Source organism: Phalacrocorax carbo, chromosome 5 (genome assembly GCF_963921805.1).
Source record: "Phalacrocorax carbo chromosome 5, bPhaCar2.1, whole genome shotgun sequence".
Lineage (NCBI taxonomy): Eukaryota > Metazoa > Chordata > Aves > Suliformes > Phalacrocoracidae > Phalacrocorax > Phalacrocorax carbo.
Window position 1 is genome coordinate 42,786,510 of NC_087517.1, and position 283,893 is coordinate 43,070,402.

At 44.9% G+C, this 283,893-nt stretch overlaps 7 protein-coding genes and 1 pseudogene across 28 annotated transcripts; 4 read left to right on the forward strand and 4 right to left on the reverse strand.

The window, feature by feature from the left end:
- The first annotated feature begins 12,637 nt into the window (after positions 1 to 12,637).
- Positions 12,638 to 50,910, forward strand: SH3BP4 (SH3 domain binding protein 4). Of its 6 annotated transcripts, XM_064452183.1 has the most exons (7): positions 12,639 to 12,826; positions 25,613 to 25,707; positions 31,674 to 31,752; positions 35,653 to 35,875; positions 38,240 to 40,602; positions 47,833 to 48,021; positions 48,265 to 50,910. In XM_064452183.1, the coding sequence occupies exons 4-7, from the start codon at positions 35,758 to 35,760 to the stop codon at positions 48,487 to 48,489; spliced, it is 2,895 nt and encodes a 964-aa protein (XP_064308253.1). In that variant the 5' UTR covers positions 12,639 to 12,826; positions 25,613 to 25,707; positions 31,674 to 31,752; positions 35,653 to 35,757; the 3' UTR covers positions 48,490 to 50,910. The 6 variants fall into 6 exon arrangements, with proteins under 6 accessions (XP_064308254.1, XP_064308253.1, XP_064308255.1 ...); XM_064452184.1 differs by lacking the exon at positions 31,674 to 31,752 and having other exon boundaries at positions 12,638 to 12,826; XM_064452185.1 differs by lacking the exons at positions 25,613 to 25,707; positions 31,674 to 31,752 and adding an exon at positions 14,070 to 14,159.
- An 8,680-nt stretch (positions 50,911 to 59,590) lies between these two features.
- On the reverse strand, positions 59,591 to 92,790 carry LOC104053578 (UDP-glucuronosyltransferase 1A1). Of its 4 annotated transcripts, none has more exons than XM_064452192.1 (5): positions 91,898 to 92,790; positions 63,402 to 63,533; positions 63,048 to 63,135; positions 62,015 to 62,234; positions 59,591 to 60,637 (listed from the first exon to the last, which is right to left on the reverse strand). In XM_064452192.1, exons 1-5 carry the CDS (start codon positions 92,738 to 92,740, stop codon positions 60,340 to 60,342), a joined length of 1,581 nt encoding a protein of 526 aa, XP_064308262.1. In that variant the 5' UTR covers positions 92,741 to 92,790; the 3' UTR covers positions 59,591 to 60,339. The 4 variants fall into 4 exon arrangements, with proteins under 4 accessions (XP_064308262.1, XP_064308263.1, XP_064308261.1 ...); XM_064452193.1 differs by lacking the exon at positions 91,898 to 92,790 and adding an exon at positions 80,968 to 81,846; XM_064452191.1 differs by lacking the exon at positions 91,898 to 92,790 and adding an exon at positions 75,946 to 76,876.
- LOC135313424 (UDP-glucuronosyltransferase 1A1-like) lies at positions 74,212 to 75,068 on the reverse strand (annotated as a pseudogene).
- Positions 76,967 to 79,889, reverse strand: LOC104050615 (UDP-glucuronosyltransferase 1A1-like). Its single transcript, XM_064452194.1, is given in 2 exon segments — positions 76,967 to 78,021; positions 78,024 to 79,889. Coding segments are annotated over 2 exon segments (1,089 nt in total). The 5' UTR covers positions 78,481 to 79,889; the 3' UTR covers positions 76,967 to 77,389.
- On the forward strand, positions 92,709 to 149,611 carry USP40 (ubiquitin specific peptidase 40). Of its 7 annotated transcripts, XR_010373075.1 has the most exons (35): positions 92,709 to 92,833; positions 100,041 to 100,257; positions 100,661 to 100,728; positions 101,725 to 101,838; positions 102,435 to 102,599; positions 103,860 to 104,006; positions 109,157 to 109,300; positions 110,298 to 110,426; positions 110,913 to 111,014; positions 111,356 to 111,463; positions 113,155 to 113,476; positions 114,014 to 114,095; positions 115,199 to 115,370; positions 116,216 to 116,300; positions 117,471 to 117,541; positions 118,698 to 119,017; positions 119,941 to 120,067; positions 120,834 to 120,891; positions 121,569 to 121,622; positions 123,272 to 123,360; positions 124,018 to 124,104; positions 124,918 to 124,954; positions 126,612 to 126,676; positions 127,242 to 127,316; positions 130,518 to 130,644; positions 131,783 to 131,877; positions 133,132 to 133,250; positions 133,647 to 133,712; positions 133,943 to 134,153; positions 134,293 to 134,388; positions 135,038 to 135,132; positions 135,548 to 135,875; positions 137,033 to 137,113; positions 148,495 to 148,750; positions 149,476 to 149,611. XR_010373075.1 is itself a non-coding variant. In XM_064452176.1 (32 exons), exons 1-32 carry the CDS (start codon positions 92,816 to 92,818, stop codon positions 135,654 to 135,656), a joined length of 3,774 nt encoding a protein of 1,257 aa, XP_064308246.1. In that variant the 5' UTR covers positions 92,709 to 92,815; the 3' UTR covers positions 135,657 to 138,210. The 7 variants fall into 7 exon arrangements, 4 of the variants coding, with proteins under 4 accessions (XP_064308246.1, XP_064308250.1, XP_064308249.1 ...); XR_010373074.1 differs by lacking the exons at positions 148,495 to 148,750; positions 149,476 to 149,611 and having other exon boundaries at positions 137,033 to 138,210; XM_064452176.1 differs by lacking the exons at positions 148,495 to 148,750; positions 149,476 to 149,611 and having other exon boundaries at positions 135,548 to 138,210.
- On the reverse strand, positions 141,715 to 146,071 carry LOC104049464 (anterior gradient protein 3-like). The gene is made up of 6 exons (XM_064453251.1): positions 145,817 to 146,071; positions 144,765 to 144,828; positions 144,345 to 144,397; positions 143,079 to 143,155; positions 142,504 to 142,567; positions 141,715 to 141,806 (listed from the first exon to the last, which is right to left on the reverse strand). Exons 1-6 carry the CDS (start codon positions 145,953 to 145,955, stop codon positions 141,715 to 141,717), a joined length of 489 nt encoding a protein of 162 aa, XP_064309321.1. The 5' UTR covers positions 145,956 to 146,071.
- A 4,023-nt stretch (positions 149,612 to 153,634) lies between the features above and the next one.
- Positions 153,635 to 199,769, forward strand: TRAF3IP1 (TRAF3 interacting protein 1). Of its 4 annotated transcripts, XM_064452187.1 has the most exons (15): positions 153,640 to 153,994; positions 154,831 to 154,899; positions 158,730 to 158,891; positions 161,778 to 161,918; positions 162,082 to 162,552; positions 163,740 to 163,817; positions 170,705 to 170,780; positions 176,646 to 176,744; positions 182,992 to 183,082; positions 183,826 to 183,909; positions 184,548 to 184,668; positions 184,808 to 184,844; positions 185,606 to 185,682; positions 196,453 to 196,676; positions 199,358 to 199,769. In XM_064452187.1, the coding sequence occupies exons 1-15, from the start codon at positions 153,872 to 153,874 to the stop codon at positions 199,521 to 199,523; spliced, it is 2,019 nt and encodes a 672-aa protein (XP_064308257.1). In that variant the 5' UTR covers positions 153,640 to 153,871; the 3' UTR covers positions 199,524 to 199,769. The 4 variants fall into 4 exon arrangements, with proteins under 4 accessions (XP_064308260.1, XP_064308259.1, XP_064308257.1 ...); XM_064452190.1 differs by lacking the exons at positions 196,453 to 196,676; positions 199,358 to 199,769 and adding an exon at positions 187,204 to 196,442 and having other exon boundaries at positions 153,635 to 153,994; XM_064452189.1 differs by lacking the exon at positions 199,358 to 199,769 and having other exon boundaries at positions 153,636 to 153,994; positions 185,606 to 185,690; positions 196,453 to 196,646.
- A 33,460-nt stretch (positions 199,770 to 233,229) lies between these two features.
- ASB1 (ankyrin repeat and SOCS box containing 1) lies at positions 233,230 to 251,855 on the forward strand. 5 transcript variants are annotated; one of them, XR_010373078.1, is made up of 8 exons: positions 233,230 to 233,391; positions 233,555 to 233,696; positions 235,632 to 235,934; positions 240,317 to 240,702; positions 242,625 to 242,794; positions 249,740 to 249,963; positions 250,084 to 250,249; positions 251,339 to 251,855. XR_010373078.1 is itself a non-coding variant. In XM_064452197.1 (6 exons), the coding sequence occupies exons 1-5, from the start codon at positions 233,331 to 233,333 to the stop codon at positions 242,756 to 242,758; spliced, it is 1,026 nt and encodes a 341-aa protein (XP_064308267.1). In that variant the 5' UTR covers positions 233,230 to 233,330; the 3' UTR covers positions 242,759 to 242,794; positions 249,740 to 251,855. The 5 variants fall into 5 exon arrangements, 3 of the variants coding, with proteins under 3 accessions (XP_064308267.1, XP_064308265.1, XP_064308268.1); XR_010373077.1 differs by having other exon boundaries at positions 250,084 to 251,855; XM_064452197.1 differs by having other exon boundaries at positions 249,740 to 251,855.
- Positions 251,856 to 283,893: the final 32,038 nt, after the last annotated feature.

The following is a 283,893-nucleotide window of genomic DNA, read 5'->3' on the forward strand; positions in this document are numbered from 1 at the left end:
TCCTGATGTGTATGAGAGCTGCCGTGACCAGATACGAGCGGGGAACGTGCTCTCAGGGAGGTGAAAGCCTTTTGAACTGAGGACAGCATGGCAAAAAAGCACATCTGTGTTTCCCCAGCCCTCCCACCTCCTGGAAATCCTTCGGGGTGGGGAAACATCCCTCGACCCAAAAGCTTGGCTGTAAGAAAGGAGTCAAGGAGGAACACTTGGATGCTTGGAGCTCTGTGTCAGCATAACCTTGGCTATTCTCAAAGCCCGGGAAGAAAAAAACTCCTACAAAAGCAGTAGTGCTGGTTCTGTTGGTTCAGCTCAGTTTGTATGGGGGCATTTAGGGTATGGCTGCCTCAGGTCTGCTTATGATTTTTAAGGCTGTGTTTCAGTGCCAGACAAAACCCTGGAAGAATACGCCAGCATCGTACAGCCCGATGCAGCTACAGCCAGCCTCTCTGTCCTGTCTCTCCCTGTATTGCCCTCTAAGCTCCAGAGGGTGTTGTGGGCTAAACCATCCCTTTCTACCTGGGAGAATGCTTTAGGATCCAGGTTACACTCTTTCCAGGCTTTTCATTACTGGTTTGCATTTGCCCATCCAGCCAGAGCCAAATCCAGCCCTGCTGACCCCAGAGAGCTTCAACCAGGGGTGAGTTTGGCCTGAGATGTTTCTATCGCAAAGCTGTCAAAACCAATTTCCTCTGATTGGACTGACTTGAAATCCCAGCGGAGGCAATTAATCTACTGCTGGATGTTGGATATAATGGCAAATAAATATCAGAGGCAGGAAAGCCTGGCTGGAGATGAGAAGCCTTATCCTGTGATGAGAGGTTATTAACCTTTCTTATCTGTTTGGATTTCATAAGCCAGACATGGCAGCGGTGGCTCATGCCAAACAGCCTGTCCCTGAGTCCCCAGTGGGTGCTGGGGTGCCACAGGGGTGGCAGACAGACCGAAGGCTGGGGGTGATGCAGGGGAACAGCCAGCCCTGCCCAGCCACCCAGGTTTGCAGTGTAGGCTGCGGATGGGGCAGCCCCACTGCAGGTCGACCACGTGATGCTGCATGGCAGGACTCGTGTCTTTTCCAGGATCAGAGACGTGATCTTTGCATCCCTGGGGCTGACTGCTGGCAGAGTGATGTGTTCGCATGCCCTGGATGCGGGGTGGGTTAAAGGACAAGGCAGGGATGCAATGTGCCAGCTTTTAAAGCCATGGTGGATTTAACAGCAGATACTTTATCTGCTGCCAACATGCAAGCAAACCCCTGTGGGAACGTGCCAGCCCTAGCTAAGGTCCCTCCCACAGAGCTGTTGCCCATATGCCCATGCTGACTGCTGTTTTGGGGTGCAGCGGCGGGATACACTGGTGTGGGAGCTGGCAGCAGAGCAGCTTTGTTCCCTTCAACCCCTGCTCATGTTGTCCTTACTGGTGATACCGCTGCTTGTCAGAGTCCCAGGACCTCTCTGAGGGGTCTGTGACCACTGCTCTGACCATATGGCTCATCTCCATGCCATGCAAGACCCCACCACCTTCAACCCATCCCATTTTTCTGGAAACAGGTGATTTTTTTTTTTCCTGTTTGCCTACAGTAGCTGCTACACATCTGCTGAGTGAATTAACCATGGGAATGAAATCATTCCACCAAGCTCCCATGGGAAATCAATGGCAGAACCAGGACTGGCCACGCTGTCCCCTGACTCCCATCCCTGCACCGCTTCGCTGAAGGACGGCATTGCAGCAGCGAGGAGGAAATGCTGGGGCTTAAGTGATTTAGCTCAGGGAGCGAGTGAAATCTACTTATATGGACTAATTGGTAGCGAATTATTCCTTAATTAGAAATTATAGAATTACTCTGTAGCTTACCAGACGGAACAGGACCAACACATTGAAGAGTGAGGACTATATTTTGCGGCCACTGTTGATTTTCCTTCAGAGATGCTCTTGCCAATTAACTTTTCATGACATAAATTTGTTTGCTTTAAAATATCCAGTTAGAAGCATTTTCAGATACATTATTTAAGGCCTGAAAATAAATATTGGATGCTTAAGCTATGCTTTATGAAAGCTCAGAGCGGCTTGCCTTCTCACTCAATTATTGATCGTGCTTTCCACTGCATTGGAGACGCTCCTGCATGCACAGGGGAAAATCCCAGCTTGTTTGTTTCCTTCTTCTATTTCTCAAAGTCTCTGAAAGGTCTCATCCAGCAATGGATTTGGGATGTTTATCACAGCAGAGAATTTATTTCCAATGCTAAGGCCCCATCAGGGAGCTGCCAACCACAGGAATTTCTCACCGCAGGCACTAAGGATGGTTTGATTTATATTTATTAGAAGGGAAAATGCCAGTAATGGCACAACACATTTCCACCACCACCGGGAAAGGTGAGCATTGCACACTTGCTAGTTGGATGAGCATAGAAGAGTTACCAAAGCCTGGCTTCTTCAGCAGCCGAGACTGACTGCATGATCTGATGGATGCTTTTCTCACCTTAGGGACTTTAATGTCTCTCTTGTTGTGGGCTTTCTGATGTTTCATAAGGTATGAGCATCTCATGCAATTTTTCCTCACTAAGACATTTACAGGTTCTTTCTGCTCAATGCAGGTGTTATTTGACACAAAATTCTGCCTGGATATTTTTATCCTTGGAATTGCCATGTTTGTGTCAGATTGGATTGTGATTAGCCCCAGAGGCTCCTCGGGGAGGAAAGCAGCCCACCAGCCAGTGTGGTGACTTGGACCTCCTTCTGCAAGCACCAGGAGAGAGGAGCAGTGAAAGCTCATACCAGTTGAGTATCCATGTGTTATGAGAGCCAGGGGGAGGAATTGCATAAACTTCACCTTTGGAAGATTGCATATAGGTTCACAGGGATATTTGAGGGATGTGGTCGTGGAGCCGGCAGGCTTTCAGCCCCTGCAAGATGCCAGCGCCCAGGAAGTGCTCGCCCTTGGCTTTGTGTCAGGAGATTTGCCAAAAATTTGCCAGTGGAAAACCAGTTAGCCTGGCTGTCTAGCTTTGCAGCTGGAGTCTCAACAGAAATGGTATGTCCATGGGGAAGTTTTCTGCTCCCCGTGAAACATTGAGACCCACAGAAAGCTGCTCTTGTGAATGCTTTTTGTGCAATGGGAGCCCCAGCACCACTCAAGATGGGTCCAAGCATTGTCAGAGGCAAAAATAACACAGGACCTGTTTCAGAAGTGTTGCACAAGGGAATTAATTTTGCATCCCTGCTTCTTCCCGCATGGCAAATTGGAGGCACAGAGCTTGAAAACTCTGCACAGTCATGGCCCTAATTAATACTGCAAACCAGCTGGCAATGGGATGCCATCAGACAGGCTCCAGCTATGGGCCTGAACGTCAGCAGGTCTGCAAAGTCCTCGTCATGCTAAGGCTGGCTGTCAAAGCCAGCGGGAATTTCACCATTCACTTCAAAGAAACCAACATTTTGCCCCAAAGCCCTACTTCTCCTGTCTGTGCCCCAGCACAGACCACAGCATAAATGGACACAGAAAGAAACCTGTGATGGTAGGACAAGTGCGTGATCTTGTCAGTCAATGTCAACTGACAGATTGGAGGGAGGTGGCTGCTGCTTTCCCTTCTGCCTGTGCGTGCCGCACGATGTCCTTTCCTCCCAATGCACACCAAAACATACCCAGCCCAACTGATGCTGCCTCTGTTCACTTTAACAACCTCCAGTCCCATTTTTTCCACTTTTTAAATGGGAATAATGTCATTCATGCAGGTGGCGATTCCTCTGATGGATGCTAAGGGGGAAGCTCAGCTTTTGGGCTGGTGTTGCCTGATTGCCACCATTATTGCAGTGAGGGGTACAGTTTCTTACCATCCATGCAAATAATCCCATGGCACTGGGAACTAAATGAGAGTCCAGTGCTTGCCAGCTGGAAAAGAAGAGAACTGGGCATTTATTTGCCATAAAAAAAGGAGTGCAAATAATGGGCTCATAAAAGAGGGAGTGAAAAAAAAATGTAGACCCAAATGCTTTCTGTTCTCCTTTACATGCTTATAAGAAACCAATTCAGGCTTGGCGCATGCATTTATTAAACAAAAAAAATTCTTCTGACTTTGTTTCTTTCCAGAGCAGTCGAGCAAGCCGCTTGATACGCTGTGACCTTGAAGCATAATGAAGCATTGAGAAGCAAATCCGGCAGTACAGAAAGGAAGTGTGTTTTACCATGCAAGAAGAGGTATTGAGGTCTAAGCAAGAAACAGCCAAATGGTTATCTCTGACAGCTTAAATCTCATCCAGGCAGTGCTTTTTACAAGACCCCCTTTGTTAAGACAGCCACAAACGGTGCAATGTGTGGAGGGCTCTGCAGAAAGGTACTTGGCATCATGGCATGCATCTGACATTTAACATCATTTTTTAATGATATAACTGACTTGTGTTGCTCTTTGCCCCTGTCAGTGTGTAATAACCCCTAGGACAGGTCCCTGCATGCCTGGTAGCTGTGATCATTGCAAAATGCCCTCTGTACCAGCCACCGCAGCAGTGTCCTTGGGGGCTGCTCCAGGGAAGGGGGCAGAGGATGCCTTGTGCAAGTAGGAGAGGGTTTGCAAGTAGTTATGGATTTAAAACTCACCCAGGGTGCTGGCGGCTAACATAGGAGCTCCGAGGTGGCCCATTTCACACCAGCATCATTCCATTGCCACCCCTTTCTTGGCAAACAAATGTGCCCAGTTTTGTCTCAGAGGCAGTTTTGGGTAGTTGGGGTGAGAGACCTGTAAAGGCAGTGAAGAAACCAGGGTTGGGAAGATGGGGGAAAGGGCTGTCCAGGAGCTCCTGGGGAGAGAGTGCTTCAGTGAGGGTGTCAGCAGGGACATTTCTTCAAAGTAGCCATAAGCCTATATAACCTATAGAGTTAAGCAAAACAGAGAGGATTGCAAATCCGCAGGTGTCTGATATTGCAGAGTCCTGGGTGCCCTCTGGGCCCCGGCTGTGCTCAGCATCTCCAGGATGGGTCCCCACAGAGCCACACCTGGGTCACATGCAGGGCTTTCACACGTCACAGGAAGAGAAAAATCAAGACCCTGCTCCTGCCTGATGGTTAAATATCCCTCAGCACTCTGAAGAAGAAATGAAGGATGAGAAGACCCATGTCCCATGTGAAACTTTCCTAATTTTAGTGAACTTTAGCAAGTGAAAGCTTGGCAGTCCTTTGGCCCCAACATGAGCACGTGGGTATAGGGGTGACTGCAGAGGCACCCCTTTGGAGACAGCTTTGCTGAGGAAGCTTAAGACAATGAACACAGCAGGTAGTAGAGGGCATGATTTCCAGAGCAGAAATGCAGATCTTCAGGTGATGCAGACTTCAAGCTCTCTCTGACCTGGGTTATAACACTCTTCAGACAGATGCAAGTTTCCTCATAGAGGGATTTTTCAGCTCCAAGTCTTTGAGATGAGAGGAGAAGCTTCCAATCTCCCTTGAAAATCAGCTGGAGAAATGCAGCCCTATCTGGCCCAATGCTCTGGAGGAAAGCCAAGGGGACAGTGCAAGTCATGCAGGGACCAGCAAACACCATGGGGAAGGAATTTTGCATCCCTGACTTGAATGGCACTCTGGGAGAGAGCCTCTCTTGATAGGGCAGCTGCCTTCACATTAATTACACTGGCAAGTTTTAGCATTGTGCCCTGGCTGTGCTAAATGGGCAAAATGGGGATGATCTGACATACCGGCTGTGGAAATGCAGTCATGCAAGCTTCAGGCTGAGCAACACTGCCAAGGAGAAAATGCTAATTGCCACGGTCTGGATGGTTTTTGGTAAATAAAACACAGGGACTGCAGGTTGGAAAAGGGGGGTGGGAAGAAGCGATGTCCCTCCTACATATGGGCTAGTAAGGGAAAAAATAGTGTCCATTGACCATATAAGCGGGGGAAAGCACTGTGCTGATTGTGCCACCTGGTCCTTGGCACCTGGTTTTTGCTTTGGGAAGATGATGTTGCCATAAATCATCATCGCACGTCCCCTGCTTACTGCTGTGACGCTGCTGATGGGGCATGTGCTCTGGCAGGTTTTGCTCCAGCCCTTGTTACCGCATGATTGACGGCTCTCAGCTCTTCTGGGTTTCTGGGCTAATTCCTCACTCCCATTTCCCTCTGTCCCTGAAGGCCTAGGAGTTAGTATTTTCCCCTTATCTTTGAGTTCCAAGAACTTTTGCAAGGGGGAAAGCAGATAGCCAAAGGCATGAACACTTTTATCCTCTTCTTTTATCCTGTGACACTTGCATCCAGTGTCTCTGGGATGAATTTGCAGAAAACACTGCTTCCCTTGGGTTTGCCCTGCATTTGTGTCAGGTGCATTCAGCCCGTGTGTTCAAATCTGATTTAGCCCCTGGTATGCACTAGAAAAGAGACTGATGGCTGCAGCGAAGCATCTTCCAAATGTCTGTCCTTGTCCCTAAGCCACTGCTGGTGTACGGCGGGGAGACCCAGGATCTGCTGCTGCTTGCATCAGGGTGGAGATGACCGCAAGCAGATCATCTGACAGATCATCATGTAAAGTGGGTCTAATGACATGAAACAGCTGCTCCAAACACAAGCCAGTGCAATCATCAATTCAATTAACCACACTGATTAATAAAGGAGCTCGGGAAACGTCATAAATGAGCCTGCCCATCACTGAACACGGGAAATTACTGTGCCTTATGGTATTTAAACAGGGAAACTGTCCCCTGTTTTATTATGGTGCCACCTGAAAGGTGGAAGGGGTCTGACCATAATCTGATGGAAGGAAATAAATGATGGGTGCATCACTCCACAGCCTCATTAAATGGCTCTTGCTCCCCTAGTCTTTGCCCCAGAGAAGATTTTTAGATGTGTAGGGGGAAATCTGGGACTCCGCAGCCAAAACTGGTGGAGAAAGGGCTGCTTTGAGCCTCTGAGGGACATGGGAAGGCAGCCTAGGAGGACATTGCGCTGAAGACCAAAGTCGTCCTTGGCTGCAAAACAGGGCTTTCTGCTCCTCTAATTCCCTGCTGCAAGATCTGGGCCTGATCCAGACCCACAGAAATCTGCTGGAGTCTCTTCACTGACTGCAGGAATCCTTGCAGATTCCGTAATCCAGCTAAATTTGTCAGTTTGCTGGGGGCAGAGGGTGTAGGTAGGAGCCCGTTTCTCATCTCTCAGCCTCATTTCAAGGTTTACGGTGATGCATGGATAATCGTGCCCTTTTGCACGCCTCTTCTGCTAGGCAGGGATATTTGTCCATCTACAAAGCCATCACAAACAGCAGCAATTTCTCCCTTCCTAGTAGGTTGGTGCTTTCTTCCCTAACGATGATAAAACAGACTCATCTTGGTGGTTAGTTTTAGATAGAGCCGTCATTGAGCCTTGGCATTTTTTGCAGCTTCCGTCATTCTGTTGCCAGGAGAATCTCCATCACAAACAAAAGCTGGTTTATTTTGTGCAATCGGACTCGGGGAGGAAAAGAAACTCTCTATGGGAAGCCACAGCGTTAACTCGTGGGTCACGGGTCTCACTGTTGTAATCAGTCAGCCAGGGAGGATGATATGGACAGGGGGATTGCTTGGCTTATAGTGGAAGGGTGACAAGGAAAAATGAAGAATGTTATTTACTAGAAGTGGTTGGTTAAAGTAAAGGATTTTGGTTACAGTAAAGGATTTTGCCATACACAGTTGGGATAGTTTTCCAGGAGAAGGGAGGCTGAGGATGCATGCCTGATGCAAAGCTCCCCAAAGTGAACTCCACCACCCATCCCTACCCATGGGGCAGAGCAAGCAGCGAGTAGGAGTTGCATCATTTGATGCACGATGGCAAGGATGAAGGATGCAACAGGGCCAGGAGTGCAAGGCTGCTGCAAAACTGAGGACAGTGGTGGCGCGATGGAAAGATGCTGTAGATTTTACCTCAAGGACGAGTGAAGGTGCAAGGCCAGTCCCCAGGCCTCTCTTATCTCTCACCTCTTCCTCTTCGCTTTCCTTTGTTCATTCATTCACTCAGTTGATGTCAGTCAGCCAAACAAATTAAAAGCACTCCGGAAGCCCTGTCATTTGCTTTGTGCACTGCCTCATCAGGCTTAAAAAACCTAATCACTGTTATTAGTAGGAAGTGATTGTTACCTGGCTGGGTGTTTACCATCACCTTACAAACACCATGGATGAGGGCTGAGCAGTTTGCACAGCGGTCACGGGTGGCTTACAGCCTCCCATCCTGCAACTTTCCTTCCCCGTTGGCACCAACACGGCCCCAGATTTAGGAAGGGAGGTGGGACTCACCTGCTGCAGTGCAACAGTTGCAGTGACTGGGGATGCTGTGCCTGGAGTCTCAAGGAAAAGCAAAAGTACAGGCCAGGTTTGCAAATATAGCATAGGAAATTGCTGCTTTTGCCTTCAGCCATTGCAATGGATGGAGATCTTGTGTAATGTTCGCAGCGTGTGGCTGAGGAAGGAATGGAAAAAAATCTGCCAGTCTCCAGCTACAAAGACAAATAGGGTAAATGCAGGTTCGAAGTGGAGACGGGTGTCAGAGGAATAAATCTGCCCTGCTTTCATTACTGCCCAGTGTACTCTAATGCAGAAAATGAAGCAGAAAATATCCATTTGGGGATCCTGGCAGAAGGAAGACAATGCTTTGTTTGCCCATTCTAAAGGCACCGAAACTTACTTATTAGAAACTTTTGTGCATAACTTGTTGTGAAAGGAGAAAGTTATACATACAAAATAAATATTGTCTGAATCATTTGTTTACATTATCTTAGTCAGAAAACCAGAACACCCTAACCAAGCAGAGTTCAAACACCTGTAAGTGCCACCTGTGTCAGTGATGGTCTGGTCCAGAGCCCGCCTTGCTCCCTGCCAAAGGATGCAAATAAACAAAGATCTGCTCTTCCTGGGAAGGTGGCGATAGCTCTGCCACCAGCTTCCATAGGAGAAGAAATGTCATGGTATGGCACAAACCAGTAGGGACATCAAAAGCTGCCAGCTATCCCTACCCCTATCCCTCATCATTAACCATCACGGCTGTAATTAATTCACAGCAAGGAGAAGATTGGCCTGGGAAGAGCTCACCCCAGGGAGTTTGCCGGGCTCACTGTACTAATGAAGTGTTATTAAACGTACCTTGGCAGCTAAGCACTGTCTTCCGCAGCTCTGGAAAGCAATCTATAGCATGATACAGCCAAAGGGATTTGTTGGACTCCTACCAAAATTGGAGGATCATGGAAAAAGCGCTCCCCCCAGTGCGTAGCAACAGGCTGCAACAAATGCAGGCTGCAGGAGGAGCTTGGAGACTCCCACCAAGGGCCAGGATTTTATTAGATTACATTTGGGAAGTAGATTTTATTAGGTTTAGATATGGGAACACTCCCATCTGCAAGGTTTCAGGAGCTCAGTGTTAGCAGTTGAGCCACTGCTTCACCTGTGAGAGCATCCTTCTGCGCCTTCAGCCCCAGCGAGGGGTTTGGTGGTGCTGGGTTTGGTGCTTATTTGCAGCAGACCCGGGACTGTTTGGAGGGCAGCCCATTTCAGTATTTTCCTCCAAGACAAGCAGAAGTCCAGTGTCCCTCTGCAATTTCAAACGTGGCGTCAGAGCAAAGATGAGCCCTTCACTTTCTGAAAGAACCAGATACACTCATATATCTGAGTCACGGGTATGTCATCCCAGACCAGCCCGTCTCCTAAGCACTATTTAGGCAGACAATTACCATTCAGTTTTGTGTAAGTGCTTCAGAAACCCCATAGGCAAATGGACAGAGAAAGTCTTGAAATGAACTTTAACATGGAATTCCTGCAAGATTAATTCCCAGCACCGTATAAAAGCCTGAGCTTGTTAGGGCATCCTGCCCGGGTCTAATTGTTCACCGGTATCGCTTCCTGACAGGGGAAACGGCAGAGGCACACATCCAAAGGTGGGATGGCTGTGCCACTGGTTCTGGCATGCCTGCCTCTCTCCCGGCTCTCTGCGGTCGCAGCAGGAGCAGAGGGGACACAGCAGCAGAAGGCAGCTGCAGGCAGGAGAGGGGTAGGAGCAGGGCAGGGAGGCAGAAGCCTGGGGGCAGCCTGCACCAGCTGCTGGAAGGATGCTGGGGGAGCATCTTCTCCCATCCCCACGGATTTTGGTTCCCACCACGTACAGCACCCACCCTGTGACCAAATACCCCACAGCCCCTTTTTGCTCTGAGCTTCTGGGCATTGCAAAACACTTGTTGCAAAACTGAGAGGGGGATGAGAGGCAGGATGGGATGCTGATCCCCCCACCCCAGGCTTGGCTGGACCTTCCCCACCAGCAACGTGTCTAACGTGCATCCTCAGTGCAGGGAAAGCAGCTCCCAGGATAGGCAGCGGTTGTCACGTATGAATTGCTGATTTTCAATCAAGCCAACAGTTTGGAGTTGATCAAGTTTAGTTTTACAGCCTGGAGATGTGGGTTTACCACAGAGGGATCACAAGGCTGCTGAGCTGAAACTCTAGATGCACGTATGCCTCCTCCACCCCAGCAGCCGGCTCATCGGAAAAGCAACTTTTGCCCCAAAAGCCACTCAAGGCATCAGCCTGGGATGGTCCAGAGATCTCCACCATCACTTTTCAGGGTTTCAGCTATTTAGGAAATTATTATTAGTAAGAATGAACCCGGGTTTGGGAGGCAGAGAAAAAAAAGGCAGATTCAAACTTTGTTGAGTTTGGGAGAGGACAGTGTGATTTATCCTGATTTATCCTGACGTAGACTCATTCATTTAAGGGCAAAGCAGGGCTGATAAATTTTGTGAAACATCAGCTGGTTGGCATCAGAGGCTGTTTCATAGCAAGATTTGCTACTTTAGTATTTCTAATATAAAAACATCGAATGAGACAAGTAATTTTGGACTTTACAGTATGAGAGCTATGAAATCAGACGAAAGATGCAAGAGATGATTAAACCAGGTGCAGGAGGGACAAGAGCACCTTGGTCTGGTGTCCCAGGCTCAGTGCCAAGGTGCAGATGAGAGCAGCACCCCAGTACCCACATGGCACCCGCCACCAGCACGAGAGCAGCACCTAGCCCAGCTACAGCCCGGTGTTGCCAGCAATCCAACATTCACAGGTACCATCTGAACCATTTTCACCAGCAAAGTGAGATGAAAATGCCCTGTTGCAATTAGAGAACTGGGCTATCCGGCTGCAGGGAGCTTTCCTTTGATAAACCCCAAACCTCCCAAAACAATGCAACAGAATCAAGCTCCAAAGGGTGCTTTGAAGTGGTTACACTGCTCGTTTCGTTTGCTTGCTAAACAAAGCTGGTGAAAGCGCTGGATGAGGCTGGGGAGCCCTGGCTGACACCCAGGACGGGGTTTGGCCATGTGAGGACTTGCAGCTGCCCTGGATGCCACCCCACTTTCATCTCGCCCTAGTGAAAACCCTGTCTCCTTCTGCAGCACTGGAAGTTTGGGCGCAGGAGGAGCCAACACCAGGAAGAGGAAATTTAATCATCAGTTCCTGATTATACCCAGGAAAAAACAAGGCAGGGGTTAGGAAGAACAGCGGCTCGCATAGCCGGGGCCCTTCTGCACACAGGACCTGCTTACCCCGGTATTTCTCACTCAGCTGCTTTTCCCAGGGGTGTTTCAACACGAAATGGCCGCCATGAGGGTACTCGTGGCCACCATCTCAAGCTGCACATTGCATCCATCCCCAGCCTTCCGAGTTTCTTGCTCCTGGTACCCCACTTACTAACCCAACATCCCTGCCGGGCAGTGCAACCCCAGCCAGTGCCGGGGTGGGACGCTCAATTAGTCGGTGGGGTTTTAATGAGGGCAAAGTGGTTTTTTTTGCTTTGCTGCTTCGAGGTCGAAGTCATTGCAAGCTTTGAAGCTGCTTTCTCAAATTGTGGTTAACTCAAGAAACTGCATTGCAAAACTTGTTGCTTTATCGGTAATAAAGGTTTGATTTTGTTTTAGCATTTTCCTCCACGTTTCTTCCCTCTTGCAAGAACTCCCATCCTTCCCATCCCAGGGGGATTTTTTGCTCCAGGTCTCACACAGCACAGGGATGTGGCACAGCACAGTGAGCTTCACACCAAACACTCAACACGGGCTGCACCACGTGGCTTCGCCTCCTTTACACAAATGCATGAAAATGCAAAAAAAGACAAACCCCAGGCCATAAAAGGTGAATTGCTCAGTCTACATGCAAAATGGCTCAAGCATAACTACCCCTCGCGGGGTTTGGATTTGCACTCACTGCACCAGTGGCACCCCCTTGCACGACGCTTGGCCCCCATCGCCTGCTCTGGGTGGAAGTGATTTGTACAGGGGGTGTCCCGTGCACCAAGGTTCCCCCACAAAGCCCCCCTCCCCCCCCGCCTGTTTTGCACGAGGACAGCCTCTGGCACAGTGCTCTTACAAGCCTTGTGCGTGCTTGTTTTGCATGACTGCCCCGTGCATGCCCGTTTCACACGAGGACTGCCCCTTGCACGAGGACACTCCCATACCCCCTGCACACGCCCGTTTTGCACGAGGACTGCCCCTTGTGCTAGGACGCTCCCACGCGTGCTGCGCACAAGGACCGCCCCTTGTACAAGTGCTCCTACACCCATTGTGCACGCCCGTTTTGCACGAGGACCGCCCCTCGCACGAGGACGCTCCTACCCCCCCCCACCCCCCCCCAAGGCCCGGGCAGCGGCACGCGCCCAGCCTTCCGCGCGCACGCCCGCCCCTTTCCACGCGGGCCCCCGCTCCCCCCCTCCGGCCGGTCCCGGCTCCCGCGGGCGGCCCCGCCCCCTGACGTCAGCGCTGGAGCGGGGCGGGCGGTGCGCGCGGCCGGTGGCCGGCGGGGAGGCACGAGTCGGGAGCGGAGCGGGTTTGGCTCCCGGTGCCGGTGGTCCCAGGTAAGCGCCGCGCTGTCGGGGGCGGGGGCCGCTCCCCCACCCTCTGAGCCCCCCCGGGGCTGCTGGAGTCGCCGGGAGAAGTTTGCGGCGGCGGGGGTCGTGTCCGTGTGTCTGTCCGTCCCGACATCCCTCGGCTGGGCGGCGGCGGTCGGTCGGTCGGTGCGGGCAGCCGGGCTCCGCGCCTCCGGCCGCTCCGGCCGGGCGGCTTTAGGGCGTGGGGTGCTCCGGGGCCGGCTGCGCCGCGCGGGTGTGCAGCAACGCCGCGCGGGTGTGCCGCGGGAGCGTGCAAGTCCGTGCGTGGGCTGCGTGCGTGTGCGGTGCCGTGCGAGTGTGTGTGCCGTGCAAGTAAGCGTGCAACGCTGTGCAAGCGCGTGCGGTGCTCTCCAAGTGTGCGTGCGTGCGCGTGCAGCGCGGTGCGACTGTGCGTGTGCAGTATGTGTGCGCGTGCCATGCTGATTGTGGGCACGCTGTATGCGTGTGCATCGCCCCGCAGGCGTGCGTGGCCGCGTGCGTGTGCGCACGCTGCAGGCGAGCGTGGTGTGCCAGCCCCGCGCGAGCGGGAGCCAGGGAAGCCCGCTCGGCGCAGGGCGGGAGCCACCCCAGCGGCGTGAGCCCGGCTCCCGCTGCCCCGCGCAGGTACCTGCTGCAAGAAACTTTTTCTCGCGTCCCGGGCACCACGTGCGTTAGGGGGGCTTGCCCACCTGCCCGTGCATAAGCCACCCTGCAAGCGCTGCGTGTTTGCAAGCCTGCCGCCAGCAGCCTGCCTGTTGCCCCCCCCAGGTCCCGCCGACAGTGCCAGGAGGGGCCGATGGGGGCTAGGTCCCAGGGTTGGCACCCCTTTTCCCAGTGGGGAGCCCTTGACAGCTGGGTGGACGCCGGGGGCTCTGCGTGCGGCAGTGCGAGCGGGTGTACTCCGGGGACAATGTGCAAGCATTTCCTGATGTGTCTGGCCCGTAAACTTGTGATGATGTCTTACGGCTGAGGCTGGAGGAGGCCGGGCTGGCTTTTCTTTCCTTTCTTATCTCATCGGCCCTGGGTGGGACGTTCCCTGGGAGTTTGGGCCTTTTTCTAACAGCACTGCGCCGCCTGTGCTTGGCATTTATTTTCCAGGAAGGTTTGCCCAGTCGGGGCTTGTCGATGTCATGGGGTCGCTGACCTTTTTGCTTCTTGCTGGCTGCCTGGGTGGGGTTGTTTTGCAAGCAAGGGATGCTTCTCAAGGCTTGGTTTACTGCCCTTGCTGCAGCACACATTCGGCAGGAGAGGTGGACTTATACAGAAGATGTGTTACAGAGAGGCGTGAATTGGTGTTGATGCGTTGCAGCCTTGAACTCAGGTACTGGGGCACCCCCTCGGGTTTTTTGGGGATCCCTGGCTATAAAGCTGTTCAGGAGTAAACACCTCAGCCACAAGGGCAGCTCAGCGTTAGTGATACTTGGAGCAGCTTTGGTAAAATGGGGACGATGGTGGTTGTGATACAATTTTGTGTATCCGTTAACCCCCACCTCAGCCCTAGGTAAGCCACACCGCATTGAAGCCGGTTACAGACCCAGAGGTGTAAAGGAGTGTGGGATGCAAGAGCATGCAGATGCCTAGCGCAGCATCCGTGCTCTGACCGGGGGAAGCATGTGTAACGCCTGTCACTGTCCCCCCAGCCTGCCCTTCCTGGCTAACACGGCCCGAGATTTGCAATAATTAAGTTACGGTGGTTAAGGAGCAGAGCGTCAGCTTGGGTAGAGGTTGGAGGGGGATCTGCGTTGTGCTGACATCTGTGTGTAGGTAGTGAAATGTCCCACTCCACTCTGGAAGAAGGACTCATCCTTTATTTGCTAGTGCCTAACTGCAGCAATGGGATGCTTAGATTTGCTTAAAAACAAAAAATCCCTGATACTGAGGATAATGTCCTCCTGGGATGTCTTGTACCGCTGAATGTTTGCATCTCGTCCTGGCTCTTGCTCCCATGCGGCAGCATCAGCACCAGACCCTACACGGATGCCCTTGTGCAACATCTCCGGTAGCACGTTTTCGCCCCTTTCTCCGTTTTCGCCCCTTTCTCCGTTTTCGCCCCTTTCTCCGTTTTCTCTTGTCCTTTCCAGGGGTTGGACGCTGCCCAGGGTCACTGTGAGCTTTAAACCCCCGGCTGCATGCAGCAAGAGGATGTGGTGGTTGCCCGTGATGCTCGCTGGTGCCCCGTGCCATGGACCTGCAGCCTCCGCTGAGTGCATGTCCTCCTGGGTGGGGATTTTTGGCTGGCAAAGATGCCAGCTTTCCACATATATTTCCAGAATAACTCCGGTTGGGCCATGGAAGAGAGTGCGCTTCTCAAAAATAGCAGCGTCGTTACTTTTAATCAAATAAAGCCTAAGCAGCATGGTGCTGCGTGGAGTGATTGCAGCCGTTGCTTGCCTCTGTGCTTGACATCCTGATTATGTTTTCATTTTAATGAGAGGAAAACTATTTGTGAAGCAAAATATTTATTTTAGCCTGGTGGGGTTGTTCAGAGAGCTTGTATCTATGTTAAGGAGGTGGTTTAGACACTGCATTTTTTTTTAAATTAAAAAAACCATTTAAATACAGCAAGAAGCTTTTCATTGTAGAAGCCTGTCTGTGCAAAGGGAGCTAGCAGCTGTAGAGGTCAGGCCACGAAGGGGAATTTGCATCCTTCTTATTATTCTTATTTTCAAGAGGTCTGGAAGTTGCATCGCCTTCTGGTTTGGTGGGTGGATTTCTGACGGCAGCCGAAACAGAAACGAATGCAAATAACCTCGCCTCGGAGTCTCTGAACCTTAGGTTTGGCACTTGCCTTTTCTCTCCTTTCCAAAATTCATTCTGAAAACACCTGAGCTTTGCAGACTGCCCCAGAGCCTCCCTGGGAGATGGTAAGGAGGTGGGATGGGTTTCCAGCAGGTCGGAGGTTTGCTGTCCCTGCAAAGGGTATGCTTTGGGTTGGCAGGGCTGGCTGTAACGCTGCTTGGCTGAGGGTGGTCCTCGCTGGGGGTTCGGGCACACAGCAGCATCACGGACGGGTGTCCGCGGTGGTGGAGGGCTTCCCCCAGCAGAGAGCTGGTGGGCATCTCTTGCACATTGGCTGTGTGGATGGCAACTCTCGGAGGAGTTTTGTAGCCAAATGTTGACTTCCCTAGTAACCAGCGACGAGCCAGGTTTGAAAGAAGGGGATCAACCTGCAGGAAAATGTATTTGTGCTTATTAAGTGGAATATATACATTGCAATATATACAGCAAAGCGTTTCACACTTGCAGGGCTTTCAGTCTGGTTTGCGCTTAAAAGCTGCTCAGGTGGGAACTCCTGGAGGTGATGGAAGAGGGGCAAATGTGAGGTTTATAGGTGACTTTGGTAGCATCGTGCATGTGTTGCTGTGGATGCCAAATGGATATCTTGCTCCTTGCATTGCAGTTACACCCCAGGCCCAGTGTCAGGCCGGTGGGTTCATTGCAGGGGATTTTATGTATACTTGCAAGGGACAGCCTGGGGTGGTGGGAGATGATGGATGCAGGAAGGTGAGAGCAATGGGCAGCTGCAAAGCTGGGTGCTGCCTGGGGTGCCCTGCCCTCTGGGCAATGCCTTGCTGCAGAACAGGAGGCACCTCTGCGGTCAGTGCCAGCTGATGGACACATCCAGGCTGCTCCCTAAAATTTGCAGAATGACCTTTTAGCATAAAAGGCACAAAACGAGTGCCCCATTGTTTCACACAGGACCTGATTGAGCTCCAGCATTAAAGTGTGCTCCTTGTCCTTGTGTGAGCGGAGGATGCTTCGCTTTTGCTGCTGGAGCTGCATCCACTCGCTTCTTGCGAGCAGGGCGCCAACAATCACTGCATTAACCCTGCCGAGGGGCCGGCGTTTGGACACAGGGCTGGCATTGTTAGAGGATGTCAAAACCACCGTGCCAGCCTTGGCTGGGGCAGGGAGCACGTGGACCTCTCAGCTCTGGCACTGGGAGAAACGTGCTGCCTGCCGCGGCTGTGACTTGGAAGCAAACCCTGGAGGGGCAGCCGAAACCCTGGGGTGTGCTGGGGAGCAGTGGGAGGATTGCTCCTCCAAGAGATGAAGAGTCTGTTTTCTCTCCCTAAAGGGCCTGAAGGGGTGGTACAGGGAGGGCAGGACAGCCTTGCTTCTTAATTACGAAGCTGCAGGGTTTATTAAATTTTAAAGTGCAAATTGCAGCCTGAGCTCCCTTTGTGGCCATAAATAATGTTTATTTTTTAAAAATAAAAACAGGAGAAAGCACTTTCAGGACTTGTAACTTCGGCTGATGGGAACAGCTCCTCCAGTGGGCACATGCATGTCCTGACAAGCCCCTTTCCTTCCAGCGCAGAGCCTTGGCTTTCTAAACGAGGTGGAGAGAGTTGCTCCCAGCAGGTCAGATGCTCGCATCTGGTTTTCATTTAATGCTCAAGTGATGTTCCAGTCACACTGCAACCATCCACAGAGCCATGCTGAGGGATAATTTTTGAGGATACCTGTAGCATCTATTCCCTCGTGTCCCTTATTGCAGCCTGGGGTCCTTAATGTCTCCCAGTGGTCCTTGGACTCAGGTGATTTCAGTGTATTTCTGCTCCCTTGGGCTTGTAGAGAAAAACATGGGAGTATGGAGAGGGATGTGTACCAGCGGCTCACAGCGTCAGGAAAATGAAGGAACACATGAAATGCCTTTGCTGCTTGGGGTGGTTTGCGAGTCCAGGAGGCAGCCACGCTCCCCTGTGCGTGTTAACAGCGTTTCCAGGGTAAAGTCGGTTTTTGATGGGTCAAAGAGCTGACCGTAAAACTTCTAACTCTCTTTCATCCTGTCCTTGGTTTCACATTTTTTTAACTCTGCTAGGACGGTTGACATTTTGGGTGGGTTGCATGTTTTTTGAAAGAATCACTGGTGTCCCACAAGCAGCATCTGCTGTCTTTAATCCAATTTTTTTTTGGTGTAAAACTAGCACTGTTTGTGGGCTGGCCAGTCTGCTGCTCCTCCGTTACGAGCCCCTTAGGCAGTACTCCCCCTACCCCGTGAGATATTTCTATTTTTAACCTGCCGATTTCATTTGGATTTGTGCAAGGGTTTATTTTCAGTGCTGAGAGGTAGTCATTCCCAGCTGGCACATCAATGGGCTGCTGGGGCGCGTAACACTCTCATTACCAATAGAAGAATTGCGAGTCCTAGGGCTAAATGTTCCTGCATGCTCCTACGCGAGTAGCTGCTCCTGCTCTGCCTGGACTAGGTGTTGCTTCAGACCCATCAGCAGGAAGGTGGTGCACATTGCATCCTATCTCCTCTTTGCTGGCAACGGCTCAGCTGACGCACGCCGTCTGCACGTGCAGTTGATGGGTATGTGAGCAACTTCATAGCCTCAAACCGGTATATATTAAAATACACGGGTGGAACATGGCTGAGTCACTTTTTTTTTAATCTCTCCTGTGTTTCCTCATCCTCGATGTGCTTTTGCGCAAATTGGAGGCACGGTAATGCACACCTGGTTTGCAAAGCTGCAATAATAATAACAATAATTCTCTGCCCCTTCCTCCTGTCCCCAGGAGGGTTGTCCTAGGGAGCACCCCATCATTTCAGGAAGGGTGATCACTGCCATGAAGCAAAACCAGATATTTTCTAGCTGACTCCAGAAAACACCTTTTCAACACAGCAAAGAAACGTTGCTGTGGTATGTAATCCTTAGGCTGTATTGCTCATCCCATGCTGCAAACAAGGCCCGTGCAAAGCTATTACTCCCCTCTCCTGGGCTTGCTCTCTGGGGGTGAATCCAGCAGCCGCCCTTCTGCCTTCGTGCCTGACCACGCCGCCTGTATAAAGTGCTTTCGGTTGTCTTTTAGGGGGGAGGCGTTTGCATGGTGTGTGGTCTTGTTTGAACAACGCTGGCTGTTTCCTTAGGAACAGCAAAGGCTTTTTTAGAATTGAACAATGATGCGTGCCCAGCTCGGTCAGTGGAAGAGCAAGGCAGATGTTTTTATGGTTGCTGCTGCCATTAGCTTGCCAGTGAGTTCACCGAGGGCTTTGCAGAGTTTGTTGCCAGTTGTGAGGGTCCTCTGTGATCGTGGCCCACAGCACGTCCTGCTCAGGGCTGCCAGTGAAGCGTTGGGGCTTGTGGGGGGAGCACGAGCCGTGTAACACTGAGTTAGGAGGGTTGTATTTGGAGTAAGTCCACAGATGGGTTCGGTTTGATCTTTTGGCTGCGGATTGGCGTTGGTGCAGATGTGGCTTGAGCAGGTGCCAGGGCTGGCTGGAGCACCTGTTGGTTTGCTGGGTGTGGTGGGAGAAGGTGCTTGAGTTGTCCTTCTAGAAGACACGTGCTCAAGGTAAAGGGCAGAGGAAGGGAGCAAAAAGAGCAGGAATTTGAATAACCAATGCAGTGGTCTCACAGGGAATTGAGACCAAAGTCTCCCAGGTCTCGCATGCCTCTGGGAGTAAAAATAATCTGTTTGAGCTTAGGTCGCATCTTTGTGGGAGATGTTAAAGCTTTAGCTCCCGCGTTATTCCCTGCTGCCGTGCTGTCATCTTCGTTCACATCCGTTCCCAGAGCAGCCGGCGGGGACGCTGGGTCCCTTGGCGCAAGGGCTACTGCAGCTATAATTAAACAAAGAGAAACTTTTTATTTTTTTGTAACTGATCCAGCTTCCGGAAAATGGCAGCTAGCTGAAGGGAGGGAAACAAAACAAGCCTTCGCCCAGCCAGAAAAAGCGTCCTCACCTCTGTGGCATTTCCTTGCTTTCTTTCCCCCCTCGCCAGCCCCTCACATCCTGGCCGTTGCATTGAAAACCTGCCATCAGATTAGCTGTGCCGGGGTGGGGTTGCTCTCCGCAGCCGGCAGCATGCATGCAAACCGAGCCTTGGAAATTGCTCTTCTCTTTCTCCCAGGCACTCTGCCTCCTGCCCCAAACCCTTCCATGCTTTTTTTTTTTTTACTCCCTTGTCCACAAAAGCCATCATTAGCATTTTTTTCTGTGCATGTGGCTGTGCCTTTGGTGCAGATTGAGCTATTAAAGTCAGTAAGAAAGCGTAGGGGATAGTTCCTAATGCATGTGGCCTGGGAGCAAATGATCCTTTGCAATTCATTACGTTTGGAGTTCGGGAGGGGGAAGAGGAGATGGGGGGTGCATCCCACAGTGTGTCTTCCTGAGCTCTGGCTCCTCCTTACCTATGGATGCTGTTGGCTGCAGATTTATTGGCGCAACCTCCGGACAAGTGATACCTCTGTAGGCATTCATCACCCATTTGCTTGGACAGAGGAGGACAAGTAGGTTTCTGGGGCAAGGGGATGAAAGTGCAGGGTCCCCAGCAATGGGCTGTGTTATTTTTTGGGTGGCTTGGTTTGTTTTCTTTAATACCAGCTTCCTGGGATGCATGTCCTTTCCATCACTTCGTGGCAACTGTCCTTCTTGTCAGGGAGTGAAACAGCAGTGGCCACAAAGCAAGCCTTTCTTTTGGTCTTTGCAAGCATTTTCCTTGGTTATCTCTGGGCAAGGGCCACAAAGTATTTACTATCCCTGGGAGATGGCCGTTGCCTCGTCAGCAAAATGGATAGCTAGTGCTGCTGGCTCTGGCCTTGACCAGCTTATAGTCCTAAGGGTTACGGCAGCGTTGCTGGATTACCGGAGCTTGTTGTGTCTGTGTTGCGCCACACTGGGGGAAAGATGCTCTGGGACTGGGACATCAGGGTGGTGAGTCTCATCCTGTGCATCCATCAGCTACAGCCTTGCCTGGGTCTTCTCCCCGTGGAGTCTGTCCTGCTCGGCCTGGAGGTGAAAAATAGATGGAAGTTTGGGGGTTTTCTGGGTTTTGGGATTTGTTTGGGGTTTTTTTTGTGAACTGCTTGGCGTCAGCAGATGCTGCTGAGAAACAGCTCAGTGCCCCATCAGTAAGTGCTTCCAAGTAATTTTTCCCATCTCCTGCTGTTCCCGAGGTGTGGCCCATGCTCCCTAGAGAGAGCTGGAGCCGCTCTGGAGTGGCACGCCTGAAAGTTAATCGCCACTGAAAAACGCTTTAATTAACTCAATTAGCCAGACGGTCCATCTGGACTCCTGCAGTGCCTGGTGAGATCCCATGAAACAAGGTCACAGCTCCACCCTGGCGACGGGGACACACTGACCCATTCAAGTCACCTGGGGACGAGCTGTGGTCTCCAGCACATCCCTGCTCTTAGACCTGCAGGGAATGTGAGATGTTTTTCCAGGTGGCATGTAAAAATTGTGTGTTGACATTGAGCACAGATCTCAAATGCGTTTAGGTGGGCAGGGCTTGCTTTTTTTTTTTGTTCCTCTGCCTGCTTTTAGCACCTTGCCCTGCAGCGGGACAGCCCTGCGGCTCCTTGGAGGTGCGACTGGCTGGAGCAGCTGGTGCCTCTCCAGCTCCTGCTCTGCCTATTAATAGGAGTTATTAAAATGTTCACCAAATCCAGGATGCAGGGCATGACCGGGCATAGAAACAGTGAGCAAAAAAAGCTTTAGCCCGGCAGGCTGTTTGAGCAGAGGAATGCAGGGCCCTGCAGCAGGGATTTGGGGAGGGTGAGTGTTTAACCCCTTCTCTGCAATTGCCCTGCAGAGTGACATTTCCGTCCTGGCTTTACCTCTGTGCATCGATCTCTGTTTTAAATCCTCGCCTTAGAAGCATCCCGGTTGAAAGCTGCTTGCCATCCTGCTGCTGGTTTTGCTGCTACCTGGCCATGATGGGGAAACCCCAGCGCAGGCAGGTGGAGATGCATCCTTTAGGTAACAGGGAGGGGCGTGTTTCCTGAAGGGTTTGGGTACCAGCGGATAATGCTTGGGGGGAAAACAAGGGAGAGCATAAGCGTTGCCTGCGTTCATGCAGCAGTACAAGCAGAGTGTTGAACTGTGCAGCTGTGGTGCCCGTTCTTCCAAAAATGGGCTCTTAAAACACCTCAAAAGTGCATTTTGGGGTGGGGGAGGTGGCAGGGATTAAATCACTGTGTCCAGATTGCCCTGCAATCAGGCAGGATAAAAGGAATAAAAACGTTTGCAGTTTGGCCTAATTTTCAGGGGATTGTGGCTGCAAAGTGGTGATGCCGATGCTGCATGAGGTGGTCCCCTTGCTCAGAGCAGGAAGGGGAGGTGGTTTGCTTTGGGAAAGGGCAGGTGGTTCCTGGCTTGAGGCTCCTTTAAGGCAATTTAGCTGGTGAAAGCAGGGCAGAGAGTAATTCCCTGCAGGGTGGCTGGCAGGTGGAGTGATGCTGCATTCTCTGCTGGGATGTTTGTATTCAGAGCATCTTTTAGGCCAAGCATCCATTGGATGGCACTGGGGAGGTCCCTGCTCATCCCTGGGTCCCAAGCAGTGCAGAGGCAGAGGAATTCCAGGCATCAGCCTGAACTCTTTCTCCTTCTGTGGATGGAATCTGTGGGAATCATTTGGACCCAGAGGTCTGAGCCTAGCTGTTATAATTCCTACATAGTGCTGCAAACACATTTTCCTCCAATTTGCCTTTAAGTAGAAAATGCTCATCCCTTTTCTGGCACAAAAAATGTGAGTAATGTTAGAGAAATTTCGGATGAGGCCCAGCAAACAATCGGATATCCAGCTAAGCACATCTCTAATTTTTGAACTAAAAGCTCCCAGATGAATAATGTGGCAGAAGAAACAGCAGATTTGAAGGATTATATTTTATGTTGGTGCTGTGCTTTGTCTCTCTTAAACTTCAGTCTGCAAAACTTGGAAATGGCTTTTTTTCATCACCTCAGTGTATTTGTTTCATGTTGAAGTACAAACGTGTTAGTTGTCCTGTTGAAAACAAAGTTCACAGTAGTAAGCACTAAATTTGAAAAAAAAAATATAATGCCAGCTGTCTTGTGAACGCACATGATGTGTTTTGGTTGATAGTCTTTACATGGATTCTGCAAGCTGTAAATTTTGTTTACTGGGATTGCGTGTGGAAAAAAAAAAAAGCTGAATTCAGTGTAAAAACAGAGTTGGGAGGCTAAAATGCCAGTGGATGTTGCCCTTAGTAATAACGAGTGGCGTTATTTTGCTGTCTCCTGGACAGTGCCAAAAAAGTTTCCATTTCTTTCCTGTTGATCAAGTATTTAAGTAAATATAAATCTGTCCTAGTGTCAGCTATGCCTCGGATTTCACTTCTTTTATGTGCCACTTCAAGCAGGTTTTAATTAAAAAAGAAAACAAACAAAACAAAAACCCTCAGTCTGCACTAGTTTGATATTTAGGCTCCCTTCTCATCAACAGCACGTCTAATTCTGGCCCGGCTCTTTGACAGCAAAGTCCTGCAGGCTGCATGTGGGCATCAGCTGGTTGTGCTGGAACCCGCAGCTCCTGGAAGGCTCTTACTGCCTCCTCTGCTTCTCCTTGCAGAGCTGCCCCATTGTTGGCCTCAAGATCCGCTGCATTTCTGGATGCAAGTGGCACTGAGATGTGGAAGAGCTTGATCCTACAGGGCAGGAAATCTGGGGTGTTGCTGTGAAAGATACTGAGAAAAGGAGGTGTTGCCTAGGCAAGTCGGTCAAGGTGCTGCCCTGCCATGTTGGTTGTACCTGGAATTGTCTTCTCTAGCCAAGAGCCTGCTGCTTGTAGATCCTAACCCATGCTTTAGATATGGAGCCAAAATTAAAATACACACATCGCCGTGGTTATCAAAGCAGCCTTGAAGAAGAGACAGTGGTGGGATTGAAGTTGCTTTCCACAGGAATCAATAAACTGAGCGTGTTCTTTGCTGCACATGGCCAACATTCAGCTGACCCAAGGCATCTGTCCCTGAATACATGGGGCTTTTTAACCTGATTTTAGTCCTTACTTGCTAAAATGAGGCATTGTTTTAGAGACAACGGACAAGCTTTGGGCTTTTTTGTATCCCCTTGCCTGTCTGTCAGCAATGGCTTTGTCTTTTTTCCTCTAGTACAGGCACTTCTGTGTTGGCCTAAGACAACCCCCTACCATGGCTGATGATGCTTCACCCCTAATTCAAGCTGCAATAATCCAAAATTTGGTGGTGTGGTCTATTACCGTAGAAATCTCAGCACGAATGAATAGAGTACCCGGCTCTTAGGCTTGAACAGAGAGGCTCTGAGGTTCTTTGGGGCTTCATGTCTTGGGTTTGAGAAGTAAGGGCACGTACATCTCCTTACAGCCTTGCCTGGGGCTGACTTCTTGGAAACAGCATAGAGGGAATAACTTGCCCTTTGGAAATATTCCATCTGCAGTGGCTTAGAGTTGCCCATTTTTTAGGAGGTGGTCTTCTGAAAATGCATCACTGTGGTTTGATGCACACACAGGAGGGTGTTTCATGCTTGGAGGAGGTGCAACGCAGAAAGTTGTAGAAACTGACTCCGCTCAACCACAAAAGCTCTGCTTTAAGCAGGCAATGTATCTTCCATTACTTCAACGTGACTTTCAGGTGTCATTTTATTTCACCTGTTGACTAACACTGCAAAAACCATGTCTGAGATTCAGCCCTGCGTTGCCCAGCAGTGAGAGTGATTTCGAGCAGAGGCAAGATTTTGCCAAATTTATGCAAGTGACCATTTCTGTGCCCAAATGTCTTGCTAAAGAGAGGCACCTTCCCCCAAAATGGGTCACCCCAAAGAAGGTTTTGTCCTGGCACAGAGAAGCAGCATGCCTTTGACATTGCACGTGGTGGAGGCTGCAGTCTTGTACCACATTAATTTTGGGAGCATCCAGACAAGGGCCTCATGCATTTTTAACTGACGTAAAACTAAACAGTTCAAAGTGTGTAACTTTGCAGATAAGCCCTTCCAATAAATGCTCGGGTCTTACAATGATGAAATCTGTTTCTTATCAGCCATCTGACCCATAATGATGGGATCAAGCAGCTTTTAACCTGGTGAGATGAAACAACAAACTGAACTACAGACAGACAGGGTGGGTGGTGTTATTTGGGGTTTTTCCCTTCATGGCACTGTTGATGTTTTGGAAAGTGCTTGGAGCCACTGCTTGGATTATATCTGGCATCCCTCGCTCCCAGGTTGTGTTCCTCATAGTTAATTTGTAGGTTGCACAAAGCCTCTGTGCAGTTTGATGGGCTTTAATTTCAGGGGTAACTAATTAAACAAGCAGGCACTGTGTTTGCTCTTGTGTTGCATAAACACTGGCCTGTTTTGGTTTATCTCAAACACCCTCCTGGCTGGCAGAGGTGGGTACCTGCACCTGGAAAGCTATTTCTGTTCAATTCCAACCTGTGGACAGACTCTAATCTAAATTAAGGCAAGGACGTTGCTGCTGAAAACTGCCTGAAATTAGCCACATGGTCTTTTGTGCTGATCTAATGAATCTGATGTTAAAAGCATGCTCCGAATTGAAGTAGGAACACTTTCGGGGATGGGTATCCAAATCGCTGGATTTGCAGGTGAGATCAAACTGGAAGACCAGGGCTTTTTGCAGCAAGTTCTAATCTACACTCTGGGTGGGAGCAGATGTCTGTCCTCATGTCTGCTTATTGCTGCATGCTTCTCAAATGGCATCGTCACCTGGGAGTTTGCTCACCGGGTGTCATACTGCTCCCAGCATCTTGCCTTCTTTCCAACATGGGTTTGTGAACCAGGGATTGGGTCAAATGTGGAGCACCCTATGGAGCATGCCATGGAGCGAGCAACCCACAGTCCAGTTTAACACCACGTGTTGTTTTCCTATGAGAAGACCATCAGCTCCAGGAAATGGTTAAGCTGCTGAAACCCAGGTATTGTGGGGAACCTGGTTTGGAAATGTTTATCAAGGACAACTGCTTTAAAAAAATGCTGTTTTGAGGAAATTCATTACAATATGCTGATTGCATTTGTTTCTGCCTAACTCAGCCTCGTGATGGTTTTTGGCTCCTGTCAGCATTTTCAGCGTAGATGAAGGTGTCGTGTAATCCACCAACAGATCAGTGCCTGGACTAATCGGCAAGGTGTGTAAGAACATTAAATCAAGGGTAAGCTTTTGCACGAGCTCATCGCTCAAATGAGTTCTTATCTCAGTTCGATAATCTGAGGAGGTTTTATTAATTAGTGAGAGAATCTGGCTGCTAGACGGTGGCTGCTTGGTGTCTGTGGGAGTGATCAGGCAGTGAGCTTGGAACAACCCCCCTTTTTTTTTTCCTAAAAGGACCTCCTGACTGCATTCAGGAGCAAGTCCAGCTGATCTGGGGGCTGCAGCTGCATCCTGACTACCTGTTTATGGTGTCACCTAAGTGGGTGACCCACAGGTGGCTTCTGCGTGCCCATCCTGCCTGTGGCATCTGCATCTTGAATGCAACCCTTCCTTTTTAAATGATGAGCAGGTCAGGTAAGTCCAGAGAACCAAGCAGGACTGATGTTTCAGCCTCTGACATTCTTTGTGTGAGGAAGTGGTCAGTGCGGGGAAGATAAGTCTTGGTGGAGTACTTGGGCAGGGAGAGCTGCATGGAGTTGGCTACGTGTTGGTCCACAGGCAAGTTGGAACTAGCTCACCTCTGGTGGACTAGCTCATCTCTGGAGCTTTTTATTGTCCTCTCTGTGTGTCGCTGCATCAGTTATGGTGCCAGCCTTCCCACCCAGCAGTGTGGGTGACTTTTCTGTGCCCGCCCTTGTCTGGTCACGCTGGTGGGACTGGTTTTCCAACATTGCAGCTGGGAACAAGGAGAGCACGTGGCTCTGTGCATTGCACCAGCAATTCAGCTGAGAACAGCCACTTCTTTCCATCAGACAAAGTGAAATTAGTGAAGGGTGATGGAGACAGGGCTCTGAAGTGTTGATGCAGTTAAAGCTCTGTCATCATCTCCACTTAGGGGAAGCACAGCTTTTCAGGGACTCAGTCGCTTTAGCTTTTGACAGCTCTTGAAGTCTAAATTAGCATCCAAATTATCGAAGTAAGGAGACACTGCCGGGACTGTAGCCCTGATAGTAGCATGATAGTGAGTTTCTCCAAGATTTTCTCAATGAAAACCTTTTACCGTACCTGAAAGTTTTGTTGCCCTGGTTAATTTTGTGCCTTGAGTTGGGATGGAGGGGTTTGGATTGCCCCCCTCTAGTGCACCAGGTGTTAATGAGATGGTTCTTGCAGCACCCGTGGAGGCAGGAAATAAGTTCCCCTCCTTTTGTTTTCCGTGGCTGCCCTTAGCCTGCTCTTTATGGATATTGCCCTGAAATCTTGTGGGGCACCATGAGGAGGCATCTCTTCCACCACAGCGTCACACAGGGAGCAGTGTGTATGGTTTCTCCTGGTGATGGTCCTAGGTGGGGCCACAGCACAGTGTTCATACTGTTGCTCCATCAACTGAGAGTGTGCCACCAGTGGGCAGAGCAAGTGCTGGCAACAGCGGAAGAGCTTTGCCCAGGATCTGTGCTCCGGACCAGCTCATGCAGACATTTGTGCCAGCGTGCAGATGTGCCCTTAGATTAACCCACTGCTCAGTCTGCAGTGCATAAAAAAGCGAAGGAGAGATTTTCTTCCTCTTCCAAGCCAGAGGATGATGAGTGTGAGCCACAAGCAGGACATCTGCTGTCAGACAAGGCTGTTTCTTCTTCAGAGGTGTCTCCCTGCCCAGTGGCTGGATTGTGGCTCTGGAAATCTGGGTTTAGTTTCTCTTCTGCCACTAATTGCCTGCATGAGCTTTTGCTGTTGCTTGATCCGGCTCAAATCTGAGTTCCCTCAGTTTGAAAGGTGCTTGGTCCTTGCTTTTGGCCTTAAGTATCCCTTAGGAGCAATATTGCTTTGGCTGTTGGCAGAGCTCTTGGGCTCCTGAAGGACTTTGGAGGGGCTGCAAGGGCTTGGAGGAAAAAGGTGCTCTCCTGGGCTCCTGTTCTCTCCAAGGGTTTTAAACTTGAGTTTGCAGCTTTTACATTTGACCCCTGGGAGCTCAGTGCTGGATGTGATTCTGGGTTTTTGTGGTTTCATTCGTCCCCATCAGGACTTGGCTGGAACAAACTCCTTGCCCTGACAGAGGAGAGTCCATCCACAGGTCCCTGTTAAAAAAAAAAAAAATAAATCCAAAACCACCTTTGGGACTGCCCCACCTGAATTAGGAAGTGGTTTTTCTCTTGGAATAGCATTGAGCAGACAGTAGGGAGAGGGTGGATTGGGGCTGAACTCTGCCTCTTCTGATATAAGGACTAGTGGACATCAGACAGAGCTGGTGAGAGCCTATTTCTGATGGAGGTGGAACTGTGCCACACTGGCACAGTTTCCAGTAATTTTGGGGGGTGGGCTCTGAAGTTGCTGTGGATGCTCGAGGGTGGTACCTGTATCTCCAGCACCTTCCTCTGCCTTGGCAGTCAGCGTATCGGTACTGCTCTCTGATGCCAAGGCATCCAGCTTTCCTTACCATGAGTGGCTCTCAAGCCGTACCTGGCCCAGTCTTGCTGGCTTCTGCAGTTGCTTTCTTCTGACTCAGTGGCTGATTGCATGGGACACGAGTGATCAAAATCAGTGGGTGAGTGCTGGGCTGGAGCGGGTGCTTGGCAGCAGCAGGAAGTCCTGTAGGGAAAGCTCCCTTTCCCCCTGCCACCAAAGACACCTAATCTATTTTTGAGTCACTTGAAAGTCAGTGCTGGAGATGGACTTGTGCTCCAAAGTCATTGCTATAAAAGGAAACTTTCCTGTCCTTCCTGCTTCACTCAGCTCGTGAATAGTGATGTCCCCATCAGGGAGGCTGTAACGGACACCAGGTGCCAGCAGACACCTGCAACCCATGCTCAGCCACAATTACTTTTTTTTTTCCCACCTCTCCTTCATCAAACCTGCTGTGTTTGGCTTGCCCTCACCTGGCAGCAGGCTCCGCTGGCAGGAGCAGAGCCAAGCTTAGGCTTGTGGGCAGGATTTTTCCATAAGGCTTGGTGAGGGCTGGAGGGAACGGTGTAGCATGGGGCTGTGCTCTCTGACTGGCTCTGCTGCCATTGCGATGCCTGATCAGGAATGCTGGGTGTGAGCATCCCTGCTGTTTGCCATGCATGGTGAGGATCAGGTCCAAAGCAAACCTCTGGGAGATGAAGGTGCTGTGGGAGGGATGGGTGGTCCCAGTATGTCCACAAGTCCTTTCTCGCTCACTAGGAAAGGGACTAAAACGACACATCTTCTGTTCTGGCACATTGGGAGCCCCAAGGCTTGTTCTGGGATTTATGTGAGTTCACCCTAATGTGCTTTTTCTAGTACAAAGAGCTTGTGTTTTGTATTGTCTTAAAGGGTGGTTTACCTTTGGTTGGGTGTGGGGTTTTGGGGGTATTTTGGGGTTGTGGGTTTTTTTGTTGTTGTTGTTTGCTTGGTTTTGTTTTTGTACGATGAAAGCATTGGCTTTGCAAACACAAGTGGTGAAGTAGGAGGAAGAGTTAGAGAAAGGTGACAAGGTCAGTAATCACTAGGGTACGTGGCATTGCTGGCATCAAACGTGCAAAATGTTTGGACCAGGCTTCTGGAGGAGGAAAGTAACGGCCAGCTCTTCCCCATCCATCTTTACCAGCAAGGCTCAAACTGCCTTATGGAAGAGGTCAGGATCAAAGGGAGTGAGATGCATTGTCTCCAGGACAAAGAATAAGGAGGAGGAATCACCTCATTCTCCCTTGTAACCAAACCCCATCGTTCTCTGCTGGCACTCAGCTACCACCAGAGATTTGGAGATCCTCGGAGGCATCTCACGGCCAGAAGATACCTCACTGTGCTTTGGGGTCTCTCCATGGCATTTGACTGGTTTGGTTTGGTTCTCCAGTGGTTTGACTGGGCAGACTGGTGGATGGGACAGATGGCAGGCAGGAGGTCACTTTGTGGGTGTAACCAATGGTGTTGCACAAGTCAGTGTGGTCTTTCCCAGTGCTGCATGTGCCCTGAGAGGACCTAGGGCCATGCTGCCCTCCTGATTGCCTGCAGCAAGTGATGGATACACTATGTGGCCACTCATGGAAGGTGGGGAGTCAGCCACAAACCCATCCTTTTGGACAGACCTCAGAGATGAACTGCAAGAGTGTCCATTTGTCCACTTGCCACCACAGGTGGTACAACTACAGGTGGCAAGAGGACATCAGCAGTTCCAAAAGCTGTCCCAGTCTTGTAGGAGACTGCAGAGGGCCTGGCTGGGTCCCTGCTGACATTACCAATTTAGAGGATGTTTTTCACCTCCCAGTACGTACTGGAGGATCTGTTAATACAAGAATGGAAAAAGCAGGCGAATCTCTAGGTAGATAATTTTCTGCTGCGTGGAGGTGCGTTGAGCAACCTAAGCCCAATGGCCAAGGTTGTGTTGTGGCATAGTCATGAGGAAGCTTTTGAAGGTAAAGAATCTGTAGGGCAAAACCAAGTTCCTACGTTGGACCGTTTGCTATAATTTGGCAATTTTAGCCAAAAAGAGGCCAAAACTGGCCTCTTTTGGAGGCTATTGCACATTGCAGTTGCAGAATCTGGTTTGTGTTGGTGCTCCCAGGCACATCTGCTGGCTCTCCCTGAGCAGGCAGTCGTCAGCTCCTTCAGATGGAGTGTGCCCTGGGTTTCCAGGAGGAGTCTCTTCTGTGACTACTTGCACGGTCTTGAGTTACTTAAGGTTTTATGACTGTGATAAAACCAACCTTTTCAGTAAATTCATTGTGTAGGATGAATGTGCTCTGTGGGTAGTGCTGTGGCTCTGGGAAATTAATTTCTAGCTACAAAGAGTTAAATTCATGTGTATTTAAGCAAAGCTGACTGTTTTTAAAAGAAACCTCCAAAAACATGTCTGTGTTTGTCGGGGAGCATGGGGAGCTTGACTTTGGAGAAAGAAAAGGCAAATTAAAAGCCACTAGCAACAAGTGCATGGAGTTGGTCTTGGCTTTGGTGTGGGAAGATGATGATGAGTGACTGATGAGCAGCTCTTTCTTCTCTTATCACCTTTTGGTTTGAGTCCAAAGGTGGGTGGAAGATTTTCCCTGAACTTACACCATGGGCTTAGGGCTTGACGGGCTTTTTATGTGTTACCTGGGAGGACAGGTCTGCCGTTATGGTAGTTATTGCAAGATTGATCTGTCTTGTGTCACGGTGGCTCCTGTTCCTGATGCTTCCTATGGATGTGTGTGTGCCATGGTGGGATGGACTCTGTAGCTCCCTGTCTTGGCCAAGCTCTAGGCAGGCAGGGATGTGCATCAGTCCTCCCCACCTGCCTTTGCTGGCAGTAGGTACCATGTATTGCCCTTCATTTGGCTGTGCATGGAAGGACCTGGCTCCACCTCCAGCCCTAATGGTGCTTGGTACCACCCGGCCCCACCAGCCTTCCTGCATCTTATCAGCCTAAATTCTTGGCAGTCAAGGGTTTTCCATCATTGAGGCTTTTGGAGGGGTTCTCTCCCACATACCCGGGATGCAGTCAGTGCTTGTTGGAGAAGACCTCCCCTTGGCCAGCGGCAGATCCTGCTTCCTGTCCTCGGGGTTTGCACTTTTAGGTGCTCCCATTTTATTGCATTTCTTTGCTCACAGACGCAGGGCTTGTGCTGCCAGTATTTTTCCTGGGATTGCTTTTCTCCACTAACCCCATTCAGCATGGCCAGATGCCCATGCTTTGTCTTTGATTTATAGCTCAGTGACTGGGCAGAGGTGGGTTGCTACCGTAATCCCATCAGGATCAGCTTGGTGTGATGGATAGAGCTGGGAGCATTGGGGAGGACAAGGCTTTGCTCCCGGCCTTCCTGTACCAGTGTGGAGCCTGCAGGGCTCCCCTGGGTCTGTGGGGCCAGGAGAGGAAAGCCTGCAGTTGGGTTTCTGGGCTAAGCCCTCTCAGAGAATTTGCAGAAGCTATTTTTAACCTTTTCTGTGCCACTACATGCCAGGAAATACTGCTGTTAGGGATCAGCTGAATGCTGTGTATTCAAACACTGCAGGAAAAAGACTTTTGGGGGTTTTAAATAGGTTTCACTAGGCTGTTGATTTTATTTTTTTTAATAGGTGCTACACTGTCATCAGCCCTAGACCTCCCCAGATCTGCTGCTGCACCGTGCCTGGTGGAGAGGAGATCCAGGAGTAGGTAGGGCACTTACTCAAGACACTGGAGATCCTGCTTGCTGCTCCCCAGCTTGTTCACGACAGCGCTTCTGTGCCTTGAAAAGCAGCCAGCCTCTCTGTCAAGTACAGCTGGGTCTGTTTGCATGTCCCATCTGTCCCTCTCCCAAAAACTTATTGATACCTCCAGCTAATGCAAAGTTAAATCCATGCTCTGCAAGTCCCTGTTGAAGACAGCTTTGCTGTTCCCCTGGCGGGTGGCTCACAGGATGGACATCCAGTAATGTCCCCCAGGGAGCAGAAACCCAGCAAATGGGGCGAGGAGGTGACACACAGCTGCTGTGTCACCCCATGTGATGCCAGCAGAGGAGCAAGGGGTATCTGGAGAGAAACCCTGCAGCCTACCACCATGCTGGTCCACGACCAGCACCTCCCCTGGTGCTTCCATGCCCCAGAAACCTGGTGGGGTTTTGTGGGGTGCCTGCCAGCAGCTGTGGGACCATGCTTGTCAGATCTTCCCTAAAGCTTTGCCCAATCCTTAGAAAAGCCCATTTAGGATTTTGGAAAGAGTAGTGACACAGCTGCTACCACAGGGTGTAACCAGTGTGGTGCTCTGACCCAGGCAGTTGCTGCCTATATGCTGCCTGTTGGATTAATTGGGGTGGGGTAAGCACACAGCAGATCCTCCCGGCTTGCACGGTTGGATTTTACCCTGCAGCATTGCCTTTCCCTCATGGAGGAAAAAAAAATTGGTGTGAAAGCGGGTGCAGGTGCCTTTGAGCTGGTTGCACAACAAGATGCTGTTGCCTTCCTCATTCGTGCGGGGCGAGCTCTTGTTTCTTCCCCCCCCCTTTCCTCCCTCTTCATTTTGGATGCTGTTTACGGCTTTGGATAAACAGATGGGGCAGGGTTTTTCCTTGTCTATATTTAATCCTAGCCCATATTTATAGTGCTTCCAGAGGAGTTAGCAGACCATTGTCTCAGCCATGGCTATAGAAGTGATTTCTAAACAAATCTTGCCCTGTCCACCCTTGTTTCCCACCCCCCCCACCCCCCCTGCCCCATACCCAAGCCTGTTCCCAACTGTCCCCTTTTATTCTCATGTAGCCTGAGTTGGAAGGCTTGCTAGCATCTGTCCTGCCTCTGCATTCAGAAACATCTCAGGTCTGCCCCTGAACAGTCACCTCCAAAACACAATTCCCACTCCAAGTCCAGCTGTGGGGGGGGGCATACTTTCCCCCATCCTTTTGTGTGTGTGTCTGTGTGAGAGAGAGAGCGAGAGCGCGATGCTACATCCAGAATGGACTGAGATGCAGCCAAGATGCTGCTTTCAGGAGAGGAAATACATCAAAACGAGCAATTATGAAAAGGTACGTTCTTGCTGCCTTTTCAGACCACAGGGTGTGTGTAGAGGGGATCTTTCCAGCTATTTCTCCACACAACCACATCTGTCCAGACCTTTACCATAAAGCTTCCCATATATAGTTACATAAATACAGGAAGGGAGAGTGTCCCTGCAAATGCCAGACACTGAGAGGTGTGTGGATACATCGGTGAGAGTTGTCAGTGCACTGCTGTAATGATTGATACAAAAAATTATTTGGCACTGGACTGCCAGGCAGGTATTTAAAAATATATTCATGGTTTGCACTTTGATTCACAGTGAAATCACCTACCTGGTCCTGTTTTCTTTCTTGCTTTGTGCAATGCTCACCAAGCAGGGGTGACCTTTGGGCTGTCAAAGTGTTTTTTGGTTTTTAACAGGATTGTGTGTAAGTGTTGCTAAAATTGGTGAAAACTTTGTCACTTGAGCTATTTCTGTGATGACGCTGCGTACCTCGTGCTGTATTTTGTGCCTGTGTAGCATGGAGGGCTTGAACCCTGCAGCTACGGAGATAAAAAAGCCCTGCAAGAGCCTACCTAGTGTCTGCAGGGTCTATTTAAGGGGAAGCAGTAAGTGTTTAAGGTCTTGCATGCCAGCTGGAAAATGTGCAGTCCCAAACAGTGCCTCGTATTAATGAGAAACAACATCCTGCCTGCCGTGGAGGTGCATTGCAAAGGGGCGAGCTGGATGGATGGTGAACCATGCTAGCTAGCGAGAGTATCTTTCCTCTGTTCCCCTCTTCCCACTGACTGCTTATTGCTTTTTCTTGCTGCTAATGGCAGCTCCAAGTCCCCTGTCTTACCTGGTCCAGCTCTGATAAGCGCAGTCTTGACTGAAAGCCTGGTTTCTCTGTATTTAATGCCTGCCAAGCCATCTCCCCTTGGGGTGCTACCAGCAGGACCTGAAACAATGCTCTTCTCAAAAGGAAAAGTGTTTGTACACAAGTTCTCCCTTCCCTTTTCTGGCTGAAGCCTGGTGCATCCCGTCTAGCTAAGTGCATTCCCAGCATACCGGCCTAGGGGATGGCTTGGGAAGCATTTCAGGCAGGCTGGAGTATCTCCTGCTCTGGCTCTCCCCTGCAAATTTCCTCTTACTGCATTCCAGAAAAGGGCACCAAATCCTACAGGGCTTTCTGCTTCTCCTCGCTGTGCTGGCAGAGACAGACACGCTGGTTTAATAACAGCCAGCTGCAGCCAAAGTAATTGGCGCTTGTCTTCGTGTTTCCTTCGGCTCCATATTCCTGCCTAAGGAATTTGGGTTTGGGGGTTATTTTCTGCTTGATCTGATTTTCAAGCAGAGGGAGAACAGAAAAATTGCATGGGTAGAAAGGAAGAAAAGGGAGAAGGGAAAAACAGTGGTAGGAGTGGATGAAAAGCCCTGTGGGTTGCTGAATGCAAGCAGGGGATTTGGATATAACTTTTAATTGCACAGGGCTTTATTTTTAAGAACCATTAGCACTTTGCAGCTGGGCTGGAGTTTTGTGGCAGGTTTTTAGGGAGCAGGGTGTAGGGATGTCTGTAGGGATGCTGGATGGCAGGATTTACTGGGATGATGCCAGGTACCTCGGACTGCTTACCTGCTCCCTGGTGCAAACCTAGAGGAGCAAAGGATGGTTCCGGCTCTGCGCTCCAGAGTTCTGCCTTCAGCTAGCAGAGAGGCACCAGGCTTGCCTGCTTGCCCACATGCTCCTGGCCTTTCTGGCTACCCTCCAAGCTCCAGAGGACATGGGTGACACCAGAGAAGGTCTTACCAGCACTTGCATCACCCATGATGTTGGTGTTCAAAGTGCTGGTGTGTTCTGCAGGCAGCTGGAAATCCTCTCAGCTCTGGTGTGCTGATGCAGGTTCTCTTCCACAGGGTTTCTGGAAGTGTTTTTACAAGCATTTCTGGAAAAAAAGGAGAAAAAACCCTTTATTTTTCCTCAAGTGAAGCAGGGCAGTTGGTGCAAGAAGGGACATTTCTCTGCCTGGTCCCTGTCTGGTCAGCAGGGAGGAAGCGGGAAGAGCCAGTCCCTATCCCGGGAGATCCTGGCGCTGTGGTGGGAGACAGTGATGACCTGGCTGAACGTGCAGAAAGCCCAGTCTTGTGGGCCCTCCATACTCACTAAATACTGCCCTGGGCTCCCACAGCATCTGAGCACTTGATGGTTTTATAAATATGTATTACAGCAGCGTGCAAATGCCCTGAAAGGTCTTATGAAATGGGGAGAAGGACCAATTTACAAGCCTGAGAGCAATGTATTTCCAAATCACTATTCAAGGCAAGAGGGTTGTTTTGTACAGGATGGTGGCCAGCAGTAGTGTCCTGCAAGACCAGGCTGTCCTCGCTACCCAAAGCCCTTGGTGATTTGTAGGCAGTGCTGTGCTCATTAGGAGCACCCATTTTATTTTACCTGATGCTTTAAGGAGAACTCAAGGATGTTCTCCTGTATCGGCACCGCAGGGTTGGTGTGCGCCTGGGGAGAGTGTTACAGGTGTGTGGGGTGGCATGGTGGGACCTGGAGCTTTTGCTAATGTGCGGCGGTTCCTTTCTCTCCCCCAGGCTGGTTCCCCAAGGTGACGCCAGGGTCCCCGTAGCTGGCTTCGGTCGCAGAGTGGCCATGGCTGCCTAGCACTCCCTGGGACCGCGGGGGTCGGTGGGCCGGAGATGGCGGCACAGAGGATCCGGGCGGCCAACTCAGGTGGCCTGCCGCGATGCAAGTCGGAGGGGACGCTCATCGACCTCGGCGAGGGCTTCGCCGAGACCAGCCTCTGCGACGTCAAAGGTGCGGAGTGATGGGTGGGAACGATGCCCTCTCCTCAATTCGGGTGCTTTCTCTCACCCCGGGGGTCTGGGAGGGGTTTTGGTTAAAAAATAGCAGACAGCAACTGCTGGGGAAGAGCAGCAAGCGCTGATGAGCACATGCGCAGGTGCAAGGATGGGCATGGGCCTGACACCAAGAGAGAGGTGACAGTGACAAGGTCGTTGCAAGGGTTTGTTTTCCACTTCCTCAGCGCATGGAGCTTGCAGGTTGCTTGAATAATCCTTTTTCTTCCTTTTATCACTTTCTTTTCAGCTGTATTTGCCTTACCCAGCATAAAAGCCACATTCAGGTGAGAGGGGAATTACTGTTCCCCTGGCAGAAACGGATCCCAAGAAATAACTCCATGTGGAAGTTAGCATGTGCCGATGGTCATGGACAAAAGCGATCGCTTTTGCAGGTGTAGCAAGAGGAGTCCCAAACATCAAACACTCTTGCTGCAAATTAGATTGTTTTTAATGCAAAAATAGGAATTACTTGTATTCTCCAAGGGGTCTGCTGCTTTGAGCAGATCTGTGTTAACTCTGGCGCTGCGTTGGCTGCCTGCCCAGCTGTGGGGGGACATGGCCACTCACCCGTCTGATCCGAAGGGATGGGGAGACTGAAAATGCCCTGTCCTGCAGACAGCTTGGGCTGCAGTGCTGGGTTAACAGTGGCCTCCCACCAGGGTGGTAAAATAGTTTCAATATGGAATTTATATGTAGTTTTACGCTGAATAAATGTCCTCACAACTTTCCCTACCTTCTGGTGGAGGAAGCAGATGAACGATGAGTTGTTCAGGATGTGTGCAAACTCTTCCTGATATTTTGATCCCTAGAGTATATTTAAAGACTTTTCTTTGCTTGTCTGTGCCTTCGCTTGCCATGTACTTTCTGTGTTCAAGAAGTGCTGCCAGCCTGAAGTCAGTGACCACAGGATTGCGCAGTCTGATCTGTCATCCCTTTGTTTCTGGGATTTTTAGGGGCTTCCTGTGTTTCTTAAATCCCCCTTTTCGCTCCAGAGAGTATTTAAGCCTACTGAAGCAGATGCAGTCCCAGTTCTCTTACAGCTCTGTATTGGTGAAAATCCAGCTCTCCTTGTTTTCTTAGCAAGATAACACAGATTTGAATGTTAGTGTAACATCATCTGTAGCTTATTTCTGGTGTCTTTTACAGAAATAGGTCCTGAAAGTGAGAACAAAAGCAATAAAAATGGTGACAGCGTGAGTATCTGCAGGCGTGACCCAGCTGTTTCGCTTGTAATTGGGATCCCCAGGCAAATTGACTTTCGGCTGGCGCTGCTGAAAGGGAGATTGGAGATGCTGCTAGGACCATGTCAGCACTGCATGAGGGTGATGCTGTGCTTCTTTCTGAGGGTTCAAACTACACGACCTTCTTTAGAAATTGAGTTAATTTTTCTTGAGGAGCTTTGAAACACAGGTGCTAGGTAAGAGAGGTGAGATGCTGATTTTGTGGCTGGTGTGACGTGAAAAAGTAGGAATATGACATGCCCTCAGTGGGTACCCTTAGCTGTTTCTTGCACTGAAATGTGAGCTGTTTTACCGGTGCAGGAGAGTGGTTACAAGAGAACAAGAGTACTTTTAGCCTGTGAATGTTATGTGTTAAACTGCAGCAGCACGGGTGACTATTTGCATGGAGCGTGCAATGGCAGTACTAAAGAGCTGCTGGTGAAAGACCTTGAGATACTGCTGAGCAAATTGGTAGGATAGTGGCTCTTCCCATGTAGCAATTGTTGAGAACCCCACCTTATTAATTTCTGTTATTTCAAATGTGAGCATTTCAGGGGATGCCTGTGATTCTGACACGTGCCCATAGGAGCTTAGGTCCCAACATGCCAGGTGAAAAGGAAAGCTGTTAAGAAGTGACTCCCACTCCCTCAAGACTCCTTCCAATACATCTTGTGCATCGTTCATCAGGGAGTTTCTCAAGGCTGTGGGATGCTGGCATCTTGTACAGGAGAAACCGCGTGGGGCTCAGCGTCAAGGGGGAGGCTTGTTGCTAAGACACTTGACTGAACTGGGAGGATAACAAGCTGCTGCTTCTCCTGTCTTGGCTTCTGCTGCTCTTCCCAGCTGTGTTGATGCCTGTCCCTTTAGATTGTGAACCCTTTGGGGAAGGGGAAGATGAATGTACCAGATGTAGTGGAGGGAGAAGTTTTGTGTAAAAATTTTAGTGGGGAAAACAAGTACCTGTAGGTTTGAGAGGCTTTAAACCTACATTATTTCACTGCTTAAAGTAGTGCAGATGGCTTACCTACAATTAATGACTGCAAGTAATTTGTGACTCTTGTGGATTGCTTACAGTGCTGTTTTTCATCTTGGTTTTGCAGTGCCTTCTCCTAGTGCCTTGCTGGTTGACAATCCCACGTGCTTTGGAAATGCAAAGGAAGTAATAGCAATCAAAGATTACTGTCCAACTAATTTCACCACTTTGAAGTTCTCCAAGGGGGACCACCTTTATGTCTTAGACACATCAGGAGGTGAGTGGTGGTATGCTCACAACACCACGGAAATGGGTTATATCCCGTCCTCCTACGTCCAGCCTGTAAACTACCGCAACTCTTCCTTAACGGACAGTGGGATGATAGACAATCTACTAGAGAGCCCTGATGAGGGGGTCAGAGAGTTAGACCTGCTTGGAGAATGGACTGACGTGAAAAGAAACTCTGTGAAAACCTACAGTAACAACCCGTTCTTGAACGGAGCCCAGACGAACCCGTTTCTGAATGGGAATTTGCAAACAGTGCCCAGCTCAGACAAAGAGTCCAACTCCAGTGTCGCCCTTGACTTGCTGCTCTTTGACACAGGGGCTCCTACTTCAACTGTTTGCAGTTTGGCCGCTAATAGCAGCCTGGGTAACATTTTTGATGAGTTTCCATCCACAAACAGGCTGGATCTGGAACAGCCTGTGAGAAGGGACAATCCCTTCTTCAGAAGTAAACGCTCTTACAGTTTGTCTGAACTGTCTGTTCTTCAAGCCAAGTCGGACGCTCCGGCATCATCGGGTTTCTTCAGTGGTTTGAAGTCTCCCACCCCTGAGCAGTTCCAGAGCCGGGAAGATTTTAGGACAGCATGGCTGAACCACAGGAAGCTGGCTCGGTCTTGCCATGACTTGGATTTGCTTGGCCAAAATCCTGGCTGGGGTCAGACGCAACCAGTGGAAACCAACGTTGTCTGCAAGCTGGATAGCTCTGGTGGAGCCGTTCAGCTTCCAGACACCAACATCAGCATCCACGTGCCAGAGGGTCACGTGTGCCCTGGGGAAACGCAGCAGATCTCCATGAAAGCGATGCTGGATCCGCCGCTGGAGCTGAACAGTGACAAGTGCAGCACAATCAGCCCGGTCCTGCAGATCAAACTCAGTAACATGGAGGTGAAAACCTTCATCATTCTGGAGATGAAGGTGTCAGCAGAGGTTAAGAACGACATTATGAGCAAGAGTTTGGTAGGACTGCAGTGCCTGCGGAGCGACATGAAAGAGGGGCCGTACGCACCGGTGCAGCTGAGCTATTCATATGGGGACACGATCCAGGTGCAGCTGGAGAACCTGGAGCCTTGCATGTACATTGCAGCCGTAGCCCAGGGGCAGAACATCCTCTACCCTTACACCGTTTGGGATTACATCAGCAAGAAGATCACAGTTGGTGTCTACGGCCCAAAACACATTCACCCTTCCTTTAAAACTGTCGTGGCCATGTTCGGGCATGAATGTGCACCCAAGACTCTCCTGGTGAACGAGGTCACGAGGCAATCCCATAGCCCGGCTCCTGTTGCCCTCCAGCTCTGGGGTAAGCATCAGTTTGCTCTGTCCCGGCCTCAGGACCTCAAGCTCTGCATGTTTTCCAACATGACCAACTACGAGGTGAAAGCTAGTGAGCAAGCCAAAATTGTGCGGGGCTTCCAGATGAAGCTGGGCAAGGTCAGCCGCCTTATCTTTCCCATTGCATCCCACGACCCCAATGAGCTCTCAGACTTCACACTAAGGATACAGGTCAAGGATGACAAGGACGCCATTTTGACCCAGTTCTGCGTCCAGACGCCGCAGCCGCCTCCAAAAAGTGCCATCAAACCGACGGGACAGAGGCGATTCCTCAAGAAGAATGAGGTTGGAAAGATCATCCTTTCCCCTCTGGCTGCCACTGCCAAATACCCAGTTTTTCAGGATCGGCCAGTGTTGAGCTTGAAGTACGGCAAACTGCTGAAGACAGTGGTGCGGCAAAGCAAGAACCACTATTTGCTGGAGTATAAGAAAGGAGATGTCATAGCACTCCTCAGTGAGGAGAAGATCAGGTTGAAAGGGCAGCTGTGGACCAAGGAGTGGTATATTGGCTACTACCAGGGAAAAATAGGCCTTGTGCACACCAAAAATGTGCTGGTGGTTGGGAAGGTTAAGCCCAGCTACTTCTCTGGGCCAGATCTTACCACCAGCCTGTTGCTCGAGCAGATCCTGAGGCCCTGCAAGTTCCTGACCTATATCTACGCTTCTGTGAGGACTCTGCTCATGGAGAACCTCAGCAGCTGGCGGTCCTTCGCCGATGCGCTGGGGTATTTGAACTTGCCGCTCACATTTTTCTGCCGAGCGGAGCTGGACAGCGAGCCAGAGCGAGTGGCCTCCGTCTTGGAGAAGCTGAAGGAAGACTGCAACAACACTGAGAACAAGGAGAGGAAATCTTTCCAGAAGGAGCTGATGACAGTAAGTCTGAGGTCTGACGAGGGTGTCTTAATTCTGTGCCATGCAGAGTGATTAGAATGAACAGGAGGTAGAAGTTTCCTAATTCAGCCTGTAGAAAATTAAGTCCATCTTTTAATGACTTCTGCAGGCTGCTCCTCAGAGCCAGATGAAAGTTCAGCCCTGTGGTTGTTCTCATTGGCAGGTTCCTGGTTTAACAGGATCGTGGCCATAAATGAGGGACGTAGTGGGTGAAATGCCATAGGTACATGTTGTGTAAGGGCAGCAAACAGGCTTGCTTTGGAAGGTAGCTAATCTGAAGCCTGTCAAGATCAAAGTGATTTTGGTCCAGTGTTTTCATAGCACTCAGCTGGTCTCTTCTGGGTATTTACATTTCAGCCTTCAGTGTTGCATGGTTCAAGGAATTACTCAAGAGTTGCTGGTCTCCTCAACCTCTGTGTCAAAGCGTGCATTGTTGAAGGCAATACTGATGGAAAACAGGAAGAAGGGCAAGAAACATAAAAGCTCTTCCTATGTTGGGTGGCATGGGTTAGCCACCTCTCAGGTCACATACTTCTGAATTGCTAAGTGTATCAAAGTGTGCTGGAGAGAGGTTTTACGGCTGCTGTGAAGAATGATGCTACTACACCTTTGCCTTCATGAAACAACCTCAGATTCCTATATAATAATCTTAGGTTATGTCTGCCCCGTCTATCTTTGAGAGAGATGGCAGCTAAACCAAGGGCATCTCTGACTTGGGATGCTTTACTTCCAACTGTTGATCGCATTTGCAAATTGACATGCATGGCTTGCTTCTGTCCCAAAAGGTGTTTGGGGAAGTGCAGCCTTCACGTATTTCTAGGGTGCTGACAGGAAGTCTCTTACAAGAAATCATCTTCATGATAATTTCTAGCATTTCATAGGAAGTCAGCCAAAGAAAATACAGGACAAAATGTCTGGAAGAGATTTGCAGCTCTCACCTCTTAACAGTCTCTCCAGCAGAAGCAAGATAACTGAGTTACAGCCAATCATGTGGTTTAGAATGCGAGCTGAATTAAGGAATAGCAAAAGCTTTGCTTGGCAGTGATGGGTGCAGGCAGCAGGGCAGGAACATGCAGCTCACAAAATGAAATTATGAGTAGGCAGCCTGAGTAAAGAGCCGAATGAAGTATTTAATTTCCCAAACCCCCTTTAATAAGAAGGGGGAAATTTGAGGATCAAGTGTGAGGTATAAGGCATTATGAAGAGTACAGAGCTCTTTGTTATTCACAGAAATATTTTCCAGTGAGTTCCCAGTGCCTGAGCACCACTTTGTGGCCCGTGGGGCAATGTTTTGTCTTTGACTTTCAGGTGCCAGGTCATGCCACCAACACTGCCTCTGTTAAAGGGTTCTTCTGGCTGTCACATGCAGTTGTGTCATCTTTCTGGAGCCATCCAGGAAGGGAAAATACCCACCGTGGTAGCCAAGGCCGGTGTCTGGCTGTGTAGTTCCCCCCCAAGGGAGGGTTTGCTCCTTTAATCATTTGCATTGGTGAGCAGTGGGATGCAATCTGTGCTCCTCTTGCTGGGTGCTTCCAAGGGCTTTCTGCTATTTGCCTTACAACTTTGCAAAGCTATAAGTGTTTCTTTTATCTATTCCCTTTGTCTCCGGGGGTCCCAGGCAGTCTGTAGGTCGCAGAAAAATCCACGCCAGACCTTAGTGGGGAGACAAAGGGAAAGATAAGGCTCTCTTGGATACTCACATTGCAGCTAACTGAAGGGGAAGGCTGTAAGCTGCAGGAAAACATCCTGCTCCCCAAGGGATGTCTGCAGTGGAGCGTCCCAGAGCAGGTTTTAGTTTTGTTATTTGAATGGAGGCTAATCCTGAGCATTGGCTCTGTTTCCTGTTCTTTTGGAGTCTGAGCCTGTTGATAAAGGATGAGCTCCATTCCTGGTGGAAGATGACGCTTCTTCTAAACCCCTTGCTGCTGTCAAATCCTCCTTAGCTTATGGAGAAATTAGACTGAGTTTTGGTTTTGGTGGTTGGGGGTTTTTTTAAATTTTTTTTAAAGAAATAGATGTTTCAGGGGGTGACAAAGGAGTAGTAATGTATCTTATTGTGTTTAAATCTGATTTTATTTGTAACAAATGAACTCGCTTTCTGGTGTCTGCTGGCAAGAAAAACTGGTTGGCTTAAGTGCTGATCTGGCTGTTTCATCTTAAAGTTGGTTGTCTCCTCTCAAAGGGACTGTGAAGGGAGAAGTAGTAAGCAGGCTTATCTCACTTCAGCGTTGAGTACACAAGATTGCAGTGGCAGAACCATGTACCAGCAGCCAAGCATGGAAAAGCCCAGTCGCTATAACTAGTTAATAAGTAATCTGCACTTAATTATTACTTTTCTAATCTAGCACTAGGAGCAGTCTGTGAAGGTAACTGGGTAAATGTTGCTCAGAAGGTAGTCATCGCATCAGAAAGAGAAACCTACTTCTCCCCTTCCTCCTCCCTGGCCATTGAAAGTAGGCAGCACACAGATGTTCTTGCTAAAAAAACCTGGGCACAGTTGTAAGACCACCTTGTTGCAGGCTGGTCATCTAGTGACAGTACTATTTGGTCCTTGGGAGCTGGGGTTAGACCTGTGATGAGGCACAGCATTTCTCTTTCTCTGGATTTTCAATATGGTGTTTTTATAGAGCATTTATTGTCCTTTTCAAGAGACACTGCCGTTGGGAAAAACATGGGTCTTCTGGGAATGCCACTGGGCATGTCAGCAGATCGCTGTGGAAACTTATGAGCTTTTTCTTCCATGCTACTTCTAAAGATCATGCAGAAGTTGATGATTGGTTTTTTTCTTCCCCCATTTTTTTCTATCATTTTTTCTGACTGCAAGTATCTCCATGCTGCCTTTTTTCTACCAAAATATACTGCTTGTCCCTAGTGTGTGCAGACCCCAAAGAGCTGCTGGTGGGCTCAAGCAGTCCTTTGTGTCCTGCAGAGCAGGGTGTCTGCTTACTTGGACCTTGTGCTGGTATGCCTGGAGCGTGCCAGCCCAAGGTTGCTCATGTTGGGTCCCTCTTGCTCATCCATCCCAAAGCAACCTGCTTGCTAATGGTAGTCCTTGTGCTGAATTTGGGTCCAGGAGGAAAACCAGACTCCTACTCTTCTTCTGTCTTTGTGGGAAAAAATCCCCACCATGTGTATAGATCTTGGACGTTGCTCCCCTAAGGAATCACACTGCACCATGCTGAAGTTGGTGGGATGTTTTCTGTAGGGCACTGCTTGTCCTTGCATAGCCAAATTGCTTGCAGCACAGAAGGAGGAGGAGTCACTTGCAGGCTTTCAGCAAGGTGTTCTTAATGCACAGCAATTGTACGACTTGCCCTGCACCCCTATCAATAAATAGAAAGCTGCAGAAATGCCACCGATGTCTTTCAGCTATTGTGTTGTCAGGCTCCTTGCTCTGCAGGCAGTATGAGACAACCTGCATTTATTTTCTGGGGCTGTCAGGAAATCCTTACTGCCTTCCCATCCCCAGTGCAGGAGTTGCGGGCTCTGTGTTCTTGTTCCCATGCAATTTTGGTCCTGCAAAAAAAAAAAAAAAGCTGCCTGTGATTGCACTTGGCTGATGGCACTTGGCATCCCTTCTTCTGAAATGACACCTTTCTCCCCATGTTTGAGGAGGTCCTGGGGCTGTGAAGACTGGAGCTAGGTGAGAGCTGCAGCATGGGGCTGCCCCAGGCACATCCCCTGCCTGTCCTGCCTGCCATGCTCAGGTCACATCCCTGCATACGTCCCCGCAGCAGTTAATGGGACACTAAATATTATTGCTTAGGGTAACTGCATCTCATCTTCCCCTGCCAAACACCCTACAGGCATTTTGGGGGTGGCTAATGTGTGATAACACTTGGACCCCTGGGGTGCTTTCCAATTTAAATCCTATTTTAAAAAAAAGAAAAAATTAATTAACAGCTTCCTTGTGGGTCTTGTGCCACGCTTCGCGGTCACATGTGAACTTGGCAATGCTTTCTGTTCCTGGAGGAAAGGAGAAAGGCTTTTACTCCTTTAGTCTGACTGAAGATGAGGAAGAAAGAAGAACCCACAGCTCAGATGGCTCCTCCGGAGCACGTGGGAGTCAAGGCTGGACCATGGGGGGGGCTGCGTATTTGTGCATGGGAGAGCGAGCAGCGCCGGAGGCTCACAGAGTCTGGAGTGGACCACGAAGGTTGCAGTGATGGGCACGGGCAGGGGTGGCTGCACATCTGCAGGTGGTCTTTGGGATTGCCTGTTGCTTCTAGCTTGGCTTGCTTTCTTCCAGGTACTGGTTTCCATCATTAGAGGATGGGAAATGGGATTCTGCATTTCAGAGTCAGGATGCAAATTCAGAAATTCAGCCTCCCCTGGGTGCCTTTTAAGTGGAGGTGCTCTGCGCTGCTTTGAACTGGGATTTAAATATCAAACCATCTCCTTTGCTGAGTGCTTGTCTGGTGGAGCAGGCTTGGAGCTGCTTGAGGTTAAAAAATACTTTGGAGGATGCTGGGAAGGCACAGCCCAGGTCGCGCCTCAGCAGGGAGCACGGCTGGGTACTGAGGGGTGGAGATGTTGTGGTGCACCCAGCTCTCTGGGAAGGTTTGTCCAGGGTGAGGGAGGAGGATGGAAAGAAATTGTAGCATAATCCTAAAAGCACCTGCTGGAGGATTAAATCTGTTGTGAGCCATGCTCATCCCAGCCGGGCAGTCGGGGCTTCCAGGAGAGCTGCATGTGTTTCATGTATTTCTGTAACAGAGGGACTGAGTTGTGCCCAGGCCAAAAAAAGTGTCACTGTTACCACTAATATTTTCTCTTTGACTCTGACCTTAGTGGCTGTGTGTCCTTCTTGCACCCATCCCCACTTGGCTTTGCTGCTGTCCCCATCTCCCATCATCTCTGCCCACTCGCCTGTGTTTTCCCCAGCCCAGAATGTGCATGTTGAGCCTCTCCAGCTCAAATCATCAGGGGCAAAGTGTAGGAAGTAGGTGTTTCTGTGGCCATCAGTAGGTTTCAGAGTTAACATGCTGTGCTGCAGGGAGCAGTCAGTCTCTTCCAAAGCTGTTGCTTCAAGCAATTGTACAGTTCTCAGTCACATGGCCTCCGAGCTACGTTACTTGATGCTGTTTTCTTGTTCATATCAAGTAGCAGAAGGAACAGGAGACTCACCTCCTGCAGCTCTGTCCTTAAACCCTGTGGTTTGCTCCTGGTCGCTGTCTCTGCTGCCTCAGACCTGCTTGGCCTCCAGCAGGAGATGAGAGCAGCTCGTTTAGCCTGCTTTGTGAAATACTGGGTTGTTTGGGGGTTTTCATGCCGGCAGTTGAGCTGCCTGGAAACGGAGGTTTGAGGATGCTAAATCTGCCCTTCCTTAGGACCATCCAAATCCTCTGCCTGCAGAGGAGAGAGTGGTGAATCTGTGGGCTGGGTAGTAAGGTAGCGTTGCTGGAGAGCTGGGCACAAAGCGCTCTGCGGAGATGGTTGTGGCACAGGTGTGAGATCTAAATGCTTCTAAATGCCCTTTTTTTAACAAAAAAAATGCTCTTTTAAATGTATTTTCTTTGCTTGCTTAACAATAGGGTTTATTACTTATCTTGCTCGCACAGGAAACCAGTGTAAGCGCTTCAGAGGAACAAACACACACCGGTCTGCAGCTGTAATTAGATTCGAGCCCAGCTTTGAGATGGAAACAGATAAGGAAAAAATTGACATGCATTTGCTTTGCAGATTGCTGGAGCGGTGTCAGATGTTCCCATCTTCCCCCACTTGTGCCTGTGAAACCGCCTGTGCAAGGTCTTAATCCTTCTTTTGCTCCAGAGCCAAACCAGTTGGGGTTTGCCTAGACCCACCCTTGGCAGGAGAGGATGTCAGGACCCACGGTGGCAGAAAGTGAGAGGATTCTGGCTGTGTGTGGACCACCACACCCATGGTTTCTGTAATAACCAGCCTTGTGCTGTTGTGAAGTTGTCAGGGATGTTCCCAAGGGGGACGTGTGTGCCAGTGTGGTTCCTTGGCTGTTTGCTGGTGTTCAGCATCCCTCGGGGGGCTCTCCTCTTCATCCCTGAGCTGTGGTTTGCCTTTATTGAAGTGGGACCTCCTGTTGAAACACTGGCCCCTTTGTGTTCACACATCCTGGAGCCACCATCCAGAGTCTGCTGGTGCCATGACTCTGGATCTGGCTGTAGGGAAACGAGGGTACTCAGCAAACTATCACCCAAGGCATAGCTGGGCCCTGTTTGTTTGGTTTCCATGTTTTAAAAACAGGATGCCTGTTTTGTAATATACCTTTCTGTAGCCAGTTTTCTTTCTGAGGTGGGATTTGTCCAGGGACTGGAGTTGCTGCTGAGGCTATGGCAGCCCACAGGCTCTGGCAGAGGATGGGGGAAGCCCTGGTGAGTGGGGTGTTGATTCTGTTGGTCAGATCCTGTCCTCTGGTATTTGCTACTTAAATGCTTCCTTTCCTGGGCTGCACTGTGTGTTTTCCCCTGTTGCAACTCGCTTTCCACTTTGAGTAGATTTTAGTGTGATTTGGTACCTAAAGATAGGACCTAACACAGCTCTATCATTTTCTTCCTGGCTATCACTGGCTAGAAAACTGTTACTGCTGCAGTTCCTCTTCCCCACTTCAAAATCATTTGCAGAAAATCTCAGCTTTTTGGACAATAAACAATGCAGAAGGAGGTGGTTTCTGATCTGGCATGGGAAGGCAGAGGGGGCAGTGAAAGGAGCAAGAACATCCCTAGACCAGCAGTGGTTTTGTAGTGCTGCCAAGTGGCCATTTGCCTGGGTCTCACCCCAGCCCATCTCCTGAAGCTGATGTCGAGGTTCTCATCCAAAAATGTTCTGGCTGGCCGGTACCCACCCATCCGTGCTGAAGGACGGTGCTTCTCCAGGCTCGGGGAGGCAAGCTGCATGGACTGTGCTGGATTAGTTATCTTGATTAAAGACATCTGTTCTTCTCAGCCCCTGGGATGCTTTAAACTGCTTATGGTGGCGCCTGAACATCTTGAGGGGTTGCCTGGAAAATAAAGCTGCATTGGCCAGCCCAGGCTGCAAGCCTTGTTGAACAGGGTAGGGTGCTTTGTTCAATTAATGGGATTACTCTTCTGTTGAGCTTGGTGGCCTAATGTCACCAAAAAGGGGTTGGGAGGATTTTTGGGGTGGCTTCTTGAGGGACTTCCCTGTACAGTTTCCTGGTCACCTGCCATCTACTATCCGCCTTGACTCTCTGGTTTGGTTTTCACCACTGTCCCTCAGGCTCTGCTGAAAATGGACTGCCAGGGGCTGGTCGTCCGGCTCATCCAGGACTTTGTGCTACTGACCACAGCCGTGGAGGTGGCCCAGCGCTGGAGGGAGCTTGCTGAGAAGCTCGCCAAGGTCTCCAAGCAGCAGATGGATGCTTACGAGGCCCCGCACCGGGACAAGACAGGGGCAGTGGACAGCGAGGTGAGAGCAGATGGATCTTGGTCTCCATGGGTCCCCTAGGGTTGCAGATACCTCCGGGGCATGTTGTTATGGAGCACTTTTTGGGGGGATAAAAGGGGTTTGGGTGTGCTGGGGAAATTTGGGGGTGTTTTTCCCTGGGAATGAGTTTCTTCTGGGATGGGGATGTGTTGGGGATGACATCACTTGCTCACTGGCCATCCAGCTCAGCTCTGTTCCCCTCTCTCTTCTGCCCCATCACTGCAGGCCATGTGGAAGCCAGCATATGACTTCCTTCTCACCTGGAGCAGCCAGATGGGTGACAGCTACCGTGACGTGATCCAGGAGCTGCACACTGGGCTGGACAAGATGAAGAACCCCATCACCAAGCGCTGGAAACATCTCACTGGCACCCTAATCCTCGTCAACTCTTTGGACATGCTGCGGGCAGCTGCCTTCAGCCCACAAGACCATGAGGATTTTGCCATCTAGGTCATGTGGCGATGTTTTTGTCCACCTCTCATTTGCTGTTTTCTTTCTGTGCTTTCTTTCCCCTTTTTTTTTTAAGCAGTTGACTTTAAAAAGAAACAGAGATTGCTCTCCCCGGGTTTTAAGAGGCCAAAGTTTGCAAGTTCTCCATTGGGACTGGAAATCAGCAGGAGACATCCCTCCTTGATGGGAGGGCATCCAGAGGGGGATGGCTTTTCATATGACATTGATACCAGTTAAACTATTTCTTACTAAAAATCTTTAAAGGGGGCAAGGGGGTGGGGAGGGTTCACAAAAGAGATCACATTTTTTAGGCATTTACAAATAAAAGTCTAATTTTTTTAACGATCAGTAAAGGTTGGAACCACTTTGGGGGGAAACTGTGGGGTTTTTTTACATTGTAGAAACTGCTTTTAAACTATCATTTTTGAGATGAACGTGAGTCATGTAGATATGTATTTTAAGAGTAAGCACAGTAAATGCCCACCCTCACCACCACAGTCATGCTTTGGCACACTACCAGATGTGACTGTAAAGCACCATATGGACTTGGGATGTCCTTGGCCCAACAAGCATCTTACACCAAAAAAGGAGCTTTTCCTTTTTATTATTATTCACAGGCCCTGAGAGGTGTTTTGTTGAATTTTTTTGTTTTGTTTTATTTTCATGTCTCTGCAAACATGCATTTTCTTGTTTGTGGTCAGGGAGATGCTCGTTGCCTGTTTTCAGATACATAGGTACCATTTTTAACCAGGAAAATTGGTTGCTGCCCCTTGCGCTTCATCGCACTTGGGTGCTGCGGGAGATCTCTGGAAGAAGCTGGAGGTTTGGGATTCAGCAGAGACCCTCTTGGGAGATAGACCAGGAGAGTGGTGAGAGTGTGGCTCACCCTCTCATGGCAGCAAACTGCTTGGGCTGCTCCTCTCCAGATGCTCCTGCTCTGGGGAAGAGGCCAGAAAAGGAGAAGGAGTTGCCATCCATATATCCCTTTACACACACCACACACACACACACACACACACACACAAAAAAAAGGAAAAGAGAAGATGTTTCTCCTAGTTTGAAATCTGAGCTCACTGGCGATGCTCCAGATGCACTATGCGACTTAATTGCTCATTGCCGTTGATTTCAGACGGCTTTGAGTGGGGCTTTTCAAGGCTCCCAAAGCCCAGTTTAACTTGTAAATAGTCTTTGCTATAAACCTGATGCCATTGAGCTAAGTATTTGCAGCACCAAGTGCCCATATTTTTCCCTGTTTGTTTTATAGCTGAGTCTTTTGAACGACCTCCCCTCTTCCTCCTGCTCCCCAGCTTTCAGATATTTCATATGGGAGGGAGATATTTTTGCACAGAAATATTATTTTAAGTGCAAAGTCTCTTTATAGTGAAATGCTGCTACCACTGAAAGGTTAGTTGTTAAAGGATTATTTTCTTCCAGGTTAATAAAAAAGAAAAAAGAAAAAGAATGGGAAAGGCATCTGGCAGATCGTGCCGGCACGGTGGCCTCGGGAGGGACCGGTCTCCTTTCCTTTTCCCAAAATCATGTCCTCAGAAACAATCACTTTTCCTGGACCCCACAAGAAGTAAATAGCACCTTAAATTTCTCCTCAGGGGCATTAAGGAATTTCCTATGCAACTTAGCACAGAGAGAGGGTCCAGCAGCAGCTGAGCCCACTATGCCCCTTTCTCTTTCCCTAAGGGATCCGAAGAGCACAGTTTTCCGTGCACGAGCGAAAATCTCCATTGCAATAAGGAAAGCTTCCTCCCAGAGCATGCATGCTGGCAGAGGGATGGATTTCTCCTGGGGTTTTACCCAAATCTTGGCTTTCACTATTCTCTGAAGTGGCACGTGCTGTAGGAGGAGTTGGTCCTGTGCAGGGTCTGGGACTCTGCAGGACAGCCACACCGGGGACCCCCGAGGGTGTCAGCTGCTGGTGAGGGTAGAAATTTGAACCTCCTGTGTTTCAGGGATGTCCCTGAATAATTTCAGCATTTATTTTTTTTTTACACCTCCCCCATTGGTTTTTCTAACTACCTCAGGTACTCTATATACACAGCTTAACATTTCAGCAGCAGCCTAAAACACGCTGTGCTCAGCTTGTTGATGGTGTGTGCCTTCCCTGAGACCTGCAGGAGCACAGCCAGCACGTTTCGGGCCCTGTGGGGTAACCACTGCATTAATTTGTCCTGTCCTTGGTCTGAAATCCAGTCCCTCCTCACGTGCCAGGACTGGGCATATGTCCTTCGGATGCCTTCTACCTGCTAAATGTCAGGTCCATCTCCAAAAGCTCTGTCTGGGCTTTGCATTACCACCCTTCGTGCAGAAACTGGTTGTTGTACTTACTGTTTAATATTTCTTTTCTTTTTTTTTTTTTTTAATTTTTTTTGAAAAAAAATCTGATTAAAGCTGTTACTATTCCAGTGATCCTGAGTAGATGTCATCTACTGTTGTCTCTTCATCTCAAAGCAGCTTGGATGTGTAGGATTAATTTAGTGGGATTTCCACCATGTGAATGACGTGTTTCTGGGAGGACGTTTCCACACCGAGAGCCAGCAGTCCACTGGGGCTTAGCTCAGTCTGATCCGCCTTCCCTGTGCCTTTCCATCCTGCCTTCTCCAGGGGAAAGTTGCTGGAAATGAACTGGCTTCTCAAGGTACTGCTTATGCTCAAGCACTAGATAAGAAACTTTGTGAAGTAGGAAAAGATTCAGTTGCAGGATTTGTTTTGGTGCAGAGGTGTTTTTCTGGCTGTTTTCTGAATGGAGGAAAAAACCCTTCTATTTAGCCAAGACGGTTGTGGTGCTCCCTATGCGAACAGTTCAGATTTCAAGCCATGAATGTGAAATATTCAGGTATTTGGCTGTGGCTTCAGTTTGCCGAGGGTGAACAGGAGACACAGTGGTTTGATTTCATCTTTGGTGAACGTGTCTTGTGGTCCAGCACAGGGAGGCACCTCTGGGCTGCTGAGCCAGGACTGCTGCATCTCATGGGTGGCGAGGAGGATGTGTCACACACGAGGATGTGCTTGGACCTTGCTTGGCACCCATTGCTCCATCCATGCCTGGGTTGGTGTTACTGTGTCCTCTCCTGAATGCCTCAGGCCCTCCTCCCAAGGAGGATAAGCTTGCAGGAGGATGCATGGTGGTGGCTAATGAGTGCATGGAGCTGGTTACCTACCAGACCCTGCTGATACCACGCCATCTGGGTCATTAAAGGAGGCTGGAAGTTTCCTTCTTGGCATAATGTGACGTGATTTCCAAAGCAAAAGGAGAAGATGAAGAGAGTGGAGCTAAGGAAGGTACCAAACATGCATTTGCATTGCCAAAGGGAATGAGCAAACAAGTTCTTCCCAGACTCTTCCAGGGATGACGCACCAGGACCCAGCTGTTGGCTCTCCTCCTTTTTTCCCCTGATCTCAGCAGTCCTTTGTTTCCCAAGCAGATATTTTCCCATCCAACCCATTTAATTTTTCAGCCCTACTGAAACACTAGTCTGTGTCAGTTTGCCAGTGTCTGAAACTTCAGAGTCACTGGATTCCACGCTCAGGAGGGTGTTGGCCTCCATAGCAGGGTGATGGATGCACTGCCGGCACGCTCCTCAAGCCCAGGCTCACTCAGCCCTTGCTGCGTTGTCCCCATTCGGTGTGGTGCTTAGCGTCATGGCCGTCACGGGATTTGGGCTGTGGTTCAGGCACCGCCCGGACTCTTGGGCCTTCAATCAATGCGTGATCCCAGTTGAGGCTCCCTGGAGAGAGCAGGACTATAGCATGAGCACTGCTGCAGCCCCAAGGCTCGGTTGTGGCTACTGGAGAGCGGCTGTGTCATGGCTGACATTTGGGCTTTAAAATGGGGCATTTGGGACAAAGTTGTAATCGGGGGATGATGCATTTAAGCCACTATTTTACTTGCTGCTGCTGCTTCTCAGCCGTCTGATGTTTCCTACAGCTGCTTTCCTAGAACAGCTCATTGTTCACTTTGCACAGATAAGCATGCTTTGAGATGTGTGTAAACTGAGAATAAAAACAGGGAAATAATGATCCTGCATTAGATTACACATATGGATGTGCTGGTCCAATAATGATGCATTGGCCTGCTTTCATGAAACCTGCAGATTTCTGTGTATCCCATTGCCTGCCTTTCCCCTCGTTTCCAGTTGCTAGTAAGTCTCTGCTGGTAAGAAGGTTTCTTAACTCAGCTGCCCATTCTTGTTTCCTTTCCTCTGTGAAACTGGTCAGGGCCAGTAACCCATGGCTGGGGCAGCGGTTGATGCTGGGAGCTTCACAATGTAGCGTGGCACAAAACCCCATCCTCCAGCACAGGTACGCCTGGTGAGAAAGCGAAAAGGGTGCACGTGTGAGATGATGTCCTACTGATGGTCTGCTGCGGCATTTTCTGAATTATTTGCCTAAAGGGTTGGTTTCTGCTTGGGGTTATCAGTCCTCTCCTGACTGCTCTGGCACTGCAGGTTCGCTGCCAGGATGGGTACAGATGATGCCCCACCACAAATGCCTCAGCATGTGCTGCGTTGGTCCTCTGTGGTCTGGGCACAAAGGGCAGCAGCCATCTGATTTGGGCAGTTCCCCATTAACTGCTTCACTGCTGACTGACTCCCTCTAACATTCCATCTTCAAGGAAATGATTGGGCTTTTATTCCTTGGCCCAAACAAGGGAATGACCTGCTTTAGCATGGGTCACCTTGGAAATGGATCATTTTCTCCTCTGCTTCAGCCATCAGAACTGAATTATCGTCTTGTATCAGCTCAGCTCAACACTAACACAGGAGACAGAGAAGTCACCTCTGAGTTATCAATGTCCATACAGAAAAGCTGCTGTGTGATTTTTGCTTCATCCTTGTCAGCTCTTGGAGTCCAGATGCCCAGTGCAGTTTGACGTGAAAACTAGAGTCTCTGATTACAGAATCACAGAACCGCAGAATGGTAGGGGTTGGAAGGGCCCTCTGGAGATCACCTAGTACAACCCCCCTGCTTGAGCAGGCACACCTAAAGCAGGGGGCACAGGAACACATCCAGGCAGGGTTTGAATGTCTCCAGGGAAGGAGACTCCACAACCCCACTGGGCAGCCTGTGCCACTGCTCTGTCATTAAAGACCCTGGAGGTCTCTGGGCATTTGTTTTCATCCCTAGAAATCCCTGCTGAAAATCAATTGCTTTGATTCCTTCCCAGCTCTCAATTAAATGTTTGTTGTGGATTATCTGCTGTCAGGACACCCCTATCTTGCTATATGAGGAGCTGGTCATCAGTGCTTATGAGTAGAGGAGTTGATTAAAGGGCTGCTCCTACATCTTCCTCTTGTTGGCAAGTTTCTTTTGCCGCCAAAAGGCCATCGTTCCCAGTGTTGTCTCCTGCATCTGCCGTCCTCTGAAGGGCTGTATCCCCCATGTCAGGTGGAGGCCTGATGGTTTGCTTTGTGGAAAGCCATGGTAGAAAACGCCTTCAGCGAGGCTCATGATGCACTGCTGGGACTTCTGCCCTGGGTGCTGGTCTTTGCCAGCATCCCAGGCACATCTGGCTCAGCAGTCCTGTTCCAGGTTTGGGTTTCCTTGTCTGCTGGACTCATATAACCTTCCCATCTTAATAACCCAAACCAACTTAATCAGGCTTGATTGCTCATAAAACGTGGGCTGACTGTACAGAGATAGCCATTGTCCCTGGAAATGTAACTCCCATCGTGCATCTGTGGACTGACCCACTCACACTTCCTATCAAAAGCCCTTTTTTTGGATGATGGGCTTTACAGGAAGGATCTCCTGGGACTCACCTCTTCACAACTGAGAGGGCTTAGCCCATCGGTGAAATTCAGGGGCTTCCAAGCAACAAATGACACGTTTGGGCTCCATTATTATAATAGAGAGAGGGAAAAGCAGAATATAAAGGCACGTGTTTCCCAAAGGCTGTATGCAGCAAAACCTGGCCAAAAGAAGAGCATGCTTTGCTCCTCAGTTCTGCAAGGGGTGACTGATTGATTTGGGGTGGGAGGACCCTCATGTCCTACGTGAAGAGGAAGGCGCTTCTGGCTGGGGAGATGAATGTGCTATTTTTGTTACTGTTTAACAGACTCACTCAACGTCAGGAGTGCTGCTCGTTGTGGTTTCCACTTCCTTTCCCTGCCCATCACTGCATCCATCCCACAGCCTCACTTGTGGTATGCTGAAATCATCTCGAACCCACCCCTCCAAGCAGTTTGGACCAACCATTTGTGGCCGAAACTCAAAGGACGGCCCCCACCGTCTCTTCAGCAGCCTCCAGAAGATAATGAGCCTTGGGTTAGTGCCCTCTTTTGATTACCCCCCGACCAAACGTTAATTAAAGCTTCCAGCAGACGCTTTGCGAAGTCCGGCACAAAGTGAGTCACTGGGATACAGTCAGTCTCCTCCTGGGAGAGAGCGATGAGCTGGAGAGGGACGCTTGGTAACAGATGCAGCTTGCTTGGATCTGCCCCAGCGAAGGGGGGACCATATCCCCCCCACCAAGATAATCTAGGCTGGTAGCATTTCAGGGAAGAAATCTGCTCTATTTGTTCAGACTGGTTTTTGAAGAGAGGTCACGCGGTTACATAAGCCAGCCAATATCTGGCTGGGGGTGATTTGGGATTTGCTGATGCCTGAACAGTCTGTGCTGATTACTTGCTTTTATCATCCTAAGCAATCAGATCTGGCATATGAAACCTTTCACCCATCCTTAATAGAAAGGGAATTGATGCTGGGAGCACTTGCTAGTACCTGTCAAAGCAGCATTGCATGACAGCAGCTTTTTTTGTGATGGTTACTGTGAGCCATGACACCTGCCGTAGGCAGGGCAGGAGTTTGCTCTGAGAAAGATGAGATTGGAGGCAGCGTCACCTCTCCTGGAAATAACAGCATCCTGAGCTGGCTCAGATGGTGAGGAAATGTTTGTGGATGGAGCCTTCATCTTCTCTTCCTTTTGTAAGCCTGGTTCAGTCCCAGCAGCCTGTGGCACCAGTGGCAGCAGGGTTATGGACCAAGCTATGGACCAAGCCCAGCTGCTACATGGGCTTAACTTGGCTCACTGAGCTTAAATGCTAAAGTCGTAGCAGTTCGCTCCCTCTCTGGGTTCAGGAGGGCACATTCCTCCTCAGGGAGGGGAGAGGCTGTTCTGCATTTTTTGTCTAGTTCACTTTGGCCTCATTATGCTCACCTAGAAATAACTCCTAAAAACACCTCTGCAGGTGATAATTAAATGGAGAGCTGAGTAGCCACTCCAGCTAAAAGTACCTGGCTTGCTAGTGGCAGCTACCTGCCATCCTCAAGGCAGTGCTGGGGACCAGAGCCAGCCATTGCATGGCATGTCACGGGATGGGACATCTCCAGTGCTGTGCCCCAGGCTGTGGGGTAGAGCTTGCCCACTGGGATGCTGCAGGGAGCAGAGTCTGCTTTGGGATAGCTCTAGAGAACACTGTGGGGCTGGGACGTGTCATGGGGGAACCTCAAACACTTCCTTCAGGGACTGTGGGGGACTGAGTGGTTGCATCGTACCACCCATGTCAGTGTTACCCCTGTGCTGCTCCCCAGGCTTTCAGGGAGGAGGGCAGGGCTCTGGACCATCACAGTCACCACATCTGCAGTCCCAAAGCGTTGTTTCTGGGCGCATGTGGGTTTGGGATTGTCGTGGTTTAGCGGCAGCTCAGCCCCACACAGTCGCTCGCTCACTCCCCACCGGTAGATGGGGGAGAGAATCAGGAGGGTAACGCTCGTGGGTTGGGATAAGAACAGTTTAATAATTAAAATTAAAAGAAAACAACAGTAGAAATGCAATGTAAAGGAGAACAACGAGAGGCGCAAAGCCCCGGGGGGGGGGGGGGGGGGGGGGAAGGGAGGGGAGAGGGGGAACGAACCGCCGGAACAAACTGCCCGCGCCGCAGCCGCGCGCCGCCCGCCGACCCGACGCCGCGCCGCCTCCGCGCTGGCGCTGCAGCTGCCCCCACCTCAATATATTGGTCATGGTGTCACATGGTATGGAATGAACCTGCCATTGGCCAGTCGGGGTCAGCCGCCCCCACCATGGCCCTGCCCCTCCCAGCCCCCCCCCCCGCCACGCGGCAGAGCGCGGGAAGCTGGAAAGGTAGCCGACCCCCACAGTGAGGAGAATTAACCCCTTCTCCGCCAAAACCAGCCCAGGATATTTTTTTTTTTTTTTTTTTTTTGGAATGAAGCTCTTGGCAGGTCAGCATTCCTCGTCCACGCTCCTCAGGGAAGTGGGTATGCACACCATATTTGCTAATCTCAACCTTTCAGTGCTTTCCCACAGTGGGAAGCAAGGCTGAAAAAGGGTTTGAGAGCTCCTGTGAACACCCCCAAACTGGGGTCATTGGCCGGCTTCTGGCAGCAGTAAGTATTTGCTTTTTACAAAGCCACCCAAAAGATAGATCTTTAAAAAACAAGTTCGGTAATTGCAGGTCTGAGCATGAGCATCCGAGTGGGAGTGTGTGGGGTGAGGCAGCACCAGGGATCCATCTGCGGGTGTCTGGCAGGGAGTGCTTGTTTGCAGGTCGCTGCTGTTTCTTGCTCTGCCCTTGGATAATGATTGTGTTTAACTTCTCAGACTGTCTTGCAAGGGGGTGAGTCCCCCTCTTGTGGGCCAGGGGTCTTCTTGGACCCACATGCCGGGGAGGTGGAGGAGCCCAAGAGCTGCTGGGAGCTGCTGTAGCAGTGGAAAAACATCGCTGTTGCCCTTGGGGACCAGAGGGCTGGGGAGAGGCTGCAGAAACCCTGTGGCTGCAGAAAAATGTTAGCAATTCCTGTCATTTCCCGCGGTCTGGCTGGTGAGAAGCAGTGAGAGATGCCAACTGCACCCTCCCACCAGAGCTATGGCTGCTGTGCCCCCCAGGACACCCCCATCCCAAAGCCAAAGAGGCTCTCCCCCATGTTTTGCAGCCAGGGGGTCTGAGGGTCAGCAGAAGAGCCAGGACCAGTGCTGGCTTGCACTGCTTTTTTTCCCCCAGCATTCATGTTGCAGGCCTGGATGGTAAAATCCAGGCAAAAATAAAATACACACTGAAAAAGTCCCCAGAAGGGAACGGAAAGCAACAGCTCTCCTCTCCTTTCACAGCTCCCAAGGGGTGCGATGTGAGCACTCCATGATGCTGAGAGGCTGCTGGAGGCAGGAAGTGTTTGTGCCTCCTTTCTCCAAGGGCAGTGAAGGGATTTCAACTCCTCTCTTTCGGCAGGCGTTTAAAAACAGAGATTTGGAGGGTTTGCTGGAAAAGCTCAGGCTGCAGTGCCTGGAGGCCTGGGGTGATATGGAGCCTGTGCAGCTCAGGGAAAGGAGAGATGGCTGGCCCTGCCTCAGTTTCCCCTTTTGGGAAGTGACCCAATCTCAGCTCTGTTGCTTAGAAATGCATCGTGGCAATTTCTCCTTCTCCCAGGGAGAAGGAGGGGCCCCAGCAGGGGCTTGGGTGCTCTTCCCTGTTTGAGGGGCAGCACGGCTCTATATGGTACCTGATTAAGGGATGATAAGACAGGACAGCAGCCCTAGAGTAACTAACTCTTCCCTTGAGAAGGTTTGGGAAGGCTGTGTTGCAGTAATACTGCAGCCCCTCCGGCTCCCTCCTCTGCACTGAAGCTGCTTGTCCCATGCAGTTTGGCCCCTGAAAATGATCCTTCTGCAGCAGGGTCGGTATTCCTGGAGCACAGACAGATAAATAAGTTGCTATCGACTTCCACCAACCCACATGGGCTGGCTGGGCAGGGAAGGATGGCCTTTTCCTTGCTCCCTCCTGTGAGTGATATTGTAGTGTCCTCTGCTGGGCACAGCTGAAACTGGACACAACACGGCAGTTGTCCAGTCCTGGCTCCATGTGTCCCCTAAGGCCCCTCTCGTCTCATTTTTCCAGTAAGTCAAGGGAAAATATAGAGCAGGACAAAGTAGTCGATGCTAAGGAGAGCAAAGGGTAAAGGAGAGGAGGATACATGATTTCCACCGCTGTTTTGCTTCAGCTTTGTTAGAGATAGTTCTGAAATGGAAGCCATGGAATGGCTATTTTGCATCTTCCTCCCTTTCTCTTTGCTCCTTTCCTCTACCTACACAAGAGGTTTTGAGTTGGAAAAAAACCAAAACAAAACAAAAAACCAAACCCAAACAGCTGCAACTGGGATTTTTTTTTTTGTTTAAATTCTGTTATTCTGATCTGAAATTAAGGGGGTTTTCTCTTGTCTGCACAGAAAAAGTCACTGGATCAATCCAGAGCCTGTTTGCAGCAGAGTATTCAGACATCATCTCCATAAAGACATTTTTAAGTGCTTTCTGCATCGGACAGCTAGCTGCTGGAAGCCAGCCCCATGCTCAGCGATGACTGAAACCATTGCGCTGGTAGTGTGATGGGCACTGCGAGGTCTCGCTGGGTCTCATTTCCAGAGGCACTATGTACACTTGCACAGATGCACTGCTGTCACCTGGCTCCAGCTGGGACCATGGGGACAGCCAGAGCTATCACTTCAGGAATGTGTGGAGCTGCAAAAGCTGCATTTTAAAAGCAGGTCAGCTCTCATGCACCGTGGGGACTCCCTCTGCATGTCCCAAGGAAGAGATTTCTGTCTGTTTACCGAGGGAAGGAGGTGGGGAGGGAAAGGCAGAGGATGAAAAGCAACAGTTGGCATTGGTCCTGGACAGGTTGCAGGTGGCATGGATGCCCACAAGAATCAGGCACCGCAGTGGGGATGGGCTGAGGAGCAGTGGGACTGTCTTCTTGAACTTAACAGCTTTCACTAAAGTACATGCTTTTCAAACGGCAATAGAAAATAAAAGCACCAGGTACTTAGCAGGATGCCTGTGCTGCCAAGATGTACCGGGATGCCCCAGCCTGTTTTGAGCCCCAACTATTAACTTATGTTTAAGGTCTTTTCTGACTTTTTCTAAAAGTAGTAGTGGGGACTGAGGCAGCCTCAGGATGTAACCTCTCAACAAGTACCAAGTCACCAAGCAGTGAGACAATAATGCTGAGAACTGGCTTTTGTACATTGAGGTGGCTTTCACACTGCGGAGCATTGAATCTTTCCCTTCCCAGCTCTCTCTCCATGGTTGAACAAGCGTCCAACCCTGTATGTTTCAAGTCAGAAAACACAAGAGACATTATTGTTAGTATTGGGGGTTTATTTATAGGGCTGGTGTTTGGGGTTTTACCTGAACATCACTTACAAAGAGTAAATCAGCTGGGTTTTATAAACAATGCTTACAAAGGTCTCAGCATCTAATAGGTAAGCTCCAGGTACAGCACTCTGACTGATGGGGAACTTGGGTGAAACACCAAGTGGCTTTACAATCCCTTCCCTGCCAAAACCACAGTTGAGTTCAGGGTATTGTAAACACATGCAAAACCCGTTTAAGGTGTGCATCTAGCTTGGCTTATGTGACATGTATTGTCAGTGTATAACATTTGCCTCCTCTGTAACAACAGCTATACAACGATTTCAAGGTGCTTGATAAACCTGACAGTCTCATACTAGAGCAAATTGTTCTCCTAAAGACCTTGAAGCAAAATTTTATTAAATCCTTATATATCTCCATAGCATATAGAGGTAAAAAAAAAAAAAGTCACCGTGAGTCCTCTGCACACGAAGACATGGAAACCAGGAGCCTTGGACATCACACTAATACCTCCCCAAGTGACTGAAGCACTCCTATACAAATTATTTTGAACAACTGATTCTTAATTAAAGGCAAAAATTATATCAGTGAAACAACTCTCCCATTATGCCAGTTTAAAGGAACGCTATTATTTCTTGCATGAAAGTCAGCAATTATTTTAGTGAAATTTGAGGTGTTCTCTGATCCTCCTGGTCTGGAGCAGAGGCCTTATCTCCTAGCACTGGTTTCATCTGCTAATGGGACTTTGATTTGGTTGGCTTTCTTGTTCTTCCCTTTTTACAGCAGCACCTGCGGCAGCAGAACAGGCAGCACTTCAGAGAAATGAAGAGGGAAAGGAGCACCACAGTGAGGAGGAAGGCGATGACGTCCAGGGAGTGGTACTGGATCCAGTTCAAGTCATGAGCAGCAGGTCGCAGGTGTGGGGCCCCTTTGTGTCTCATTACAAACTCCACCCAGTGCACGGCCAGGTCCAGGGGATGGATGGGTCTGTCGAGGTGAAGGTCCGAGAGACGCTTGATGTTCTCTTTGTACCTGCCAAGAAAAGACGTTTGGTGTTTTCAGTGACTTGTGCTGCTGAAACTGAGTTCCCAGAAAACAAGGATGCAGTTTCAGTTGTCTGAGGCCCACTGGGGGCTTCTCTGCTGGTGTTTCCCCAACACCACCACCCCATGAGAAGGATAACGGCAAAGTTATGGGCCCAGAAAAGTGCTGTTTTCAGTTACAAAAAAAAGAGGGAAAGGTTTAGGAAAGAAGAAAAAAGAAAAAGCTTAGTTTGAGCTGTCAGCAAAATCTCTGGGGTGAAGGGATCTAGCTGAAATGTGAGACTGGGTGTAGAAGAACTGTCCAGCTGAAGATCAAGAGGCATTAATTATTATTGTTATTTTTATTACTACTGCTACTACTACTACCACTGTTGTTACTATTATTGCTATAAGAACAGTGGTTAGGAAGCAACAGCAATAAGGTGCCGTTTTTCAGAAACATGACGGGGAAGAGGCTGCCAAGGACTGAGAGGCCCTAGTGACAACAGAGAATGGGATCAAGGAAGAGGAGGGTGTGAGGGTGTGTCTTAAAGGTCCCCTTTGCTGTGATGCCTTAAAACATCTTGGGCATGTTGACTGCACTACTGTGATGTCCAGCATGGTTCCCTGTACTGCCTCAGTGTATCTGGGCGTGTTCCTCCTGCTCTGTGCTGGAATTGTCCAGCATTGCTGAGCCAGGCAGTAGCTGACTGTGCTCATACAGCTCCTTATGAGCACTGGGCAGGAGAAAATGACTGAGAAAACTGGTCTGTAAAATAAATGAGTGATAATAGCTATGTTTAGTAAACCTTGGCAGCTGGGAGGCAATGTTTCCCAATGCAGTACAGCCTCTGGACTATACCGAGGCACTGCCACTCATCTGCTTCCTCCTGCTTCTGTGCAGACACATCTCTGGGCAACCCTCATGCAAAGGAAATCAGCCAGGCAGCTGAGTCTTTTCAGGCTCCTCACTGACTCACATCACCACTGATTTGGGGAAGAAAAGCAGTTTGCCGCATCTCCCTTCACCAACTGTCTTTTCTACATTGTGTTAAAGCTCTCAACATCACTGCCTGGTAAATTTGGCTTTAAGCAGATGGCACATCTTTTGTCAGCTTGATTTCTTCCATTGCACTTATACCCCATCTTTTCTGATACCTGCATCCTCTCATAACAGCCAGTTCTTGTACCTAATGCCAGGCAGTGAGAAGGATGGCACTGTTATGGGGACAGGACGAGGTTAACCCAGGGCAAGCATCAACTTCTCAATGATGTAACTTTGATATAAGAAGGCATATAAGAACAGATTAGTATTCTGTTAAGCAGGAAGCTAGAGTGCTGGTGTTTACAACAGTAGAGGGAGAAAGGCTGTGCTTCTATTACTGACTTTTTATCATTAATAACTGCTTTCAGGGCAGCGAATATGTCCTTTGAAGTCATTTCGAGTACATTCAGTGTCAGTCCTGCTCCCCGTGACTCTATTCGCTTGGCGTTGTCCATCTGGTCTCCAAATAAAGGCATTAGTACCATTGGCACCGCATTGCATATGCCCTCATAAACACCATGCGAGCCTCCGTGGGTAATAAAGGCACGAGTCTTAGGGTGAGCTGTGGAGGAAAGAAAGATTTGCTTAGCTCTTTGATTTATTAAGCCACAGTAATACATCCCTGGTGAAAAACTTGCGCAAAAATGGCACTGGTAGGTGTAAATCAAGAACTTCGGATTGTCATGTGCATCATTACTTACGGACAGACTTAGGGCTGCAGACAACAGGACATTATAGGGGATTGAATGAACCTTGGGTTGTAGAGCTCTGTCTTGGTTGGGTGTTCTCTGGAAAGCCTTGGATAATCCTCCAAAAATTCTAAGTTTTTAAGATGAAATCACAACCAAGTGAGGTTAAAAAGGATGTTACCATTGCTTGCTTTTTACCATGTCTTCCATTTGCTGGTTTTGCAGATCTCGCGCAGCCAAGCTGTGGTGTCTAACAAAAAAATGCTCCTGGCAATAGCACATACAATTTTACCACTTGAAAAGCCTGATGACCTGTCTGGAAATGCTCACTTGAGGACCTTAAATTTTCTTTTCATTCCAGTAGACAAAAACATGACAAAAACCCATGGCTGGGTGTGGAGACTAGCTAGTCAGAGATAAAGACCCCCCCCATATTTGACAGTAAGGGTAGCCAAGTGTTGGAACACCTTTCCAAACAATGTTGTTTCATAATACAGCAATTCTGAAGTTGCAATCAAATAAGTTTCTAAAAGACAAGCTCTGGTTCAAACAGCAAAGGCTGTAAGGCAGTCCTGTGACCCACAATGATACAGGGAGTCAGCACAGGTGATGCTAACTGGGCCTTACAACAGCATTATCAGATTAAAAGAAACATGCTGGTACAACTCTAGGTATCTCAGACCTACCCAGAAGATCATTCTGTGGCAGCCACTTGACAAGCTTTACATTCTTCGGCAGGTTGCGGGGCACCTCTCCTGTGTATCGCCACAAAACCTTTCAAAAGAAGTAAACACAATGTCAGTTATCATCAAATGGCCCCTTGCTGCTCCTCAGTGGGTTTGAAAAGCACAGCTAAAAGCATCTATGGTGCACAAAGCCTGTTTCATTGTGCAGAGTCACTGGGGTGATAGTTTCTTCTGGCTTCAGGAAGCAGGAGAAAGAAAGGGGGACCAAGCACGCTGTAAGCTGAAGGCAATCATATACTGCATTTGGCAATAGTCTTGAATTGCTGTGCTGGAAGAGGAAGGGGGAAGCTATACCGTTTGAGGGACTGATCCCAAGGCATCTGCGATTTCCTCAGCTTTCTTCATAGGAATCTCAGAGACCATGGAGCCCAGCGAGAAGACAACAATGCCGTGTTCTCCAGAGGCATTCACAATAGCTTCAAATTCCTGCCAACACAAAGCACATCCTTAGTCAAAGTCACTTCCACATCAGATGCTGTAATTTCTGTAATGATCCCACAAAAACTATCTGGAAAGGCAATAAAATGAACAGCCAACACAACAAAATTATGGTCAGGAAAATTAGTTATCTACATGAAAATGAGTCCCAGGGGGAAAAAATGGGCACAGGTGGATGAACAAAGTTACAGAGGCATGTGAGTGTTTGCAGAATTGAAGCCCAAACTGAGATTCAGAATGGACATGAGAAAAAATTTACATTAAACCAGTCACATAGCAAAGCCTGCCTGCTCAAAGACGTCAGTTTCTGTGCAGTAAAAAAAGATGCTGTACCAATTAAAGAATAACTCATCAGCATACTTTTCCTGGCAACCAATCCCCAGGTGAATATTGTAGTTTATTTTAACATTTTTTACAAGTCAGATGCTCTGACTTTAGAGTTGATGCTCTTCTTTTCAAACCATGCAGCTGCAGGAGAGAATTATGGTTTTGAAAAATGTTCTGACAGCAGATCGCTTTAATTTCTAATACCTGCATTTATTGGGTCTGCTTTGAGTATGATAATATTGAACCGCTGCCATTTTTTTCCTGTTTTGTTTGTTTGATTTAAATAAAAGAAGGACTAAGAGATCTGCCACTGGAATCCAAGAACAAAAGGATTCCAACGAAGCATAAAAACAGCTGAAGGCTGGAGCAAAAATTCTGTGCCATAGAAAAATATTTGGTAAAGCCAGGGAAGGAAAGACAAAACTGGGGGGAATTGCTGCAGGCATTGGAGTTAAATGAGTGGAATAAAATGAACTAAATGTTCCCGTAAGTCTGGCAATTGAGATGTTATCTCTAGGGTCTGAGGGGATAACCAAGACTGACCCTCCTGGTTTACACTCTGTGATGTATTTTTGTGGCTGACCAGTGTGCCGTGGCCCTTCGCTTGGACTGCAGCCCAGACAGAAGGCACCATTGGAGGTTTGCTGATAGCTGCAGCCTGAACAGCAGGCCTGATGCTCTCCCAGGGGCAAACAAGGTGAAATGTAACTCTCCTTTCAGGGCTTGGTTCTGTCTTACGAGATTTCTCTCCATTAAGGCACTGTAGATGTCTGGTTGGGAACTCGGGGCTCAGTTCTGTATAAACTCACAGACATCAGGGAACTGCAAAATCCTCCCCAAACTACAAATGTGCTTTTGGTACAAAGTTCTTTAGTAGTTCCTGATGCAGAGAAACAGATACAGCTATTTCAGGGCATATTTAGCCCTATTTATTTTCTGTGGGACTAGTCACATCAGTTTTACTCTGTTCTTTAAATGTTTTTGTGTGCCAAGGTCTGACTTTCTGCTCAGAAATACCACTATAATTATGAAACTTTTTGCAGCCCTGCTTTGGCAATAGCGGGATTATTTTACTAAAACCTTTTTAACCACCAGCTGCTTGTAATGGTGGGTGTTACACATGACCTTTATGAAATACCTGCAGTGGACACTCACTGGAAAATATGAGAAAGCACTAAGAATTAGGAGGATTTCTTAGTGGAAAGTGGCAGATATCCCGTATGTAGGAAGTTTGGTGTAGTTCAAGCAAAATACAGTTGTAGTCCAGATCTGGGACAGGGTATTCTACACAAAAGAAGCAGATCTTTTGCTGCTTTGCTGGGTGGTGGGGATTTCATTCAGGTCTGCCACTGTCTGAAACTCCTGCAGAAATGGTTCTCTGCTCCAGGGCAGATGACTAGGATGATTTGGCCTGTTGCATTACCCTAGCTAGCACCAAGTCTTGTAAACAGGTATACAAAACAAAATTACTGAAAATAGGCAGTAAGAAAATACTGGTGGGAAAAACTGGAAAAACCCAGCTTTGTATGCACCCTTGTCTGGGAATCTGGACATCTACCACAAAGTAACACACTCCTCAATGCACAAGGGATGCAGAGGTGCAAAGTGCTTTCCTAGCCACTTCCACCAAGCTCTTTTGCCTGTTAGTATTTGTTACTGCCAGGAGCTCCAGCTGATGGTGTGAGGAAACAGAGCAGCCATAGATAAACTAGGAAAAAAAAAGGTAACTGACCTGTGATAATGTTTTTTCCTGAGTGCAGCTTATGCCTCCGATCAAGACCATATTAGGCATGAGGGGCCTGGGGTACTCAAACACAAAGTCATATTTCATGAGCCAAATAGATGCATGGCTGAACAGCTCAAGCACTGTTGCCTTTTGTTGGAGGAATTCTTTGATCAAACCATCATACGATGAATAAAGAAAGCTGCAAGCCAGGGAACTGCTCAGGCCAGCTATGAGATTGCCCACACGCTGGAGGAATGCCATGTGGTCTGTGTAGCGAGTGAAGGACCTAGGAATGTAAGAAGGAGGATTTGGACAGAGGGTAGCATGGAAGTCTAGGCTGCACGGCAATCCCCGTACAAGATACACAGAAGGTAGGGAGAGATGTTCGGCCACTATCTGTCCACATGGAAAAAAAGGATCCATAAAGACAGCATCAAATTTGCTTTCTTCAAGGTATTCAATCAGCTCTTTGTTAGACAGAAGACGTTTGCAGGAATCAAAGAACATGGTTGTAATATTTGCCATTTTTGAGAATTTTTCCAAGAAGGGTTGAGGTGTGAAACTCCTGTAGCCCATCTTTTTAAATTCTGCCTCCACATACTCCTTGGTGTAAGACACAGAGTATGTTTTCATGGTAAAATGCACCGATGAATCTATCCGCAAATTTATCTCTGGTGCAACAACCACAATTTCATGTCCCCTCTGTCTGAGCCGCTCCACAATCGGGCGCATGCTGAGCCAGTGGCTGCCATCGATAGGTACAACCAAAAGCTTTCCACCTTCAGAAAAGGTCCACAGGAGCAGGAATAGCACAACCCAGGAGGCAAGAGAATTAAAGCCTGTATTTGAAGAAGCCATTTCCCTTGTGTCATCAGCAAAGTTTTAAATGGCCACAAAACTATTGCAGGGGACGAGGAGTGGATTTTGGAGTACTTTGCACTTTATTCTTAACTAAGTGTTTAATTTTTAACAGACTATGTTTGTGGGCAGAAATTAGGGTAATTTTTAACTGAGGGTAAAGGTTGGATTTATCATCTGTGCACATGGTGAAAGCTTTAAGCAACTGGGCGCTGCAAGGTAAAGTTGAATGCCTGAATTAACATTAGAGGATTCAAACGCTCAGGGGAGAAGTGGCAAGCAATTGGCCATGTGTTGCACTGAAAGGCTGAACAGTGTTACGAATAGAAGGTAACACCTGACAAAGCAATTACTATCTTATTAACATCCAGTTAATGATCAACTCCCTGCCTTGAGTCTTCTCAGCTGATTGGACACAAAATTTGGAACAAAAGCCTGACCTTTGGATTACCTTATGCTCTCACAGTTTAAAGAAGAAGCAATGATTGACAGAGACTTGATATACAGTACATTGATAAGGTTTATCCATTGGTCTCTTCTCCCAAGTAATTAGTGATAGTAAATGGCCTCAAGCTGCATCAGGGGAGGTTTAGATTGGATAGTTGGAAAAAATTCTTTACTGCAAGAGTGGTCAGGCATTGGAACAGGCTGCCCAGAGAGGTGATGGAGTTGGCATCCCTGGAGGTGTTCATAAAACGTGTAGACGTGGCACTTCAGGGGATGCTTTAGGAGGCATGGGGGTGTTGGGTTGACGGTTGGACTTGGTGATCCTAGAGGTCTTTGCCAACCTTAATGATTCTATGATTCTATGTTGTACTAGTTATCAAAATGAAAGCCCTGAGTCTACAGTAGTTAATGAGATGCAAGCTTAGCAACAGCTTCTGCAGTTGCCACATCACTGCAGTCTGAAAAAAAAAAAAGAACTAACATCTGCACTATTTCCACAGCCAACTAGGAAGACTTAAACAAGCTAGGGAGGGAGGGTAGGTAGTTACAATCCTGAAGGCTTCTTTTTTCTAATCATCATCTTATATGCTATCTTACATTGCTGCTTACACAGATTCAGAGGCAAAAGAGCTCCCTCTACCATCTTTGATTGTGTACCCCTGGTTTTGTGGTATTCATCTGCATTATCAATCTCTATGGCACACTGTAAGCGCCTGGGTATATATACACAGAGTTAGTTCCACATTCCAATTTTTCATCCAATCAAGTCTCCTGCAATTCATCACTATTCCACAACTGTTAGGGATATTAAATTGTATGACCTAGAATTGGTTTCTCATTTATCTAGATATAGCACATGTGTCATGATTGTCTAATATTTTGCTGTTATGCTTACAACAATCTAAGCTACACCTAGGCAGCTACATAGCTTAGAAAACTTCACCTGAACTCTCCTGGAGAGAAACCCTTCACCTGCTTGCAGAGCAAGTCTTCTGGTCATCTATCAGAGATTGAGATTCCTACTTCCAAATCATGCCATCCTGGTACTCAATCACATAGTGCCTCAAGTACAAGTACTACTATAGGAAGAACTTAAAAAATTGAATCTTAAATAATCACTAATATATGCTATCATACCTTCAATGTAAACAATGACAAACCTTTCGTAATGGCTTCTGCTCAAAGTTGATGCCTCCAATAAAAACCATATTTGACATTATTGGGCACAAATACTGAAACCCAAAGTCGTATCTCATCAGCCAAATGGATACTTTCTTAAAACAGTTCCAGTACTGTTACTCCTCTTTGAAGAAACTCAGAAGCTAAGTTCCCATATTTTAAATAAAACAGATAGCAAAACAAATGCTCTGAAAACTCAACCATGAGGTTCTTCACACGCTCCGTAAATGTCATGTGAACTGAACTGGACGTGAAAGTCCTCGGCATGTAAGAAAAAGGACTGGGATGCTGGGTGGCTTTGTAGTCGAAGGTACATGGAAGACCGTGCATGAAGTACACTGAAGGGACAGAGAGACATTGAGCAACAATTAGTCCACAGGGCAACACAGGATCCATCATAATGGCATCTAACTTGTTGTAATGGAGGTACTTCATTAGTTCTTCATTATATAAGAGAGGCCAACAAGTAGAAGAGAACATGTTGGTCAGTTCTGATACATTACTGAGTAAAGTTGTAAATTCTTCTGGAAAGGGAGGGTTATCAAAACTTTTTTTCACCAATGGAATGGTAGTATCTATCCATGAACTCTTGTGTGTAAGGCACAGAGTATGTTTCAATGGTGAGAGATTGTGAGGTTTTCACGAGCAAAGTGGCGTCAGGAATCACTGCAATGATTTCATGCCCCTTCTCCCAGAGTTTCTCTGGAACGACACACATGGTCAGCCAATGACTTCCATCCAGAGGCATGACCAAAAGCTTCCCACCTTCTGCCAAGCTCCAGAAAGAAAGAAAAAGAACAAGCCCAGTGCCTATCTGGTACCTCCACTTAACTGTCATGGGGCTGTCAGCAGGCAAAGAAAGGCTCTGCCCCTTCTTACTTCTTCCAAGCAGCATACGAAGGCAAGAAATAGTTGTACCTCATTTATAATGAGGTGATCTTGATGGTCTTTAATCTTTACCTCTACAAAATGTTCACTAAGACAGGTTGTTGGAGTTCAAAGATCACGTTTTAAATGGTGATAAAAGCATTGATAAGAGTGCTATCAAGGGATCTAAAGCAAGAAGCATTTCCATACATTTAAGTTATCTTAAATGATTCAGAACAAATAGCAGGGTCTTTGATTAGCAGAGGTAGCATTGGTTTGTAGGGGAATTTTTCTGGGTCTGGGTTCTTTTAAGTGAGTCACTGTGCACTTGACTGTCCTGTGCCAGGTTCAAGCCAGGAATCAACATTTATGGCCGCTGAGCTTCTCCAGAGAGCTTATAATACAGGAAGCATGTTGCACTGTTGACATGAAAGACCTAAACCTCCAGCTTTCTCTCTTACACCTTTGCTCAGAAAGGTGCCTGGAGTTCACACACACAATGTTCTACACAGTAAGCAGAAGCCAGCATGCCAAGCAGTGGTGTCACCAAAGTTTGGGTAACATATTAACCAAATGCCTTTTTATATAAACAATGATGAAGCAGAATACACAGTTCTGGCTCAAGAGGGGCCATAAGAGTTTATTGGTGAGTGGCTTGAGGCCAAATGTCTTTTGGAAAGCAATGGTCCAGCAGAATATGCGGTTCGTGGTCACGAGGGGCCATAAGAGTTCATAGGTGAGAGGCTACAGGCCACATGTTTTTGAAAGTTCTTAATAATAGCTACTTTTCAAAAGAAGTTAATAAGGCTTGGCTGTCGTATGAGCCAATGGGAAGTCTACACTTGTGTTCTCTGCTTACCAGGAGAAGGGAGGAACAGAGTTTCTGAGCTGCTTCTGCATGCACTATGATAAGATTTTTAAAGGAAAAAAAAAAAACAAAACCCAACCCCCAAAACTATGCTGGAAATCCTGTTCTCTAGAACACTTGACCGCAGCCAACAGCTACTCAATGGGGACTAGCGATGATGACGGATGTGGAAGAGAGTCCCACTCCAAGGACTTGTTTAGGCATCCAAATCAGGTTGGTTTGAATGAGATTTAAGTGCCTAATATGCTTGAGAACCTGGGTTGAAGCTGCAGCAAATGATGCAATGGAAACCCAATGGATAGACAGGTGAATGGAATAGGTGCCTATAAACAAAGCAACATCCTTAGATAGGGAGAACATGCAAGGGTACCTGAAAACTTTCAAGATAGACTTAGAAAAGCAAATATCTGCAGTTTGTGCTTAGAAGAAGTGCCTGATAAAGCAGATCTTATCTGCCATTAACACATATTTCATAGAAAGGGAAAAGGTGGATGCCAAAAGTTTGCAAGTTTACAAAAGCAAAATAAGATCCAGGAATGGTAGCTGAACAAGAGTAATTGCTGGCTGGAGAAGAAAGACTGTTTTAGATCCCCAGCCAAGCACACCTGATCGGAGAGAGAGGTCTGAACAGTTTCTTCATGCTGTGCAGCAGCCTGGAAGAGTTGTCATGGAACCTGTAGGAGTGATAGGAAATCTGGTTCGTGAAGTGGCTACCTTTGCCATAGGTACCTGGGTGAGATAAGCACATTCCAATGCTAATACTAAGTGTGACCTAAAAAGTTTATTTTGATAGGAGGTTCTCCATGTGGCATGTTAAAAAAAGTGATTTTCATAACCCAGCAAGAAGGACTGTAAGATCTAAGCGAACTGTATTAAAAAGGAAGGAGTTTCAGACATCAATACAGTCCCATTCTGCAGCCTGTTTAAGCAAAACTTTCTCTCTAGCTGACAGTGAGGCAATATTAAAAGATCAAAAACTAAAGGAGGTGGACAGAAGGTATTCTCGTGTGCAAGAGAGTTAGCTGCTGTACCTATGCCTGCGTTTTCATGTTTCAGTGATAAAGAGGAAAAGATCTCACAAAACAAAGCAATGCAGCATTACGTACGCCCTAAGGTGGCAGTATACACTCAGGTAGTTAACCCGTAGTTGCAGACATACTGTTACTCTATGCTAACATATAACAGGCCTCAAATGTCATATTTGATATATAGTCACTTCCATGTAGTCTTTATATTCTGCTAACATTTCAGCCAAATATGTATTATCTGTGTAACACTAATATATTATGCAATAAAACAACATTAAAGAGGTTAAAAAACAAACAAACAAACAAAAAACACAGCCCCCCACCCTCCACTTAAGGCTAATGGCAGGTTCATAAGAGTTTAAAAGTTGTGTCACTGGATTTGGAGCAACACACAAACACTGTTTCACCTGTATATGAGTCCACAGGCTGAAGTCCACTAACGGAACAGCAAGTTCAGCCCATTCCGAAGGCAAGAGTGAAAAAAGAGATCTATCAGGAGAAAGTAAAGCTGAAGTACAGAGCTGAGTGCCAAGGCTGAATGCTGGGAAAGCTACAGAAAATATCTCCAGTTAGGGAAACCCATGATTACCTCTTTTGTAATTCTACAAATCTTAGCAGTCAAAATGTACCTTTTATTAATCACCCAAATCCTTTTTAAATTCATAGTTTTTATCTAAAAAAAGAAATCTGCTGGTGTTGAGAGGCAATTTTTGTTTTGTACATGGTATGAAAAAGTACTGCCTTTTGTTTGCTTTAAGCTTGCTGCTGCCTCATTTCAGTGTTAGTCACAGGTCAAGTATTTGGAGAAACTGCATATCAGTTCCCCTTTCACCTTTGCTACACTTCCCAGGATTTATAGACCTCTGTCACGGCTTCTCTGTCATAGTTCTTTTCACAGGTTTAGCGATATGGTTTATTCCATCTCTGCTTTTCTAGACTGAGAGCCAAGTTGAATCCCCTTAAAAATGCTTCATTTTTACTGCTTTTTCTGAAAAATAAGCCCTAGTTCACTGCAAAGTCAATATCTGAAAAACTTACTTCACAGGAATAGTTATTTCTAAAAATAGAAGCTATGATGTTACTCTGCAAACTACAAAATATACTTGAATACCCTACAGGGTTTGTGTGGCAAGGTTTTGGTAGTGACGGGGGGGTAGCTACAGGGGTGGCTTCTGTGAGAAGCTCTAGAAGTACCCCTATGTCTGACAGAGCCAATGCCAGCCGGCTCCAAGACAGACCCACTGCTGGCCAAGGCTGAGCCCACCAGCGACAGTGGTAGCGCCTCTCCGATAACATATTTAAGACGGGGGAACAAAAAACCCTGGCGCAATTGCAGCCAAAGGGAGGAGTGAGAATATGTGAGAGGAACAGCCCTGCAGACACCAAGGTCAGTGAAGAAGGACAGGAGGAGGTGCTCCAGGCGCCAGAGCACAAATTCCCCTGCAGCCTGTGGTGAAGACCATGGTGAGGCAGGCTGTCTCCGGCAGCCCATGGAGGTTAGCGGTGGAGCAGAGATCCACCTGCAGCCTGTGGAGGACCCCACACTGGAGCAGTTGGATGTGCCTGAAGGAAGCTGTGACCCTGTGGGAAGCCCACACTGGGGCAGGTTTGCAGGCAGGACCTGTCATCCCATGGAGAGAGGAGCCCACGCTGGAGCAGGTTGGCTGGCAGGACTTGTGGTCCCGTCAGGTGGGTCCACGCTGGAGCAGCCTGTTCCTGAAGGACTGTGGCCTGTGGGAGGGACTCACATTGGAGAAGTTTGTGGAGGGTTGTCTCCCATGGGAGGGACCCCGTGCTGGCACAGGAGAAGAGTGTGAGGAGTCCTCCCCCTGAGAAGGAAGGAGTGGCAGAAGCAATGTGTGATGATCTGACCACAATGCCCATAATATCCCATCCCCCTCTGCCCTTGGCAAGGAGGAGGTAGAGAAACTGGGAGTAAAGTTAAGCCCGGGAAGAAGGGAGCAGTGGGGGGAAGGTGTTTTAAGATTTGGTTTTATTTCTCATTACCTTACTCTGATTTGATTGTTAATAAATAAAGCTAATTTCCCTGAGTTTCTTTTGCCCGTGACGGTAATTGGTGAATGATCTCTCCCTGTCCTTATCTTGACCCATGAACCTTTAGTTACATTTCCTCTCCCCTGTCCAGCTGAGGAGGGGGAGTGATAGAGTGGCTTTGTTGGGCACCTGGCAACCAGCCAGGGTCAACCCACCACAAAGACACATTAAAAAGTCTGCAATAAAAAAAATATCCAACAGTCATTTTACAGGAATAAAGTAACCGAACTTATACTTTATTTTTACGATGCCAGTTCATATTTTAAATAAGGAGCATCACTGGCCTGGGATATGCAGAAAGAACACCACAAGCTGGAGAAATGGGCCAACAGGAGCATCACAAAGGTCAGCAAATGCAACAGCAGAGTTCTGCTGCTTGGACGGATAACCCCATGCCACAGGGCAGGCTGCACTCCAGCTGGACAGACAGCAGCTCTGCAGAAAATAACCCAGGGTCCTTGTGGACAAAAAGTTGGATATGAGTCAGCAGTGTGCCCTTGCAGCCACAGAGGCAATAGCGTGCTGGGCTATATGAGCAAGGGTGCAGCCAGCAGACTGAGAGAGGTCATCCTTCTCCTCTCTTCAGCACTTGGGAGACATCTGAAGACATGTACCCAGTTTGGGGCTTGCCAGTACAAGACAGACGTTGATGCGCTGGAACAAGTCCAGCAAAAGCCAAGAAGCTGTTTAGGAGCTGGGGATTGTGATGTGCAAAAGAGGCTGAGAAAAATGTGCTTGCTCAGGATTCAGAAGAGAAGACTAACAGGAGATCTCATTGCTGTCTTTACCTTATGGAAGGGCATAAAGGAGACAAAACTGTACTCTTCTGTGCAAGTGAAAAGAGGTAACAGATACAAACTGCAACATGGAAAATTAGAATTGCATAAAATAATAAAATGGATGTAGTAAAGTGTTTTCACTACAAGGGTCACAGGAGATATTCAAAACTTGACTAGACATAGAATGGAACAACCTGTACTAACTGCACCTGTTTTGTCTAGGAGGTTGGGTGAGAGGCCTGCAAATTACCTTCTAACTTGAGTATTTTACGAGTCTGTGACAATCCAAAACATAGAGGATCCTTCTTTAAGGAAAAAAAGAAGGAATGTAGAGGAAATCAGCAATGACAAGGTGGACCACAGGATGAGCAAAGGTTTCCTCAAACAGAAGTCTGCCTTGCGTCACATCAACAGTCCTGAGCAGAGAGGCCCTGAGCAAACTGCTCTAATGTCAAAGCTGGCTTTGAGCAGAGGCACACGACCAATGGGAAGTTTCCCAGAGCTAAATTCATTTACAACACTTTCTCCATATGGAGACAAAGACATATTAGGCAAAGTCTAATTGCAGAAGCCAAATGGAGGCTTTGCGTAAGAGATCTAGCGCAGTCACGTCCCACCAAAGGAACTCCGAAGCCAGTTCTCCATACGGTCGAAAGACAAAATCACAGAGAAAATAATTTGGGATGTCAAAGATCAAATTCTACACCCACTGGAAAAAGTTCATGTGGTCTGTATTGTCTGTGAATGTCCTGGGGGCATAAGAAGCGGGATTCGGACACTGAGTGGCTTCAAAATTCTATGCCACATTGTATGTGCTGCAAGAGAAACACAGAAGGGACTGAAAGATGCTCAGCCAGTATCTGCCCACAGGGTAGTGCAGGGTCTGTAAGGATGACATCAAATTTATTCTCCTCAAGATATCTGACAAGCTCTTTGTTGTACAGTAAGTGTGTACAGGTAGACAGGAACATGGCAGTGGCTTTTTTTAACCGTTGATAAATTCTAACAACTCTTTCCAGAAAAGATCCTTCTTCAAATACATCCCGTGAAAATACCTGCAGGTTTTCATCCAGCTCTTCCAGTGTGAAAGGGACAGGGTATGTTTTCATAACAAAATTCTTTGTTGGCTTTATGTGTAAAGTGACTTCAGGTGCAACAACAACTATTTCATGTCCCTTCTGCCTGAGACCGTCCAATATTTCCCGCATGCTGAACCAAGGACTCCCATCCACATGCACCACCAGCAGCTTCCCACCAGCAGCCAAACTGAGCATGGACAGGAGCAGAACCAGCGTCACGGTGACTTGCGGGTGACCACTAAGCACTGGGGTCATTTCTGCAGAAATCTTGTGAGTGCTGCACAGGAAAAAAACTACTGGTGGCACTGAAGCAATAGCACCAGCTTCACACTTCTATGCAACCTGTGCTGCACATAGCTTTTGATCCTTTGAGGTATTTGCTATGTGGTAAACATGTAATCGCTGATTTGATAAAAGGCTGGATAACAAGCAATAGAGTTCAGCATTCTACATGGGCGGGTGGTAAATGTGGTGGATGCACCAGGTAAGTCCCATCTCTTTCTATTTGAAAAGCTTTGGCATCTCCAATGCCTTTGAGCAGGATCTGCCAAGCCACCATAGCCCCTTCAGGCTCAGAGATTGATTTTGTTCTCAGATCTCACTCAGCTGTCACCAAGGCGAAATCTTCTAAGGCCTGCCTGTAAACAGAGACAGTGCCTCTTAGCCTAAGAGTCTACAGCCTGCAATATTCCTGCTGATTCCAGCTTTGGAAACACCCATATGAAGGAGCAGACAAATTCATTGACAAAGAAAGAAGTAGCAAGGGTGCCCCACGACAGAAGCCTGATATGCATTTCTCTGTAAATACCAGACCCTACTGCAACCATTTGCAAAGTTGTATGGATTATACCTAATTGCAATGCTTTGACAGCCCCTCAGACTTGCCTGCTGCTCATCCATCACTCACTAAGGGAGACAGTATAAAGTTACTCAGTGCTACAGAAAATGGCTTTCAACAGGCATAATGAAAAAGGTATCAGCTGACCATACTTATAACTGAAAAGGTATAGCTGCCTACATAGAAAACGGAAAGTGAGGAAGAAAGTGAGATAAAAATAATTTCTTCCACAAGTATTTGCCTAACGCACCCTAAACAGGAACTTGATTCCTATCTCCAGTACAAAATTCCACCTTTGTGTAACACAGAAGTCTATCAGAGCAAGAATTAAAAACAGAGGATGACCCACCTGAGGTAGCTTCTTGTGAGCACAGTTTACTCCTCCAATCATAATTATGTTGGGCATCAAAGGTCTTGGATAATCTAACACAAAATCTAACCTCATGAGCCAAATAGAACCCTTGCGTAAGAGATCCAGCACAGTCACGTCCCGCTGAAGGAACTCTGAAGCCAGTTCTCCATATGGTCGAAAGACAAAATCACAGAGAAAATAATTTGGGATGTCAAAGATTAGGTTCTTCACCCGCTGGAAAAAGTTCATGTGGTCTGTATGGTCTGTCAGTGTCCTGGGGGCATAAGAAGCGGGATTTGGACACTGAGTGGCTTCAAAATCTATATCACACGGTGCTCCTCGCAAAAAAAACACAGAAGGGACTGAAAGATGCTCAGCCAGTATCTGCCCACAGGGTAGTGCAGGGTCTGTAAGGATGACATCAAATTTATTCTCCTCAAGATATCTGACAAGCTCTTTGTTGTACAGTAAGTGTGTACAGGTAGACAGGAACATGGCAGTGGCTTTTTTTAACCGTTGATAAATTCTAACAACTCTTTCCAGAAAAGATCCTTCTTCAAATACATCCCGTGAAAATACCTGCAGGTTTTCATCCAGCTCTTCCAGTGTGAAAGGGACAGGGTATGTTTTCATAACAAAATTCTTTGTTGGCTTTATGTGTAAAGTGACTTCAGGTGCAACAACAACTATTTCATGTCCCTTCTGCCTGAGACCGTCCAATATTTCCCGCATGCTGAACCAAGGACTCCCATCCACATGCACCACCAGCAGCTTCCCACCAGCAGCCAAACTGAGCATGGACAGGAGCAGAACCAGCGTCACGGTGACTTGCGGGTGACCACTAAGCACTGGGGTCATTTCTGCAGAAATCTTGTGAGTGCTGCCCTGAAATAATATTCCTAGCTCCACATTTTTAAGCAATCTGTGCTGTGCCTTCTTGGGATGATCTTTAGACTTATTTGCTCTGTGGTAAATGTATAATCATCAGTATGGCAAAGATGCAATAAGAGGTCTTAAAGTACAGCCAGTTTAGTAGATAGTAAGCAGAGTAAGTGCGAGACTGGGAAATACCCACCTCTTTATATTGGAGGACACTGGGATTTTAGGAAATGAGGAATCCTTCAACAAGCAGTCTGCTCAAAAGTGCTGATTAACAGATTCATTTTCCAAACAAGAATTTTCAGTATAAGAGAATTCCTCCCCTCCTGCCAGTCCAGATTATTGGGTATTTATAAGATTAGAAAAATATTATTGCTTCAAATGGGAAATGGTCTGCTTTCTTTACCAGTTTTATACCTTGATATTGTAATGAAAATGGAAAATTGGCTACCAATGTTCATTTCTCTAAAAGGCCTCTTGTTGTAAGCATGAAGTAGGGGCTGGAAGGAGGAAGGACAAGGGCATGTTTTTTGCCAGATATATTTAAAACTGGATTAGCAACTCAGAAATACTGTTCTAGATCAGCCTGGGAAGACCACGCCCCAGGGCCACAAAAGCAAACACTAATGTCTAGACAGGATGTGCAGACAATCAGCCTAATTATGAAAATTCTTGCACAGAGATAATTTTGATCATACAGTAATTTGCTATGGAGGTTGACAGTGTGCACCAGAATTTTAAGGACACCTTCAAGAGTGGGGAGATATATTTTATCAAGGAAATCACTGACCTCAGATAATGGCTTTTTCTTTCCACAGTTGATACCTCCAATGAAAACTATGTTGGGCATCACTGGCACAGGATACGCAAAACCAAAATCGATTCTTTTAAGCCAAATGGATCTATGGCTTAAGAGCTCCCTCACTGTTACTGGTCTGTGGAGAATATCTGAGGCCAGAAGTTCAAATGGCAGATAGGAAAAATTGCAAAGAAAGGATTCTGATGACTTGAGAAAGAAGTTTTCCACTTGCTGGATAAACATTATGCGGTCTGAGTTGTCTGTAAATGTTCTTGGAACGTAGGAAGGGGGATCTGGACACTGGGTAGCTTGCAAATCAAAACTGCACGGGAGTCCCCATAAAAAGAAAACAGATGGGATAGAGAGACGCAGAGCCAGTATTTGTCCCCATGGTCAACAGGATCAGTGAGAACAGCATCAAATTTACTCCCGTCAAGATATTGCATCAGATCCTTATTGTGCAGTAAACTGGTACAGGAGGAGACATAGAGATCGGAGATTACCTGAACTTTTTCATAAAGTGCAGTAATTCTCTGAAGAAAAGGTCTTCTCGCAAAAATATCGCTAGCAAATGAATGCATGCTTGCTCCCAGTTCTTCCCTAGTTAAAGGCACTGGATACATTTTGAGAGTGTAATAATCAGATGCCTTCACGTTCAAGTTTACTTCAGGTGCGACAATGACAATTTTGTGCTCTTTCTGGCTGAGGGCCACCAGCACTGAGTGCATGCTGACCCAGTGACTCCCATCCACTGGCACCACCAACAGCTTTCCACCATTGGCCAGGCAAAACAGAGACAGGAAAACCAAAACCCCTGCAGAAACTAAGTAACTGTACTTACTTACATGACCCATGATCCTAGAAATCCAGTCTGTTCATCTGCCCAGTCCTAACAGATTTTAAGTAGGCCCACAGCCTCCTGGCAGATTCTCACATTCCCCCTTAACAAGTGATCCTGCTTTTACAGCAAAACCAGTCACCAGTAGCCATTGAAGGCATTGATGAATCATTTAAGGAATGTGATAAATCAGCTTGCGTTGGGCAGAACTGGGCTTGGTATGTGAGGCTCCCTTGGGATGGGTGCTTTCTGATCAATTCCCTGTGCTGATGGATGTTAGACTGAAAATAAAATCAGACTTTGCAAAAACAAAATCCCAAGTCTTTGAATAGTGCTGGCACTTGGAAGTAATTGGGCTTGCAGAAAGCAAGTGTTAAAATGCTTTCTCGCTTTCCTTCTTTTCTTTCTTTCTCTTTGATAACCATTTTACAGCTGTTCTGAAATGCTTGTCAAGTTTATGTTTAAATCAAGTTATAATATTATGCCACTATTCAGCATGATATCTATGCAAATCCTAAGAAGGAGACTATGACTTACATACAGCTCACACTTGTGCCAGGTACAAATTTATTACAATAAGCAACACTGCAGCTGAGGCTTGCATGAGCAAGGGACAACCACAGAATCTGTGCTGTCATGCATGACACTTCTTTGTTCTCATTCTCACCTATCCCTCTGTGCCTCTTTCTATAATTTTCTTCTTCCAGGAGCAACAGGAAGGAAAAGCCACTCGGTTCCCCTTGTACCTAATTAAACACAGGAAAGCCTGGACAGAAGCAGCCAGTAACAGCCCTCTTGTTTCAGGCCAGGAACTGATTTAAAATGCAAGTGGTGGTGGCATTACTTCGGATGAAAAACTAAAAGTAAGATACCATGTCTGACCAGTTAACAAGTACTTATGGTAAAGTTGTCAACCCGCCGGATTACATTTTGCTCTTAGATGTAACCGTGTGATTCAGAGGCATTGTTGGAAGACAAGAAATTGGGACTGAAAAATCAGCACTTCTGCAATAAATATTGCTGCTGGACTATGAGCTTTAGCACCTGAGCAAGATGAGAGTGAGAGTGATCTTTGTGTTCAGAGGAGAGTCTGATTTTAAGCTGGAGCTGCCACTTGGCCTTGCCTGTAGGCAGGATTCAGCTCGCTACTTTCGCAGAGGATCTGCCTGGGTTTGTCCCTGAGGAGCTAGTAAGCAGCTTTGATGGACAGAACAGATAGGAAAAAGCACTACCCTGATAAAAATGGCCATGTGGGGGGTTGATGGTATTTTGAGAGTTTTGTGAAAAAGCAAGATCTGAACACTAGCAGCTCAACAGAAATAAACAGTACTTTCAATGGGCAGCATCAGCTGAAGTATTGGGAGGAGTAGAGCAAAACCAGAGGGCAGTTAAGGTTGGCTCTGGGGAAGATGCGCCAGACTTGTAAAATACAAATCTATTTTCTTGTGAAGCTTCTCTCAATCATGTTCACAAAGGGCTATGAATTTGTGGGAAGAGTGGTGATAGGCAGGAGGAATCCATTCCCTAAGACTCAGGGAAGGCTGGCAAATGAAAAATGTTCAAGAGAAGAATAAAGTCTGCTTAAGGAACATTCACAAAGGATAAAACTTTATCCTTGCTAGGAAACAATGTGATTTATTGCTGACACAGCTGGATGACACTAACTGCAGATTCACCATCTGCTGGGGAGAGCTGTCTCCTCCTGTATCTCCTTTTCCGCTTAATCTCTGGCTTCACATGAGGCTGTTCTACTTACAGCACAAGCAAGCAAGACTATACACCACATTGCAGCAACAAGCTAATGCACATCATGAGCACCAACAAGCTAACATACATCACCCGCATGCCTTTAGCAAGTCCTTTTTGACTACAGATGCGCAAACAACCACTCATCAACATTTCCATATCTAAACTGGGTGTCTCCTAAAAATGCAGTTGAGAATTCAGCTGTCTAGTTTTTGTGATGGAAGCTGTTGTAAGACCAAAACCTTCACCACAAAATATTAGCCTTTGACTCAAACACTGCTGTTACAGAAGAGAGCACATGATGCTATTGCACTAAGTCAGTGAGTTACTTTCTGACTGGATAACCAGGTATTGCTCTTGAAGAAATATCCTACTGTCTCTTATGTGAGGCAAAGAATTTTTGGAAAAGCTGTTATAATTCACCTGCCTTTTTTGCATTAATTCCTGGGTGAGGTGGTGTTTGTGTACCTGACTTCAGCTGGAATTAAACACAGCGTACCACATGATCTCCTCATGGAACAAAGTCCCCGCATTGGGCAGACGCAAGGAAAGGAGGTGGAATCACACCATGTTCTCCTGGTCAGCTACACCACTCTGCTTTTCATGTGGATTTGCTATACAGAAAGCATTAATCTAAATTATCACTTTAGGTAAGAAATGTCCACATCAAACACACTACTAGACTTCACCCAGATCATGCATATGTATGACTGCCAGAACTTTTCCCTTGTTATACCTTTCCCAGCCAGTCACTGACCTGAGATAATGGTTTCTTCTGTCTGCAGTTTATGCCTCCAATGAAAACCATGTTGGGCATTACAGGCGTGGGATAGTCAAAGACAAAGTCAAGTCTCTTCAGCCAAATAGATCCATGACTTAAAAGCTGTGTAACTGTCATCGGCTTTTGGAGAAAGTCTGAGGCCAGGTTTTCAAATGCTGAAAAGAGCATACTGCAGGTGAAAGACTCTGAAAGGCTGATCAGGAAGTTCTTCACTCTCTGAGGGAATGTCATATGATCTGTATTGAGTGAGAACAATCGTGGGATGTAGGATGGTGGGTCTGGACTCTGAGCAGCCTGAATGTCTATAGCACATGGGATGCCCCGCAAGAAGAAAACAGTAGGAATAGAAAAGTGAAAAGCAATTATCTGTCCACAGGGTGTCAGAGGATCTGTGAAGATGGCATCAAATTTACTTTCTTCAATGTATTTCATCATCTCTTTGTTGTACAGTAAGGAACTGCAGGAAGCTTGAAACATGGCAGAGATCTTTCTGAAATTATCCCAGGTATTAAGAAATCTCCTTAGGAAAGACTCTTCACTAAAAGAGTTTGCACTAAGTGAATGTATAAGTTCTTCCATCTCTTCCTTTTTGAAAGGTACAGGGTATGTTTTCAATTTGTATATCCCTGAGGAATCTATCAGCATTTTGCTGTCTGGTGCGATGACAACTATTTCATGCCCTCTCTTGCTCAGCTCAGCTAGCACTTGCTTCATACTCAGCCAGTGGCTGCCCTCCATTGGTATCACCAGCAGTTTCCCAGCAGCAGCAGGACACAGGCAGCACAAGAAGGAGAGCAGCACTGCCACCAGCATGTTGTGAGCTGGACAGACAGGAACCCATACACAGGAGAGGCCAGGGGTGGTTCGCAAGCTTTTGTAGCTGTGCTCCACCCATGCAAACACACCACTTGGCAATGCTTTCTAACGATACCTCTGCCCTTTCCACTTACCTCATACCTCATGTATTCACAAGTTTGCATGCAATGGAAGTCACGGGAGGTGATTAATGATTATAAAAGGTTGAGATGAGTTTTGTACTTCAAAAGTGGGCTTGCATGTGTATGAGGAAGGTGTGTCTCCTATCATACACTTTGCTCTCCCAAGCTGAGACTACAGCTCAGTGCCTCAGCCTTTTCTTCTTCTCATACTAGGACCACAGCCTCATGACACTTCTTACTATCAGCAACCCAGCAACCTTTACTGACCTTTACTGACAGCATGCTCTAAGGTACATGGGAAACCATGAAAGAAATGCATCCACAGAGTGGATGGACAGAAACACTGCTAGGATTAGATGGTAGTACAGGGTCTATAAAGAGTGCACCAAAATTACTCATTTCCATCTAGTGTTGGAGTCTTCTGTGCCCCTGAAGGTTGTCAGGATTGTCACAAAGTGTAGTGATTTGTTATTTTTATATTAAGCTTCTTCTTTTCTAATGAAACTGAGGCAAGTAGTACAGTGAAACATAACTTATAGTAAAGATAAATATTAAAAATCAATGTTGAAGTACCTGGGTTTGGGTTTTGTTTTGTTTTAATAACCAAAACCAGTTGGTAAAACCGATAAATTTTTTTTTCATTGATGCAAACCTGCCTTTTTTGATGATAAGCAGCCAACAGAAAATCTTTCCCCATCTCTACAGATAACTTTCATCTAAGCCCTTATCCCAGCAGGTATAAAACTAAGTTGCAAATAGCAGTTCACCATTGTACCTCAGATAACATAAACCAACAATAGGTTTCTAGTTCATGAACTCACTAGTTCATGGCCCATGTAAGTTCAGTTCATGACTGAAACAGCTCATGAACTCTGTGGGGCCAGATCCTTCTTGGTTTTAAATTGATGGGTTTTAAAATGTTGGTGACAACCTCTCACCATTAAGGTTTATAAGTAGTTGGCTGTGCAGGTGCCTTTGGGCTCCTCCAGGGCATTCAGGGCTCTACAACACTGGTGGAGCTTTCTCTCATGTGCAGTTTCTGCATGATTATTTTCAAGCCTGGTGGGAAAGCTTTGACCTTATTGGGAACCTGCCCTCCAAAAAGAGCAGCCAGCTCCATCACCCGCACTGTCCCCATATCGGTAGTTTATGACACAGGATTAACTTAATGGGAATTTTCTAATGGCCTAGGAGAGGACGATGCAGAGAAACACCCCTGTTGCTCATAACCCCTGAAAAGGCTGTCAAATGAACACTTAGAAGAAAATGCATTCAAGCTGGACTGACAGATGAAGACAGTCATTCATTTCCCATGTGGGGCGTTTACAGACATCTGTTTGGGTCTTTAATATCTGATCAGCAATTTTTCCCACTCCTGACTCCATGTCGTTTTGAAAGACCCCTTGTGAGCAACTGCTATTCCTTCTCCTTCATTTGAACATATATAACCAGTTAGAATGAACCAAGTGGCACTAGAGACTGTCCTGGTAAAAGGATTGGCTCTGCCACTTCCAACACAAGCGCTAAACATACTTACCTGGACAAAGGGGGAGGATATTAGGGCTTTCTTATACACTACTCTGTTTCAGGGGTATGCTCAATTTGCAACACTTGAATATCCCTTTCTTGCTTTCCTGAATGGGAATTTACAAAAGACATCAACACCCAGAAAAGCTTAAAACCTAATTAAATAGCCTATGGAAGAAGGGGAAGATACATTTTAGAAATGCTTTCTTTTGGGGGTTAGATACTGACACCTTGACATAATAGGAAAGATGTAAATGAATCAATCTGGCAGATGGGCATGACAGAAAAAACCCTGATGAACAGCTAAAATCTTAAGTCCTATAACCTTCAATGTCTATGAAAGGAGAATGCATATACAGAAGTACGGACAGACAGTCCATGAGACAGCTGGAAAGGGAGGACACCATGGGACAGACAGGCAGCAGACTGTGCTTATAGATGCTCTTCAGGCTCTTTCAGAGCAATATAGCCAAGTCCTCTAAGCCTGGCTTTAATTGTAGGGACAGCTCTTAGGAACATGGCATAAGAAACTTAGATTAAATGGAAGCTACCAAGTCCGACTCCTGTTGGGCAGGAAAGACCTTGTCAGGTTTTGATGTAAGGATGCTTAAACATTTATGTTCTTGCCTTTTCAATAAAAACAAAATAAAGTTTTATAGCTGCAACAGTTTCTTCTTCTGATCACAATTTATCCCTCCAATAAAAACCACGTTTGGCATCACTGGTCTCGGGAACTCAAACACAAAATCATATCCCATTAGCCAAACAGATACACAGCTTAAAAGGTCTGTTGGTGTCACTTTCCTTTGAAAAAATTCATAGGCAAGTTCTTCAAATTGAGCAAATAGAGGCTTACAGTAAATGAACTCCAGCATAAAGACCAACATGTTCTTCACATGTTGAGCAAATATCATGTTGTCTGAATTATTTAGGAAGAGTCTGGGGACATAGGAAGGAGGGTCTGGACACTGGGTAGCTTCAGAATCCATACCGCAAGAAGACCCCACAAGAAGTAGAAGGAACTGAAAGATACTCAGAAATTATTGGTCCCCACATCAGAATTGGATCCATGAAAACCAGACCAAATTTGCTCTCTCTCAAATACTGCATTATGTCTTCATTATGCAAAAGGCTCTTACATCCAGTGAAAAAGTACCTGGAAATTTCTATTATGCTTTGATACATTGTAATAATAATAATATTCAAAACAGATTGTTGAATAAAATGAGCATTAACAAATGACTCGAGCGCAGCAGCTAAATGGTCCTCTGTTTAAGGTATCGGATATACTTTCACTGTATAATTCTGTGACTCCTTTGTCTTCATATACAAACTTGTTGACGGTACAACCACAACAACCTCATGTCCATTTTGCTGGAGTTTCCCCACCACTGGGCGCATGCTGAGCCAGTGACTTCCATCCTGAGGTACCACCAAGATCTTTCCACCTTCATCAAAAATTAAAGATGATGCCAGAAGAAACAGCATCCAAGTACATTGGTAAAAACACTGAAATTGAAGAGACATTTCAGTGGAAGTAAACTGGAGAGTTCTGCTCTGGAGGCATCTGACACAGTCCTTTATATGAAAGTCCATGGAAGCTTTACTTTTCTGCCAGGAACTTATTGACTACAGAAATAAATATTGAACTTCCCAATATTGTGGTTATCCTTCAGTATTGCAATTGCTTATGTAACAGGGAAGGGGAGCACAAGTTTTTTGAAAGAAGATATTCCCCTTTGTACTTTTTCTTCATTTTTAAGCTTGGAAGTGTGTATGTTAGCACATTCCTTCCTTCATGAAACTAAGACCAGGGATGTCATCTTGTAATTATACTGTGCTTAATACCATCAACTTGGTAAGCACCCAGTGAGAAAATAAGCCTGGTTTTGCTTTCAAAAGGCAACCTTCAAAATACACCCAGCAGAATGAATGGAAATTGCAACACCAGTTCTTTTATGGACTAGCCAAACTGAGAACACCTAACCAGTATGTAGAAGTCTGGTGTTAAATTCCCACCTCCCAGAAGCAGTCAGGTCTGCATGTCTTATGAATATATCACAGCTAGCAGGACGTACCTACCATGCAATCCCAAATCTGAGGAGGAGAAGAACAGTCTGTTTGGATTTTCTCCCCATGCTACTAGACAAAAAAAATGAACTAAAAGATAGGTTCAGGGCAAGTGAAGAGAAAGGAGGCTGGTATAAACCTTTTGGGACACAAAGGAGCCTTGGTCTTTGGTCACTGTCCTGAAAACCCTTTTTATATATTGCGGGCAAGAAAAAATTTAGGAGGAGATGTGGTATTTTTCACTAATCCCACTGATAACACACACAGAGAAAACCCCAACAAGCAGACTAGGCTTCTGAGTTCTCCTCCATTCACAGATACAGGTGGTAACATAAGCAACCACATACAGGTGTCTCCTGGACTTCTTCAGCTATGAGCCCTGACAGAGCTGCAAGCTCACCTTTCCTTTTCCATGTTCCCTTCTGGGCAGCAGCCCAACTTTGATGACAAGAGAGATCCTCTCTTGATTAAATTAGCCAGGAACTTGGTAGTTAGACCTGTGGGTTTGAATTCACTCACAGGGAGACACGAGCTGTCCCTACATTTCATGTTTCCTGAGGGAGGAACCGATTGCTGGGCTGTTATTTAAAAAATGGGTGGTAATACCCCACCATGGGTTTCCAAAGAAAGGTCTACTATGGTGGTGTGACCCCTTGTTTGCTGGCATTCACTTCTATCCTCTGGGAATTGCAGTGAACTGAGGCCCTTGGGGTTTTGCTGGAGAAATGTTTTGTCTTTATGCAAGTAAAAGCAATGCCAGACAAAAGTCTTTGGACAGTGCTAAGGAAGAGGTCCTTGTGAAGAAAAGAGCTGATACAAAACTATCAGCAGCACAAAGATTTTCCTGTTCTTTCCTTTTATAGGCAGCAGTGGGATTCCCAGCATCTTCAGTATGGAGAAACAAACCCTTACAGCCTTAGGCAATGGGGTTTGTCTCAATATACATCCAAAGGGTGCCAGCACTGTTCTGTATAGCTTTACACTGTAATGCTGACAGGGAGGAACCAGCTTTAGGCATGAGAACCATTTTCTCAAGAGGGCCACATATGGGGAAGTGAAAGGCAGGAGGCACAGACTGAAAGCGTGAGACTGAACAGATTTACAAATAATTCTGATGGAATGCTGGAGATTTGGAGATAAAGAGTGTATTGCAAGTGCTGTGATAAGAAGTGACCAAATCCATTTGAAACTTGCTGTTTGGTATGTTTTTTTTCTCTGCACTTGGATATGACCTTCAACAGCAAAATTAGTTGGCTATAAAGAGCCAATACAAAGTTAATCTTCCAGTCTCTGAGCACAAGTCTCTTGCTAGCATGGCTCCACTTTCTTACGGACTCTGGTACTTTTTGTACCAGACCATCAGAGAAAAAACTGTGGAAAAAGTGAGGCAGCAACAGCAAGGACAGAATTTTAAAAAAAGGTAAATTAGAGGTAAACAGAGAACAGGCAAATGAAGAAAGGATGAAGTTCTTAGGTTAGCACAGAATCAACTGAGGTCAGATCTAAGCTGGGTAATTATTACTCAGAAAATTAACAGACAGGCTCATTTTTCAAAATCACATGGTAGGTTTACATGTGTTTGTTGTTCATTATGTTGTAGCAACAGACACCTGGGTCCCTTGCAAGTTTGAAGGGTGTGGTGCTTGTTACAGACTCCTGTTGTATGTGCAGAGGAGCACCACAGAGTACTTTGAGGAACAGAGGTCTGAAAGAGTGAGAGCTGTGTGCTGGCTTGGAGGAAAGGCTTCCCCTTCTGGCTACTACAGACAGAAATTTCACATTAAACAAGGCTGAAGCTTGGGTGGCTCAAGATTCATTTTCCTCCCAGGAGTATTCTCACCATAAGGGTTGTGTGGGTTACTCCAGGGAGTCTCTTTGAGCTGGCAAGGAGCGTTGCAGCGATGGAGTAGAGCTGTGCTGGCATGCAAGCAGCTTTGAGGAGTTGAGACTGCTTGGACCCTGAGCCATAGCCATGTTGAGGTGTTTGGTTGCTGCTGTGATTACCCTTCACCCTATGACCGCTTCAGCTGGAAGGGTTACTATCACCCTCTCAAACTGCTTGTCTCAGAGGTGGGCTCACTGTGACTTGTGGATTCCTTCTAACCTGAGCAGCAAACAGGGAGTGGCACTACGGGAAGAGGACAGCAAATGGATACTTCAGCAGCTACTTGTTATGCGAGCAGCACCAAACCCAGGACTGTTGATGCAGCTTGGAAGTGTTGGTTTCATCTACTGGATTTCTTTTCCCGTTGTTAGGTGAAATTACTCACCCCTTTATGTTCTGGGTCTTGCAAGCAGGAACAGGTTGCTCAAATGCACAAATAATGATGTAATTTGATTTACTAGGTTTTTGGATGATGGTCAGGCTTATACATGGAGGAATCCTTGTGTAATTGAACCCACACCTTTTTTTGGTCGTTTGTGGGTTTTGTGGTTTTTTGGTCGTTGTTGTTTTTTTTTTTTTAAATGCTAAACAGTGTCAGGCAAAAGGATTACAGTAAAATGCAGGTTCGTAGCTGCTGACATGAACCTGCCTGATTCCCCCCTTACATTTTACATAGCTATGGAGATCTACTGGCATTCACCCGCACAGGATGAGATAGTATGCAGTTTGGCTAGCTGACTTCAGAGGAAAAACAACACATAAAACCAATGATATGTTGACTGCAAGTTGGAAAGTAACCTTACTCTAACTCTTTGCAGTAGCAAGAAGGAGCAGGCAGGTAAGCAAATCACAGAACACAGATCATTTCTAGGGCAGTGCTTTCCTAAGCTGTGAATAGAAATAGTATTAAAATCATTGTATGTGATCCTGAGATAAATGACTGTATCCTAACAGAAAGACAGGTGACATTCAAGGCTGCTGAGGTAACAGTAATTGGAATATTTCCCAACTTTTGGAGGGCAATGTGTCTGGTATTTGCAAATTTAATACTCTTATAGCCTTTCTAGTTTTTTGTGCATAGACCTTTGTCAAACACTGTACCTTTAGACTCATGTTACAGAAGGCGATTTAATTTAACCAGAAGACAAAATTCCCAAGGAAAGAGAAATGAAGGCAGAAGTTCCATTTGATATGAGGGAATTTTTGTTGAAAGAACTGTGGTTTACGGCTTCCTTCAGTATCTCTTCTTCAAAATTATGGAAGGCACAGGGATGTGGGCAAGAACAAACTGAAGAGGATGGTGAGACGAACTGTTTGGTTAGAGCAGCCGTTTCAGGTTGATACATACTGTGCATTGAAGATGTACAATGCATGACAGCTAAACTTTTTTTTTTTTCAAAATTAGCACTGCATTTACTTGCTTTCACAACTTTACAAATCACAGCTTGATTGCTACTGCAGTATAGGGCAGATGAACAGTATTGTCAGCTTCGGAAGTGCTCAACATCCTTTACAAAAGCATAATAAACAGATGCTGGTGTTGTATCAGGCTGCTCTGAGCTGCCACTAGGTTCATCAACACCTTGAACACTGCGTAAGAAAAATGACCCTAGTATTTGGTTCATGAACAGAGTGATGACTACTGCTTCAGTGCTGAAAATGAAGAATTCCCCTGTAGCTGGTCTAATCTTAGCTACCTGTGTTAGTAAATTAACAGTACCTGCAGACATGACAGGATCCCTTATGAGGTCACACAAAGTAAGTGTGTCTCTGTGTACCAGGTACGTGTCCATGCTTTGGTACTACTTACTGTATTCTTTGGCTTCTTGCCAAAGCATTTGAGTTCCAGTTTAATTGCCTATTTCAAAAGACCAGTTAAAAATGTCTCCTTATCAGAGCTTCCCAGATGCTGCCAGCGCTGGCAGGAGGGTTTCAGAACAGGACCTATTTTCTTAATCCTTGTGCTGGAGGGAAAAACCACAGGGTCTTTATTCAGTTACACTTCTCCTTTACTTGAGTAACTACCTACTTAAATCCAGGGTCATTTTAATGTTTTAAGTTAACCAGTTGTTTAAATAAGTAATGGGTGCTTCAGGTTTGAAAACACAGGAACAACTTTGAAAGGTTCCTATAGCTTACATTTCTGAACTTTGCTTTGATCAAATTGTATGAACTTCATTTTTATGAGCTACCCAAAAAAGCAACTTTGCATTAACTTTGGCTGAAGATGAGATATTCATCAAAGTATTTCAGGGCTTAGAGTCCCACATTCATTTGCAATGCCCCCTACTGAGGGACCACTCACCATGCCAGCGTTCAGGTACTCCTGGAGTCGTTAGAGGATGATGCTGGCACAGGACCTCTGCTCAGGCAAGATATTGGGTCTGACTTCCTGTAAGCCTTGTATTAAACCTCAGGGCACATTGTGACTTGGCAAGTGGATTTATGTGTCTGTTAATGACTATGCAATTGATACTGAGATGGATGGTTATGCAAAGTGCAGGGCAAGAGGAACTCCAGCCTAAGGCTGCCAGTGCAGTCATCTTAGTCAATGAATAAATGCACTTTGTGTTCCCCAGGCCCAGTCCTGTGGTTGCATGTTCTCCCACTCCTGTGGATGATGCTCATGGCTCTGGAGGGTCAGGGAACTTGGAATTTAATTCCCAGCTCTGTGCTCGATAAGACCCATGTGCCCACTTCTGCAAAAGCATGAGCTCCTCAGCCTCCTGATGCCTTCAGCTCCAGAGCAGGTACTCCATGGGACAATGTGAGATACAGCAGAAAGGAGCCCTTTTCTGGAAAGAGGCCACAATGCCCAATTTTTCTGCCTGTGGAAAATTATGAAAAGGGGTGTAATGGAAAGGTCTGTGGCTTAAGCTCCTCTTCTGGAAAAAGAAACTGCATTTTGAATCTCTTGTTCTCTCTTCCTTTCCTAGTCACCCTAACATTTTGTTTTCCTGTCTGTTGAGCAATGGGCTACTGAGCTTCAGAGAACTATTTATTCTTATCATATGATTATTGTTCTGAACAGCAATGATCAACCCAAGGCTTACCACTGTGTATGGACAGGTAGATTTTTTCTCCCATATGACTCACTTCACATTTATTTACACTCTACTGCATTATTGCCTTGTTCCTAGGCACTGTTCAAAGCGAAATAGGAGAAATTCCTCTGCTGCCCATAGAAAACTTAGCTAGAAAAGCCAGACTGAAGATATGAGGAATACACAAGGTTTTTCAAGGTTTGGAACATACCATTTCCACCAAATGACAAATGCCAGTGATGCTGGGGGGAGACACCAGGTATAAAAAAAGGGCAGGATGGTTCTACCCCTCTAGCAAGCTACAAATTGTTTGTAGCTCTGAGACCTTCAAGATACACAAGTAAAGACTTATGTCATGCAACTAGCAAGAATTTGCCTCTTAAGTCTCAATCTACAAAGTGCCACTCTGTTAAAACTAATGCAAGAGAATGACTTATTTATTATTATATTATTATTGTTCATTATATAATATATTATTGTTTATTATATTATTATTATTTATTATTATATTATTCTAATATCCTGATTCATAATATTACTCTTTATTTGCCTTATTCTTTATTGAGTTCAGTGGACTCTGCAAAAACCCATCAAAGAGTATAAAAGAAATCTGAAAGAAGAAAGAAAAACAACTTCAGCTCAAAGATACTGTAATGCAAATGTGCACTGATTTTGTGTGACCACAATTCAGAAGTTAGGGAATAATTTCAAAGATGTCTGTGTCCTGCATTGTGCTTGGAAAGAAATGTCTAGTGCTTTTAATTGTTTTAGAGACTATATGGTAACTGTCAAAATAGATTTAGAATTCTAGATTAGCTTTAAAAACCCTGCCGAACAATTCTGGTAAAAGCAAATGTGAAGAAATAAGTACGAAAATTTATCTGAGTTTTGTGTGCAAGTATCTTGCACCAAACACACTATTTTAGATTAATACTTCCCATTTCAACATGACATTTATGTTTCACCATGATCTACAAACAAAAATAACTTAATGTAGACAGCCAGTTTGGAAACCATATGTCATGAAAACACAACCAAAGCAAATTAACTGACTTTGCTGAGCCTAGAGTTAAAAACAAAAGATGGCTCTCAGAATATGGTCTTTGGGTTTTTGGTCAGGTGAAAGAAATATATGTCAGACTTCATGAAAATTAAATCAAAACTGCATCTGGTTGGTGAACAATATACATTCACTGATGACAGTTTGTAGTTGGCAGATGATGTCTATTTTTTGTTAGACTTGTCAGAATACCCTCATTAATTCAAATAAGTCATCTGCCTCCATCAGGGTAATTTGATTTCATCCTGTGGAAAACAACTGCCAAAACCTTATTGTATTAAATCTTTACCAGAAATAAAAAAGTTCAATAGCACTAAACTTCCAGAAATCATGTAATCACATTTCATTGGAAAATATATAATTTGGAGGAAAAAGAACATACCTTAGACAGTGGTTTCCTCTGAGCACAGTTTATACCTCCAATAAAGACCATATTGGGCATCACTGGTCTGACGTACTCAAACACAAAGTCAAATCTCAGAAGCCAAATGGAAGCAGAGTTCAGGAGGTCTAGCAGGGATACATCTCTCTGAAGAACTTCGGAGGAAAACTTTATCGCATCTTCATAGAAACCATTACAGTACACAAGCTCCAGGAGGGCAACCAGTGCATTTTCCACTCTCTGGAAAAAAGTCATGTGGTCTGAGTTGAAGGTAAATAGTCTCGGGATGTAGGACATAGGGCTTGGGCACTGCGGTGCTTTGTAGTGTAAGTCGCAAGGAAATCCTCTCATGAAGAACACAAAAGGAAGAGAAAAATAATTAGCAAGTGTCGCTCCGCACATACAAATGGGGTCTGTTAGGACAGCATCGAAGCCGCTTTGATTCAAGTACTGCAGGGTCTCCTTGCTGCTGAACAGGTTTTTGCACTGAAGAAAGAACAAACGGAAAACTTCCACTGAGATGTTGTACAGTGCTAGAGTGTTCAGCGGGAAAGGCAGGTCCTTCAGGTGCATGGCAACATACTCGTGAAAGGCATTATCCAGCTGTTCTAATGTATAAGACACTGGGTATGTTTTCACTCTGTATGCCTGTGTTGTCTTCATCTGCCAGCTTACTTCTGGTACAACCACCACCACTTCATGTCCTCTGTCAGTGAGCTTTTCCACCACTTGCTGCATGCTAAGCCAGTGGCTTCCACCCATGGGCACCACCAGGAGTTTCCCTCCATCTGAGAGGCCAGGAAGGAGGATAAAAATGCAGGCACAGCAAAGCTGCAAAGTCATGTTCCTATTGTCAGAATACAGACTGTGAAAGCGTCTTCTCCTTCAATATCTTGAAGATGCTTTTGAAGAAAGCAGATGGGATTATCTGTTAAGGTATGCTGCTTTGTCATACTCTTCTAGTTAAAGATTCACTGCTTTTGGTTGTGGGTTGGTGGTTTTTGTTTTTTTTCATTACTTGTAAAGCCAAATGTAGTGACCCTTTCCTGTGCTGAGTCATTGGAATTCCTTGGTGTTCAACAGAGAACTGGCTCCTCAGCACACTAGTCAGATTTCATAGGACTTGTCTCGTGATCATTAATGTGTCCTGTCTTACCCCTTGTTCAGGGCCAGGGAGGGCAAGTCTGGTGCGAACGACTCCAACATCACAGTAACAAATGAAAACAGCCTCAACAAATTGCATTGTGGCTGTGGCTGGAGACATGGATGTTCAGATAATCTCTCTGAGGACAGAACAGGAGAGACCCTTGGGGTACGGGGAAAGGGCAGATGAACCAACTCCTCTGATCTAGCAGAAATCTCAGCAGTCTACAATGACATCAAAGCGAGACACTGAGAGAGGCTGACCTGGCAGCCAAGGCAGAGAACTGTGAAGCTGAAGCCCGGGTTCTTGCTTCAGAGCAGTAACGCAGTTGTTCCACAGCCTATGAGATGGCCCTCAGGCAGTTGAAAACTCCTCACCACTTGCCTATGCATCAAGTAGAGGCCAGACATAAGACATGTACTAAATGTGTTTTACTGACTACTACTTTCTGTATGGCTTGGACTGTTCAGTAGAGACTCACGTGTGAGCCCAGGTATCGGACCTGACTTAAAAGAGCAGCTTCAGCTCAAACTTGGGTTTGCAAGAGCCATCAGCTCCACAGCATTGGTTTTGACGTTATCAATGCCAAAAGGATTAGGTGCCTAAATAGCACCGCGATGTAGAAAAACAACAAAACAGGATATTTAAAGCCATGCAGCCTCTGCCCCTCAGGCACAAAACTGAGATACAGAAACAATATTTCTCTCCCTTCCATACCATAGTCAATGCAATGAAACTAATTACGTATTGTTTTCTTAATGTTTTCCTATCAGTCTTTTTATTTCTTTTTCCCAAGAGTTACAAAGCCTGTAACTTTCTCCTTGTGTACGGAAACTACAGAATGAATGGCAGAAGGCAGTCCTCTTTCAGGCACTTGATAACTTTTCAGAAAACAAAATATTTGAGCTTCAGAATAGGGAGAAATGCTCTGAAGTAAAAGTGAAAACAAATAGTCTTAGAATCCTTTATGTTAGTATAATGAAAAGAAGATTAATAATAACTAAAACATGCTGTTATTTCCAGATTTATATAAAACACACTTAAAAATTATTGATGGGAAGGTGACCAACAGCATTTTCTCATGAAAAGGTTGATTTGTTTTTTTAAGGGTTGTTTATTGGCACCTCCTATTTGCTGAAGAGGCGTAAACAGGGAGCTGGTAGGGAAATGTACTGCCATTTTCTCCCCTCCTCATCCTTCTGTAGCAGGACAAATTTGCCATCCAAACCTCACAGTGCCCTTAGGGTGAAGAGAGTGGGTGCAAAGGCAAGTGAAGGATGGATGAAGTTAATCAGTACCTTAGAGGTGTTTCTGAGTGTTTGAGAGTTTGCCAGCGCTCCCCCGGTTCACTTGGTTATCAGGCAGGGGTTTCTTGATGAGTTAAACTTTGCTGAGTTCAAGGGAGCATGAGATAACAGTTGCTTATCTCTCACATGTGATCATCCATGCAAGAGGGCAGTGGGAACATTGAATTTGGGTAAGAAGCCACATAGCTGGGGAATGGCAGGGGAGGAACAGACAACCTCAAGACAGATGGGCTGTGCTGGAAGGCTGTAGCAGGAAGGAGAAGTGTTGTGTCAACATGACTGCTGCCTGCAGCTCTGCGGCCTGCCCCACTAGCAATACGTGCGTGATCACAGCGGACTGTAGTGAGACTCAACGCTGGTAGCAAGCGAGGTGCCAGCTGGGTCATTCTAGGCTCAGTGGTAGCATTAGGAAAAACCTGCTTATTTCGAAGAGGGAGCTGGTCCTCTCTGATTATTGGCTAGGCTCATCTGTATTTGCAAACCCAATGCTGGTACAAGCCCTGGTTTACACTTGGTGGGGCCATACGACCCCCAGGGAGGGTGCTGGACCAGGATGGGTGGGTGAAGAAGCAACCCTCACCTCCATGAGGGCTCTTCCTTGCAGCAGATGCCCTTGCGCTGCAAGGCTGGTACGCTGAGCTTCATCCCCAGCTATGTTTTTCAGAAGGCTTCAGCAGGGCCGGTCCTTGGCAGTGGTCTGAGAAGTTTGGGTGATGGCGGAGTGTTGCATTAATGGTAGAAGTCTGAGGAGTGGTTAGGGAAAGACCCTACCGTTGAGTCACGAGGTTCAGACAGGACCCCCTTGCTTTCTCAACTCCTTCTCCGAGAGAAGTCTAGGTGCAGCTAAGTCCAGTCTTAGTCTCAGACTTGGTCAACGGTTTATTTTCTAAGGGTTGTTGAAGTAACCACTCATCACAGTATTTGTTGTTAGTAACTCATCTGGCAGACGCCCAGGCCGGCCGTGTTCAATGAGAACAATCATGGCTAGATTAATGAATAGTACAATTTATTAAAGCAATAGATACACAGGCTCTTTGGATTACCAGTGATAAGATTGCTGGTTACAAGACACACACAAATACTAAGAAAATGAGTAACACTGCTAGGCTACAAGTGTGTTAACCAAATATGAAGCATTGGAGATTTAAAGTGAAGCTATAAAGAGGTTTCTAAGTTTCCCCAGGAAAACACTTGGTATAACCAAATGTTTTAATCTTACTCAAAGGCATCCCAGTGAGGGGGAAGACAGGCTCAGCCCGTCGACTGGTCCCAGAAGTCAGAGTGGTACACGATGGTATCTTCCCTAACACCCTCTTTCTCTTCACACATTTTATACTATTTTTTATCTTTCAGATGGAGCTTGAGTGACCCTAGTCATACATACCTTTATTATGATTGGTGTAAAATTTCCTCACTTTATTTTTAAAAGTATAGACTAGAAGAAATTCAAAGCACATGCCCAGTGAGGGGTGGTTGCACCTTAGAGGTGGGTAACTTTCAGGATGGAGGTGTGTTTTGGTATTATAATTATATTATAATGAGCAAAGTTCACCAAAAGGACAACATTTTGTCAAAAGTATGATGGGCTGTTGGCCCAGGGTAGGAAATATGCAGCGTACCAGCTCCATTGTTCCTTGAGTTCACATTTATCACAGAGCCTGGCCACAATGCCTCCACACCGCTCTGCCCTCCAGACAACTCCTCGTAGACTCAGTTGGCCAAGTTCTCCTGGCATTGCTGACATCTAAGGTTACTAGGGAACTTCCGTGGAATGGATTCCTCACATATCAGCTGCACTCCACCTTGAAAGCTTCTTCAATGCTGTACCTTTTCTAGAAACATAAGTTTAATTTCTAAGTCATCTCCAGTGATTATTCCACACGGAGCTGCGCTGCTCTCCAGCGCTGCCAGGTCCAGTCCCCAGGAGAAGCTGGGCCAGGGCAGGGTGGGCCTCCTCCAGGAAAGAGGGGCCCTGCAGAGAGATCTGGACAGACTGGAGAGCTGGGAAATCACCAACCGTATGAAGTCTAACAAGGGCAAGTGCTCGATTTTGCACCTGGGGCACGGCAACCCTGGATGTACACAGAGACTGGGGAATGAGAGGCTGGAGATCAGCTCTGAAGAGAGGGACCTGGGGCCTCTGGTCAACAGCAAGTTGGATGTAAACCAACAGTGTGCCCTGGCAGCCAAGAGGGCAGTGTCCTGGGGTGCATCAAGCACTGCATTGCAGCCAGTCAAGGGAGGGGATTGTCCTGCTCTGCTCTGCACTGGTGCAGCCTCACCTCGAGTATTGTGTGCATTTTTGGGCGCCACAGTATATTAAGGATACAAAGCTACTAGAGAGTGCCTAGAGGAGGATCACAAAATTGGTGAAGGGCTTAGAGGGGAAACCATATGATGAGTGGCTAAAGTCACTTGGTTTGTTCAGCCTGGAGGATACTGAGGGGAGACCTCATCGTGATCTGCAGCTTCCTTACAAGGGGAGGAGAAGGGCCAGGTGCTGATGTCTTCTCTCTGGTGACCAATGATAGGACCCGAGGGAATGGCAGGAAGATCTTGAAAGGTATGGAGAAGAAGTCTTATGAAGAGCAGCTGAGGGAGCTGGGGTTGTTTAGCCTGGAGGAAGCTGAGGGGAGACCTTATCACTCTCTACAACTACCTGAAAGGCAGTTGTAGTGACGTGGGTGTTGGTCTCTTCTCCCAAGTTATTAGCGAAAGGACGAGAGGAAACGGCCTCAAGCTGCGTCAGGGGAGGTTTAGATTGGATATTAGAAAAAAATTCTTTACTGAAAGAGTGGTCAGGCATTGGAACAGGCTGCCCAGGGAGGTGGTGGAGCCAACATCCCTGGAGGTGTTCAAAAAACATGTAGAAATGGCACTTCGTGACATAGTTTAGGAGGCATGGGGGTGTTGGATTGGAGGTTGGACTTGATGATGCTAGAGGTCTTTTCCATCCTTAATGATTCTATGATTCTAAGTTGTGCCAGGGGAAGTTTAGGTTGGATATTAGGAAAAGGTTCTTTACCCAGGGGGTGATGGAGCACTGGAACAAGCTCCCCAATATTCAAGAAGCACTTGGACAACGCCCTCAGACACATGGTGTGAATTCTGGGGCTGTCCTGTGCAGGGACAGGAGCTGGGCTCGATGATCCTTGCCGGTCCCTTCTAACTCGGGACAGTCCATGATTCTATGCTTCCACGACTCCCAGCAGCCTTTGCGCGCCCGCCCTCCCCTCACCGCCCCCCCCCCCCCCCCCCCGGGGCCGCGTTACCGGCCGGTTTTCGGTTCTCTCCGTCGCCCGTTCGCGGCGGTTCCTTCCCGCCCATTGCGGGAGGCGCCCCCTCGCTCGGGGGAGCGGGGTGAGAGGGACCACCGGTGTTCGGTCTACGGGGTCTGGTCAGGTGCGTGAACTCCCGGGGCCGCTGCCGCCTCCCAGCGTGCTTTGCGCGGCGTCACAACAAAGATGGCGGCGGCGGCGGGACCGTGGCGGTAGGCGCTGGCTCTGAGGGGTGAGCTAGGCTTTAGCGGTGGGCGGCAGGCCCGGGGCACCCCGGTACCGGTGAGACTGCGTCTGAGGAGCGGGCCCAGCCCCGCGGGGGAGCCAGAGCATATGGGAGCCGGGTGAGTTCAGTTGGAAAAGGGAAGGCGAGGTGGGAGGTTCCTTTTTGAGGTAACAAGTATAGGGCAGGGGCTTAGAGGGTTTTGGGGATCTCTTTTCGTGGAGTTATTCCAACTTAGGCCCTGATAAGCAACGCGCTTTATGTCGGCCCTGCTTTGTGAGGGCGTTGGACCGACGCCATCATCACAGATTTGTTCTAATCTATATCACTGTATGAATTTTAAGGGAACGAAGCTGCTCGCAGCGGTGCTTTGAGGATCCTGAAATACGGATCGAGGGAGGATTTGGCACTGTCCGGCTGAAGTGCTTCTCTGGAGTGGTGGGTGGTACAGCAGGCTGTCAGTAAGATGATGGCTGTCTCCTAGATATGCACCTTTTTATGTGGAATAAACCTATTAGGAGCAAGCACTTGTGTGTTCAGATGTGGAAAATAAGAAAGGTCATAATCTTTGGATAGTTAAATGCTAAAGTGCAGCAGGTGTAACTGGAAAAACAAATGAAGGCTGTGAGACAGTGCTAAACCTAGTAATTACATCTTGAAACATGGGAGGTGGGACCTTTACAGGTTTTTGGAGTTTTTTTAGGTCATCAAGGTGTAAGAGCTGCATTCAGAGGAGAAAAATGTAATGCAAAGAGATCAAAATAATTTATTTACTGTCTGTGTTTATTAAGGAGGATCTCTAGCCGCATACTTTTATTTTGAGGGTGTTTATAAAGGGGTATGTATTGTATGAAGTGCTGAACAAGCAGAGTGAACACAGCCACACTGCTTCATAGCTCTGAGCATAGCCTTTTGCCTACAGACTGCTCTACTGTGGGAAGGGCTAAAATGGGCTTAACATAAGGCTGTTTTATACAAAGAGATTTAGGAGATTCCTGAAGAGCTACTGGCTGGTTGAAAGGGGGCCTGGTAACTCTGTTTGGATTTTCAGAAGGCATTTAATAAGGTCTGCTGCTGAAGGCTTTTAAAGGAATTAAGCTGACACAGGAGAAGAAAGTTGTTGCTTGATTAAATAATTAGCTAAAAGATAGAAAATAGAAGATCAGCTGTCAGAGAGGGGAGTTTCTTTGTATCTTTGGTAGAGCCTGTGTTCAGCATATCATAAACTATCAGGAAAAAAAAAACCACTGTAGGCAGATGTGGTCCTCTGATCTCAGAAACAGGGAAAAGAGAAGTTTAAGGGCTTTAGAGGAGGTAGATAAGGATAATCAAAGACAGGGAAGAAGTTTGGTTGTAGGAATGAATATGTCTTTCTGGAGGCTTTTGTCTGGAAGAGGTGTTTGAGTGAAATAAGATAAAGATCTGTAAACTCTCAAGTGGAATGAAGGTAGATAAGAGAATTATTATTGACTGCTTCTGTATAACTCATTGATTACTCACCTACTACTACAAGCTACTCGTACCAAATAAAATTACCGGGTGGCAAGTGCAAAGCAAAAAGGGAATGCTGGTACATGCTAAGAGGTTGCAAGGCTTTCAGAAAGGACATAAAAAATTCCCATAAGAAGAATTAGTTGTCATTGAGTTTCTGGCTCAAATATCTGGAAGCAGAGATAAAATTTTCCATAAAATATCACTGTATTTTTGACGATTTATTACACTCTTCCCATCTGAACTGGCCAGTACCAGAGACAGGTTACTTGTGCTCAGGGATTTGTTGAGGCACAGTGCAGGGATTTTGATGAGGTTTGAGAGGTCTTGTGTACCTTCCCTGCATGAAACTGGTCACCTTGGACACTAGTTAATGACAGGTGTTTAGAAGGACCTATTTATTTTGCCACGTGTGTTTTTGCTGATACGAAATTGAAATGTGATGTATTTGATTGTAGTTAAGTCTGTTCAGACCTGTGCTAACATAAATGCTTTTAATGCACCCTTTTTTTTTGTTATATTAGTGCACACTTTCAAATGGATCTGTCATTCACTTTTAGAATGAACAGCATAAGATGAAAAAAGCTATAAAGAAGTACTTCAGTCAGGGCTGAAAGGCTCATCTTGGAGGATTAGAAGTGGGTGGATTCAACTGCATTTTTTTTTTAATAGTAAATAGATAATTTTGTATTTTTTCCAGGATTGTTTTGCCTTCACAATGTTTGGGGACTTATTTGAAGAGGATTTTTCCTTTATTTCAAACAACCATTGTGGAAAAGGGAAGAAGTTAAAGCCCAGAGATTCTGAGCCTCCAGCTCCCAGGGATTTTACCAACTTAAGTGGTATCAAAAATCAGGGTGGGACCTGCTACCTCAATTCCCTTCTGCAGACTCTGCTTTTCACACCTGAATTTAGAGGTAGTGTGTTCAAAACCTTCTTAAAGTAGTGTTGGAATTTATACTTTACAGTGACTTGCATTTTGAGTTATTTATTGAAGAAACACCACAGACAGATCGTTTTCAGGAACAGTTTATTTCAGTTCACTTCAAATAAGTTATTACAGAGTACTCAGAGCTCTTGGTCTGTAAAATTAGTATTGTCACTTCTGCACGAAATATAAGTATTGTAAACATTATCTTTTCATCAGTTCAACCAGTTGCAAGGTTGACTGATGTTCAGAAATGTTGTTTAATGTCTTAATTTGCCAAAAAGAATAGCATCATAATGCTAGCTAGAAAAATACAATAAATCTTTCAAGAGGAGACATAGGTTGATTGGTTTGTTTGTTTTTTAAATAAGCATTTTTCTTTACAATTGCAGAGGCACTGTTCTCTCTAGGACCTGAAGAACTTGGGATTCTGGATGATAGCAGTAAACCAGATGCAAAGGTATTTATAATTTTCTTGTCATAGCCACTGCTGAATGTCAATTTGGAGGAATATTGTTTGAATTTGCATGAAGCCTTTCATGAGAATGAATGAAACCTTAAATTTGAAGTTGGTTGGCTGATGACTTGATTTTGCATGCAGATGTAAGTTTTCAGTGCCATAAACTTTTGCTTCAAAAGTAAGATATTGAGCCTCTTTCTGCTGAATTTGAAAACAGAGATCCTCCTCACCTTTAAGGAGAACAGGAACAATCCCAAAGTCTGTACAGTCCTTTTTAGATTTTTCTGTAACTGAAGCTACAGTGCTAAGGCTTATTTGTCACCAGAAAACAAAAAAATCTAAATATGCACGCAACCTAGGTGATTGCATTGAGACTCTCGGAAGGTTTGACAGCCTACCCATGCACAAGTTGGTATGAGACTGGAATTCAGTCTTTGTTTAAAAAATGCTTACTAAAGTTGAAAGCAGAATTTCATTCTTCAGTTCTCAGTTTGAAGTGATACAACTGGTTGCTTGGAAAATTTTTTTTTGTAAGTCAAAGATAAATATAGATAGCTGATCAAGCTTCTTGGCATTAACGGTTCTCATTCCCATCTCATTCTGCCCTACCACTAAACCCTTTACTTTACTGAGTAAGGGGTAGCACATGTTAAATCTGTGTGTCATGATGTCTTGTAGCTGAGTTCTTAGGGTTTAGCATTACAAAAAACATCAAAGTTGTCCTTTTTTGTGATGGCTTGTGATCGCTTTTAATCCATACAATTTTGCTTTATCATAAACCATGTTCCATGACTATATTTGGCTGAGTAAGGTGAGGAACTGCAGATTTTGGAATCGAGTCCGACTGATGTGTTTGTGTGAATTGAGTAACCTGTATTATGAAAGCCATAGCCAATGGTGGTTTATAACAAGTCTTGTACTAAATTGTTTTTATTTAAATGATTGGTTTGAAGATTCTTTCTGTTCTGTTGGGTATATTTTGTTTTTTATTTCTAGGTTCGAATAATTCCGTTACAACTTCAACGGTTGTTTGCTCAGCTTCTGCTCTTGGACCAGCAAGCTGCATCTACAACAGACCTTACCGACAGCTTTGGGTGGAACAGCAATGAGGTGCAAATGACCATCAGTGACACCATCATTGATAAGCATCTTCCTGAATGGAGATGACTTTTTTTAAAGCCTGACATTTAAGAAATATCTTAAAATACTTCAAGCTGTGGAGATAGCACTGAATTGTGTCAACTACTGTTGTATACTATTGAATCTCCATATGAAATATATGCCAATTGTTTACAGAGCAACGGAAGAAAATGTTCTGTTAGATACAATTTCAGTAGCTTTTCCTTTGTTCTAACAGGAATGTTTTTTTCCCAGCAGTAATTAGGGTTCTTGTCCTTCAAATACTTAGATTCTTACTTAAATTGAACTGTGTAACTCATCTTAGAGTTTAGTCTAAATCTACCCAATGAAAGTGTCTTATGTGGGTTATAGTTTATACCCTTGTAGCTGCTCAGAGAGCATAACTAAATTAAGAATACAAAATAATAATAAAGGTAGTAATTTACTACTCAAGGTAGTAAATATATGGGTAGTCATTGAAACAGCTGTCTTTGTCACACTTAATATATGTTGGTTTTAAGCAATAAGTAAAGCAGATGGCACTATTTTATTTCTTCAGGTTTGTTTTCTGTTGTTTTTTTATGCAGGAAATGAGGCAGCATGATGTACAGGAATTAAATCGGATTCTGTTCAGTGCTTTGGAAACATCCCTTGTGGGAACTTCAGGTCATGACCTTATTAACCGATTGTACCATGGGATTGTTGTCAACCAGATTGTTTGTAAAGAATGCAAGAATATCAGTGAGAGACAGGTAAAGCCAGAGGATTTTCCAGGATAGGTTTCTGTTTGGTCTGTAGAAGATACTTTAAATGTAATTATTTTTGGAGTTTAAAAAAAAGAACGTCTTTCTTGGGTGTCACTGGTGGCCTTGTTGATTCTAGGTAGTGTGCATTGGTTAGGGTGCTACAGGCTTGAAAGCATGTGAAAATCACAGAATTACAGGTTGGAAGGGACCTCAGGGATCGTCTAGTCCAACCTTTCTAGGAAGAGCACAGTCTAGACAAGATGGCCCAGCACCCTGTCCAGATGGCTCTTGAAGGTGTCCAACATGGCCGAGTCAACCACTTCCCTGGGGAGATTATTCCAATGGTTGACTGTCCTCACCGTGAAAAATTTCCCTTTGGTGTCCAACTGGGATCTCCCCAAGAGCAGCTTGTGTCCATTCCCCCTTGTCCTCTCCATGTGACTCCTTGTAAAAAGGGAGTCTCCATCTTCTTTGTAGCTGCTCCTTAAGTACTGGTACATGGTGATGAGATCCCCTCTAAGCCTCCTTTTCTCAAGGCTGAACAAACAAGGTTCTCCCAGTCTATCCTCATATGGCAGGCTTCCCAGTCCTTTGATCATCTTGGTGGCCCTTCTCTGGACCGCTTCCAGCCTGTCCACATCCTTTCTGTATAGCAGGGACCAGAACTGTACACAGTACTCCAGGTGTGGCCTGACAAGCGCTGAGTAGGGCAGGATAATGACTTCCTTATCTCTGCAGGTGATGCCCTTTTTGATGTAACTCTGCACCCTATCGGCCTTCTTGGCTGCTCATGTTGAGCTTTCTGTCCACCAGGACCCCCAGGTTCCTTTCCACAGAGCTGCTCTCCAGCCAGGTGGATCCCAGTCTGTGCATGACTTTGTTTTAAGTCTTGGCGGCATTTTCTAAACCACCTACATCAGGCTGTGACCCAGAGGTGAAAAGTGTTATTGCATTTTCTGAGTTGGCAAACGTTACCTTTAGTAGGTGTAGTTAGGATAGAACTGAACAATGGAGTAACAGCAGTAAAACATATCTTTACAATCTTTTACTGCTCGTTGTAATTTAAAAAACATTCCTTGTTTGTTTTGTTTTTCTTTGAAAAGTAATTTCTCTTATGTGGATATATGGGGTTTTTTTTGTTCCACCCTGCCATCAACAATGAAAGCAAAATGCTCACATGTGCTGTGGTGAATGGGATGAGTATATTTTTAATGTACTATGAACTTACACCACTTACTACCTTTTTTTTGTTGGACTTCTGCATAGGAAGATTTCTTAGACCTAACAGTGGCAGTAAAAGGTGTTGCTGGCTTGGAGGAGGCCATGTGGAACATGTATGTAGAAGAAGAGTACTTTGAAAATGACAACTTGTATCGATGCGGAGCTTGTGATAAACTTGTTGAAGCTTCAAAGGTAATGCAGTGGTGATTCCCAGTGTTCAGTTTGCTAACGTTTAGGAGCTTTGTTTACATTTCTATATCTACCCTCTAACTCCAAAGTAAAGCTTTCTGACCTGTTTTTTTTTTTTTAAAACCTCAGCAACTATGTCCAGAAAAGCTCATGGGACTCATTTCTTGATGTGAATGTTGTTGTTGCAGTCCTTAATCTAGCCAGAGGTGAATGGGATAGCATGTAGTTCCAAGAGTACTGCCTCATTCACACAACTCTTCTGGCCCTGGCTTTGGGCATTTCAGAGGATAGGCTAAAAAGTAACCTAGAGCATAAAAAAAAAAAAATAAACAGCTCCATGTAATGAAGAAAACCATAGAAATTCTCTCGTGAAGAACCCAAATGGAAGAGAAAAAAAATGAACAAATATTACTCTGCACAGGGAAATGGGATCTGTTGATCCAGGTATTGCATTGTTTCCCTGATCCTAAACAGGTTCTTGCAGTGATAAATTAACACTTCAGTTGGTGGTTTCAATTTTTTCTATAGCACTAGAGCCTTCAAGTGAGTAAGAATGTATTAATACAAGGAGCCATCCAGCTTTTCTGATGTTGTAAGACACTGGGTGCGTGTCCTGGTTCTGGCTGTGATAATTTTCTTCCTAGGAGCTGGTACAGTGCTGTGTTTTGGATTTAGTATGAGAATAATGTTGATCACACACTCATGCTTTAGTTGTGGTTAAGTACTGCTTATACTAGTCAAGGACTCTTCAGCTTCTCATGCCCTGCCAGCAAGAAGCTGGGAGGGAGCACAGCCAGGACAGCTGACCCAAACTGGCCAAATGAATATTCCACACCATGTGACATCATGCTCAGTATATAAACTGGGAGTTTGGCCAGGGGTTGGCAACCGCGGCTGAGGAGCTGGCTGGGCACCAGTCTGTGGGTGGTGAGCAACTTCATTGTGCATCACTTACTTTGTATATTCTTTTACCGTTGTTGTTGTTTTCCCTTCCTTTCCTGTCCTATTAAACTATCATTATCTCAACCCACAAATTTTAGGGTTTCTTTCCCCGATTCTCTCCCCCATCCCACTGGGTGGGGCAGGGAGTGAGCAGAACAGCTGTGTGGTGTTTAGCTGCCTGCTGGGTTAAACCACAACAGTCCTTTTTGGTGCCCAACATGGAGCACAAAGGGTTGAGATAATGACAAATCTGACCAGAGTATGTTACGGCAAATTTGTTACAAGCATTCATTATATTGGTTTAATAGTCACTGGTCACAATGTTGATTTATTTGCTCTCAAAGTTGTTGTGCTTGCTTTCAAAGTTGGGTTATGTACTTGCAGTATATGTTCCCTGTTGTGCTGTTTGTCACTGCTGTGAGCTGGGTCAAGGCTACCAGTCTGCACTGTGTAATGCTGGCTTATGATATGATAAATTCACTGGTCATGAAACTAATCTGGTATTTGTACTCGGCATTGCCATCATCTCCGTACCTTGGGAGCCACCTCTTGGAAAACTGTTAATAATACATGCTTTACCTTTTCTCCTTAGACAACCAGTCTATGGGGGAGACAAGGGGGGACACTTTCCCCTGCTCCTTCACTTGCCTCCTTGCCATCCCACTGCGCCCCTGCAAGTGAAGGGCTCTGTATGTGGTGCTTAGCTGCCTGCTGGCTTAAACCACAGCAGTCCTTTGATCTGTGCTCAGCTATGGGTGGGAAGTGTCATTTTTGACTGTGGGGTTTGTTTGGTTTGTTTTTTTTAATTACTTGTAAAGCCAAATGCTCCTTTCCTGTGCTGAATCATCGGAGCTTGTCAGTGTTCAATGGAGAACTGTTGACATTAAGCTTGTGGTGTTCACTGAGAGCGATCTCCTGGAGCGCAGAGACATCCAGACTGGAGTACTCCTTTGTCTGCCTAGGTTACTGCCTTCACCCAAGGCATCTTGGGAAAGCTTCAGATGTTTGATGCTTGACAGTGGTATCTTCTGGAAGAGTTGTCTATGTGACCCTGCGTGCTTTGCTAAATGGTGGTGTGGCTTTCAACAGTGGTTACTGTGTGTATGCCAGTGCAGCCTGCAGCATCCATGTGCCGATGGCTTGTCCCTGTTCCTTGGTTTACAACAGTTTGGACTGGTTTCCCCAACATAGTAATTGAATTTAAGATTTTTTTCTGTCTTGTCATCCATCCCCTTAGCCAGGGCCAGGGAAGGGCAGTCCAGCAAGAGCTTTATGAGAGTTGTACGTTTTTGAATTTTGTTTTTCCAGAATGATACCAAGTGGCGTTTGGTTTCCTTCTGTGCTCATTTTTCATGTCATAAGTTTTTTATAAAAAGTTGCTCCTTTTTCCTGTTATTCCCACTATTCTTTGTAAAGAGGAAGCAGGCAGCCTGTTAGTGCACTCTGCCTTTGACAGACTCTGTCCTCTTCACAACAGTGAAGCTCTTTGGCCTGCTATGGTCACTCTCTTCTGCAGCAGGATGAGCATAATCCGAACCTTGCAGCACTCTTAATGTGGAAGGGTGCAGGTGCAAAGGCGGGCTGAGGACAGGTGAAGTTAATCAGTGACTTGGGAGTTCAGGAACATTTGCCAGTGCTTCATGTGGCTTGCTTATAAGGGCTTATTTGAGTTAAACTTTGCTGGGTTCAAGGCAGTGTGAGGTAATGGTTGCTTACCTTTCAAATGTGGTCATCCATGCAAGAAGAGAGCAGGAACTCTGAACTTGGGTAAGAAGTCATATAGCTGGGGGATGTTGGGTATGAATGGCCAAGAGAGAGCGGCTGTGCTGGAAGGCTGTAGTGGGAGGAAGAGATGTTGTGTCAGCATGACTGCTGTCTGTGACCCCACGGGCATGATGCGCATGATCACAGCAGACTATAGTGAGACTCAACACTAGCAACAAGTGAGGCGGCAGCATTAGGAAGGCAGCCGTGTAACAGCGTGACCACCTGCCTATGCCTAGCCTGCTTCAAAGACAAGATGGCCCATACCGATCCATCCCATTCCTCCCTTCCTTCAGTGCGCTGTGGGTCTCTGGATATTATTCTTCCCCTTTTTTGTCTTGGCTTCTAGAGAATTTAGTAGTTGAAGAATCTTGTGTTCCAGAACCTTATCAGATTTTAATTGTATAGTCTGATTATCACTTCAAATATGGAAGAGCATGCAAAATCTTTTGTGCTACTAAGCTCTGCACAGTAGTCTCCACAGCTGATGGAAATTAAATACCTAATTCAGAGTTTCTTACGCCGTACGTGTGTTCCTGGGAGGCTCCTCAAACAGAGTTGCTGGAGATGTTAGAAAGGCTCAGAAGTGTGTCTACTGAATCTATACATACACGCAGAGGTAATACAAGATGGTTGGTTTTGCTTCACACCAGGGTTCCTGATGTGCTCGCGTGCCAAGTTGTTAAACCTTGATTAATCTTCTTCCTTACTAAAATGTATTATGTTGGCTTTCCTGCCTTGAAGGTTGTCCTCTGTATAAATGAGGGAGACTTTAACCCTTGCTTGGTTCCTCTGTGGCTGTAGTGACTTCCAGGATACACCTGCCCCATGCCACTCAGGCACGGCATTGTGCTCACTTACCATAGCCTACAGACCTTAGTCAAGGCCCTCTTCTTCAAGCAGCCTGGCAGATCTTAAGCAATGTATGACTGTGATATATTCTGGTGACGTTTTTCAGACCATTTCTGTTGCATTTGGAAGCAGCCCGACAGTCACTGAGCAGCAGGCTGCAAAATACATGTGGGCGTGATCTTTTTTCTGGACAGTATACACCTGTCAGAGCTAGTTATGTTACAGAAAGGATGATTTATGACTTCCACATTTGAAAACACTGCCTGTATGAGCCCTGACCTGTACTTGGGGTCACACAGCCCCAGACAACTGGAAAACTCTGCAGTCATTGTTGGAATAAACCTCAGGTGAAGTACAAATGCTGTGCTTGGAGACGACCAGGAGGGGACAGAAGAGCAATAGCCCTAGCCTCAACTGAGGTCCTTTCCTTGCAGCAGAAGCAAGTGCGTAGGCTATGTTTGTAGGCTGAGCTTCACTCAGAGCTATTTTTTTGGAGGGAGCGGCTTCAGGGCCTATGCCAGATGCTGAGTGCCCCACTGTTCATCTGGGAATGGTGAAGCTACTACAAAGCTGTGTTGCTCTTTGCAGTGACTGCTTTTCAGCAGCAGCTGAGTGTGTGCGATTTCTACTCTGAGCTCCCAGGGTCTGTGTGGGATGGATCACAGAATGAACCCCCCATAATCCAGGAGGAAGCAGTTTACAACTGCTGCTTCACCTGGACGCTCACAAGTCTATGGGGCTGGATGGGATCCACCCTAGAGTACTGGGGGAGCTGCTAGAGGAGCTCGCCAAGCCACTGTCCATCATTTATCAGAATTCCTGGTTAACAGGGGAGGTCCCACATGACTAGAGGCTTGCCGATGTGATGCCCCTCTACAAGAAGGGCCACAAGGAGGATCCGGGAAACTACAGGCCTGTCAGCCTGATCTCAATACCGGGGAAGGTTATGGAGCAGTTCATCTTGAGCGAGCTCACTAAGCATGTGCAGGACAACCAGGGGATCAGGCCCAGTCAGCATGGCTTCATGAAAGGCAGGTCACGCCTGACCAACCTGATCTCCTTCTGTGACCAGGTGACCTGCCTAGTGTATGAGGGAAAGTCTGTGGATGTTGTCTACCTGGACTTCTGTGGTGGAGGCACATGCTGTGCAAGATGCCAAGAGCAAAGCTGCTGGGAAGATGCTGTGTAGTCTGACTTCATGCGTAAACACAAACCCAGGGGTTTGAAGCAGTTGTGTCTTAGTATAAAATTCAAGAAAATCCTCTCACAAAGAACATGTGAACTATGAAAATGTAATTACTGACTAGAATTTCAGCAATGCCCTCCATTGTTTTCTGTAGGAGGATGAAGTATGGGACTGGTGATCACCATTCAAGGAAGGTGTAGGGCTTAACAGAGGAGAAAGATCTTGATTGCTTTTATAAGATATCTAGTTAGTAGGGAAATTGAGAAGTAGGGAAGACATTTTAAGAATGAAAACACTGATCATGCTGCCTGGTTGTACCAGAGCTTTGTTGGAAAGTAGAGTTGACCATAGCAAAGTGGAAATACTATTCTGGATAAACACGTGCTTACAACTTTCTTAATCATTTCAGTCTGCTAAACTACGCAAGTTGCCACCCTTTCTCACCATTTCTCTCCTGAGATTTAACTTTGACTTTGAGAAGTGCGAACGATACAAGGAAACAAGCTGCTACACCTTCCCTATTCAGATAAATCTGAGGCCTTTTTGTGAGCAGGTATGTACTGTTATATTTGCTAAAGCTTCTATATACTCTGCAGAGAACTGATTTCTGAAGGAGAAGTTATCTTTTATTTCACATTTTGTCAGGGCAAGGTTTTCGAGAAACTTTGGGGTTCTCCTCTGTCCCCAGTTCAAAATTTTGGAAATTCCAATTTGTTTCCAAAAGACCACTTTCTAACTGAGTGGGAAGTACCTTGAAAGCTATACAAGGGGAAAGGGTATAATAATTACCTAAAACTTAATCTGCCATTCGCTTGAAAAGAAGGTTATCACCTGGAAATTGAAATTAAGTTCAGCTTTGTGTTGTCATTGACAGATGAGGTCATGTATAAATTTAGCTATATATGTTTTGTGTGCCTGTAGTTATTTAATTTTTCTTAGGAATCTTATCTGTGCATACACGTATGTGTATTTTGTTTATAAAGTGAGCTATACCATTGCTTGATGACAATTTTGGATGCCTAAGCTGTGTAAAGAATGTACTTAATAGAGACACTGTTATTGAAAAAGACCTTTTTCTTATTGAAATGTCGCAGTGCAAACTTTAAAATTTCTCAGTGTTTGCATTTGAGGAAGAGGGTTTTTTTCAGTTGTTTTGTGTATATAAACGTGTTGCTTGTTTTTTCCTCTAGTCTTTTAAACAAAATAGACCTGGTTATGAACAAACAGCTTGAGCTGTTCTATTATTTGCATCAATATTTCATTATTTTAAATTTTGAATTTCCAATATTGTTCACAATCATGCTTTAAAAAGCTCCGTAATGAGCCTGTACCTTGGTCCACGGTAAAAAGCTGCTTAATGAGCCCATACCTTGGTCGATGGTTTGTATCAGTCCATACATGTGTTCCCCAGCACTAAAAAGCCATTTCAATCTCTGCACATGCAAACTCACACTGAGAAATATCTGAAGCTACGCTGATGGTATAAAACTGTCCTTGTGTGAAAGACTTACTGATATATATTATTGTTGTTATTGTTTTTCTTTTTAAAGACTGAAATGGATGATTCAGAGTACATGTATGAGCTCTTCTCTGTTATTATACATAAAGGTGGCTGCTATGGAGGACACTATCATGTTTATATCAGAGATGTGGATGAATTAGGAAACTGGCAGTTACAAGTAAGTTCTAAAGGTTTTCTTCCTTGCTCAATATGTCTCATTTTTCAGAAAAGTCTTAAGAGCGGATGAAATGTATATCCAAACTAAGGAATTTTTTAGTGAGGCATTTGGTTCCTTACCTCATTGAGAAGGCTAGTTTTCCGCAGTATGTGATCTCTGTGAAGATTTTGGCTTTTCAGTCTGCAGAACTGGGCTCACGTTTTCTTTCCCAAATGAGTTAATAATGCCTTTGCTTAAGACTAGCACAGTCATTTTAATGGAGAACTCTGGCTGTTTGTAAATAACGCAAATGCCTTTTCTGTTAAAAAGACTGATAGTGGATAGTCTGTTTGACAATGTACAGTCCATAGTGGGCGGCAGAAGCAGCTTATCAGAACTTACTTCACATTTCTAAATTTTGCATGCTAATGTTAGTACAGACGATGATTGAAAACTGCTAGTTGTGTGTGAAACAACAGTATTTGTGAGTCTTTTTTTCTTATATAGGAAGAAGAGGATAGGCTGATCGAAGATAAGGCTTTAAGAGACACTGAAAATGCTAAAGAAGAAGAAAATCCATTGGCAGTGTTGAAAGGGATTTTATCAGAGGTATTGTATGTCAGGAGTTTACTGCTTTGATTTTGATATTAAGGAACCTAGAAGAAGGGGTTAATGTATGCAACAGTAGGTAGGTTTAAGTGTACAGACCTCTTCTGAATGTATTGTGAAGCATGTAAAACTTGTAACTTAACCTGACTTTAATACTAATAGTGGCTCCTCATACAGAAAATGGCCTTTTTTGAGTAATTCTTAAGTTGCTTGCTGTTGCAAAAGGTGATGTTACATTGGCTTGTTAACAGGAACGGTTTAATCACTTCAGAAGTGGCTTCTTTGTGTTGATCCCTTGACTTTTGTAGCCTTTGTTATACTAGTTTTAAATTTCTTTGTAGGAAGAATCTAAACAAATTCCCGTGGATCAATTAGGGCAGAAATTATTGGAGAAAAAAGGGGTGTCCTGGAATAAGAAATACAGAAAAGAATATGGAGCATTACGAAAGGTAACGTGTATTTATGTTAATTTGGTTTTTACTGTTAAGATAACTTCACATTTACATTCCTATTGAATAGTCATTAGGATGGTGATTGAAAATACTGGCACTTGGACTAGGAAGATAGAGCATGTGTAAGAAAGGTTTGTAAAATAAATTAGTAGACTGGAGAACATAGACAAGGTCGTCAAGGGATTGTCTGCCTGAAAGCTTGTATTTTTCCATCTATATGGTTGGCCTATAAAAGAATTAACCTTACCTACTGAACCTTGTTTCACTTGAGTCAGTGAATGAAGCCGCAACAACACTACTACCACTTGAACATAAAAGCACTGATGAGAATTAAAGAAGAAATATAGTACTTCTTCACAGTCATAACAGAAGTGAGGTTTCGAAAATGTATGCCACTTTTTGATTAGGGCATGTCCATAAAATTAACACAGTGAAATCTTGTGTTTGTCTAATTGGTTACTGGATTTTCTAGTGCTTTAAGGAAAATAGTTTAGCATTTATGTTATAGGTATGTGGAAAATTCATGTTTGGATGTTTTTTGAATAGAATTAACTATGTAGTTTTCAGAATAATTATCTGAAAGTAGTTGTGAATTCTGAATGTGAGTCTTTGGCAGAGGTAGATGCTTTTCTGACTTTGTCAGGGAAGCGATAGAAACAAGTTGTAAGCAACCCTGTATTAACCATTTCAAAGTTTGAGTGCTGTTGCAAATATTACCAAAGATGACTTTTCACAAGTACCAGATCTATACCAAAAGCATACTGAACAATGCAGGACTTGCCTTATTGATATCACTAAATTGTTTTATGCTTTTTGAAGTATCAGATTTTGGGGGTTTGTTTTTATTTTTTGAGGGGGTTGGGTGGTCTTTGTAGTTTTGCGGGGGGATTGGAGGGTGATTGGTGCTCACCCTGCCATGCTTCAAGAGCCACAATTTTGTTTTGTGTAATTTGGACACCAGGCTTGTTTGAAGTATCTGCATACTGCTAAAATTAAAGTAGAGAACAGAGTGGATATGTTGGGTGAAACAGGATGAGTAGGTTTTAAGTTCTCAAGATGCCACAATGGGCAGCGTTAATTTGGGTAAGGTACAACTCAGCAGACCAGAATTGAGCTCAAGATCCCCATCTGATAAATACAGAAGGGAGCACTTCTGTGGAGACTAGGGAGTGGAAAGTACCAATGTTAAAGGGCTAAACTGGTTGGGATGGTACTCTGTGTGTCTGATAAAGCAGCGACTTTCTGAGCGCCTGTAGAGCATCACTCCCTGTGCTACCTTTCCAGGGACAGGGGGCATGCACTTGTGTTTTAAAACAGTGTTTTAAATTTAAACAGAGTTTTGCGTTTTAATTCCAGTGTCTTGAAATTCAGAAGTTAGTATGATTTAATTCTTAGTGATGCATGTATGTTAAAAATGATTCTTTTGCAATTTCTTGCATGATAATTTAAAGTTACATAGGAAACAAAGGCAGCAACAGCATATAAGAGATCAGACAGATAACTGGTGGTAGGAAGATTACAGTTTTCTGTCTAAACTGAGGAAATACATGAGGAAGCATCATAAAACCCAAGTTTGAAGGGATGGGGTTTGTGTATCAATTTGAGGATGAATCAGATGAAGTAGCTAATGCGGTCTGCTATGTTTAAAACTGGGTATCTTCTTCATCTCATCCTTGCTTTCCTTTCAGTATTTGCAGAATCATCCTCAGATATTTCAGTTCAGTCCTGATGAAAATAAAGTTGGTCTAAAGGAAAAACACAAGCTCCTGTTTCAGTCAGATTCTCAAGGTCAAGGTTGCCAAAGCCCTCCTCAGAAGAATGATGTCCAGTGGAATTCAGAAAAAAAACCTACAAGGCTATGGGACAGTTCTGCTGGTTGCCATTGGTTTGATCTGAATGATTCAAAAGTCCAGCCAATCAAGGAGAAGGATATTGAGAAACAATTTCAGGGTAAAGAGAGTGCCTACATGCTGTTTTATCGAAAATCTCAGTTAAAAAGACCACCTGAAGGTATACAAAGCTCATCTTGATATTCTGGGGGCTTCCTTCATTGACAGTTTGTTTTCTAGAGGGCAAACGCATTTGGGCATTTCTGTCCTTTCCAAGAACTGAAGATACTGAACTTTCCAAGAACTGAATGATCTTTCTAGCGATCATTTGAAAAAAGGGTTAACTGAGATACATGGCAGTTACCTCCAAGGAGGTAATGACCAGTTAATTGGCGATAGCTGACACTAATTTTTTTCTAGTACGCTTCATAAATACAAGCAGAACATCTCCTACCGAGACAGATAAAAGAATGCTAATGGCATTCGTGTATCAGTTTCCCTAAGGGAAACATTGATGGGAAGAAGTAAAAGCACTTGTTTGTTCTTTGTGTCATCTTGCAGTTTAATTTGCTCTATTACAAAAGGATGCAGTATTATTGCTCTGAATTTTCAATGATTCTGTACAATGATACTGTAATGTCTCATCTTGATCACATTTCTTGTTTGCTGAAACATTTTAAGCAGCTGAGGTCAAATTAGCCTATATTATTTGTTGCAGCACGAGGAAATCCAAGGTACCAAATTCCTGAACGCCTTCTGAATGAAATGAATGCTGCTAATACTGAGCTGCAAAAAAAGAGGTATATTGATGTAACTGCACCAATTTCTTAAACAGCGTTCTTAACCTGAGATCTCCAAAGTGATTTAAAATGAAATAAACCTATTGAGTAGAGCCAGATACTAAAATGATTCAGTGTCATGGAGGCTAATCAAGGAATACAACTTGTATGCCCACATCCTGCCTTTACTGGTTCCCTGCCTCCCTGTTAATGGTGTAACTAGGCATTCTACAGAATTTCAAGGGAAACTTACGGTTTAAAATTGTACCTTTTTTTGTGAAAACCGGTGCAATTCTGGAAGGTTTATATAGGGAGTTCTCCACTGGGAGAAGGAGGAGTAACTTGCTTTACTGTGCTTTACTGTGAATCAAGAGCTAAATGGTATCCTTTGCCAGAAACATAAAGGAAAGAGCTAGTAGTATTCAGGTTGGTTGAAACTCTTACTTCTGTTGAGGAGCACAGAGAACTGATGATACACCTGAATCCCAGTTAAGCTATCAAAATATAGAAACACACGTGAGATACAAGTGTTGTGTGATGTGTGATATCTCTGTACTGTGCAAATGTCACTCCTTTATTTTTTAAATGGTGTATTTGCTGTTACATTGAGCTAATAGAACTGGATGCAGGTATAAAGGAGGAAGGCATGGCTGTGTCTGTCCTGACTCAGTTTCTGTGCAGTTTTTCTGTCTCTGCATTTCAACAGAGTAGTGATCTGGAAAACAGCCTGAAAAAGCCTACAATCTCCACATCCCTGAAGATGAAGTTTGCTAGTCTGTTTAGAGAGGTATAAGCAAGGTGTAGAACCACACAGAACATACTGTTCTAGTGCTTATGTGGAGGATGCCCATGCTAGCTGTGCAGTGCATAAATCATTGTCATCTTTGAGCCACCTCTTTGCATACCCCTTGATGGAGGGGGAAATGTGACAGTGAATTTAGTCATGAGGCTATCAATTCCAGGACAACCGCACAGAAGCGTCTCTGAAATAAGCTATCCATTTGTCAGTGTTAAATTCACCGGTTTATTATTGTGTTAAATTCACCGGTTTATTATTGTGTTAAATTCACCGGTTTATTATTGTGTTAAATTCACCGGTTTATTATTGTGTTATTCTTTCAAAGAGCGGAATGTGACTCAGCAAACCATGGCATTGATTTACACCTCCATTTGAGCTCATGTTATGAATTTAACAATGGGGCTTTACATCCTTCACTTACATGGAAGGAGGGTGTTGTGGATTTGACTATTGATAGAAGAAAAACACTAGGAGACCTTCGACAATCAGTATTCCAGGTATTTGCTACATTAAATGAACTCAAACACTTCTGTTATTACTCAAGCTACAACATTATTTACATATGTATTTATGCCACAATTTTTATCTCTATGAGAAATTTTCAACAGCAAATGTTATTTTAGGAGGCTAAAAACTATATGGGTTTACACAGAAAGAAACACTGATTTGAGGTCTGTTCTTGAAGAATTGAAGAAGCTATGAAACTTATGAATCTTTTACTATGTAAACTTTAAAGCTCTCATAAGCTAATTATTTATATTTGGGCAGCATGTAGGTGGGCATGGATTGACACTTTGCAAAACTCCAGGCTTATCATTTCAGTTTGTGTCATATTTGTCTTTGTATTTTCAAGGAGCTCACTGGCCTTAAAAGGAAATAATCAGAGTAGTTTAAGAAAAAAGAAAATTAGTTAAAAGAAATGTTTAGCTTAACTATTGAATATGGTATCTTTGTGTTTATTCTCTACTATGTTAATGGAATATAACAATTTGTAAAATACTTTCTTATAGAGATCTATATCAAAGCTAACTTAATGTCAGGAAACACAGTTTGCCTTTCCTGTACCTCACAACCTTTGGTTAGTGTCCAGTTGGAATGTTATTTTTTTCTGTCTGGTGACTGGTCTGAAAGGCCAAGTCCTAAATGCTTGACTGTATTCTGTGTTACCAGCTTTGTTGAGGTAACTAGCTGTGACATGTTAAGTGTCAAAGTGAGTGTGGTAGCCAGGCTGTAACAGCTTTCAGGAAAGTTGTAATTTTGAGTGACGTGAGGTTGCTGGTGGGTTTTACATACGTAAAATTTATTGTTGTTGTTATTATTGTCATTATTTATTCCCATTTAGATGTTGGAATCTTGGGAAGGAGACATGATTCTCAGTATTGCTAAGCCATTACCAGCAGGACTGCATCTTTATGAGATACTTGATGGTAAGATGACTACATACAGGATTCCATATTATTTATATGTTGTATTTACCACAGACATTGAGGATTTCATATGTAAAATGCCTTGGAGAAGTGTATCATTGAACACTCTTCAAACTTGAACTTACATGCAAGTCCACTGCTGTTAAGGTATTTAGGACACTTTTATTAGTGAAATGAAGGTTTTTGAGACTTATATATGTAATATTTTTTTGTGAAGTGCAGTAAGACTGCAGATCTTAAGCAAGTTAAACACATTTGCTGACAAAAATATATCAGTCTTTATTTCAACCTTGATTTGCTAATGAATGTTTGCTTTCATAGTCTTTACCTAGTAGGTAGAGGAGGGGATAGAAGAGAAGACCCAGGGTGACATCAAAGAAAAATGTAGGTTAGACCAAAGCTGAAGTAGGAAATTTGTAAAGGAAAATGCTTACATAAAGAGTACCTTACCATATTAAGAGTGCATTAGTATTTTAAAATAAGTTCTGTCTCTAGCTCTGCATTGTTATGCAATTCTAGGTGTTAGTCTTCAAAAGCCTATCAGCCATTAAAAAATTTTATAGTCTTTGTGGTCTGTTTCAGAAAATTAGGGTTCCACCAGGTCACAATGCAACTTTCCATGATGTTGACATCAAAATACAGAGCCACTCATAGCTTCTGTAAATATTCCTCTAGATGCTAGTACAGTTCTTTAAATGACAATGACTTTTAAAAAATCTGAATCTGACTCTTACAGTAGGAGGGTAAAAAATTGCAGCATGGGCATTAGTGTTGCAAAGAACGGGTTTGGAATGTACAGTATGTAACTTGTTTATTAAATCCAACCTTTTTATTTTAAATCTATTCACTATTAAATCTCATGTAGATAATCCTTACCAAGAAGCTTTGCCAAGTGCTAACTTGGGCCTCAGTTTGCAAGGGACATTGAACTGAAACCTTTGTGCTGCGGCCCTCTACTCAGTGAGTGGTGCAGGGGTGTGTACCCACTTGTGTTGCTCTTGTTACATGAGTGATCCCTGATTTACTTGCCGTAAATGCTGATGACACAGCAGCTTTTGTAACAATACACTGGCACATTCTACTCTGGCTCAAGTGTATTTCAGTTTATCAGCTGACCCTGCTTGTCTGCTTTCCTGGGGTGAAAGGACTTGATGATTTGCTCCTTTTTAGGAGATGAGCTGACGCTGGATGGCATTGGGCTGGCTGATGGAGCAGATATCTTCGTGTGGAATGGGAAAGAGGTAAAAGAACCAAATACCCTCACTCCTTCTCAATTCTGAAGAGATAAGATGCAGTCTCCAGACACATTTTTGTAAATATCTTAGTTATATCTTATAACAGTTCTGTAGACATGCTGCTGACATACCAACGTTGGTTCTGGAGACACCGCTTCAGTGTCATCTAGGACACTCTGTCTTTACAGCTTTTCAGTATACCTTGAGTGATGTACAGTCTGCTGCTTGATAAAATTATAAATAGAATTATATGATGGAGAATGTGCTATGGTCAGGTTGATAGATGCCTGTAGATATCCAATGCTAGTTATATTGGAGTGTATTCTGAAAACATCTGGTGCCTCTTGGAAGGAGACTGGTTGATAGTAAGGAGATAACAAAAATTTATGCCCTGAAATGAATCGTTCCACATAAAAAATTAGACCTGTGAATGACTACTTTTTTGTATGGTCTCCCTGAAATACTGTGCTCCTTCTCTAGTCTTGCATCTTTCTTTTAATATCAAGGCTTCTGCTTAACCTGCAGATGCCTGCCTCACTGGTTATGCATTTTTATCCATCTCTGTAGTGGAATAGGATAATACTTCTAAAAGATTTTTGTTGTAAAAGTATACATTTTCTTTCTGATTCATTAAAAAATACCTCCACTCCAAAACTGAAATAAAACAACTAGGAACAGAGTCATTCTTGTCTTGGTTGCACTTGTGGTATGGTCACCAGCTTCCTGCGGGATCAAATTGCCTTTGTCAAGGAACTCTATTCTTTGCCTAAGCTGCACATCAGAAAGGCCAGATTTTCAAATCTAACTCTTTTGAACTGCTCCAGTTACATTTTTTTGGTAGTTCTTTAACATTCTGAGGGACTGAATTAATCTAATCTTAATATGATGCAGACCAAGTGTCCACTGGTTTTCCAGCTACTGTTACTGATATATTTATTGTACATGCAGACTTGGAACACACCTTAGCATTGTGCTTTCTCTTCCCAACACCTTTGAGTTACTCTAGCTGTTTGTTCAGTACACATTTGGCCAAAGGTGGTTTATTTCTAATGAGGAGGGAGGGTCCATCTTTTTGTCTCAATTTTATTGTAATTTATTGTTGTGCAGTCTTTTCTGTATTTTATTGATCACCACTTCATAAATCTTGCATTCCTTACTTCAGGTTGGTGGTACAAAGGTGATGGCGGGCCCTGATCATGAACCTGTGGTCATAAACGTTCTTCGTTTAGCAGAGTATAATGAAGGAGGGAAGGGTCAGCATTTCACAGAATCACAGCACGTCTTTTCATGCAGCACAAAACTGGGTGATCTATGCAGAGCCTTAGCACCATCAGGAGGAATCATCCTAAAGAACGTCTCTGGACCAGATAAAGAAGCCAAGAACTGGGAAGTTTTTCTTGAAGAAGATATGAAGGAAACAGTCAAAAATGTTGGTCTGATGGACAGATGCTCAGTACTAATCTTAGACAGCCATGACCAGAGGTAAACATTTTGATTACAAGCGTAATTAAACAAACAAAAAAAAATTTGGCAAAATCTGTTTAGTTAAAATTATGCTAGCTTTCTCTCTGTATTTTCTTTTAACTAATTGTCACTTTGAGATTTTTAATTCAAGATAATGCAATCTTAAGTTTTGGAAATCAGGTACTTTTCAACTATCAGATCTTTCTCTTGAAGTGCAGATTCAGTCACATCCTTTGACTTACACTTGTAAAGGGAAAAACCTAGCAAGAACAACTTGTGCCCAGTTTGCTGGCACATCTTTGGCGTAACCTGAATTTCTGAGGTTTGAGTTGTGTGGTTCTCCAGGTGACATGGTGGGATGAGAGAACAGAGCAGTATCAGAAGAGTATGCAGTTCTGCTGAATCTCCCAGTTGAACCTGAAGTTGCCTGGGGCAAATTTCTGGTTTCATTTCACTTCCCAGTGTATCGCCCTGAGGTTAGGTTCCTGTTTTCAGAGATGTGTAAATGGCTTGTTACATAAATTCCGACTTCCTAGTTGAAACAGTACTGAAAAATTGAGATTAAATCCAGCAGTGAGAGGGTACTTCACCAAGAACTGGTTTTTTTGTTATATACAGTAGCAGAGACAGAGATAACATCAAATTTTAGTTACAACTAGGTATACTTTTACCATATTTTTATCAGAAGCTTTAAATCCAGCCTCAGAAAGTGACTTAGACTCAGGTGCCTTCAAAAGCTCCAGTCCCACTGAAAGCCAGTTACCAAAACATAGCCCAGAAATGCCTGGGTGCTACCTGAGGCCTCTGACTTACTTTGTGACATGCCATTGCTATTAATGACCTAGGCATTATCGGTTTATTTGAGAGCTTTGTTTAGTGATCTAGCCCAGACAGTGCGTAGTTTTCCCATCTGACCATCTTTGCACTGCTCATTTTTACAGCTTCGTGGATGTGTCCAGTGGCAATTTGACTGCTTTTACATATGACATCAGCTGGCTCCAAGTTAAAAACTTCTGCAGAACAGAAGATGAAGAGAAATATGTTAAAATTACTGCTACTGTTGAAACAGTAAGGAGTCTGATTGTTCAGGGATATAACACAGGCAGTTTCCCTGAAAAGCTTGGCCAGTGCACATGGGCCAATTTGTGAGGAGTGGATTTAGCCTCAGGGCTGAAGTTTTTCTGTGATGAAAATAGTGTGCAACTCAGAGTTACCATTACTGTAATACTTCTGACTGCTGTGTGATAAGACTGTAATGCTGATAACTTAAATCAGTGCAGTCTACATTAGTGTGTTTTAGTGTGAAACAATTTCCTTCTTGGACCACCATGTAAATGTATGTTTGGTGAGGCTATGTCAGTAAACAAAAAGTGAAAGAAGAGTAAAGTATTATTTCTTGCTTTCAACATAGGATAGGAAAAATGCAGGTTTATCCTAAGGGGTGGGCTTCTTTGGTACCTTTTCTGCCTTTTAAATTATTTTCTGTTGCATAAAATGTGAAGTACTCATTAGTTTTGCTCACAGAATTACTGTTTGTGAAATACTAGTCTTTTGATAAATCAAAAAATTAAATACCACTTTCTTTTCTTTGGAATACTATTTTTAAGGAAAATTTCCGCAAATGTGTTATGATATCGGTACATTTTATTTTTTATATATATTTGGTATGATAACATTAAAGAAATATTTTCTCAGCTGTGTAGAGTCTTAACAGAAATAAGAACATAACTAGGATGCATTTCAAGTGAACGCTGCCTTTTGTGGACCGGCATTTGAACAGCAGGTGTATTACTGTCATTCTGTATCAGAGGTGTTTAATATTACATTCTTTTAGGTGATGTCAGATATCAGAATGAAAGCAATACAAGAGCTTCAGCTAGACAAGGAACTAGGTAAGTGTTTAGCTGCTTTACTTTTAGATCTGATACTGTTAGAGTTTGCTGGCTGGCTTCCTGCTTTTTGCATCAGTCTATTCAAAATAGCAAAACCATTCCTGTTAGGAGTTTTTTGGGAAAGAAAGAGTGTGCAAAGGACTTAAAATTAATCTAATTTTGAATAAAACTATTATTTTTTCCTAGCTTAAAAATAAATCTGTGTCAGTCTTGATTAAAATATATTTTATGAAGCTCTTAGTTTTTGGAAGCTGTTTGAGTAGGAATAAACATGCCATCTTACTAATGTATTATGCTAAGAATTGATGAAGACTTCTTTCTTTACCGTATTAATTTTTTTAAGACACTTCAGTTTTCTTTCTTTAAAGCTTTTGTTGATGCCTTTACATTTTGAAGCACTTGGTTGGTTTTAGAGTATTTTACTGATTGTGGCCTACAGCTGGCTTCAAAGAGAAAGTAATTTTTCACTGAAATGATAACAACTAAGGCTATTCAAAGTCTCTAGGAATCTCTCTCCAATTGTACTTTTGATGTAATACCTTAAGAGGGAGGCCTTTAAGATAAACATGTTGTTGTCATTAATCTTAAATGTTATCTGTCTAAACCTCTGAGTCAAATTTCTTCTGATTTTAATTACTTAATACATCTCTCTCTCTTTCCTGCCTTTTTTGCCACAGCAAATGACACCTGTCTTAGACCTGTTAGTGGAAATGGGAAACTTCTTTCTCCAGGTAAATTTATTTATTTAATCATAGTTCTGTAAGAAGTTCAGTTGCGAGACTTTAAGCTTCCCTTTTCCCTCTCCTGGGAGAAGTACACACACATAACTCCACTATTTCCAGGCTTAACAGAAGCAGTTGTGTGGTTGTTTTCTTTTCCAGTTTTACTGTTTGTTAACAGTATCAATACAAAGCTAGAGGTTAAACTTAAATGTTCAGCTTGGTTTTTACTTGCATCCCTAATGAGTAAAACTCATTAGCATATCTGCTTTTGTTTATTGACATCTGGCCATGAGCTTCAAGACTCTGGGAATTAACAAAGTTCTGTGTCCCATTCTTATTGTATAAATTGAAAAAATCTCTAAGTGGTCTGTTTTGAATCATATTTAATGTATTACAGAGCAACTTTCTGGTTGTTCTAGGAAGCAGAGTCATTGTTCCATGTCTTTCTAACTTCAGTTTCCTGAAACAGGGTGGGCTAAATGTGTGTGTTAGAATATTAACATGCAGGGTTGGATTTCAGAACAGGTTGAGCAGCAGACTTGAGTCCTGTGGTGATGGAAGAAGCACTGTTAGGTTCCTATTTGCTGTAAGAAGGCAACTTGTGTCTGCGATGTATGAAGCACACTGAATAACATGTGGATTTCTGCTTCTCTAAGAATGGAGGAATATGTTCATGCCATAGCGTGCTCTTTGATTTAGATGAGCATGCAGTAACCACTTGTCACTATGTAACTATGCTCCTGATGGCTAGTGTTCAGCAGAAAAGGACCCCCAGCTTTGCTTTTGCCATTGTTGGGGCAGTGGTGAGAAACTGAGTGGATCAGCTTTGTGCGTGTTGGGAAACGTTTTCTGTGACTTTGCTATTTTGCTGATATATTGCATTAGTTAAACACAGCCAGGAAGCCAAGGGGAGATTAATTCCCCTCCGTTCAGCGCTTGTCAGACAGCACCTGGAGTACTGTGTCCATTTTGGGTGCTCCCCAGCATGAGAAAGAAGCCCTTACAAACTAGAACCAGTCCAGAGGGGAGTACCCAGGATGGTTTGGGAGCTGGAACATGTGAAAGAGGAGGGAAGCTGTATTTTTCCAGCCTAAAGAGGAAGAGGCGTGGGGGTAGGAAGAGTAATTGCCATCTTTAACTCCTTAACATGGACCTATAGAGAAGGCAGAGCCAGATTCTTTTCAGAGGAGCACATGGAAAGGATCAGAGGCAGCAGACACAAGTTTCAATGAGGGAAATGCCAGCTGGTATGGTGGGGAGGAGAGGGGAATTCATGTTGGGAACGGTCAGGCAATAGACAGGGAGCCCTGGGAGGCTGGCAGGTATCCATCCTTGGGGGTATTTAGAGCTTGAATGGGAAAAGCCCAGAGTGAACTGATACGACTTCAGAACTGGTTCTGCTTTGAGCAGGAGTTTGGACCAGACAACCTGCAAAGATCCCTTCTGACCTACATTCCTCTGTTAGTTCATATCCAAGGCTTGGTGGGAAGAACCTTCATACAAATGTTGCTTACAGATCTGATGTCAACACTGTGGAATTGAAGTTCTCTACATGTCACTGAACACTTTCATCTTACTCTAAAGAGCAGCATAACAGAACGGATATTTTCAGGAAGCAGCAGCTTATGATGACGATCTTGTGTTTGTCCTCCCTAAAGTGCCTGAGGATTATACTGTCAAGGAAGCAGAACTGAAAATGGGAAGCTTACTAGGGCTGTGTCGTGGGAAAGCTCCAGCTTCCACTCAGGTATAGCAGTGCCGTGACCGAAGAGAGACTCGTGCTGCTTTTATGCCTTTTTTTACATTGTGCAATGTTTCAAGTTGTCCTTTTTTTACCCTTGTAATGGTTGTAAATGGTATGGAAAAAATATGCTCAGTGACACTGAGAATTACACATATTAGCATGAAGGCTCACACCATTTATTTCAGTTGCAGAAGGCCAAGAGCATATACATCATGAGTTAATATAGCTCATTTGAGTAATAGTAATTCATTTATCATTTGTCCATTTGTAGTTGTCCAACTTCTGTGCTCTGATGTGTGTATACTTCTGTAAGGAGCATAAAGTAAGAAAAGGACAATATTTCTCTTGAGGTATACAAGTTGCAATATGCCAGAGAAAAAATAGTTGTATGTTTCTAAAGATCAGAGTGCTATCAGGTTTTCTCTCTCATTTGCAGCAGACATGTTCAGATGGTTAATGAAGCTCTGCTTATGGCCATAACTCCATTGCATGTGCTTCTCTGTCCTGCAGAGATTGTTTGCTTTAGCCCAAAGGACTTTCACTACTGTTTGACTAATGGCAGGCTTGTGATGGCTGGTATATATGTGCATCAGGGGGTGTTATTTCATGGTATTTCCATACTTAAATATGCATTCTAATAGCTTATACTTGCTTTTTTAGCTCTTCTTATATTTTATTGTTGGGAGTGACCAAAATGCAAGCCCTGAGATGGAGATAGTTGTGGAAGAGACTGCTTCTGTCAAAGAGGTAAGTTGAACTGCTTTTAAAAGCTTTTGTCATGCCGGGGTCAGGTCCGCTGCTCCTGGAGAACTTTGTTTTTTATCCATGCGTTACTTTGGGTCACCAGGGGACACAGGCAAAGGAAGTGTTTCAACTGCAAAAGGCCTGTGGGGAGGGAGCCTTGATCTTTCACCAAGTAGTAAAGAGACATCCTTGCTTTTTTCCCAAGGGTGAACGTAATCCAACTGCTTCATGCCTGGCTAGCCACTCCTTTTATGCACAGCAGTCCTCAGAATGATACGGAATCGTGGCAGAGCCTGCCGCAGTTCTCTTGTCATTCATCAAACTCTAAATGCACAGAATTGGAGTGAGAGCAGTTGGGAGGAACTGTGCACGGAAGCAGTTCTTGATACTGCCAATCCAGGCCTCTGGCACAGAGTGCCGACGTCTAAAAGCAGTGGCTGGAAAATGTTGAGTTTGCAGGTTTAATTTCTAAAAAGTGCATTTGCAAACTCTGGGACAGAATTTGTTCAAGTAAAGCAACAAACTGACAGCACAGATTTGTTTTGTGTCACTTAGGGTGTTTTTTTAAACAGACTTAAAAGCTGCAAAAGCTCACTCACCTGACATAATAAACTTCTTGCCTGAAATCTCATACTTGAAGGGTTTAATACATAGCTCAAATACACCAAGTCTTTATAATTGTATTGTTTTTTGGAATTGATGAGGAATCAGTCACCACACAGATTTTAGGTTAGAAAATCCTAGTGTAGATTTTCTGAAAACTTTATTTCCCAACCTGTATATTGAGACAATCTCACCATATGTTTCTTTTTTCAGTGTCTAAATTTAATGCTGGAAAAATCTGGATTATCAGGTTAGTTGTATTATATTGTTATTTAATTTTTTTTAAAGGGATTTCAGGTTTCTAAGGCATTTCTTGCAACCCTAAAACTTAGATCACTGTTACAAACTTACGCCTTTTTATGTATCATTGTAAAGTAAGGAGGGAAGATGAAAGAATTATAAACTTGCCGTCTTGCTCTGATAAAAGCTGGCTGTGCAGGTGCTCTTGAAAATCGGTTCCAAGCTTTCTATTTAATCAAAACATGGCAAAATCCACAGTTTCTGGACTATTTGCTTGGATGCAGGTGGAGGTGTTTGGCTGTCTTCATAAGACTTGCTATCACAGTGGGAACCAATGCACGAGATGAACTGTAAAGACTAATTTTTGGTCACTTTGCAAAAAACAAGTTATTCAGAATGTTGATGCTGGTGGGGATGAAGGAGGAGAAGAGACTGGGAGTGGCACTGTGTTTCCAGTTTTCATTCTAAACATTCATTGAATACTGAATTTGTGTGGTGGCTGCAAATTTGGCTTACTCCAAAACCCGTTCATCTGAAACACGTTACTGTCAGAATTATACACTGAGTAGCCCAAATTAAAAGTTGAAGTCGTTAATAATGTCTTGAAAATATAAACTTAACCTTTTCTATTTCCATATAGTATACATCTAAAGCCAAGAAACAATGGTTCTGTCTTTATTGCTTTATCTTATATTACCATGTTTGAAAAATCAAATTTGGCCTTGTGTAGAGATTTGTGATCCGACTGCTCTCATTCAAATAGATGTCCAACTTCAGTGGATTTTGATGATGGTCTTGTTGAAAGACTGCAAAGTATATGGGTTTTTTAGTGGGTTTTTGTTTGTTTTTGTTTGATTTTTTTTTTTCCTAACCCCACAGAATTTATTGATGAGATTCCTCCTGGGGTTGGTTTTTTTTTTTTAGTAACGAAAGTCAAATTTTGTACCTTGCAAAAATTAAGTGCATTTTCATTAGTTATTTTGGTCAAATTAAGAGGTTCAATTGTATTTGTTCTTTCCATGCCTGGTGTGTTGTATATATAGGTGGTAAACCTAAAGTACTGTGATTTCTGGACTATACCATCTTTAATTTTTTTGTCTAGAGTGGAGTCTCCTGGTAGACAGTCCAGGAGGGGAAGTTAGATTATTAAAGTATATTAAAGTATAGTTTTCATATTAAGGAGCCTGTCAAAAGGTATATTGACATGATGATGAATTTCATCATCAATTCACACCCAATGTTTCCAGACTACATTCCCCCTCAACATATCATTTTTCTTCTGCAGTGCTTTTTTGGTTTTGTGGGTGTGGTTTGTTTTTTGGTGTGGGTGTTGTGTGGTTTTTTTTTTTGTGTGTGTGGTTTTTTTTCCAGCTAAGCTAAGTCTTGTCAAGCCAGTTTCTTTGCTTTCCTCTTACCAGGGAAATCATTTAGGTAAGTGAGGAAGAGACATTTACACAAATAAGAGGACACCATTTCCAAACAGCAAAGTGTTTCTAAGGATCTGGGGAAGGACATGGAGGTGGTGTTTCATCCAGTTTGTCAGAGCTGTGTTTAAAAACCAGCCAAGCAAGCAAAAGAATCCCTTAACACTTCTTCAGAGTTTTATAATGTTTTTCTCGAAACAGTGTTGTTACCTAATCAGTTTTCCATGTGTATGTTTTTGGTAGGTGACAACTGGCATTTGAGAAGGATGGACTGGTGCTATGAAGCAGGGGAAGCATTAAGCCAGGAAGTAAGAGGATCCTATTTTTGACTTCAGTCATGTGGTCATTTATTTACTCCATTTTTCTGTAGACACTGTCCCTGAAGTGAGCCGCATTTAAAGTAAATGCGTGGTGGTTTTGCGTGTGCTACATTAGTACACACACTGTTTTATTTTCACAGGGTGTTGAAGTGTAAATCTTGTACACCTGCCTCTTATTTTCAGCGACTAGGATTAAGCCATATCCACACAGTTTTTTCTAAAGTCTAGGCTTACCATGCGTTAAAGATACATCTACAAAGAAGCACGAGGGGTCAGTTGGTGAGGTGCAGAGGTGCAAAGGAAATCCACAGCTCAGCAGGATGCTCTGGAAGGACTCCTGCAGAGCAGACTGCTGTAGGCGCAATACTTGCGTGCTGCTGCAGAGTTGTCTCCAAGCAGTGGATGTTAAATGGGTATTTCTGTGCTCTTTGGAAAAGCAAAACACCTTGGGGCCTTGCCAAGCATGGCTTAAAAAGCCACCAACATGTACTTTAGGAAACAAAGCACAAGAACAAGCAGACTTACAAGTACACTGTGCTTTCTCTCCCTACAGAATGCCACTCTGAAAGAACTTAATGTTTGCAGAGGAGATACTTTGGTTATAACTGAAGGAAAGCTTCCGCCAAAGGTAAAACGCGAGAGATTGTGTTCTTGAGTCCATTGACAGTGTCTGGATGAGAGTGGTTTCTTTTTTTTCCTCTTGCTTATTTTAAAACTACTTCCATTGGAAAAAATTGAGTTGGCAAGAATGAATAATGCTTTTTGTAGTTTTACAGCTATTTAAAATGTAAGTCAATATTTATAATAGTCTTAGTCTGTCTATATCTATTCTTCTTTCAACTTTGATAGTGAAAGTCTTGCCCATTGCAGCTTCTTTGTCTAGGAGTGTGCTAAGGTTAACAGATCTGGAGGAAATCAGTATTTCTGGCATGCAAGGTTCTTGTGAAGACATAACTGTTATGCTACTACTTCCTCATAAAATGATAAAAATACAGGATCTTCAGTGTTTGCTTTCAGTTCAGATTTGTACTGAGGGTGGTGTTCGAAAATTAGGGATGTACTGGGAGACCCTCTTGTCAGTGATGGTTATACAAGTGGAAGGATTCTCTGCTAAGAAACCTGAAGCACTCTCAGGATGGTTTGGGTTGGAAGGGATCTTTAAAGATCACCTAGTTCTGATCTTTCGCTAGATGAGGTTGCTCAGAGCCCCGTCCAAGCTGACAGTGAATGCTTGCAGGGATGGGGTGTCCACAGCTTCTCTGGGCAACCTGCTCCAGGGTCTTGCCGCCCTCGTGACCAGAGGTAGTCCCCTCGGCCTGCCCTCGTGTGCCACGTGCCCCAGCCTCTCGCCATCTCCAGGGCCCTGGGATGGCCCCACACCCACCCACCAGTGTCTGTCCTGGACTGGGGAGTCCAGCTGCAGTCGCCCAAGTACCTACTAAGAGAGGAGGAAAGCATCTTTACTGTTGTTTTTCTTGTTTTACTGGGTTTTTTAAAATTGGGCCATAAAAAATCACAGAACGGTAGGGGTTGGAAGGGACCTCTGGAGATCATCTCGTCCAACCCCCCTGCTTGAGCAGGCACACCCAGAGCAGGGGGCACAGGACCACATCCAGGCGGGGTTTGAATGTCTCCAGGGAAGGAGAGTCCACAACCTCCCTGGGCAGCCTGTTCCACTGCTCTGGCACCCTCACAGGAAAGAAGGTTTTTCTCATATTGAGGTGGAACTTGCTGTGTTCCAGTTTGTGCCCAGTGCCCCTTGTCCTGTCATTGGGCACTAATGAAAAGAGTCTGGCCCCATCCTCTTGACACCTACCCTTCAGATATTTATAAGTATTGACAAGATCCCCCCTCAGTCTTTGCTTCTCCAGGCTGAACAGACCCATGTCTCTCAGCATTTCCTCATAAGAGAGATGCTCCAGCCCCCTGATCATCTTGGCAGCTCACTGCCGGACTTGCTTGAGCAGTTCCCTGTCCTTCTTGAACTGGGGAGCCCAGAACTGGATGCAGTACTCCAGATGTGGCCTCACTAGGGTGGAGTAGAGGGGGAGGATGACCTCCCTCGACCTGCTGGCCACGCTCCTTTTAATGCAGCCCAGGATATTGTTGGCCTTCTTGGCCACAAGGGCACGTTGCTGGCTCAGGGTCAGCTTGTTTTCCACCAGCATTCTCAGGTCCTTCTCAACAGAGCTGCTTTCCAGTAGTTCAGCCCCCAGCCTGCACCGGTGCATGGGGTTGTTCCTCCCCAGGTGCACGACCTTGTTCTTGCTCTTGTTGAATTTCATGAGGTTCCCCTTGGCCCAGCTCTCCAGCCTGTCCAGGTCTTGTTGGATGGCAGCACAGCCTTCTGGTGTATCAGCCACTCCTCCCAGCTTGGTATCATCCGCAAACTTGCTGAGGTTACGCTCTATCCCTTCATCCAGGTCACTGATGAATATGTTGAACAGGACTGGACCCAGCACGGACCCCTGGGGAGCAGTGCTAGTTACAGGCCTCCAACCAGACACTGCCCCGCTGATCACAACCCTAATCTTGAAAAGAAGCGATGAAGCAGCTGGAAGGGACAGTAATGCCAAAGGCCAGGCTTTCTTCCTGGCAGACCTGTGGTCTTCCGCTTCTCCAGACAAACATCTGTCTGTCTGAATTCCTTGCCTGAAGTGCTGCTGTTCTTGGTGCGCTGCCGCAGAGGGTCTGTCTTTGTCTTCAACCACCCGCGTCCTCAGACTGCAGGAACAGCACCTCCAGGCCGCAGGGACCTTGGTGGGCCTCTGAGGGAGGGCTCCTGTTGCCTGGGCACAGCAGCCTGGCAGAAGCCATGTCGCCTTGTCCCCTTGTCTTGGGGGTGAGAGCAGAAGAGATGGCACCCCTTCAGGAGGGGTGGGGGTAGGGGTAGGGGAACAGGAGAGAGGGGCTCACGCTGGGCACGGAGGCTGCACCTCCCAGCTAAGGCCAGGTGCGGAGGCTGTGCCGACAGTAGGGTGCTGGCCAGATGCTGGTGTCATGCGTGGCATGCTGGTGGATGCGTGGTGTCATGGAGGAGGGGAGCCCTGGCATGGTGTAGTGGTGCCAGGGGAGCTGTGATGGAGGTGGATCCGCTTCCATTGGCTATTCTTGGTGTTTGGGTGGATCCACCTCCATGGGCTCCACACCATCAGCTGCGTAAGTGAAGGCCATCGCTGCCATGCAGCTGATGATGCCTCCCCTCTCACAGTGCCTCCTCTTCCTCCACAGCTCCTGCAGCCACCTCTCTTCCCTCTGACTTAAAGGTGGGCAGCCACCTTTGCTGTGGGACTTCTTGGTGCCCGGCATTGCTGGCATGAGACAACCTCGAAGCTCAGCAAAAACAGTGGGACCAGCTGCTGTGGTCCCTGTGTTTATAGGGCCCAGAATAGAAGGCAGTGAGGTGGATTGTGACATCAGGAGGCCACTGTGATGGCGATGTGTGTGGCGATGTGTCCCTTTCTGTCAACCCCTTCTTTCTGAGCTGGTGTTTTCACATAGGTTGTGCTTTTGTGATTCTCATACCAAAGCTCTTCTGCAGGGACATAGTATTACAGGATCCCCAGTTTATCCAGCAATTTTTGGAGTTCTTCACAAAATTACTCTGAAAGCCTTTGATCTTTACCACTGGTATGGATTACATAAAACTCCAGTCCCTGCAGAAGTGGGAAGCGAGAGCTGATGATGCGTGATCTTAGATGAATGCCAATGCCTTGACAAAAGCTGAGATTTGAACCAGTCTTTTCCTTCTTCCTAAGATGAAGGTGAAATTGTTCATTGTCTGTATTAGAACACATTAGCTACCTGGTATTTTCTATTCACTTTGCAGGGTTTCCTGAAAATACCCATCTGGTGGTTCAAGTCTTCAAATCTCATGAAACATGGAGGGAATGCACGAGACCTAGTGAATGGGATGACCTGTAAGATGGATGCTTTGCAGGTGTCTCCTGGAGGAGGTGAGCTTGATCAGTTTTTGAAAGGAATCATGGTCTGATTGTCCGTGATTGCACTGAGGGCTTTGAGTCAAACCCAGAATTTTAATCCAAATCCTTAAAACCCTTCTGAAACCTATGAGTGACTGTACAAGTTCAGCCAGTTTATGGTGAAAGGAGCCACTTAGGAGACAGATGCAATTTTTTTTAAGGCCACAAATGCTGGATGGTACTGCCCTGGTGTTCTTTAGCTATATTTCATCAAGGGTAAGACCTCCGCTAAACTTCGAAGCAGGGGCTCTTTACTTATCAGTAAATAACATGGCTTCTCCATACTAGAAGACAGTGGCAGTATTAGTAAATCATGGAGTAAGGCATCTACTGAATGAGCATACAGTTGATTGGCTTCAAATACAAGACTCCCAATATCACATTTAATTCACTTCAGGCTACGTTGCTTTTTGTGAAGCTGTAAAAGGAGTGATGAATATATTTTCCTAGAATAAAAGACATCACATACAGTTTTTTAACCTGCGTTTGTTCTTCTAAAGGTCAAATCCAAATTAAAAAATCAGCTAGGGTAGGAAAATCAAGTGAGTGTTGAGAAGGAAGAAGACAATGGAATAGGGACAAGTGTGAATTGGAAAACGGGGAAACGAAATGATGTTTTCCTTGCTACAGGAAAAATAACTTTCTTCCTTTGCAACTTAGTTGTGTTGCAGAGCAGGCCCCCTCTCCTTTTAGAAGGTTTATTTGCATTTTTGTCCTTTTTTCTCAAACTGTCCTGAGTTTTACTTTCTCCCCTGGGGATTTCAGTAGCGTAGGCAAGAGCAGGTTTAACTTTCCTTGCAACACACTCTACATTTCAGGGTCATAAACTATAATTAATACTCTTTACCAACGTGGATAACTGGTTTGAGTTTTAAAACTTGCCATATAGGATCAGTTTGAACTCTTCTTGCTTGGCAACTGACAGAATGAATTTTATCAATTGTGTGTTAGGATGTTTCCTTAACTGCCTTCCAAAAAACTTGAGGACAGGCCCCTTCTCTCAGTGAAATCCCCCCGTCAGGTGCCTGTTACCTCTTAGGACGATAAACAAAGTCATGTTGACTCTTCTGTTGTTTTTCTCTTCTTCCCCCTTCTCCCCTCCCATCTAAAGATTCACCAGAATACTTCCACACAGACATGGATCTTTGTTATGCTGGCAGTATAGAAATAGCAGGAGAAGCTTCTTTGGAAGATCTGAAGATGCAGGTTAGATGTTGTCCTGTATTAGAAATGTACAGCAAGACTGTGATTAATTGAACTCTATTAATACCTATTTTTTATTTCCTTTTCCCTTGTCTCCAGTATGTTCTGATATGGCATTTGCTTATATGCCATGTTCAGTGGTAAGTACCAAGAGGCAGTTGGAGCATGTAGCTCAGAGACTTCCTTAGTATGTCCCCTGCGGTTGCCATTCTACCTGTCATGTGTCCTGACCTGCAAAAGCCTTGTTGCACTTCATCTGGAACTTTGGCTTGCAGCCCTATCTTTATTTCACGATGTAAAAATTCTTCATGAGAAGCACACACATGCAAGCACTTCCTAAAAAGCCACTTTCCATTTCCACATTTTTCCTGTATTAGTTTTGTGTTGGGTTTTTTTTATTTTGTTAGATTCAACGTACAAAAGAATTGCTTTTGATGCACAGAAGGTCATGTTTGTCATTCAGGAAAGTATAGCTTAGTTTCGTTGGCTGGAAACTAAGGTGCCTTTTTAAGCTTCTTTTTTAACCATACAAGTATGATTTTAATACACTTAAAAAAAAACAAACAAACAAAACCAACAAAACAAAAAAGGGCAAAAACCACCAAAAAACCCACAAAAACCCCCACCCACCTCCCCAGAAAAATCAAACAAAGCCAAAACCACAAAAAGATATAAACCAGTCCTATCGTAAGGCTCTTTCTTGATTAGCCAGTTGGTTGTTCTGGTTCACCTGCATGGGGAAGAATCACCTCATGTGATTCTGGTTCATACCAATGCTTAATCTTTTGGGTCCAACTTCAGTTTCAGTCTCTGGCAAAGTACTGCTATGAAAAACTGACCATTTGCATCTCGTCTTAGCATGGAAAGAGTCTTGTGTCCTTGAAAAAGGATTAAAGGAGCTTGCTCTGCCCTTGGTTAGAGACTGGGGCAATGATTCTGTCAGCCTCATTCCCTCCAAGTTACACAATTTTTGGTTAAAAAAAGAAATGCAGTACTCTTTAAATGTAAGTTAAATTGAGAAACATTGGGAGGGAGTGAAGTCCAACTTGCTTTGAGGTTGAAAAGCGAGTATGTCGATCATAGCCGCTGCCTGTAAGTCACAAGCACCAGCTGGTGTAGAATAAATCTAAACACCTTGCCCTGTTTCTGATTCCTTCAGTATTGCATTGAGAATTAATGAAAACACTTGGTTTTCTTTTTTTTTTTTTCCAAGGAGACTGGCTGCTAAAATTATTGAAGCAATGTTTCTTTTTTCAGGCTATGACCTTACCATGCTGCCAGGAGCAGATTGTCCCACTGCCCTCGTTTCTCAGAGCATGGACAGTGGACAGTAAGCGTCCAGGCAAGCTTTTACGAAACAACAAGCAGCAACTCAAGTAGGTTTCTTACTGAATGTGCAAGTAGCATTGCAGCAGACTGACTGTTGACTGGGTTGTGGAATGGATTGGTAGAGAAATAAATCAGCTCAGTCAAATGCCACCAGAAAGCTCATTTCCAGTTACTTCAGTGTTTTGCTGAGCATGTTTTTAACTCGGGAGCTGTGGAAGGGGAGGTGCGAGCATAAGTAGATCACGCTTATTCTGCTAAGCTTTATTTTAGGTGTTTCTAAAAGCAATTTTTGTATTTTTCTGAGTCTTTCGGTTTTGTTCCAATAGCCTCTTGTTTTGGTTTTCCAGATAAGCACAGGTCTACTTGACTAGAACTGTGATTTTTCTACTCAGGAACTTTGAATATATGACTGGAAATGTCTATGATCTTTGTTTTGTTTTCAGTGACTATAAGCTGGGTGCCAGAGTGGAAATCTGCATTGAACCTTTGCAAAAAGAAGAGCATTTGGGGTAAGACTTCAAGATGCTTATTTCTTGTAGCAATGCATTTTTGCTGAGACCTAATTGAGCAGCTTTTAACTTCAATGCCAGGATTACAGATGTCAGTATGTGAGAATTCTTTGGAGCTTCTTTTTGTTTTCCACAAATGAAAACAAGGGAGGGTGGGAGGGAAAACTAGGGATTCTGGATTCTGAAAGCATGATTCTCAAGGATGGTCTATTTTCTCTTCCTGCTGACAGCACCCATGAACTGCTGCTTCGAGTCCAGATGGGCATACCAGGGGAGAGGGACTACTATGACCCCACAGATTTGGTGTGGGATATCTCCAAAGAATGCACAACCTTGGCACTGAGGCAACGAGTGGCTTCTCACTACTGTCTCCCTGTAGATAAAATTGAGATAGCCAAATACTTCCCTGAAAAATTTGAGTGGCTGCCAATCTCTAGCTGGGTAAGATCTGGAATGGCAGAATATAACGGTTGTCTGAGAGAAGTATGTGTTGGTTTGTGCTACAGTTCTTGAGCATATGTATTCAAGCAGGTTTCTGAAGTCTGCCATGCACAAATCTTCTGCTTTGATTTTTATCCAGACTCAGCAAATTTCAAAGAGGAAACGGAAGAAAAAACAGGAGAGTTTACAGTCAGCGCCTTACCACCTGAAAGATGGAGATATCATTGGGGTGAAGGTAAATTAACTTGGTATTGATTGTTGTATGAGGATGAGGTTCAGGCACTGTCACCTTTGCAGTATCTTAAATGCTTCCTGGTTTTCCTGCATCTTGCTGCATCTCTGTGAAGGTACTGGTATGTGAATCTGGATGGTACATTGTGTGGATAGGAAATTTGTTGCTGGTGGTGCCTTTTCTTCTTTTTTTCCTGTTCTTTATCAACCTTATGGAAGTTTCATGCTTTTCCCCATCTATCTTGGGACTGGCACTAGAGGACAATACCTTAGAGGCTCTTGTGCAGGGCAACCCTTAAGCTTTTGTTCTTGCCCTCACTGACTGCTAGTAAGGCTTATTTAAGAGACCTCTGAAAGAACATACTCTCTGTATGGTTTTAAAGTAGTGAATGGAAAGTCTGTTGTCCTGTCCTGATGCCTTAGGCTATGGAGAGAAATCTCAGTCAGGCAAATCCACTGTTAAATACAAAAACAGAGGAGTCTAAAAAAAATTTCTTTGCCTTTTTGAACCTTTGCCACTTCGTTAACCTGAAGTTAACTGCTCTAAATCTAGTTAGAGGAAATGCTCTGAAACTTAATTGTGTAAACTGAGCAGCACATGGGAAATAGTTTGAGCTTATAATTTTCATCTACCAAATCCTCTTTCACAACAGAATCTTCTCCTTGATGACAATAAAGACTTCAGCACGGTGAGAGATGATGTTGGAAGAGAGAAACAAAGGCAGCTTGCATTAGGGAAAAAGAAAAGGTATTGAGTATTTACATGTATTTTTCTTTAAAATATGTAAACTGTTCTTTGCAGCTTTTTGGACTAGCTTGATAACCTGGATGGCACTTTGGGACACTGTGAGCTGGGCGCTCTTAGAGTGCACAGTTCCAGTTGTTCAGAAGGAGGTGCTCAGGTAATGAGCTTTAAGCGCCGTGTTCCTACACCAAGCCTCGGCTTTTTCTCTTGCAACGCACTGCAACATTTGTCACTGCTTCTGGAGGTGAAAAATAAACTCCTTGGCTGCGCTGGCCCTGCACAGGTTATATGTGTGAGCTTGCAATGTCATTCTTACAGCTAAGCAGAAATCGGGTTATAGTCCAGGCTCGTGCTGCTGTTGGTGCTCAGGCTCAACACTAACACTAGGCATCTTAATTTTTTTTTTTTTCGGTAATAGTCGGCAAGCTGAACGCTTACAGGACCATGTTTTCTCTGAGGAGAAGCTGAATGTCAAGCACCGTAAACCAGAAGTGGCTCTTTCTATCAACGTGGGTGTTTTCAGATAGCAGCGGGAGATGATTTGCTGACCAGACCATGCTACCGATGGACTAAATTGGAATGGAGTACCTCAGCTGGACTAGCAAGAGGGTCTTTCCCGAAGTGTCTTCAAGAATCACCAAGACAAAGTGGATATAGGATTCAGGATAACTCTGATTTTCCTCTAATCTCTCCTGGGGAACTGCTTTAGCATCCCTTTATCAATGCGGTACTTATTCTCAGGCTAGGTAAATGCACTTTATCCATGAGAAAACTGATTAATATATTGTATAATCTTTTGGTGACTGTTTGGTAATCACCTTAAATGCCTTTTTTTGGGGGGGTAGGAGGGTGGGGTCACATGCTGATGTCTTGCATCATCACTACAGAGTTTGCTGGGTTTTTAATGCAATCATAATCATCTCTTTTTAGAATTTTTCTTCCATCTCTGATCACTGAAGTTACTAGCAATATCAGAATTTGCTTTTGTCTCTTCCTGTATCAACCGAAGTCTGTAGTAGCTCGAGTCAGCTTTCAGGAGTGAAAGAAATGTGGAAATCTCTAGACAAAGTGTACTAAATTGGCTCAAAAAAGAGCAAGTTCAGAATCTGTCAAGCTGTAAAACCTGAAGACCTTTTGTGATACGGAACAACAGTGCAGTAACCTTATATTTTAAAGCTGCTAGGGCTTTTCTGTTGTCCATAAGCTTCATGAACAAACAAAATTGATGGAAAAAATAGGCGGATCTGATGTTTGGTCTTAAGTGGCTTTTATTGTACTCAGGAAAAAGGCTTGTATTTATTTTCATTACTCTTATTCAGAGGACTTTCCCTTGTTTCTTTTCTTTTCCATTGTTCTAATGTTCTTTGTTGCATTTGAGAAAAAGAAAAAGTTTCTCTTGGTGTCACAAAGCTGACTTACAGCCTCTGTAACAGAAGGGGATGTATGTGGCTGATTACCAGCTGAACTTGGTATCAAAGGTTCTTAAGTATTAAGTAAAATGTTTACCGAATGCTTGTGAGATTGGACGGCAAGATTGAGAATGTGCGTAACTAGCTGATGAGATATGATATTTTTCTTGCCCCTGAGGCTGGGAATTGGGGTTTACCAGAAGTTGACATTGCAGCATCTTCATTGAAACTTTTCTAATGCTTACAATACTGAAACTGTGTTTCCCTCGCTGTACGCGAGTATTCGTAACTTAATTTTCCATCAGGTTCAGAATATTCTTTAAGTGCAGCTAGTACTGACAAATTAACCCAAACTCTTAATGGACCTAATGGGTTATAGTAAAATTCTAAACAGTTTTGAATGATAAGGTGACAATGGAGCGGTGGAAGACAACATGCAAGCATTTCTGTGCAGCAGTCACGTGCTGGTGGCGTGTAACGTGTTTGTCTCTTAGGGCTGGGAACCTGTGCAAATGGGCTGCCGTACCAAGTGAAGACTGCTATCACGCTGTAGAGCCTTGTGGAACTGCACAAAGGTTTGGAAACCTGTTCTGAAATGAGCAAAGCGGTTGTTCAAAACTAACTTTTGAACGTAGCCTGAAGTATCCTTAATTAAAACTGTGGTAGTGAGAGGACAAAATACCAGTCACTTTTAGGGCTACTGTAAACATTTCACCTGTTTTGTGCACATGTAGAAGATATTGTAGAAGAAGATGTCAGTACAGCAGACTACTAAAATTTTGGCTAGTGTGAGAAAGTAGCTCATTTACCATTTACAGGTTAATAATATTCTGTTATTTCAGATGGTTTCAAGACAAAAACTGACACTCTCTGCTAGCAGGAAAGAAAGTCAAAAGGACCCTGAAGCCTATGATTAATATTTATTTCTTTGCATATCTTTAAAATTCAGCAGGTGCTCCTGTGCTTGCTTAGGCCAATTCATTCCAGAAGGGGATGTTTTAATTTCCTCACTGTTTCTGTTGTAGGGAGGCTTTACTTGAATCTTGAAATCCTAGTTTCTTGGATAGGTTTTCTGACTGAGGTGAGGGCAGCCAGTTGCTTTCCCAATCTTATTTTGCATCTCCTTCTTCCATATCAACAAGTGTTCTTGCGAGCCAGACATGATTGCACATGCTGATTACTAAGGTAAGCAAGAAAGGTTTGTGTTTGCGGATTGTTCCATTGCATTGCACTGACTTCGTTGTCTCTGTAATTCCTCCGGTTCCTTGCTGGATGACAGCTGTGCTGAGCTCAACCTTCCCACCTACCTTTAACTCTAGTCTCTTCTTGAAAACACAAAGTTTGGGGCAATTTAAATATGGATCACAAGTATTAAGGTGGGGTTTTTGGTATGTGCCTTTGTTAAAGTGTAATGTAGCAGCGCCTGCACTTAACTAATCTTGGATTATTTCTAATGTTGGCTCAAAATGCATATTTTTTTTCCTTGAAATTACTGTGTGTCGTTCCACAATGAGAGGGTTCATTAAAAATGGGGTGGGCAGAGGGGAACACCTTTTTAAAATGGAGTCTTTGTGATTCCACATTTTATGATGGCTATATTCCAAAGCCTGGAGAAGCTTTCATCTTTATTTTTCAAGTGTTCTTCACAAAATAAAAAGCCATTTCTATATGACTATTTGATTTACATGTGTGTGTCTCACTGATGCATTGGTTGGGAATGGCATGAATTGGTTTCTATCATTGGATGGGGCACAACCTTCACTAAGCTTTAATTTCCGAATCTGTTCCTAAGACCCCGTTCCTATCTCTGTGTGAGCTGTTTCCCCAACCCAGCTGGGGTTGCACTGTGCAAAGACCTGTGTTCACTTAGAGGACTGGGATTTTGATGCAAGTGTTAAAGTGTGGGGTTTTTTAAATCTTGTGTTTTTCTTCTTTTTCAGAAAGCATGGTCTAGTACTAACTGCCTGCTATTTCAACTCCCTGTTTGTGCACAAACATGTTAATCTGGTCTATTTTCAAGGGAACTAGCACAAATAATCGAGAGGACTGTGGCTCAGCATAGAGTATGAAACAGGGGTTGCCAAGGACTGTTATCGTCTGTACATGCTCCTGGTGCAGTCCTTGTAAAAGCACGTGTGCAGCCCTGAGAATCTTCTTATGAGAAAATTGTGGTTTTTCTTTCTTTTCCTCACAAGCCATTCCAGTTCACTGAAGTGATTATGGAGCAGGAGGAAGTGGCCTGTTTAAAAAGCTAAGTACTTCTTGCTCACTTTAATTCTCACTCAGTGGCCACTGAAGAGAGCCGTCATGTTCTGACAGGTGTTGCAGGTACAAACCCCCAGAAGGAAGGGCGATGGCATGGGGGGCTGTCACTGGGACAGGTGGGCGATGGCACCGAGACTGCAGGCTGTGCTCGGGAGAAGCTCTGTGGTTCTGGGACTCGCTGGCTGCTTTGGCTGTTTCCCTGAAGCTAAAGCGGGGGTGCCAAGAGTGGCCCTCTCCACCAGTGTGGTTAGCGGCAGTTTGGGATTTTGCCAATACTTCTGCTGAACTTGCCTACAGGCAGTTGATGAGCTCATCTTCAGCCCTTGCTGTATCCAAGGCCTCCATACTGGAGAAAACAATACTAAGCTGAGCTTCAGGTGAGCTCAGAGGGACCAAGGGGTGTGAGGTTCCAGTCAGCAGCTGGAAAGCTAACAACTGAACTGTTATTCCTCTGTTTTGTGACTGACCCTTGGTCAGCGCAGCTCCATGTGCAGAGAAATGCAAAGGATGTGGTAATGATACAGCTCTTTCCATGGATCGTGATTACACATGGGCAGCAGAGGCCCATTAGCTGTGTTTATTGGATGGAGTTTGCAAGTACTACCGTTGCTGCTCCTGGTTGATCTAGGCGGTCTGGTGCCTTGCGAGAGCATCCATCTTACTAGTTTGTGCATTTCTTGCTAAGAGAATTTCAGCTTTGTGGGTAACAAATCTATAAATTCCTGCATTACAAAGCTTTCCCATAACCTTTAACTGGAGCCCAACCAGATTTTGAATGGTGATCAGTGGGGCTTAAACACTGGTTTTTGCTAAAATGTCCTTGCTAATCCCTGGGGGAAAATGTATTTAGACAAAAGGAAAAAAAATGGCCTTAGACTATTGTACTTGCTTCATGGCTGACAAGTTTTACTGCAGTTGAGAAAACTAACTGGTTGCACAGATCAACCGCACTGAATTTCCTGCACGTGTTTACTCTGCGGTGGTATCTGAGCCCTGGGCAGGCAGTGCTCGCTGGGCTCTGAGGTGCCTTGTGCCCCAATGCGCAGGCAGCAACCCTCCCAGTGCACAGCTGGTGGCTGGATGGTCTTGGTTAACATCCAGCTCGTTGTAAGAGGGGCTTACTCAGTTCTGTAGAGCATCAACTTTCTTCGTATGACCATGCATGTAAAATAATGTGGAGAACAAGGGAAAGAAACCTGGAAAAGGAAACAGGCTGATCCTTTTATTTTCAGTGTTTGAATTATACAGCAAAAGTTTTAACAAAGAATAAGAAAACAATTTTCTGAAATTCATGTTAGTGAGCGTGGCAATTCACAAAGCTATAAAAATACAAACCCTATCTCACTACAGATTGTAGTTGCATGCTTTTGCTTCTTACTATACTAAAAGGCTTTCAAACTAAAAGACTTATGGCTTAAAGGTGGAAGAAAAAAAGCAACTGTGCTGTAGAAAAATGACTCAACACATACAGGGTAGCTCGGCGCACACAAGACAAACTTCGAAAATGTATTTATAATCAAAATATCCTTTCCAGAACAATGCTAACTGGGGTAAAGAAGAGTTTGTAAATGCTACAAAAGAAAATTCTTCTGAATTAATTATGATCATAAAGTTGTTAAGATAAACTGCTACTTAAAAGTCAGTGGGCAGTGCTTCATTCCAGGTATCTATTGCAGCATGGGGTGCACTGAGTTCTCCTGACTGTGGCTTCTCAGCAAGAGATCAGCGAGGGCAGGCGCAAGGACGGCACATAGGTGCTGTGCGGTGTGTCTCGGTGCTGCGGGGCTGTTGTCTTGCCCCTTGCTCAGAGCTCTGTGTGCAGAAGCAGCTTCGCTTGCCTCATGTTTTCAAGCACTGCGGAGAAAGCACCGAAGATACTAATGATGACAGGGAAGACTCACAGCTTAAAGTCAGAAATTGTAGCCACTCTGGATAGCTAGGCTTCTAAACAGTTTTTTTTTAAAAAAAGTCTTTTTCCATTTTAATAAGTGGTTTTGCCTCGTTATTTTGTCTCAGCAGCAGGTTTTCAGTGCAATTAGCAATTAACTTCTAGAAAATATTAAACCACTGACTTGGGAGAAGAGTGGTCTGTATACAATGCTGTGTGTTTTAGTCAGCGCTCAGGGGACAGTGCCATTAGAGTACACAATTTCATGTGATGGAGTTTGTGGGCAGCACAGATGCTTTCTTCTGCATTCTGCAGGCGTCCCGTGAGGTTCAAAGCTTTGAGCGTCAGACAAAAGTCTATGCTGCTGAAGTGGTAAAACTAGAAGAGAGGACTGTGAACCTAAATCACAGGATTGTTGTTAGCCTGCTTGTCTGTAGGAAAGGGTTTGTTTTGTTACCCACAGCTTTTGAATCTGGCTCATCCAACTTGCTATGGCCTGGGGATTGAAACCTCAGGAAAATAGAGTTCTCTGTTATTAAAGCGGGCAGCCAGGAGAGGGGAGTGCAGAGACAAACGCTTAGGAATTCATTCCAGTCCTCCTAGAATATGTATTTTTAAACTTTGGTTACTCCTAGGGCAAGAAGTACTGAAACATCTGCTGCGATTCAGGTTAGGAAGTGGAGCAGCAGTATGCTTGAGTCTGTTAATACCTTGAACCGAAGCAGGTGGGATTTTGAGGCCAAACCTACACAGTGTTTGGAAACTCCACCAGCAGGGTACAGACACTGTGGACGACTCTCCCCATACTTTATGGCCCAGTACTTCAGAAATATTCACCAGTGTTTTGTCCCAGAAGGCGCTTACACTAAACTTACTTCATTCATGTTTATAAAGGGCTTGAGCAGATTTTAATGCAGAAATAGATGCAGCATTTCTCAAGATTCACTTATACCCTCTCCCTTTAACCACATTTGTTTTGTGTAAACTTGAGATCGTTAGAAAGGGATCAGAAAGGTGCCCATGTCACTCACAGGTCGAAATATCTTCTGGTTCATAAGTGTACATCCTGTTCCCATATTTGCCAGTTAGGTCAGCTCGAACTGTCATAGAAGGATCTTGAGGGGAAAAAAAGTACAAGATATTAGCAACTAGGGCTTTGAAGTGGGGCGGTAGTGAATAATTTTGTGAGGATAAAAGCCTTTTAAAACAGCGTTGATTGGCCTTTTCATGGCTAGAAAGGTGCAGCTGGAAGTTAATGAAGGAAGTCTACTTCTGAAACCCATCACAAGTATATCTGTTTCGTACAAGCCTCGTCTGGTGGCTCAAGAGTATTGTCCCTCATCCCAGCAGTTTGATGGTAAGTTTGCCTTTTGTCTAGGTGGTGGTGATGGCTGGTAGTGGGCCTTTGCTCTCCCCTTGGAGTGAGTGCTTGTCATTCATCTGAGGGCAGCCTTGGAGTAAGAGGCTGTGTTCAGGTGTTGTGGCACAGTGTCTCATAGGCAGGACCAAACTCTTAGGGGATATATGTTAACAGTTAATAGCAGTGACATGCTGTTCGCTTCCACTAGTGGAATATGGCTGTCATGGTCCTGTTTTTAAAAAGATGGTAGCGTATTTGGATGCCCAGCTTAAGCTCTGATTGCTAAACAATTTGGGTTTTTCATCTTAAGCTCTTCCTTTTGAAAGTCTGGGTTATTCCTATGGCTTCAGTGGTCAAAAGAACAAGAGTTATTACTCGAAGCAATGTGAATTCAATGGGGACCATATAGAAAAAATGCCGCCCTGATTATTCCCCTGACCCCAGAGACTCACCCACAAAAAGGATCCGAGGGACGTAATGGCCATCAGGTGCCATGTTGTCATCGCTGCTGGAATGCTGTTGGAGTTAAATAGCCTCTTAGTGATGGCTAACTGCCCGAGTGCTAGAACTGGACTGAATCAGCTGAGCTTGCCTTGTCTACCAACAACTAACTATTCTGGTGTGATCAAATGCGGAATTCCCTGTTTTGTCCAAGTTGTCCCATGCTAGGTGCTTCGGGGTGAGGACAGAAACACCAGGCAGGTGACTCTTTCTAAGTGATAAATGGGTATCTTTTATTTTCCTTGTATCAGAATATGATCTGCTGTTGGAGAATACAAAATGGTATTCTCAACGCCAGTAAGTACGTGTATGTGCATATGGAAGTGTCTCCTTGCTTCCTCTCCAAGGAGGAACTGTGCTGGTGTTTTGCAAACCCTGTTGTATATCCCCAGAGAAGTGGGAGGAAAAAAAGATAATTTCAAGTACTGCGCCAAAGCTGTATGAGGTGAATCAGTTTCTGCTTTTCATATGGCTTATTCCATTCCCCAGTAAACATTTTGATTAAGGTTTTAAAATTCAGACTTACCACCAGATTGAGCATGATAAAGTCCTCCTGAGCCATCTGCTGGATCTCTGGGCTAGAAGCAAATGCTTTCCTTAAAGCTAAAAGAATGAGAAATGCATTATTTGGGGGGGGGGGGGGGGGAGGGAATCTAGATCACTGCTTTTCATGGTTTTGCATCATCTTATATTGATCCTAAATTGAACAGGAAATGCCTGGCACCACTTTCTGATGTGCACGTGTCACACAAAACTTGGAGGACATAGTTCTAGTAAAGTAAAATGCGAAAGAGACTTAGTTCTTGAGAAACCAAAATGCTGGTGTACAGATCTATTTCCTTCCCAATGGCAGGAGGAGGTCGTGAATGCACACAGCTTGACTATATTTGGCCATCTGTGACCCCACACTACAGAGCGTAGGAGTCATCTGCACAATTAATGCTGCATGCATTTGGGGTAGCAAATACTTACAGAAATTTCATAAGAAATGGTAGGGCCAGACTTCCCTGACAAACCTCACTTTGTTCTTGATAACCAAGGAGGTGATCAAGTGATAGTGGTCTGAGATGCTCTTGAGCAGGAGGCCTTGTAAGAAAGTGTAAAACAGATGGTAGCAGATGCTCTTGCAGTCCAGAAGATAATGTGAGCTTTCCAGTGCTGTAAACTATTGCACTTCTAAGGTTCTTGTCTGCAGATGAAAATACGCTGCTAAAGGCATGTTGCAGTTACTGTGAGTTAGTGAATATGAGGCCATAAAGATAATTTTCTTGGTGTCTGACTCCCTGCTTGCAGGATACTGGTAACTGCAAAGCCATAGTATAAAACAATGCAACGGAGGCAGTGCAATGGCGAACCTTGCTGGCTTGACACAGTCTATTTTCAGGGCTTCTTTCTGAGGGGATACAACTTCCTCAAGCTTTAATCGCATGAGCAGATGATTTCCATGCTTGCTGGGGCCCAGCACTGGAGTTGGGAGTTGGCAGGAAGAATTGGCAGGAAGTCAGGGTGAGGAAGAGGATAAAGGAGGAAAACTTGGTGCCTACCAGCCTGTTTTATAGTCATGCATCTCTGCCAGGGCAGTTCTGACCCAGAGCACATACTGCCTAGAAAAACTTTACAACTGCTTCATTTCCCCAAATCTTCTCAGGGGTCCCCAGAGGATTTACTGTCTCTCCACCTTCCCCTGCATCTGCTGGAAAGGCTTCACACAAAGTGCTCATATGCTTTGTAAGGAACGAGCTCTGACAGATTTGGGTCCCCCAGGTTATTTGCAAGGGTTTGCTTTGCTCACCTTGGCTGTAAGGACACTCTTCCAAGTGGTGTATAATCATCAGTGGCTTTTTGCTGAAACGACATTGCAGGAAAGGAGTGGGAAGGCAATAGAAGAGCTTTTACAGACCGCACTTGCAAATAAGTAAGCCACTGGGTTGCTCCAGGGATAGATTTACATTGTGAGGGGCAATAGCAACCAGGCTAGTAGGGGGGTGTAGATGCAGTCACATACTGAGGGGCGTATCACAGAAGGCAATACTGGAGGCATTACAAAGGTGTTTGCTCATCCCCCAAAAGGTGAGCTCTAACTCAGATCTTGTTCAGCACAATACAACTTGTATCTTGCAAGATACAAGGCAGTCCGAGCATCATGTTAGAGCATAGCTTTTTCCTGTGCAGTTAAACGTTATGAACTGGCATAGCAAGAATTGAGGATTACCTGAGTTTTGATCGTGCTAAACCTTCTTCGTATGTCTGCACCCATTCAATGTCATCTCCCCAGCCTGTTGAGAGCACCCTTAGTTAATTTTCCTGTCAGTATGGATGAAGGTGTTCTGCTGAACAGGGAGTTGAAGCCACCTGTGTAATCAGATGGCACAAACTAGGCAGCTTTCCTCAGGGTGTCCAGACCCTTAAGGTATTTGTGGATACGAGGAGAGCTCCAAGCAGAAAGGTGCAAAGAAACAGCTGATAGGGAAGGAGAGGGGGTTTGAAACCCCAGCCTTGCTAAGGCTCAGGTGGTGGGTTAGTATTACAGACAGGTATTTCTAGCCACTTGAAAGATGGAGCCCAGAGTTCCTCACAGAACTTGTCTACCCTCTCAAGGAGCTGAGCCAGGCATGCCGCTTACATATTGCTTCCTGCGATAAGGGACTGCTCGACCAGGTGGGGGCTAGGGAGGGTAGGGATACAAGAGTGTTTTTGGTGTGAGTTGCCTGGATCTTACTTGATGGAGCAAAGCTATCTCGATGGGCCCAAATGTGGAACCCCTTCCAACGGCTACAGCACCCCACTCATGCCCTGCAGGCAGGGAAGTGCACAGCGGAGGGGTTGAGCTGGCTGCAGCTTGGCTGTGTGGCTCTGGTCTCCTGTGTACAGACCACACCTTTGTAGGGGTAGGGCTGTTGGTGGGGCTGCCTGCAAGCTCCGCCTCTGTAAAGCTGAACCAGCAGCTGATCAGCAATCAGTGTAACAGCCTGGCTCTTGGCTCCATACCCAACCCAGCTTTGGAACAAAGCACCTGTTCTGTTGCCAAGCACAGAGCATGAGGACTTATCCCCTGCTGAATGCACCAGTGCTCTTAGCCACAGTGGAAGTGGCACGTGTGAAAGGTAGGTTTGGGCTTCTGCTTCTCAGCGCAGGGGTTAATCTCCCAGCTGCTGCTTTCAGACATTTCCCTGCCTGGATCTACGTGTGGAGATGCACGTTAGTCAGTGACAGAGGGAAACAGAGGTGCTTCAGGATTGCCAGTCAATCATCCCAGTCACTCACCTCGAGAGAGAGTCTGTGGGGTCTGTATCTGAGTCAGGCTTTCTTCCTCTTCATCAGGGAGCTTCTGGATGTTTCTCTGTGCAGACACTGTTACACCATGGCAGAGAAGGAGGGAACACAGTAACAGAAAGGCATGCATGTTTCTGGCTGGCACCAACTGAGAGAGAAAGGATCAACTCAGGCAGGCAGAACCTGACAAATTCCCAGCCACAAAAAGCAGGTACCTTGGCAGAAAAAAAATTTTAAAAGGCCTGGTCCTCCTCAGGGACAAGACAGTCTTATAAGGGCCATTTTCTGGGAACTGGTTCTCACCTGGCAGCTCCTGCTTACACCTTGCCAGGGGTGTCCTTGCTGCAGCCTCTCCCCTATGGCCCAGGTAAGGCAAGGTCTTTTTATACTTCTGTATTGGCACAATAGCTGGGTATGGACGTCAGCCGAACTTCCAGGATATCCTGCTCCCGCCAAGGCACAGAACAACCTTTTTACAAAAGCTTTCTTCAATCAGCCCAGCACCATGCATGTTTTTATCAAGGTATATTGATTTATGAAAGCATTCATGCTGAGTTTGTGAGATACACCTTGCTCCTTGGGGGTGAACTGCGGGTCTCCAGGTATGGTGAAGTCTCCCAGAATCAAACTGAGAGGTACAGAGGAGATGCATACACCTCTCTTGACACCCTTGGCACCAAGAGTGATGCATAATGCATGTTCCTGTAAGGAAAAAAAAATTAAAGAAAATAAGAGACGACAATGTCAACAACATTAAACAATGTGATATGAACCGAACTGTGCCACGGTAACAGGGAAGAGCAGCTTAATGAAAGGGCAATACACAGATAAGAGGCATAACTCTATGGGAAAAACAGGGCTTGTTTAGGAGATGGTCCCCCGTTGTCAATTTTAAGGAAGTGAAGCACCAACTCTCTGTGGAGGGTTGATAGCTCTTTGGCAAGCTTCTGCTGCATCGAGTGAAAAAGACCATAATTTCTGTTGTGGAACCAACCACTGGCCTGTTAGGAAATCGCTGCTCTGCTTCTGTACACAGTCATCTTGTGGTCTTTGTTTCCATCTGCTCTGCTGTGCTGAGTAAGAGAAGGGCTCCTTCTGAGGACCCTCTTCTGGTGTCCCACAGGGTGGGCTTTAGTGTATCATATGGGCCCAGGAGGTCACAGTAGGGTTTTAGAAGAGCTGGAAATAGTGCGTCCCCTGTGTTTCTAATGCTTGATTACTCAACCAGAGGAATGCTTGTTGTAACACAGTTTTGTGTGAATGCTTTTCCTTGGCACTTTTTGAAGAAGCAGCATTTACCTGTATTTAAAGTCAAGCAGGACTTTAACTTGCAACTTCAGTATTTGCTTTTGTTGCCTGAAGGACAAGGGACAAGAGCCCTGGGCTGTTTTCTAGCTAGACCTTGGGGCTGACAATGGTCATGGAAGGGAGGCAAGTCCTTTGGAGTCCTGAGAGCAAAAGGAGGGGTTGGAGCCAGTACAGCTCATGGGAGAGACCCCTTCTTTCCTTTGACTTGCCCTCTATTCTTGCCTCCATGTGCCTTTTCATTGAGCCAGTGAACTGGGTCCCAGGTGTGGAGGGTTATATATCTATATAAACCATCACCAGTGGTTTTCTTCTCTCTCCAGTTTACTGTCAGGGTGAAGAGGCAGTATCCAGGCCTAGAGTGTCACAAAGAAAGTTCAGGAGCCCTGCCAGTGACTTACAGCACGTTGCTAGCTCGAGGCTGAGGAATACAGTGGATAGAGAGTTGCTGAAATGTGCAAACTTCACACATTTCTTGAACCAGAATGGTACTGCCTGAAATCTGTATATAAATTTCATGGGGATGTTGAGTTGTGCAGAGGAAAGCAGATGGTCATTTTTGTAAAATTCAAAAGCTACGCTTATTTGCAAAACTAGACTATAAAAATGCAAGTATGCTGCTGTGCTCTGAATGACGAGCTTTTCTGATTGCAAGAGAAATAAAAGGCAGCACGGACAGCTTTAGCAAAGGTTGACAAAAGGAAACTAGCACACAGACAAAATTTAAAGAAAAAAAGGGGGGTGGATCCAGAGAATGAAGTAACACTTTGTAGAGACCTAGCTCTCATGAAAGTTACTGCTTTCAATTCCAGTTACGGCAGGGCAGATCAGATAGATCCACGCCATAACTGCAGTCATGAGATATTATGTGGCTTCAATAGACCCAGGGGGAACTGTTTCTCCTGATAAAAAGAATCTGATTGTGCACCATACACCCACTAATTGCAGAAATTCTTTTTATACGATTAACAGAATAAATCAAACACACCTTTCCATTAACACTCCTTGGAGTAAACACATCGCAGCTTCCAGGCTGCTTATTGTGGTTTGGGTCTTATCCAACACACCAAACACAACTGGCCAAACCAAAGTTATGCTAGGGTCCTGAATGCTCTCTCCATTAGGTACCTTAAGCAGGTAAAGATAAGAAAAACAAAATATTTTAAAAAGTATTGTATAGGATCTGTACTGAAATAATCCAAACCAGCAGGAAATATCTAGGAAACCACACAGCTCTGTTTGTCTAGTCATTATCTCTGCACAAAATGTATTTAAGGTGTGTTTTATCAATTGATTGCTTTAATAGCTGTAAAAATAACTCATAAATGTAATTACCTCATTTCTCCCTGCTTTCCACAACACAGCACTTCTGAGACACGGCATATTTTGTCACCTTGAGGACAGAAAGGCCACAGCAAGCCTGCTTCACCCTGATCCAGGCAGATCAGTCAGCAAGCTGCATCCGTAGCTGTGGGACACATCTTGTGAGCTGGGTTGTTGCTGGATGGCAGAGACAGGGCAACAGAGCCTCCATGGAGCTGCAAGTCCTACAAATACATCTCATGGCAAGCAGCCAGGGAATGAAACAAATACCAGGGGCTGTGCCAAGCCCCAAAGGAGGTATGTTAAGAGGTCAAGACTTCAGCTGGCAGAAAAAGTTTGCCAAGATTCATCCTGTATTCAAAAAACTAAAAAGGTGTAGAAGGTGCCTATGACTCTGTATGGCTTGTCACCAGTTAGGCTGGTACACAGAAGTTCCCTCTGCTATAGACTTTATCCTACTGGACATGGTTCAGATTTTGAAGTGGAGTGTGTTTTGAAGTGTGAAGTGACTTCCACGCTTTCACAAGAGATGCTGAGCACTTTAAAATGTCTGCCTGCTTTGTTACAGTACCAGACTGGAGCCAAGCAGTCACTAGCATCTGTCACTGGTGAGCAGCACTGGTGAGACGGAACCCAGCTGCCGTGGAGAAGAGGGAAAGTGCGCTGGAGGTCTCTATGCAGCACACAAGGGAAGGGAGAGGAGTAGGCTTAAGCAATTGGTGTCTGAACCTAGATTTTGCAATCTGCAAGTCTAAAGTTTCATGGGATAAAATGTTTTTTCTTGTTGCAAGCTTAGCCATGCAGAGCCAGTGATGGGGAACACCCTTGGTGTCAAATGTCAGCTTCATTCTCCTTTTCAAACAGTGTAGGTTCCCCATCATTGACTTTCCTTGCAATTAGAATTAAATAGTAAATGAAAATGAGAATTCATTAGCCACAGAGCTATAGTCATCAATTTCTTACTGGTGGAAGGACAGCTAATTAATATGACACAGAAAATGTCACTGGTTTCTATATTGCAGGTGTTGGGCTTGTGCAATTACCTTTCAGGGCAAGGGAACTGTGTAAGTGGTCCCAGGTGGGAGCTCTGCTCACTGAAGTCCCATCCTTGAAACCTGCTCTCTGAAGTACTCCCAAGATGACACCACATCCCAATGTCTCTGGTATGTCCACGCCAAGTGAAAATGGTGAATTTTCCACTGAAGTGAAGTTGTGTTATTAAAGCAGCAGGGAAGAGAGGGCACAGTCACCACCTTTAGTTCTCCCTGTCAAGGTTAAAAAATTGCCAGTGTAGCACACAGTGTCGCATTCATTTGTCTGAGTTTGTCAGACAAATATGGGCTGCTGGTGGACCATGACTGTTCCCAACCTAAGTGGGTGTATAGATGAGCCCCACGGTAAGGGGAGGTCTGGCAAGCAAACTCTTGCCATTGTCAGGAGAACTTAGCTCAAGACTTTAGAGTGAATACCAATTTTATGAATAATTTTGGAATCCAGAGACTGTAATTACAGTAAATAGTAAATATATGTAAATAGGCCTTCTTGTAAAAGAATATAAGCTGATCTCAGGGAGTGCAATACCAGCTCCTTGAAGTTTTGTAACATTGCCAGCCACACTTCTCGGGGTAGAGATGCTGTCTGGCAAAGCTGGTAGCAGTTCTGGAGTTGGTGGCAATAGGATAGGAGAGAGATCCTTCATAGAATAAAGCATATCCAGTAATGCAGACAGTGTGGACTTCTACAGAACTCTGTGGTAGCTCTAGGCTATTTTAAACCTACACTTTTCAAGGCATCTTGCAGAACCTGCCAACCAAATATTTGATGCCTGTGCAGCATCAAAATACAATTACTTCAAATCATCTAGGAGCAAAGATGTACAGCGTGACAGTAGTTTGTGTTTCACCAGTTTCCTGCTGATCTTCAAAAGCATACTGTCTTCACAGTGATTTGAGCTATACATTTGATATGTTTACCTGATGGACTGGGAGTAATTTTGACAGCTGATAATAATCCAAAATGTGTGGGACTGCTGGACAAAATTCCAAATTCCACATTGACTAGCAGCTTAAAAGGCAAAACATGGCTTTTAAGGCGTGTTAGTAGTTTAAAAGGCAAACAAACCCTCAGCTTTTTAAAGGAGGTGAGGGAACGAGAGAGTTCAAGAGCATGTTGAGAGCAGAAGGCTCTCCCCTAAGCAAATGCCATTGGTTCTATGCCTTGGGCTCTTTCCATGGACTTGGCTGGGTTGCTGTTCTTGATGTTAAGGTAAGGGGTACTGTGTGAATATTTATTTCTGCCTGAGGCACTGATTTTAAAGTAAACTTCCCAAATCCCATACCATGGAAATCTTTGGAGAAGTCCTACTTGGTTTAGAACTTTGCACAGTTACAAACTGTTCAGTTTCCTGTTACCTGTTTAAAAAGTCTTAAAAGCGAGAAACCCAGTGAAGCAAAAATACCTGCTAATATTTATCACACTCAGCAGCAACAGTCGTGTTCAAAGATAATGCAGTAGTATGTTCTTCCATGTTACTGATGCCCCAATACAGTTATCCTTAGGTCTGAACTAGACACGTCTTTGAGACAGACAGCAGGTGCTTTCTGTTATCAAACTGCCATCTGTATTTTAAAGCAGCATTTGGTAGCTGAGCTGCTAGGGGTTGGAAACTGCGTATATACACGTGTGTGCTTAAGCTACTGAGTTCATAAGGTTGAGGCTGGAGGTGGTACTCTGCTGTCTGTGGCATGCAAAAAGAAACAGAGGTAGAAAGCTTTACATTCCTGCCTTGAATATTTGGCCAGCAATACATACCATGGTCCTGTCTTGTTGCTTTCCAGCCTATTTCTGCAAAGAAGTTCTGCTGTATTAAGTCAAACTAGTGGCTGGAAAGGTCAGAGTCCCTTCCTCTGGGAGGAGGCAAACCTTGGAGAAAAAGGCAGTATGTGTTGACATCTAATCCAGCTTGCGATGGTGGTGACCTGCTCAGAACAGCAAGATTCTCTGCCACCCTTCTGGTGTTAGGATGGCTTTTGGTATATGATGGAGATCTGTGAATCTTCTCCTGAGCCATTTGGTAAGCTGCTTTCTCTCTTATTGATGCTGTGTGGTCAGCTGAATTTCCTGCTGACATCTTCATGAGGATTGGTCTCAGCTTGCCCAATATCTGTGAACAACTCTAGTCCAAGGTCCTCAAAAAGACTAGGTCTCCAGACTGAACTTAAAGCTATCTGTTTTATGGTGGTCTTTCAATTCCAGTGACTCCCTTTAGGTCCACAGGGATCTGTGGAGACTTTGTGTGTTGCTAGCTTCTGGTTCTTCAATTAAATTGAACACTGCTTCCTTGGGTACTATCTCTTCAGCAAAATGTGCATGCCAAAGGTCAAATTTAACAAACCCCATGAGATTCTCTGAGGCATCTCAGACTCTTCATGGAGAGCTGGTGGCAGAAATCCAGATAAACCACATGATTCCAAAATCAATAACCCTCTTCCCCAGAGCAGCTTCTTCCCACTCTTCCGGCTTCCTCTGAGACCCCTTCTAATGCCCTTGGATGTAAAAGCTGTCAACACCTCCTCTTCTTCCCAGGCTCACTAGATCCTGTAGTCACAGCCTGTCTGGGAACCTCATCAACCCACTAGTGTATTGGGCTGGGGGGAGACAGAAATTGCTTCCCTGCGAATACCTGCTCTCAGGAGCCCAGGTATGATTACCCAGGCAGTGTGGAACCTGTCCGCTTCCCTTCCTCTGCTGAAAAAATAACCTCTTTCCTTGCCTGAACTAACACCAGATAAATGTGCTTTGTAACGTGTCTCTTTTTGTTTCTAAATCTGTTTAATTCTAAGGTTGTTTAGCAAGGCAGGTAAGCTGGAGCTGTAAGTTGAAGCATGGCAGTGCAGTCCCATGCAGCCCTGCTGAAGTTCAGCTTTCCAAACATTAATGGTCACAAGTGGCCAAGCAGAAAAGCAGTATTTTCTTTCTCTGGTTCCCAAACCTGGTCAGGGAAATTGGTAGTGACCTGGAGGCTGGGGCACAGCCAGGTTTTTATTTGTTGATGAGGGCTACGATGGGGTGAGCACAAGGCAGGTTGCAGGGAGGCTATAGTATGCTGTCTGGTGGAAATGGGGCTGCAGAAGGCTGAGCGTGGTGCTGGGGGTCCTGCACTGTTCTTTGATGGCTGTGGCCTGGCTTTGCTAGGAAGCATGCGGAGGGATTGGGTTCCCTGACCTTGGCTGCTCCTTCCTGACCCATCACTTCCTACTCTCTTATTTCAAGAAAAAAAAAAAAGTTACAATTGGAGTTTCAGAGCACTGTTTATCTGCCCATTATTCAAACAAGGGCCTGGGGTGTGACTAGTTCTGTGGGACAAGAGGCAGTGGTGTTACCTGTAATTTAAAATAACTCCCGAAACACATGAAGTATGCTTACAGAGCATACATTGCAGGGTGCAAGGTGGAATATTTCCACAAATCCAGCACACCTACTGGAGTTCATTTTGACAGTTAACACACCATGCCTGTCATGTATAAGTATCTAATACATAATCATTGACCTGACTGAGCATCCTCCTTTTCCATTGGCCTGTATCTTTTCCACTTAATTTTAAAGCTACAGTGCAATTTTAATTCACTGCCCATGTGTGGGGGGTAGTCCTTTCATCCCTCAAATGAGACTTGGTGCTTGCAATCTCCACCTGCTGGAATTATCTTTCCCACACTTGCTGGGCTTTGGTAAGAAGTTCTTGCCTTCTGGGCCAAGATGTTCCCTCTTGTCACTGCTGGCTGATTTGTGAAGATAAGAGAAGGCCACAACCTTCTTTGTAGAAGGATGTTTCCCCTGTCAGTCCTTGGAAGTCTACTAATTTGTATTCTTTTAGAAGGCTCTTGTTAATGAAGCATTCATTGCTAATAGCCTCCTACCTGCCCTAAGCATTATTTACTGCCTTGAACATTCTAGAATTCTCTCGTGTTAGTTTCCACTCCTGTGATCCTTTCTTAACTGCTACTACCTCCTGTGCTATTCCATTTAATCCAAGAAGAATACAACAATTGGCAATCCCAACCATGGCTGCTTCTTCTCCCATCCCTTACTTTCCACTTCTTTATTTCAAGAGAAAAAAAAAAACAGTGCTCTGAAACTCCAGTTGGATCTTATCTAAAGATTATTCAGACCAGGGGCTGGGGTGTGACCAGTTCTGCAGGACAAGAGGCAGCGGGGCTGATTCTGGGGTCTCTCCCCTCAGGCCTAGGGCCGGGCCTAACCAGGCCGCCGGGGTGGTTGCTAGGGCCGCGTTGAGCCTAGCAACCGCCCGTGCCGGGTCTGCGCTTGCGCAGTGAGTCGCCCTGCGCCGCGGGGCAGGCCGGGAATGCTCGGCGCCGCCGGTGGCGGTGGAGGCGCGGTCCTGCCGCGGCCGGTGCCGCTATGAACGAGGCGGTGGTGCGGCGGACGCAGGAGTCCTTGGGCCAGGTGATCCGTAAGCCGCCGCTGACGGACAGGCTGTTGAGTAAGCCGCCCTTCCGCTACCTGCACGACGTGATCACTGAGGTGGGCCGGGAACTGGCCTGCGGGCCCGCTCCGGTGTTGCTAGGCAACGGGGCCTGGCTGTGGGCTCGGGCGCCCCCTGGCGGGCGGGGGTGTGGCTGCCGCGGGGGGTGGGCAGAGAGGGGCCCTGGGGTCCCTCTGGGGGGGGGGGGGCTGTACCGGGGGGACATCCCGGGCCCTGAGCTCTCCCTCGGCCGGGAATGGGGACCCTCTTACTTCTTCGGGCTCTGGGGCCTGGGTAGGGCCTGGGGGGCACACGCAGGTGGCTGCTGTAGGGGGGTATGCTGGGAGCAGCGGGTGAATCTCGGGGGTTTTTAGGGTAGTAAAGTAAGTCTCAGGGTTTTTAGGGTGGCTGGTGGTGGTTAAGACCGGATAAGGGGGTCTTACTCCTATCAGGCTGGTGTGGGTTTGATCTTCTGTGAAACCTGTTGGTAGGTTGGTTTTCCACCTCCCATTTTAAAAAAAAAAAGTCTTAACTTTTATGTTCATCGATTTGGTGCCGTTATATACTGTCACATGTAAAGAAGTCAATAAGGGGATAATGCAGAGCCGTGTTTAAAGTGCATGTGCTGGTGTTTATGTTGTGAATCTCCCAGAGTCACCAACCTCCAAGAATTAAATAGGAAGGGAGGTCTGAGCCGTAAGCAAGGACTAAATCTCCTTGTTCCAGAGCATGTTCAGAGATGCAGCAGACCTCCGAGCCTGCTCTAGAAATAGTTCTAAGCAAGGTATCATCTCTGAAAGCAAATAAGGCCAACCTGTTTCCTATTGCTGTACAAGCTTTATTGGACAGAGGCCTTCAAGTGTTGTTAACTTACTCCTTTTCTTCTGTTTTGAAGGTAATTAGAGTGACAGGTTTTATGAAAGGACTTTACACAGATTTTGAATTGAAATCAGAGAATGTTAAGGTGGGTATGAAACTTCTTGTATACAAATGTACAGTAAATATTCTTGCTTAATATTCTAGGACTTGCTGAGGCATTCGTATAGTGTATGTATTCCACAATAGGTTTATTACAGTATAAAAATGGCTAATTACTGAAAGAGGAAGTTAATGTTATTACTGAAAAAATGCTTTTCTTAACTACAAGGGTGACTTTACTGTCTGCTTGCTGGTCTTCTGTTGTCTGCCTCTTTGCTGAACTGATGTTGACTTCAGCTACCGACTTGGTTGGAAACTTTGGTTTCTTATTTATGGCAAATAACACAGTGTTCGTATGTTGCTAGTGAGACAGCTACATCTGTTGGCGATTGTTTAACATAGCAATTGAAAGTCTAAGGTCTATGAACCTGGCTAGTCACCTATATACCAGTTGCATGTTTTATGCACTTCTTGCAGCTAATTATTGATCTGATATGTACGTTATTTTCTGTGACTGTTCTTATTGTTGTTGGGATAACTAAAATCTAAATTAGTTATACAAGGGATTGTTGATTTTGTTGGTACTGTCCCTGTTGAAGCTTGTTAATAGTTTCTCTGATGAAGAGTAGCTTAGGAAATGCTGCGACTTCTTTGGAGAGTACCGTGCATTTTATTGTGGATTGAAAAAGCAGATTTCCTAGCAACTGCTGGTGCTTTGTTTGTACCTGCATACTGTGATACCTGTGAAGTTGTACCAATCTTGAGTATCTCTCTGAGAGTTTCTTTCACAGTCCATGAGGTCGTGGTTGCTGCGATGTGGGGGAAAACATCTCTAGCTTGTGTTCTTCCTTCCAAGATACTGGTCAGGAGAAAGACTTGGCTGTCACAGGATGCTTCCTTACTGTGATTTCTGTTGGAGTTGTAGAAGATCAGGCGAGTCACCTGCAGAGACCAAAACTACCCACAGAGAGCTAGAGAGCAGCAGCCAGAGTTCATGTTGTGAATAGCTGTGTATGTTTGTGTGCAAGGGTGATCTGCTTTATGTAACTCTAGGGAATGATACTCATCTGGTGTGATGATCTGGCAGTAAATGCACAGACTTGGAATGGGCAGGGTGCTTTCAGAAAAAAAGAAAGGTTTGTACCTACTGTGGAATAGTCCCAGCGCTGTAGTCCACAGTCTGCTTGCTCTGGGCTGGGAAAAACTGGCAGTTGCTCTTCGCAAGCTGGCTGTGCTGTTGCAGATCATGAGGTGCATAGACTGAAATTAGGAAAGCTCAAAGCTTGTGGTCCAGGCTCTGAGGTGGCTGGGGCTGGCTCCTGGTATGGACATCCCCTTAAGTGCTACGCAGCATCATGCATGCATACATGCAGCAACTGTCTTCGTTTCTAGTTTGAACTCCCCTCTCCCACCTTGACATAGCCATGGGGTCCTAAAGCACCCACAGTTTCTTATGTGCTACCTTTTATGTCTCCGCTGTTGGGATAACAGGTATTGCATAGATGGCTGGTCCCCTTCTCCTGTGCAGAAAGGTGGGAGGCATGGTTCATCCCACGAGTCAAATCTGTCCTGCAGAGCGTGCCCATGGACCTCACCAAGTTCTAGTTTGTTTCAGGGATGTATAGTCAAAGTGATCAATGGAAGAGAGATGTAGGGGAAATGTAAAGTGTGAGGACAGCTACAATGGATGGTGTTGCTGTCTGCATGTTTATTAGAAAGGCCATCTCATTTGGTTATTCTCTTATAAATGGAAAGATTCTCTTATAAATGGAAAGATTGGATACTAGGCTTGATCTTCTAATCTTCCACATCAGTTTTATATATATACACACACAAAAGTCTTTATATATATATATATATATATGTAAAAAGAGTCTTACCATTTGGAACAGTGGAGGTACCTTTGTTTGAAAGCTACCCAACCAAAAATATTTTCCTAAGTGCTCAGCACTATTTCAGATATTTCCTTCTATTTTAATAGAACTTTATTTACTGATGTAGGTAGGAGCTCTAGATTTCTCATTGGGTTTTTGAGGATTTTGTATATGGACAGAACACACTGATAACGTAACTGGTGAAAATGATGAGGATGTAGGAGGAAATTTTGGATCTTTATTTGAAAACTTGTTTGGTTTAGAATAGTGTCCTGTCTCCTTCCCTAAATTAATAGATTGCATATGTCCTTGGAAGTATGGACAACTATTTTAATAGAAGGTTGCAGTACTTCCTTCCTTTCCTTTCTTATTTTTGAATGCAGGAAGCACTGGTGAGGGTGAAGTGCTCCTGCTGTTAGCTGGGATTTTCAGATTGTCTCCATTATGCGGCAGTGTTTGTTTTAATGCTTTCGGTACAGTCAAAGACGGGAAGTACTCTGACTCTGGAGACTCTCTTCCCATGTATTTAACTATCATTCATGTGCTTGCAGCAGAACCCAGTTCTTGTTTATGGAGAGTGGCTCTGGGACTTGAGATAACACGTGAACAGGACTGTTAAGCTCCAGTGCCACAGGGATATGCACATAGTGCTACTGGGTGGCCTGTAAAGAGTGTTGGCCTTGCTCAGCTGAGGAAACACTGGCTTCCATTGCTTTCCTCTGTATTGGTACGTCTGTCAAATGAGATCCAGGTCATTCTGGATGTGCAGCTGAGATGATACTCAGTAGGTGCAGTGCAAACTGAGGTGTTACTCCTTTTCTGAATTAACTGAAATGGCAGCAGTCCACTTTTCAGTTATCAATTATTCAGTTATTCAAATGCTGTAGCTTATATTCTTTTGAACCGATGCCTATAAAACATGCATCCAGAATTCTTCTTGCATGGGTTTACTTTTTAACAGGCTAGTAAAATATTTTCTTTGTCTCCAGTCATGACTGTAAAGGATGAGTAAGTAGACTTCTGTGCTGGGCCTGGTAAATATTCCTTGAATTTTATTATGTTTTATTAATAAAACTTTTGAGACTTGTTGGTGTGTTGGTTTTTTTGTTTGTTTTTTTTTTTTTTTTGTTTGTGTGGGTTTTTTTTTGTTTTTTTTTTTTTTTTAATTCCCCCTGAGTATTGTGCAGCTGCAGAGGCTTCACACCACAATTTCATTATCTGGGTCAGGAGCCGTCTGATAAAATTTTACTTGGTGGGGGTTGGTTTATTTTGTCTTTATTTTTTTTTCTTATGATTTTGAATAATCACCAAAAGCCATCATCTCTGCTAAAGGGCACTTGGGGAAACTTGTTTGTAAAATATAATAATAAACCTAAAACACATCTGGTAATTGCAAAGATAAAAATACGTGCCAGTATCTCTTTCCCATCATCTGTCCTGTGTTTTCTTTACTCACTGTTAACTCTGGTTTGTAAAGTATATGCGCAAGCGTATAAGTCCCTCAGTTTAGATTCATGTAAGATCCATAACTTTGACTTCTGTCCTGAAAAATATTCAGGGCAAGGACTGTCCTTCTGAGCAATATCTGCTGTAACAGTCCTGCTACAACTCTTTAGTGATTCTTTCGGTAATACTTGCAATCATTTCTTAAACAAAACTTTATCTTCGTTAAAATGTAATGCTTAAAAATAGAGTGCCAAGGTTTTTTTTTAGCAGTCTTAAAATGCACTGGAGCTAAATGATAAACATATTAAAAACACAAAGTTATACTTCCACTTTGGTTGTTCCAGTTCACTGTTCAGCCGTTATCAGAGCTGTCATTTCTTAATCAGAAATAAATAGCTAACTATAAATCAGGGGCAGCTCTCTTTCCTGACTTAACAACCCACATACTGTACGGATGCTTTCTGTAACTGTTCCACTCAGAGTTTTTCCTGTTCTTTAGGTCATGTGTGGAATTATTTTGGAGTCTCAATATTATCCTTAATTGCTCTTTTACCAGGATAAAGATGCCAAAATCAGCTTCCTTCAGAAGGCAATTGATGCTGTTGTAATGGTAACTGGAGAGCCACTGTCAGTCAAACCAGCACGTGTTGTGGCTGGCCACGAACCTGAAAAAACCAATGAATTTCTTCAAGCAATTGGGAAGTGTTGCTTAAATAAAGTATGACATCGCTGCATGTATAAAATATAGATAGTAATATATTATCAGAGCTTATGTGTAACAGACTTCATTGGCGCACAGTTGCTGTTTTTAATTACAGAAGATATGCCTTGGGTCACCACTTATAACAACAGATAGATGGTATATGATCTTTGCAGAGTTTGAGCCAAGTCGCCATTCAAACATGTTCTGGATATTTTAGTACTTCTAATTTAGGCTGGTTTTTATTTTTTACGTTATTCATTGGTCATTTAATAACATTTATTAGGCTTGAAGAACAATATGAAGCTTCAGAACTTTTAAAACTTTTGGTGATGCAGTTGTATTAATTATATGACCAGATGCTGCCACCTTGAGTTTATCTCCTTTAAAATTTCAGTCAAATCTCTAATTCTGTAATTAAAGTAATTTTTCCAATTTGCTGCTTTTTTTTTCCTTTTTGAATATGGAAATGCAGCAAAAGAGCAATTTGATAATCTGTTAACGATAACTACAGGGGCAGTTCTTAAAATAATTCTTGCATTCGTAAAATTGTGGCATTAAAAGTAACGGGGATCCTTTGCTTATAAGTGTTACAGAGATTTTTGAAATATGAAGGTATTATCTAATCCCCTTGAATTAATGAGTGGGAATAAATTGTGTATAATTGACTGTGAAATACTACGGTATTTTCAGGCTGTCTGCAAGTTTAGCTTGGATTATTTTTGTCAGATAATCTACTCATATAAATTTATGTTATTTTGTTTCAATTAGCTGAGTGCTATGAGCTTCTTCCTTATGAATTGCTTGGGATCAGGAAGGGGGAAGTTGATAAACATGTGCACAGAGACTGGATGAGTTTAAAAATGTGCTTGATGGAACAGCTTTGTAGAATGCTGTGGTGAGATTTAATATCCAGAGGATATAGTCTACCCGCCTGAGCTAAGATAATTAGCCCCTTGGCTTTTATTGTGAAACATAAGCTTGATGCACATTGTGAAAAAGATTTCCTTCAGTCTCTAGCCTGGTACTTTTAGTGCTGAGCTGAGTGCACAGCTTGGAGTTACTTAGTTCAGGCAAGTGTTGCTGATGTGCAGAAGTTAGTGACCAAATGTGAAAATCCACAAAAATTCATAGTTTTACACTTACAAACCAGGAGAGAATGAGGAGCCAACCCCTAGGACAATATAAGGTTTTGGTGATCTAAAAGCTTTTCCTGTTTCAGGAAGAATTTTCTGACAATGTGATTTTTTTTTTTCTTTATTTTGTTGATTAGTCAAACTCTTTGTCCCTTGGACATGAAAACATGACATTAACTTGCTGTCAAAATAATATAATTAATAGTTACTTGTTGTCTTAACAAATGAACTAGATGCAGAAGCTTTTTAAACACTAACTTTTTGAAAGTCATTCTTAATGTAGTTTTCTTTTCTTTAGTGGTTGCTGCTCATTGAGCAAGTATTAGGTGAAAGTAGAGTGGCCTAAAAGTGGACGCAAATACAACATAGTGTGGTTTTAAGAGTATTTAGCCAATCTAGCAGTCATGGTATAAGAATTTGACAGTCATTTACCTTACCACTTTGAAAAACATATAGATTGCTGCAATGAGAATTGCTATTGTGCTATAACACATAAAAAGCACCATATATCCCCATCACGAGCGCTGTTCCCCAGGGCTCAGTGTTGGGGCTGGTCCTGTTCAATATCTTCATTGAAGATCTGGATGAAGGGTTTGAGTGCACCCTCAGTAAGTTTGCAGATGACATCAAGATGGGTGGAAGTGTCGATCTGCTGGAGGGCAGGAAAGCCCTCCAGAGGGACCTGGACAGGCTGGATCGTTGGGCCGGGGCCAACGGTATGAGATTCAACAAGGCCAAGTGCCGAGTCCTGCACTTGGGTCACAACAATCCATGCAACGCTACAGGCTTGGGGAGGAGTGGCTGGAGAGCTGCCTGGTGGAGAAGGACCCAGGGGTGCTGGTTGACAGCCAGCTGAACATGAGCCAGCAGTGTGCCCAGGTGGCCAAGGCGGCCAACAGCATCCTGGCTTGATTCAGGAATAGTGTGGCCAGCAGGAGCAGGGAAGTGATCGTGCCCCTGTACTCGGCACTGGTGAGGCCGCACCTCGAGTACTGTGTTCAGTTTGGAGCCCCTCAGTACAAGAAGGACACTGAGGTGCTGGAGCATGTCCAGAGAAGGGGCAACAAAGCTGGTGAAGGATCTGGAGAACAAGTCTTATGAGGAGCAGCTGAGGGAGCCGGGGTTGTTTAGCCTGGAGAAGAGGAGGCTGAGGGGAGACCTTGTCGTTCTCTACAGCTACCTGAAAGGAGGTTGTAGTGAGGTGGGGATCGGACTCTTCTCCCACGTAACAAGCGATAGGAGGAGAGGAAATGGCCTCAAGTTGCACCAGGGGAGGTTTAGGTTGGGTATTAGGAAAAGTTTCTTCACTGAACAGGTTGTCAAACACAGGAACAGGCTGCCCAGGGAAGTGGTTGGGTCACTATCCCTGGAGGTATTTTAAAGAAGGGTAAACGTGGTGCTTGAGGATATGGTTTAGTGGTGGACTTGGCGGTGATATGTTAGCAGTAGGACTCGATGATCTTAAGGGTCTTTTCCAACCTTAGTGATTCTATGATTCTATATTTATATAGCTGTGGCACATATAATCAAATTATTACAAGAATTGCAAGGAGGTGTCTGACATAAAACAGCGTTGTTACTCCTGTCAAAGAATGTTTCCAAAAGAGCAGAAATATAAGCTTTATTTAAAAAACAAACAAACAAAAAATGAAAAAAAAACCCACCAAAACCAAACAACGCCTCCCCCCCAAAATTCAAGCCATATTGATTACAGAGGTAGGAAGAAAGGAGATATTTGCTAAAATAATTGTTTTTCTATTCCTTGCAGCTGTCCAGTGATGTTGCTGTAAGAAGGATCTTAGCTGGGGAAAGAGCTGATGCTAAAGGGAAGCCTCCATCGTCTAAATCTCGAGATAAAGAAAGCAGAGAATCCAAAACAGAAGAACAAAAAAGCCATAGAGATAAAGAGGTAGGCATTTGCAACTTCTGTGGCGTACAGCAGCTACCGCTCTTTACAGTTTATTGTTTTGGTTTGGTTTTTTTTTTAGCTTGCATTGTGGTCTGTGGAAAGTAACTGCGTGATAGAGTTGCCATACGTCAGAATTAATTTCTAGCTTTTACCTCGTTTTTAGGGTAGAGGAGACACTGAAATTAAAGACAGAAGCTCAAGCAGAGACAGAAAACCCAAAGGAGATTCGAAAGAGAGTGAAGAAAGAGAAAAGCAATGTGATAAACAGAAGGATAATGAAGACAGGTACAAAGACCCTGACAGAGACACCTTCAAGGAAGGAGAAAAAAGAGAAAGGGAAAGAAACAAAAGCAGAACAACCAAACAAGGAAAAGAAACAGAAGAAAACAAGAGAAAAGGAGATGTAGAACGAGAAGACGATCTTGAGCATGATAAAGGACAAGAAAGAGAGAAAAAAAATGAAGGAGGAAGGGAAAAGGACAGACTGAAAGGAAGAGACAAAGATAAGGCTAGGGACAGAGAACGAGGGAAAGACAGAGATAGAGGAAAAGATTGGGAAAGGGATAGAGAAAGGGACAGAGAAAAAGATGGGGAGCATTTAAGAGAACATGGAAAGGATAAAGCAGAGAAAAAGGTAATTGAAATCTTATTTCAGAGAACAGTTACTTTTGGCATGCTGTGGTAGGGACTGAACATGTTATAATAACCTTGCATGTTTGTATTCCCTGCTCATCTAACAATTAAGTACTTTCTTTAACAGCAGTCACTCATGAAATGGAAGTGTTGGTGTGGATTTGATCTAGTGAGAGTGTGAGTAGCTTCATGTCTATGTCATGATATATCTTGATTCACTTAAGCCATCAGACTCATCTGACTGTGGTTCCTGAACATCTAATAAGCAGTTTATTTTCTGAACTCTGCATGTCTGAATTCTCCTGATCACATTACTTTATGTTTAGCAGAGAAGGGGTGGCAGTGACTGTTGGAGCTGCGTACTTACCATCCTTTTGTGTCTTCCCAGTAATGCATCCTATTGCTGCCGCCATAGCCAGCTTTTGGGGAAGATGGGGCTGAAGGGCATTCCTTTGGGCCATAACTAGTCATTAATATCTCTCTTGAGCTTACGTTTGTAGCAGCACACACGTGGTGGAGTTGTACACCTGTATTTTTTTTTCTAGCTTTCTAGATTAAGCTGCCTGCTTCTAGCTTGATGTTTGGTTTTTTTTTTCCTTGAAAGAACTGCTGGGAATGCCATCTAGATTCTTGCAAGGGTGCTCTATTTGCAGTGGATTCAGCACATCATGTTACGTCTTTGAGAAGGAACATGTCCACTGTTTCCCCATACTTCAGACCTTCTCAGTGTAAAGCCCTAAACTGCCTTAAAAGCCATGTCTTTATTGCATTTTGTTATGTAGTTCTTTTTGACTTCTCTCTTCCTCCTCTAAATATTTCCTGTTCTCTCTTTCTGTTCTGTTGTATGCTGGTTCACACTAGAACTTTGGGATTAATGGGCATCAGTGGTGCTTCTAGGGAGTAGTTTAATTTTGTTAGATGTGAGAAAGCAATTCTGTCATTTCCTGTCTGCTGGCCTTAAGGATTCTTACCTTCCTGATGTTACTCAAAAAGAACAACGTTTGACTGTCTATGTTCCTTGGTTAGTCTCCTATGAGGGAGAGCCAAGGTAAAGAGGGCAGGTAGATGGATAAAAATACAATTGTAGTGTGCTTGGTTCTACTCTATGCTCATTTCCCCTTTCACGTTATTCAGGTAAGTAGCTCGCTTCTCAGCACACTGAATCTAAAGCAATTAATTTCTTTTCAGTCTGCAGATTCTGAGGAATCCATGCTTAGAAAAACGCAGAGGTCCACTAAAGACAGCAAGTGCCAGCCAGATAATGAGGTTAGTAGTATAGAAGATCTGGGAAGGTGAATATTGAAAGTGTTGCATTTTAGAATGATTTGGGAGTCTGCACAAAAGGAATGTAAGGTGGAAAGGTAAGTAGATGACAAGTTTTACGGCTGTCTGGGTTCTTTATTTATTAAATTTCTCTGAGATGAAACAAAAGTTGTCTACTTGGTTTACTCCATTTTCCAGACTTTATTTCTGTGTATTGATATGTTAGGTACTTCAGAAAAAATCTTTACTTCAGAGTTTTCTCTTTATTTCTCTGAATCTTTCCTGGAAAGGTAGTTTGGTGGGCTTTTTTTTGTTTTGGGTTTTTTTTTGTTTGGTTTGGGGTTTTGTGGTGTTTTTGTTTCTTTTGTTGTTGTTGTTGTTTGGGTTGGTTTAGTTTTTTTTGTACTGTAATAGAAGTTACTGTTTTGGAAAGAAAATTAGTCCAATGTTGTGCCTGGGCCTGTGTTATGCAGCTGGATGATGGTAGGGCAGAATAGCAATTTACTGTTCAGATTGCTTCTGAACAGTAGCTCTTGCTTGTGATACCATTGTGTCTGCCTCTGCTGCTTCCTGATGACCTGAGGCAATTTGGGGAATTACGGAGCCATATGGCTAAATGTTTAAAGAGTGAGACTTCAATAAATTAACATAAAGCGGCTCAGGCTAGGAAAAAATAGGCAGGATCCCAAGTCTAGCAGGAGTCTCTGTTGAGAGTCTATGGGCCACTGACATCATTGTGTCTTCTACATGAGATGACAAATTTATAGCCATTCTTTGACTGAAATCCAACCAAACTTTTAAATTATTGGCACTTGGAGGGAGAGCTTATAAAATAGTTTTTAGCCTGAAGCAAACATTCATGGCCAAGTTAAACTTCCTGCAAATCGGGTCTCTAATGGAAATTCTGAGCCTCATCCCAAACTATCGTAGTGCTCTTGGGCACCACAATAATACACTGGGGCAGTAAAGTTTCATTTCCCGTCTTAAGTGCTTTTGGGAGTGATGCCAAGGCATGTGGGTTTGTTACCTTAAATCTAGATGACATGCTTTTCTTCTACTTGCTTGCGTAACAGTAGACACTGCTTAGTTTTTAGGTGATGAAAACACACATGTTAGACCAGTGCATGACGAATGGTCGTCATCTTAAGACTGTGGAATAGAGGAATGAAATTAATATTTTCCCAATGAATTTTTAGAGCTGGAGAGCTAAGATAGCCACACAAAGTGATTTAGAGGAAGTTCCAGCATGAAATTAATTCTGATGGACTGGGGTTGATCATCCTGTCCTCGCAGTTGTTTCACAGCAGGGTAGTGCCTTTATCTCGAGGAGTTTACCCTGTTTTAAACCACTGTAACTCCATTTAAGTCACGTGGCAGTGAAACAAGTGTATTAAAAAGAAGGGAAACTTTGTCTTTATGCACATGAAGAGTATTGAGTCATAGTTTGTAGTCTCTGCCGCATAATCAATAAGTCTTCAGCATCTGTTTTTAGCTTCTTGTAAATATAATACAAGTGAAACAATTGAAGCAGCCCTTCTCAAGCAATGGCAGATATGCAATACCTAACATGTCACCCACCCCACTCTTTTCTGCCCTGAGGATTAACCTCTTCTTTTCTGGTCTGTTCCTGTTGTGCTCACCCATTTACCCTGGCTCCTAGTCCTGTTCCCTTTATCGTCACGGTCCTAGACACAGCTTCTCTCTCTTTCCAAGCCTAATCTTATGTGGCTTCATGGCATTATGAGCTATTTGTCTTCCACTTGATTTTCATCTTGCTGCTTCTGTATTTGAATTAAGCCCTTTCTTCAGACACGCTACTTGGCAGCATAAGAACATGGAAACAGCGGGGGAAAAAGCAGTGGGGAAATGGGAATTTTTATTTCATTTGAGATTTCTGTGGAGTTTCAGGCTGAATGGCTTCTATGCTGCATTTACTTTAGAGGAGAAATTAATTATATAATTTTTTTTTTTCATATTCTATGTGTACAGCAAAGCTATCACTTAAAGCTTAGTTCCTGGCTTTCCTCCTGTGAGATTAGGAGTCTATGTAAGATTCTATGTGTATTCGTGCAACTCTATTTTTCTTGCTGCTACTGAGGCCAGCTTTAAAATGCTACTTAAATTTTGACAGGTTGACTTTTTTTAAAAATGTATTTTTCTAGTACTAAAGAAATTCTGTATGTTACCCAGTGTGTAACAGTCATCACATAAGTATCTATAATTTTTTGGAACTAAAAGAAAACAAGCATAAGTAGGAATTAGAAGAAACATTTGGCTAACACATGGCAATCGGAAGACGTCTACTTGCTGCTTCAAGGCTAGCTGTGGCATACCACGCTGTTTTTGATCAGAGCAGATTGAGTTGTATTCTGTTAGCTCTCAGTCCATCTCAGGTAGAAGTCTTGTTCAAAATGGACACTTTGCAGCAAGACTGATTTACCTTCTAAATAATAAAGATAACTTTGTCTTTTGACAAAAGGTGATTGAGGGTGTAGAGCTTCTGAGCGTATGCTGCTGTTTATATGAAAGTGGCTGCAGAACAGGTATGTTATTTACCCCTAAGGCCAAACACATTGGAATAGTCTCTTCCATTTTACAGATGGCTGCTGAAACTCTTGGCTGAAGCTTTTTGTAATATCCTGTCACTTTTGGCCACTTCTATAATGACTTTTATTTTTGCCCTGCAAACTGTTTTGCTCTGGAACTGGTCACTTGAAACAGCCTCTAAGTCATATCTAATGAACTTCTATTTCTGTTGGAACGCATCTCAACTATATAATGAAACAACTACTGAATGAAAAAAAGACATAACTGCCCTAGAAGCAGCAGAGAGAATCATTCCATGGAAATCTGCTGGATGTGGCTCATATATTTTTGTTCCGGTGCTGTGAATGACCCTCTTTTTGGTGTCAGTTATTCATAAGTGGCTCATGTAATATAAATCCATCATTAAAACCTATGTTTTGAAAAGTGGGGTTTTTCTAATAGTTATTTTTGCATTTGAAAGGTTTTCATTAGCAGAAGCTAACGCCAATAGAACAGCACTGTGTGAGCCTTCATGTGAGGAAACGATAACTGATTTATATTTTCTTAAGTTTTATCACCACAGCAGTCAAAGTCACCTTAGCAAACAGAGATCTTTCCTTGTTGCTGTTGCACACTAATAAAGTATGCCTATTGATAATGATAGCCGATTTAAGAATAATACTGGGAATAAAGCAGTTTGAGGGAAAGAGCAAAGAAAGTCTTTGAGGGGTATATAGCTTGCAGTAAAAGCATTAGAAATGAGCTGTGTTTATTTGCTGAAGAATAGTCTGTGGCACAAAATTTTAAAATGTAAGTCAGCTTCGTTGCCCTTCTCTGGACACGCTCCAGCACCTCAATGTCCTTCTTGTAGTGAGAAGCCCAAAACTGAACACAGTGTTCAAGGTGCAGCCTCACCAGTGCCGAGTGCAGGGGCACGATCACCTCCCTGCTCCTGCTGGCCACACTATTCCTGACACAAGCTAGGATGCCATTGGCTGCCTTGGCCACCTGGGCACACTGCTGGCTCATGTTCAGTGATGAATTAGAAGGGGAAAATCCCTCCGGCCTATTTACACAATGAGTTGTCCCCCTTTCTTGCTTGGGTGGGAGTGGTTTTCCTGCCTTCGATTGTTGGTGCATGGAGTGGCTGTGGCTAGAGTTAGATGCATGTTAAGCATGTTCAGAATTAGTTAGGAGAGCAGTATAAAAGTCACTGATAGAAACTGTTCATGACATCCTTTCATGAATATAGAGGTTGGTTGTTGCATGGAAAGGGGGAGTAATTAGCAGTTTGGCAGGATGACTTTTCAAAACATATTCCTTTTCTTGACCTGCTGAAATGTCAGAAATCATTGTTTCTTATGTCTTAAAGTAAAATTCAACCTATTTAAAGGTTAATTATGAGGACAAAGCAGCAGATTGGAAGGTTTACAGCAGGCTGCTGTATCCTCTCCAAATAGAAATGTAATTACTGAAAACTGGGAAGTGTGTATACATCCATCTAGGATTCCACTTTAATATGTTTTTTCCAGGATGGTGTAAGATTTCTTTTTAATGGCTCCAGTCACTGCTTTTCAAAGTCTTGGAGCCTATGGATTTGTAAGAAGAATGACCTAGTTTATCTCCCTTTGGAAAGACTCAAATCATAAATATTGTGGGATTTGTTTTTGTGTGCTACCATAGCGATTAAATTTTAGTTTTTACTTTGCACCTGTTGCCAGTGTGCACATGTGGCTCTACAAAAATGTTAAGCGGTGTTTGTAGTCACTACCTGACATAAATAAATGACTGAATCCACTCCTCCAGAAGCCTCAGCACCTATTCTGAACTCCTTCCCCACCTGTGCTAATAATTACATCACCCCAAGAGCTGCTGAAGTTTGAGTCTACCAGATGCGGCCTGCGGGCCCGTAGAGCCAGACTTTGATGGTATGTAAGCTTTACTTTTGCTCCTTGCATAGTGTTGTGATTGTGAAAGATGGTAGTAATTAAGATGACCTAAGATTAAGATTAACCACTTCAGTATTAGCTATGCATTTTTTACTTCTGTCTGTTCTTCTTTATAATATGCCAGCATTTTCTAGAGAATGAAACAGAAGTATTGGTAGCTCTGGTTGTGGGTCAAATAATAATAATTGTAATAATCCCATGAAGATAGTGCAAGTGAAAACTAGTTTATTTAAAAACAGGACCATGTACTGTCCATTCAACTAGATTTTTGCAAAGTGTAGGATGTAGGGCTTTCTTTTGGCTGATCGAATAATTGAAATTCTGGGCATGTATGTTATATTACAGTTATAGAAGTGAAGGAGATGTAGTTTTTAAAGGACCTAAATTAACTGTTGAAGCTGACGCTCACGTAGACTTCTCACTTGCTTATAAAGCACCTTGAAACAGTTCAACTACTCCGTTTATTGCAGTTGCATACTGTGATTATCTGTTGTTAATAAGCATTTCTCCTTGCTTTGTCAAGAACTTCTATTGAGCCTGTGGTGCATTACAGCATATAAAAAAACAACATTTGCCTTTAAAGCAAACTTACCACAGCATTCCTGACGCCATCAACTTCATTCCCCTTCTCCATGTAGCTGTGTCTCCTGGGCCAGTGGGTATATTGTTGTAAGCTTGTAGAAGTGGGGTGTTTCTTTTGCATGGTCACCTAAAGTAGTTTGAGTATTATAGTGTTGAATATTGTAGTGTTATCTTCTGTTACAACATGTATGGTCTCTTGTCCTATATGCAAGGTATTATGGAAAATGAATGTTTTACAGTGTGTAATTTGACAATTTTCTCTTACAGGTTATTGGAATATATAAAGTTAACATTTGCACAAAAATGGAAGAATTTGTAATTCTCATTTATGTTATTATGGACATTATTAGCAGGGCTGGCGACAAATCTTGGATGCCAACTGCATGGACTGTTAATTCACACAAACTACAAAAAAGCAGATCAGGAGGAAATCCTGTGAGGTGCTAAACGTTTCAGGGTTTTGAGTAAGATGCAGAGGTATATTATAGGGATAAAAAGCATAGAAACATAAAATGGTATTCTATAAATCACCTGTACTTCATCTGTTGTGGTCAGAGGTAGATGCTTCTTTGGCAACAAATGTTGCTTATGAAATCAGGGAGTTGGATAAAGGACAGGGAAGTTATTAGAAGCATGAATGGCTTGTTGAAAGCTACTGGTTTATTAGTGTGTACAGTCCTGTAAGAAGTGGAAAGCCCTGCATGTGTTCATGGTGGGCCAGATCCCATTGCTGGCTCCATCATCACGTAAGCAGAGGTCTGCACCTTCTGCTGGTCAAGATTGGTGTAAGGAGATGGACTGCCTCCTTGCCACCCTGACCCCATAACTACAAGTTTTGCTGGGCTGGCAGGAGTCCTCCTTTACACCTTGGACCTTCTCTGGAGGCATTTGGGCCCCAGGTGTGCTTCAGGTAGTAGTAAATCTGTAGTATACCCTGCCTATAGTTGTGGCAGCTCTCACGAACCTGCCCCTCTGCAACATAGTGCCTTTGCAGAAAGTATTGTCAGTCTGATGTTCTTGACTTCAGCCAGTGCAAGCTATATCCGGAGAAAAAAATAATTCTTGTGTATGCTTGCCTGCTTTCATTTCCTGGCCTCTCTGAGTCACTTTTGGACTAAGGTCAGAGTCCCCAGAATTGTCCTGAATTTTCCTCCACTTTGATCTTGTCCACTTTTGAACTCTTATCCTCCTTTCTGTACCAGTTGTGCCTTCGGATCGTCCATTGCTTGTTTGCTGGACTTTCTGACAGGACTCGTTTCTTAGTTTTTCCAGGGTCTTTGTACAGGAAAGTTGCCATTTGAGTAAAGGACTATGCAAGTCTAGTGGCACGGTTTTTTAGTCTTTGCTTCTGTTTTGGAATTAAATTTAAAAGACTTTCCAGAGGGTTAAAGAGGAACTGTGTATCTGATGTAGCTGAAACATATAGGTGATTGTAAGCATCTTATTTCTTTCAGTAGCTCACTGGTAACTAGGCATTATGTCCCAAGACCAGCAGTGGCGTCTTAGATGCTCTGCAGGCTTCACAAGATTGCTCTGCCCTGGATAGTCTTAGGTCATATTTGGAATTTGTCTTTACAATACTGATATCTAATCATATAAGTTCATTTAAAAGAAAATAGCTAGCATGTATCCAGGAAAAACACCTGCAGACTTTGAGGAAAATAAACTTGACGTATGCTTAAACTTATATGTGTGGGTCAGTTTTGTAAGTTAATATTTTTTACATATAGTGCATACAGGTAAAAAGCAACACATGTAAGTAAATTTTATATAGAAATATATAATATTTATTATACAATTGTATCAATTTGTGGGCTTTTTTTTTTTTTTAAGAGTGAAAGTTCTGCAGGAATATCAAGACAGCCTTCAACAAAAGGATCGAGGCAACGTTCCAGACCCGGAGGAGAAGGTAACTAGAGGGCGGATATTATTTCCATTAAATATGCTGGAGAGTTATTGAATAGGAATAGCATAAATACTTAAATATCCATGTTTATTATTTATCAGTGCTTGCTTTATACTCCCAGTCTGCATTTATGAATCCAACAGGCAATTTTTCTGCATGAATTTGATACATAGGAAGTGGTACTCAGTTCAGTTTGCTCGCATTCCTCATGCACAATTGCAGATGTAAATTGAGCCTGCTCTTGATATTTATAGTATTCTCTTTGAATGGGCTTTTTTAGTTGGTCTATAACTATTTCTTTTTCTATTATTTTCACAGAAGTGTTTATTTGCTTCATAATCTAGCAAGTTCAGACAAATATGCCTTCCAGAACTTTGGGATGCTTTTTTCTTTTTTTATCACTGAGGATTAGTGGACAGTATGTTTGAGTTGATAAAACTATTGCACATTACCTTTACATAAAGTCACGTGTAAAGGTTTGAAATGTTTACAACAGAGCAGTATTTTTGTTTTAGTAAGACCGAAGATCTGTTGTTTAAGGTTGTTTTAGTAAGATGAAAGACATTGTGAGGCAAGATGTACTTTCCTTTAGGGTTAAATCATACAGCCATGAACCCTAAATTTGTAACTTCATCACTTACTAATATTTAGGAAGAGTGCTCTTCCTCAGTTTGCCTAGGGAATTCAAACTTCATTTATTTTCTGAATTTTTCAATCATTTCTCAAGGATCTGAAGTCTTAGTGTTTGGTCTTTAGGAATTTTTGGTTTATAAATGAAAAGGTCATATTTGTCAAAAAAAGCCCAACCAAGAAAACAAACAAACAAAAAGGCATGTTCCCTGAGTACTGACCAGTGCAAAAACGAGTTTCCCTGGGTATTTGTTTGATAAGCATTACATTAAACCATCCACATTTGTGTAAACTTTCTGGAGTTTCTTCAGTGAAAAGATGGTTGGGTGAATTCAAGACAAGCCAAACCTTTCTGAGTGATTTCCATAGCTTGAGACATTTACAATGCTGCAAGTGTAAGCTGGAGAACAGGTGAAGATAAACTGTTAAGCAGAACCTCTGGGATGAGAGAAGATTCCTCTGACTACTGAAACAATGGCACAGGTTTGTAGATCTGTGACTCTCCAGTGTGTCTCATTACAGCTGTGGTCAACTGTATTTGCACCCAGATTGGTGTCAGGCTAGGACCTTGATATTTGAGTGGGAACAGGGAAGGTGATCTGGGTATCATCAGTACTGAATCCTGTCCCATGTCATCTTCCACAGTAGCTCAGCCAGGTGTAAGGAATCAAGCCCTGTGGCATTTCTTCTGAGAGTGCTGGGGAAGGAAGGCCAGATATTTATTTGTTGTTGAGGAATTATTAGCAAGAAGTGAGAATCTGTAAAAGGCCCATCTCTTTGTGATGGCCAGGAGCCACCCCTGGTAGCATTGTGGCCACCAGCGCTGATGGGTGTGCAGTGCCAAGACTCCAGACTGAATCTTGGCTGCGCTAGTCTTGACAGCAGATGAGGATGTAGCTCTGTAGTCATCTCGTCCTTGCTTCGGTGCTAAGTCTGTCAAGGCTGTCACCTGTAATAACAGATGCGTGGTATCTGTACTTGCTCATCAGGAAGTGGATAGATATAAACTGTAATTGTATTGATTACAGACCATTTTGGCAGCCTTTGGTGATAACCTCTTCTGAGTCTTTGTTGAGTGGAGCTATTTAACAAATGTTACAATCCTCAATAAACATTCCTCCTCATCTGCCTTGCACCTGCATTAGTCATTTCTCTTAGACTCTTTAGATAGGATTTAAGTGAAGATTTTAGTCCTGAGATAGTTTTAACTGAGTGTAATAGACAGTTGTGCCAGGCTTTATTAAATAAGTAAATAATTTTATTTTATCCGTTAAGGTGCTTCATTGCAGTTGGCTATGTCATGAGCTTTTCTATGTAAGTGTATTAAATACTGTATTTGCATACTAAATCGAAACTAGATTACCTTCAGAATATCCTAAATACTTGGTACTTTCACATCAGGAAGAAATGAATCTAAACTTAGTACTACTAGCCCTTTGTGTAAGAAAGCCAAGCGTAAGAGCCTAGAGAAACAGGTAGGTAAGGAATAAAACTGGCTGCTAACTGCAGCTCATGTAGTAACAGCATAACTGCAATTTCTGTCTGTATCTAAGTGCCCTTTTCCCTCCTAGTCCTATTTCAGTGACCTGATAATTTACTCTGATTCAAGTTTTCTTGCAATGGTTTTGCACCCTGGGAGCTCCTATTTTATTTCTACTGAAGAAGTCACTGTACATAAATCAGTTTAACGTCTCAGTTCAGAAGATACAATAACACCTGTGAACTGATACCTGTTAAATAGCTAATTCTGGCTAAAGACACTGTTTAGACTAATGAAGCATGAAGATATTCATACACTTAATCTGCCAGTGTTACTACTATTTTTAATCTATATAAAGAGATTGTGTGTTGCTCTGTCTTCGCAAGGATCCACGTTTTCTTTGGGTTTGTTTTAGTAGGTTTCCATGTGTCTGAGACAAAATACTGAAGTTATATCAGAGCTTGGATAGTGTTTTCATATCAACCAATAGCCATGTTTTCAAAAGGACTTGGGGAAAAAATTAAAACAATGTTTAGATACCTTAAACACTTTGACAAAGATCTGGCACTTTGGATATGAACGTCTGTTGACTTAGGAGGTTAATTCAGGTTGGTGCTCAAAAATTGAAAATTTTATGTCACATCTCATGTACTTATGAGTTGTGAGGTTTTAATAATTTTGTAGATGAAAAATACCATCTGGATTCCATTAAATGTAGTCATATTTTACTACTTAGTGATCCTTAGCTGATCCTATAACTTTTTTTATTTCCCAAGATTTAAATATTTGTTTTATAGCCTGAACTGGCACTCACTACAGTGACTAGACATGCCCCATTTTATAGGATCATCCTTTCTTTAAAATGAGGATCCAGTTTTTCTAACAAATGAAATACGGTTAATGACTTACCCTGTGTTTTGGCTTTGAGGTAAATATTTCAGAATACTCCTTTTTTCGTGATGCAGCAGGCCAGCGCATGCAAATTTCAGTTTACCTAAGTGGTGCTAAATACTTTGGGGTATTAGCCCTCTTTTTGTTCTAACACAGCAGCAATAGGTGAGTTAAGGCTCAGAGGTGCTCCAGTAAGTCATCCAGAGGGGAGTAAAAACCTTCTGGAGATACACTGATGCCTGTTGCTCACTGGTCTCTGTAGTTACTGGTGATGATGATCAGAGCTTTCTGTGTTTTCTAATACTAACTGGAGATAAATGCACAACAGGAGACTAAACTTGTAATAAATAAAGCTGAAGTGGTGAACAGAGGACTAGTTGAGCAAAACCAGGTATATTTGCTATGCTGGTAATTAAAACAAGCAAATGCTGGTAGAACTTACCTCTATTACGAACAAATTCCTAGTGGTATTGGAGCAAATGTTGTGTTTGGTGGGGGTTTTTTTGGTGTTGCATAGTAAATGTTATATTTATTACTACTCAGGCAATGACTGCTTTTATAGTTGCAACATGCCTTACAGCAAAAATTGTATCATGTGACAGACCATTTTTGCTAATTTAGAAGCTGATTGATAAATTGAATGTAATTTTTTAAAAACTTGCAGTTGCTCTTAATTGAGATCTGAATAGGTTTCCTTTCAGACACTGAATTACTTTCTGAACGGAAATGATGGAATAAAGTGCTTCACTTTCCACCATTGGTTTGGCTTTTCTGCTAAGGTCCAGACCTTATGAGTAACTTGTAACATTGCTGTAAAGCTTGGTGATGAATGTTTAAATGCTAGTTTCAGTTTAATAAAACGATAATTGAGCCTTAGTCAGCACAGATAAATGAAAGTGCTGGCTGACCTTTCTCTGCTGTGTGTTAATCTCCTCCTAAACTAGTAGAACTCAGCATTTCTGCTGCAATGGACTGTATATCTTTGTGGATGCTTCCTGTGGCAGGGGTGGAGGAGTAGATCCTCCACTATTGATCTGTATGTTCTGAAAGCTTCAGCTTTATGCTGCCTGCAGTAGTTTCATTGCTGCTTTTGGAACTGTTGGATGTTTCAACCCAAGCATTAGGCAGGGCTCTACCTAGCAAATCTTTTCCTGTTCACTCAAAACTGTTTGCTCGCTTGTTCTGGTGATCTAAAGATTACCTGAGGTATCCTGGCTGCAGATGGGGGCCCTGTGAATCTGTTCTTTACCTTTGCACTACAGTTAACTGTTTGCAGATAAGGAGACTCGGAAATGCTGCATTCAGTTCCTGGGCAGCACTTTGGGTACCTCTGTTTTAAACACGTGTGGTTTTTCTGTAATCTTGTCTATTTCTGAATCTGTTCTGCTTCTGCTGCATTTTGAAGAGTGTGAGAACTGAACATATTACTCCAAGTGAAGGGGTGCCTCTGTGTGTGTGTATATATATATTTAATGATAAGACTAAAGCTAAATTGGCACTGGTGAGGCCGCACCTTGAGCACTGTGTTCAGTTTGGGGCCCCTCAGTACAAGAAGGACATTGAGGTGCTGGAGCGTGTCCAGAGAAGGGCAACAAAGCTGGTGAAGGGTCTGGAGAACAAGGCTGATGAGGAGCAGTTGAGGGAGCTGGAGTTGTTGAGCCTGGAGAAGAGAAGGCTGAGGGGAGACCTGATTGCTCTCTACAGCTACCTCAAAGGCAGTTGTGGTGAAGTGGGGGTTGGTCTCTTCTCCCAGGTCACTGGCAATAGAACAAGAGGAAACGGCTTCAAGCTGCATCGGGGAGGTTTAGATTGGGTATTAGGAAGAATTTCTTTACTGAAAGAGTGGTCAGACATTGGAACAGGCTGCCCAGAGAGGTGGTGGAGTTGGCATCCCTGGAGGTATTTAAAAGAAGTGTAGACACGGCACTTCAGGGCATGGTTTAAGAGACACAGTAGTGTTCGAATGACAGTTGGACTTGATGATACTAGAGGTCTTTTCCAACCTAAATGATTCTATTCTATTCTAAATATTCTACCCATTCTGTACGTATCTTGACAAACCATATGAATAGTTTAATGTGTCTTGACCATGTGTGTTCAATGCACAGGTATATATTCAGGAATGATGTACAAATGGTGCTGAATTGTTTCTTCTTTGCATCCCTCCATCCTGAATGTCTCTTCTCCCTGGGCAGATAAATTAGAAATCAGATGTATACCTGAATATTTCAGCTTTCTTCCACTGTATGTTACTTTGCTTTTGTCAACGTCGTCCTATTGTAATTGGGGGAATTAATTCAAGATAATTGGTAGATGAAATGGTCTTTAATTTTTTGCAAAAATGAAACCATTTCAGATAGTATCAAAAGTGAACAACGTTTGTGGACTAGGCTTTTCCGTGGCATTACCAGCAAGTTGTGGAGTTCAGCTGCCAGAAATCAGCTTTTCTTGATTTCTTAATGGCTTTAGTATGAAATGTGTTTAAAGCTGAAGTCTTTGAAACAAACTGAAGTGTATTATGCATTCCAAGTAGTATACAAACAATACTGTGTATTTTAGTAATTACTTAGACTTTATTAGGTAAATATTGTATTGTTTCACCAGCTATGAGGCTAATAAATAATATTCGTAAATCCTTTCTGAACTGAAGAAGTTGCCATTATTTTGCAGTAACACAAGGGGTTCAATCAGCAGTCATGTAAAAAGTCATCGTGAACTTTGAAAGTTATTTATTTACACTCAGGATGGTTTATTAAACTAGGATAGCATTTAAAGAAATAGTAACTGTAACAGGTATTGAGCATGGCTTTTTATATTAAATTTTTATTGTATCTTCAGTTTCATTTGACTATAAACTCTTGTTACAGGAACTGTGGAAATGAAGAGTGTGGCAGACAAAATTTCAGAGGAGAGTGTTGCTAAACTGCAAGAGAAAACTGAACCAGGACTTGCAGTTAAACAGAAAGGTAGGGACAATAAAAACTTGACTGCCTTGGAAAGTCTAACTTGAGTGCTTCAGGGTCGAACTTGAATCCATGCAGCTAAATTATTTAAGGAGGGGGGTTTACGCTTAATGCAACTGCTGCCTTGTTTTTTAATCACATCTTGTGATCAATGTCCTGGTTTGAAAAATGTATGTTCCCTGATAAAACAGTTACCCTTATTTTCTTTCCTTGCTCTAACACAAGTTTTCACAGAGACCAGAGCTTACAGTGTCCCAAGGTAAATGCAGGGCTGCTGCGCCTGAATCCCTTGGTGACTTGTTCTATGTAAGAACTGAATCAATGCACGTTGCCTTTTTGTACAAGTATTTGCGAGTCTCACTTAGCGTTTGCATTTTACCGGATTTTAGAGGAAAATTCCATCTCTGCATTCTTATTTCTCCATTTTTTTTCCAAGTTGTATATAGCTCCCAAGACATATGTTGTTAATGAGGTATTTGTATCCAGCTACGGTATATGTGGAGCCATAGAAGCAAAATGTAGGAGGGATAACTGTGATTTAAGCAAAAAGCTGCGTTTTTGTTTTCTCCAGATCCAGATGCCTGACCTAGTTAGGAGAGTTGATACCATATATGTGGGAGGTCAAAGGCTGTTTCCCAGTCCGTGTGTGGCCTTCAGGGCCTCATAGCTGTGTCAGTCTAATGAAACGTAGATGGTTGGCCAAGACATTTTTGTGACCTTACACAACTGGGAGAGCTTCCACGCTAATTCCTTTTATTACTTTTAATCTTTTGGAGCTGTCTTGTCTATTGGAATGTATCTGTTATTCCATAACTTTATATTCCTCTATTTCTTATTTGAAGGTATGTAAGAGGAGTACCCCCAGGTTCATTATTGATTTGGATTGGATTCTCAGGTGGTATAAGAACCAAATACTGTATTGACTGTTCTTTACTTTCAGCTTTATTCAATAAGATAGTGTAACATAGAAGCACGTTAGTGAACCTTAGTTTTCTGTAAGTTCTCATAGAGATGAAATTGTCATCCACACATTTAATAGCTTTCACAGTTGGAATATGATATCGGTTATGAGAGTCGATAAGAACAGTCATTGCAGATAGCTAAGTTGGATGCTATTTGGCAGTAATCACAAATCAGTGATCACATGACCCTTCTTGCTGTGTTCTTGTGTCTTTAACTACAAATGAAAGTTATGAAGGTTTACAAAGGAAGAATTATTTATATGATTTCAGAAACATTGCTCAGTGGCTGAAATAAGCTTATTTTCCTGGATCTTTAGCAGTTCTATTTCTTCATTCTGCTTCAGTCTTATATTCTGTTTCTGAGCATTGAGGCCCTGAAGCTTTCCATTATGGTGTGGGTGTTTTTTGGTTTTGTTTTTTTTTCCCTTTATAAATGAGCATTTGTCAGCATCAGCAGTCATTCTCCCTTGGTGTCCTCCCTTAGGAACCTTCACTGGCTAGTTTATGGTAGCCTCTTAAATAAGAAGTATATGTTTAAAGCTTTCTGGCAGAAGAGTGTTTTGGCCCATCTGAGCTATTCGCTCATATACCCCTGAAGTTACTTAAGTTCCACTTCCTTTAGACATATGCACATAAATGCACCCACTGTGGCAAGAAGGGAGGAACAGTTGCACTTCATGGTCACTCAATAAAGTGTAGGCCTGCATGAGGCTTTTTCAGAAGCTGGTGGTGATTTAAGATTTTTCTGAACCTTGTTAAATTCTAAAATGAGCTTTTTGGGGAGTTTCAGTGGTGCTGTTTGTCTTCTCACAGTTTTGGTAATTATATTGACAAACACTTCATTAGGAGGAGCAATTCCAGGCTCCTTTCTGAAGTTCATCTCAAAATAACCTTAAGATGTCACTCATGCAGTTGAGCCGTTGCAGCCACCCATCCACAGAGAACTGGCGTATATGTAAAATATGAACGTCCTTTCTACTAGCTTGGCAGAGGGGCTGCGAGGGCAGTGTCTTAAACCAAGTTGTGCTGATCCAGTTCTTCACGCAGTGTGTGAATGCATGGGCGAACAAGAGGGAATGGGCGGTATGAAGGCAGGGGTGCTTATCTGGTGGCAGTGCCAGTTTACAGTAGCGGAAGGGTTTAGGAAACTACTGAAACTCTGCTTAGTTTGTCACTGCATCCTGGAAATCACAGTCCTTGCAAGATGCGTAGGCACTGTCTTGTTTGCTTATGTAGCTGGTCTGTGACACTGTTTGGTTGGTTAATTGTGCATTAGATTTATACTCCAGCTAACTCCAGTGGAATTAGATGGAAACTGGGTGTTGAAACTTCTTGAAAATCACAGTCGCTGTCCTTCCACAACTTCAAACCCGTCTTTGGAGTAGGTTAGTCAGAAGAGCTAAAGATAGTTCTTCCACAAGGTTTTCAAGGGTTTGGGGGGTACTTGGGACTACTGTAAGTATTACACTCTGTGAACTGCTGCAGAATTTCCTCTGGAACTTTAGTTCTGGACTGTGTAAACTTACTTTGAGGGGTGAGCAGTCCCTGGGCTTTCCTAATTCAAAGTAGATTGGCATGGCTTTGCCTCTCAAATCTGTTGTACAGATTTATACAATTCACTTTTTACACATCTCATTTAACTTTCAGGACTGTCTACTCAGTCTATCAAGACAAACGTTTTGCTCCTCCAATGTCTTTTGACTTTTAAAAAAATGTTTCATTTCTGATGAATATGTTCTGCTTAGTGACCAGGACATTGCTGTGTTTAGCCGAAAAGTGTGAGTTTGTTGGAAACACTCCCTAATGTGTTTGTCCCTATTCTTCCAGTCCTGACAGTAGTTCCCAAGGCAGAAGCTGGCTGTAGTTGTTGTGTGCTTCATGCCTAACTTGGTCAGATTATTAATAAAGAACTTATGTAACTTACCTGAAAAAAATCACTGTATTTGTTATTTTCAGGTGAATTGCCAGCAACTCAGGAACATTATAGTGACAAAAGACTAGCAACGAACATACCACTGTTAGTAAAAACTTCTAATAGAAAAAACAGTACTTTTAATAAATAAAGCACTTTGATAATGTAGTGCTTTTTTTCCCTTTTATCCTATGTATTAAAGAATTTTTAAACTGTAACAAAACATAATTTAGTTGTGTTTGAATGCTTTAGGTAGAATTTATCCAAGTAGTTTCTATGTAAAGGAATACCAAAAAGTCATCTATGAAAGTACTCGGTGCTTTGGGTTAAGTGTTTAAAAGAAAAAAAAAAAAAACAAAAAACAAAAACCAAACCACCAGAAATTAATAGGTTATGAGCAATTCACAAGTTCTACCTTGAAAATAAGCAGAACCTGTGGGGAACTTTATGCAATACATTACAGGTAATTATTGCAACAACCAGATTAATAAAACATAACCTTTTCTATTTTATTAATGTCAGTGCATGACTTTGTCTCCCTCCTACTATTACTTGTTGCGTTTGTGGCTTCCCTTCACGTTAGAAGGGAAAGTGATCCACAAAACCTTTCCTCAGATAACTGGATAATTGGGCCAGTAATAGACTGGAATCTGGAAATCTGGTATATAGGAGGTCCCTGAAGCATCTCTTAGTTTGCTCTGTGCAGGTGTCACAGCATTGTGCTGTGATACCATCCGCTGGCACTGTGGGGCTGGGATGAACCAGGGAAGTGAGATTTTAAGAGATGCTCATTTTTCACGTAGAGTAAATGAATGCCTGCAGGACTCCTTGCAACTGCTGACTTTCTATCTTGTGAGCAGCTGTTATGTCAGCATGATGCATGTCAGGATGTAGCGAGAGCAAGAAATCAGCTGAGACTTTGACTGTGGCTGATAGCTGCTCCAAAAGCTAAATTCCTTTAGCAGTCTGCGCTCCTTGCTTGACGGTAGCTGTTTCTTTGAAAACAAAAGTAGAGATTCTTGCAGGTGTTGTTTTCTGGGAGCTGGGTGTATGTAGAGGCAAGGGAGGACTGTAAATGCTTCCCACAAACCTGCAGAAATGTGCTGTACCAAAAGGTCAGTGATGGCTTTCCAGTATGACAAGTAAAGCTGTACTATTAACAGACTGAATGTAACACACAAAAAAGTAAAAATCCTGGACGCGCTCACACATCTCTTCAAGCCTGCTGCTATAAAGGCTGCCAAAGAGTTCTTTGTTGGGTCTGACTTACCCAGCGTACCCACGGTCACCAGGGGGCTGTCTCAGCTCCTCTGATTGTGTGAACAGGCTCTGAGCAGAATCTTTGCGCAAAATCTAGTATTTTATTAAGGAGCAGACCTCTGCTTTTTTATTACTCTGTACTTTTGGGATCCCCATCATGTGGGAAAAAGCCTTTTGCTGTGTGGAAGGGGAATTTTGAAATCCTGTTAGGCAAGGATGCTAAGTTAGGTACCCAGGGAAGTGCAGGAAGCTCGTGATACAGCCAGCAAAAGAGCACAACTTTCTGACTTGGGCCTGGCTTAGTCTTAACATAGGGACCGCTCAAGCTTGTGTGCTAACGACTGTAGGACTGGATGATGCATGGTGGTTGTTCCAGTAAGACTGAGGGAAAGCTTAACGTAGCACTTATGGTTAAGTGTATTTACGTATAGAATCCTAGAATCATTTAGGTAGGAAAAGATCTTTAAGATCATTGAGGCCAACTGTTAATCTAGAACTGCCAAGTCTACCCACATCCCTAAGCACCACATGTGCGCATCTTTTAAAATACCTCCAGAGATGGTGACTCAACCACTTCCCTGGGCGGCCTGTTCCCATGCTTGACAACCCTCTTGGTGAAGAAATGTTTCCAAATATCTAGTCTAAGCCTCCCCTGGTGCAACGTGAGGCCATTTCCTCTTGTCCTATCGCTTGTTATCTGGGAGAAGAGACCAACACCCACCTCACTAGAACCTCCTTTCAGGTAGTTGTAGAGAGCGATAAGGTCTCCCCTGAACTGCCTTTTTTCCAGGCTAAACAACCCCAGCTCCCTCAGCTACTCCTCATAAGCCTTGTTCTCTTGTATCTTCCTCATGTTCTCCAGTAGACTATATGTAGAATTAACACACTGTATAAAAATAATTTTTTTCTCTTCAAAATATAGTATATGTTCTATTCAGTAGTTTTAAATGAGAAGGTCCTACCCATGAAACGACTGTTCAGAGAATATGCACAAACACATTAGGAAAGTGGAACGCAGTAGACTCTGGGAAAAACAAACTTGCATTATTTTGCCTAAGTTTGGGTTTATAAAAGCCCAGCTGCTTTGGCCTCCTTCTTTCATTGGTGCCATTCTTGGTGATTTCAGAGCAGAGGAACACTGAACTGGACAGTGGTGTTAGAGGAGTCCTTTCTGTGCATGGCATTACATGGAAGAAATATTTAATGACAGATCATTCATCTGAGTAAGCTTTCTAGATGGAATCCAAGAACATCCAAGAATTCTTTTTATCTACCAAAGTTACCTGTAGGAAATGATAAAGCAGAACGTGGTGAATGACATCCGTAATCCTGCGCAGTTAGATTTTCAAGGCAAAGATGTCATTCACCTTGTTCTCTGCCATTATAGAGAATGGTCTAACCTGAGTTTGGCAGGTGTCAGTTCATGCCATTAACTAAACTGGACTGGTCAGAGTAACTTGGTAGGAAACCTATCAACGGGGAAGGAGCCATTAAACTAGTTCTGTCCGATTTAAATTGCAAATAGTCAATCCTATGGAAAGCATAACCATCGTGGGATTACAGAAGAAGCCTCATCCTCAAGTCATAGAATCCTTGATGTTGAAAGGGACAGACAGATGGAGGTCAACCCCCTGCTCAAATCTGGGTCAACTAAGAATACCAGTAGAGGAAAATAAAAAGTTATGGTGAACAAAAGAAAGGTTTAAAAAAACCTCAGTGTAGAGAATATAGGGTTTTTAATACATCTTTCTCTCTTATGATTCTGTATAATGAGCAACTTAAAATACTGCAGATGTTACCATGCAACTGTGGAAGAATTGAGTGAGATTTTCGCAGATGAGGGAATTTCACAATATTAAGAAACAAATGAAAAATAAAGTTTAAATGTTTTTTCAGTGTCCCTTTTGAATTGTGAATGCTCAGAACTTGTGAACTTCCAGTTTTTACACATCTAACTTTTATATAAGCTTACAGAATTTTATTTCTAATTTTAAGTTTGTCATGTGATGTATTTCATGAGCACACATTCAAGTATAGTGTTGATAAGATTCAAAATACTGTTGTAAGATTTGCGCTGCCAGCTAAGCCAAAATTGTATGTTTGTTTCGTTTAATAGAAGGAGAGGCAGAGCACATGGCTCCTGAAAAGCCTGCAGTATCTGAAAATGGTGAAGTACCTAATGATCTTCCACCTCGGCCCATCGAAAGGTTAGTTTCTATCCTTTATTCTGTTTGAATCAAACTATGATGTGTCTGGTGATAACACAGTCCATTTGAAAGCAGCAAGAAAACTTCGAGCGGTGTGTTTCTGCTAGTGGTACCAAATAATAAGTATTATCCCATGTATGGTTCCGTTTATTCACTTTCATGTCCTCCTTTTAAGAAAACTTTAACATTGTGAAGTGTTTTGGACTTAGTTTCTTAATCCATAAAGTGCTTCAATGTAGTGTTCTTAAAATTAGGGCCGCCTGGAGAAGAACATTGCATTATATATGTGACTTTCGTACGTATGGTGTTACGGATAAGATGAACTTGCCTTTCAAATCCCAGTTCACTTTTTTTTTTTGCCCAGCAAAGGCTTGCGTAATTGCATCACTTGTGAAAATATTTTTTTTCTACACGTTTACATTGCAATGTGTATTGTTAATGCTAAATTTGTTGTTAACAGTAAATAGCTGTGTTGAACACAGGTTATTTTTTAATGAGCCAAATCAAGATGTGGTTTTACACAATCATAGTTTTTTTGGTTTAGGACACATTTTCTAGATTTTCCTAGACCCCTACTAGGATAGCAAGTCTTGTGATATTAGGTTATACCCTGGGGGTGTTTTCAGTGTTGTTGTGCATGGACTAATTTAGTCAGCTCATGTGTGTGTACATGTCTGTTCCTTTGGAGGGCATGTGAGACTTCCTTTTATAGTATAAATGAAAAAGCCTCTTTGTTACCGCAGACGCATTCCCCGTCCTAGCAGTGCAAGACCAGCACCACCCCGAGTGAAACGTCAAGAAAGCACAGAGGCCTTACTTCCAGAAAGGTAAGGAATTTGGGAGATGCAGAGCAGAAGTTTTTAGCTTTTGTGCCACAGTATTCTCAGATCTTCTGTGCCTCAGCTGCTGCTCAACAGCTTTAGGATGGATCATCCCAGTGCTCGTTGATTCAGACTGGAAAATTCAGGCCTGCTTTATTTGTTTTATTGTTTCTGCAAATCCAGCACATTATCTAAAAGTTATGGTTGGTAGTCACAAATGGAAGTTCAAAAATATAATTTAATTTTTTTGCCTTTGGGAACTCTGAAACAGATAACCCTAGAACGTTAATCTAGACTGCCGCTAGAAGAGATGTGTAAAACATGCAGTGAATATCCCATGTTCAGAAAAGCCTGAAACAGCCATTTGAAACTACAGACAGAATGGCTTACTTGATCTCTGATAAGTGTCAGTCACTGAAATAGTGTGTTTAGAAGGAAAATATACGTCCTTTTATGAGAGAAGGAGGGCTCACTGTTTGTGGAGTTGGGCAGTGAATAGAAATGACAGAATTTTCTGTTCTTTAGATGGTGCTGCTTTATTTGATGGGAGGAAGGGAGGAAGCTTGTCTCTTCTATTCTGGATAGATCTCAGTAGGCTTGGACAGATCTTAATAGGTTTTCATTTTTCATTGTGTCTCTTTCAGGAGTGGTAGTGGTAAAACAGTCTCAAATGTGATCGTAGACCAGCAGATTTCTGATGATGATGATGACCAGTTTGTGGTGGAGGCAGCACTGCCACTGCCAGAAATGCCAGAGATGGAAATGGTCTGTTCATGTTGTAAATTATAGAACCTTTTTCCATAACTTACTTGTTTAAGTAGCTTCTAGCTGAATATTTTTGAATAGTTGTATATTATAACAATGCCAGCTTATTGCAACTAAAGCTCTCTTCCTGCATGTGTAGGAGCCAGATGTGGAGCTGGTTGAGGATGAAAAGCATGGTATGTTTGCTTTTACATATATTTATGTATATGTAGAATAAAACCATGGGTTTAAACCAAATGCTGAACACTTAAAATGCTGAATAAAGCAGGAAAATACCTCCTGAGGGTAGGAGCTTGCAACTTTTGCAAGAAAAACAGAAATTATTTATCAAATGCAGTCTTGTTTAGTTGAGCAGCTGGATTTGCAACTGATAAGTACAGATTTTCTATACATCTTTAATGTCAGCAGTATTTACAATTCTGCATAAAAGTCATAAATTTAATGCTTCTTTGAATGTCAGGTACAGCTTGTCAGATCTGAGATCTGAGATGGTATTGGCTGTTCAAGGCATGTTATTGAAAATTGATGGACTGGTTCTTAACAACATTTATGCTTACTCGTGACCTCAGATCTCTGATCCTCCATTATGGTTAAATTGGGTGTGATTTAGGCAGATATACTTATCTGCATCCAAAAATTCCTAGCAAAGGAAAATACATATCTGTCTACATACCTGTAATGTGCAGTTCTTGAATTCTTCCAAAAGAGGGGTGCCAAGGAACAGCCTTTTTGTTAATACACCTCAAGGATATGGTTCTGTGCCAAAAGTCGTTCAATAAATGATACTGATGATACAGGTTGATTTAGAGGACACTGGAGAAAATAGATCAAATAACACACACATTGTATCTCAGTAAGTAAAATACATAATAGAATGTGTTCATGGTGCTCTAGAAGTTGTTTACATTGAAAACAATTGTCAACAATTTTTCAACAGGTGGGCTTGTAAAAAGAATCCTAGAAACAAAGAAAGATTATGAAGCATCACAGAAATCATCAAAGATGTCAGAGAGGGTAAGATGGTAATGGCCTTCAAAGAACTGTGAATATTAAATATTGTAACTCTGACCCTTTTCTCTGCCTTAAATATGTTTTTGCCATTTATGATCAAGCCTTCCTACCTGATGTGTGTTGTTCTGCTTTTTTTCCTCTATCAGTCTGTCAGATATTGTTACCTTCTCTGTGTAGTGCTCTCTCGTTCTCACCTTCAATTTTCGTCGTTCTTCAGTATTTCAATACAATTTTTCAGGGAGCCTTCTTTAGCCTATTTTTTTGTTTTCCAAAACAATGGCTGCTGGTTTCAGCCTTGCCCTCGATGTAGTAGGGCACACTGCGTTTGTACAGCTGCACCATTATTGTTTCAATCTTAGCTGTCCCCTGGGCATTTGACGAACAGTATCCTATTGCCCAGCAATCATTATAATTGTCTAAAAAAATGGGATCTCTGATGCATTTGACCATATAAAGTATTTTCATATCACCAAATGTTTCTGTAATAACATCCTAGCATATCCCGGCATTCAGGTCTGAATCTATGAAGGGATTTGATTTGATTTGTTGGGTTGGGTTTTTTTTGTTTGTTTTCTTCCACAATCAGTAGCTGGGAAAAGGGAAAGTGTTGTTTTTTGTTGCTGAGTGTTTTGTCAGTGGGTTTTTTTTGGTTTTGACAGCTTATAAAGGGTCTAAAAAGGGTCTAGCCATGATCACAAACCAAAAGCAAAAGGTCAAACTCCCCTCATTTCAGTGTCTTCCTGTTACAACTGGAAAGCTCTTGCCTTTTCAGCCTTGCAAAGCTCATGTTACAAGAAGCAGCAAAAGGCAGAGCATTTAGCTGGACTTTTCTGATCCATTGGCCCTTTGGAAAATGTCTAAATCCCTAATCTAGTTTGATGTGCTGGGGAGGAGGCACTGAGGAATGCGGTGCAGAGTGCTGTTAGAAAAAAATACAGGCAGGTATGTAATGTTTTGGAAAGGCGAGTGCTTTTCTTGAACTCTTAAATCTTCGATTACAATCACTTCTCATATTTTTTAATGTTAATTCAGTATTGTAAGTTTTTACTACATATATTCTTTTTCAGGAATGATCTATAGTTTGGTATACCATTTTAAGATGCTACAACTCAGACCTCAAGAGTCCAGCTTTTCACAGAGCATCAGGCTCTTTCAAATAGCTGTCTAGAATCAGTAGTGAATTTTGAAGCCTTGACCACTTGTCTGCCTCTTGGCTTTATCAACTATAGTAATTAGGCAATTAGTAACGAAATGATGATAGGTTATGAGCAAAGTGTACAGTGGAAAATAAAAAATGTTGCTGAGGGGGACACGTAGACAGTAGACTATTTTAAAAACCTGTTCTTAGCTAGAATCTGTATGACTTTATAATCACCTCTGCAATCTGCAGCAAAGTGACAGATTTAACTTTCAGGACTGGAATTTTAGGAGGGTAAAATCAACAGTTCTCTTAAACAGAGATACTCCCACATGCTTTTGTGTCCAGTGGTAATGGGTTATGCTGCCTTTTCAATTCTTCTCCAGGAGTTGAGAAAGTTGGGAAGGCAGATCAGACCCTTGGCGGACTATCTTCCTATGTGAAGTTTGGGACTATCCGAGATCCAGGCCTGCTTGGCTGGAAGAAAATTCCTTTCATGTATTGCAAGGGCTGAGGTTAATGAAGAAAATTGACCCTCCTTAAAATAGGAAAACACCTTTAGTTCTCTGCTCATAATCCATTATGAATAACTATTCATCCAACTTGCTGAATCACATACTGTTTATTATAAATGTGCGGCTTGTAGCATCTGTGTACTGATCATTGAAACACTGTTGGCTATTTCTAACGAATATGTCTGATGTGAAAATTTGCCTGTTTGAATAAGTATGGTCTTTATGTAACTGTCTGGAGGAAAGAAGGGGGTAAAAGTTGATATTACTGTGTTTATGCAGTAGCTCTAAAGGTGATTACCGGAGTGCATGTGGAGCTGGCACTTGTGAGAACAAGATACAGCTCTTCCTGTTCCTGGTTTTATAACTAGGTGGTGCTGTTGAATCATCAGTCTCAAGACTGGGTTTTGGTAGTAGTTCATTTAATAATGCCTTCTGCTGGTATATAATTGTGGTGTAAGGCTGTACTGTTCGCTCTTGTGTCCTGTCAACTTAAGCACTGGACATAGAAACGGACAATAGGGGAGGGTTTACAAAACTGCATAGATTTCATGCTCAGGAAGCTTCCTCTGGTGTTTATGCTAAATTTTATATGATGTTTTTTTGAATAAGCGTAACTAAAATTATTCCCTTTTAACCTCTTAGATTTTTCTAAATGCACATGGACAATTGTGTCCTTCTACAATAACCATTTAGTCCTGTTGCCCGTTTTCACTGAATTTTAAAAACATTCATTCAGTCCTTGTTTGTCTTTTGTTGCATCTTTTGAAGCACTGATCTGTGTTAGCAGCGCTGATAATAGACAACTAATTCTGGAAAAAAAAGTGCTGACTTCCTAGTCCATCACGTGAAAACTTGCATACAACGCTAAGCTCCTGGAATATCATCTGATCTCATATCCAAGCAGCTGGCTGCTACTGCAGTAGGTTTCTTTGCTGCTACTGCTTTTCAAATCATGTTGTTGAAGTCATTGTGATCCAGAGAGGGGAAGCGTAGTTTTCCTGACAGCAGAGGGGAAAAATCAATGGAAAAGATGATTAGAAATGCTAGGAGTTAGTGACTGAGACTTGACAGATGTAGTTCAGAAAACATGAGCTGGAGACATTAATGAATCCTGGGAACTTATTTTAGAGGATAGAGACACTGTGATGCAGGGGACAGTAAAAGGAAAAAAATACATTTCCAACATGGTGTTGCCTCTGGGAATATTTCAGGGACCAGACATGCAGAGGGTAGCAGGTGGGGGTCTGGCATGCTCACGTAGCCCTAGCATCATAAGCATGCCTCATCTCTGAGGGATGTTCCTAACACATCGAGGAAGGCAGTGGTAGGATTTCTTCTTGCGAGACTGGAGACCAGCACATTTGGGAGGAATAGTTACTGGTCTGTGGAATCTCTTTGGAGAAAGTCAGAAAAAGTAATTAAAAAGAGGAAGAGTTTGAAGTGGTTTATTCCTGCCAAGTGGTCTAGGCAGGCAAGGGGAACCACGTCCTGCTATATGGACAGGTCTGCAAGAATAGGTCAATGAACTTGTGCTGTGTTCAAATGGCCATATGTTTTGTGCCAGGTCTAGCTCTGCAGTCTGCTGGGAAGCAATATCAGTCTGGGATTTGACCATTTCTCCCCAGACTGTCAGCTCTTTTATTTAATTTGTTTTCCATCAAACTCTCCAGAAGAAATATCTTCTACATCAGTATGCAACTGTATTCCAAAAGGTATTGTGCATTGGAGAGTAAAATGTAATTCTACTTCTGTATTTTGGAGTAAGGTAACCAAAAGTCCAGTGACAATTTGAAAGGATACTTGCTTTGGGAAATTGTATCTGATGAAATGAAGGTTATCCTTGTGTCTGTCAGCAAGAATGTTCATCTTCCCTTGTTTTGCTAAACTATTCAATCCATACAAAATAAATGAGATAGTTTCCCAGTTATATTCATTAGTCTTTAAAGCCTTGTTCTTCTGCCAGTTGGGAAAATGAAGGGAGAAAAAAAATACGTTTGTAGTCTGAGTGCTGGAACTTTTGGCAAATACTTTATTAAGTCAAATATTCAGAAAAAAATGATCAGTGGATTTACCTGATTTATTGTGGATTAATCAACTAGAAATTAGGTGAGGTTGGTGAATTAATACTTAATCCAAATGTAACACCGGTGAACTCTTGGGGATGTTTCACACCTTTACTTCTAACTGCTGATTGCTGAGGAGCATTTATTTGTGTTAAAAGCATTCCTCTGAAACCTTCTGTGCACTGCGGTTCCTAAACATGCATTTGCTTTTTAAGATGTTTTAATAAAGAAAAAGAAGAGAAAAGGAGAGAAGACTGGGACTTTCATCATCTAGGTTTTGCATGTGCAGAAACCTGAAATAATATACACAATTTTCAGGTCAAACAAAGAGGTCATTCTGGAAATACACAAGATTTTTGCTGCCTTGATTAGCTGTGTTCAGCCTAACAAATTCCTAAAAAGACTTCCTAAATGTATTTGTTTAGAATCTAACCCTCTAATGTTAAACAGAGAAAGAGACAGATGTTACATTTTGTATTCCACTTCATTTATCTGATGTGTGGAAAATGTAGGCAGGTTATTAAATAGTGTAAGCAAGTGGGATCACTTGCTTAAAGAAAGAATTCCTATCTTTGCACTACCAAATACAGTTCACAGGCTTCAGAAAAGAAACAGCTTTGAGGTTTGTGCTAGGAACAAGTGATATTAAATAGCTTAGCACCTGGATAATATTAACTTTAATTACAAATGTGATAAATCAAGTATGTAATTCTAAGCTTAGAACATCATTGCTGATTCTGTTTGTTTAAAGTTCTTCAGGTCATTGTTTTTTACATTAATCCATCAGCTGCACGACATTGGGTGTCCCCTCCAGTCATTGCAATTGGCAACATGTCATGTTAAACAGATGTATTCATACGTCCCACCATTTAAGCATTTTGAAGAGGCTCACTGTTCAAGACCACAGCTTCTCAGCACCCTGTGGCTTAATATGTCATCAGAAATGCCGACAGTAAAATTTAATAGGAGTTACCTGCAGAAGGGCTCTCATTTATGTGTGACAGCTCTGTTCATGATGATGTGACATTAATGCCGTGATCTGAATAAAGCTGCAGTGAGAAATTTTTGGTGCAAGCATCCAATTCCTCAAAAATAAGAACTGTACCCGGCAGTCTGCTAATGGACAAGCACCACAAGGGTTTAAATTGAATGAGTATATGCTTGAGTGTCCTGTGTTACACTACTATCAACTCTCAGGAAAAAAAAAAGACCAAAACCCTGTGGTCCCCAAGTAATTGTGTTACCTATGATCACAGCAACAGGATTTTTGTCACTCTTGGGATATTCCTGGTATTGTGGCTCCTTTGCTGCGGCCTTTGCACACAAAAACACAAAATCTTCTCTCCTGTGGGTACAGTATAACTATAACCCGAGACAGCAGATGGATACGTTAAACAGAAAGGATATATAAAATTGCAGCGAGACAGCTGTGATTTCCATCCCTGGAGGAGAATGCAGTGCATCAGCTGTGTAGCAGCAGTGTGGTGTAAGACACAGTCCAGGTGACTTTCACATATTTCAAGAAGCTTATCAATGTCTAGGATATTTTTCTGGGGCACAGACTGGTGTGAAAGCAGTTGGTTAACACAAGGAACATGTTTATTGCAAATTCTTTTTGAGCAGGGAAGGGGCTGCTGTTTCAAGAGGAGGAGGTCGTGGACCTAGAGTTTCAGCAGTGTGAGCAGAAAAGGAAAGCTGGGCAGGACTGGCACTCAGTATGCCATTATGGCTGAATTAATACTATCTGCTGTCGTTAATTACCTCTAGAGTTGTCTCTTGGCACATGTGTGGTCAGACTCACAGGATTCTGCTTAGCGTACTGAATACCGCACCAAATATGTGAGGCTTTATGAACTGACTTCTCCCCAAGACAGACTGAATGTGAAGTAAGGCATACTGGCTCTGGGGGCTGAGGTGTGGGGCGTTTATGTACGTCTGAAAAGTCCAGCTCTTTTTAGAGGTATCAGATGTGAACTGGTGGGTGGGAAAAACCACCACTCCCTCAAAAAAAGAAGAAGAAAAAAAAAAAGGAAAAAAAAGCACCCTGTTTAAAGAGCTATCCTTTTACCTTTTATTTTCTTTTGGTGCCTTCCAACTCAGAAGCAGGTCAGACTAACTCTGGTAAACCTAATGGTAAAGAACATTTTGTCTCCGATTCTGTGGCCTGTTACTGAACTCAGTACCTGGCATAAGCAGAAAAAGCATCCTGTTCATTTGAAATGATTTAACATTTACTGTTTTCCCTGTGTTTCTGTGAAAGAGTTTCTTATGGTGATCCCTAGTGGATAGTTACAATCTACTTAAAATGCAGACTCTGTAAAAACCAGGAAAAGAAAGCACCCTTTATGATCAAAAAATATTTTGTGCAATAAAAAAACCCACCTTGTTGTTTTTGCATTGAATGTATCAAAATTACTTGTCCAAAATGAAGTTTCTGTCCTGTCCTATAGTAAGAGGTAGAGGGGAAATGGTATAGCTCAATAAAACTATGATTACTTGGGTCTGTTTTCATAATGGGACATAATACAATAGTTAAAAGGGGCTGTAGAAACTATTAAGTGCTTGATGGATGTTCATTCTAATTTGATTCATATTTTAAAATTATTAATTTAAAAAATGGAAACAAAGGAGAAGCTATGTAAGATACCAAATACTATTTCTAGAAATAAACTTTTCAAACAGCGGTGGGGTTGTGTGTGGTGGAATCTCATCACCTCTTTAGCTTAGTACATGTCAGGCACTTCAAATGCCCTCCGCAGCCCCAGCTATCAGAAATGGATGTCTTGTGAATGATCCATTTCATGGAGCTGTGCACGCTGCAATATTGATGCTAATTGCTTTAGCGAGGGTAGATTAAACCCAAGTAAATTCTGGTGGGTTCTGGAGCCCTGTTGATAATTTCCCCTTCACGGAAGAAAAAGAAAATTCCTGTTTTTTAATTTCTCAGGTCCCTGCATCCAAGTCCACGTTGTGTTCTGTTCATGTTGAGGTAATGGGAAAGGCAGACTTTTTCCCAGGAATCCAAAATAAACATTTATCTTGGTGCCTCGTGAAAAACATGAAGGAAAGGAAGCGTGTTGGGCCTACAGAAGTGATATAGGCTTTTATATGGGGATAATTTATTGATTCTTGGGTTTTTGTGAAAGGAGAGTTCACTGAGGTGTATGGCCTAATTAAATAGACTGGAACAATCTGATTCTGGCATTTTTTTCTTAAAACTGAATATATCCTGTTACATGTTTGTGCAACATGAGCAAAGGTGGCATTCAGAACTCTTACCACCCATGTTGCCTGTTGTAATAAACCATCTGCCATAATTCTTAGTGATTTCAAAAAAAATGTCCCACCTAGATTTTAACCCGTAACTGTAAGTATGAAACTGAGAATAGACAGTATGGCTTTTCCCCTGCTCCTTAATTACTTGTAATCAGCAATAGCTGGCAAAGCTTCAGTGCTTCATGGTGATAATTCTCTGTCCAGAGCTCAGCTTTCTGCAGACCGCAAGAAATATAACAGGGTGTCTTGGTAGTACAAGTGTTAGTGACATGAAATAAAGGATTGATGGTTATTTTTTAACTCGTGAGGAGGGACAACAGCATGCCAGCTGAGCTACTGCACCTTCAGGCGTCCGGAAATTTTTCTTGGGAGCTTGAAATTTGAGTGCTTCTCTTTTTTTAAAAGAGAGATATATTAAAAAACTCTTGCGTGTTCTTACACCACTTAGATATATAGTATGTGTTTCAAAGACATGTTGGTTTTTTATTAACAAGCCTGTTGATGTACCTATTTAAGTCTGAATAGTTTTTAATAGATTTTTAATGGTCGTATGTTTCAGTATTTGAAATTACTTTGGATGGGACAATATTTTGGTTTTTTTATGTCAGTTTTGAGGAACTGAACTCCACAAAGAGTACGCTGGAGTTACAGGGACACTAAAATTTTTTTGAATATATACTAATACACTTACAAGGCATCTTCCTGATACATAGAAAATATTCCACAGTGGTTTGTTTCCACTTGAGCTTTTCAAGCAGCTGTGTATTTTAGCATGGAATATTTAAAATTCTTAGCTGGATCTATGTTTTAAAGTGTACAATTCTGGTTTGCTTGTTTATCAGTTGTGGGATTTTTCACTTCTTCAGTTTTTGTTTTCATACCATACTTGCTGGTGTTGAGAAGTGTGGCTGCTTGGACTGTCTAGGTATCAGGGAGGCCGTGCCAGCATTACAAGAACATAAAACATGGAACTTAGCATTTGGAAAATAAAAATGAAGCATTCTTCAGGTTTTCACACACCCAACTATATCCTCAGATAACGGACTGGCTGAGTCTTCTCGTTTCTGAGAGTTGAATTTGAAAAATTCCTTACCCTCATGGCTGTGGCTTCTTATAATGGATGGCAGGAAAGAAAGTGGTATGGGTTTGGTGCACTTAGGAGGAGATGGAAAATGGGACTTCTTCCTGGGAAGCTGTTGGATCTGATACAACTCTGCTTTGCTGCTGAACTGAAGGTGATTGTCTTTACAGGTAACTTCCCGATTACATGTGGAAAGTGTGGTGCCTTCCCTGTGGCTTTGGAGGAGCACAACATGTAGCAAGGACTAGGAAAACAGAGTTCGAATAGAGAGCAAAGGGGTTTGAAACACTGTGAGAGTGCAGATCTGTTCATACGTCTTCACTAGCTGCAGCAAGGTGGTTGGGCAAAAGAATATTTCCAGGAGAGAAACTCTTGTCAATCTGAGATGTGTGCTGAGCCCTAGTAAATGGTTGGAGTGCAGGACCCAGTCCTGTGATCCGTGCCTTCAGGGCACAGAGGACGGCTCTTGTCTTCTCTGGGGAGCTGCAAGATCAACAGGGAGAGAAGCTGGATGACACTGATGGGAAGGAACACCGTTGGCCATTGTGCTCAGAGGTTGGGCAAGGAGGAGACCCAGGGGACAAGATCTGCTCAACCCTAAGCAGCTATGCTCAGAACTGGGGGTGCTCGCCAGCTCTCGGGGGATAAAATGGGTCAAGAAGCAGCGCTTTCATCTTTGCGTTGCAAAGGATAGCAAACACATGGATGGCTCCAGTAAGTATCTAAATAACGGGTTTTATGTAATGTAGTATAATGAAACACCTGCTTCTGTGAGAGAGGTATGGGTTGAATGAGAAGGAATTAAGATGAGTGTTATTTTTAACAGTTTAGCCAGCACTCATGAATTGACTTAGGTAGCGAAGGTCACAAGTTCAGCAGCATTTGTCGTTTCAGCCCAGTTCCTAATTAAACAAGTTTAACATTATAAGATCGCAGTAAACTCAGAAGCCCCACAGTTTTCATGTGCTATGTGTGTGGTAAAACACAAGCATTAGACGCAAGTAAATCTCAGCCTTCAAATCTTTAGAAGTATTTTTCTAAAATACATATATATGTATCTCTATATATATCTGAGTTCATCAGTAAGCCAAGGGCTGCTGAAATGTGTTTGGCAGTAGTCCCTGCTGCCTCCAAACGCAGCTGAACAAACAGCCCGCAGCTCGCACAGGAAGTCGGGCCAATTGGGTAGGAGGGCAGGAGGGGACAGCGTGGTAGATTTGGTGTCCCAGCACGAGAGAGAAGCACACTGCCACCTCTGTGTTTATATAGCCGCTAGGAACTGTGCTTAGCAATTGGTTGATCCTGCGGTTGGGTGGTAGAGAAAGACCTTTCTAGTTTTCTGGCATACATTAAATGACCAAAATGATTTTAAATAAACTTTACTTAAAGCTTTGTGTGTCTTAAAGAAAAACTCAGTTTGGGAATTTGACCGGGAGGGCTGGAGGGCTCTTGGAAAGAAAGAAAAATCAGGTTGTTTTTCTTGATGGGGGAGAAGAAATGCACCAGACTTTTTTTTAATGGTGATTGTTGTTTTCAGGGAGGGCTTTCCTGGAATAAGGTTATTACAGTGTGTTAGTAATGTGGCATCACTTTGCTTTTTTTATGGCATCCTTTTGCTCTTCGTGACTTAGCTGCTTTAGCAAATGCTTTCTCTATTTAACTTGCAGTAAGCTGGGAGGCTTCAGGAGATTGACCACAGAGACTCTGCTGGCTGCACATGAGGGAAGTGTGCACAAGACCAAATTATTTTTGAGTAGTGGAGTTTATTTAGGCCACATCTGCAGCCTGTATGATTTTACAATCACTGTTACCAGAAGTACAAGGCATGGAATAACTGCCGTCTGTTTTAGCTGTGCAGTGTGAAGTGCTATTATTAGGAGCAGCGTTAGGAGCTGGAAATCCAGATACTGACAGTGGAGGCAGAGTAGCATCTTGGAGGGACCAATTTAGAGAACTAGAAGGAGGCTTTGCCCTTCAGTGTCTGCTGTAGCTCCCAAGTAGCAGCAAAACAACTGTGGCAAGCAGGTCCAAGGAATGTTTATGGTGTGGTAGCATAAATGGCATTTACCATTGAGTAAATGCTAATCCACCGAGTCCTGGTGCAGGGCTCTGGAGTGATGCTGTGACAGTCCAGCCTTGCCCCACAGAGGGGGGATGGATGGATGTGCGATTTACACAGTGAATCTGTTGGCAGGCAGTGGCAGCAGCATATTGATAACAACAGTGTTGTTGAGTATTACGTGTCTGTTGGCAGCTTCTATTCAACAATGCCATGTTAAGCCACAGAAATTTCCCTTTTAATATATAGAAATAGGGTGAAGTGAGACTGAATGGGAAGGAGGTTCCCCCTCTCTACACCCACGGCTTTAAGAAAGATCATGATGGGAATGAGAACATCAGTGACATCACTTATGGGATCAAACACTAATTTTACTTTTGTGCACTTGTGATCTGAAAAGCAATATTGCTGATGCTATTGCACAGTTTTGTAGTAGCGGTGACTTGTATGTGGCATGCTTTCTGCTCATCTGTTTCTAGGCTATTGCTTTGTTTCTTCTCTTTCATCGCAGACTGTCATAAACATTTCCCCAGGTACTTCACAGTTAGCAGTCTCTAAAACCTTCTTCATTCAATACCTCATGTGCAACAACTGTTTTCCCTGGTTTTGATGCTTTCCTTCTTACTCATCTTTTCTATTAGGAAAAGCCCTTTCTATCGGAAGCAGCTAGGAAGAAAGAGAGAGACTTGGTAGCCAAAGAAATTGAGAAGTTTCAGGTCTCTATTCAGACTCTGTGCCGGAGTGCCCTTACACTTGGCAGGATCATGGATTACATTCAGGAAGACATGGATGCCATGAAGAATGAGTTGCAGATGTGGCGACACGAGAACAGACAGCATGCAGAAGCTCTACAGAAAGAGCAAAGGTGAGCATGGTCAGGGAAAGTTTGATTTACCTCTTGAGGCAGATTTCTGTTTTTAGGAGAGTGGAGGGTTTTGTTCACTTTTTAGAGCAAATTTGTCATCAGTCATTTTTGTGGTTTAGGGACTTTCTTTTTTTCAGTATAAATTGGTTTTTGAAGCGTTAAGGTCTTTTCAGCTCAATTTCACATGATGTACATGACAGCAGAGATGCAAACGTTTACATGAGGTGAGAGGGCTTTGTTTTGTTTTCTTCTCAAAAGTATATAAGGAGCAATGGGGGGAAAGCTTAGTAAACAAAGTAGGTTTTGAATCGGGACTGAGAGTGGATTACTCAGTAACAACTTTCTCTCTTTGTGTCATTAAATTCAGCATGTTCCCCAGTGGTGTTAGTAACAGTTGTTGTCATCTGTGCAAGGTTAAAAAACAACGTTGGAAAGCCAGGAGAGTGAAGGTGGTGTGCATAATAGAAACAAGGAGGTCAAGCCTGGAAGCAGTTTCTTTAGCCTTACTTGTCTCACCATCATGTCTTTATGGTCCTTGAAAACAGAACTTCCTTTCCAGCTGTATGTCCTCTGCTCTGAGCTAGGTATCGATCTTGGATTTGCAGTCTGCCTAGATAGATTTGCTGCTCCCTGAATCCACGTTCCATTCATGCAGAAACAAGTATGCGTGGTATTCTTAGCTAAGTCCTATCTAGGTAGGTTGCAATGTGTTAAATGTTGGAAATTTACAGCTGCTGGCTTAGTCCACTGGCTGAAGTGGGAATTAGGGCTTTGGTTCACATATAAAGTGTAATGATGTTAATTCTTTGCACTTACATAGCACCTTCTATCCCAAAACCTTGACAGACTTTAAAACTCTGGTTGGCCTCAGAATGCACCACCCCTGCAAAGAGAAAGGAAATGGTGTTTGGATTTATTTTGTGGTTGGAGAAACTGAGGCATTGACTCACTCGCCTTTGCACCACACCTAGTGACAGGGAGCAAGTCTCAAGCCTTTCTCCAGGCATGTGCGTACTCAGTGGATCTACTTTGGCCTCACTAAACAAGTCATTGGCATTGGTGCACAGTGACCGTACATGCTTCACTGGACCCATATGTCCCTGAGTTCCCAGGCAGAGTGTATTTGAGGACAAGACAGTCTCCTTGATATTGGTGCAGAAGGAGAGAGGGAGCGGGAAGAATGAACTGCCCAGCTGATTTTATTTGCAAATTTATGTCTAACCAAGCTTTACAATGGCCAGTTGACTCATGCGAGACTGCAGGCAGTCTAGCATCCCCTCAGCAGAGCCATTCAGTTCCCTTTCAGGAGCTACGACTTCCACAGTGTATCCCAGCACTTTACAAAGCTTTGTATGAGATCCTAATCAGATTGGTGTAGTGCTAAGGCATGTCCAGTCCTTCAGGAAAGAATTACAGGGTATCAGGCGTGAAGAAGACAATGCTTCCCATATGTACTGGCATTTGGATGCATGTCTTTGCTTTCTTTGCTTTTGTGAAAGACAATTGAAGGATCCCATTGGGGAAATGTTAGTGCAGTTTCTAGTGATGCCTTTTGTGATTAATGCTAATGTGGCAGAAAGGAGGGGAAAACTAAATGATTTTGAGATGCAGACTTTAGCTAATGAGTCCTCAAAGTGACTGGGTAATTCAGAATGACAGGAGGCTAGTTCAGTCTGTCATTTCCCTGGCTGTTCAGCGTTCCTGATGATCAGCAAAGCCTTACAGAAAGGGGCACGTTTGTTTTAAAGCCAAACAGCCCCATTCACTTCAGATGCATCAGTGTACTTGTGGTTTATTAGCATAGGATTTATTAAATTCCTATTGTGTGGGATTGCCTGCCCTTGTCAGCAGCTAGTGGTGGGTCAGTCTTCATATACCTTGCCTCTTCTCAGATGTCCACCTGCTGTCGCTTGGTGCTGATGGCAGCTGCTGGTGTCTTGCTGCTGGCTTGCTGGTTTTCTGTAGGAAATAGCTGGTAGTGGGCCAGCAACCTCCATAGCAATTGTATTTGTCCCTCTCTGCCACATGCTTCTCTCATTTAAGGCCGATGGGGGTGGCTGTTACCATGTGTATCATGGCAGGACCCAGAGGCCCCTGTAAAAGGGGGTGTCCTTAAAGCAATAGAATGGTTTGGGTTGGAAGGGACCTTTAACGATCATCTAGTCCAACCCCCTTGCAATGAGTAGGGACATCCCCAACTAGATCAGGTTGCTCAAAGCGTCGTCCAACCTGACTCTGAACACTTCCAAAGATGGGGCATCCACAACTTCTCGGGTCCTTGTTGTGTTACATCCCACAGATTCAAGTGCTGCTTCATCCCTGGGCCAGGTGGTTGCAGCTTTTGGCTAGGTAAAATGAAAGAAGTGCTTGGCATATGCATAGCATGGGGTGAAATAACTGCAAAGCAGTTTTTAGCAGAATTTTAGCAGAAAAACTAGATCAGCCAAGAATTGACTGTTTACTGCTGAATTGTGGGTGATCTCTCTTGAACAATATTCTGTTTTGTCCATGTCGTTAGCTTTGCCTTTGTGCTTCTTATGCTAAGCTAACTTTCAGGAAGGGTGAGCACAACTTAAATTCTTTGCAAACTTTCAGGTATTGAATGTACTTTCTTGGAGGCTTAAGTAACCTGAAGCAGCATAACGTTTCCAATAACATTACACTCTTTGTGTTTCTTTCAGCATCACAGACAATGCTGTAGAACCATTAAAAGCAGATCTGGCTGAACTGGAACAGTTGATTAAAGACCAGCAAGACAAGATCTGTGCTGTAAAAGCTAATATTTTAAAGAACGAAGAAAAAATCCGGAGGATGGTTCTTAGCATAAACCTGTCTTCAAGAAGGTGAAGAAGATGGGGGGAGCGGGAGGGTTAAGCCTTGGGACTGACTGGCGTTCCTACCAAATAAAAACAAAATAGCAGAGAAAGCAAATATATGCCTTGTTTAGATATAAAATGTTTAGGGACCACAAGTCTAAAAATTATATAAAATCCTATTATTGCATTAATCTTCAGATGTTGATATTACCCAGTATAAAATTATATTCATTGGAATGCTCAAGTTGCAGAGCTATTAAAATAATTTGTTTGTTTAGATGTGAACTGGTGTTACTCACTTACCAGGTCTTCCCAGCCCTCCTTCCCTCCCTGGCCCGTTGAGCAGTTTCTGAGCCACTTCTCTCTACATCTCCTTCTCCTCATTTCCACTGAGGTTACTTTGGAACACGCTGTCATGAAAAATGGTTATCAGATACTTCTTTTGCCCCCTTAAAAAAACTGTTCCAAACTCCCGCAGGTCAGAAGGTCCCTGAATCCTGTTTGTTATTAACAGGGAAAATTATCTATAAATCAACGCCACAAGATCAAGAAGTAAAGCTTGTGTAACTTGCAGTTCTTTGCACCAATACAGAGGTGATGTCATGGTTTCAGAGCTATTAGGAATCTTATTAGGAACAACTGAAAATGCAATATGAGCATCACTGTAAGGGAGCAGAAGTATTTTATCTGCACAGGTGTTAATTCCATTTTTATTGCATATGTTCATTTGGAAAGGATTAATTTAAGTACCTGTTTCCTCCCAAATGCATGTTCCTGTAACTTTTTGTACGTGAATAATCCACTGATCTTTTTAGTTAACTGCAGATGTCTGTACTGTTCACCTAATGACCTCTTGAGTGTACTGCACGTTAGAGTCCAGCTTACTTATTCCTAAATCTGCAAAGCATATTAACATAGGCACAACTACATGACACTGCACTGAGCACAGAAGGCTTTAGTCCCCTGAAAGGCTGTTCTCTCAAGATTTTTGTAATCTGTGAGCACATCTTCTCCTCCCATGTTGTTTGGATTGTGTATGAAGTGCTAGTGTCCTTGGGATTTTTCCTTCTTTGATGGCAAATCTGTGGGGTTTTTTCTCGGTTTCCTTTTTCTGGTACCTGGACCTCGAAAAACCTACCAAATGGATCATCCCCAAATCAGGTGAGTAGCATGTTAAATACAGACATTTTAAAGGGCAGGATGATTTGCTGCATGAGGTCTTGTTGAGGGTGGAGAGGAAATAGAGGACTTGTGAAGGAGTGGGAGAAATATTCTGATCTACCCTTAACAGCATATGACATTATGGTCTTTGCTTTTGAATTGTCACTTCATTTTTAAAATTTCAATATGTGAACTTAAATAGTGAAGCAGTATTGTGGGTAGGGCCCAAAGAGGCAGGACTCCTGCAGTGACCCAGCCCTGCACTGCCACCCTCTCCTGCCGTGTGTTGCGTCTCACCCAGGACTGGACCCTGTCCACTGCATCCTGGGTCTCATCACACAAAGGAAAAGGGATTCAGGATGCCCACCAGAATCCCCAGAGCTCAGAACTGACGGTGAAAACCTGTGTGGTCGATATATAACTTTGGAGCAGTTTGCATGCTCCCTCCCTTCTCTTGCATCTTTATGCACCTGTTTTCCTATGCTTTCTGCATCAAATATCACTTCAAAAAGGAATTGGTTAGTGTTAGGGTTTAATAACATATCTGACCTCTCCCACAGTCTTAGCTGGCTCTCTGTCTAGGTTTACTTTGTTTTTCAGTATGAAGGAACAAAGCTAGTGCCTTGGGGCTGAGGCTTGGTTTAATTTTAAAGGCAGGTTGAGGACACAGCACGAAAAAAGCAAATAAACAGCTGTTCCTCACGAAGGGGAAAGGAGCCTATCTGAAAATGGGTAGAGAAGAATGTCTGTGTATGCATGTCTGCCTGTGTCTCTCCTGCACACAACACCTTGCCTGTGCCTCGGACTTGCGTTCCAGCTTGTGGGTGGTTCATTAGCAAGGGAAACTTTGCTAGTTTGGTGGTTTGGGGTTTTAAACCCCTACATTGTCAGGCCGCTCTGGCGCTAATGGAGTCTGACAGTTCTGGGAAGCAGGACTTGTATTTCACGACGTGCCTGACATTCCTCTCTTGTGCAGGTCAGGAGGTGGCTGCCAGCCCCCCTGGGTTAGGACTAGGGAATATTCCTCAGTCAAAAAGGAAGAGCAGGACCCTGAAACACAGTGGGTAGCCAGCAAGGGACACCGGTAGGGTGACAGGACCTCCCCAGATCAGGAGGACTCAAGTCCAGGGGCAGAGGAGGCTGAAAGGAGATGGTGGGGTGATCTCAAGGGTCTCCATCTGAGGACATCATTGAGTGCTCTGGCTATTGGAGATTGTTCCCTAGAGTGGGAATGGAAGAGGCTTAGTTCTGTGTTCAGTGGTGCAGGGGAAAGGACGTCTGAAGGGCTGAGGTATGTGTAATGGGACTTAGACAGACTTTAGGTACCAGAGGGTCCAACTGTGGTTGTGAGGGACTTCCACTTACCTGGGACCTCACCCCTCAATTCTAGAGACACCAGTGCCAGGTGTCCCGAGTCCAAATGTGCTGGCTGTGTAGGAAGCTTCTAGATTCTAGATTTCTTAAGTACTCTTCAATTCACCTTATTGATGGGACGAGCTCAAAAGTAGGGCTCCATAGAAAAGCCCATTTCTCTCTGTTGTCTAAAGAGTAGCCGTGGGCAAGATAGCTCAGGTAAGGCTGTTTGCCGGTGTCTGAAGTTGAGATTTGTCTCACCCATCCATGAGTTTGAGTCCTTCAGTTCAGACCCTGCACCTTAGTTACAAGATCAGGTGTCTCCTTCCATCTCTTGGAGGCTACCTGCCAGGGTTCCTCACCCATCACAAAGGTAGATGCTCTGGGATAGCAGGCTCTGCATGCCCCTTCTTCCCCAAACTCTCACTCCCCACTGGTATCATCTAGACAGAGGCAGCTTCTCTAATTCAACCAGCTTGCTCAGGGGCAGAGCTCACTCTTGTTCTGGTCCTGATGGGCATGGCCCTGCTTGGAGGCATGTAGATGTGGAATTAAGAGTTTTGCAAATGAGCAGCTCTTGCAGAAACTGGCACTGGAGTGTTTGTTTTTCAGCCTTGTGGGTAAATGCTGTGGACTTTGTCTCTTCCTAAACTGTGGCTCCAAGCTGCCTGCTGACCACCGTTCACATCTCATTATCCTCACCAGCCTGGGCAAAAGGAACACCAGCATCATTATTTTTACCTTGAAATCTGAAATTCCTGATCATGTGTGCAACCCAGGACACACCACCTCCAAGAGAGCCACAATGCACGTGTCCCTGAGTCAGATATGGGTTCCTGCACTCCATTGAGCTGGTGCCTGGTCTTGCTGTAGCTCCCTCTGATCTGGCTCAGTGATACCGGTTTGCTGTGCTGCTGGGGATCTGAAGAGCAGATGGAAACTCCTTCTGCTCACTAAGCCAGGAAGACTGAGAGAGGGACACGTTGCTTCCTTCATGGTCTGCCCTTGCTTTCAGCTGGCTCCTGTCTGCGATTTGCTGTATTGGATTTCTTCCTTCATGAAGCCAGAATAGTTCAGAGGCCTCGGAGACAGTCTCCTGCTTATTGGGTTACTTCCCTTAAGCACATCTTGGAACATAAAGGGGAAAATGCCAATTACTTTTAAATGCTTTAGAATTGCAAAGCTCTAGCTATATTTCTGTGTCAGTAGAGAAAAGCCTGGCATTTGTAAGTCAGCCAGCCCCTTCATGATTTAGGGGATGCAGCCGATTGAAAGCTAATTGAAACTGGGCTCCCAAACAGCTTTGCTTTAAAAATTAAAAAGCCCCAGTGATTTTCTTTTTTCTCCCCCAAAGCACCTTGGATCCATCCATTGAGGAGGCAACCACTGCAGCCTGATATTGCTGCTGTGGTTGCAGAGGAGGGCAGGACCATGGCTACAGAAAGCCGAGCAAATGCAGGGCTGCGTGGGTGTTTCAAGGGCTTTTGGGAATGCATCCTCCTCTGCCAGAAGAGTCCAGGGTGGGCTAGCTCTGGGACCTTGTACTTCTTAGATGGCTAGACTGTGTCTCAGCTGAGTTTGCGCTCTCCCCTCTTCCCGGACTTCAAAAGCACATGTGGAGGCAAGTCAGTCTAGTATGTGTGATGGACTTGTGAGCTGCCAGCCATGGAGCGACTGTCAGCTCTCGGAGAGCCCCAGGTATGTCCCACAATGCCCCAGACAGCTGCCTGCAATGCCGAGACACGTCTCTACCAAAATGCTTCCTGCCATGATTTGTGAAAAAATATTAAGAAATAACATTCCCATTTTCCAGTGAGAAATTTAATCAGAAGGAATTAAAAGGTATAGTTTATAGTTTAATTTAATGTGATGAAAAAAGGATTAGCTCCCTCCCCCTCTTACCCAAATCCCAACCTAAGATGGTGGCAGCCTGGCCTCCAATTGCATCCGACAGCCACAGAAGGGAAACACTTACCAAAAAGAAAAGGGAGAGAAATTCCACCCTAGATTTATGACTTGTGAAGCAGAGGTTGCATGGGTTAGCTTTATTTTATGTCGCGCTGGGTTCCACAGACTCGACTTTGTTGTGTGCCCAAGAATGGGGTGAAAACTGATTTTTTTTTTTTTTTTTTGGCTGCTTTTGCAGGTCACTTGTGTGCTCAGGTGCTATTTTGGGCCACTGAGGCTCTTGGTTGTATATACATGGTGAAGTGTGCGTTCAGACATGTGGGGAACATGTGCTTGTCCCTGCAAGATAAGGTTTTTCCCTCCCAGGCAGTTTCCCCTTTTTGGGCATTTTTTTTTTTCGCTAGTGAGAGTGATTAGGAGCATCAGGCAGAAATGAACAGGACAGGTTCGGCCCCAGGGCAATTGGCATTGTAGGGTTCCCCCCTGCCATGCTCAAGCCAGTTGGGTGGCAAGTTCTGGTGCACAGGAGAAACTGCCTGGTGGCCCCTGCCCCAGCCCTTCTCTATTATAGACTTTCCAAAGCAAACATCTGCTATTCAGGGGAAAAAACCCAGATGTAGCTTCAACTTCAGGATCTGTCAGGCTCGTGGTGCAGCCTGATGCAAGGGAGCTTTCTGCACCCTCCCAGCCCTGGTGTTTTCACCTTGAAATGACCTCTGGGGAATCCTTGAACACCTCAGGACTTCACCAGGACCAGCAAGACTTACAGCAATGGGTAACAGCATAGTTGTGCCAATTCTTTGATTGTGCCATTTATTTTGCCCAGAGGCAAGAGGTGTTAGGGATGGGAGGCCTGCTCTGAGGTGGCACAGGGAGTCCTTCTCCTGTCATCCTGGTCATGACTTGTTTCTGCACCAAGGGCTAAGCTGATCGTTAGAGCTGGGACCAGGATGGAGCTCACTTGTCCATTAACTGGAATTTTGGGAAGCAACATGGCAGGATCTAAATGGGTCAGCTGGGAAGCACACGCAAGGCCAGGCCAAATGACCCAGTGATCCTAGAAAGCCTCTAATGCTACCGTAGTATCCACACTTGGTGGCAAATGTGCTCAAGGTGTTCTGCCCAGGCGTTGCTCCAGAGGCACCCAGGACACATTGGAAGAGGGTGCCCAGCCATTGCCTGGCCCGGTACTTCACCCAAAGTGCAGCACTGGGAAATGGACCCCTGGGACATACAGTGAAGTGCAGGTGGCACCTTTGAAAATGCATCCAGCCCTGGAGGACAGGGACTACACCTGCTGCGTTATGTTGGTCTCTGCCCTGTGCTGGATAAGACGGAGAAGGCAAAGGTGATGTGGAAACACCATCTTTGGCCTTACAGGGAAAGAAGCACATGAACACGTAGGGTGACAACCTTCTCCTTGAAGCCAGGGAGAAAATGGACATGTTCTGCAAATGAGTTTCCTTCTCCAAGGAAAATGGATGTCTTTTTCCAGATTTTGAAGGAGTGCAAATTTCTTTTAAAGAACTGGTAGATTTTTTTTTTCTTTTTCTCTTTTTTTCCTGTATGTGAAAAGACCAGGTGATTTCTGTCCTTTTCAGTACTGGTAATACTTCCAATTATGCTGGCTCTGCAAAGGACAGAACAGGGCTGGTGTTAACTGCTGCCAGTCCCACACTCTGCAGGTGAGAGGCCTCCAGAGATGGCAGAGGACGCGGTCTCCCTGTGTGTGGGGCATCACTTAGAAGGGAGTTATCTACAAACCAGAACAGCTACAACCCCATGGGCTCACAGTTGCATGCTGAGGCACAGTTGCATTTCCAAGGGACACGCAGGCATGCACGATGGGGTTAGGAGCTTCGCTCCTGGACCAGGATGGGCCTGGGGACCTCGATGAGCTCACTCGCCTGCAGGATGTGTGGCTGGGGAGGCTCTCCACTCTCTCCTTCCTCCCAAGAGAATGTTGTAGGGGCAACAACTGAAACAAGTCTGCCCCGGGGGGGCTGATATGCCCATCTTTACTGCAAGGTCTATTGAAGGTTAATCGCATAAATAATACAGAGAAGGAGAAACTACTTTCTACACAGAAGAAACTACTTAAATACCTAAAGTAACTGACACAACCCAAAACCTGAGACAAACAGAAGGAATTTCATTTCCCTGAGAAAAATAGCAGATATAGTCCATGTGCCCAGGGTATACCAGAACCTGTCACCCCTCTGTCCTCTGCTGAACCACATTTAGAAAGTTCTCATGCTGCAATACAGTGGAAGGGAGTGGCCCTTTGTTTCCACCTGGTGTAACTGCTTCTGTTTGAAAGGCTAATTATGGATGTAAATTCCTCCCTCCCCAAAAGGCCAGAAGAGCCTGTTCCAGATGAGTGGGATATAAACAGAAAGGACTTCTATTGATTTAATAGAAAAGGCATATTTTAACAGAGCTCTTTTGTTTCAGAAGACTGACTTGGTCTAGAAGGAAATGGATGGGAAGTGGTACAGGCGAGCAGCGTGGAGAGGCTGCACAGTATCTCTCAATTTCTGGGCTGGCAGCCTAGCTAGAGGGACTGTTTTCTGGCTAACAACTTTACATTGGATTAGGCTGGTAGCAAGAGGTGCTTAATTTCTTCTGTGCTTTCAGGTTTCTCTGCTTTTTGGAACAGCATCTGCTGATGCTGGAGACCAAGTATTGGCTGTGCTTGGGAGGAGCTGGGGATACACAGCATATTGCAGAGCTGTCTGGGAAGGAGAAGCTGTTTGGATAAGAAGCAGTTGCTCTGAGCAAGAGGTTCCAAGCTGGTCTGGCTTTAACCGCAAGAGGGAGAAAGGAAGTCTTTCTGTCCAATCCAAATAATCTCGGTGGTACTTCCAGTGCACGTTACAAAGCTGGAAAATAGAGTCAATCTGAGGTAGGTCCTGGGCCAGCATCAGTGCATGGAGAGTAGGAACGCGCAGGTAAGAACCAGAAGTGACGCTGACGGATTGTGAGTGAGCAGCCAGACACAGAGATGCTGGACTTTGTCTCATTGCATCCTCCTAAAGGCAGACAAGCAGCCTTTAATTGTTTGCACAATGTTGGGGGTTTGTTTTTTTTTGTTTTGTGTTTGGGTTGTTTTTTTTTGTTTTTGTTTTGGGATGCTGTTTTGGTTTGGTTTTTTTTCCCCTCTCAGAGAGATGGCAGTGGGAAGAGAAAGAGCCCAAGATGCTCCTCTCCACAATACCCAAGTTCCTTTTTTGACCATCACAGATGTGTGTGCTGGTTGTAAGGATAGATGGGAAATAAATGAAAGTGCTGTTTTTATAGTTCTCAGCTACTATAATGTCTGAGGATATGGAGAACAAAGAATGACTCCTCCAACATCTTGAGGTGTCTTCTGAGTCTGATGACTGGACATCAGAAAAATGGCATTAAAGTCAAGTATGTTTGAAACAGTGTCAACAAAGCACTCAAATGGTTAAATATGTGTATAAAAAAGTACATAAATTATGTCGTGGAGAGAAAGGTGAAAGTAAACAGACTAACAACAAATAATGAATATAAAAAGGCCATGATGAACTCCTTTATCTTGGCCTTCATTTGCACAGGTATTAAAAGTCTGTAAATTTGGGAAACTGGAAGAAAATGCTTGTAAAAGTAAGTTTCAATATATAAGTTAACCTGAGAATAAGTGCTATAATGGTGTGTTTTGACTTCATGCTAACACTAAGGGAGATAGCTAAAGATGTCCTCACCCCATGGGTGCTTGTGTCTAGAAAGTCCCAGGAGGTACTGGGAAATGATGACTTTAGAAAAAAAAACAAACATAAAGCTAGGCAAGAGTGAGCTTGGTGAGCTCTCACCTGGGCATCTCACTCCAGCCTCTAATGCAGCAAGCTGAGACCTCATTTCTTTTTGCACTGTTTTTATAGCCATGTTGATTCACAGAATCATAGAGTCATTTAGGTTGGGAAAAAAACTTTAAGATCATCGGGTCCAACTGTAAACCTAATACTACCTAACACTTTCCCCAAGTGCCACATCTACACATCTTTTAAATACCTCCAGGGATAGTGACCCAACCACTTCCCTGGGCAGCCTGTTCCAATGCTTGACAACCTGTTCAGTGAAGAAACTTTTCCTAATACCCAACCTAAACCTCCCCTGGCGCAACTTGAGGCCATTTCCTCTTGTCCTGTCGCTTGTTACGTGGGAGAAGAGACCGATCCCCACCTCACTACAACCTCCTTTCAGGTAATTGTAGAGAATGACAAGGTCTCCCCTCAGCCTCCTCTTCTCCAGGCTAAACAACCGTAGCTCCTTCAGCCACTCCTCATAAGACTTGCTCTCTAGACCCTTCACCAACTTCGTTGCCCTTCTCTGGACATGCTCCAGCACCTCAATGTCCCTCTTGTACTGAGAGGCCCAAAACTGAACACAGTATCTGAGGTGTGGCCTCACCAGTGCCGAGTACAGGGGCATGATCACTTCCCTACTCCTGCTGGCCACACCATTCCTGTTACAAGCCAGGATGCTGTTGGCTGCCTTGGCCACCTGGGCACACTGCTGGCTCATGTTCAGCTGGCTGTCAACCAGCACCCCTGGGTCCTTCTCCACCAGGCAGCTCTCCAGCCACTCCTCCCCAAGCCTGTAGCATGGCATGGGGTTGTTGTGACCAAAGTGCAGGACCCAGCACTTGGCCCTGTTAAACCTCACACAATTGGCCCCGGCCCATCGATCCAGCCTGTCCAGGTTCCTCTGCAGCGCCTTCCTGCCCTTCAGCAGATCAACACTCCTGCACAGCTTGGTGTCATCTGCAAACTTACTGAGGGTGCACTCGATCCCCTCATCCAGATCACTGATACTAAACAGAACTGACCCCAACACTGAGCTCGGGGAATATCACTTGTGACCAGCTGCCAACTGGGTTTAACTCCATCCACCACAGTTCTTTGGGCCTGGCCATCCAGCCAGTTTTTTACCCAGCAAAGAGTATTCTTGTCCAAGCCAAGAGTAGCCAGTTTCTCCAGGAGGATGCTGTGGGAAATGGTGTTAAAGGCTTTACTAAAGTCTAGGAAAGCAACATCTGCAGCCTGTCCCTCATCCACTAAGCAGGTCACCTGGTCATAGAAAGAGATCAGGTTAGTTAAGCAGGACCTGCCTTTCATAAACCCAAGCTGACTGGGCCTGATCACCTGGTTGTCCTGTACAGGCCGTGCAAGGGCGCTCAAGACACTTTGTCCTATAACCTTCCCCGGCACCAAGGTCAGACTGACAGGCCTGGATCCTGGATTCTCTTTCTGGCTCTTCTTGTAGATGGGCATCACATTTGCAAACCTTTGGTCAGCTAAGACCTCCCTGGTTAGCCAGGACTGCTGATTGAGGATGGAAAGTGGCTTGGTGAGCACTTCCTCCAGCTCCCTCAGCCCCTTGGGTGGATCCCATCCAGCCCCATAGACTCGTGTGTGTCTAGGTGGTGTAACAGGTCACAAAGAGTTTCCCCTTGGATTATAGGGGCTTCATTCTGCTCCCTGTCTTCCAGCTCAGAGGGCTCGGTACCCCAAGAACAACTGGTCTTACTGTTAAAGACTGAGGCAAAGAAGGCATGAAGTACCTCAGCCTTTTCCTCATCATTTGTCACTATGTTTCCCCCCTCATCCAACAAAGGATGGAGATTCTCCTTAGCCCTCCTTTTGTTGCTAATGTATTTATAGAAACATTTTTATTGTATTTTACAGCAGTAGCCAGATAAAGTTCTTTGGCCATTTTAATTTTCTCCCTGTGTAACCTCATGACATACTCATAGTCCTCCTGACTTGCCTGCCCCTTCTTCCAAAGGTCATAAACTCTCCTTTTTTTCCTGAGTTTCAGCTGAAGGTCTCTGTTCAGCCTGGTTGGCCCTCTTCCCTGCTGGCTTGTCTTCTGCACATGGGGACAGCCTGCTCCTGTGCCTTTAAGATTTCCTTCTTGAAGAATGCCCAGCCTTGCTGGATTCCTTTGCCCTTGGGAGCAGGCGGGGCTGCCTCCCAAGGCACTCTGTCAACCAGACCCCTAAACAGGCCAAAGTCTGCCCTCTGGAATTCCAAGGTGGCAGTTCAGCTGACCCCCCTCCTTCTCTGGGATTCAAAAACTGTGTTGCATGATCATGGCCACCCATGAGCCCATCATCACTGATTCACTGCCTAGTGCAACATGTACATCTGTGCTGCCAAATCTCTTTTGGTTTGTCATAACTGCAGACTCGTACCTGGCTCTTTGTGCATTGTCTCTCCAGAGATTTGGGAGGAGAGATAGGACAACAGAAGAAAAAATTGCTCCCTTTTACATATCAGTTAATCTGGAATTCTTTTGCAGCTGATGTGGAGCTCATCTGTCTTTCAAGAGTACTCTTGCTGTGTTATATTTAGCTGTAAAACCTAACTATGCTTGGATTTTCCTCTGCAGTTCTTGCAGGAGGGATTGTCTTCCTGTCCTCTGTTTAGCATCCTTCCCAGATTTCACTCCATTGTGCTCACCTCTTGCAGGCCAGTCTCTTCACTGAGAGTTACACTTGGAGGGGGGGAAGGAGAAGAGGACTGCAAGGAGGGATAGATGTTATTTAGGTTAGACAAAGATGCATAGCCCTTCCTGTGGCATGCAGCTTGATGTAGCAGGAAGGTTTGTTTGTTTTAGTCACACTAAGAGTTTTATTCATGCTTCTTGTTGCTCCTGGCAGGCTGGGAGCTGAATAAAAGTACCCCTCTGTCTCAGTAGTTTGGGTCTTAAGCAAACAGCCATGGGTCCAAACAAAAATGTCCTGACAGGAGAGCAAAAGGATAGCTGTTTTGGATTATGCACCAAGACCTTGATTTAAAGTGATCCTGAGCAGCCTGGATGCCGGGAAGCTGCTGAACAGAGAAGAGCCAGAGGAAGTTTTCCAATAGTGACAGGTTTTCACTGTGATGAAGCTGTGGCTGTCACCACGTGTGGGTGGAGTGGGACAAGGCAGAGGACAGCAAGAAATGCCCCACTGATGGCCTCAGCATCCCTGATAGGGCTCCTGGTGGCTGCAGGGGCAGCTCAGCTGAGGACCGTCTTGTGCTGCAGACCAGCCCCAGACCCAGTAGGAATTCGTGGGCCACCCAATGTCTGCCATACGCACAGGCTACCCCTGTGCCAGTCAGGTAGCCTGGCAGGAAGGAAAGGTGTTCTCCTCCAGTTTTAGTGCTCCCTGGCTCTCAGCTTTCCATTTCTGTCCACAGAAGTGTCAAGAAAGGGCTGGTTTTATGTTTAACTCTGTTAGACCGAGGGCTGTAAACTCAGAGGCCACATTAATAGGATACTTGTCTTTTGGAGCCAAAATGGAGGGTGAGAGACCAGGGTCTCTCACAGCTAAATACTGTTCTATTGTGCTGCATTTTATATCTGCTGGTAGGAGCGACCAAAAGCTGTGTGGGAACGCACATTAAATGTGTTATTTCATTAAAATGTCACTTTCTCAAGTATCATGTGCTATATTTGCAAGGGGGTTGCGGGTTCTCAGTATGAAACTGTGGAGAGCAACTGGAGTATAGGACCACCCGAAGACATCCAGCTGCTTCCAATGCAGTGCCGCGGAGGAGGGACAGCCTGTGGTGGAAGGCGTGTGCAAACTTCCACTCAGCATCTGTGTCTGCTACCACCCTGGCTGGCGCTGCTGGTGGCTGGGCTTTGTGGGGAAGCCACTGTGTGATGCAGGAGAGAGGATGTCTCCCCAGTGGGAGAAAAGCATGCTTGGACAGGGAAGAAACCCTTCCAGAAGGGGTAAAGTCCTTCCCAGGTTCATGTAGATGGGATGGCTTGATGGCCATGTAGGGCATCATGTAATGCCAGTTACCTGCTGGCATTTCTGCAGAAAAGGAGTCGGGGAGCTGGAGGCTTCATTGCACTGATAAAGGCAACAATATTTTTTGGAAAGTGTTGGGTTATTAAGTGCAGATTCCCCTGCACAATTAAGGCTGAAATTTGCTGAGAAGGGATGGGGGTTGTGTCAGGTGTCTAATGGCCACTGGCATGGTTTAACCCCAGCTAGCAACAAAGACCAACACAGCCGCTCGCTCACTCCCTTCCACAGTGGGGTTGGGGAGTGAATTGGAAGAGTAGAAATAAGAAAACTCATGGTTGAGATGAAGACAGTGTAAGAGGTAAAGCAAAAGCTGTGGAAAACAAGGAATTCCTTCACTCCTTCCCATGGATAGGCAGGTGTTCAGCCATCTCCAGGAAAGCTGGGCTCCATCACAAGTGACAGAGAATTGGGAAGCCAAACGCCATCACTCTGAACCCTCTTCCTTCTTTCTTCCCCCAGCTCTTTATGCTGAGCATGACATCATACGGTGTGGGATATCCCTTTGGCCAGCTGGGGTCAGCTGTCCCGGCTGTGTCCCCTCCCAACTCCTTGTGCGCACCCAGCCTACCCGCTGGTGGGGTGAGGACAGAAAAGGCCTCAACTCTGTGTAAGCCCTGCTCAGCAGGAATGGAAACATCCCTCTCTTGTCAACACTGTTTTCAGCACAAATTCCAGCCAACTCTATCCCAGCCAAAACCAGCGCACCCACTGGAGTTCACTTCCGGCTCACTCCCAGAGCCTGTCCAGAAAATTTGTCCTTAATTATTTTGTGCAAGGGTGAAGTGCCCTTTCTCATGTCCAGGGATGTAATTTGCTTTCCTGCCACCCCTTCATCTCTCCTACTCTGAACGCCCATATCTTCATATAGTCGCAATACTTGCTTTCACTGTCTCCTGGAGCTTGGCTCTTTTTTTACACCCTTGCACTCATTGTCAAGGCTTTAGACACGCTTGACTGGGAAAACTACATGGTCAAGTAGGTCAACCACTGATGTATCCACTTAGTGATCATCCTGTTGCTTGTTCTAAAGTTCCTGGGTGGTAAAGACCAGTAGAGGACTGTGATACTGATAAAGTTGTTTAAGAAATTGTTCTCTTTTGAGCTGTACCTTCTCTAAAGCTTTGGGAGATGGAAATGGAGCATCCCAAGGGTTTTCCCAGGCTCAAACGCAGGGATAAATTGACACGTACGTTTATATGTGATTTGTTCTGACTCCTCTGGGGTGGTTGCCTTAGAGGTCCTGAGATTTTTTGCTCTAAGAGGAAACAAGGTGTTGGGTATGGTGCTAGCCTTTATTCTGGCCAAGAAGATCAATATCTCTGCAGTCATCTAAAAGCAGGCGGCTTTTCTCAGGCTTTGGAAGAGCAGCTTATTACTGGACTCATGAGGAGGGAGTCCTGGAGTGGGCATTGACCACCCCTAGAAAAGTGCAGAAGAGGCCATTCAGTGGGTACTGCCTTGCTTAGCAGAAAAGGCATCCAAAACAGCTGGGTTGCTTGAAAAGTGGGTGGTGATATAGCTGCTGTTGAGTCAAAGGACTGTGTCAACACATCTCCTAGGAGACTGGCTAAGCTGCCTCCTGATTGCTGAGAGCAGCTTTTGTGGGGGTCAAGGGACCTTGTGCATCTTGTAAGCACATTGCAGGATGGATGGCTGCCCTAGCAAACCTTATGTTTGGAGGCAGGATAGTCTGACAGGTTGACCTGGAGGAGCTTTGCAAGTAGGTCTTTTCTGTGCCCCAGCCCTAGTTTGTGATCCATGAATGTTCCTGCCTCGCAGTTCTTCTGATCCAATGGTGGTACCAGGAATCTCTCCCATCCCCTTTTCTCCTGTCTTCTGGCAGCTGCAAGCTGGACAACTGAGTTTCCAAGTCAGAGCTCAGAGGGAAAGACAGACTTATGCCACCAAATAGTAATCTGTAGGTGTAATGAGTGGGACTGCTCTCCAGGGCAGTCCTTAAAGGGCAGAAGGAGCAAAATGCAGTTGGAGGGAGCTAGACCCCTACTTTGGCAGGGACGGACTGTTCCGTTTGCCACCTCTGGGGCCCTCAGGGTGGCTTGGGACCAGCATACTGCGGTAATAGGAATGAGGACAGATTCAAATAAGACAAGTGATGTGTTACCTTTAACACCGGGGAAAGCAGAAATGGCTCGGTGAAGCTGAGACATTTCTGGAGCAAGGTAAGGCTTTTTTAAGTGATTTCCTGATTACTTTGACTGCTTGATCTTATAGTATTGCCCCAGTGTTATTTCTTTACATTTTATTCCTAAGACATCTGAAGAGCAGGGAGTGAAAAATAAAATTAAAACTTGGCATGTATTTTACAAGCTGTGCTGGCTTCTCCCACAGACCCTGTCAACCCTTTGAACCACAGCTGCTCAGATAGCTGAGGTCGCTGGAAAGGCTCCTACTTACTTCAGGGGACTTTGAACCCAGACCGTAAGTAGTGATGCAGTTGCAAGTGTGACCAAAAGGCCATTTTGGTGGAAAAGCTCCCACTGGCTCCACAAGAGTCTGGGTCACAGCCTGGCTATGGGCTCCTGTGATGGAGGAGCCACCTTCATAACACCATTGCTGCCAGCTGCACCGCAAGCTAGTGGAGGTGTATCAGTTATGTACCACCCACTGCCTGACAGCAAGGGAAAGAGAAGCACCTTGTTTTCAAGTGTTTGGGGTGGATCAGGGTTTTCAGCCCATGGCTGGACTCCAGTTGTCTTCATCAAGTGGTTGTGGCACTGCTTTTTCTTTTGAGCTCCACAACAAGAAATGTGGTTAGAAATTTTTTTGAATGAGGAAAGTTTCTTGCTTTAGGCCAAGCTCAGAAATGTGGAATGGATTTGGATCAACTTTTTTTTTTTCTTTTGGAATTTTATATAAAGAAAAGAAAAAAATAGCACCTTGGGCAAGAGCTGAAGCATGGAAAATTTTATCCTAAAAGGTGGATGCTTTGTGAAATTATGAGCGTGTGAAAACAGGTGGTTAAACTGAAATGGTTTTACAGATTTAAGTACAGAGGGTGCTACCAAAATGCTTTTATAAATCCTGGAGTGAACTCTTCTTGAAAGGCAGAGGTAGAAGAACAGGCCATCAGCAAGTAACCTGAACCACTACCAAACCCACAGGCGGCTCCAAAACCGGTAAAGAAGCCAAGCAAAATGAGAAGAGGCTTTCTGAAAGGTCAGCAAGGGAGCCAAGTCCAGGCTTGGGCTTCAGTATTTAAACTCAGTCTCAAAAACTGCACCCTTGTAACTGGTATCTGGCTAGGACAGATTTTCCTTGCAGCACCTGATCCAAAACCTGCTCAAGTCAACAGCAAGTGCTCTGCGAACTTCTCCGAGTGTTGGATCAGGGTCTTAAACGTGCAGCCAGGAGGAAGAATGTGTAAGGACTGTGCTGCAGCATGTTGCACAGTGGAAGAAGGGCTGGTGCTACAAGAAAGCCAAAACCATACTGCCCTTTGCTGTGAAAACCAGTACTGCTGAAGGTGGAAATAGGGTCCTGGGGAGAAGAAAGTCACGGTGAGTTGGAGGTCTGCAGCTGTGAAAGATCAGGAAGGAAGGCTTTACAGCCATTATCGGTGTCATACAGCTAAGGGGACTAATTACATCACGGCTTTGCTGTGCAAGGTGCTGTGTAAGAACATGACAGGAGAGGGACCCTGTCTTGCCCTGGTCTTGGTTGTTGGCACAGAAAAGGGGTAGCAGTGCTTTTTGGCTGCCTGGATGTTTTCCAGTGAGCACAATGTCTGGCTGTCATTGTCCTCTTTGTGATGGACGCTGTTCCTGCTGGAGCCCGGGGCCTTGCAAACACATCTTCTCTGTGGATTAAGTTAAAATAAGTAAGAAAATACATTTGCTTGTTCAATTAGTGGAATGATCTGTGAGTGAAAATCCCTTTTCTGTAGACAAACATGCCTACACATGTGTGTATAAGCTATAAAAGATGCTTGACTCAATTTTCTATACTGGGAGACTGAATATTGTCTTCACATGTTGAGATTGTTTCCCTATGCACTCAGGAGATAAAAAGAATCTGGTTTTGCCCTATTGTCTTATCCCTTCTTCAGATGTCCTTGCAGAAATGTAGGACATCCCCAGTGTGACTTGGGGACCCCACCTCATCCCAACAGTTAGCATCAGATCCCCACCAAGAAAACATGCACCAGGAAGCATCCACCTTCATGCAGACCTGATGTAGCTCAGCAAGGACCTGCCTGGGAATGAGATCCTGTTTCCAGTCCCTTGGGTTTAGCCTCATCCCACAAAGGTCCTCCCAGAGGACCACCGAGGACAGCGGTGGGAGGCAGAGGTGCTCCAGGTCAATGCCTCACTCCCAGCTTCATTAACGTGTGCTGGCATACTGCTTTTAGGCTCCCCACATCACTAGGAATGAGCTGATTTCTGTCGTGTTACTAAAATGTAAGTGTGATTATGAAGTGTTATGATATATGGTCTGCAGAGTTTTACAGCTGTGTCTTAAAGGGCTCGTAACAAGAAAAAAAAAAAAAAGTGGGAGGCTTAAACTGGAAGCCAGAAGTACAGTCAAATTAAGGAGTACAATGGCAGTGCTAATTAAAACCCCTTGGAGAGAAGAGGGGGAAGGAAATTACCTAACTCCCAGCACTGTGACAGGATGGTTATTGCCCAGGGACAAAACAAGGGAGAGGCAAACCAGAGGCTGGAGAGACTAGCTTGGGTGATGGGAGATAAAGCCTTAACTTCTCCTCTCTCCCCTGTCACAGAGCAGGTGGGTATCCTTGCCTTGTCAGGAAAGCCAGGAGGGGCACACCAGCCATGGAGAATTTTCTGAATTGCCTGAATGCTTGGGCGCATGGAAGCCATTAAAGACCTCAACCAAGGGAAAGAGTTGCAACCTGTGGTAATTTGTTCTAAACCTTTCCGCTATTTCTTTTCATGTTAGACAATAAATCTTTTAATCATCCACAGAGGAAGTTGCTTAAAAGTGTTTCTCTGTAGTTCTCACCTTGTGAGAGCATGGGTGCAGGCTCTGTGCTCTCCACCTTAGTAAAGAAGTATGTGCTGGTATCTTCCTGGAAAGTCCAGTGACCAAGAGATGGCAGGCTCCATGACAGCCTGCAAGAGCTTCCTCCAGGACCTGGGTGTAGGTAGGATAACCAAGTGTCTGGGCTCTAAAGTACAGTTTGCATGGTTGAGTAGCAGTGGAAAGAGGGTTTGAGATTTAGGGGTTCTTTCGGACCCTTCACAGTCGAACCATGAAAAAATTAATAAATGAGCATGGCACTCATCAGAACAAAAGCTGGACCTTTGTCTTTACTACCAAGAAAGAACTTGTAAGGTTGCTGTCTTCCTGCAGAAGCAAATTCCTTTCCTAGGCACTCAGGAGAGAAAAATAATCTATTTTTGCCCTATTGTCCTCCTCTTTCTTCACATGTCCTTGACTGAAATGCAGGACCCCACAACTGTGCTTTGATCCCTCACAGCTTTGTCTTCAGTCCCTGTGAAGCAGGATGGCTCTTGAGGTTTCACCACCAGCCTTTACAAGGAGGGTCTTGTTCTGCCACCTAGGTTTGACTCAGAGTAGCATCTCTCATTCCAAGCCCAGACAGACATAGCACAGCACCCATAACTGTCCAGACACTTGGGCTTTCCCTTTGTGCATACAAGCCTGGCAAAAAAAATTTCCCAGAAAGTGTAAGGCTGAAGTATCTCTCTGAAGTCAGTGTGAAACCTGCTGCAGGGGGATGGGATGCTCCATTTCAGCTTCGGAACTCACATCCCTTTGGGGAGCTCCAGGCCATTTATTCATGCCTTAGCTCCAAGCTTGGCTTTTTCCTTCAAACCAGTCCAACTGGAAAATGTTTAGGAATTGCTAGCCTTGCTGTTTCGCATTTCATCTGTTCAACACAGTATTTTCCCTTCTCTTTGAATTTTAGGAGTTAATTAGGTGAGTTGATACTTTCTGATCATAGCCATAACTTCAGCACCTGCTGTGGTGAAGGTGCAGTCTTTTGAGATGAATTCAAGTTCACCATCCAGGTTTTCTTAGAGGTAAGTAAGAGTGGATGAGACTTTTTTACATGAGACCACTCCGCTGGGCTGCTGGATTACACGACTTGATCCAGTTCAGTCCAAAATCCAGATAAATTTAGATCAGACATCAAGCCCTGCCAAAGAATGGCAGATCAAAGCAATAAGAGTACTGGTAGGGAAAACAACATTCACAAAGTTGGCTTCCTCTCCAGTTCTGCAACAGATCTCTGTCAGTCTGGAGCAGGCGTCTCCCTTCCATCACTTTGATTTAAACGGCTAGCAACTTGCAGCACCATCTTTGCGCAGTTTTTCCAACAGTGGAGCTAGGGCTTGCAATAGTGCCAATAGAGACCAATAGTAATGATAGAGAAGAATTAGTAGGGGCTAATAATGTCTATTTCTCCATCTGTTGGAGAGTTGCTTTCTTATTTGATCAGGTACAACTGTCTTTCTCCTCCTGTGTTACTGGCCTACGGCACTTCCTGCATATTTCATAAGTGTATTTGGCAGTGTGACATGCCACTCCACATTCTGAAGCACTGAAGGACTCACTTTCTCAGAGTTAAAGAATGGTCCTTACAGACTAATTTGTGGTACTGTTAATGCACTATCTGAAGTGAACAGTGAAAATATTCTGTCACCACAATGAGTAAGTAACCAGGATAGGTTTTTATAGCTGGCAAAGCTGATCCACCATAGTCTGCATACAAGAAAGCTAATTTCTCTGTATTTTTTTTTCCTATGTCTAAAATGACTCAAACCCTTTTCTCTGTGTTCTGAAAGGATGTAATTTTCAAGGTGGTGAAACCTCACAGCAGCAGGAGCTGAACAAGTTCAGAGACAGCTCAACACACCTACTTACAAGAACCTGTGCTACATTTACTTCTCCTGGTTTAATGGTGGAGAAGAAAAGGAGGGAAGAGGACATTTCTGACAAAGGATCTGGTGGCACAGCATATAAAGTAGGGCTGATTTGAATGCAGTGCTCAATCAGCAACAGGCAATTAATTTGCACCAAAAATGCAGCAGAATGTAACTGTGCTGGGCCCAGTCCTGTTCAACATATTCATCGGTGACCTGGGATGAGGGGATAGAGCGTAACCTCAGCAAGTTTGCTGATGATACCAAGCTGGGAGGAGTGGCTGATATACCAGAAGGCCGTGCTGCCATCCAACAAGACCTGGACAGGCTGGAGAGCTGGGCTGAGGGGAACCTCCATGAAATTCAACAAGAGCAAGAACAAGGTCCTGCACCTGGGGAGGAACAACCCCACGCACCGGTACAGGCTGGGGGCTGAACTACTGGAAAGCAGCTCTGTTGAGAAGGACCTGAGAATGCTGGTGGACAACAAGCTGACCCTGAGCCAGCAACGTGCCCTTGTGGCCAAGAAGGCCAACAATATCCTGGGCTGCATTAAAAGGAGTGTGGCCAGCAGGTCGAGGGAGGTCATCCTCCCCCTCTACTCTACCCTAGTGAGGCCACATCTGGAGTACTGCATCCAGTTCTGGGCTCCCCAGTTCAAGAAGGACAGGGAACTGCTCAAGCAAGTCCAGCAGAGAGCTGCCAAGATGATCAGGGGGCTGGAGCATCTCCCTTATGAGGAAATGCTGAGAGACCTGGGTCTGTTCAGCCTGGAGAAGTGAAGACTGAGGGGGGATCTTGTCAATCCTTATAAATATCTGAAGGGTGGGTGTCAAGAGGATGGGGCCAGACTCTTTTCAGTGGTGCCCAATGACAGGACAAGGGGCAATGGGCACAAACTGGAACACAGCAAGTTCCACCTCAATATGAGAAAAAAACCCTTTGCTGTGCAGGTGCCAGAGCAGTGGAACAGGCTGCCCAGAGAGGTTGTGGAGTCTCCTTCCCTGGAGACATTCAAACCCCACCTGGATGTGGTCCTGTGCCCCCTGCTCTGGGTGTGCCTGCTCAAGCAGGGGGGTTGGGCAAGATGATCTCCAGAGGGCCCTTCCAACCCCTACCGTTCTGTGTTTCCACGATTCTGTAATCTTGAAGACACTGTATTCTCTTAGGCTGAAAGGCTCTTTTTTTTAGGACAACTGTTTCTATTAGAAACTTCTGGCCATGTGGGCTTTAATTCAAGGACCATACACAAACCCGGACTATGTTTCCAGCCATATATCTGGGCATTCTTCTGGAGCCCAGAGTCTGGGAAAGACAATCGGCTCTTCCCCTGTTTAACCTGAGCCTATGCGCACACCACCTGTCACTGTCCCACATCCTAATGCATCTCCTCTGCTGTAGCACTTGGAGCTGAGTGCCCAGCAATAGCCCTCGTTTCAAGCCTCCAAGAAGACCAAGTGCAAAACTGCAGTTGAAGGTCAGAGAGGGTCACACTTGTTCTGTGCTAGATATCCCTCGCTGACAAGGGGCCACTCTGGAGTGTCCAATTCCTTGTCATTACCTAGAGGAAAAGCTGCTTTTGCCTTCCTTTGGCTTTCTGAGCAAAGCTGCTCTCCTCTCCAAGGTGACCTGGTGCAACTCCTCACACCAGCACCCAGCAGATATAAGGCAGAGAAAGGCTTTCCAGGCAGGACATCATAGTTCTGGTACATCACAGAATCTTTTCACTGGGCTGCTGAGGTATGTCTGCTCTTCCACAATGATGAGACATAGGACAAAATCAGAGCAGAACGAGCTAAATGCTATAGAGTAAGTTATCAGGGAAGAAAAAGCTGATTTGCAGGCCCCAGCAGTAGGGACCTAACAGCATTTCCATCACCTTGCGTTAGAAGTCAAAGGTGCTGAAGATCTGGCTGCAACCAGAACCACAAGCAGAACGGAAGCAAAGTCTCCAGACAGAGACAGACTTGTGCCAAATAGGGAGCAGCCTGTGGTCTGCAGAGAAGAGACAGGCAGGGCCAAGGACCCAGAGCATGCCTGTCCCCCACCCAGAGGAATATGGACTCTTTCTTGGCAGAGGAATTAAAAGTCACTAACTTCTAACTCCTCACAGGCAGGATGAAGTTAGAGGGTGACACGATAGGTGCAAGCCCCAGATTTCTGGGGAGTTTAAGGGTGACAAAGTGGCTGTGGGCTGGAGTTTCCAGATGTCTTTGTCACTTCCTAGGGAAAAGAAATAAATGCTCAAGCCTGACCAGAGCCCCTCCTGGAGGATACATTTCCTGGGAACTCTCACTTTGATGGCTGTGAAATCTATAAAGTTTTTCTTCTTATATCTGGGAAACTACAGCCAAGCTCCTGTGGGGCTGTCCTTGGTTAAATGAGTGACAGTAAAAATAACTCACAAATGCAACACCAACATGGGCATGTAAATCAACACCTGAAGTGCCCATTAAGGTGAGGTGCCTCCTTTTGCATGGGGCGGGGGAGGGAATGTCTGTGAAGGAGTCATCCTGCAAGCAAAATCCAGTTGAGAGGGAGGAGGCAAAGTCCCATCAAGATATTCCTCGCAAATCCATCAGCAGTTTCATTTCAGAAGAGATACAAGGATTTAACACGGCTGTCAGCAGCATTCTTCAGGTCACACTGCTGCATAAAAGAGGGTGTTAGAACCTGGGACTTAAACTAAACAGATTTCCTATAGGAAACACACACAAAATTACATTGCTTCTAAAGTTACTTTTATAGACATTTTCCCTGAGAAATATTTCTCCCTGGAAAAATAAATTCACAGGATGTAATTAAAACAGTTATATGTGTACACTGGAATGGCCCCCTTTAAGTGCTTCACCAAATGCACCACTAAATAAAGGAATGAAAGCCAGCTTTGTTTAAATCTATTAATAACAATATGTATTAATTATAAAATGAGACATTGTTCTGTTAGTTTATGGTTATGAAAATAGCCTTTAATAAGACTGAGACTGGAGAACTCAGCTTTTCAGTTTTCTGCGCTGTTAAAAGGGCTTTGAAAATCTACCATAATCTACTTCTTTTACTTGTCAAACTCTGACCCGATAAAGGCAAAGGGTATCAGATTCCATACCCCATGGATTCTGGTAATAACCAGGTGCTGATGACTGTATTTTTTTCTGCTTTTCTTGCCATTTTCTTTGTTTTTAGCTTTTGTTTAAACAACAACAACAACAAAAAAAGAGGCAACTGCATTGTACTAGAGTTTAACTTTCACGCTTTGGGGAACAAAGCCTGAAGAGGCTTGTATTGATCCATCTCTGCATTGAGCGGGGTGCATTGGTGATCCCAAATCTGCTCAGGTAATTAGTAAAAATAATTATCTCCAGCCCCCCACCCACACACACCAGGCCCCACTGCCCGAGTCCAGCAACACGTGGCAAATCTACTCACCCAGCTTTGCAAAGCGTCTAGGCTACAACACCCCTTTTCTGCCTGGAAAAGATCCTCAAGGGTGCAGAGGTGATGCAGCCTGATGCCAAGTGGTGGGCAGCTTTTTCCTCATGTGTTTTCCTGCTTTTGGAGAAGATTTGTGAAACATCAAGAAGGGAAGGCAGCCTGCTTCATCAGTATTTATAGCCCAGCTAAAACATTCTTGAGAGGCTATTCTGTCTTTACTTCCCACTTCCCACACCAGAAGGACTGTGTAATGTGATACTCCTGACCTGAGGAAGTATTAGCTGGTAGTATTAAAAGGGGGCTGAGATAGCCTGATGTGCTAGAGATGCTGTTCATGTTGTGGCATCTTGTGATGTTGACTGTCAGCTCCTGCAGCCCTTGTAGATTTGGTGCAGCTGGGTAGAGGGTCATCACTCTGTCATTTCAGGGAGTGATTTGGAGGGCCCAGGGGAAGTGTTTGCTGGGCTCTTGCAGGAGGGAATCAGTGCAGTGGCAAAAAAAAATCCCTGCCTGCCCTTCTCTGTGTGCTCCTTACGCCAGCCATCTCTCACATTATCATTTATTATACCTGATTGGGTCCCTTTTATTTTTCCTTTGATTAGTTCATTTTAACTTTTATTCTTTCTTAGTAGGGATACAATCTAAAAGCCAAAAGGCAAAATTACACCTTTATACTAGTATAACTACAAAATGTTTTTTATTGCTATCATTTCTATTGCTGTATTATTGTTCTGATCACCAATAAAACTTTCCATGTCCTTCAGGCATGACTGGCTGTATTTTCTGTATCTCCCTCAAGCAGAGTAGGGTGACATTTCTAATGTGTCTCCAGTCCAGGGTCTCTTTCTGAGGGAAGAGGTAAGAACTTGGGGTCATTTGTTAAATGCTGCATCGCTGTTAGCACTTGAGGGAGAAAAGAGATACTGTAAGAAGGACTATCAGAACAGTCTATGTTATTTCTTTACTGGAAGCTGATTTTTGGTAACTGAAATGTTTTAAATAGCCTCTCTGGAGCCACTTCCAATAGGAAGAAAAAAAAAAAGACAAAAGAAGCCGAGAAAATGAACAGGAGTTGATCTGAAATACCTTGAAACAGAAACCCCTTCCCTGGGAAGGACGAGGAACAAGGGGAGGCAGTTAAATGTGTGGAGTCGAGAGTAAATTTTCATTTCTTCATTAGCTCTAAACTTCTGCAGCCTGCCACCGCGAGTGAAAGCCACGCCAGGGAACGCTGCCCACGCGTCGCTTCGCAGCTGTTCAGCATCGCCCCATCTGAGTGGGGAAAACAATTGGGGAAATGTTTTATGTTCACACTCCACCTTGGAGGTAGGCCGGCATCCAGAGCGTGCCATAAAACAGGCAGAAATGCCGCTGGTTGGAAACGCGCTCGTAATTCTTGTGCCACTCTTTCCAAAAGACACCTTTCTTCATTTAATTGTTTTAAAACCGCAGCATGTTCACATTACCCTCAGCAGAAATTACATCTGAAAATGGCTTTGTAGTTTCTTTTTTTAACACTGGGATTTGAGTAGGGGGGTGGTTCTTGCTTTATTTAGTTTCCTTAAATCCCCCCTCACCATAACAGCCAGGGGCTTCTTTTCCCCTTTTATTCTCCTAGGGCTCAATTCAATAAATATACATCCGGCTCCTTCACAGTCATAGTCTGGCTTAATGAAATTGTGCTAGGCACTTCCAAGAGAAGGATGTTTATTTTTCTCTGCTGATTCGGTTAGGCTGGTCCAGGTCCCGTGTGCCCGGTGAGCCGCTCTATAAAGAGACCCTTGTGATTGCAGCAGGGACGCTGTGTCAGCCGGTAAGTGCCTGCACTCACTCAACACTGGGATTCTCTTACTGCAAAGCTGGGGTGCGGGCGGGCAGCTGTATTTTCTATATACAATGCACGGGGAAAAAAAAAAGCAGGCTAAGAGCACAGTGTTAAGGTGGGAAAGTCAAGCACTCATAAGGCAGATACAGCTAGAGCTGTCTGGAGAGCAGGTTTAATTCATCTGTTTATGTGAATACATTATGAAAGTCTCCTATTTTTGCATAGTCCCATTCTTGTTTTCTAGTTAATGGCGTTTTCTAGCCTTTGCCAGGACTTGCCACCTTCATAGAGTTCTTTTCTCCAGAGATGTCCAACACTGTGCAGATCCTGATGTCTCTTCCTAGCTGGGATGCAGCGGTGAAGTTGGGCATCTCCAAAAGCACAGCCTCTGAAGGAAGGTGGAGGTGTAGATGCTGCCATGGGGAACCCAGTGAGCCTTTTAGCACTAATCCAGTTTTATAAGCTTGTTGCTCAATGCTGGTGAGACCAAACTTTGCGGCAGATGTCATTTGAGACAGCAGTCTCAAATTCCAAGTCACTGGGAGCTGCACCCTTGGGCCTCTATCTGGACTGCCTGAAATGCCTTGATGGGTTGGACTAGATGATCTTTAAAGGTCCTTTCCAACCCAAATCTGCAATTCTAAGAAATATTCACTGTTTGACTTCTCTGTGTGTCAGGAGACATACTCTGGCTGGGGACATTTTGCATCTTTGCAGTGAAGTATGAAAGCTTGGCAATGTGCAGTGTGGATGGACAGATACAGAACCACCAGATGCATTCAAATGTCAGCAGTTCAGGGTGATTCCTGTTCCCTTTGGGCCTGGCACTGAACATGCATAGAATAAACTGTGTTCTTTGCTGAGAGATCTTCAACCAAAGCTACAAGGCAAAGGAAGTGTCATGCCTGCACCGCCATCAGTAAGCACTGGGAAATCAGGTGTCAGTTCTCTCCTGACCCTTAGTTCCCAATCTGAAATTGATTTTGCAAAGCGTCAGATTAAAAACAATCCACATATTTAGTTCTTTCATTTATGCCTTCCCATTCACAACTTCAAAGTATTCTACCTGGTGATGAAGCCTGCAATGTATGTTTGAATGAAAGCCAAGTGCCTTTTACAGCATCTCTGTCTCTACCTTCCATGACATGGGGGTTAGGAAATCTCCATCTTCCCATTGTGGTGGGGGGAGAGTGGCTCAGGAAGCATCAGAGACCTATCAAAGATCATGAAGTGACAGTCAGGGGTGGTAACCCAGATCCTATGAGTGGTAGTCTGCTTTTTCCTACTTGTGTTGCCCTCAACTTTTTAAACCGCACTCTTGCTTTGAGACAAGCTGGTCTTACTGCTTTGAGTTAGATTTGCTTCCCACTTTGCTCCTGATGGAAACGTTTGATGGTTATAAAAAAATGGAAATGATCCCTTTCAGATTAGGTTCTCCTCCTTTTTGATCTGCAAAACCCAGCCAAGTATTTCCATTACAACAGCTGCTTCTCCCTTCAGCCGAGGATGGAGACGGTATGCTGCAGGCTGGAAAGGGTGCCTCTCCATCGACAGATTGCTATAAGCTGTTGGGTAAGGTGGCGTTAGCTCTCTGGTGGGTACACCTCAATGCCCAGGAGATTATGGTCTAGAAAAAGAGAGGATGAAACCAGTTGACTAACTATAACTTTGAACAAAGATTCTGATTCTGTCTGTTGTTTTTTAACATTTTAAAAACAGGAAAGGTTTTCAGATAAGGCTTTTGTCTTCTGCATTAACACTCTTCTTGCAATAAGGCTTGCAATAAGCCCCAAGGCTGCACCTCACCTTTCTTTTGCTAGAGACAGAGTCTACAGCCTTGCTGTAGCTTATATGAAAGCACTGGAGTTGCCATGTATTCGACTTTTTTGCCTAGGAGCTTATGTATATTTTCAGTGTCTTCAGCAATGGTGCTTGCAAAGTGAAGGACAAACATTCCCATATTATCCAGCAAATTGTGTCACAGTCTCTTTTTTTCTCTATTTGGGGATTAATTTTGGTCTCACTGGAGCCAGCATTTCTCTAAACCTAACTGAAATACCTGTTTTAAAAATTGTTCCTAGAGGTGCAAGTAGTCTTCTTGGTCTGCTGAAGGAAATGTATGAAACAGGGAAGGATTTCTGTCGTCAGGTTTACTAGGGATGTATCTGTTCAGTGAAAGGAATCAGAGCTGTGCATCCAACATGTGAGGGAAAAAACACCAGAGGCGGGGCATCAGGACCTGATGGAGCCAGGTCTCCCATCCCATATCGCCTCCACTTACCACTTTTATCCGTAAACCCTGCTGCTGGATAGTTCTCACTGCTGATGGTAGTTTCCCTCCCCGTTTCCATAACTGATTTATTTTCCTCTGATTATTTCACAGCCAGGACTCTGCTTCTAACATTACCGTTGCTGACTTAATGTTATAAATGGAAAGCTCTCTGGGGACTGTAGCCATTTGGTTTGCTCTTCAGCACAGTGTCTTTGGCATTTTTCAACATTGAGAGCAAATATGAGAAACCACGTGCCTGAGGGAGAAACCTGCCCCATCTCATTGCTTGGTGGAGTCTGTCTACCTCTCCTCTGCAAAAGATGGAAGAGGGAGGGACGGGAGGCTGTGGAGAAGCATTTTGCACATGCGCTCTGTATGTTGGAAATGAACTTTTCTCCTCCCCAGCTCTTACAGCTCTTTTCTTTTTTCCTGCTCTTGCTTTTCCTTGAGGTATTTCTTCTGACAATTCCACACAAGTGGTGAAAGAAGTTGTTCAAAGGGCAAAAATGAAGCGGGAAAAAAGCTTCTCAGTTTTGTTTTCCTATAATAGCAAAATATATAAATAAATCCCTTTTGTCTGCAAATCCCCTGGTGGGAGTGGGGGAGGTTTGACTGAAATGTTCCTGCGTGACTCATTTCTGGGCAGCTCTTTGCCGTCAATGGAAACTTGTCCTCAGCAGATTTTATATTATTTTCTAACTTGCCTGCAAGGAGGTGTTTCGTTTGTTGACTGAGGTAAAGGAGGCGCCTGCTTCTCCTTTGATATTCCCACATCTGCCATCAGAAGAAGGCTCCAGATGGCTATTTCTCCTGGAAAATGGTGATAAAAACTCCATTGGTGTTTTTCTCCCCTGCCTCATGCTGAGAATATCTCTGATGCTGCCTCAAGCTGTTGATGGTAATGGCCTGATCACAGTAATTCTCCCGGGAGAGTAAATACCTGCAACAACACTTACTCTATGAGCTGGGGACCTGTGGCCAAGGTATGGGCTGCATCCTCTCTCACGTGCTGGGCATGCCTGAGAGACTGGACTGGTGCAAGCCCTTCTTTAGGTCCTTCTTGCTTTGAGCTACGCTCTTCTGAGGAGTTCCTGCAGGACAGTACAGGGCTACTGAAAAAGGATTTCCAGAGCCAGGAAAGGGCTTTCATGCCCTTAACAAAAGTAAATGCTAGGAAAAGTATAAGAAAAAAGCATGAAATCACCTCTCTCTCAGGTGGGCACATAATTTTATTGGGAGAAATGAAAGCAGCAGGTAGGACAAGGATTGTCCTGTTTCCTTATAAACAGGCATCCTCTGGTCAAGGCTAAAAATACTAAACAGCAAACGTCCAAGGATCAGAGGTGCCGTGAGACCCACACCTCTCTGGGCACAACCAGTATGAAATACAACCTTTTTTTTTTTTTTGACCCTTTTGCCTTAATGGTGTCATTGCATGGTGAAGCCAGTGTAAACTTTCCTTTGGGACTGTGTTGGGGCTGGCATCCCCAGTGCAGCTGAGATGTTCATGGCCTGCTAGCACCCACATCCAGGCTACCGATTTTAGCTGTGTTTATCTTAGTGGTACTTTACTCGATTTCAACCCTCTTTTTCTCACTTGCAAGACTGGTTGTACCAGTAAGCTGGGAGCAGCAGGGTTACCATTCACCTCCCCCTCATTTTGCACCATGCTGAAGATGACAGATGCCTGGGATTTTTCTAGTCTCTGCCTTTCTGTGGTGTTACAGTATAACTTCCACTCCATGTCCTCCACTTTCTCACGGTCGGGCTTGTAGGAGCAAAGTCCTGGACACCTGATGAAAAGTCAAAATACAGCTAGCTGATGCATCAGCCCTGACTCTTTTCCCTCAAGAGAGTGATATTTAGGCATGTCAAGGCACATTTGCAGTGTAATTAACTTACTGGACTCCAAGCAACCTATCTGTTGTCGTCTTTGTGATTACAGCCCCAGTCCTAATGACTGTCCTGGATGCTGGAATTAAGTTCTCCTCCCATCTCTCATTCCTGTTTTGTATTGCAGCCCCTTGTTAATGTACAGTTAGTATAAGACAACCATAAGTACGTTACGTGTCATGTTAGTACAAACATGTAAGTTTTATATCCACTTCAGAAACTATACAAATTCCACAGAAAAATGTTGAGCTGTGCTAAAAATTGGAGAACAGGGGATTCCCCCCGCTTCCCCCTTTCCCCACAGATGCATTTATCACCAGGGCAACTTAACTTTAGAGTTCACTAAAAATTCAAGATGCTGGCTTAGATCCAAGAAGGGAGAAGTTTTATAGACTGAGCTAAGCGTGAATTACAGTTATGGTTACGGCATCTTTCTTTCTTTCTTTCTTTCTTTCTTTCTTTCTTTCTTTCTTTCTTTCTTTCTTTCTTTCTTTCTTTCTTTCTTTCTTTCTTTCTTTCTTTCTTTCTTTCTTTCTTTCTTTCTTTCTTTCTTTCTTTCTTTCTCTCTTTCTCTCTTTCTCTCTTTCTCTCTTTCTCTCTTTCTCTCTTTCTCTCTTTCTCTCTTTCTCTCTTTCTCTCTTTCTTTCTCTCTTTCTCTCTTTCTTTCTCTCTTTCTCTCTCTCTTTCTTTCTCTCTTTCTTTCTGTTTCCTTTCTTCCTTTCTTCCTTTCTTCCTTTCCCTTTCTGTCTTCCTTTCTTTCTTTCCCTTCCTTCCTCCCTTCCTCCCTTCCTTTCTTTTTCTTCCTTTCTTTCATTCCTTTTTTTTTTTTAAAGAACAATTTTACTTACTGTGGCACCAAAGCAGTTACAATTGCTAAGTATTTCATAATACAGCTTTCTTCTGCTGCTTTGCAGGTCTGGGAGGAACCTTGGGGGATTTAAAAGGTGGTGCCTCTGGAAAGGGCATTGGAAGTGCTGCTGGTGGTGGAGCTAACCACTTGTTTTAGCACCAAGTATAAATAATTGTCCTTTTCAATCACAGAAGAGAGTGCCCCGCCCAGCTGCAAGTCTCAAGGTGTTCATATTAATCCAGAAATGTGAGAGAAGGAGATGCATTTCTCTTCTCAGTCTTGCTTTGTGCAGTCTCACACTAAATGCAACCACTGGCTTCATTCCAGGAAGTAAAAGCAGTGGGTTAATAGCAGTTCACCCCTGCCCCCTCTCTTCTCCTCCACCATGTTCAGGTGAGACAGACCTTCTAGGTCCACAGAGGGGGCTTTCACAACACTGAAACTGGAACCTCTTGGTTGCAGTAATCCCAGTGACAGAGTGCAGAAAGCCATGGGTCTTTGTACATCCACGCCCCATGCTATTATCTTTACAAGCGCATGCTGCTCACCAGGGCTGCCACCCTGCAGAAGGGAGACTACTGCTGGGCTGCCGGGGCTGGTGGCAAGCGACACGGGAAGGTGGGCTGTGCAGAGAGGAGCAGGCTGGAGGGCAGGTGCCCAGGTCCTGTGGGGCAGGCACTCTCTAGTGGTGCCCCAATAGATGGGCCAATTCCTGCAGATCAAGCACCCTGTTTTCAGGAGTGGGATGTGACCAGGGTGGGTGAACATCCTGTTTCACTTGGAGAATGAGAAGCATGGTTGGGAGAGGACAGCAAGCGGGAGAATGTGTCTGCTCGGGAGAGGCAGTGGGAAATGTTAGGGAATGTGGTGGGGCAGTTGAGCTAGCTGCTCATGGCCAAGTTTTCCTTGCTTTTTTTTTTCATTGCTTCAGTGTTAGGAGCTGGAGAAAATGTCTTGCCTAATGAGCAAGTCAGTGTGTGCTGGCTGTGTTGGATTACTGGCTATTTTTAGATACTGGAAGCTCTCCTTGAGAGAGCCACAGGCCCCAGTTGCTGGGTGGATCGGTTTTCAAGTGGGGTGGGATCAGTGCAGCAATCCGAAAGGCCACCCACAGATAATGAACTGCTGGCCATGGAGAGAAGAGGGGCCAAGTGAGATCACCTGCCCTGGCTGCTTGTCCTTTCTGGTGGTGGGCCTCGCCAGGGCAGGTTTCTGGATGTAATGTGCTCCAAGACAGCAAGCCAGCAGATCCCAGTTCCTTTGGAGCTCTGTTGTCTTGTGCCAGTGGAGGATCTGTCTGCTGGACATCAAGCAAGCAGCAACTGCCTTTTGCAGTCTTTAGAACAACCCATGGACTTCAGCACCGTTCCAGCTACAGGAAGCATTGGCTGATTACTATTAGGATTATGGGATAATTCAGGCTGAAAGGAACCTCAGGAGACCATCTAGTCCAACCTCCTGGTGGGGTGGGCTGGAGCACCAGCCAGGGCTGCCCACAGCCTATGCCCTCAGCTGGTAAGAGGTATGTCTGGTAGGAATAGTCAGGTATGCTGGAGATAAAATTATTTCTCCAGACTTGGAAAAGGCATTTCCTAGGTCTTGGCCAAATGCTAACCTGTTTGCAAATTTACCTTTTCCCACAGCACTCAGAGAGATACAGATTTATATCATAGTGCATTTCTCCACGGGATTTCTCTTAAACACCTGTGGATTTACAGTGCTAGCTATCTCTAAGGCTGAGACAGCAATCACAGTCACTCCCTTTCCACCACCTCCATACAAGAACCCATCAGGTCAACTTTGGATGGGTTGGTTTACACATGCATTTAAGGAAAACAACAACAACAACAACAAAAGAGAGAGACAAGAAGCCTTGTTCAGGAGATAAACGTCTGCTAGAAAGTATAATGGGATATGGCATATAAAAACTTTCTGCCTTTCATTGCAGCATGTCCACAAGTATATAAATACATCTAAATATGTGGATGAGAGACAAGAGAGTGGTTAAACGGAGGCATTTGCTGCAAGAACTGGATGAACCTCGAATCATGAGTGATCCAGGCACTGCTCTTCAAGCTTCGTCTGTCCTGTCTACCCACCACTTTGTTTCTCTCTGGGACTCTGCTTTGCCCACGGGGTCAACTACCATATTGCAAGTAAACACTGCTGCATCCTCTACTCCTCTTTCTTGCCTGTCTGCCCTTTACCCGTGGGAGAAGTGAGAAGAGTCAACTCTGAATTACACAGAGGGAATAAACAAATCTCTTTTAAAGAAAAATTGCACTGAGCAGGAGCGGCCTGTTCCTAAGAGCTTTGGAAACTGGCATTGTGTTCTTGCTGGGAAGGCACTAAAGTACAAATGCTTCTGTCCCTTGCAGTAACTACCCCCTTGTGCACACAGGCATTATGGCTTTTGGTCAGGGGCCACATGTATGAAAGCACACGGACTAACATGCCTTTTTCCTCTGGACAAGACCTCATTGCTGGCCAGCAGTCCAACACAACCCTTTGCAGCTGGAAGAGCTCATTAAATCTAGTCCCATTAAATCTGTAAGGGCTGCAGACAATGCAACAGCTAGAAAGCTGCTCTGGTCTGTCTTGTGCTATCATCAGGCACAGCAACAGGGATCTGAGATGCATATGGCTGCTTCCCTGCCTGTAAGCAGACACAGAAGGGTCACACAGAGCCTCTTCAGCTGGATACAGTTGTAGGTTGGGCTTAGAAACCAAGGAAAGAATACGGAGTAGCCCATCGGAGGGTGGTGGGTCTACTCCATCAGGAAGCTTGCAAACTCAGCAACAACATCTCCCAAAAAGCAGCCAGCCCTAGGGCAAGCCCACCTCAGAAAGCTCTGCCTGAGCCCATCCCAATCCTAGAAAGCCTTTCACAGACACAAGAGAGCATGGGCCGACCAAGATGAGGGCTGGAGCTCCACCTAGCCCCGTTGCCTCATTTCCAGATCTGGTCCCTTTGACTTGAAGAGGGCCAAAGAGACATTGAGTCAGGTTTCCAGACCGGCAGCCAATTCATTCCAGCAGACGTTTCTTGGCCCCAGGTCTACCTCATCTAATGGCATAAGGACTGCAGGCAAGGGAAGGTGGCAGTGCTAGCCAGCACTGATGGCTTCTGAAAATCCCATTGATTCCATTCCTCTTTTGATCTTCCACCAGGCAAAGCAAACGGGTTCGATTTGCAGATTGTGCCTCTCTCCTCCGGACTGCTCAAGCCCAAATAATAACGGCTTCAGGAAACCGTGTTTGCAGCCAGAGTCTGGCGCCTGTGGACTGATATCCTGCCACAGAGCAGCAGGAGTGGAGCTGCAGGAAAGCTAGATGGATTACCACCATTCCCCTCTGGCACCAGCGACTCAAAAATGTGCACTCAGAAGCCGAGGGTGTGTTTCAAATGCCTGGAGGGCAGCTCCATGCCAGGGCACCAACACAAGGTGCTACAGCAGCTCACCTGTGAGCATTGCCCTGGGAGGTCAGGTTCGGTGGGAACTTGCCAGCCTTTTGCATGTGTGTGCCTCTTACCACACACCTCCCACTTTTGCGCTCAGTGTTGTGTCTGCGTGGGTACCTAACAAGGCCTCTGCTCCTTTCTGAGGGTGCAGTTTTGGGTGCTGTATTTGAGGCACCTGGTGGGGTTTAAGCAAAGCAACAGCTTTTTGCTCCGACCCTGCAGGCCTGGCTGTTTCTCGGCGGTGTTCTCGTGACCACCTTGCCTTTCTGCTTGCTCGCAGCCGGCTGCAGCTCTGTCCACCCTCACATGGGCTGTTTCCTCCCTCAGGCTTATGGCAACCTGGATGAAAGACCCTGTGAGCCGTGCTGAAGGGAAAAACAGAGCACGATCACATAAAACCTCCTCTGCAGCTTTTAGCTATGGAAAACCTGGCCTAGCCTAAGAAAAGCAAAACTGTCCACTATACCCACTTCCAATCATTTGGTATCCTTGCAGAAGTGGAGGGGGCGGCCGGGAGGCTGCTCCAGGGAGTGGAGACAGTGCCCTTTACCAGCAGACTGGCCCTTCACCAGCAGGACCGAGCTCTACCGGGCTACGGGCTGCGGCTCAGGCCGCTGAGGGCCGCCGCCGGGATGGCCGCCGCCGGGATAGCCGGGCCGGGCCAAGCCGAGCCGGGCCGGGCCGCCGCGGCCTCCCTCCAGCGGAGGTGCCGCCGCGGGGAGGGTCTGAAGGAGGAATGTCCCCGGTCTTCCTGCCGGCTGCCGGCGCGGAGGCGAACCGCCCTCCTCCGTCGGCGGGGAAACAAACCACCTTAACGCGGAGGCAGGAGGCGGCCGGGCCGGCAGCACCAATCAGGCCTGTCCGGGGCGGGAGCGGGGAGGCAGGGCGGCGGCGGCGGGGGCCGGCGGCCGGCGGGGAGGGCCGGCGGCCCGGCCCGGCCCGGCGCGGTGCGGCGCGGCAGTGCGAGGGGCGATGGCGGAGGGCGGCCCCCCCGGCGGCGGGGACCCGCCCGTTGCCTCAGGCGGGCAGGCAGGTAACGTGGCGCGGCGCGGCGCTGCCCGCCCTGGGCCCGCCGCCCTCCCGAGGGGCGCCTTCCGGGCTGCCCTTGTGCCGGGAGGGGACGGGACAGCTCCCGGCCCGGGCCGCCACTTGCCAGGGGCTCAGCCCGGCTTCCCCACCCCCTCTCTCCAGCGCAGGTCGTAACCTGAAGGAATGGCTTCGGGAGCAGTTTTGCGATCACCCCATCGAACACTGCGAGGACACCCGGCTGCACGACGCGGCCTACGTGGGGGACCTGCCCACCCTCAAGAGCTTGCTGCAAGAGGAGAGCTTCCAAAGGTGAGGGGGGGCTTCCCACACGCCGCCCTGCCCTCAGCAGGCAGCCTCACCCTGGCTTTGGAGACCCTCACGGGGTCCCGCGTCAACAATTTTTGCCTAACGCTTCCCTGGGGCTGCTTAGCCCGCACCCATCGCCCCGCAGACTGCTTCTTTTGGAGACCCCTACCCCGCTCCGTTTTGTTTTTACAGGTCGGGAGGATGCTCCGCTCGCCCCTGAAATCATCCCCCCTGCCCCCCCCCCCCCCCCCAGGCAGGCAAATCTCAAGCCGGTTCGCAAGCGTGCGGCTGCCGCCGCGCACAAGCTCTTTTAAGATCAGGGTGGAAATGTAATACCGCGAAAACAGGAGCCTACGTATAATGAGAAAAACATACAAAAGGGATTACAATCGAATGTAAACCTGAAACACCCTGTGTTACAAAATCTGCCCAGTGCTAAGTCTGTGACCATAGGGATAGTTAATTAATTTTCCTGTGCACCGTGGAGAAAACTGCTTAGAGTGCGAAATGTCTCCCAGCCTCAAAAAAAGTGTCCTTTCAGCAAAAATGAGAATGAGCCAGCCCCTTCTTCTGCCACCTGGGCAACTGGTGCTCTCAGGTCCCTTGGTCTGAGATTTTTGCCTTGTTTTTTTGTCCCATTCTATGTGGGAACCCAGTGGCAGCAGAACTAGGTGACCTTCCCTGCAGGAAAAAGCAAAAGTTTGGCAAGAGGAGGAGGGCTGAATCCACAGCACCATCTTCTTTGTGACTCTTTAAATTTGGGGGTAGGTATGGGATGGAGATCCCCAAACCCCCGAGGTTAAAGGGAGCACTTTTATCGTAAGACTTGATAGCTGAGGGCTTGATGTGGGGTTTATACTATTCCTCTTCCTAAAACACAGTTGAAAAAACAGTTGTGGCATTGCTCTCCTAGCAAACTCTGTAAACGCACTGTAGAAAACCTGCGTTGTCCTGTCCCAGTGACGTGGGTCTGCATGGAGTGAGCTGGGAGAGCAAATCCACTGCTGTGCTGGTTAAAGAGCACTTTAGCCAGCCTACACTGGCCTTAAAGAAATCCCTTCCTCTCTGCGTGTTCCTGCTAAAATGGTACCCGCAGTGATTTGCAGAGAATTTGGGAGCAAGGTCTGGATGTTTATGAGATTTGTAGGGCTACCCTGAGATCTAGATGAGAGTGACAACTGGTACAGGTGGTTTCAGAGGGGATCTAAGCAATTGTCAGCCAGAGCTATCTCTTCTGTAAATTGAAAGAGGCTCTTATGCTGGTACAGCTACCCAACAAGGATGCTGATGGCCTACTTATGCTGTTCGGTGCAGGATGGCCACGCCTCCCAAGCTAGCTCCTTAATAGCAGGGTGCAGTTTTCCTGGATTTGTGTTTATGTCATCCCATGGTGCCTGGCTGAGTGTGGATGTTGCCAGTGGTGCGATACAGGTGTACGCCTGCTTTTCTGTATGTTGCCCCCCTTCTCCTGTGTCCTCTTGCTGTTTCCCTGCTGCTTTGACAACCTTCTGCCCCTTTTGGAGCAGCTTGAATTAAATGGTTGTGGTCCTCAGCTTGGCCACTTCTGATTTGGTACATCTCCCTGTAAAAAGGGAGTATTTTATTTTTTTTATTGGTAATTTTGACTCAGTTTTAAGGCAGGGTTTGTCCCTCACCGTGTGTATGTGCATCTCCTGACACAGCAGAGCTGTAATAAAGCCCATCTTTCAGGCACTACTCCAGTACATGCCATAGTCTCTGGCTGCCTACGTGCAGCGCCTAGTCAGGTTGTTGGTGGGAGCTTTTCAGGGATGCTATGAAGTGCCAAAAATGGGGAGGAAAACTTCAATGGAGCTGGTTGAGCTCTCCCAGCATCCTCCTCCGTGGCTGGTGGAGGTGGGGTGGCACAAGGCAGCAGGAGGGCTTCTCTGACCCAATGCATCTCCCCTCTGATGCCAGCCGGATCAATGAGAAGTCGGTGTGGTGCTGCGGCTGGCTACCCTGCACACCGCTGCGCATTGCCGCCACCGCCGGCCACGGCCCTTGCGTTGACTTCCTCCTGCGCAAAGGGGCCGAGATCGACTTGGTGGACGTGAAGGGGCAGACCGCCCTCTACGTGGCTGTGGTCAACGGGCACCTCGAGTGTGCCAAGATTCTCCTGGAAGCTGGGGCAGACCCCAACGGCAGCCGGCATCACCGCAGCACCCCTGTCTACCATGCAGCACGCGTGGGCCGGGCAGACATCCTTCGGGAGCTGATCAGGTGAGAGCTCGGGTCCAGACTGGAGGTGGTCCCAGTGGGGAAATGGGTGGCTCTGTCTCCCTCTCTTCATCCCTTAGGATCTTTCCCCCATGGGGCTCAGAGCATCTGTTCCCCATCACGTGCAGAGTGCCTCCCCAAGCCTGGTGAAGCTGGCCAAGAGGTGGACAGGAGAGAAGGTGGAGAGGTGCCCAAAGAGACATCCTTGTCTTGCCCATCGCTTGGCCCTGGCAACATGGCTGTGCCCAGCTGTGTCACTCCTATGACTGCTCTCCTAAGACAAAGCTCAAGGGACGAGTCTCTGTCTCTGATCCTACCATCCACTATTCAGTCAGAGCCAAATCTTGCAAAGTATATTCCCCCCCACCTCTGTCTCAACTGCCAGTTCCGTGCCCATGGCTGAATTTGTGTGTGAGGTGGATGCCCCAGCGAACCAGAAATTGTTTGGAAACACATCTCTCCTTTGCATAGCTCTGCCACTCTGACGATTTCTGTCATTGCGAGAGATGCTTGTTGCTGGCACTGTCTGTTCCTGGCTGCTTAGCATTTGCCCATCACTAGGACACCCTCCGTGGCATCTGATTCAGTCTCTCCTTGGCAGATAGCTGATGCACAGCTCCATCAAAGGACTGGCATCTTGGGGCCAGGGAGCGATGGCCGTCACTATGAGGTGATGAATAGTAACCTTAGCTGAGTGGTGGGTGGCTGGTGACCTCAGGATTTCTTCAACTGAAGACTGGTGGCGTTCAGTTTCTTCTAAATCCGAAGATTTTTGTATAAAGGACCATGCTGAGCACATATGGGCCATTGACACCAAATAATAAGGGATCCTAAGGGGAAAATGTAGGTTGAAGAAAGAGAAGAAAGTTTATTTGGATCCACACAGAAACACTCTCCAAGGAATCCCTTCAATGACCACAATTGCTAGAAAATAACAACGGAAAGAATTTGAACAGAAAAACTTCAAAATACTTGGGGATTTTCTCCTTTCCATTTTGCTTGTGGGGAAGTTAATTTTTGTACAAGTGCAGCTTTAAGGAAGCTGGCAAGTAGAGAGGAGGGGAGATGGTCTCCCCTCTTTGTTCCTTTCTCAGCAAGCTGAGAGAATGGTGTCCCCATCGCCACATGCTTGTTGGTACAGGGTTCAGCTTGCATGCTGCACTCCTGAGAATCTCACCTGATATGTCCACTAAGGTAGGGTGAAATGTAGCAAATGGTATTTCAGCAGCACATGGAGAGCTGATGCATCGATTTATGTGTCTACTCCTTGGGATACCTTGCCAGCAATATTAAAAGTAAGATTCTGGAAAACTTTCAGGTTTAAAAATTAACTGGAGTTTGTCCAATATCTTTTTATTAGGCAATGTCTCTCCCAAGGCTGCTAAGCTAATACCAAATTGTCAGATTGCCCAAAATTTCAAATATCTCAGAGTACGGATTTCACAGATCTGTTCAGAGTTGGTTACTTTAAAATGCAATCTTATGTTACAAAGCTCAGAGATTTTTTAAATGTTGATTTAAAGGATTTGGCAGGGGGAATGCAGTGAGGAAGACACATTTACTGAGATATAAGGAAATATTTCAGCATATTCAGCTCAAGAGGGCCTTAGTGTCCTGAAAAGAAAGCCCAACCCGGTTCAGGCTTGCTGCACGTTTCTAAACATCACCTTGTTCATTTTTATTTTTTGTTAATCATATGGTAGCACAATCAGGATTCCTGAATCCTACCACAATTGCTGAACCAGCTAACCAAGCAATAGGTGAAATTGTATCCATTAATAGTAGATACACAGATAGCTATGGAATGGTGAATGGCTGGCGGTAATATTTATGATTATATTGCCAGGGTCTAGATTATTTTCCTAACAGCTTGTGATGTGATCATGCTGCGATTGTGTCAGACTGTTGCATTATACTTGCAGCATGACTGAGGGCTGACCCAGTGTATTAAGGACAAGAGAATCCTTTTGCCACACTAAAAGCAGTGAAAAAGCCATCTGACAAATCATCGCAATGCCTCAGGCGCATGCCTGTGACAAAAGCAGAATTTTGTATTTTGCTTTGAACTGGGGGTTTCCACTGAGAATTTTGATGGCGATAATGAAAAAAAAGGACTGAAATGAAGGGGTACCTGCTGTCTGGTCAGGACCATGGCCATAGGAGGCAGCCACCATACAACAACGCTACGGAAGTCCCACAGCAGCACAGATGACTCTATCCAAATGCTCAGGTAGTCTGATTTTAAGAGATTTATCTACAGGGAATATGTGCAATTGCCTGTGGAAAGCAGACACCTTTTCTTATTTAGCCCTCTGTACTCCAACATAGGTGACATGATGCAGATTCAGCAAAGTGGTGTGGAAGTCCCCAAAAGATGGGAATGTCCCTTCAGTGTGCAGTGATCCCTGGGCCAGCTGCCTGGCCTAGGAAGCGAAGCTCAGTCCTGTGGCTGGTGCGAGGACCAGCTCACACTCGGCAGTGTTGTTATTGCCTACCTCCACCCTTTTTCTGCATTTCTCCACTCCACAGGTCTCATGACATCTCAGCCAAGATGTTCATGCTTGGGAGATCTTGTGCATTGGGGTAAAAATACACTGCGTGCCACTTGCAGCTCTTCGAAAAATTTCCTTTGCCCTTGTTCTGCATGTGCTTAATTTAAATGAGACTATTCACATCCGCAGAATTGAAGCATTTGGTTAAGTATTTGCTGGATAGGGACCAGCCCCTACTGGGTTCAGTGAGAGCTGTGCTTGCCTTGAGGCAGAATTTGTCCCCAGGTCCTTATTTGTTTTATTAACTGCAGAAAGGAATATAACGCTATCTAGGAAGATAGAAAAACCTAGTTCTCTGAATGCTCAGTTTGCAATTTTGGGAGGGGGACTGGCCGGTGAAGGAACCTTTTATCCCTCTGTGGGGAGAAGGGACAAGGCTTTGCTTGATCTGCAGTGCTGCAATTAAAACTAGCTATTCCTTAGGGGATTGTGTTGTCTTCCTCCTTGTTCCCGTCCAAGCTGCATGTGAAATAGATGGAGTTAGTGTCCCCGCTGCTTGGGTGTTACCCAGCCTGGAGGAAGTAAGTGCTTATTTCTGCTGTCTCTTCTTTCCGCAGCATTGCCATTTTTCAAATGCCATGATTTTCCAGAAAGCGACAGTTGGCCTTTTTGTTCCCATTTATTTGTCTGCATTATTCCCTTCCTCAAAAGAAAAAAAAAAAAAAAAAGAACCAAATAAGCCTCATTTTCTGCTCATTGACAACATGGTGACATCTGTACTTCCCAAAAAGAAGTATGCTCTGGGCACTGCTTCTGTTTGATGGTGATGGTGATGTCCACTGAGTAGGGCTTTAGCCTGCTGGCATGCCTCCTCTGTGCCATAGCAAGCCTGAGCCTGCTTTGCTCTGGCCGCAGGGTTTACTGAGCAGTTCAGACACCATGGCACCATGTGGTGAAGATGTGAGGTATGGATTTCCCTGTGGGGTAGAGTGAGGCAGGAGTCATTTGCAAAAGGCTTGAGAGGTTTGCTGCTGCACCTCGTAGAGGTCTCCCCTTCAGCACCTGGAGTGCTGGCCAGTGAACTGTAATCTCTTGTGCGGTATCTGGTATAATATATAACCTGTGAATGGAGCTGTGCAGGATGGATGGGGAGAGCAGAAGGTCTGACGCAATTTTGTGTTTTTTCAGTTTCCTTCATGCTGAGAGTTGGCGGGTACATCACTTGAGCTGAGCTGAATACTAGGGAAAAGGCCTCTTTTTGACTCCCTGGTGGGATTTCTGATGGGATTTCAACCACCCAAGCTCCTTCGGGAGCAGGATTTTGTCATACACGTTTCGCTGTTGAGCACAGATATCTGTTCTCATTTCCCTGCTGTCTGTGACAGTCAGATCAAATGCCTGTATTGCTTTTTGGCCTTTTTTATCCTGGTGGGGAAGTTATTTCACTGTATCTCTTCAACTGTGTCATTTGGAAACATCCCTGCTCCCCAGCCGGCTCATTAGTATCCAGCATTACGTGGTGCTGGCTTGGGGCTGAGCCATCCCTTGTGCCAAGGCCATGCTTGGCACATCCTTCAGGACGGCAAGGAAAGATGTTCCTCACTTGCTTTCTCCTGAGCCTGGGCTGTTGCAGGCAGAGACACAGCTTTACTTCTTGAAAATCAGACTGCTGGATATGGCATTCCCACTCAGAAGCCCTGCCAGGCCCCTCTGAGGGTAGGTACGGGCAGTTCTTCAGTGGTGGACCCCAGAAGTACCAAAATGAGGCAAGGTGCTCACCCTCTGGGTGTACTTCAGCCATTTTGTCACCCTGTCATTTTGTCACCCTGGGGTGCAGTTGTGGTGCTGTTGCCCTTGTTTCCAAACCTCTGCTCTTCTCTCTCCCCCACCCAGGTATGGCGCAGATGTGGATGTGAATCACCACCTCGCCTCCCGGGTCCCCAGCCTCTCCCTGCGGCCCCTCACCACGCTGGTGGTCTGCCCACTGTACATCAGCGCTGCCTACCACAACCTCCAATGTTTCCGGCTGCTGCTCCAGGCAGGAGCCAACCCGGATTTTAACTGCTGCGGGCCCATCAACATCCAAGGCTTCTCCCGGGGCTCCCCAGTGTGCGTGATGGACGCTGTCCTGCGGCATGGCTGTGAAGCGGCATTCGTCCACCTCTTGATTGACTTTGGAGCCAATCTGAACCTGGTGAAAGTGGAGGCCTTGGGAGTTGAATCCACTGGAAGGGTCAAAGTCAACCCTGAGGCTCTGCAGGTGTTCAAAGAAGCAAGGGGTAAGTGGCTTTGACTTAGCAAAGTGGTGCTGGTTTTATCTAGCTCTGGATTTGGGAGAACTCTTTGTAGAGTTTATTTAGTAGTTAGGAGCTGTTAAGTAGGTAGGGTGGGTGTTACCAATCTCTTTTGGGTCTGTTTGTTCAAGTGCTTTCAGTTAAGTGCAAAAAGATTGTCTAAACAAGTTATACCTAACTTAAAAACGTAAAGCGATTCTAACACAGAGAAAAGATAACTGGGATTTCACAAGCTGTTAAGCTAAGCGTTAATGACTTCACCGCCCCTGATATGGCTCCTGAAGACCTGTTGCCGGCCAGGCAGGCATCAGGCCGGAGAGGGCTGTGGGGCTGGCCTCTGTGGCTCCCTCGCAGGGATCCTCAGTGTTGCAGAGCTGCTGCCTGCCTCTGGCTCTGTCAACGCTGATGACTCAACCCTAGGGCTTCCCCATAAGCCTCCAGCTAGACTCCCTGTTTTTCTCCTGTTGCATTTTGTATGTTCAGTCGTGTTTTCCCTCTTGAGTTTTTCAGCTACCAGTGATGCCTACTTCAGTAGCCCAGCTTCTGTCTGTAGCTTTACCTTTTGTATCTTCCAGCTCTTTTCCATTGCCTAATTGTGTCCTCAGCAGCCTGAGGCGAGGTTTAAGCAGTGGGGTCCTATCAGAGCTGGGCTTTGTGTCTGCAAACCACAGGCAGGTTATGGCATATCCAGTGAGACCCAGTTTTCCAAAGCTGTGCAGATGTGCCCTCGCTGTTCTTGAGTGACCCCGTGTGCTGCAGTGGGGCCCAGGAAGGGACCCAAGAGGTAGCTGTGTCTGGACAGGCTACTTGGGAAGTAAAGTCACAAATGGTGGTAGCAAATGGCAGGAGGGAGCTCAGATGGTGGTAGAAAAACATGGGAAAAGGCTGGCTTTTTGAATTTTATGTCCTCTGGGAGGCAAATGAGTTACAAAAGAAGTAAACCAGAGCCTCAGACCTGAACATGCCTAAATTTACCTGCTATTTCTTCCTTTTTATAACAAAAGCAACATCAACACAGTGCGCACCCTTGTTCCAGCAAGGGCAGCACCTCGTAAAACCATGAGGCTCAGCTGGTGAAGGCCAGGGCTTTGCACCAGGGTCGGAAGTAGGGTTTCCCTCTTGAACTCCAGAGAAATTTGAAAGGGATTCAGGTTGTATGATACAACCCCCAGCCCGTACCCTGAAGTTATTCAGCTTTGCATGTGCCTGGTTTTTAAACCTTCCTGGTCTTTTGCTGAGAAGAGGTGCACATAAGCTGGAGCAGGTGGTTTCCATTAGGCCTGGATTTAGGAGGCAAATGGGACTCCTCAGGTAGAGCATGCAGGATAATGGAGTGGTGCCTTGGAGGTCCAGTTCCTGAATCAACATGGACACCACCATCCTCTTGTCCCTGTGCTGGAAGAGCTCTCCATGAACTCAAAAGAAGCCCTCAAAAGAAAGTTGGGATAAGGCCTGAGCTGGCTATCAGTGCTATTATTTCCCAGGGGGCAATTTAGAGCAATAATAAAGTCCACATAATTTTAAAATTATCTGAATAGTATAAAGCCTCTCACAGCCTCCACTGGTGTGGATTTGGCAGTGATCTCCTGAACCCTCTCACGCAAGGACTGCCTCCGTGGTCACAATCCCATGCAGTCTTCAGCTTGCCCTTCCAAACTGCCCATGTGGCAGCTGTTGTTGCTCCAAGTTTTTGGCCAAAAGTCTTGGCCTTCTCACAAGGAGGATTTGTGCATGCTCAGCTCTCCTGTGCTGCCTTTGTATTGCTGTGCAAGACGTGGCCTTGGTGTTCGGAAGGGGTAAATGGCTCCTCAGCTGTCAGCCAGAGCTCAGCGCAATTTACACGTGATTATCCCTCACTCTTCCTCTCTCTGTCCCTCAATAGTTTTTCTCTGCTTTCTTTATTGCAGGCCACACCCGGAGCCTCTTGTCTCTCTGCCGCATAGCTGTACGAAGAATACTTGGCAAATCTCGTCTGGATCTGATCCATATCCTTCCAATCCCAGACCCCATTAAACAATTTTTACTTCATGAACACAATTAAAGGGGAACTGGCTGCTTTCTGGGACAGTTTGATTTGGTAAATGAGTGTGCTGATAAAGCCAGGTGCCAATCGTAAACCTTCCCACACAGTTAAATACTGTATTGCTCATGGAGTGCACATAATTCCCTGCCCCTGTGATTTTTCCCTTCCAAACTTAGGGTGCAGTGATTCTGTCTGTCTATTCTTAAGCTACCGGTTATCTAACTGGTGATCTCTTGTTTGCAACTGGTTGGGCGATGAGGCCAGTAAGTGTGTGTGGCTGTTACATGAGCAAATACAATATATCCTATAGCTGTTAGCATATATCTGTTTGTTATGACTCTACCTCTGTTATTGCTCTGTGTTACACACAACTTGGGTCTCAGCAGCACTTCTGTGTGGGGAAAGGGTCCATATTTAAGCCTTTCCTCATCCTATAGCATACAAGGGAGTCTCTCCTCGCCTTGTAGGGATTTTACAACAGCACTGTTCTCTTTCTGCTGTCAGTATCTGGCCTTTCTCTTCCCTGTGGAGTTTGTGATTGCTGCTGTAAAAGTGGGTGTATTTTCTTCTGTCCTCTTCTGGTATGAAATGCATCAAGTTTCCTGTCCAGTGCTGTATGTTACTTGGAGATTTGTATCCGTGTCTCTACGTGCTGCAAGGTAGCTGCTGACTTGGCTTTCTTCATGTAGAGGCCCCATCACGCAGATGGGAGAGTAGCAGAATATGTAATCATAGCCTGAGTTGTTTCTACAGAGCACCAGATCTGTCGTGGCAGCTTGGCTCTCCCTTCAGCACTGTAATGGACAAGGCAGGGGCTGGCTGGTCCTCCTCCCAGCTGCCTAGAACTGGGTCAAGTCTCATGACCACTGCCATAGCATGAATGAGAAAACATGGAGAGAAGAGGAAAAGGTAATTTCAGCTCTAGAAACTGATAGCTACGCAGCCTGTTGTGGGGATGTGATCCCTGTGGTTCGGTCACCACTGCAGTGCTAGTGGGACAAGGACTGTGATACTCAGATGAAGCCAGCACGTGAACCTGAAAGATTTCTAGGGTACTTTTTGGAAAAGCAGTGGCTAAATTAATCTTCTCACTGTAAAATGGGTTTGAATATTTGAGAGTGACCAGGAGCAACAGTGGAGGCATTGCTAAACTAAACTGTTGTGTTGCTGTGCTGGATGGTAGTTGATGCAATGCCTCTGAATGTATCTGTGTGATTATGAAGAAAAAGACACCAAAATGATGTCTAGACTGCTTGCTTGCGATATTGCAGTGATTATGATATTATTGAAGGTCCAGTAAAGTAGCTGACAATGCACAGCACATAGAAATAGAAGTTCCTACCTACCTTTTACTCCATATCCCACAGTGGTGGTATGACCAGAGAAAACCCTTCCAGATACACTTAACAGGTCTTTTTGCATACTGCGAATTTCCACTGGCATTGTGGAAAAGGGAGAAGGAAGGACTTTTTGTCTTTTCTTGAAGAGTTAGGAGGTTATGTGCTCCTAAATGCAGCATTGCATCCAGCAGCCTGGGCTCCTTTGATTTCCAGTGCCTCTACATTGCTGTTTACCTTCATGTAACAAGCTCATAGAAAAGTGTCATTCTGCAGTTAGTTGACAGCCTTTTTCATTGGGATCTCAGGGTGAGCCAGCTCCTTAAAGGTAGTGACGTAGTCATTGTATAGGAAACACTGTCAAAATAGCAACTTTAGAAGGACAGAGGTGATGGTCTCTCAGGATCTTGGGTAAAAGCTTAGGTGATAACTGGTACTTGCTTTTACTTCACTGATTCAAGTTCTTTCTAGTCACTGTGTTATAAGTTGATTTTTTTGGACAGTCTTTCTTTGCCAGATGTTCTTTCCATGCTCATGCAGTTGGCAAGGGTGTTTTTCCAGATGTGATCCTAAAGATGTTGGGGATGTATTTATTGTATGGTATTAGTGCCTAGGGACCTGTTGTTGAGAGCTGAGGTAAGCATGGGATGGCAAGAACAGTAAGACAGCCCCTCCTGGGAATGGGATCTAGCTGTGGTTGCTCTTCTTGCCCTGCTGCAGTAACAGGGAAGTGGGGTTGTTTAAGCTGCCTTGCATTTTGATTTTGAATGCCTTTGACCGACAGCCCTGGTATTCCTGCCTCTGTAGGAGCAGATCCTCAAGGCTGCCCCACAGGTCTTGCCCCATAGGTCTTGACACTAGTTACAAAATGTTCTTTTTCTGGAGGCATAAATGAATGCAAAATCACAGTTCAGTGTCTGTTCCTCCCAGTGTGGGATTTGTTTAGGGTGGAGTTCAGTAAGCAGCAATGGTCTTTCTTGTGTGTTTTATTATCTGCTGAAGAACACGTGCCTTTCCAAGATGCTTCCAGAGAAGAAGGAGGGGCAGGAAAAATGCAGCCCCTGATTGTTTCCTGTTATTTCAGTTCCATGGCCAGGTCTGGAAGGTCCAGCTGGCCCCTCACATTGCTCTGCTCACTGATTTTAGGATAAGGTGACAAAATTTGCACTGGTGAGAACAGGCTAAAGTGTGGTGGTTACACTCAGTGTTCAGATACCAAAGCAAAGGATAATTTCAAACCCTCAAGAGGTGAGATATGGCAAGGACATGTAGCTGTAGGCATGCTTTCAAGGTGAGAAGGCAGCAGTTTTCCACTGTTTCCTTTTCAGGCTTGCAGATGGTTTAGGTTTTCACCATGCTGGAGGCCAGGGCAGCCCATGAGCATGTTGCCTGAGAGTTGTGTGCTTGCTTTATGGAAGTGTTAACATGCCTGAAAGATGCAAACAGGTTGTAAAGCCTCTTGTCACCTTGCTGGTGGAGCCATAATGTTTTGCAGGAGCATGGGGTGAACATACTCTCTAGCTCCAGTGTAGAGGTAGAAAATGTGAGAGGTTGTCTTTAGAAAATGCCATGGAAACAGCTTCTTTGGGTCAACTTTTTCCCCCTTGATTTTCACTTGTTCAGGCACTTTTGCCAACTGGTAGCAAATTAGTGCCTTTTGGGAGAAGGCGGTAGGGTGGATGTGGAAGGAATATGCTCCTCTGGGGAGAGCTGGCTCCACCTGGAATGAGCTACGGTAAAATGCCACGGTGTGGATTATGGAGGATAGCCCAAATAAATTCAGGGAATTTAGTTTTTATGGGCATGATTAACACAGTGCCTAATTTAACTCGAGTACCTAGTTAAAGCTAAGCCTCTGCAGATGACCTGTTACAATTTTCATTATAACTACCTTCAGTATTTCATTTGTTGACCATTGGGCCTCTAAATGACAGTATCCTACAACATGCTTATGGATAGCCAGCCAGTGGCACCCTGACCAATCTAGCAACTGTGCTCGCTCCTAGAACTGTAACTCCCATGTGTGTGAAATTGAGAAGAGCATCCTCTTCCCATGCACAAAGTCAGTACCTGTAGGATGAGAGGAAATGGCCTCAAGCTGCATCAAGGGAGGTTTAGGTTGGATATTAGGAAAAATTTCTTTACTGCAAGAGTGGTCAGGCACTGGAACAGGCTGCCCAGAGAGGTGGTGGAGTCACCATTCCTGGAGGTGTTCAAAAAACGTGTAGACGTGGTACATCATGGCATGCTTTAGGAGGCATGGGGGTGTTGGGTTGGTGGTTGGACTTGATCTTAGAGGTCTTTTCCAACCTTAACAATTCTATGATTCTACCTGGGACTAAAGCGTTTCCTTTCTAGGTCCCATTGGTGGGGACTTTGACCTCTGTTAGTTTACTGTTCTTTATTTATAATTTGAGATATGATGATCATGGTGATCCAACAGTGTGCTGAACTTTATATGTTCGGGTAGTTCTTTTGACCTCAAGCTTGAAGGACTACTTGGGTGTTCAAATCCAACCAATGTGAAGTCCAAAGGAGTTCCCTGACCATGGATATCTCCAGCCCCTGATCCCCAGGTCAAAGGATGGTTAACCCAACCCAAAAGCAAGTGAGCTTGAAGTTCATCCATCACATGGACATTTGCAGAATCAAGGCTTTGAAGTTCAGGAGACTTTTTGCCTGGACCATCCATCCAACTCCCATCTTAACGGAGGGACTGTGCCTCCTGCGAAGGTCTCTCTGTTAAACCTGGATGGTCTTTTGGCTTGAGAGCCTGAAGGGAGTCCAACTTGGGGACAACTCACATATTATTAAGCTGTAAGTGCAAAGACTATTGTTAGAGTAAGCCCCTGTGGACATCTGTGCTGAGGCTACATAAACCCAGCTTTGCCTAAGTGAAGTGGTTTAATACACAGACTTAGAAGATCTGGAATTTTCGTTGCAGAGAGGTAATAATGAATCTCAAAATACTTTCGTGATATTTGTAGACCTTGGTGTCCTGTCCTGTAGGGCCAAAACCTATATCCTCTGGCTGTCCCTGTCCTTTTAAACCCAAGAAACAAGTCTTCCAATATGAAATCTGAGTAATAATACGTGTGTGTAATATATCTTCACACTCTATAAACAGCATTTATTTTTGCCTTAACTTGGACTTCACCGTTTCCTCTTATGTAGCAAAGCATTCTCTTTTGTAAATGTATTCTTTTCCATGCTGTCCATGGGGCATGCTCAGATAACATGAATAACAAATGAGTATCGTGAAGTCATGGGTGGGAAATTAAACATTTCTGCAGCGTACATCCCCTATATTGAAGAATGCCTATTATATTTGTGCATAATATATAAAGTGTATATTGTGTGGCCTTGCTGTAAGCCTGGGTGGGATGGGATAACAAAAATTGGAAAATGGTTAAAGAACCAAAACAGGCCTGGTATAAGCAAGGCAGATCCAAAGCAGTCTTTTTCATGTGGGCTTCTTTGCTGCTATAGGGGATTTCCAGAGCATGAAATGCTGGTAGCTGGTACCCAAAAATAATATCCTGTTCTTTGGGAGTTTTGCAAAAGGCAGAGGAACAGCATCTGTTGGGTTGAAGTGTTTTCTTTTTCCCCATCCCCAAAGTCAAGTAAATCACTTTTTACCTGCTTTTTTGCACCTTACTTCACCTTGTCTTTTTACAAAGGCAAATCCAGCCTTTGAGGTACAGCACCTCCTTAGCCCTTCCTGTTCTAGTGAAGAAAGCAGTGTAAGAATCTGCCCAGGACAGAGTAGAGGTGACAGAGTTCCACTTCAAGAAGTGCTTATCAGTGGTCTGTTGGTTTTGCCCAGGGTAAAATGGTTGTGCACAGCAGCAAGATCAGATCTGAGAGCAGATTGGAGGTATCTGTGGTGGGCCTGGATCCACGTGTAGCTGAATAAAGATGTTCCAGTGCAAGAGCATGGCTGTCTGCCTAATTATTTGTGTCGCCATGGGAAGGAGTACAGCTCTATGTATGCGGCAAAGAGCAGGGGTTGGATTTGCAAAAGCCTGCATCCTGCTGGCCTTGCCTCTGAGGCTGTAGCTGACTCCTCTGCATGTTTTGTAGCCACTGGAGGGGGCCGGAGAACTGTGCTGCCTGCAAGGGGGTTACAGGCAAGCAGGCAGGGACTGGGCAGTGGTTTCCTGCACCACTGGCAACTCCTGCCTTGCCACCCTTGGACAAATTTCAGGAAGGGTATGGCAGCCAAATTAAAATGTAAACTGATGTGAATGTGCAGAGGAGCCATGTCTCTGGAGCTTCTCCCCCACCCAAATCCTCTCTCACAAGCTCGCATGTCCTCTTGGCAGTGCTGGCCTGCCCTTTCGGCAGGGTGCCGTGGCAGCTTCTCCCCATGCAAGGTGGCTGCTGTCACCCACTGCTGGTTGGAGCAGCCCAAAGCTCTTGGTGTTCCACCTGTTCCTTCAGGCTGAAGAAGGCTCTTCAGACCTCTCATTTCTGCTCCTCCTTACTTTGCACCCAGCTCTGGAAATGTAGCTCATCAGTTTGTCCTGGCATGAAAGTACTCTGAAGTCAGTGTAATTCCTCAGAATATTTTGATTTTTATAACTTAGCTTTTTCTGGTGTTTTCATTGGAAAACTCCCTGCAAGCTTAAGCTGCAAGCATTTCTGATGGTTGCTCTGTTCTTCCTAGGGGTTAGCAGATGTGCAGGCTCCGTCTGCAGCACCCGGACAATTTGCATTCTTTAGCTCAGGTGGGAGAAGGAGCATTTTGGGTACCTGAGGATTTAGTCCCTGTAGCTATCTCCAGTCAAGGGCACTGTCCCTTTTTTCAGGATTCCTGCTATTTTTGCTTGGGAGATGTTTGTCCAAGCTGGTGCCAGAATTTCCTCTAAAGGCAAAAAGAGAGTTTCTCCTAAATTGGAAGAAAATGATCAAATGGCTTGGAATTACGGTGATTGTGATTAAAACCAAAGCAAAACAAGCCCTAGTCTGAAATTCTAACATCTCCAGCCTCAGTACTCCTCTAGTTCAGAAGCGGCTCTCTCCTGTCTCCCAGTGCATCTCCCCTGAGGCTTGTGCAGTAGCCACCCTAACTTGGTACTGTGACCTTTCTGGGTGGTGGGTCAGCAAAAGCATCTGTGTGCTGCAGCTTAGAAACAACAGGAGATTTACCGTCAACTGTGAGACATCTCTGTGTCCTAGCTGCAAACTTCGGGACAATAAATGTGGAATTGTTTAAAGGGCTGCTAGATTCCAGCCGTGACTTTGCATGCTATTAACCTGTCCCCTCTCGGTTATTTCTCTGGAGTAGACAGGCTGGGGTGTCCAGTCACCTCTCACAGAGTTTCATGTATGGCTGGGGAGAAGAGCTCATGGGTGCGTGTGTCCTTGGTTTATATAGCGGCATTGCAACATTTTCCTTATTAGTTACACTCATTAATCTAATCTTAAGATCTAATGCGGAGTTCCCTTTCCTCTAGCAGCAAGGAAGAGAAGAGATTTTGCCTTGCACTGTGTGATGCTCAAATATTTGTGCTGGGCTATGAGAACTGACCAAGACTGCAATAAATCTCAGGCAGTCTCAAAGCATTTCCTCTAGCATGCATTATTTCCACTCCCCCAGCCGACGCTCGGGAAGCCCCTACTTGTTTTAACTTTTTTGTTTTGTTTTGTTCCCTATCAGCTCCTTCAGGCTTGTCTGCCCTCCCAAATGAGCTCTCTGTCCCCTGCAAGTTGCAACCTGGAAGAAAATTAAGAGGTCCATGGCTCACCTGCAGTATGCCTGAGAGGCAGGGCAGCACACACAGGGTGCCTGGCTCCGGCGCCCGTGCCAGCCCTGTGCAGGGGAAAGGAGGCTGCAGCCCCCAGTCCATAGTTGCACTGCGGAACCTGTTAACCCATCTCCAGGTACGCGCATTTCCTGCTGCTTTCAGCACTTTTCCCCCTCCCAATGCGTATGTATGAGCTTGATTTGTACTGTTATGTTTTGCAATTTTTTTCACTTTTTTTTTGTTGTTTGTGCTTCAGAGACAAATGAAATCTGCTTTTGTTTACTGGAAAGTATGCTTTATTTTCCCATCATCAAGCATCTGGTGTTTGTAAAATGCACAACGAATCTTTCCAACAGAAAATCAGCCAGCCTGAGTGTGCCTGGCCAGGAGTTCACGTGTGCCATGATCTTTATCCTAACAAGGTACTAAGAAGTCCAAATGAACAAAGTGCCAGCCAAACACGCTGCACAATGGTGAAAATCTATAGGTAAAAAGGTGGAAATTCACATTTCCCATGAAACGTATGTTTAGCAAAGGCTGTGAGTTACTGGAAGGCCCAAGTAAGCCTTTGTCTAAAAGCTTTTTGTAAGAAGGGAACAGTGGCAGGTGGTGCGTACCTGTGAGCCTCAGGGAAGAGCATCTCCAAATATTTTCATAGGATGCTTCTGTCACTAGGAGTCAGAGAGGAAAATAAAGCCAAGATGGGTAAGACGGAGTAGGACAACCATAATCATTGATTAATGGCTTTGGCTGTCCCCCAAAAGGTAGCAGGATGATGTACGATCTGTACGCAGGCCACTCCCCATGGCACAGGCTTTCTATAAGCTTTCCAAACATACCAGGGTGAGGTGATGCTTGCAGACAGGGCATTTTCTCTGATGGCGTCTTTCCACAATCATCTGAAAGCTGCTAAGGGAATTTTGGAAGCTGGTTTCCAGCCATGATTCGCTTGGCCAACTCTGCACTTGCCTTTAATTTTAATAATTTGGCGACATCCATTTATTTAACATTTTGCAAAGCAGGGTCTGTGTTTGCTCAGAGAAAATGAGAGTTGAAGGATGGTAAAATGCCTTCATAAATTGGAAGTTAAATGAAGAAATTTCTTTAAAAGCCCTGAGTGCTGTTAGCTCCATGTAGTGGTGTCACTTATGGCATTGTGAGCTGTGGTACCAGTTGGAGGCATGGAAGGTTAAGGAGGCACAGGGAGTGGGGTGAATTGTTTTGTGGGTGCTTCTGGCCTTTCTGAGCCTGTTTTTGTTTGCAGTTGGAATGTAATAATAGATTCATCCCTTGTTTCATTTCCCACAAAACACAGTTTTACCAAAAAGTCTTAATTTTGGAAAATTTTAGCAACTGAACATTTCCTATCAGTATGAAAGCAGCTTCTGAAAGTTTTTCTCTTACATTTGATCATATCAGTGTTATTGCATGACACTGTCTGTAGTGGAATGTCTTGTGATGCCATAGATGCAATACCTAATTTAATTTAATTTTTTAATTTTTATTTTCAGATTACTAATGGTAGCTGCAGCTTGGTCTGAATCAGGGCATACATCAAATTAATTTGTTTAATTTATTTTTTTTTAAATAAGAGCTGTTTTGCTTTGCTCCCCATTGCCCTAGGATGAGGTTAAAGATTGTGTACTGTAGTAGACATTAAGCATGTTTGCAGGAGTTGCTTAGGCACCACCAAGATTCACAGATAAGGTGCTCTGAAGAGCAGTCCAGGACACATCAGCATGGTGCCATCTTGCACAGATGACTGACGAAGCCTTGGTCATGCACTGGTGAGCAGTGGCATCTCAGAGCAGCACTTCATTGCTGAGCAGTGTTTGGTGGGATGAAGCTGCCGGGCCAAGAAAAGCCTGGTTGTGCCTTGAGATGCTGCAGTCTTTGAGCCTTTGTGGCTGTGTAACAGCAATCTTCCTCCCATCTCAACACCACCCTGGCACTTGAACATGCACCTCCAGATGCTTCTTGTCGAGCTGGAAAGGAATTTTGCTTTATAATAAATGTGTTGTAAGACTTCCTGTTGTTTAAAGGCATTCGAGTCCTTACCTTCATCAAAGCAACCAATAAAGCCTCCTATAAATGCTACCTAGAAGAGCAGAAGTTTCCAATTACCCTAGCTCCACTCCTAATATCAGTTCCTATAGTTACCAACCTCCATTAGTGCAAACCTTCTTAAAGCCAAAACATCAAGGCAGAGATTCTTCTGTGGCTTAATTGGCGACTGCCACTAGTCTGGAGGTGGGTCATCCTAGTCTTGGTGGACTTGGCAGTGTTAGGTTTATGGTTGGACTTGATGATCTTAAAGGTCTTTTCCAACCTAAATAATTCTGTCACTTATCTGCGCCTTCACACACGCCAGCTGCTCTTTCCCTGCCTGCTGCAGCATCTTTGTGGCCTTCATGACACACTACTGCAGTGTCCAGTTCAATTCACCCATCATTCAAACCAGAACTGTAGCCTAAAAGCCATCTGTGAAATCTGAAAGTTGAGGATTATTTTTAACTTGGTAGCCCAAGACAGTGTCTGGAAAGTTTGTTCTGGCTGGGAGTTGTTCTTGCTGGGTGTTCAGTGAACTTTGGGTTTAGTCCATAAACTTTGGGTTTAGTGATAACCCTAAATATTTCATGCATCGTAGACTATGAATGATGCAAAAATGTCAGCAAAACCCATTGTGCCAATGCAAACAACGCTAGGAAGTTTTACTGTTCTCGTTGCTGGTGCATGAACCTTGTTCCTCTTCACTGTGTATGTGTCTGTGCATCAAGAGAGGCCAAAGGGAATGAAGTGCAGGTAAATATGAATCCCATAATGCTATGCTATCCAAAGACAAAAAATAGGACAGTTAAAGGTTATTTGTGCATTCAGACTTCCGTAACGCTGAGAGGAGCTCTGCGCTGGTGTGAACTGCTGCAGGTTTGTGTTTGCTTCCCAGCAGAGCATTTAAAATGCCACGGAAACGTGGTGAGTATGCATCATTCCACTCTGAACCAGCACAGAATTCGCTGGGCAGCCTTGGCTGGATATACTTGTCCGTGGGATCCTCTTTGGGGTCCAGTGGGAATATGGACACCACCACCCTGCTGTTTGGAAGAAATTACTTAATTGATGATGCATTCATTTCCAAGGTCAGTGAAAGTGGTAAACACGCTGGCAAATGGGACGTCAATGGGTGTCCGCTGTGAATTTGGCTCTTCTGATGTTCCTTTTCTCTGGTATGAAAAATGATTCACCCAGCTTTGAAGTACCCAGTCTTGTTAGCATTGGTCAGATGTTTAAACATAACTAAGGATATTATATGGGCTAATTAAATCAAGGCATCTGGCACACATACCATTCTGCAGATAGGTTTCCATGGAAAACAGTTTATATGCCACGAATGTCATTAGAAGATTAGATTACAAATCAGATGGATCTTGTGTTCTCCTGGAGACAACCTCTCTTTAAAATGAGGTTTAGGCTACTAGATGGAGCTGGCTAAAACACCCCTGGCCGCTTGGGTGCCTGTTTGGCTCCTGAGAAGTTGGCATTTCAAGTCTACAGCCCCACTTCTCCCCGCAGGATCTGCTGCTCGCAAGAAGATATTCTTGATGTTTCTGTCCAGATAGCTCTGGGTGTGCATTGGTGCACCAGCATTTTATCTTTCAGGTGTATAAAGCTGCCTATTTGCCTTCTCTGTAGGCAACGACAACAAAGTGGATAAAGCAATAAGCTCTCTGGCTTAACGTGTCTCAGGCACCTGCAGTGCTCAGGTCCCATGGGTAGGTATGAGCCTGGGAGCCTCTAGACCCGTTTCCTCAGTGACTCGGGTTTTTTCCTTCACATGACTTTCCCCCTCTCTGCCCAGACTACCCCGAGTCCAAGCTGGGTCACTCTGGGCAAGTGCCATGTCTGCTCCATGTGATTCACCGCTGGCAGGAATGTGTGATGCCGGGATGCGGACAAGACCGGCGATTCATTTCCCTGCAACCACCAAGCACTGACGTTGGTTTATCCCCACTGGGAGTAGGGAGAAAGGATTTTTCACCAAACTACCCCAAATGTTGAAGTCTCCATGTGTTTCAGCAATTATTCATATTCTCTTAAAAGAGAAGTAGTCCCTGAAATGACAGGTCAGAGCTTCACTTCATGCAAGTCGGCATGGTCCATTGGAGAAGGAAAACCAATTTGTACCAGAAGATTTTAATTAGTTCAGGAATTTAAAAACCCAGTGGAAAGCTGGGCTCGCACAAACACCATTTTATTTTGATGTCTGAGACACCTTTTGCTCTTGTTTTTTGCTCCCCTGTTCACCTTCAAATTTGATAAGGAGCTGTGAATCAGGGGCCCTTCAAATCCACAGTGGTCTGAATGATTATGTCTGCAGTGGGGGAACAGCAGGTCCTCAAGTAATGCTGAAAGCCCCACTGTGTAACACAGCACCACAGGACAGAGTTGGTCCCAGGTTTTTTGGGTCTCTGGGCAGGAGAGGCACACATTTGTTTTTTGGGTGTCTTGTGGCTTGTGGGACTTTCGTCAGGCTGCAATTCAACACAAACTGGTCTCTTCCTGGTGCTGCCAAGATGCAGGAGTTAATTCTTATTCCATGAGAAGGCCAGAGCTTGCATCCAGCCAGTTCCCTGGGGTGCAGAGAAAGAAACTCTCTGAGAAATAAACACAGACACAAACACACACCAGACTTGGCATGCAGCTTTGCAGGCAATGGGAATATCTTTTAGATTCCTGCTGAGGTAATTGGACTGCGAGGAAGCTTCCCTGCTCTGCCCTTTGGCTCCCAGGGAGGGTCTGCTTGCCAAAACTCCTTGTGGTCCCTTGAGCTGTGCCTGCAATGGACACTGTGCTTCTGCCAGTCCGTCCCACCCCAGCACTCAGCTGCACACTTGCTGCATTCCCCATCTAACCTATTCCCAGGGATGTGCATTGAACCTCCTTCCCAGTAAACCCACCTTCATGCATTTTATTCCAATTCTTGGTGTTCCTCATGAGAAAGCTTCCCTAAATCTCACGTCATCTAACACCTACTGAGGTTGTCTTTTCTGCAGGGTCTTTCCCATAGTCGGGGTGGGATCCCATCCTGGCTTGCAGGTACCACCACATATGATGATGGCTCTTCTGTCCTGAGCCTTTGTTTGCACCTTTGTGTTGCTTCACACCTTTCTTGAAATGCAAGACCTGATCCCAGATCCTATGCACTGAATAATATGCCTGCACTGAATAACAAGCCAGAGCCTGGATGCTTTCCCCTACAATGACATTACTATGCAAGGTAAACATGCCAACATTTTTCAGTTGTTCAGAGATCATGAGAATATAGAAAACCCCACACCTTACAAACCCTGTCTTTCTGAGCTGTTGCATTTTCCCCCACCTTCCTTTTGGTTCCTGCAGCTTTGCAACTACTTTGCAAATTTTAAAATACTTGCCAAGTTTTCTCCTCAGTCAGGAAGGAGAGGAACTTTGCTCCTTATCTCCCGAATTGCAGCATTTCAAGCAGGTGAAATTCAGTGAGGCTCTGTTGTTCGATGCATTGCCACAGGCAGCTTCCTTGGCATGTAGTGGGCTGGGTAGTCCAGTAACACCCCTGTAGCAGAAAGCAGAAATGAGTGCCTGCACATGGGGTTAAATAGCCGCAGCGCTCAATGTGGGCAGCCAGATTTAGTGTCTGATAGAGAGTTTGTTCTGATTTTATCCTATGTGTCATGTGAAATGATACAGGCTAGTATTTCTCTGTAATTCTATGGTTTCCTTTTTGTTTGGTATTGATGAAGCTCGTTTTAAAAACCGACTTCAAGTGTAGATGGAAGCCCATCCATGCATGGGGCCAGAAAAAATGATTTTTAAAGTGGGAATTAAAAGGACTTAACTATGCAGAGTCTAGTAAATACTCACTTTAGGAAACAAAAAAGTTTTTTTATATACTCACTTTGGGAACAAAAAAAAAGAAAAACAGTTTAAGCTGTTTTGCAGCTTAGGCTGGGGATGCTTTTAAAAAATAGATCATTCCCCGAAAGTGAAAGGCAGCTTATTTCTCATGGATCCTTCTTCAGGCAGGAACAGTTTTCCTCAGGACCATCTCTGTATCCTAGAAGCTGGACCATGCTCATGCCAAGCAAGGAAAGTTACACCCTATGGTTTTTGAATTACAAATGGGAAATCCATACTGTTTTGGAATAAACAGCACTGGCCATTAGACAGTCTAGTTGGTTACTATTTGGTTACAACTGCATAAGGAACAGCTCTAGTGGAAAAAAAGAGAAGCAGCAGTAACAGTCAATCGTCACTTTTTTTCCCCCTGCCTGGAAAACTTGGAGTTTTATGGCCTATGAACCACAAATTAGAATTGCAGGCAACAGATAAAGCTTCACTATAAATCCAGCTAATGCCAATGCCTGTTGGCAGTTGCAAGGATGTGGTTGTCAAAGTGCCTCTTTGGCAGTTACTGCCTGAAGGGGATCTTTCTGACCAGCCAGTATCACCAGGTGGGTCCGGACTCCTTCAGAAAGACAGAGCATCCCTGGTGCAACAGCCACCGCTGCTGCTCTGGGGACCCCCTGGCAGGCAAGCCCTGTCCCCTGGGTAAGGAAAAATGAGGAAGCTGCTGCTGCTCCTGCGGTGAGCGTCTGCTGTCCCACTAAGTCTTGAAGGGCTCCGTCAGCATTTCCCCCAACCACCATTTTCTCCAAGGAGCCCCAACCTGTCCTGTCCCTTCCTGCCACTGGAAAGCACATTGCTTGCCCAGGTAGGAAGACTTGAGGCAGCTTGTCTCCAGAGAATTATTCCCTGACCTTGCTTTCTATAATTTCTGATCTAAACCCACCTGGCTGTAGTTTAAGCTGGTGCTCTGCTCTTCACCATGCCACGCTGCAGGGGAAGGACAAAACCCTGTTTTATGCGCAGGGGCTGGGGTAGGTTGCTGGATGGAAAAATCGTTTCAGACATCCTGGACTGGAGTCAATTGCTCAAAGATGTTGCCACTTTAGGACTGGTGAGTTAGGCTGTCAAGTCTTCTACTGCTACTCCAGAAGCATACGGGACTTCTGTCACATCTGGCAGCACTGCTGTCTTGAGTAACCCAGAAGAGCTCCATGCACAATGCTCCCATGTTTAGAAAGGAACCCAAAAGGTGGTCTCAGGTTGCCTTGGATGTTTCAATGCCCACCCATGGTGTTAGTTCATAGCTTGGGTGGCTTCCAACAGGAAAGAGGAACAGCCTTAGGCATCAGCTGCTCTTCCAGAAACCAAGAGGGTGGTAGGAAGCACCGTACCGCCATTAAGCATGTCTGAGACACCATATCTGGGACCTTATGAGGTCTTGGTCTGATCTAGTCCAAGGCCAGTATTTGAGGAGTGCAGGCCACAGTTCTGACTTTTGCATTCCTGCTTAGATGGACATTTTCAGAAGTACTTAAGTGTCTCAGGTGCAAGGGGAAAGTATGTTCCTAAATCACTGATGGACATTGGGAAAACCTACCTATCACCTCCTAAGCCAACAGGACTATTATCTGAGCTGGTACTTTTTTTGGTGAAGATAGTTGATGCATGGAGTCCTGCTGGTTTGTCTTTGCTGCTTGAGCAGAGAACTCAAGATCTTATTGATGGGAAGAAGTGTTGGAGTTTATCCTTGCTAATAAGGAATAACTCACAACCTTTTTCTTTTATACATGCAATTGCTCTTGGTAACCGGAGGAGATATGCAGAGCAGCATGGCACCTTTTCCCAGCTGGGGTTTCTACAGAATAATTTTCCTTGGATATTCACAGGCAAGGATGTTAGGGGAGCGTTAGGGGATGCTTGAGTCCTTGCATCCTGCCTTGGGCTTGTCAAGGCACAAATTTTGTTGCTCACAAACACAACTGGACTCCTGAGATCTCTTTCAGGTTGAAGGCAGAACTTCAAAGGGGTACAGAGCCATTTCAGAGCATCCCATAATCATTCTTAAATGTACATATTTAAAAAATGAGAAAGAAATGTGCTTTTTTCCTTGCTCTCCATGCCAACAACAGAGACACAGGGAAATGTATTTCATTACCCTCCAGGATATCTTTCTTTTTTTTTTTAAAGAGTCATTCCTGGCAACTACCCAGGATTTGAAAGACAGGTTTATGAATAAAGTTCACACAAGGCCCATAGAGATAAGACTATGGTTTTGCTGGTTGACTTGGGAACTAATAGGGGGCAGGTGTTGTGTGTCAGTTATACACATTTCTTACTTTTTTTTTTTCCATTAACCATCACCATTAGTAATTGCATTCAAACAAACAAACAAATAAGCATATTTAAATACTGGAGTTTTTCTGTCCCTTCAACCATGAATAATTACAAAATAATCACAAAATTCTGGTTTCACTCAGCAAATGTTTCCAGGTTTTGCTTTATTTTTAAATAATTCTGGGTTCCAGCAGTCCCACCCCCCCTTTTTTTTTTTTTGAGGCAATTTCAGCTGGTCACATTTACTGATGCTTGGCACAGCACAATCAGAAAGCATGTGAGCTTCTTTAATGCATTTCATCTTACAGGGAGCCTTTTCCCTGCTTTTGCTAATAGCCTGAGCACGCAACTTTTCCAAGCATGTGTGGCCCCAAACTACACCCTGCTGCAAAAGCGGCAACATCTGCTGGCAACGCAAGTTTTCTCTGAGTTAAAATGCAGGCGGGACCTAACCAGGCCCTGAAAAAAAATCCTTTAATCAGGCTAATTGCATGTGGTTGAAACCGTGTTGAAGCTCAGTGCCAAGCTCAGTGTTAGATTTATACATTACAGGCTGGTGTGGAAAGGGTCTTGGATGTGTGGAGGTCAGTGGTTTGGGTTCGCGTGAGTTCAGGAAAAAAACACTTTCTCATTTCAGCTTACCTGGTTTCCCTCTCTGCCTTTTCCTCACTCCCCAAGTTTTCTTTGCGTTTCAGTTTCACCCCATAGAAAAGCCCAGTTTGCTCAGTTTTGAGCTCAAAAGGGAAACAACTGAATATCATCTGATTTTCATCCAATGCTATAAATCACCTTGGACTGACCTGCTGCATGGTGCAGGCCTATGGAGGGCAGGGAAGCCTTTTAGTAGAGTAGGCAGAAATATCCAATGCAGGTTCTTAATACAGCCACACAAAAAAAAAAAAAAAAAAAAAGAATTTTCACCTGAATGCAGGATGCTGCCTTTATATGGAGGCAGGAGCTTTTCTTTTGTTTGCAACCTGCCTTGTGTCAGACCCCAGGTGTCCAAAATGAAGGTTTCCCTTGTTTTACTATTGGAAATCTCACAGGTGCCTTAACTTATCATCATATTGCTTGACTTAGGAAAGGTAGGGGGCATGCCAAAGACAAGCTGTGTTATTTCATTGCCAACATTTTTAGTGTGCTGTAATGTGGTGGGAAAAGCCCCCAAGGCAGATTTCTTGGGAAGGTTTTGTATAGGCCCGCATCAGCTACCTTCTCTAATAGCATCCCTTGCTTCCCTCTGCCCTGAAGTATTCCTCTGCCCTGAGGCAAGCCTGTTGGGAATAACATATCACTTTGCTCATTTGATACTTTTTCATTTGGCAAGTATCTTATTTTCCCATTAATCTTTTTTAAAATGGTTTTAGGATTTCCTAAAAGGTGTTGTTTGCCATGTTGTTGATTTTGTGTGAGAATACATATAGGAAGGAGGGAAGGTGGATGCATGCACCTTACATGCCTTTTGTTGGCAATTGAAGTGCCATGATTATATTATTATTTGTTTCATGTCTTCATTTTTATTGCTGGAATCTGTCTGTATCATGGCAGACTGGATAACAACAAGCCACTGTTTGAATCCTTGCAGAAGAGAAGTGGCTGAAGGTTTAGGAGAAGGGAAGGTGGTAAATTCTGGTGTCTGGTGAGAGGGATGTGTGTTGTGAGCGTTGCACAGCTTCCGTGAGAGTTGTATCCTCAAGGATGAAGGAGAGAAGACAGTGATGCTGTCTTACAAGAACAAGGTTTATTTATGTCCAAGCTAAGTTATGAGTTGTTTGATGGTTTGACTGAAGCTTAGAGGTGGTCTGGGATACTTTTATATTTATACTGAGTCTTTTTCTACCTACTTGGCCTTGCAAACCATGGTTTCCTAGAAGATGTGTCATCCTCGTGACACAAAAATACTCATTTTGTCTGTACCCCAGCTTTACAGGGGCAACAAGGCACCCTGAGAAGAGCAATCAACCCTGGAAACACTGCAGTGCTGTTTGGTGGCTGTGCTTAGTCTTGGCCTCCAAAGTTGATGGGTGATCTGGGTCCCTGCCCCAGTGAGGATTCCCAAAGAAGCCCCCTCAATGCCTTAGGGTTCTCATGGGTGAGTTGGGTGCTCTGGCCCTGCGTGTGCATCCCCCAGCTCTGTGTCTCAGGGAACTTGGGACCTGATTAGGAGGAGCATTTGCAGCTAGCAGGCTGTTAGGGCAGGAGACAAGGCTAGGCAGGGCTGCAGTTGTCGGGAGGAAGTGGGAGGATGGTAGGCACAATCCCTGGCAAGCCTTGTGCCATCAGAGACCACCTGGATGATATGCACCTTGCAGACTTGCAGAGAGCACTTGCAGGATGCTAAAGAGCCTGGTGATGGGAAGTGGGTTAGCTCAGCTGTCACCTTCACTATCACATGCATTTTCCTGTGCTGCCTTGCACTGCAGAGAAGGGTAGAAATATTTCTGTGTTGATGGAATGCTGCAGATTCGACTTGAAAAATGGAAGTGCAGAAGGGGCCTGGATGCTGCAGCCAAAGGCTTGCAGACATGCTTCAGAAATGTCTTTGTTTATGCCAGGTTCAAGATCTGCAGACACAGCTCTGTGATCCTCTTTCCTTGCCACAGGGATGGGTGCATGTCTTGGTTGGAGGGAAGAGCACTGGCTTGTCTCATACAAGTCAGGGCTAGTCTCAAACCAGCCTTCCCTTCTGTGGAAGCCTCCTATGATGCAAAACCTGCCCTGCTCCCTGCCACGTTGGTTTAAAGCTCTGCCTGTAGCTTAGGTCCCAAGCTGAGTCCTTTGTTTTTTTGCAACATGAGCTGAGGTCTCCATTCTTCATCTAGCAGCCCTGCACAGCATCCAAGGGCAGTCTCCACCCAGTCACCCCTACAGGGATGGATCCAGAGGTGTCTCAGAAAACATTTTATATCATAGGTCTTCTGATTCAGCCCTTCTCCCTGGGAGCAAGAAGTGCTTGGCACTCAGTCTTGGGGCAGTACAACAATATACTAATGCCATGCAGTGAGTGTTGAGCATTACGTGAAGCAAGGGCCTGAGTGTAGGAGGAAATTCCTCATCACATCTTAATGGACAGGGATACCAGAGGGCAAAGTTAGATCACCTTAATTTCATCTCAGCCTAAGTTTCCTGTGTGTCTGCAAAGAACTCTAGCCAGGCAGCTAGATAGTGACAAGGAAGGACTCTGATGGCCATGGGTACATGACCCCCACACAGACAGAAACCAGGCTCGTGTCTGATTTATTTTTTCCTTTAGCTGATGCAATATGATATATGCACCTTGGCAGCTAGTTTCCTCCACAGCATGGCTAGTTGTATACACTCGTTCTTTCACATTTTTTAAGAGTCTTGATGGTGAACAATAGGTTTGGATTCTGCAAGGCTTTTCCTTTGAGACACTAACAGTTTCAAGGCAGCTGAAGCACTGGCCTAGCTGAAGCAGCCAACCCTATCTCTTTATCTTCAGTAGTCCTTTGTACCTCAAATCTGCCTGTCTCTCCACTTACCAGGGGATGGCTGTGGTTGTCAACATATGCAATTTACTCTCACCCTGACCAACTGTGGATTTACCCAGTAACATCAGTCTTGCTGGAGCACACCAAGGGATTTGGTTGTAGCTGACTTGAAATGAGTATTGCATTTGCCTTCAGAAATCTCTCTTTCCCCCCTTCTTCCTTTGTGCAGGTCCTTTCTCTCTCAGAGTCAGTTTTCTGGCCAGCTGCAGTCTAATGTTTACTCAGCTGGGACGCATAACTTTCCTTTCTGTCTCTCTGCTGCACTATGTGTTGTCCATACACAGGCCAGCAGCAATGTCCTCCCTGCTCCATCCATATCATCTTCTGACCCGAGTTATCTGCTGGCAGACTGGCAATGAAGTCAGGGTGAATGCAGACATCCACAGAAATGTTTTCTCATGCAACAGAGGGACTGAGCTGTCTTCATCCTGAGAGAGCCTTGTGGGGTTTGGTTAACTTTCCAAGCCGATAACATGGAGCCTAAACACCAAGTGCATCAAGAACCTGAGGGTAGGAGGAACCCCATCACCACATCATAAGGCACAGGGAGCCTAAATTAGACAGCCTTCCAGCCTTCTTCCAGCCTTTTTTTTTTTCCTTCCCTTGTTCTGGTAGGCATGTCCCCTCCTCTTTCCTTGCTGGGATTTTGGACTTGTCTTGGTTCCTGGGGCTCCAGAGGCAACCCCTTGGCTGGTCCCAAATAGGGGAGACTTGTTCAGGTCAGGACCGCCCTTCTGCTCTAACATTGATACCTCGCTGCAGCAGGCTGCCAGATGCCAACTTTTCAGGGAGAAAACTGTATTTTAAGCCTTCTGAGCTTTTAGGGATCTCCCTGTGTCCTATCAAATACATGGTACGGGGGACCTTCTGCTTTGTGGAAGAGGGAGAGAAAGCATTTATGGTACAAAGCAGACACAGGGATGTATTTCAAGGTGCTTTCCATAAGTCAAAATCCCTGGTTCTCCAAGTTTTTATTTTCCATGGATTTGCAGCAGTAATAGGGCAGTGTTATGAAAAGGTGATCCTGAAAGAGAGGAAGATTGAATTAACAGTGATTGGTGTGGAAGCCTTGCAGCCAACATGGGAATGAGTCCAGTGACTGGAAGGAAAAATATTATTAATAATTATAAGAAGAAGATGAAGATGGCCAAAATCAGAAACATGTTCTAGAATCCTCCAAATATAGTACAAAAGAGATGCCAAACCTAACAAGTGAAGTAAAGCTCTTAGGGCAGAGTAATACGCTAAGGGAAATGAAAATGGTGAGAGGAGTTTCAGACAGGGCCTTGCTGAGGGTGACACTGTGGCCTCATGAGTTCAGCTAATTTCTGAACTTAGGAGCATCAGAAGGTAACTGTGGCTGCCAAGAATATTTAATGATGTTTGCAGTCCTCCAGAATGGCCTGCTTGCTGCATCAGTTCCTGTCAATAAAATAAGCAATAGTGAATTAATGCAGCTGAGGTTTGGACCCATCAGCTCCAAAGTGGAGATTGGGATGGGGATTTTCACAGTAGCTGAAGAAAAGATGATGCCTGGACTCTGCTAGCACTCTTCTCTGAACAGTGGCTTAAGTACTGACATCTCCTGATCAAAAAAAAAAAAACCAAAAACCAACAAACCAGGCAGTCAGAAGCTAGGAAGTTAGTCAGAGCTGGGAAGAGACTTCCTCACATCCCGCAGCAGCTGGCTGGCCGGATGAAGATGAGCGCCCAGAATCAGGAGTTTGTCCTGGGATGGCAGCCCCCAGTCCTGTATGCAAGAGATGACAGATGGGGTGACAAACCCTTCAACTTCTGTGGCATGATGGCTTGCCTCTGTCCTGCTTTTGCTAGCCTGGGATGGGCTGGGGGGATCTGGTTCCCTTTTTCATCTGTAGAAAGTATAAAGACTCCTGGGACAGGCATTAAATACAGATGCATCACTAATGTCTGCTTTAAAAAAAAAAAAAAAAGAATAGACCATATTGATTAATGCTAGTGCCCCAGGCAGTTGCAATGCTGAATTCCCCAGCTTCCATTTTGCTCCCATTTTGAGTTTCTCAGCTGTGCTCTTTGTAATCTCCTGCTCTGGGAGGGAAGGCAGTGCCCTGACCACACACAGGCTTCAGGCTGCCCTGGCGAGCCCCCAGGAGCATCCCAGGCAGTCAGCAACCGGTACTGCCGAGCCCACCAACTACTCCAAGCACCCGGGGTCAGTGACAGGCAGCTGTCCAAACAGATGCACATGTGTGCTGGGACCAGTGGAGGAAGACCCAACAGAACCAGAGAGCTCCTTGGCTCCAGAGGCAGCGCGGTGGCTCTCTGAACCTGCCCTTCTCTTTGATCTTCGCCCTACCTTCCTCTTCTGCTCCACTACACCCCTGGTTTTTCTTCCTCTTCTTTCCCTAGGTCATTCTGGTCTCTGTTCAAGTGCCAATATCCACCTCAGAAATACTGCCATGGGCTTTCAAAGGCATCTGAGAGCATGTCCTTCTTCCAGAATTAACTCAGCTTTCACCAAGAGGGTGTCCTGTTCCCCATCCTAATGCTTCAGGACACCCCAGGGGACCAAGCTAGGAGGCAGAGGTAGTAGGCAAGCACCACTTTTCTTGTATTTTTGCATATTTTCTGCCATATTTTCTCACCTATGTTTTAACCTAGCCTATAGGAGTCATGTCTTACTCCAAGCAGTAGTCCTTTGCTGGGGTATTTCTATTTCCCATCTAAAAAACAGCTCGCTCAAAAAATAAAATGGGAGCTAGCCACTCTTTCTTGCTTTAGTCAGATATGCTGGAACAGGGTACATGCTACACATTCATTCATCCCATCTAATACATTTGTTTCTAGCTTAGATCTATTCAAAATGAGACCCAGCGCGGACATCTGTCTTATTATCCAACAGTAGGTTAAAAAAATATAAACTCTGCTGGCTCTGTGAGAACAATGTAGATAAATGGCAGCTGGATGCAAGAAGTGGACTTCCAGAAGCTTTCATCCATGAATCAGGTAATGGGACTCATTACCTGATTCTGTGGGGAGAAAGTCCATCCCATGCCCTTGTGTCTGCCAGAGCAGTGGAGGGGTTGGACACCACTTTCTCCGCAAGGTACCTGTCACTAAGCTTTGCACCCTAGATGCTCTCAGATACACTCTGTGAGAGCCACGTGTCAACTGCCTTATTAGTGAGAGAGGGATTTTTCCCATAATCCAAGGGGACTGAATCTTGGGAGGGTTTGTGTGTCAGGGCCTGAAGGACACCAATGCACCTTAATTGCCCAGAGCAGCCTCATCAGGGACCCCCACCCTTCACTCTCTGCCCTGGGGTTCATGGGTTCCTTTTACCTTCAGGGCAGGGCACCCAGTCCTGCCCTGAGCTGCACAGTGAATATACCCATCTCATCTCTTGTCCCGTCTCCTGGATGGGCTCTTGTAGACTTATCTCCAGCCCTGTCCTTCGCTCTGTCTCCTGCTGGTCCTGGCTGGACCCCTGGCTGGGTCCCGGTGTGGTCCATCCCTTTGCCTTGTCTGGGGCTGCTGGTGAACCCTGTTGCCAGCACTCTGCCCTGCACCACTGCATGCAGATGCTGTGCGAGAGCATGATGTTGGTGTGGGACCGACCTGCACCAGCGTCCCCCTTGGTTCCTGGCTTGTTCCCTTGCATGGGGCAGCCCCCTTCTTGCAGCTTGCTGAAGTCTGTGGTGGTAGGCAAGAAGGTGCTTTAACAGATTCTGCTTCCCTAAAGTGTGGCTTAATTCCAATGTTGATGGCTTTAATGTAATTTTAAAAACAGAAAATAAGACATTTTTAAAACCTTACATTGGGAGACATTGACACAATTTCTTTTTCTTCTCCCCTACACGCAATCAGCATAAAACTGATGCATTCCTGAAATCTCCCTTCCCTGAGTTTGACAAAATGACCATGTCTGTTTGGGAGTCTGATTACATTCCTTGGGACAACCAAGACCAGCAACTTCTCCAAAGCTTCTCTAGACATTGGCTGGAAAGACCAATTTAGCATGGAATATGTAATGAATAGTCAAATTGGTTCCTCTTCATTTCCTTGATTGAATGCATGAGCTCAGCATTATAATGGGAATCCTTTGCTCTTCGGTACAGGTTTTTTGTGTGCTCTGTTCCCCTTTAATGCTGTGAGGAAGATGGGGGGAGGGCAAGGTATGTGCATAGGATGGAGATGGAGGGATGAGAGGACAGCTTAGCGTGGGGATATAATACGGGTTTTGGTGCATCGGTGAAGCTGAGTGGTTTCTTATCCTCCTCTATTTTTCTCTTCTTTCATCCGGCACTTATGTCTGCTACATATGTTCCCCTTTACACCATGCCAGAACTGCGACAGAAGGAAAGGGCAGGAAAGTGGTGGGGGAGGGGAAAAAACCTCAGTAAATTTTCTGTTCTGGAGAGAAAACAGGACTTCATCAAAATATTAGCAGAACGCCAGCTGGTGCTGATTAGCATGGCTCTCTCTGGGTGAGAGTTTTCCGTTACCTTGTGCTGTTTTTCTTTCTCTGGGCTGCACATGGCCTTTCCTGAAGTGCGAAGGTTTTGGCCACCAAGATTAATCTGCTCATCCAGCCTGGGCACTGTTTCTGAAGCTCTGCAATGTACATTCAAAAATGCAATGTTCATTCAAATTGCATTCAAAAATGTGATGTCCACGCAAAAGTCTGATTGCTCTGAGGGACCAAGTCCCATCCATACAGGCTGGTTCAGGCTTGTTTGATGACAAGAGATGAAGGCTCACAAGAACCAAAAATGTGTTGTGCAGACGCTCATTAACTAAACAGTGCAGCTAGAGAGCCTGTGTCCCAATAGCTGGTTTGCAAAGGCAGCAGTGGTAGGCTGAGTCCAACTCCTAAAGCACTTGAGGAGTCTGGACACAAATGCTCTGCACCTTTGCAAGAGATGCCGCTGTGTCCTGGATGCCAGCCCGGTGCCGGGATTTTGTAGAGGTGAGGAAAGCATTGCTCATTCATAAAAGTGTGTTTTTAGGTATATTATTCCTGAATATAAAGTAGAACCAGCTTTTAGAAGCAGAGGATAGAGATTTGGCTGGGAACCTCTGAGCTGGAGGACCAATAACTTGGGAATTGCTCTGAAGTGTTTGATCTGTCTCAGGCCAGCAAATGCTGAGCCAGCGCCTGCCATTTAGTGGAAGTTATTTTCTGCATCCACCAGAGTCCTATAAAACCGTTTCCTCTGGGACCTACAGGGACAGCCAGGGCTGCTTTTTTTTTTCCCCAACAATATCAATATGTGAGTGCTAAGGGAAGGAGGACGTGCTGTATGACAGATTTAGGGGTAGCCTTGGGGCTCTATCGCCTCTTTCCAAGTGGCTTTGCGAGAGTGCTGGAATTGCCTCCTATTCATCTGGAGAGAAAGCTGGTCTGGTGCTTAACAGGCTGTCGTGGTTTAACCCCAGCCAGCAACTAAGCATCACCCAGGCACTTGCTCACTCCCCCCCTTCAGTGGGGTGTGGGAAAGAATTGGAAGAGTAAAAGCGAGAAAACTCGTGGGTTGAGATAAAGGCAGTTAATAGGTAAAGCAAAAACTGTGAAAAACAAGGAGTTCTTTCACTACTTTCCATCAAAAGGCAGGTGTTCAGCCATCTCCAGGAAAGCAGGGCTCCAAAATATGTAACAATTACTTGGGAAGACAAACGCCACCACTCCAAACGTGTGTGTGTGTCCCCCCTTCTTCTTCCCCCAGCTCTTTATGCTGAGCATGATGTCATATGGTGTGGGATATCCCTTGGGTCAGTTGGGGTCAGCTGTTATGGCTGTGTCCCCTCCCAGCTCCTTGTGCACCCCCAGCCCACTCGCTGGTGGGGTGGGGTGAGAGGCAGAAAATGCCTCAACTCTGTGTAAGTGCTGCTCAGCAATAACTAAAGCATCCCTGTGTTATCAACACTGTTTCCAGCACAGATCCAAAACATAGCCTCATACTAGCTACTATGAAGAAAATTAACTCTATCCCAGCCAAAACCAGCCCACAGGGAGAGCTGGTGTTCATGAAGCTTGGGTCCTATACCTACCTCTGCAGGCTCCTTGTGTCTTCCCAAGGACATCACATGGTTCTGCGAGACAAGGGAAGGGCTGTCTTCCTGGGCTGCGGGGACGCAAAGTCAGTGCCTGCATGCATGGGAGAAGTCTTAAATAAGTGGAGTCCAAACCTCAGAGGGCAGGGCCAGATTTGTGTTTGTATGATGCCTGGCACAGAGGAGCTTGAGTCCCAGATCTCCAGCTGGAGCCTCACTGATGAAAGACCTGCACCAAGCCAGGTTTGGGGGCTCCTTGGCAATGGTACTTCTCTGGAGACATCCTCCATGAAAATCTCTTCCAGAGGCCTCTGGTGGCTTTCTGTTCCAGGACTTCAAATAAAATGCTGTCATATCTGTAGCTGCACTGTCCTTTGTTACAATCAGCTCATTTTCTGTGTGTAATCGGGGAATGGACCTTGCACAGATAGCGCAGACCAAGCTTCCTTCAAGTATTTCTGTAGGTGCCTTGAATTTTCAGAGTTGAGCTCCCTGTGCATCCCTTCTCCTTGTGTCATCTTTCCCTCCTCTTCACGCTTGCTTCTTGGAAACCTTTGTCTGTGTTTTGAAGCATAACTCTACTTACTCAACATCCTTTGGTTCCTCTGGGGATCCCAACCCTGTGTTGAAGCATATTCAACCCTGTAAGGTGCAAGCATAAGGGTTGTGCTTAAAAAGTGCCACCGTCTTCCAGATAATAACCTGGAGGACAGGAGCTGGACATTCAGGAAGTACATTTCCTTCAAGAGGTGGGTGCTTTGGCAATAAGAAACTGTGATGGGAAAGATGACACCTCCACCTGCCAAGTGATGCCTTTCAGCTCCTGTGTTTGCCTAAGCCAATTATTTTGTTTGCCCTGGAATTCCATTTGCAAAGGCTAAAGGAAAGAAAAACAACCTTCTCCCCACCTCTGCCCCACCACCTAAGTGCTAAAGCAGACTCTGTGAGGTGAAGCACTGGGAGGTGTAAGTGAAAGAAGACCTGGCAAGAGATCTTGCTCTCCAGTTGTGCCTGGGGGCTTTTCCCATTGGAGCCCCTAGAAGGCCAGTGGGGAAATTATTCCAATTCCAGGCTTTCCAGCTTCCACACTCATTTAACCCAAACCATTTCATACTCTCTGAGAGGGAAGCAGGGATGAGGTTTGCAGATTCAAAGTTGGGGGAGGAACTGAAAATGGTATCAGCAGTTTTATGGCCATTTCTTTTCTTGGCAGGACATGAGGGAGAACGTCTCCCTGCCTCTGGGATAGAAGGTGGAGGAATACAAATGCTGAAACATTTTTTCAGTTTGCCCTGATTATCTTTTGTTCCCCAGCAGTTTTATTAGAGTTCATAAATTCATCCTCAGAGCACATATTCCCCCATGCCTTTTAACCCTCTATGGCCTCAGCGGCCACTCATCCCAAGAGATTGCTGGCTCTCCAAGAAAAGCCACCCTTCCCCATCAATGTTCACTCTGAAGGCTGTTGCAAGTCACCACATGGTGTCATCTCCATTCAGAGAGAATAGAACTCACTGGGAAAAAGCATGTCTGAGGAAAACGTTTACACTGAACCTTTTATTTTTGGTCAGCTGTGTCTCCTGGTGTGCTACTGTGCAAACACCTTGCTTAAACTAAGCCCACTGAGCAGAGGCAACTGGTAGGGAGCCCAGAGGCAATGCTGCATGGCTGTGGTCATCAAACCCTTCCCACTGGAGAGTGCTATACCATCCACCGGTGGCAGGGATCCTGCCTTTCAGGCTCAGATCTCCCCTGCGTTGAGGCTAGCTTCCCTTTTCCTTCTAGGCATCTAAATAAGACCCTCACAACAAAGAGTTGGACCCTCATTTCCCACCTCACCTGAACCTGTTGGCCATGGCACATCCTTTGCTATAAAACCTCTGTGTGACATGTCCGATCCTCTTCTCAGAGGTGCCGCCAGCTCCAGGTGAAACCTTCCATAGCTCACTTAGCTGGAGCCAATTTTCCATGCAAAGAAAGGGAAGAAAAAAAAAAGGATAACTAGCTGCCCCCCTGCTGCCCTTGCTCTGATGTATCCATTTACATCCACAGCACTTGGAGAGAGGGATATCTCTGTGCTTTTCTAGTACTGAGTGCAGCGAAATCTTGTGGTGCAAATGTAATATAAATAACAACCCTCATAATGCAATGAAATGGGTTGGAGGAGATATAACTGAGGAATACGAAACACTCAGAAACATTTGAAACATTTCAGCATGGTAGCTTCGGTGCTGTGCTCCCCCAGCACGGCAGGAGAGCACTGGAAAATTCCTCAGTCCCAGCACAGCACCACTGCCTGGTGCCCTCTTATAACAAGAAGCCACTGAGGTAATAGCAACCCTTTTGGCAAGAGCGTTTTCTTCACAGCAAGCCAAAATACATCCAATAATACAGGAGGGTCCCATAAAGCACAGCATGGTAAGAACCTGTTGAACCGATAACCTCCTCCTGGGCTGTTGCACAGGTTCACCTAGCAGTACACAGCTCTTTCAGAGAGCAGCAATTTTTAACGAAATATTTTGTAGCTGGTGTTTGCTAAGCAGTCTTATTCTGGTGCCAAGGTCTCCATTTTCCACACAAGCTTTGCTAAAATTGCAAAAATTTTATTTTTTGCACTGACATAATATTTCTAATGAAATTCCCAATCCAGAGCAGAGTGTATTTCCCCACATGGGGGACCATCAGCTTCTCCCTGAAGATGGAGGCTCACAGCATCCCTCCACGTCTGCTGAGTCATTCATAATGTGGAGTCACTGACCCTGCTGTCCCTCCAGGTGTCCTTGGTGGTCCTTGAGAGGATGGCCCAGATGGCACCAGCACTAAACTGGCTGTTTCTGCAAGGGGAACCATCCCCTCCCACTTGGTCAGAGTCTATATCACCCTAGAAATGGGGTGATTTGAGTCCAAGTTTTGCAGCTATAGCCCTTTCCTGGCAATTGGCTTGGATAGGTTCCCCCGCTCCCCTGCCCCCACGAAGGTGGCAGGCAATAGGAATTGATGATTTGTGAACCATTAAAAACATACCTGGAAAAATCCAGCTCCCAGTTAGGCTGGTTCAAAGGGACAGAATTAGTTTATAAGAGGAGAAGGCAGAAGTATTTGGTGCATTATTTGCTTGCCATTTGCTGCAAAGGAGGAAAAAGTCAGAAAAGCACAGTGGTAAGCTATGTTGCTTCAGAACAAAATATTTACATTTTTTCCCCATTTCCCATAAGGCATTAGCACTTTTCCAAATGTGACACAGGAGAAGCAAATGCTCAGTGGTCTGTGGATGTAATGTTTGCTTAAGTACCATGACATATGTGCATATGTGTATACACACATACACACACGAGATATTTTAGTTTTACTATTTAAATTAAGGGTGGGATACCCTTCAGCACTGCATTTCTCAGCATATGTGTTCTTATACTCACTTATTCTTTGCTTCTGCCAATGCCTAAATTGGGAATACTAAACAGCCACAAATATGCAGCTAGCAGAGATGCAGGAATTAATTTGGAGGGGGTGAATTTTGATGTCAACCTGATATGTTTACAAGGGAAAAAGTCACTACAGCTGCAGGAGAGGAGATTTCTGTAGGGGTATCTGCCTGTAATGTGTATCATGGCCTTGTTTTCGCAAGTGCCTTAGGGCAAAACTGAAGCTTTTAAACAGAAAACAGCAAGTAGTTTCAATGCCATGTTGGGGATATATGTATATGTACACATTTGTATATATAGGAAACACCTGTTTGCACATTGTTGACACCGTTTTAGTTTTTTACACTGCTGTGACTACCATGAAATGCCCAGGAGACGGTAGGTGGTGGGTACCTGGGAGGAGGCAGCATCCCCACAGTGCAGTCCCTTGCCCTCTGGGTGACTGCAAGCTCCTCCAGGGATGGGGACATGGCTGAGGGGAGCTCTGACTTTCAGAGCACTTGCTGTGCAAGTCCTTGACATGTGCAAAGTCTGCCTGTCGTCACCCTGGCCAGTGCCACAATGAGCAATGAGGTGACAGTGGCTGGGAGTGGGGTGGCGATAGCAAAGGAGGGCTGGAGAATAACAGGGAACTGAGTGTGTGCTGGGGAGCAGGGGAAAGGGAAATTTGACACAAATGCAAGTGTTTTACCTTATAAATCATTTTAGTGTTCCACGGCCAAAATGTTCCTCTGGTTTGGGTTTCTAGAAATGTGTGTCATCTCCCTTCGATATCCTAATTACCCACTTTTTGAGCCTAACCAGGCTCCTGGTCACCCCAGGACATATTGGTTACCTGCAGCCATGGGTTCCTCAGGAAAGCATCAGGGTCTGGCTCTGCTACCCACATGTCCCTGTCTCAAAGGGCTGAGGACTGGGCTTATGTGGGAGGACAGCTCTCCTGCTCTGACATAAGTCCAAAGCTTGCTGTTGCTTTTCACAGTTTATCCCTATTCAGTCAGAAAATGGTTAACCAGGCTTCAGGATATCTCAGCAGCCTTCTGCTATACTGGTGTGCCTTGGATGCAGTAAACTCATTGCATCTCTGAGGTTGAATGTGCCCGCAAGCTTTCAGGCAGCCTGGGCCATGTCAGGCTCACAGGATGTCCAGATGTGCAGACACGGGGCACCCCCAGCACAGGAAATGGTGTGGCCAGCTGCAGGAGGGGGATGGCAGCTGAGCTGTGGCGGGATCTCTGCTGGCAGAGCTGGATTGGGCTAAGGGGCTGAGACAGAGGTGATGAAGCTAGGTTTTGGGGAGGTGCCTAATGAGCTGTTGCTGCTGCAAGCCTCTTGCAGCCAAGGGAAATCACACTGTAATATCCGTCATGGTAACCAGCTTGGCAGAGAGGAAGCATTATCCCAAGGTACCCCACTTTAGGCAAGAAATGGAACTCCAGGAGCATGGCTCAAGAGGTAGGAAGCATGGTTGTGGAGGAACATCAGGCAGAACTGGAGCTGTTTCTCCAAGACCTGCAAGGCCCAAGACCTGCACCAGCACTGTCTGTACTAGCAGGGACCTAGGTCACTTGCGCAGCTGTCAGAGCCAGGCTCTGCATGGCTAGTGTTCACAAAGGTCTGCATGAAACATATATCCAAGCTGAGTTTTTACATTTATTCCCATTAACTTAGAGCACTGAAGTCACCTATTCAGTCTCAGGTCAGCTAGACAATGAAAGGATTACACAGCCAGGCCTTAACTTTGCTGGTCCTTAGGAAAGTGCACATGAACTTGACCCAACGTTTTGCTCACTGGCCAAACAGACAAAAAGTCCAAGGGAAAGAAGTTTCTCCTGGGTGAGAATATTTGCTGTTAAGATGCAGTGATCTGTTTGGAAGCTAAAGGGCAAAGGGCAAAGGTGTCCATACGAAGAATTTGCTTTCCGTACACCCATAGTGAATGAAGCCGGAGCAACTAAAGCACCAAGATTTGCACTCACCAGCACTTTGCCTATGTCTTGGCAGCTTGTCAGTGTGTGTTACACTCTCTTTGCCCACCTCAGTCCATGCAATATGTCTGAATGTTTCCTCACCCCAAGCATGTGGGATGCAGAGACTAGGCAAATACCTGATGGGATTTGTTTCTGTCACAAAATTAACTCACATCCCCATAGGTTTTTAAAACCACCAAGTTTTCCTTTGTCTTCTTTGGCAATAAAAGCATCAAGACACACAATCCTCTCAGCACTACTGCCAGCCTGAAGTTGTTGAGTGAATCTCTCAAGGCAGGTTGAGCTGCGCTGTGAAAGCTTTCCTATATTACCCACCACAACATTAAAACATTGGCAGGGAAGCAGAAAGAAGATATTAATTACTCTCTAACTGGACATTGACTGTCCAGCTGTAATATTGCTTCCTTTGCTCCAGCAATGAGTCCCACTGATAGTTTAATTTCATTTTTCTTGTATGGTATTGCATGAAAAAGAATTTTTTTAAGATTTTTTATTGGCAAGCAGGTGGGTTTCAAGGTGTTAGTCGGTCTAAGACACTATGGGGTGATGCAGGCCATTGATCCTGCAGTGAATTATAATAGAGACACTGCTCTGGGTGTGACTCAGCTGCCTTTGAAAGGGAATCCCATCTCTTTTGGGGGTGCTTGGAGGTCAGGCACCCTGCCGGTAGTGAGTGATTCATATGTCGTCATACTTACACTGCTATATATGGCACGTTCCCCTGCCTTTAATGCTGTGGTGTTCAACCCTTGGTACAGGCAAAAGGAAAGTCCAGGGTGATCAGATGTCCCTGAAGCAGGTGAGATTTATTTGGGGTGGGGAGAGGCAGGCAGAGGCTAAGGAGTGCTGTCTGCTGCACTTCCAGCTGCCCCCGCGGCTTGAGACGGCTGCTTGCTGTCAGCTCCTACATCCTGCTCTGGCCCAAAGCAATGTGGTGTAAGGGACAAACTCCTTCCCACTCCACACAAGACTCACCTCAACTCAGACCTTAGTGCTGAGTCTGCAGGCAGGTGCCCTCCAGCCCCGCTTCTGCTCACTCATGTCCACCCAGCAGCTCCCTTCCTGCCTATCACCCTTCCCTCTCTGCATCCTCCAAGCCTTTCTACCCATCTCTTCCCACCACCACTCCCTCACCCCTCTCCCCTGTTTTCCACCCCACATTTTGGGTGGGTTTCCTGCCCCTCTGTAGGAAAAGCAAAGGGAATCAAGGGGGCGAAGACTGCAGGCTTGGATGGGGTACAGCAGCATCCACTGCCTCCAGCCCCATATGCCTCCCCACTGCTTCACTGGGCAGCCGTTGCAAAAGATCAAAGCATAGAGCAAAAATAGCAAAAGGGGAAGAGCTTGTGGGTTTGACATCTGGAAGCCAGAAGCAGCTCCTGCTTTTGAGTAGGCAAGAGGTGAAAGAGGAAGGGTAAAAGTGGGTTTACAGTCTCTTATTTTTACTGGGATTAAAAACTTCATATAAAGTTATATGGTTTGCTGTTACTTGAGATAGCAGTGTCTGTCTTAGTCCACCATGAGTCCCTAATTTCAGAAGTAGGGATGCTAACAGCACTTATAAATAAAGATGTGGGTATTTTCTGACAAGCAAAATACTGATTTATATGTGATGCATCATCTGACAGCCTTATTTTTATTCCAAGGGGTGTTAAGAGGCACCTGGAAAATGTCTGTGCTGCTTGGCTGAATAAAACAGGTGCTATTTCCTTTTAGAGCTGGAGGTTTTCAATGATAAGGGCTCATAAACCACCCCAAACCCAAGGGGATGTTCAAGTCAGAGCCCAGTTTTTCAAAGCTTTTTACTTCTAGGCTGCCTGTCTCCAATCCTTTTGCAAACATCCAACCTCTGGACAATACCGCCAATATGTGTGATTAAAAATCATGCCACCAGGTGAGGGTGAAGCTTAAAAAACTATATTATTTAACTGTGTGGCAGTCTCAAAGTGCATTGCAATATTGGATTCACTCTGCAAAGGGAATTGAGTGGGTGAAGTATTTTATAGAAATACACGTATCTGAGTGGGCTGAGAATCACTGGAGGCAACCTAGCATGACATTTTCTGGTGAAACCGTTTACCACAGAAAAATGGAATATAGAGGGGATGATTTGTGTCCAATGTGATGAATAATTTTAGCCCTGGGAAAAAAAGTTGGGAGGGGGTGTGAGATTGGAAAAAGACTGTTTTGGTTGGTTTTCTTTTAACAGGAGAAGCCCATGAAACAAGCAGAAAACTTCATTTTGGATAAGACAAAATGTACCATCTGATCCCAAGCAAGTTAGAGTTTCCTTTTCTACTTTTTTCTTCCCTTAGCTGTTAACTCTGTTGAAGAGCTGGAGCTGTTGGTAGATGTTTTGTGGCCCATGGCATGGGGAGGTATTGGGCTCCCTGTGGTCCTTCCTAAACTTCACCACCATAATCAGGCCCTTGATTGCCTGGATGCAGTGTTAGTGACCACCTCCCACTCCTTTATCTACTGTTAAGATAGCTTTTTTCCTCTTCCATTTGCTCCTTCCAGTCACTAAAATGGAAAATGTCTCTCATTTGCAGTGTCTTGACATGTGTTTCTGGTGGGTTTCCCCACCTTGAAGCAGCGTTGCTGCTCCCAGTCTCAGTGCACAGTATGAGACATGTGGCTTGTGATGATGCAAAGCCCTACCAGACTGCATGTCTAAGTGCTTGCATTGTGCCACTTTCATTAGTACGGTGATTAACCGTCTCCTCGTGGTCTCATGAATTCCACTTGCTCATCAGCTATTGTGAAGACTAGGAAATCACAGAATTGGGAAATGCTTACCAGAAGAGTGGAGGAAAAAAAGGGAAAAAAATGAGCGTGCAAGTGCTGGAGGCTGGATTGGGCAGGAATGAGAAAAGGAAGAAATGCAAAGGCGTTTTGGTGGTTTTTTTGTTGGTGTTTTTTTTTTTTTTAGTAGTGAGGACAGATGAGACGATAGCTGCCTACATGTGAAACTGGAGCTACATCCAGGAATGGTATTTATATGCACGGATGTAGCTTTCAATCAGGATGATGTAAACACTGCTGCAGAACTTTTTGACCAGGCTGTTTGGGAAACGTGATGGATTAAATAAGACAAACAAGATTCCTAGATGTTTATTTATCCGCCTTTTCATTTGTGCCAGTTTCATGTTAGGCAAGGCTCTGGCTACCAGACCAATACTAAGCCTCAGGGGCAGGCAAGGCTGTGGGGGAGGGAGCCACAAAGAGAGTGTTTTCCAAGCCTCATCTAATTTAAAGCATCTTTTGCTGAGTGGTGCAACGAAGAGGATGTGGCTAACACAAATAAAAAAATCATAAAGGGATCAAAGTGTATGTGCAAATTCATTCCTTGTGGCAGGATTTCTGCCAGTTTGCTTGTTCGCTTGCTTTCCTAAAAAAGTTTTCTCCCCACTCCCAGCCCCCCCGATGGAGTGAGCAAATCGCATGTCAGAATGTTTTCTGGATTTCATAAGGTTTTCGGCATTGATGGATGGCTGGGATGACACCAGAGCCTGTACATTGTGCCTGAGATCTGAGCCGCTTCCCCTTGGTCCCATGGTTGCACATGAAACAGCCGCATGAGCGTGATCTATTTATAAGCGGTTCAAAGGCACCACAAATGTGGGTGGATGCTGGCTGGAAGCTCCAGGCCACCAGGAAGCTCTCTAGTGCTTGCAGGAACCTGACGTTACACCAGTGGGGTGAAAGATGAAGAAAGCTTGTCTTGAAAATGAAAATAATACAAAATAAAAATCAAACCTTTGGAGCTAGGGTGATTCATATGAGGAGGCATCAGCTGAAACAATTTGGGTGATTTGGGATTCTTATAAAAGTGCCTAGGTCAAAAGGCGTTAAAATAACTGAGTGGGCAGAACTAATGCTGTATGGTAAATCTCATGGCAAAGGTATCACTAGTGCTGGAAGACAAACTGGAGATCTACATCAGGTGTAAGCAAATCTGCAGTGTTTAGGTTAGAAACCTCTACTCCGATGAACGTAGCAGTTTGTGTGCAGGCTCTGCTGGGGGATTCCCACTTGTACACTCTGCCAGCAAAGGGCAGCCAAGAGCTAACGCCACTCCTGCTTTAACATCTCCACTATTTGCTGTGCAAGCATCAGAGCCAGGGGTAATGCTGATGCCAATGACCAATTTCACAGGGCCATTGCAGACCCACCAGAGCACCTCCATAGACCACATCTGGGGCAATGCCGAGCGCTGGCCGCTCCACCCAGCCTCAAGCTCTAGGGTCCTACTTCATGATGCATTCTGCTCAGATGATGCCCCAGCCTCCATAGGGTTGGGAAAAGCTCTGCCATGGGAGGGGACCTGGGACCACAAAGAGACCCACTGCAGGTGCCATCCCCATATGTGGACTTGCGCAGGCTGCCCTGCTGTCTTCTGGCCTTGCCATGCCATTACACACATGGAGAAGATGCTTGCCTTCAAGGCAACAACTGTAGCTGTTGAGTTGGTGTCTACTGCCTAGTCCCAAGCCAGTTCTCCCAGTTCAGCAAACTCATACTGCTATGGAAACCACATGATACATCAAGGACATGGTTGTGTTTCCTATGGGAGTGCTGGCCCCCTAGAATAACATCCGCAGAGAACAAAGGCTAAAAGCCTGAGCAAATCTAACGCCGGAAAAAGAGTCAGTCTAAAAACCGAAGGGGACATGCCTTCAAAAATCTTGTGGCATTGCTAATGAAAAATAAACATCCATTTTGCATCTGCAGAGAAAGGAAGAGAAAATGAAGGTCTTGTTCTTATATTCTAGGAATTTCCTCCATTGAAGTTTGTCAAATACTGCATGCCAACACTTGGGAGAATGACAACAGCATCTTTAAGTGCAATGAATCAAAGCACAAGAGTAAATTTTTATGGAACCCAAACTGCTATTCTTAGAAATCATCCAGATTCAAAAAATAAACAATTCATCAGGAAAAGAAGTGTTCAAACTCGCAGGGGAGATTAACTCTCATCTGAGTGGAAACAAAACCTCAAATGAGCCACATCGTCATTCCCACACTTAGTTAATTGCAGTATTGTTCAAGGGCAGAAGCAAGTGGTTGGAAGGCTGCAGAATTGGATGAGGTAGGTGCCATCTTAAAAGAAAATAAAGACATAAAATCATAGTTTTTCCCTCGTGGCTAGTTCCAGAGATGTTACTTTGCCAAAGTCTAGGCCGGGAGCATAACAGATGGACGGGGTGGCTCTGGGAAACGAAGATGCTGGAAGAGGTGCAGAAAAGAGATGAGCACAACCTGAGATCAGGAATCAAATTGTGTATTTGGAGATGATTAACAGAGCATTCTGCAATGTCTTAGGTCAGGAGTGCTTCTGACAGCAGACAGCTCTCTGGTTGAGCAGGCAGAGCCATTAAGAGGTCTAACTGTTGATGCATAACTGATTCAGGCTGCAGGCGAGATACCTGGACATAGGGAAGCTCACAGCCAGCCTGGTTACAAATTTGGTGGGTTCTTCAACGCAAGGCATTTGCAAGTGAAGATTTGACATTTTATTCCCTAAAATCAGTAAGTCACAAGGTAAGATTTTCATGCCAGAACTACCGAGTGAAAACACACTACCTGTATCTAGCCAAAATAGTTGCTTTTAATGAAGAGCAGATGACCGTGCACTTCCACCGCATGAGAAAACACAAAGCAGATTGACCTCAGCCTTGTAGGACTCTGGTTCTCAGTTTCCAGCCCTGGTGTTAATGCATGTGGGTCTGAGCATGTTGGAGAGGGGCAGCTGGCTGTCTTAGCTGTGGCAGAATTCACATTGCACATAGACCTTCCTTGGCTTGCTCTTTTCTATGAGAATGAAAGCACCTTGGGATGATCCCACCACCAAAGGGTGGCCTGGGGGCACTGTGTAAATGAGAGGCCTTGTAATGATCTCTGCCACGTATGTTTTGGGGGTAGAAAAAGGACATCCATAGGCTGAAAGGTGAAAATATTTATTAGCAAGTATCATCGTGCATTTACCTCTCTGGGGCTGCTTCAAAATGTGAGTGATCATGGAACGGATTTTTCTGCAAGCAGACCTGCAGTGAAAAATCTTCATTTCACACAAGATATACCCAGGGAAACAAGCAAAAGTAAAAAAAATTTGTATTCTTTAAAAATAAAACCAAACAAATCTTCTTGGATGAATCTATAAAAATTCTGACAACAGCAGAAAAAAAAGCCTGGAAAAACAATTCACACAAAATAAGCACTAAGGGGCCTCTGTTACTTGCAGGTATATTCCCACTGATTTATTTTTGAATCACACAAACACCAACAAAGTCATTAAAAGTAAATTCTTTCCTTTTATTAGCCATAGCCATGGCTTGATGATTCAAACCATATTCAGTTTTCAGAAAGGAGATTTTGATCAAAGCATTTTTAAAATAGGATGAAAGAAGTATTATAAAAAATGTTGATGCAATATGAGCCAGGAAGTGGAAATGGCCATCCAGGAGAAGAACTGGGGATATACCAGGGGAAAAAAAAAAAAACCAACCACAAAAACCCCTAAGCTGATACTACAAATAACTATACAAACAGTGTTACAAGTCATAGAATGAGGAATCCAATTGCCACTTTAAAATATGGTTAACTCGGTCGAGTTACATGACCATTCAGGGGTAGGATATTATTATTCTTACTTTTAATCTTTTCAGGTAGGTGACAGCATCTCAGGTATGACAAGAGTGGTCAAGCGTGGCAAAACTGGGTTCTTCAGGATGGGACCTTTCCTTCTCAGATGTCCTTTTACCACTTCTCTAACGTGGGTGGTAATTTGTTGAGGAAGACTTTTTCATACGAGGAGTTGGTAGACATGAGGATATGGTGGGAGGCTATGCATGCAACTCCATGCAAAATTGGAGGAGAGAGAGTGAAAAGCAGATAATGGGTAAGTAAAATGAGGGCGGAGATGTACAGAAATTACCCTAAAAAGGTGCAGGTTTTCCTGATAAGGGACTCTGGAGGAGATCCCAGCAGGCTGGTAGGAAGTTCAGCTTTGCTGGCAGGGTTGTGTTCATCCTTGTCTGGTGGGATGCTGTTCTGAAAGGTGTTTCCTTTCAGTATCCAAGGAATGCAGTTAAACACAGAAACCCTTGCCTTCATTTGTTCTAAAGGCCTTTTGCCCTTGTTTTGGCAGTGAGGAAGATGCAGAATGTATCATATATTCCAGCTCTAAATGGGTCTCGAGTTCCCTCCACCAAATGGCACTTGTTGCAGGGATTATATGTGTTCCTGCATGGACATATCTTCTCTAGCTTTAAATGCATTCAGGTCCCAGAGGAAGTCTAGCCATGGAGCACAACACTGCCTTACTTATTCTGTCAAGAAAACTTTGGAGATTGCCAAGAACTTGAGAAAATGAGTCTGCACTGAGCTGTGGGAGCTGGAGTCCCTAAGCTGCCTTTCTTGTGGAGACCTTGGGTATCCCAGTGCTTGGTTGCTATCTGTATCTGTTGTGCTGGCATTTTTGGGGGTGGTGAAAGCACAGTGTGAGGGCAATCATTTCCCACTGGGACATTGGTAGAGGTATCCTCGGTACCAGCCCCCGCCATCTCCTGCCTTCAGGGATGTTTGGGAGAGCTCCTGGTGGTGGAACAGCATCGCCCAGGAGAATATTGAAAAGGCAGGAAGGCAAGATGTGATTTTTTTTTTTCTCCCACAAATATCTCATCTTGTCCCATTAAGAGTTGCTGGAGCTATGGTTTTTTCCACAAAAAAAAAAAAAAAAAAAAAAAAGGCTGTGCTGAGACATATGACAATACTTACCAAAGCTATGATTTGCATTGCCACATCCATGCATTTAAATCCACCTGTCAAGAGGAAAATGCTGGTATAAACTGCGATTAGCTGTTCCCTGGGACAGCAATTTCCCCCTGTAAATGCAGGACAGTGGCAGGCCAATGGCAGGCCAACCACCACAGCGGTTCCCATGTCCAAGGTCAGTTTCTGCATGAGTTTCTGGACAAATATGGTGGTGTTCCAAAAGTGCTACTGGGTTTCTGTGCCAGGGGTCATGACTATGAAAGACTAACCTTCATTTAAAATTCATGTCAATTACATCCTGTGCGTTACTCTTTTAAATGTCAGATAATTGCAGCCTAATTGAAATGAAAACATATTCAGGACACCTAAGGATGAGGGAATGATCTTTGGTTTTTAAGTCAGTACTTTCTCCTGCAACTTTGTGGTTACCAGCACTGTGAAATACAAGAATAATCTGAATGGGAGGTTTTGACTTGCCAGAAGAAATTTAATTTAAAACCAAAGGGGTTTGTATTGGGTTTGTTTGTTTGTTTGTTTGTTTTTAATTTTAGGTGACTTTAATCAGTACAATAATGCTAAAAATAAAACTACAGCCTGAGCACCTACAACCTGGCTTAAAGCTGAAAACTGATCTGAAAACATTTAGTTTTCATTACTGAAATGACGAGAGTGTGGTATTTTTTTTTTTTTTAATGCAAAGGAAAATTTAGGGAGTGTGGATGTGGTATGTATATATTTCTAGTTCATTGAAAAGCTTTTTCATAGCGCTCAAAATCCTGTTTAAATGCATTTCCAAAGAGAACGTGTTTTTCTGAGAGGTGCAGATTTCAGTGAGTTTAAGATGAATCAGCCCCTCCTCTCAATTCTCTCAGCATCATCTGGGCCAGAAACATTTCCAGGGAAGTTACTCCCTTCTTTTTGAAGCAATAAAAGTGCTTAGCAGATGTTCTCATCTGCTCTCCCATGCCAGCCATGTCCCCTCCGCTGCAAGTTGCTAGGAGTGGATTGGCAGAAGCCAGCTGTCCAAATGAATTTCTGATTCATTTAGAATCAAAAAAGCAATGAATTCATGCCATATTAGATTGTTATTGTTTTTTTTTAAATTCATCAATCCAAACCAAAATGATAGCAATTCCAGGTAGGGTGAACTATTTTATGAGGACTATTTTAATGGTTAAACTTAAGAGAGAAACACTGCCTTGCAGTTTTAAGCAAGTGAAAACTGCATTAAAAAACTGAAGCAAAACAAAATAAGGACTTTCAAAAAGCAAAGATGCTTTTACTTGGAAAAGCCACAATGTTTTATTTCAGAATATATGTCAGAAGAAACCCACATCTTCAGAATTTTAGGAAACATTTCCCAACTGAGCCAATCAGTAAGACCTATGCAAACTTTTGCAAAACACTCTGAAGTTTCCAGAGCTGGGTATTTTCATTGCAACCCCCGCCTCCACCGAACACAAAACGCTTGGCAAAACTTCTGTTGCCTAGATCTAATGCAGAGGGAGAGGGTCTGTGCTGGAGACCCGGCCCAAGTGACATGCTTTCATCATCTGGAGAGGCTGACGCCGCACTAGGACGAGAGCCAACAGCTCTATTTTACAGATGACTAACATCGGCACATATTGTGCTTGTTTTTGAAATGGATGCACAACTGAACAGTGCTTTTGATGCTCTCTTGGTGTCACTGCACACCCCTGGCTGTGATGACTATCGAGTACATTTGAGTCTTGTTGCTGTTTAATAGCAGTTGTAGCTGCCATTTATGCTGTAGTATAAATGCAGCTGAGCTGGGAGTCCGGGGGATATTGCACAAGCATGTGGTGGGGCTGTGCTGTGAACTGCTAGTCAGCTAAATAGTCAACACACAGAAGGAGGGGTTATTATTAACAGAGATCAGGCACGTTCCTGGGGACAGAGTGAATCTATGGGAGAATGGGATGTGATCTGCTCATGTCCATGGGTCTGCATATAAACCCATCATTTCTTCCTGACATTGAAACAACATGCCAGACGACATATTGTAAAAAAAATTGATAGTTCATCTTCTTTTGCCATTTCCATGTCCCTTTTCTGCTCTCCAGGCACATCTTGCAGAGCAAGCCTCAGATGAACAGGGTGTTCAGGTGCACAAGGGGGAGGAAGGACTGGCAGGCTTTCCTTTCTTTCTTTCCCCCTTTTGCAATACTTTCTGCTCATGTTTGTCTGGTTTCTGGTTGGTTTTCTACAGGAAAAGGGATGAGACAACCCTGACAGACATAAATTTTTGACTCCAGGTTTCTCTTTTTTTGTCCATTGAACATATTCTTTGTGAAGCATGGTTTTCAATCAGCCACACCACAGAGGGCAAATGGCAAATCTCAGCCTTCTCCTGAGATTATCAGAGCTTTTCTTTTTGTAGGAAAAGAGAGCTGGTAAGGCAATAGGTGTGGATAAGAAAGGGAAGGAAAGCATCCTCAGGATCCATGGAGGGGGCAGGAGTATTTTTTTGATCTGGTTGAGCTGCACGGCAGGAGGATCAGAGCGGTTTCTTATTTCATTTGAGCTCTTTGCCCATTCCTGATTTACGTTGCAGACTCAGGGTCTGTTTCCTTTTAGGCATCTAGCAGCACAGTGCCCTTGCGTTTCTCCATCCATCATGGGCTGGCATGGCACGCACATGGTGGGGTGGCTGGAGAGGGGGTGGGGAGAAGCAAAATCAGCCAGAGTCTCCTGTGAAAGCATTGCTGCTATTTGTGTTTTATTTGAAGAAATGATTAGAGTTTATTTTATTGCCAGGAAAGGCTGCCAGCCTTTATGATGACAAAATTGCTGAGTTTACTAGGAAGTTTATTTATATAGACTTTGAAAGACAGACCCTGCAATGACAGACACCAGGAAAGACCTGGGCTTGCTGGCTCTCCCATATCCCTTGCTATTCTGTAGACATATTAACCCTTTGCTCTGACAGGTTCCTATGAAAAGAGGGGTTAAGAGCAAACATATGAACAAAATATACCTTCCCTGGGAAACTGGGTATTCAGGAAGGTTTGAGCTGGAGATGTATACCTGAATGAACAAGAGGGTGGATGGATGTTTGCTGATGGTGCTATGGACCAACTCCACACATCTACAA

What these genes read in the sequence shown, in the direction of transcription:
- SH3BP4 (XM_064452184.1), top strand. Translation starts at nt 35,758, where the DNA reads ATGGCGGCACAGAGGATCCGGGCGGCCAACTCAGGTGGCCTGCCGCGA. An exon ending in CAGCCTCTGCGACGTCAAAG is followed by an intron (nt 35,876 to 38,239) that starts GTGCGGAGTGAT and finishes TTGGTTTTGCAG; the next exon opens with TGCCTTCTCCTAGTGCCTTG. An exon ending in CAGGGGCAGTGGACAGCGAG is followed by an intron (nt 48,022 to 48,264) that starts GTGAGAGCAGAT and finishes CCATCACTGCAG; the next exon opens with GCCATGTGGAAGCCAGCATA.
- LOC104053578 (XM_064452191.1), bottom strand. Translation starts at nt 76,806, where the DNA reads ATGACCCCAGTGCTTAGTGGTCACCCGCAAGTCACCGTGACGCTGGTT. An exon ending in TGGGATCAGTCCCTCAAACG is followed by an intron (nt 63,136 to 63,401) that starts GTATAGCTTCCC and finishes TTCTTTTGAAAG; the next exon opens with GTTTTGTGGCGATACACAGG. An exon ending in GCCACAGAATGATCTTCTGG is followed by an intron (nt 62,235 to 63,047) that starts GTAGGTCTGAGA and finishes TTTCCTCCACAG; the next exon opens with CTCACCCTAAGACTCGTGCC.
- USP40 (XM_064452176.1), top strand. An exon ending in TCTTTATGAGATACTTGATG is followed by an intron (nt 116,301 to 117,470) that starts GTAAGATGACTA and finishes GCTCCTTTTTAG; the next exon opens with GAGATGAGCTGACGCTGGAT. An exon ending in GCATTAGGGAAAAAGAAAAG is followed by an intron (nt 135,133 to 135,547) that starts GTATTGAGTATT and finishes TTTCGGTAATAG; the next exon opens with TCGGCAAGCTGAACGCTTAC.
- LOC104049464 (XM_064453251.1), bottom strand. Translation starts at nt 145,955, where the DNA reads ATGCATGCCTTTCTGTTACTGTGTTCCCTCCTTCTCTGCCATGGTGTA. An exon ending in AGAGTGTCCTTACAGCCAAG is followed by an intron (nt 143,156 to 144,344) that starts GTGAGCAAAGCA and finishes TCATTCTTTTAG; the next exon opens with CTTTAAGGAAAGCATTTGCT. An exon ending in CCCTCGGATCCTTTTTGTGG is followed by an intron (nt 141,807 to 142,503) that starts GTGAGTCTCTGG and finishes TTTCCCCTCAAG; the next exon opens with ATCCTTCTATGACAGTTCGA.
- TRAF3IP1 (XM_064452187.1), top strand. Translation starts at nt 153,872, where the DNA reads ATGAACGAGGCGGTGGTGCGGCGGACGCAGGAGTCCTTGGGCCAGGTG. An exon ending in TGAAATCAGAGAATGTTAAG is followed by an intron (nt 154,900 to 158,729) that starts GTGGGTATGAAA and finishes CTCTTTTACCAG; the next exon opens with GATAAAGATGCCAAAATCAG. An exon ending in AAATGCCAGAGATGGAAATG is followed by an intron (nt 184,669 to 184,807) that starts GTCTGTTCATGT and finishes CTGCATGTGTAG; the next exon opens with GAGCCAGATGTGGAGCTGGT.
- ASB1 (XM_064452197.1), top strand. Translation starts at nt 233,331, where the DNA reads ATGGCGGAGGGCGGCCCCCCCGGCGGCGGGGACCCGCCCGTTGCCTCA. An exon ending in TGCCTCAGGCGGGCAGGCAG is followed by an intron (nt 233,392 to 233,554) that starts GTAACGTGGCGC and finishes TCTCCAGCGCAG; the next exon opens with GTCGTAACCTGAAGGAATGG. An exon ending in GGTGTTCAAAGAAGCAAGGG is followed by an intron (nt 240,703 to 242,624) that starts GTAAGTGGCTTT and finishes TCTTTATTGCAG; the next exon opens with GCCACACCCGGAGCCTCTTG.